The sequence below is a fragment of the Ranitomeya variabilis genome, chromosome 2, assembly GCF_051348905.1.
Source record: "Ranitomeya variabilis isolate aRanVar5 chromosome 2, aRanVar5.hap1, whole genome shotgun sequence".
In the NCBI taxonomy this organism is placed as follows: Eukaryota; Metazoa; Chordata; class Amphibia; order Anura; family Dendrobatidae; genus Ranitomeya; species Ranitomeya variabilis.
The window spans coordinates 635304302-635592659 of NC_135233.1; the positions used below are offsets into that span (position 1 = coordinate 635304302).

General features: G+C 44.9%; 1 protein-coding gene across 6 annotated transcripts; it reads left to right on the forward strand.

Annotated features, from left to right (window-relative positions):
- The first annotated feature begins 14289 nt into the window (after positions 1-14289).
- Positions 14290-223066, forward strand: CEP170 (centrosomal protein 170). 6 transcript variants are annotated; one of them, XM_077289094.1, is made up of 18 exons: positions 14290-14461; positions 53651-53795; positions 70912-71001; positions 71387-71465; positions 90274-90332; positions 90427-90577; positions 94627-94746; positions 99922-100392; positions 101978-102138; positions 107390-107516; positions 110192-111916; positions 151914-152169; positions 188089-188263; positions 206998-207162; positions 212947-213035; positions 219433-219526; positions 220430-220481; positions 221784-223026. In XM_077289094.1, the coding sequence occupies exons 2-18, from the start codon at positions 53691-53693 to the stop codon at positions 222065-222067; spliced, it is 4203 nt and encodes a 1400-aa protein (XP_077145209.1). In that variant the 5' UTR covers positions 14290-14461; positions 53651-53690; the 3' UTR covers positions 222068-223026. The 6 variants fall into 6 exon arrangements, with proteins under 6 accessions (XP_077145209.1, XP_077145204.1, XP_077145208.1 ...); XM_077289089.1 differs by having other exon boundaries at positions 14328-14461; positions 101978-102576; positions 188089-188236; positions 221784-223066; XM_077289093.1 differs by having other exon boundaries at positions 14328-14461; positions 188089-188236; positions 221784-223066.
- Positions 223067-288358: the final 65292 nt, after the last annotated feature.

Sequence of the window (288358 nt, forward strand, 5' to 3'; positions counted from 1 at the left end):
AACTTCAACACTAACCCCAACACACCCCTAATCCTAATCCCAACTGTAGCCATAACCCTAATCACAACCCTAACCCCAACACACCCCTAACCACAACCCTAACCGCAACACACCCGTAACCCTAATTCCAACCCTAACCCTAATCCTAACCCTAATCCCAACCGTAACCCTAATCCCAACCCTAACCACAACTGTAACCCCAACACACCCCTAACCCTATCCGTAACCCTAACCACAAGCCTAATCTTAACCCTATTTCAAACCCTAGCCCTAATTCCAACCCTAACCCTAAGGCTATGTGCCCACGTTGCGGATTTGTGTGAGATTTTTCCGCACGATTTTTGAAAAATCTGCAGGTAAAAGGCACTGCGTTTTACCTGCGGATTTACAGCAGATTTCCAGTGTTTTTTTGTGTGGATTTCACCTGCGGATTCCTTTTGAGGAACAGGTGTAAAACGCTGCGGAATCCGCACAAAGAATTGACATGCTGCGGAAAATACAACGCAGCGTTTCTGCACGGAATTTTCCGCACCATGGGCACAGCGGATTTGGTTTCTCCATAGGTGTACATGGTACTGTAAACCTGATGGAAAACTGCTTCGAATTCGCAGCGGCCAATCCGCTGCGTATCCGCGGCCCATTCCGCTGCGGATCCGCGGCCGATCCGCTGCGGATCCGCGACCGATCCGCTGCGGATCCGCGGCCGATCCGCTGCGGATCCGCGGCCGATCCGCTGCGGATCTGCGGCCGATCCGCTGCGGATCCGCGGCCGATCCGCTGCCGATCCGCTGCGGATCCGCGGCCGATCCGCTGCGGATCCGCGGCCGATCCGCTGCCGATCCGCTGCGGATCCGCGGCCGATCCGCTGCGGATCAGCGGCCGATCCGCTGCGGATCCGCTGCCAATCCGCTGCGGATCCGCAGCCAAATCCGCACTGTGTGCACATGCCATAACCCTACCCCTAACCCTACCCGTAACCCTACCCCTAACCCTAACCCTAGCCCTAGTTCTAACCCTAGTTCTAACCCTAACCCTAGTGGAAAAAGAAAAAAAAATATTTTCTTTATTTTATTATTGTCCCTACCTATGGGGGTGATAAAGGGGGGGGGTGTTTATTTATTATTTTTTTATTTTGATCGCTGCGATAGAACCTACCACAGCGATCAAAATGTACTTGTAATGAATCTGCCGGCTGGCATTTTCCAAGATGGCGGCGCCCATGGAGAAGACGGCCGGACACCGGGAGGGACATCGAAGCTAGGTAAGTATGGGGGGGTGGGATCGGAACACGGGGGGGGGGATCGGAGGACCGGGGGAGCGGACAAGAGGACCGGGGGAGCGGACAGGAGATCGGGGCAGAAAGGACGACTGGGGGGGCGATCGGTGGCGGTGGGGGGGGGCAGATCGGGGTCTCCAGCCATGGCAGATGCTATTGCAGCATCGGCCATGGCTGGATTGTAATATTTCACCATTTTCATAGGTGAAATATTACAAATCGCTCTGATTGGCTGTTTCACTTTCAACAGCCAATCAGAGCGATCGTAGCCACGGGGGGGGTGAAGCCACCCCCCCTGGGCTGAAGTACCACTCCCCCTGTCCCTGCAGATCGGGTGAAAATGGAGTTAACCCTTTCACCCGATCTGCAGGGACGCGATCTTCCTATGACGCCACATAGGCGTCATGGGTCGGATTGGCACGGGTTTTCATGACGCCTACGTGGCGTCAAAGGTCGGGAAAGGGTTAAAAGTGTCTTCAAAAAATAAAATAAATACATAACTGCAGTAATAATGTTAGCCCCTATGGTAATAATAATATCCCTCATCCTGGCCCCGTGCATCTCATTCCTGGCTCCAGCCATATGTTCTCCCATCCTGCCCTCATGAGTATCCATTCTCCCCCATATGATCTCCCCATCCTGCCCCATCTGTCTCCATCGTATCCATCCTGCCCCATGATCCTGCACGATCTGTCTCCAATCCTGCCCCATGTCTTTCATTCTGCCCCGTGTCTCCAATCATGCCCCGTATCTACATTCTGCCCATGTCTCCAATCCTGCCCCATCTGTCTCCAGTCCTGCCTCCTGTGTGTCCAGCATCTCTGCCCCCAATGTCTAGCATCTCTGCCCCCAGTGTCCAGCATCCTGCCCCCAATTTCCAGCATCTCTGCCCCCAATGTTCAGCATCCTGCCCCCAGTGTCCAGCATCCTGCCCCAGTGTGTCCAGCAATCTGCCCCAGTGTTTCCAGCATATTGCCCCCAGTGTGTCCAGCATATTGCCCCCAGTTTGTACAGCATTCTGCCCCCAGTGTGTCCAGCATCCTGCCCCAGTGTCCAGCATTCTGCCCCTAGTGTGTAGAGCATCCTGCCCCCAGTGTGTTCAGCATATTGCCCCCAGTGTGTTCAGCATATTGCCCCCAGAGTGTCCAGCATATTGCCCCCAGTGTGTCCAGCATCCTGCCCCCAGTGTGTCCAGCATCCTGCCCCCAGTGTGTCCAGCATCCTGCTCCCAGTGTGTCCAGCATTCTGCCCCCAGTGTGTCCAGCATATTGCCCCCAGTGTGTCCAGCATATTGCCCCCAGTGTGTCCAGCATATTGCCCCCAGTGTGTCCAGCATCCTGCCCCCAGTGTGTCCAGCATCCTGCCCCCAGTGTGTCCAGCATCCTGCTCCCAGTGTGTCCAGCATATTGCCCCCAGTGTGTCCAGCATATTGCCCCCAGTGTGTCCAGCATATTGCCCCCAGTGTGTCCAGCATCCTGCCCCCAGTGTGTCTAGCATTCTGCCCCCAGTGTGTCCAGCATCCTGCTCCCAGTGTGTCCAGCATCCTGCCCCCAGTGTGTCCAGCATTCTGCCCCCAATGTGTCCAGCATCTCTGCCCCAGTGTATCCAGCATTCTGCCCCCCGTGTGTCCAGCATATTGCCCCCAGTGTGTCCAGCATCTCTGCCCCCAGTGTGTCCAGCATTCTGGCCCGGGCCCCTCGAATTGCCGTTCAAAATTTATAAAAAAGAATTCTCTTCACCTGTCTGCGCTCCTTCGGCAAAGCTCCCTCCAGCAGCGCGCACTCGCCGGCGACTGACAATGACAGTATTATATTGCCCAGCCACGTAGTATATTGCCCAGCCACGTAGTATATTGCCCAGCCACGTAGTATATTGTCCAGCCACGTAGTATATTGTCCAGCCACGTAGTATATTGCCCAGCCACGTAGTATATAGCACAGACATGTAGTATATTGCCCAGCCACGTAGTATATTGCCCAGCCACGTAGTATATTGCCCAGCCACGTAGTATATTGTCCAGCCATGTAGTATATTGCCCAGCCACGTAGTATATTGCCCAGCTACGTGGTATATAACAGACACGTAGTATATAGCACAGACACGTAGTATATAGCACAGCCACTTAGTATATAGCACAGCCAAGTAGTATATAGCAGACACGTAGTATATTGCCCAGCCACGTAGTATATTGCCCAGCCACGTAGTATATAGCACAGCCACATTGTATATAGCACAGACACGTAGTATATTGCCCAGCCACGTAGTATATTGCACAACCACGTAATATATTGCACAGCCACGTAGTATATAGCACAGAGACGTAGTATATAACACTGCCCATGCAGTATATAACACGGGCCACGTAGTATAGAGCACAGCGATGTAGTATATTGCCCAGCCACGTAATATATACCACAGCCACGTAGTATATAGCACTGCCCATATAGTATATAGCACAGAGATGTAGTATATGTAGTATATAACACAGCCCACGCAGTATATAGCAATGTGGGCACCTTATCCCTGTTAAAAAAAAGAATTACATTAAAAAATAGTTATATACTCACCCTCCGTCGGCCCCCCGGATCCAGCCAGCGTTTACTGATGCTCTTCGCGACGCTCTGGTCCCAAGAGCGCATTGCGGTCTCGCGAGATGACGTAGCGGTCTCGCGAGACCGCTACGTCATCATTTCGCAAGACCACAATGCATGGAGCGGTCACCGGAGCGTCGCGAGGAGCGGGAAAGGCCTGGGCTGGATCCAGAAGGTGAGTATATAATGATTTATTTTTATTATTTTCAACATTAGATCTTTTTACTATTGATGCTGCATAGGCAGCATCAATAGTAAAACGTTGGTCACACAGGGTTAATAGCAGTGTTAACAGTAACAAGATTGCCTTGCGCAGGCGTGTACTCCGGAGGACAGAGAATGAACTTCAATCCAATATTGCGGCCAGCATGCAGCCAGCGGGTAAGGAAAGGGTGAATCAAACACCCGAAAACCCCGCCCATATGACCCAAAACTGGTCCCGCCAAATTCAGGTGACAGGTTCCCTTTAAGTACACGTCAGCATTTGCAAGCGACGCCCAATGGATCAGATAACACCCGGTGTCAGAGTTCAGGCTCATCAGGAATTTCACATGACAAGATTAAAAATCAGAGAAATACAAATTATATTTTACACATTTAGCCTTATTTTTGTTTATAGAATAGCAAAAATTGAAAAGAGAAAAAAAAACAAAACACGGTCTCACTGAGAGTGGAACCGAACTCGCATTGGAAAAAATGAAACAAATTCAGAGATGAAGGCATTTACTTTGAGCTACTGAGCTGGAAGGATAGACTCCTGGAGAACACAGGTTGCCAGTGTTGAACCATAGTTAAAATACTTTTTTATTAATAAATATTAAAATACTTTTTTATTAATAAATATTAAAATAATTTATATTAAAAGTGGAAATGTGTTTGTAAGTAATGAGAGAGTTTTATGGTCCCCTTTTTCTTGAACTGCAACTCCGACTTTGTGATTTATGTTATTGAATGCCCCTGCGGAAAACAATATGTCGGGAGAACTACACAAGCATTACACCTCCAACTTAATTCGCATCGATATAATATAAAAAATGGTCTCCTTACCCATGGCCTTTCTAGGCACTATACCTTGGTACATAATAAAGATTTGAAAGCCGTAAAAATGAGTCCTATTGATCACATCCCAGCACATGTCCCTAATAGAGTCATGAAGCTGACCAGAAAAGAGGTTTATTAGATTTACAAGCTAGGCAGCCTGAAACCTCATGGTCTTAATGAAATTACTGAAGTTTTTATCTGATTTTTGCAGGCTTTTAATGTATGTGGGCTATTTTTTCATATATATACATTTTTTTATATCTATTTATTATTAACATTTTTTAAATATATTTGTAGAACAAAAAATTACCTTAATGATTTTAATACTAAGTTTTAATGGCTGTAAGGTTTTGCTTATATTTATATATTATGTCTATGTGCTTCTTTGTCTAATCAAGTTTCTGTGCCTTTCCGGGAAGCCGAACCCCTTTTTTGCGCTCTGCTGGCGCTTGAACCCATCAGCTTTATTCCTTATGACTGGGGGAACATTTGTCCTCTGGACTCTCCAGGAATTGATCAGATGTGCCCATTTTCTCTCACTCCTAGTGAAGTGATCCTCATTTGGCATATGCTCCAGCGTTGTAACTCCCCATTCCTTAATTATTTCTTTTTGTGGTATGACATACTCCCAAATAATTTGACAAACATTTCCACTTTTAATATAAAAAAATATTTTAATATTTATTAATAAAAAAGTATTTTAACCCCTTAGTGACAGAGCCAATTTGGTACTTAATGACCGAGCCAATTTTTACAATTCTGACCACTGTCACTTTAAGAGGTTATAACTCTGGAACGCTTTATCGGATCCCGCTGATTCTGAGATTGTTTTTTCATGACATATTGTACTTCAAGTTAGTGGTAACATTTCTTCGATATTACTTGCGATTATTTATGACAAAAACGGAAATATGGCGAAAATTTTTAAAATTTTGCAATTTTCAAACTTTATATTTTTATGCCCTTAAATCAGAGAGATACGTCACGAAAAATAGTTAAAATTTCTTTTTGTTAGGGAGTTATAAGGGTTAAAAGTTGACCAGCAATTTCTCATTTTTACACCACCATGTTTTTTTTAGGGACCACATCACCTTTGAAGTCATTTTGAGGGGTCTATATGATAGAAAATAACCAAGTGTGACACCATTCTAAAAACTGCACCCCTCAAGCTGCTCAAAACCACATTCAAGAAGTTTATTAACCCTGTACGTACTTCACAGGAACTGAAACAATGTGGAAGAAAAAAATGAACATTTAACTTGTTTTTGCAAACATTTTACTTCAGAACCATTTTTTTTAATTTTCACAAGTGTAAAAACAGAAATTTAACCACAAATTTTGTTGTGCAATTTCTCCTGAATACGCCTATACCCCATATGTGGAGGTAAACCACTGTTTGGGCGCACCGCAGAGCTTGGAAGAGAAGAAGTGCCGTTTGACTGTTTCAATGCAGAATTGGCTGGAATTGAGATCGGACGCCATGTCGCGTTTGGAGAGCCCCTAATGTGCCTAAACAGTGGAAACCCCCCACAAGTGACACCATTTTGGAAACTAGACCCCTTAAGGAACTTATCTAGATGTGTGGTGAGCACTTTGAACCCCCAAGTGCTTCACAGAAGTTTATAAAGTAGAGCCGTGAAAATAAAAAATCTCATTTGTTTTCACAAAAATGATTTTTTCACCCCCAAATTTTTATTTTCACAAGGGTAACAGGAGAAATTAGACCACAAAAGTTGTTGTGCAATTTCTCCTGAGTACGTCGATACCCCATATGTGGGGGTAAACCACTGTTTGGGCGCACCGCAGAGCTTGGAAGAGAAGGAGTGTCGTTTTACTTTTTCTATGTAGAATTGGTTGGAATTGAGATCGGACGCCATGTCACGTTTGGAGAGCCCCTGTTGTGCCTAAACAGTGGAAACCCCCCACAAATGACACCATTTTGGAAACTAGACCCCTTAAGGAACTTATCTAGATGTGTGGTGAGCACTTTGAACCCCCAGGTGCTTCACAGAAGTTTATAACGTAGAGCCGTGAAAATAAAAAAAATCGCATTTTTTCTACAAAAATGATCTTTTTGCCTCCAAATTTTTATTTTACCAAGGGTAACAGGAGAAAATGGACCCCAGAAGTTGTTGTACAATTTATCCTGAGTACGCCGACACCCCATATGTGGGGGTAAACCACTGTTTGGGCGCATGGCTGAGCTCGGAAGCAAAGGAGCGCCATTTGACTTTTCAATGCAAAATTGACTGGAATTGAGAACGGACGCCATGTCGCATTTGGAGAGCGCCTGATGTGCCTAAACAGTAGAAACCCCCAACAAGTGACCCCATTTTGGAAAATAGACCCCCCAAGCAACTTATCTAGATATGTGGTGAGAACTTTGAATGCCCAAGTGCTTCACAGAAGTTTATAATGCAGAGTAGTGAAAATAAAAAATATATTTTTTTCCCACAAAAAAGATTTTTTAGCCCCCAAATTTTTATTTTCATAAGGGTAACAAGAGAAATTGGACCCCAAAAGTTGTTGTCCAATTTATCCTGAGTATGCTGGTACCCAATATGTGGGGGTAAACCACTGTTTGGGCGCACGGCAGAGCTCGGAAGGGAAGGAGCGCCATTTTGGAATGCAGGCTTTTGATAGAATGGTCTGCGGGCGTTATGTTGCGTTTGCAGAGCCACTGATGTACCTAAACAGTAGAAACCCCCCACAAGTGACCCCATTTTGGAAACTAGACCCCCCAAGGAACTTATCTAGATATGTGGTGAGAACTTTGAATGCCCAGGTGCTTCACAGAAGTTTATAATGCAGAGTAGTGAAAATAGAAAATATTTTTTTTTTCCACAAAAAAGATTTTTTAGCCCCCAAGTTTTTATTTTCACAAGGGTAACAAGCGAAATTGGACGCCAATATTTGTTCTCCAATTTGTCCTGAGTATGCTGGTACCCCATATGTGGGGGTAAACCACTGTTTGGGCACACGGCAGAGCTCGGAAGAGAAGGAGCGCCATTTTGGAATTCAGACTTTGATAGAATTGTCTGTGGGTGTTATGTTGCGTTTGCAGAGCCCCTGATGTACCTAAACCTTAGAAACCCCCCACAAGTGACCAAATTTTGGAAACTAGACCCCCTAAGGAACTTATCTAGATATGTGGTGAGAACTTTGAATGCTCAAGTGCTTCACAGAAGTTTATAATGCAGAGTAGTGAAAATAAAAAAATATTTTTTTTCCCACAAAAAAGATTTTTAGCCCCCAAGTTTTTATTTTCACAAGGGTAACAGGAGAAATTGGACCCCAAAAGTTGTTGTCCAATTTATCCCGAGTACGCTGATGCCCCATATGTGGGGGTAAACCACTGTTTGGGCGCATGGCAGAGTTCAGAAGGGAGGGAGCACCATTTGACTTTTTTAGCGCAAAATTGGCTGTCGTGTTTGGAGACCCCCTGATGTACCTAAACAGTGGAAACCCCCCAATTCTAACCCTAACTCCAACACACCCCTAACCCTAATCTCAACCCGATCCATAATCCTAATCACAACCCTAACGATAATCACAACCCTAACCCCAAAACAGCCCTAATCTCAACCCTAACCATAACCCTAAATCCAACACACCCCTAACCGTAATCTCAACCCTAACCTCAAACCTAACCCTAATCCCAATACACCCCTAACCCTAATCCCAACCCTAACCTTAACCCTAATCCCAACCCTAATTCCAAACGTAATCCTAATCCCAAACGTAACCCTAATACCAACCCTAATCCAAACCCTAACCCTAATCCCAACTCTAACCCTAACTTTAGCCCCAACCCTAACCCTAACTTTAGCCCCAACCCTAACCATAACTTTAGCCCCAACCCTAACCCTAATTTTAGCCCCAACCCTAGCCCTAACCCTAACTTTAGCCCCAACCCTAACCCTAAATTTAACCCTAACCCTAACTTTAGCCCCAACCCTAACCCTAAGGCTACTTTCACACTTGCGTCGTGTGGCATCCGTCGCAATCCGTCGTTTTGGACAAAAAACGGATCCTGCAAATGTGCCCACAGGATGCCTTTTTTGCCCATAGACTTGTATTACCGACGGATGGCCGCACGTCGCGTCCATCGTGCACTGGATCCGTAGTGTTTTGGCGGACCGTCGTCACAAAAAAAGTTCAATGTAACCTTTTTTTTGTACGTCGCGTCCGCCATTTCCACGCATGCGTGGCCGTAACTCTGCCCCCTCCTCCCCAGGACATAGACTGGGCAGCGGATGCGTTGAAAAACTGCATCCGCTGCCCACGTTGTGCACAATTTTCACAACGTGCGTCGGTACGTCGGGCCAACGCATTGCGACCGCCCCGTACCGACGCAAGTGTGAAAGAAGCCTAAGGCTACTTTCACACTAGCGTCGTACTCGGCCCATCGCAGTGTGTCGGGCCGACGTACCGACGCTAGCGTTGTAAGCGCCGCACAACGGGTGCAGCGGATGCTGTTTTTTCAACGCATCCGCTGCCCCATTGTGAGGTGCGGGGAGGCGGGGGCGGAGTTGTGGCCGCGCATGCGCGGTCGGAAATGGCAGACACGTCGCACAAAAAAAGTTACATGTAGCGTTTTTTTGTGCTGACGGTCCGCCAAAGCACGACGCATCCGTTGCACGACGGATGCGACGTGTGGCAATCCGTCGCAATGTGTCGCTAATGCAAGTCAATGGAGAAAAAACGCATCCTGCAAGCACTTTTGCAGGATGCGTTTTTTCTCCAACGACGCATTGCGACGGAAGCCAAAAAACGCTAGTATGAAAGTAGCCTAACCCTAACCCTAAATTTAGCCCCAACCCTAACCCTAAATTTAGCCCCAACCCTAACCCTAATTTTAGCCCCAACTTGTCTCTCCTGCCGGCCGGCAGATGGCAGCAGATGGCGGGCGCACTGCGCATGCGACCGCCATTTTCTTTACCAAGGAAGAGGCCGGCCGGCAAGAGGAGACGCAGGAGGACCCAGGGACACCGGGTGAGTATGATAGGGTCCCCGAATCCCCCTATTTCTCTGTCCTCTGATGTGCGATCACATCAGAGGACAGAGAATTACAGATCGCTTTTTTTTTGCGGTCGCCGGTAAACAGTTAATTACTGGCGATCGCAAAACAGGGGTCGGTAAAAACCGACCCCGATCATGTTCTTTGGGGTCTCGGCTACCCCCGGCAGCCGAGACCCCAAAGATCTTCCGGGTGCCGGGCGCACTGCGCATGCGCCCGCCATTTTTTCCCGGAAAAAAGATGGCGGCGCCCATCGGGAGCCACGAGGAGCACCGGGGGAGATAGGTGAGTATTGGGGGGCTATTGGGGGCCATCGGGGACACTATTTCTCTGTCCTCCGATGTGCGATCACATCGGAGGACAGAGAAATTAAATGGCAAATCGCGGTTTTTTTTGTTGCGACCGCCGGTAAACGGTTAATTACCGGCGATCGCAACTCGGGGGTCGGTAAAAACCCCCTGAATCCTGTTCTCTGGGGTCTCGGCTACCCTCGGCAACCGAGATCCCAGAGAAAATCCGACTCTGGGGGACGCTATTCACTTTTTCCACAGCGCCGTTCGGCGCTGTGGTTTATGTACCCTTAGCGGCCGCCGTTAAAAGGCGTATCGGCGGTCGTTAAGGGGTTAACTATGGTTCAACACTGGCAACCTGTGTTCTCCAAGAGTCTATCCTTCCAGTCCAGTAGCTCAAAGTAAATGCCTTCACCTCTGAATTTGTTTCATTTTTTCCGATGTGAGTTCAGTTCCACTCTCAGTGAGACCGTGTTTCTCTTTTTTTTTTCTCTTTTCAATTTTTGCTATTCTATAAACAAAAATAAGGCTAAATATGTAAAATATCAATTTGTATTTCTCTAATTTTTTATCTTGTCATGTGAAATTCCTGATGAGCCTGAACTCTGACACTGGGTGTTATCTGATCCATTGGGCGTCGCTTGCAAATGCTGACGTGTACTTAAACCCTGTATACCTCTATGACTCTTGTACAATATTTGTGGTATGTCCTGATGAAGGGGTCACCTGAACCCTGAAACACGGAGAATAAACCACGTTGAAACCTCTACAATTTTTGGAAATCTTCTTGCGGCAGCGTGGGGATGATCCTTTTTTCCTACCTAAGTGTGTATTGTAGATTGAATGCATACTGAACCAGCATGGCTACCACAGCATCTTGCAGCGGCATGCTATTCCATCCGGTTTGCGTTTAGTTGGACCATCATTTCTTTTTCAACAGGGCAATGACCGCAAACACACCTCCAGGCTGTGTAAGGGCTATTTGACCAAGAAGGAGAGTGATGGGGTGCTACGCCAGATGACCTGGCCTCCACAGTCACCAGACCTGAACCCAATCGAGATGGTTTGGGGTGAGATGGACCGCAGAGTGAAGGCAAAAGGGTCAACAAGTGCTAAGCATCTCTGGGAACTCCTTCAAGATTGTTAGAAGACCATTCCCGGTGACTACCTCTTGAAGCTCATCAAGAAAATGCCAAGAGTGTGCAAAGCAGTCATCAAAGCAAAAGGTGGCTACTTTGAAGAACCTAGAATATAAAACATAATTTCAGTTGTTTCACAATTTTTTGTTAAGTATAAAATTCCACATGTGTTAATTCATAGTTTTGATGCCTTCAGTGTCAATGTACAATTTTCATAGTCATGAAAATACAGAAAAATCTTTAAATGAGGTGTGTCCAAACTTTTGGTCTGTACTGTATGTCAAGGATACACAGCAGTCTTAGTGTTTCTTATGTGATGTACACAGCAGCCTCAGTGTAACCTATATGATGTATATGCATCACTCTCAGTGTATCCTATGTGATGTAAAAACAGTAGTCTCACTGCAACCCATGCGATGTACACAGAAGTCTCAGTGTATCCTATTTGATATATACCCAGCAGTCTCAGTGTCTTCTATGTGATTTATACACAGCAGTCTCTGTGTATTTTATGTCATGTACAGACAACAGCCTTGGTGTCGACCATGTGATTTATATACAGACGTCTCAGTGTATCCTATGTAAAGTATACAGCAGTCTCAGTGTTCCCTATGTGATGTACAGTTAGGTCCATATATATTTGGACAGAGACATTTTTCTAATTTTGGTTATAGACATTACCACAATGAATTTTAAACAAAACAATTCAGATGCAGTTGAAGTTCAGACTTTCAGCTTTCATTTGAGGGTATCCACATTAAAATTGGATGAAGGGTTTAGGAGTTTCAGCTCCTTAACATGTGCCACCCTGTTTTTAAAGGGACCAAAAGTAATTGGACAGATTCAATAATTTTAAATAAAATGTTCATTTCTAGTACTTGGTTGAAAACCCTTTGTTGGCAATGATTGCCTGAAGTCTTGAACTCATGGACATCACCAGACGCTGTGTTTCCTCCTTTTTGATGCTCTGCCAGGCCTTCACTGCGGTGGTCTTCAGTTGCTGTTTGTTTGTGGGCCTTTCTATCTGAAGTTTAGTCTTTAACAAGTGAAACGCATGCTCATTTGGGTTGACTGACTTGGCCATTCAAGAATATTCCACTTATTTGCTTTAATAAACTCCTGGGTTGCTTTGTCTTTATGTTTCGGGTCATTGTCCATCTGTAGTATGAAACGACGACCAATCAGTTTGGCTGCATTTGGCTGGATCTGAGCACACAGTATGGCTCTGGATACCTCAGAATTCATTCGGCTGCTTCTGTCCTGTGTCACATCATCAATAAACACTAGTGACCCAGTGCCACTGGCAGCCATGCATGCCCAAGCCATCACACTGCCTCCGCCGTGTTTTACAGATGATGTGGTATGCTTTGGATCATGAGCTGTACCACGCCTTCGCCATACTTTTCTCTTTCCATCATTCTGGTAGAGGTTGATCTTGGTTTCATCTGTCCAAAGAATGTTCTTCCTGAACTGTGCTGGCTTTTTTAGATGTTTTTTTAGCAAAGTCCAGTCTAGCCTTTTTATTCTTGATGCTTATGAGTGGCTCGCACCGTGCAGTGAACCCTCTGTATTTACTTTCATGCAGTCTTCTCTTCATGGTAGATTTGGATATTGATACGCCGACCTCCTGGAGAGTGTTGTTCACTTGGTTGGCTGTTGTGACTGGATTTCTCCTCACCATGGAGATTATTCTGCGATCATCCACCACTGTTGTCTTCCGTGGGCGCCCAGGTCTTTTTGCATTGATGAGATCACCAGTGCTTTCTTTCTTTCTCGGGATGTACCAAACTGTAGATTTTGCCACTCCTAATATTGTAGCAATTTCTCAGATGTTTTTTTTCTGTTTTCGCAGCTTAAGGATGGCTTGTTTCACCTGCATGGAGAGCTCCTTTGACCGCATGTTTACTTCACAGCAAAACCTTCCAAATGCAAGCACCAAACCTCAAATCAACTCCAGGCCTTTTATCTGCTTAATTGAGAATGACATAATGAAGGGATTGCCCACACCGGTCCATGAAATAGCCTTGGAGCCAATTGTCCAATTACTATTGGTCCCTTTAAAAACAGGGTGGCACATGTTAAGGAGCTGAAACTCCTAAACCCTTCATCCAATTTTAATGTGGATACCCTCAAATGAAAGCTGAAAGTCTGAACTTCAACTGCATCTGAATTGTTTTGTTTAAAATTCATTGTGGTAATGTCTATAACCAAAATTAGAAAAATGTTGTCTCTGTCCAAATATATATGGACCAAACGGTATATACAGCAGTCTTGGCGTCTCCTATGTGGTGTGTATACTGCAGACCCCACCACTGCTTGAGGTTTATAAATATAACTTGAGCAGTAATTAATTTCCCACTGGAAAGGCAGTTGCGATTATCAAAACCATCACTACCACCTGACATCACAGGCACTCCGAAGAGAAGCAGCTCCACAGAGTGGTCCTTGGCAGAAGCCCTGGTATCTCAGCTAGCCAGGAGTGACTACTTAGGTCCTGGCCACAGCGGCTACGTACTGCGGTAATTGGCCCCATACACAGTATCAGCCACCAGCAGGGTAGATGGAAACAGCATATAGTGTTATTCCCTCCATTCCCTGCGTCTAGCTCCATTTTTATTAACCCCTTGTGCACCAAATCAGTATGGACCAAAGAAAAACTAAATCCACACGTCCCATCCTCAGGGCTCCTGTTTAGGTGCTGCATGCTGGGGGATGGTGCTGGGTGCACTTGCAGCAAGTCCTAGTCTTCCCTTCCAGCCCACGACCCGTCAGCTCTGGCCGCTCCATATAGTGAAGGGGTGGGAAATACACAGAACCGAGACGCAGCAGCGCAACAGCCCGCATCCAGCAGACACGCCAGGTCCCGTGGTGTGCCGAGCAGCCACGCACACACCCTCCTGCTCACCAAACGTCGCAGTGAATGGAGCAGTTAGTGCGCATGCTCTGGAAATGGTCTCTTCTCTCTCCATCCTTCCCAGACCCGCCCTTCTTCTCGGTGCCGTTAGTCGGCGATTGTCTGTGACAGCAGCCTACATCTCGATGGTACGAGGCGGTGATTTATGGACACAGCAGGTTGCTCACTTAACCACTTAGGTCCCGGAGAGGTGAGGACTCGCGCTGCGGGCGGTGGGTGCACATTGGCGGCCTTGATAAGAGTTTGGGGTCTGTGCCCGGACGGATCTCGCCGTCACCGCAGCCTTTGTGTAGCTCTGCGCTCGGATGCGTGATCGTGGCAGCGATCTGACTTCTACCAGACGGCTGAGCAAAGCAGAGCTGCCCTTCATCCCCTGGACAGGGCTGTGCAGTTAGCTGGTCATGGTGCCTGGCATGGAGGCTGTGGAGCCATATGATACATGGCAGGCCTATGCATTATGGATGGCAGCTGACCTAGTGCCTATGATGCCATCACACAAAGCACAGCACACCTATTCCATTTTGGTTTGTAAAAAAAAAAAAGTGCTACAACATTTTCATTAACGAGCGCTCTCCCCAAAATGGGTACTGGCCGTGTCCTCTTCTGGTGTGGCTCTCCCCAAAATGGGTACTGGCCATGTCCTCTTCTGGTGTGGCTCTCCCCAAAATGGGTACTGGCCATGTCCTCTTCTGGTGTGGCTCTCCCAATAACGAGTACTGGCCGTGTCCTCTTCTGGTGTGGCTCTCCCAATAACGAGTACTGGCCGTGTCCTCTTCTGGTGTGGCTCTCCCAATAACGAGTACTGGCCGTGTCCTCTTCTGGTGTGGCTCTCCCAATAACGAGTACTGGCCGTGTCCTCTTCTGGTGTGGCTCTCCCCATTATGAGTACTGGCCGTGTCCTCTTCTGGTGTGGCTCTCCCCATAATGAGTACTGGCAGTGTCCTCTTCTGGTGTGGCTCTCCCCATTATGAGTACTGGCAGTGTCCTCTTCTGGTGTGGCTCTCCCCATTATGAGTACTGGCCATGTCCTCTTCTGGTGTGGCTCTCCCAATAACGAGTACTGGCCGTGTCCTCTTCTGGTGTGGCTCTCCCAATAACGAGTACTGGCCGTGTCCTCTTCTGGTGTGGCTCTCCCAATAACGAGTACTGGCCGTGTCCTCTTCTGGTGTGGCTCTCCCCATTATGAGTACTGGCCGTGTCCTCTTCTGGTGTGGCTCTCCCCATAATGAGTACTGGCAGTGTCCTCTTCTGGTGTGGCTCTCCCCATTATGAGTACTGGCAGTGTCCTCTTCTGGTGTGGCTCTCCCCATTATGAGTACTGGCCGTGTCCTCTTCTGGTGTGGCTCTCCCCATTATGAGTACTGGCCGTGTCCTCTTCTGGTGTGGCTCTCCCCATAATGAGTACTGGCAGTGTCCTCTTCTGGTGTGGCTCTCCCCATTATGAGTACTGGCCGTGTCCTCTTGTGGTGTGGCTCTTCCCATATTGAGTACTGGCCGTGTCCTCTTCTGGTGTGGCTCTCCCCATAATGAGTACTGGGTGTGTCTTCTAGTTTGGCTCTCCCCATAATGAGTACTGGCCGTGTCCTCTTCTAGTGTGGCTCTCCACATAATGAGTACTGGCCGTGTCCTCTTCTAGTGTGGCTCTCCCCATAATGAGTACTGGCCGTGTCTTCTTCTAGTTTGGCTCTCCCCATAATGAGTACTGGCCGTGTCCTCTTCTGGTGTGGCTCTCCCCATAATGAGTACTGGCTGTGTCCTCTTCTAGTGTGGCTCTCCCAATAACGAGTACTGGCAGTGTCCTCTTCTGGTGTGGCTCTCCCCATTATGAGTACTGGCCGTGTCCTCTTCTAGTGTGGCTCTCCCAATAACGAGTACTGGCAGTGTCCTCTTCTGGTGTGGCTCTCCCAATAACGAGTACTGGCCGTGTCCTCTTCTGGTGTGGCTCTCCCCATTATGAGTACTGGCCGTGTCCTCTTCTGGTGTGGCTCTCCCCATTATGAGTACTGGCCGTGTCCTCTTCTGGTGTGGCTCTCCCCATAATGAGTACTGGCCGTGTCCTCTTCTGGTGTGGCTCTCCCCATAATGAGTACTGGCCGTGTCCTCTTCTGGTGTGGCTCTCCCCATAATGAGTACTGGCCGTGTCTTCTAGTTTGGCTCTCCCCATAATGAGTACTGGCCGTGTCCTCTTCTAGTGTGGCTCTCCCCATAATGAGTACTGGCCGTGTCCTCTTCTAGTGTGGCTCTCCCCATAATGAGTACTGGCCGTGTCCTCTTCTAGTGTGGCTCTCCCAATAACAAGTACTGGCCGTGTCCTCTTCTGGTGTGGCTCTCCCCATTATGAGTGCTGTCCGTGTCCTCTTCTGGTGTCTCTCTCCCCATTATGAGTACTGGCCGTGTCCTCTTCTGGTGTCTCTCTCCCCATTATGAGTACTGGCCGTGTCCTCTTCTGGTGTGGCTCTTCCCATAATGAGTACTGGCCGTGTCCTCTTCTAGTGTGGCTCCCCCAATAACGAGTACTGGCCGTGTCCTCTTCTGGTGTGGCTCTCCCCATTATGAGTACTGGCCGTGTCCTCCTCTGGTGTCTCTCTCCCCATTATGATTGCTGGCCGTGTCCTCTTCTGGTGTGGCTCTCTCCATAATGAGTACTGGCCGTGTCCTCTTCTTGTGAGGCTCTCCCCATTATGAGTACTGGCCGTGTCCTCCTCTGGTGTCTCTCTCCCCATTATGATTGCTGGCCGTGTCCTCTTCTGGTGTGGCTCTCCCCATAATGAGTACTGGCCGTGTCCTCTTCTGGTGTCTCCCCATAATGAGTACTGGCCGTATCCTCTTCTGGTGTGCTCTCCCCATTATGAGTACTGGCCGTGTCCTCTTATGGTGTCTCTCTCCCAAAAATGAGTATTGGCCGTGTCCTCTTCTGGTGCCTCTCTCCCCAAAATGAGTACTGGCCATGTCCTCTTCTAGTGTGGCTCTCCCCATAATGAGTACTTGCCGTGTCCCCTTCTAGTGTGGCTCTCCCCATCATGAGTACTGGCCGTGCCCTCTTCTGGTCTGGCTCTCCCCAAAATGAGTACTGGCTGTGCTCTCTTCTGGTGTCTCTCTCCCCATAATGAGAAGTGCCCTCTTCTGCTGTCTCTCTCACCATAATGAGTACTGGCCGTGCCCTCTTGTGGTGTGGCTCTCCCCATAATGAGAACTGGTTGTGTCCTCTTCTGGTGTGGCTCTCCTCATAAAGAGTACTGGTCATGCCTTCTTCTGGTTTGGCTCTCCCCATTATGAGTACTGGCTGTGCCCTCTTCTGGTGTGACTCTCCCCATAGCGAGTACTGGCCGTGTCCTCTTCTGGTGTGGCTCTAGTCATAATGAGTATTGGCCGTGTCCTCTTCTCGTGTGGCTCTAGTCATAGTGAGTTCTGGCCGTGGCCTCTTCTGGTATTGCTCTCCTTATAATGAGTACTGATCGTGCCCTCTTCTGGTGTGTCTCTCCCCATAATGAGTATTGGCCGTGCCCTCTTTTGATGAGGCTCTCCCCATAATCAGTACTGGCCCTGTCCTCTTCTGGTGTGGGTCTCTTCATAATGAGTACTGGCAGTGTCCTCTTCTAGTGTGGCTCTCATAATGAGTACTGGCCGAGTCCTCATCTGGTATGGCTCTCCCCATAATGAGTACTGGCCGTGCAATCTTCTGGTGTGGCTTTTCCTACAATGAGTACTGGCCGTGTCCTCTTCTGGTGTGGGTCTCTTCATAATGAGTACTGGTTGTGTCCTTTTCTGGTGTGGGTCTCCCCATTATGAGTACTGTCCTTGTCCTCTTCTGGTATGGCTCTCATAATGAGTACTGGCAGTGTCCTCTTCTAGTGTGGCTCTCCTCTTAATCAGTACTGGTCGTGTCCTCTTCTGGTATGGCTCTCATAATGAGTACTGGTTGTGTCCTCTTCTAGCGTGGCTCTCATAATGAGTATTGGTCGTGTCCTCTTCTGGTGTGGCTCTCCCCATAATGAGTACTGGCTTTGCCCTCTTCTGGTGTCTCTCTCCCCAAAATGAGTACTGATCGTGCCATCTTCTGGTGAGGCTCTCCCCACAATGAGTACTGACGTGTCCTCTTCTAGTGTGGCTCTCCTCATAATGAGTACTGGTCATGTCCCCTTCTGGTATGGCTCTCATAATGAGTACTGGCCATTTTCTCTTCTAGTGTGGCTCTCATAATGAGTATTGGTCGTGTCCTTTTCTGGTGTGGCTGTCCCCATAATGAGTACTGGCCGTGCTTTCTTTTGATATGACTCTCCCCATAATGAGTACTGGCCGTGTCCTCTTCTGGTGTGACTCTCCTCATAATCAGTACTGGGAGTGTCCTCTTCTGGTGTGGCTCTCCACATATTGTGTACTGGCAGTGTCCTCTTCTAGTGTAACTCTCCTCATAAAGAGTACTTACCGTGTCCTCATCTGGTGTGGCTCTCCCCATAATGAGTACTGGCTGTGCCTCTTCTGGTGTGGCTTTCCCTAAAATGAGTACTGGCCATGTCCTCTTCTAGTGTGGCTCTCCCCATTATGAGTACTGGCCGTGTCCTCTTCTGGTGTCTTTCTCCCCATAAAGAATATTGGCCGTGTCCTCCTCTGGTGTGGCGCTCCTCATAATGAGTACTGTTTGTCTCCACTTTTCGTGTGTCTCTCCCCATAATGAGTATTGGTCGTGTCCTCTTCTGGTGTGGCTCTCCCCATTATGAGTACTGTCCGTGTCCTCTGCCGGTGTGGCTGTACCTATAATGAGTACTAGCCGTGTCCTCTTCTAGTTTGGCACTCCCCATAGTGAGTTCTGATCGTGTCCTCTTCTGGTGTCTCTCTCCCCATGAAGAGTACTGGCCATGTCCTCTTCTAGTTTGGCTCTTCCCATAATGAGTTCTGATCGTTTCCTTTTCTGGTGTAGCTCTCCCCATAATGAGCACTGGCCGGGACCTCTTCTGGTGCTGGGACGGCTGTGCTCCCCATGGATTGCACATGGGTCATCTTCCACTTTATTTAGTGTCCTGGGCTGCCGATTCTTATTCGGAGAGTCACAGGTCCTTGCCGCATTTCCCACAACCGGTGCACTACCCCTACCGTTCTGCACTTGGCACATAACTTTTAGGGATGTCGTTTGTATAAGTTTATGTTTTCTGACTTGAACATGTGTGTTTGTTTGTTTTTCTACCCTGTAAAGGAGTAATCTCGTTTTGGGATATGCCATAAATCTTCTTTAGATGTGGGTTCAACCTCTGAAGAACTGGGTCTTGTCCTGTACTATTGGGAATGGAGAGGTGGCGATGCATATGTGCAGCCTCTACAGTCACATGTATAGGGGTTTCACAAATTGCAGAGCACCTGTGACTGCGTAGCGTGAAGATCACAAATGTAACACAGCTTAAGAGATGGCTAATGGTTGGGGTTCTGCAGCTGGCTTACTGCAATTACACCACCTTAACCTAAAGTAATTACAACTGGCTGTGCCCTATTTGTGACCAAAAGGTGTTTGGGTACATAGTCATTTGCAGGGCTAGTTGTATTGCATGTGAACAGCTGTACTTATCTGAGCACCAAGGGTGGCAGGCTGGGACTATGGGCAGGCTCTCTCTGCCAAGACCTGGTTTGAAGTTAAAGGGAATCTGTCACCCCCTGGGGCATTTTTACCTATTAATATGGGCATATAGGTAATAGAATGGTTGAAATAGTCCTATCTGTATGCCCATTTGTGCGGACTTAATGTGCAGAAATCATCTTTTATTTGTTTATGGTAATTAGTTCTTCCAGGCTCCAGGGTGTGCGGTGTCTTGAAGAAAACTCTGCCTCCGGTCTTAGCTTGGGTACCACCCACCTTCCATCAGTGTCACAGTGCCCTGTGACAAGTATCGCTGGCCCCGGAATCCCGCACCTGTGCCCTGCTATGGGCATTGACTTTATTGTTTTTCTGCGCAGGTGTCGGCGAGTCAATGCTAATGATCAATGTAAATCAAAATTAATATCTCATGTAAGTCTCGATTTGGAATAATACTCAAAATCAAAGTGAAAAATAAAATTACAGGCTGATATGTCAGTGGAAATGCCTCAAGACAAGGAAATGATGTTCAGTAGTGTAAATGCTTTCACCCCTGGAGATACAGTATCATGAGGCGGTGTGTACAAAACATAGAAGGTGCTCAGGTGATCCAGCTCAAGAGCAGTGAAGCCAATGCCCATACCACGGCGGAAAAGTATGTAAAACCGCGCTATTGCAGGGCACAGGCGCGTGATTTCGGGGCCAGCAATACTCGTCACAGGGAACTGTTGATGCTGATGGTAGACCGGAGGTAGAGTTTTCTTCCAAGCACCGCACGCCCTGGTGCCTGGAAGAACTCATTAGCATAAACTAATAAAAGACCATTTCTGCACATCAGGACCGCAGATAAGTGCATACAGTTAGGACTATTTCAACCATTCTGTTGCCTGTATGCCCATATTAAGGCTATGTTTACACTTTGCGGGTTTTGCAGCGGATCCGCAGCGGATTTGACACTGCAGATCCGCAGCAATTTTCCATGCAGGGTAAAGTACAATGTTACCCTATGGAAAACAAAACCCGCTGTGCACATGCTGCGGATTTCCGCGGAAAAAGCCGCGTGGCTTTTCTGCGTAAAAAAAGAAGGAGCATGTCACTTCTTGGTGCAGAATCGCAGCGATTCTGCACCCATAGGAATGCATTGATCCGCTAACTTCCCGCATGGGGCTGTGCCCACGTTGCGGGAAGTTAAGCGGATAATGTGCCGATGGTACCCGGGGTGGAGGAGAGGAGACTCTCCTCCAGGCCCTGGGAACCATATTTTGGTGTAAAAAAAAGAATTAAAATAAAAAATTATACTATACTCACCTCTCAGCGCTGCCCGCGGCGTCCGGTCTCAGTTGCTGTGCCGAACAGGACCTGTGGTGACGTCGCGGTCACATGACTGTGATGACGCCGCGGTCACATGACCGTGACGTCACGAAGGTCCTTGTCGGCACAGCCGCTTGCAGTGCCGAGGAGATCGCGACGTCAGAGGGTGAGTATAACCGATTTTTATTATTTTTTACATTACTATTGATGCTGCATATTGCTGCATATGCAGCATCAATAGTACAGGAGTAATCCCGCAGCGGAAACCGCGGAACAAACCGCGATAAATCTGCAGGGATAACCGCAGCGGTTTTGCCCTGCAGATTTATCAATTCCGCTGCGGGATTAACCCGCAGAGGAACCCGCAAAGTGTGAACGTGGCCTAAGTGGTAATAACGTCTCAGGGGGTGACAGATCCCTTTTTAAAGGGTTCCCCAGGAATGACTTGTTCTACTCTAGACTTGCTGAAGTTTCAGGCAACATGAATCAGACCCTGGATGCGCCATTGCAGCTGAGAATGTCTTCCTCTAAACCTGTCCACAACATTTCAGAGGAAGCATAGCGTCCAATTAATGAAGGTGTTTTCATCAGAGATCTGGCATAATACGCCTTCAAATGTCCCCAGTTTTGGCGGGACAGGGCATGGCAAAGCTCTCTGAATAAATTTCTGAAAAGTTGTGGGGTACTCCAATCACTTACTGCACACACCAGTTTTTAGGTGCGGCTAATAAACGTACGTGCACCTCTTGAATTCGGAGTGTCTTACCCCGGTATGCCCTTCATTTAGACTGACGGGCACAATACCAGTCTTGTTGAGTTGCCGTTCGGTGACTATAGACCTGTCTAGTCCACTGCTGCACTTGGCTTTTTTGTGTTGGCCCAGCTAATGTCTACTTACAGCCCTCTCACTATATACATGCATGCGAGGGCGAGTGTTATGATCCTTAGTGGCTGAGGATCACGAATAGACCAGCAAGTGAATAAACTAAGGACAAGCTCTAGGGAGATGGTAACTGGACTGATCGCAAATCTGAACCTATGCAACACAACCAGAGGTAGCCGGTGAACGTGCCTAAAAATTTCCTAGACGTCTCGAGCCAGCCTGAGGAACTAGCTACCCCTAAAGAGAAAGAGAGACCTCGCTTGCCTCCAGAGAAATAATCCCCAAAGATATAGAAGCCCCCAACAAATATTAACGGTGAAGTAAGAAGAAGGCACATACGTAGGGATGAAATCAGATTCAGCAAAAGAGGCCCACTAGTACTAGAAAGCAGAAAATAGAGCAGGGGTCTATGCGATCAATAAAAAACCCTTACAAAATATCCATCCTGAGATTTCAAGAACCCACGCACCAACTAATGGTGTGTGGGGAGAAACTCAGTCCACTAGAGCATCCAGCAAACGAGGGAATCACATTTTCGCAAGCTGGACAAGACAACATGATAAACACTGCTGATCAAAAAATGAGCAAACAAAACTTAGCTTGTCCTGGATGGACTGGGAGCAAGGTAGTCAGAAGGAATCTGAGTAGCACTGATTACATCGACAGCCGGCAACAAGTGGAAGTAAAACAGAGCTATATAGGAACCTCCCAGAGGATAACGAACCAGCTGATAGCCAGAGACCAGCAGGATAACAAACAAAGCCACCAGGGGGAGCCCAAAGCAAAAGTCACACCATACCACCAGTGACCACAAGAGGGAGCCCGAAAACAGAGTTCACAACAGGAGAGCTGTCCTGTTGTGAAATTGGATTCTGGGCTCCCCCGGTGGCCACTTGTGGAATTAACTTGTGTGCATCATCCCCTCTGTTCACCTGCTCCTATCAGGATGTGGGAGTCGCTATATAACCTTGCTCCTCTGTCAGTTTCATGCCGGTCATCAATGTAATCAGAAGCCTTTCTGTGCATGTTCCTGCTACCAGACAACTCCCAGCTAAGTTGGACTTTTGTCCTTGTGTGTTTTTGCATTTTGTTCCTGTTCACAGCTGCTGTTTCGTTACTGTGTCTGGAAAGCTCTTGTGATCGGAAATTGCCACTCTGGTGTTATGAGTTAATGCTAGAGTCTTAAAGTAATTTCTGGATGGTGTTTTGATAGGGTTTTCTGCTGACCATGAAAGTGCCCTTTCTGTCTTCCTGCTATCTAGTAAGCGGACCTCGATTTTGCTAAACCTATTTTCATACTACGTTTGTCATTTCATCTAAAATCACCGCCAATATATGTGGGGGCCTCTGTCTGCCTTTTGGGGAAATTTCTCTAGAGGTGAGCCAGGACTGTCTTTTCCTCTGCTAGGATTAGGTAGTTCTCCGGCTGGCGCTGGGCATCTAGGGATAAAAAACGTAGGCATGCTACCCGGCCACTTCTAGTTGTGCGGCAGGTTTAGTTCATGGTCAGTATAGTTTCCATCTTCCAAGAGCTAGTTCTCATATATGCTGGGCTATGTTCTCTCGCCATTGAGAATCATGACACTGTCCATTGACTGATGCTGACTGGGGAGAACTCAGCCTGTGACAGCGCCAAACTTGTCACATATGGGCGGCCTCCGACTTTTCAAAGTTAGTTTTCTTCTTTGAAATGCCAGAATGTTTCAGAGTGAAAGCTGGCTGCAATCGCACAGCCAGGCTCTGATCCATGCTGCTTCAGGCTCTGGCATCTTCAGTCCAATTACAGGTTCCCTTCAACAATACAAAATACTCTGTCGTTCATCACTGCTCCATCGGTATCTCTTCTCTGTGGCCCCTGATTTGTGTTAGCAGGATGTAGCATTGGTGGCACAAATTCAGCAGTCGTCTCATGATGACTACAACATGACTGGGGAGGGCAGTGACTGGCTGCAGCATTCATGTGCTGTAATGGAGATACCAAAGCGGGAGAAGAGAGCCAGCGCTGGATGAGGGTAAAGCATGTGTCACGGGCCAAATACGGACTGTAATTCACCGATCAGCCGGCTCTCCTGACCTGTGCTTGACAACTCCATGTATTAGACTGTCGGGATCACTCACAACATGACGTCTGTCTCATTTTGTATTTTTTTATTATCATAAGAGTAAAAAAGAGTAATTCCTGGAAAGTTACAACTCCTGAAATGTGGCGACATTAAGGCCTCTTTCAGACTTCCGTCTTTTCTCTCCCATCGAAATCCGTCGTGTTTTGAAAAAGCAGGATCCTGCAAATTTTTCTGCAGGATCCTGTTTTTTCCCATAGACTTGTATTAGCGACGGATTGTGTCGGATGGCCATCCGTTTCATCCGTCGTGCACTGGATCCGTCGGAAAATATCGGTCCGTCATGCTGAGAAAACGTTCAGAGGAACGTTTTTTCTGCACGTCGGAAAATCGCTCAGCGACGGGTCCTGCGGTGTCCGTCGTCAGCTATAATGGAAGCCTGTGGACGCAGGATCCGTCGCTGACCGTGAAACACAGGAATCCAGCGACGTATCCCGTTTTTCCACTCTGAGCATTCTCTCTCTCTCAAATTTCTCCGTTGAAATTCAGGCAACAACTCAAACAACGCATTTGTCCTCATAGATTGTAAGCTTGCGAGCAGGGCCCTCATTCCTACTGGTATCTGTTTTGAACTGTGATTTCTGTTATGCTGTAATGTCTATTGTCTGTATAAGTCCCCTCTATAAGTTGTAAAGCGCTGCGGAATATGTTGGCGCTATATAAATAAAATTATTATTATTATTATTATTATTTGTCAAAACACTGGATGCGTTACACACGTTGGTCACTATTTTCACGACGTCCGTCGATACGTCACAAGAACACATTACGACGCCCACCAGCAGACGAAAATGTGAAAGAGGCCTAAAGCATGTTTTTTTTTTTAAAGTGTTGGTGTAATTTTAATTTTATAAATCAACTAGCTGTACTACCCGGCTTCGCCCGGGTTAATAACTGCTGTTAGCAAAATAGAATGTGTTAACAAATATTTATTCTGCACACAAAATCGCAAAACAAATACCGTATTTTCTGCTGTATAAGACGACTGGGCATATAAGACGACCCCCAGCTTTTCCATATAAAATATGGAATTTGGGATATACTCGCCGTATAAGACGGGGGTCATCTTATACGCCCAGTGCGGTGCGTATGGTTCCCAGGGTCTGGAGGAGAGGAGACTCTCCTTCAGGCCCTGGGATCCATATTCATGTAAAAAATAAAGAATAAAAATAAAAAATATGTATATACTCACCCTCCGACGGCCCCTGGCTCTCAGCGGTGCAAGCGGCAGCCTCGGTTCCTAAGAATGCATTGAGCGTAGGACCTGCGATGCGGTCGCGTGACCGCGACGTCATCGCAGGTCCTACGCTCAATGCATTCTTAGGAAAGGAGGCTGCCGCTTGCACCGCTGAGAGCCAGGGACCGTCGGAGGGTGAGTATATACATATTTTTTATTTTTATTCTTTATTTTTTACATGAATATGGATCCCAGGGCCTGAAGGAGAGTCTCCTCTCCTTCAGAACCTGGGAACCATCCAGGATCTCTCCCTGCACACGCCGTACCCGGCGTATAAGATGACCCCCGACTTTTGAGACGATTTTCAGGGGTTAAAAAGTCGTCTTATATGCCGGAAAATACGGTAGATAGAAATGTAATTATTAAAAGGCAAAAACTAAGCTAATAGAAGCATTTCACAACATATATTTCAACACCAGAGATATTCCACACAGCTTTAACTAAATTGGCCAAGTAATGTTAAGTAATCTTCCACTACTTATTCGAGAGCCTTTTGATAAACGACATTCTTAGTTTTTCCTTTCGGTGCAAAGACGAACAGAATTTTGGCTGTTCCAACTCTTGAACAGGCCACATAAAGTTGACCATGACAAAAGCACGGAGATTGTAAATCGATTCCAACTACTTTCAAGGACTGTCCTTGAGCCTTGTCGATGGACATAGCAAATGCCAGTCGAACAGGAAACTGGAGGCGTTTAAAATCAAAAGGCAAATCAGATGGAATGAGAGGAATTGTTGGAATGAAAACATATTCTCCTGTGGCACATCCTGTCAAAATGGTTGCCTCAATTACATGTGGAAACAGGTTCTTAATCAAGAGTCTTGTTCCATTACACAGCTTTGGTGGATCCAAATTTCTCAATAGCAGAATAGGTGCTCCAGGTTTTAGAAAGAGGTGTGAGAAGGAAGTCCTTGTGGCTCCTAGGCATTGAGGAACTCAGTTGGATAAAATAATGCTTGAGCAGGGTCAATTACTGTATCCACTGACTTGTAGGTTGTGCACACACCTGGAAGGAGATTTAGAATTTGAAGATTGATCTTGTTGGGAGCTAGAATAGCCGTTTCACACAGCCAGCCAGAATTTTTGAAATGGAGTTGAATGTTTGGAAAAACCTTTGCTTTCAACTCCTCAATGGAAGTCACAATGCAACAAAAGTTGCTTGGGAAGGTGATCTGTCCAGTGGTTGAGCCAATTGAGTGGTAAACTTGTCCTTGAACTTTAAATGTCGGCATAAATCCTGTTGTAAACATTTCTTTTATTGCACCAAATGATGTCATTTGGAAGCAGGAGCTGTACTTCCTGATGTTATCCAAGAAATGCTTTGATATTGTACTGGTACCTGTCATCAGAGACTTTAGGGGATCTGGTGGTGACAGGAGAGGTGGAAGTTTTATCTTGCCATTTGCACAGCATAAACCTGGCGGTTCATCTTTCCATTTCAGGGCACTGCAGTACATGCAGACCACATCCATTTTTCCTATCTGAACTTTAGGATTATGCTGATAGTTTATGTCTGACTGGTAACAAAAGGCAGCATGTTTAAAATCTCCAACCATTTCCGGTGCCCTGGTGGAAGAAATAGCAATTCTCTTAGTGGCAAGTCGGCCTTCTCTCTGCTGATATGACTCATTGGCCCTTGAGGAAGCAGCTCTTCTCTTATCTGCAAGCCTCACTTCCCTCTGCTCAGAAAGTTCATTGGCCCTTGAGGAAGCAGCTCTTGTTTTCATGTCTGCAAGCCTCGCTTCCCTCTCCTCAGAAAGTTCATTGGCTCTTGAGGAAGCAGCTTCTGTTCTCATGCGTGTCAGCCTTGTTTCTCGGTCTTCACATTTTTCATTGGCCCGTAATGCAGCTTTTCTTTTCGCATCACCTGACATTCGTGCCATGGAATTCCTTTTCTTATGAGACATTATTGTGGTAAAAATAGTCTAACTGGCAGTTTCTATATCCTCTCACATACAGGTAATGTGACTGACATCAGCCTTTCCACCAACACACCCTAACTGACATGCTATTACCTAACACAAGCTTTGTAATACTGAGAATGTCCTTTGTTGCCTATATTAACCAATCAGAGCTCGGATTAATTAACTGTAGCAAAATAGAAGCTGAGCTGTGATTGGTTGCTATTGGCCAGGGTGGATAAAAATCAATGTTTTTTTAAAAAAATCAAAAAAATCGGATTTTTTTTATTTAAATCGGATTTTTTTGATTTAAATCGGATTTTTTTCAATAAACTGCTTTTTGAGGAAAATATTTTACCATCCAAAGGTTCTTCCATCATGAGATAAAGCTGAGTTGTTTAACTCAGTAGAATAAAGGCTGTATATGTGTAACATTCACAATGCCATGCTCTTCCAGAGGTTTCTGTAGGATGCTGACTATCCAACAAGTTTGGGCATGTCAACTGAATGGAAAAAGAAACTAAACCAAAAGTGAAACCAAGCTAGAAGTGTGGAATTAAAGGGGCAGTATGAACAAAATGTGGAGGCTATTAATAGTTTATACAATTAAGACATGCTGCTTTTAAACACCTACCTATTGCCATATAGTAAAACAAAAAAGATTTTTACTTACTTTGGGGTCCCCCCCTCACCCTGGCGTTAGATCGTTGCCCCTAGTTTCGTCCGTGTAACTATGGGCGCACATGCGCACTGCTCTCACTTCTCATTTTAATCGTGATTTATATTAAAAAAAACCTTTTGATTTAAATCAGTGATTTAAATCATGATTAAAATCGGCGTGATTTAAATCAATCCACCCTGCTATTGGCAGCCTGATAAATCCCCAGCCAACAGGAAGCCCTCCCCCTGGCAGTATATATTAGCTCACACATATACGTAATAGACTGGTCATGTGACTGACAGCTGCCGTATTTCTTATATGGTACATTTGTTGCTCTTGTAGTTTGTCTGCTTATTAATCAGATTTTTATTTTTTGAAGGATAATACCAGACTTGTGTGTGTTTTAGGGCTAGTTTCATGTGTCAAGTTGTGTGTGTTGAGTTGCGTGTGGCGACATGCATGTAGCGACTTTTGTGAGATGAGTTTTGTGTGGCGACTTACATGTAGCAACTTTTTGTGTGTCGAGTTGCATGTGACAGGTTAGTGTAGCAAGTTGTGTGCAGCAAGTTTTGCGCATGGCGAGTTTTGTGCGTGGTGAGTTTTATGTGTGGTGCGTTTTGAGTATGTGCAAGTTTTGTGTGAGGCAACTTTTGCATGTGTTGCAACTTTTGTGCATGTGGCAATTTTTCCACGTGTTCAAGTTTTGCGTGTGACGAGTTTTCCATGAGGTGAGTTTTGCACGGGTGTCGAGTTTTGCGTGAGCCTAGTTTTGCATGTGGCGAATTTTGCGCGTGGCGAGTTTTGAGTGGCGTCTTTTGTGTTTTGACTTTTATGTGGTGAGGTTGGAGTATGTGTGGTGAAATGTGTGCTGAGGGTGGTATATGTGTTCAAGCACGTGGTAGTGTGTGGTGCATTTTGTGTGTGTGTTCATATCCCCGTGTGTGGTGAGTATCTCATGTCAGGGCCCCACCTTAGCAACTGTACGGTATATACTCTTTGGCGCCATCACTCTCATTCTTTAAGTCCCCCTTGTTCACATCTGGCAGCTGTCAATTTGCCTCCAACGCTTTTCCTTTCACTTTTTCCCCATTATGTAGATAGGGGCAAAATTGTTTGGTGAATTGGAACGTGCGGGGTTAAAATTTCGCCTCACAACATAGCCTATGACGCTCTCGGGGTCCAGACGTGTGACTGTGCAAAATTTTGTGGTTGTAGCTTCGACGGTGCAGATGCCTATCCCGGACACACACATACACACACACACACACACACACACACACACACACACACACACACACACACACACACACACACACACACACACACCATAAATTGCCAACTTTGTTATTTTCATCAGAGAAATCTGCTTCTTCCTAAGCCAGGATTGATCAGTCATTATCAAAATTCCCAATTCTGAGGTAAGATGTGTGTTCATTGAAGACAGATGTTCCCATTACTGAGACAGAGGAGATAGGAGTTACTACTGATGGGACTCTATGGAGATATTAAGGAGAGGAGGAAGAGGATCTCTGTCTCTAGGGCTTCCCTCCTCCTTCTCTTCCAAATAGACTCTTATCAGTAGCAGCTGCCATCTCCTATCTCAGTAATGGGAAAGTCTGTCTTCTCTGAATACACATTTTACCTCAAAATTGACAATTTTGAGATTGAATGATCATTCCTGGCGGAAGCAGATGCATATTCTTCTGACAAGATATTTTACAAAGTTACTTATCTTCATGTGTATTATTGATTTATGAAATAAAAATCAACATAACGGTTACTTTTTAACCCCTACACAACATATGATGTATTATTGCGCCATATGTCGTGTCTTGCCTTCCCCTTTAATGCGGGCTTCAGCGCTGAGCCTGCAACTTTTCCATCATATGACAGTTGATTTCATCAGCTGACATGTGCCCCTAAGAGCCGGGGGTGGAATCGCGATCCACTCGAGGCTGTTAAACTGTTAAATGCCGCTGTCAATCTATGACAGCGACATTTAACATGATCGCGCCGGAGGTGCATCACTAGCTCTGCCCATCGGCGCTCGTGTCACTTGACCGGAAGAAACCCCTGTGGTTATCATTGCCGATGTACTATGAGTTTCGCCAAGTGGCAGGTGTTCAAAGAAGATGATCAATTTTGCTACACATGCTATGTATGGCCCTGTGTGTGATCAATTCAAGAATCATCTGTGTATGATCAATTCTGCAGCACTGCTATGTGTAGCACAAGCGATCGGATGATTGCAGCTTCTAGTCTCCTATGGAGATTATTGAAGCAAGTATAAAGTAGAAAAAAAAGTTTTTAAAAATATTTAAAAAATTAAAAAAATATCTAAAAGTTCGAATCACCCCCTTTTTGCCCCATTCAAAATAAAACAATAAAAAATTATTCAAAAATACACATATTTGGTATAGCTGCATTCAGAATCACCCGATCTATCAAAATATTAAAATAATTAATCCGATCGGTAAACTATATACCGTATATACTCGAGTATAAGCCGAGATTTTCAGCCCAAATTTTGGGGCTGAAAGTGCCCCCTCGGCTTATACTCGAGTCACGGTCGGCGGGTGAGGGGGAGAGGGCGCTGAGGCATACTTACCTAGTCCCGGCGATCCTGACGCTCCCCCTGCCCGTCCCACGGTCTCCGGGTGCAGCAGCCTCTTCCTCTGTCAGCGGTCACGTGGGACCGCTCATTAGAGAAATGAATAGGCTGCTCCACCTCCCATAGGGGCGGAGCCGCATAATTCATTTCTCTAATCAGCGGTGACGGTGACCGCTGATAGAGGAAGAGGCTGCGGCACCGAAGACCAGCTGTCCGGGGGAAGGAGCGGGACGCCGGGAGCAGGTAAGTATCGCATATTCACCTGTCCTCGTTCCACACGCCGGGCGCTGTCTCCATCTTCCCGGCGTCTTTCCGCACTGACTGTGCAGGTCAGAGGGCGCGATGACGCATATAGTGTGCGCGCCGCCCTCTGCCTGATCAGTCAGTGCGGAGAGACGCCGGGAAGATGGCGCCGAGGAGCTGCAAGCAAGAGAGGTGAGTATGTGTTTTATTATTTTTATTGCAGCAGCACAGCTATGGGGCAATAATGGACGGTGCAGAGCACTATATGGCACAGCTATGGGGCAATAATGGTGCAGAGCACTGTATGGCACAGCTATGGGGCAATGGTGCAGAGCACTATATGGCACAGCTATGGGGCAATAATGAACGGTGCAGAGCACTATATGGCACAGCTATGGGGCAATAATGGTGCAGAGCACTGTATGGCACAGCTATGGGGCAATAATGGTGCAGAGCACTGTATGGCACAGCTATGGGGCAATAATGATGCAGAGCACTATATGGCACAGCTATGGGGCAATAATGGTGCAGAGCACTATATGGCACAGCTATGGGGCAATAATGGTGCAGAGCACTGTATGGCACAGCTATGGGGCAATAATGGTGCAGAGCACTATATGGCACAGCTATGGGGCAATAATGGACGGTGCAGAGCACTGTATGGCACAGCTATGGGGCAATAATGGTGCAGAGCACTGTATGGCACAGCTATGGGGCAATAATGGTGCAGAGCACTATATGGCACAGCTATGGGGCAATAATGGTGCAGAGCACTATATGGCACAGCTATGGGGCAATAATGGTGCAGAGCACTATATGACACAGCTATGGGGCAATAATGGTGCAGAGCACGGTATGGCACAGCTATGGGGCAATAATGAATGGTGCAGAGCACTGTATGGCACAGCTATGGGGCAATAATGGTGCAGAGCACTATATGGCACAGCTATGGGGCAATAATGGTGCAGAGCACTATATGGCACAGCTATGGGGCAATAATGGTGCAGAGCACTATATGGCACAGCTATGGGGCAATAATGGTGCAGAGCACTGTATGGCACAGCTATGGGGCAATAATGGACGGTGCAGAGCACTGTATGGCACAGCTATGGGGCAATAATGGTGCAGAGCACTATATGGCACAGCTATGGGGCAATAATGGACGGTGCAGAGCACTGTATGGCACAGCTATGGGGCAATAATGGTGCAGAGCACTATATGGCACAGCTATGGGGCAATAATGGACGGTGCAGAGCACTGTATGGCACAGCTATGGGGCAATAATGGTGCAGAGCACTATATGGCACAGCTATGGGGCAATAATGGTGCAGAGCACTGTATGGCACAGCTATGGGGCAATAATGGTGCAGAGCACTGTATGGCACAGCTATGGGGCAATAATGGTGCAGAGCACTGTATGGCACAGCTATGGGGCAATAATGGACGGTGCAGAGCACTGTATGGCACAGCTATGGGGCAATAATGGTGCAGAGCACTGTATGGCACAGCTATGGGGCAATAATGAATGGTGCAGAGCACTATATGGCACAGCTATGGGGCAATAATGAATGGTGCAGAGCACTATATGGCACAGCTATGGGGCAATAATGGTGCAGAGCACTATATGGCACAGCTATGGGACAATAATGGTGCAGAGCACTATATGGCACAGCTATGGGGCAATTATGAACGGTGCAGAGCACTATATGGCACAACTATGGGGCCATAATGAACGGTATGGAGCATCTATTTTTATTTTTGAAATTCACCGGTAGCTGCTGCATTTTCCACCCTAGGCTTATACTCGAGTCAATAAGTTTTCCCAGTTTTTTGTGGCAAAATTAGGGGGGTCGGCTTATACTCGGGTCGGCTTATACTCGAGTATATACGGTAATTAGAAAGAAAATTAAAAAACGGCAGAATTACATTTTTTGATTGCCGCAACATTGCAATAAATTGCAATAACAGGCGATCAAAAAATCGTATCTACCCCACAATGGTATTGAAGAAAACGTCAGCTCGGCCTGCAAAAAATAAGTCCTCACTCTGCCCCAGTTCCCAAGAAATGTAGACTCTATGGGTCTCGGAAAATGGCGCCATTTTGTTTTTAAACAAATTTTTTTCAGCACTCAAGTAAAAAAGAACCTAGACATGTTTGGTGTCTATGAACTTGTAATGACCTGGAGAATCATAATGGCAGGTCAGTTTTAGCATTTAGTGAACATGGTAAAAAAACGAAAATTGTGGAATTGTACTTTTTTATTTATTTTGCAATTTCACTGCACTTTTTTCTTGTTTTCTAGTACACTATATGGTAAAATCACAGGTGTAGTTCAAAAGTACAACTAGTCAAGCAAAAAAAAGAATTCGGCCAAACACGGCCATATAGACGGAAAAATAAAAAAGTTATGGCTCTGGGAAGAAGGGGAGCGATAAACAAAACCGAAAAAAGGAAAAGTGGTCCGGGGGTTAAGGGGTATTCTTTAGTTTACAAGTTCTTCACTATCCATGGAATAGGGGATAATTTCCCAGTCACTAGGAGCCAGACTGCTGGGATCCTCACTAATCCCGAGAATCAGTGCTCTGAAGAGCCCAGTTTCAATGGAGCCTTGGTCGATCATATGCACTTACATTTTATTAATTCGTAATGGGATCTCCAGAAATAGCTGGTCTTTAGCACTTGCATGAAAATGAATGGAGCAGCAGTGCGCATGATCACGCTGGGTTCTTCAGAGCTATGGTTCCCCGTTGATGGGGATCCCACCATTTGAACACCCAGTGATCGATTAGTTGTTGACTATCTATGACTTTTAAACATGAGAATACAACTGTACCAGATGAAAACCACATTATTTTGCAAAAAGCAAGACCTTAAATGTGTTTGCCATACAAGGACAAATTTTCGGGAGGCAACAGTCCTTACATTGTGTAATATACACAGTGTTAGGATTTGACACTGCTTCAGTTCTTTGTCGCATGACCACAGGTATGCAATTTCCATGCTTTGTCACATGCCAACTATCTTCTCAAATCTCAAAGGACTGCATGTTCCATAGTGAGATTAAAATAATAATAAAAAAGTTTAAAACTGTCCCCAGAAAAATAAAACCAGCTGAGAATGCTCCCTCTGTACCCTATCGCCATTTTCCTCCACAACCCCATAACACGATCCTGGGCCGATGAATGCTATGCAATCTTGAGGAAAAACAATGGTCTCCAGGCTTGTCATCTGTGGAAGCCTCTTATGCTTTCCTAAGGAGCACTACCATCAAAGTTTTTACCCTCTTAATGTATTGCAGTCATCATATTATATAGCACATTGTACTTAACAATTGCTCATTTTTCCTTTCTACCCAGTAAATTCTTCTCTTTTCTCTGTGCTATGTAGAAACTTAATTTACTATATTTTGCAATAAAGTATATAGTATTTAAATAATGAAAAAAAAAATTCTAATAACCCCTTTAAAAAATAAAGACAAAAAAAAGTAAAATAAATATATTCGGTATCACAACATCCTTAAAAGTTCGATCTACTCTCAATCAGCATGCCAGACCAAAAACAAGCTCTCCTACAGCTCCATCGACAGAAAAATAAAAAAGTTATGAGTTTCAGAAAATGGGGACAAACCACAAAATTCCTTTCCGCAAGGTGTCCCCTGATTGCTTCTGAGGATGTACCATGAAGGGCACTATGTATCTCGTTTGGCACTTTTCCTAAAATTTAAAAGGGTTGTGCAATAGTGAACAACCCTTTCTTAGGCCTCTTTCACACATCCTTGTGTCCGGTACTTGTGGTGACAGTTTTCACACGTACCGGAGACACTGACACACCTAGACCCATTCAAATGAATGGGTCTGTGCACATGTCAGTGTGTTTCCATGGACTGTGTGTCCATGTGCCCCACACTTGGACATGTACATTTTTTACCTTCAGCACGGACGGCAAAATATCCCGCACATGGAGAACACACATTGATGTCCTCCATGGACACGCATCAGGGAAGAAGCACTACAGTAAGTGCTGTTCCCCGGCGGCAGGTTCTGAAGACTGCTGTGCCGGCGATCGGCGTCAGCAGGGGAGAATGATGAGTTATATTAAAGTCAGAATGTAGACAGCAGGTGGGGGGCTTTTGGGACTCCTACTCCCATCATCCGACACCTGCTGCCCCTAAAAACCGTGACAGCAGGAGTAGATGATCGGGGTATTCCTCAGCCGCCACCTGTGATATAACAAAATAAATGAATGAAAAACCTGACCTGGGTTTCCCCCTATTTTCTTGAACCGACCCTTAGCTATCAGCTTCAGAAAGGTTGGTTCTCAAGAATAGAGGGGTCCCCATGCTGTTTTTTTAATAAAAAAAAAAAAAAGCGGCGTGGGGTCCCCCCATTTTTGACAACCAGCCTTGCTAAAGCTCTCATCTGGGGCTGGTATTCTCAGGCTGGTAAGGGGCCATTGATATAGGCCCCCCAGCCTAAAAACAGCCCGCAGATGCCCAGAAAAGGCGCATCTATTAGATGTGTCTTTCTGGCGCTTTGCCCGGCTCTTCCCATTTGACCTGTAGCGGTGGCAAGTGGGGTTAATATTTGTGGGGTTGATTCACCTTTATATTGTCAGGTGACATCAAGCCCACGGCTTAGTAATGGAAAGGTGTCTATCCTATAGTTATATATTAAATAAAGACACAGCCAGAATAAAATCCTTTAAATGAAAAAATGACAAGGACTCCTTTAATATTCTCAATTAAACCATACTTACGACCTTGCCTAATTCCTCCGAAGCCCTCGATCTCCTGTAATAAGAGTAAAATAAAAAAGCAACAATATACCATATCTGTCCGTCGTTTTGTCCCATGCTGTAATCCATGTCTTGGCGATAATTACCGTATATACTTGTGTATAAGCCGAGATTTTCAGCCCATTTTTTTGCGCTGAAAATGCCCACCCTTGGCTTATACACAAGTCATTTTGCCGAAAGCCAGCAGGGGATAGGAGGGGTGGAGCAGCGGCAGGAGCCGGCGGCTATAACATTATACAATATGCACGCGTCTCCACTCCCATAGGCGTGGAGCGCATATTCATTACCTTAATGAGCGGTACCATGTGACCACTCAGCACAGGAAGCGCTGCCACATCGGGACGATGGAGATGCAGGGACGTGCAGCGACGGCGGGAGGAAGCTGAGTATAAAGGGGGGGCGGGGAGGACGGGGGGCCGAGCCATGCATACAAGGATGGGATGGGAGGAGCCGAGTCATGCATACAAGATGGGAGGGGGGGAGCCTTGCATACAACGAGGGGAGGGGGGGGGAGCCTTGCATACAACAAAGGCAGCCACACAGAGCAGGACAGGACGGGGGGAGCCACACAGAGCAGGACAGGACGGGGGGAGCCACACAGAGCAGGACAGGACGGGGGGAGCCACACAGAGCAGGACAGGACGGGGGAGCCACACATAGCAGGACAGGGATGAGGGGACAATGCATACCCTGCTTATACTTGAGTCAATAAGCTTACCCAGTTTCCGTGGCAAAATTAGGTGCCTCGTCTTATACTTAGGTCGGCTTATATTCGAGTATATACGGTAATTTTCAACCTGGATGGTACCAAGATGTGACCGTCCAGGCTGAGTACACTGGGGAATGATATGCTGCGAGCGCAGGAATTGTGCTAGTGTGGCTACTATCTTCCTATGCGTCACATTTGCAGCGGGTTATAACACCTTATACTAACCATTGCGCTCACTGATTGGCTGCAGTGCTATCGACATTATGTCATCATTGCAAACATACTACTGGAGTAACGACAAAGAGTCTGTGTTAGAACCTGGGAGGGTAAGTAATATTTGTTGATTGTTATTTTATAGCTACTGCAGACTATCAACAAAAGTTTTCTGAACGTGAACATCCCCTTTGTGCATTTGGACGTAACTGTGCGTCCTACACTAGGGTGACTATGTGGAGGGGGCCTGCCAGCCAAATCCCCACCGGCTATATTAACTAGCTGGCATTATCTAGATCAGCTGCTGCTAGAGATCAGTAGATGCTGCCGTCAGTCTCTGACCACGGCATTTAAATTACATCATCGCTGGTGCCTTCACGCACAGTATCCCATTGGCCCCCCTATGATGCGATCGTGGGGTCTGATGAGTTGCTATGACAGCAGGTACTGAAACAGCTGACATTCGCAGATACGACCGCTTACTCGATCGAAAATCCCAAACAGAGCAGAGGCTTCACTGGTTAAAGCACAGGCACCTGATGAAGGCCATATTAGCCGAAATGTGTTGTATTAGCATTTCTTCACTTTAAAGGGAACCTGTCACTCCCCCCCCCCAGGCATTTTTAACTAAAAGAGCCACCTTGTGCAGCACTAATGCTGCATTCTGTCAAGGTGGCTCTTTTATTTGGGGTCCCTTCCAACGCTGCAATGTTTGTTTCTTTAATTAGCCCGCCATGTCTGTAGTCTATCCACGGGCATGTCTTTTCCCCCCGGACACAAACGCCTCCCAGCCATCCCTCAGCCCCTCCGTGCGCCACCTATTCTGTCTTCATTAACGTCCAAGGCGCCTGCGCTGTAAGGCTGGTTTCACACTTGCGTTTTGACCTGCAGCGTTTTTAAAAAAAAACGCATGTGGGGAAAAAACGCATGTAAACGCGGCAAAACACCGCGTTTTTTAGACGCATGCGTTTTTGCATGCAGAAAAAAACGCGGCGTTTTGCCGCGTTTACATGCGTTCTTTCCTGCGTTTGCGTTTTTTAAACGCATGCTGAGATGTGTGTGACAGCTGCCAATCATCAAAATCAACTAGAAAACCCACTATAAACAGAAATAGCTAGGGTTAGGGTTATGGATAGGGTTAGGGTTAGGATCCCTAGGGTTAGGGGGTAGCTTTTTATTAGAAGAATGTCCTGGTCACCAGGTTACTGATAAGCCACCCCCCACCATCAAGGTGATAAAGGGATCCAAACTCTAACCCTAACAAGCCAACCCCCACCATCAAGGTGATAAAGGGATCCAAACCCTACCCCTAACCCTGACAAGCCACCCCCCACCATCAAGGTGATAAAGGGATACAAACCCTAACCCTGACAAGCCACCCCCCACCATCAAGGTGATAAAGGGATCCAAACCCTAACCCTAACCCTGACAAGCCACCCCCCACCATCATGGTGATAAAGGGATACAAACCCTAACCCTGACAAGCCACCCCCCACCATCAAGGTGATAAAGGGATCCTAACCCTACCCCTAACCCTGACAAGCCACCCCCCACCATCAAGGTGATAAAGGGATCCAAACCCTAACCCTGACAAGCCACCCCCACCATCAAGGTGATAAAGGGATCCTAACCCTGACAAGCCACCCCCCCACCATCAAGGTGATAAAGGGATCCAAACCCTACCCCTAACCCTGACAAGCCACCCCCCACCATCAAGGTGATAAAGGGATCCAAACCCTAACCCTGACAAGCCACCCTCCACCATCAAGGTGATAAAGGGATCCAAACTCTACCCCTAACCCTGACAAGCCACCCCCCACCATCAAGGTGATAAAGGGATACAAACCCTACCCCTAACCCTGACAAGCCACCCCCCACCATCAAGGTGATAAAGGGATACAAACCCTAACCCTAGGGATCCATAGGAATTGGCTATTATGTTGACCTGGTGACCAGGACATTCTTCTAATAAAAAGCTTTGTTCAATGTGGACACCCCAAGATATACGGTATTGCTATAGAGTACTAAAAATATAAACTCGTAGAGTATTGACTGTCATATAGGGTTAGGGGTAGGGTTAGGGTTAGGGTTTGGATCCCTTTATCACCTTGATGGTGGGGGTGGCTTGTCAGGGTTAGGGGTAGGGTTAGGGTTTTCTTGTTTTTTCTTTTGTTTAGGGTTAGGGTTAGGGTTTTCTTGTTTTTTCTTGTGTTTTCTTGTGTTTTTCTATAAAAACGCATGCCTTTTTAACGCAAGCAAACGCATGTGCTTAAAAATGCATGCGTTTACATAGACAGCAATACATTTTTTTGCCGCGAATAAACGCATGCGTTTTTTTGCGACAAAAAAGCCGCTAGAAATTACTACAGGTTGCATTTTTGCAACTAAACGCACGCGTCAAAAAACGCATGTGTTGCCGAAAACGCGTCAAAACGCATGCTAAAAAACGCATGCGTTTTTATTGTTAAGTATAGAAAAAAAACTGAATGCGTTTTTTAGCGCTAAAACGCAGCGGACAAAAACGCAAGTGTGAAACCAGCCTAAGCTCCCAAACTGCGCATGCCAGAAAAAGGCACTTACAGTGCAGGCGCCGGAGGTGTTTGTGTACGGGGGAAAAAGACTTGCCCCCCGGACAGACTACAGGTATGGCGGGCTAATTAAAAAACAAATATTGTAGCGTTGGAAGGGACCCCAAATAAAACAGCCACCTCGACAAAATGCAGCATCAGTGCTGCACAAGGAGGCTCTTTTAGTTAAAACCGCCGGGGGGGGGGGGGGGGGGTGACAGGTTCCCTTTAATATGGTTGGTAGCATTTGCTAGATCCCTCTTACTGCTCTACTAAAATATTTTCTATAAAATATATTTTTAATAAAGAAATTATATGTCATTCAAGTCGGTATCCTATTAATCCATCTTGGAATTTCCTTCTTCTAACGGAAGCGCCGTCCAGGATCTCATCCAGTCTTGGTTAAAACACAGGCAAGGACTAATTCAAGCATCCATTGTTTTAGTACAAAAAAACGATCCTAGTTTCATCAGTGATTTTGGACTGAGTTTTGTCCTGTTTTTTTTCGGGTGATTAACACACAAAAAAGCTTCTCTGTCTTCTGTCTAGCATTTCATGAAAAACAGACAGCACTCTGATGGTATCTGAGTGCCACCCAATTTTATCTCCTACTTAGAGTATGTTTCAGTATTAGGGAGCGCTCTTGACGCAGCACATGTCCGCCCTGTCCAAAGCGCTGCCGGCTTTTGTACGTGCAGGGATCCCACATGTGTTCATTGAACCGTGCGGAATCACCACATCCTTTAATTTGGACTGTGATATTTATCTTGAGAAGACAGAGCGTCTCGGCAAGATAAATTGACATGTTGCGGTCTAGAAAGATGCACCGCATGTTAGATCACACAAAATAGTTAATAATTAACATTTCCCACATGTCTACATCAGCACAATTTTGGAAACATAATTTTCTTTTGTTAGGAAGTTATACAGTAAGTGTTAAGAGTTGACCAGCGATTTCTTTTAAGCGACTTTGAGGAGTTAATATGACTGAAAATACCCTTCAATTGCTCAAAATCACATTTGAAAAGTTTATTAACCCTTTAGGTACTTCACAGGAATTTTTGGAATGTAGAACGAAAACATGAACATTTCACTTTTTGTCACACACATTTTACATTTGACCCCAATTTTTTTTTATTTTCGTAAGGGTAACAGAAAAAAATGGACACCAAAATTTGTTGTGCAATTTATCCTAAGCATTCTGATACCTCATATGTGGGGGGAAACCACTGTTTGGGCACATGGCAAGGCTCGGAAGGGAAGGAGCGCCATTGACTTTTTGAATGTAAAATGTCCTGGATTAAAGTCGCGTTTGGAGAGCATCTGATGTCCCTAAACAGTGGAAACTGCCCACAAGTGACATCATTTTGGAAACTAGACCCCTCAAGGAACTTATCTAGATGTGTGGTGAGCACCTTGAACCCCAAGATGCTTCACAGACATTGAGCCTTAAAAAAAACCAAAAAACATTTTCCCCACAAAAATGTTTTTTATCCCCAAATTTAGCATTTTCACAAGGTTATCAGGAGAAATTGCACCATACAATTTGTTGTGCAATTTCTCCTGAGTGCACAGATACCCCATATGTGGGGGAAAACTACTTTTGAGGTACAGTGCAAAGCTCAGAAGTTAAGAAGCACCATATTGGAGTTCATATTTTGCTGGAATAGTTTTAGGGTGCCATCTCACATTGGCAGAGCCCCTGAGGTGCCAGAACAGCAGAACCCCCCATAAGTGACCCAATTTTACAAACTACACTTCTCGATGAATTCATCTAGGGGTGCAGTGATCATGTTGACACCACATGTGCCTCACAGAAATTTATACTATTGGGCAATGAAGAAAGAATAATTACATTTTTACAGCTAAAATGTTGTTTTAGCCCCAATTTTTTAATTTCTCCTGAATGTGCCAATACGCTACATGTAATCTGGAACTACTTTTGAGGCACTGTGCTAAACCCAGAAGGGAAGGAGCACCGTAATTTAGTGCAGATTTTACTGGTATTGTTTACTGGTGCCATGGGAGAGCCCCTGAGGTGTTAGAACAGTGGGACCCCCACCACAAGTGACCCCATTTTACAAACTACACCTGTCAATGAATTAATCTAGTGGTGCAGTGATAATATTGACACTACAGGTGGGTTACAGAATTTCATGCCATTGTGCAGTGAAGAACAAATAATAACATTTTTTATCGCAAAAAATGTATTTTAACCCCAGACTTTACATTTGCACAAAGGAAAATGGGTAAAAATGGCACCAAAATGTGTCACTCATTTTCTGCAGAATGTAGAAATGCCCCAGATGTGGCTGTACAGTACTGCTTAGCCATACTGCGAGACTCGGGAGGGACAGAGCAGATTTATTTGCCTTTGGGAATTTATCTACAGGTGTAGTGAAGATTTTGACTCCATGTGTGTTTTCCAGAAACAAGCAGCAGTGGATGTTGCTGAGTGAAAATTACAAAGCTGAATTTGTTTTGGGGGTGAGGAGCCATTTCGCTTTTCCAGAGCCTTTGTGCTACCAGTAACGTGGAAGCCCCTATATTTCCAGTAACAGATGACGGACCTGAGTGGCGGCTTGCTATTTTTGTGGATTGATTTGAAGCCTTTATTGGGAACATTTTACATAACGTTTGGGATCACATTTATTAATCTCCAAGTGACGTGACTCAGATGAAACCCCCGAAAGATCCATTCACTATAATGAGGCAGCAGAGTAACTCTGGACTCCGTCTGGCCTCTGTTCAGCGGTGTGTGTCCTTCTTTCCAGAAGTGCATAAAACTCGGGTACCGCGCTTTTGTTTACGGCTAAAACGACTGACACCGCCAGATCACGTGTCGGACGGCATCCACAGTGCATCCATCTGCCTCGTTTCCGCCTGAATTACTTATTTCCGAGATTTACACGGAAACCCCAGTGTAAGCGCTCATTACAGAGCGCAGGATAAATGTGTGCCAAGCCTTACTGCGATATTTAGAAGGCAGAATGAAAAAAATCAACAGCAGATGCAGAACTTGTTTTATTTATTTTTTTACACCGTTCCTCGTGCTGTATATCGTAAGTGATTAGGCGATTTTATTCCTCAGGTCGGTGTGACTACAGTGATACCAGATTTATATAGTTTTTTTATGTTGGACTGCGGTCACACACTAAAAGATGCTTTTTTTTTTTGTTGCAAAAACTAACTTTTGTATCGCCATATTTTGAGATCTATAATTGTCATATTTTGGCCAATATTGTGGGACAATTTACTGTTTTTACTTGTTCCATTTTCGGTCACATAACATTTTTTTGACCACTTTCTATTATGATTTTTGGGTGGCAGGAATTGTTTTTTTTTAATTTATTTATTTATTTTTTAATGCCGTTCCTCATGTAGTAAAATTGATAAGGTGGCTTTATTTTTCGGATTGGTATGATTGCAGTGATATCACTTTTATTTATTTTTTTACGCTTTGGCACTTTTGCACAATAAAACTATTTTATAGAAAAAATAATTTTATTTTGCATTGCTTTATTCTGAGAGCTGTAACTTTTATTTTTACGCTGATTGAGCTGTATGGCGGCTTGTTTTTTTGCGGGACAAAGTGAAGTTTTCAGAGATACTATTTTTTATTTTTTTTATATTCGTCTTTTTGATTGCATTTTTATTCCACTTTCAGTTCGGTGGTCTGATTAAAAGGCATGGTTTTGCCTCATTTTTTTTTTACGGTGTTCACTGAAGGGGTTAACCAGTGGTCAGTTTTGTAAGTTAAGTCGGATTGTTCCGGACGAAACAATACCAGATGTGTACTTTTTTTTTCACAAAAAGGTTTATTTATGGGTACAATACATATTATTAAGTAGATAAATATATATATACTAGATGGTGGCCCGATTCTAACGCATCAGGTATTCTAGAATATGTATGTCCACGTAGTATATTGCCCAGCCACGTAGTATATTGCCCAGCCACGTAGTATATTGCCCAGCCACGTAGTATATTGCCCAGCCACGTAGTATATTGCCCAGCGACGTAGTATATTGCCCAGCGACGTAGTATATTGCCCAGCGACGTAGTATATTGCCCAGCCACGTAGTATATTGCCCAGCCACGTAGTATATTGCCCAGCCACGTAGTATATTGCCCAGCCACGTAGTATATTGCCCAGCGACGTAGTATATTGCCCAGCCACGTAGTATATTGCCCAGCCACGTAGTATATTGCCCAGCCACGTAGTATATTGCCCAGCGACGTAGTATATTGCCCAGCGACGTAGTATATTGCCCAGCGACGTAGTATACAGCACAGAGCCACGTAGTATATTGCCCAGCCACGTAGTATATTGCCCAGCCACGTAGTATATTGCCCAGCCACGTAGTATATTGCCCAGCCACGTAGTATACAGCACAGAGCCACGTAGTATATTGCCCAGTGACGTAGTATACAGCACAGAGCCACGTAGCTTATTGCCCAGCCACGTATGTCACAGGTTAAAAAAATAAACATATACTCACCTTCCGCAGGCGCGTTGTAGTTCTGTCGCCTGTGTGGGGTGCAGGCGGCTGCTTCTGGTCCCAGGGTGTGTTGACGTCGCGGTCACGTGACCGTGATGTCATGGCAGGTCCTTTTCGCGCAGGACCTGTGATGACGTCGCGGTCACATGACCGTGTCGCGGTCACATGACCGTGTCGCGGTCACATGACCGTGACGTCACGGCAGGTCCTGCTCGCGCAGGCGCGCAGGACTTGTGATGACGTCGCGGTCACATGACCGTGACGTCATGGCAGGTCCTTCTCCCAGACCATCCTTGCCACCGGAACGTGCCGCTTGCATGGACCGGCCGGAGCATTGCAAGGAGAAGGAAAGGCGGCGAAAGGTGAGTATCTAATGATTTTTTATTTTTTTTATTATTTTTAACATTAGATGTTTTTACTATTGACGCTGCATAGGCTGTGTCAATAGTAAAATCTTGGTCATACAGGGTTCATAGCGGCGGTAACGGAGTGCGTTACCCGCGGCATAACGCGGTCCATTACCACCGGCATTAACCCTGTGTGAGCGGTGACCGGAGGGTTGTATGCGGGCGCCGGGCACTGAGTGCGGGGAGTAAGGAGCGGCCTTTTTCTTCCAGATTGTGCGCGTCGCTGATTGGTCGTGGGCGTTTTGCCACGACCAATCAGTGATTTGGATTTCCATGACAGACAGAGGCTGCGACCAATGAATATCCGTGACAGACAGAAGGACAGACAGACGGAAGTGACCCTTAGGCTAGGGTCACATTGCGTTATGTGACCGCGTTTAACGGACTACGTTACACCGCGGCATAACGCGGTGTTAACGTAGTCCGTTAACGCCGCCATAGCCTGTAATGGTGAGCGCATCGCTAGCGCACGCCCACATTGGGCGGGCGCTAGCGATGTCGCGTCATTTGAGTGACGGACCTCGGACGCTGCTTGCAGCGTCCGCGGCGCGCCCGAGGTCCGTTCCTCGCTAGTGCAGATCGGGGATCTGCGCTAGCGGGGACGCCGAACGCGGACCCTAGAGAAGCATTGCGTTAGCGCAATTCGCTAGCGCTATGCGCTTAACGGATTGCCCTAACGCAATGTGAACCTAGCCTTAGACAATTATATAGTAGACTAGATGGTGGCCCGATTCTAACGCATCGGGTATTCTAGAATATGTATGTATGTATGTATATAGCAGCCACATAGTATATAGCACAGGCCACGTAGTATATAGGAGCCATGTAGTATACAGCAGACAAATAGTACATGGCCTGTGCTATATACTATGTGGCTGCTATATACATACTGTGGTGCAGTGACCAATGTTACAGCCAGGGGGCGCTGTGTGTGCACTTCAAGATGCACGTGGAGGCAGTGTTGTGAATGGCCGATATGTGTCGCAGAGGGAGTCTGCGTGGTAAGTCTGATGTAACGTGGTTGTTCTGGGACCTGTAGTCCCTCAAGAGTTTGTGTAGTGTTGTATAATAGTCAAGGGAGACTTACTAGGCTAGTTGTGTGAGATGGGCGGGACAAACTAGCCACACATCTACACTCCCATCCAAGGGAGTGGTTAAGGGTACATAATGTGACCACGGTGTGGGTCACATGGTTCCTGTGTTTGGATCTGAATGGTCCAAGTGCAAGGCCCTGGAAGCCTGTGTTGGAATTCCTGAATAGCACATAGTTGGGCTTTGGCACTGAGTGGCCTATGTGCTGTAGGTCATGGAAGCACCTAGAGACCGTAGACCTGGATGGTCTGTGTTGAGGACCTGGGACTGACGTGAAGTCAGCGTGAGGAGTGGAACTCCTGAAAGGTAACCCCTGACAAGGGGATTATAATATACGGCAGAGAAGCCTATCTGCTACATGAACTGACTGATGTCCTATAATGTTTCGTGGCTGTAATGAAACGGACTGTAACCTATCTGGTTTATGCGGAGTTTAAATAAACCATGTGGGCTGAATTGTGTGAGGTACCGTGCCTGAGTGCTTGAATCCTATGCCAAGTGAGTGTCCCCCAAGACACATAGTGGGTGAAACACTACAATATATACATATTCTAGAATACCCGATGCGTTAATACAGGCCACGCAGTATATAACACAGCCCAAACACTATATAACACAGCCGACGCAGTATATAGCAGCCATGCAGTATATAACACAGGCGACGCAGTATATAACACAGGCCACGCAGTATATAACACAGGGCACGTAGTATTTAGCACAGCCCACGCAGTATATAACACAGCCCACGCAGTATATATCATTGCCCATGTAGTATATCACACAGCCCTCGCAGTATATCACACAGCCCACGCAGTATATCACACTGCCCATGTAGTATATAGCACAGCCCCCGCAGTATATCACACAGCCCCTGCAGTATATCACACAGCCCATGTAGTATATAGCACAGCCCCCGCAGTATATCACACAGCCCCCGCAGTATATCACACAGCCCACGCAGTATATCACACTGCCCATGTAGTATATAGCACAGCCCCCGCAGTATAACACAGCCCCCGCAGTGCGCAGTATATCACACAGACCCCGCAGTATATCACAGCCCCCGCAGTATATCACAGCCCCCGCAGTATATCACACAGCCCCCGCAGTATATCACACAGCCCCCGCAGTATATCACACAGCACCCGCAGTATATCACACAGCCCCCGCAGTATATCACACAGCCCCCGCAGTATATCACACAGCCCCCGCAGTATATCACACAGCCCCCGCAGTATATCACACAGCCCCCGCGGTATATCACACAGCCCCCGCAGTATTATCACACAGCCCCCGCGGTATATCACACAGCCCCCGCAGTATTATCACACAGCCCCCGCAGTATATTGCACCGCCCCCGCGGTATATCGCACCGCCCCCGCAGTATATCGCACCGCCCCCGCAGTATATCGCACAGCCCCCGCAGTATATCGCACAGCCCCCGCAGTATATCGCACAGCCCCCGCAGTATATCGCACAGCCCCCGCAGTATATCGCACAGCCCCCGCAGTATATCGCACAGCCCCCGCAGTATATCGCACAGCCCCCGCAGTATATCACACAGCCCCCGCAGTATATCACACAGCCCCCGCAGTATATCACACAGCCCCCGCGGTATATCACACAGCCCCCGCAGTATTATCACACAGCCCCCGCGGTATATCACACAGCCCCCGCAGTATTATCACACAGCCCCCGCAGTATATTGCACCGCCCCCGCGGTATATCGCACCGCCCCCGCAGTATATCGCACCGCCCCCGCAGTATATCGCACAGCCCCCGCAGTATATCGCACAGCCCCCGCAGTATATCGCACAGCCCCCGCAGTATATCGCACAGCCCCCGCAGTATATCGCACAGCCCCCGCAGTATATCGCACAGCCCCCGCAGTATATCACACAGCCCCCGCAGTATTTAGCAGTGTGGCCACCATATCCCTGTTATAAAAAATAATTAAAATAAAAAATAGTTATATACTCACCACCTGGGATCCAGCGAAGCTCCGGCGATACGCGCGCGGCTGCCGCCATTTTCCGTTCCCAGGATGCATTGCGAAATTACCCAGATGACTTAGCGGTCTCACGAGACCGCTAAGTCTTCTGGGTAATTTCGCAATGCATCTCTGGGAACAGAAGCTGGCGGCAGGCGCGAGCGCATCGTCGGACTACGGAGGGTGAGAATAGCAGGTTTTTTGTTTTTTTATTATTTTTAACATTAGATCTTTTTACTATTGATGCCGCATAGGCAGCATCAATAGTAAAAAGTTGAGGACACACAGGGTTAATAGCAGCGGTAACGGAGTGCGTTACCCGCGGCATAACGCGGTCCGTTACCGCTGGCATTAACCCTGTGTGAGCGGTGACTGGACGGGAGTATGCGGGCGCCGGGCACTGACTGCGGGGAGTAAGGAGCGGCCATTATTCCCCCGGACTGTGCCCATCGCTGATTGGTCGTGGCTGTTTTGCCGCGACCAATCAGCGACTTGGATTTCCATGACAGATAGAGGCCGCGACCAATGAATATCCGTGACAGACAGACAGAAAGACGGAAGTGACCCTTAGACAATTATATAGTAGATATATTTTTTTTTAATAACTTTTTTTTTTGCTTAGTACTTTATTAACTGTCGGTGTTGCAGCTTGTTAGACCAAGCTCTGCGCTGTCGTTATAATGACGTCTGGTCACCATGGCAACGATCGGCCCCTCGTGATATTGTCGCGGGAGTGCAGATCAGAGAGGAGAGGGAGCCCCCTCCTTCTCACTACCTTCTAAATGCTGCGATCGACTACGATCATAGCATTTAGGGGATTAAAATGCCAGGGGCGGTATGGGCCCCGCCAGGACATGGGGGGGGGGGTGTCCTTCCCAACCTGGACGTATGGATACATCTAAGGTCGTGAAGGGGTTAAACACGGACATGTGAATGAGGCTTCAGACATTTATGTTCATCTGCAAGAAAAATGGAACAAGTTTTATCAGTGATTTTCATCAGAGTTTGGTCTTATTTGTGTCAGTTTTTATCATTTGTCAAAATTGTGGCACACTCAGATGATATCCGATTACTGTGCAATTTTTTATCATAACAATACCACTATTTATTATTGTATACTTGCATTGACAATTTTGATCTTACAATTTGAGTCCTCAGTGGTTGATGCCTTTTAGTGACTAACTGAAAAGATGGTAACAAATGGCAAGCTTTCCAGACTACTCAGGTCTCTTCAGGCTCTGTATAAGGCCGGGGTCACACTTGTGAGTGCAATGCGAGAAACTCGCGCAAGTCTCTCACATCAATACCCGGCACTGCCGCCGGCACTCGGGACCGGAGCGTGCGGCTGCATGTATTTCTATGCAGCTGAACACTCCGCTCCGAACCGCCGCCGGCAGTGCCGGGTATTGATGCTAGAGACTCATGCGAGTTTCTCGCATTGCACTCACAAGTGTGACCCCTGCCTGAAGTCACATACTTATACACAACAGGACATACAGTTCTGTGAAAAAGTATTTGCCTCCTTCCTGATTTCCAATTCTTTTGCATGTTTTTCACACTTAAATGTTTCAGATCAAACAAATCATAGAATCATAGAATGTTAGAGTTGGAAGGGACCTCTGGGGTCATCGTGTCCAGCCCCCTGCTCAATGCAGCGCATGATTCACTAAACCATCTCAGGCTAAGTTCACATTTGCGTATATGTGCGTAGCTTATCATCTGCTTAAGCAAACGCATGCAAATGCATGTTTACGCAGCGTTTTGTATCCGCATCAGCTTGTGCATGAGGGCAAAAAAAGTTGCGTGTGCATGCGTTTGTATGCGTTTTTTGCCTGCGTTTGTGTTTTTTATGCGCATGCATTCGATATTTCCAGGAGGGCATGTCTCAATGGGCGTGTCTCAATCATTTTCTGGACATGCACAGTCCGAAGTACGCAAGCGCATCGAACGCATGCGTACGCAAGGACATTTGTACGCATGCGTTCCCATAGACAGTAATGCTTTTTTTTTACGCACTCATCTGCATGCGCATATTTGACAGATTTTTGACGCCTCCAAAAATGCAACATGTTGCATTCACCGCACCCCACAGCACACCTCGAAACGACACATGCGTACGCATCAGCAAGCGAAAGCATGCAAACGCATGTCCATGCGTACATCATGTTAAAGCTTGGTACGCATGCGGATGAAACGCAGGGCGCACAGATGCAGATTTTAAATCCGCCTCAGACAGATGTCTGTCCAGCCATAGTTTGAAGTCTTCCATTGAAGGAGAACTCGCCACTTCTAGTGGCAGCCTGTTCCATTCATTGATCACCCTCACTGCCAAACCGTTTTTTTAAATATCTAATCTGTGTCTCCTCCCATTTAGTTTCATCCCATTGCTTCTCATGTTTCCATGTGCAAATGTGAATAAAGATGATCCATCTATAGTGTGACAGCCCTTGAGATATTTGTAGACCGCTATTAACTCTCCTCTTAGTCTTCTCTTTTAGACTGTGTGCACACGTTGCGGATTGGGCTGCAGAATTCTCCGCACAAAATCCGCATCTCCTGGCAGAAAACGCAGGAGCGGATTTGCCGCCGATTTTATGCAGATTTTGTGCGGTTTTGATGCGGAATTGATGCTGATTTTGTGCATATTTTCTGCATTTTTTTTACCCCTGCGGATTTCTATTATGGAAAGGGTCAGAAACGCTGCAGTTCCGCACAAAAGAAGTAGCATGCTACTTCTTCTGTTCCGCAGCGGTTTTCATGCTACTTCTTTTGTTCCGCAGCGGTTTTCATGCGGAATTTTCCGCACCATTAGCACAGCTTTTTTTTTTTTCTATTGATTTACATTGTACTGTAAATCACTGTGCGGAACTGCAGTGTTTCTGCGCGGAAAAATCCGCTGCGGATCCGCACTAATTCCGCATCGTGTGCACACAGCCTAACAAGCTACACATTCCCAAATCCTCTAACCGGACATTGTTTGCAGACTGGTCAGTTTGTTCAGGTCTTTTATAAATTGTCGTGCCCAGAACTGGACACAGTATTCCAGACGAGGCCTGACCAAAGAAGAGTAGAGGTTGATAATTGCTTCACGTGATGTAAACCCAGTGCTTTTCTTAATACATCGTAGAACTGTATTTGCCTTTTTTGCTGCTGCATCACACTGTTGACTCATGTTTAGTCTGTGATCTATTAGTATACCACGTCTTTTTCATATGTACTGTTGCACAGCCCTATTCATCCCATTCTGTATATGCTTTTTTCATTTTTCTTGCCCAAATGTAGGACTTTGCATTTCTCCCTGTTAAAGACGATTCTGTTGGTGCCCACAGTTCCAGTTTTCGATCTTTTTGAAACCCCTGTCTTATCTAGCATTAGCTTTTGTGTCATGAGTAAATTTAATCAGTTTACCCTCAATTCCTTCATACAGGCCCAGGACAGAGCCCTGTGGTACTCATTTGAGACATACTTCCAACTGGATATGCAGCCATGTATGACCAGTCTTTGGGTCCAATCACTAAGACAGTTATGAATCCACCTAACAGTTGCCTTGTCCATTCCATAGTTGGTCATTTTTCAATAAGGATGGTATGAGATACTTTGTCAAATGTTTTGCTGAAGTCAAGATATGCAATATCTACGGCTTTTCCCTGATCCACCCAGTCAGATATTCGGTCATAGAAGGAAATTAAGTTCGTCTGACATGACTTATTTGTTGGAAACCCTGCTGGCTGTGGTTAATCACTTCATTCTCACCCAGATACTTGCATATGTTGTTAATAATTTGTTCAAAGATCTTTCCTGGTATAGAAGTAAGGCTCACTGGCCAATAGTTTTCTGGATCCACATTCTTTCCCTTTTTAAAGATAGGTACAACATTCACTCTTCTCCAGCCTTCTGGGATTTCTGTTCTCCAAGAATTTTCAAAGATTATGCAGATTGTTTCAATAATTTTCTCTATCTCCTTCAGTACCCAAGGATGTAATGCATCTGGACCTGAAGACTTGACTTCATTTATTTTACTTAACCGCTTCACCCCGAAGCCTATTTTCACCTTCCTGACCAGGCCAATTTTTACAATTCTGACCACTGTCACTTTATAAAGTCGTAACTCTGGAACGCTTCAACCGATCCCAGTGATTTTGAGGCTGTTTTCTCATGACATATTGTACTTTATGATAGTGGTAACATTTCTTTGATATGACTTGCGTTTATTTGTGAAAAAAAAAACAGAAATTTGGTTCAAATTTTGCAATTTTCAAACTTTTAATTTTTATCACCTTAAATCAGAGAGTCATATCACACAAAGTAGTTAATAAATAACATTTCCCACATATCTACTTTACATCAGCACAATTTTAGAAACATAATTTTTTTTTGTTAGGAAGTTATAAGGGTTAAAAGTTGACCAGCGATTTCTCATTTTTACAACAAAATTTGAAAAAACATTTTTTTATGGACAACCCCCCACTTTGAAGTGACCTATATGACAGAAAATACCCCAAAGTGACACCATTCTAAAAACTGCACCCCTCAAGGTACTCAAAACCACATTCAAGAAGTTCATTAACCCTTCAGGTGCTTCACAGGAACTTTTGGAATGTGGAAGAAAAAAATAAATATTTACTTTTCTTTCACAAAAATGTTCCTTTAGACCTATTTTTTATTTTTTTTTACTTTCGCAGGGGTAACAGGAGAAAATGGACCATACATTTTGTTGTGCAATTTCTCCTAAGCATGCTGATGCCCCATATGTGGGGGAAATCCACTGTTTAGGCATACGGCAGGGCTTGGAAGGGAAGGAGAGCCATTTCACTTTTTGAATGTAAAATTTGCTGGCATAATTAGCGGATGCCACGTCATGTTTGGAGAGCCCCTGATGTACCTAAACAGTGAAAACCTCCAAGAAGTGACACCTTTTTGGAAACTAGACCCATTAGGGAACTTATCTTGGTGTGTGTTGAGCACCTTGAACCCACAGGTGCTTCACAGAAATTTATAACGTTAAACCCCCGCACTTACGGTACATGGTTTACTGTTCTGTGGACTTCGGGAAAATGGGTGGCGCATGCTCAGATGGAGATCTCGGCACCAAGATCTCGGAAGATGATATCTCGGCACTGAGTAAACCACGTAGCTTAAGTGCGGGGGCTCTGGGCTTCTACAAAATGTCGGCAGAGCCCCCCGCACCACTGAACACCCGCAAATTTACTTTAGACCAAAACGTTTATGTTCACAAGGTAACAGGAGAAAATAGACCCTACCCTACAAAAACAATAAGTCTGCAGTCACTCTGTGTGATCTGGGGCTAGAGTATTTCCCTTCGTTCCCGGGACGGACAGCGGCAAATTCCCACAGCGCACAATGCATGTGCTGGGGAGATTCATAAATCTGCAATCACACAAAATGACTGCAGACTTAGCGGTTTTGACAGGGCAACCCCTTTAACCCCTTTGCAACGACTAATATGCCTTTAACGGCAGCAGTTAAGGGGCCTTATTCCTCAGCTCCGCTTTTTAGTAGCTCTGAGAAATAAGTGTATAGCGCTCCCCAGAGAACATGATTTGGGTCGATTTTTACCGTCCCCAGTCACGTGATCGCCGTTATTCACCAAATAACGGCGATCACAAAAAAAGTCTGATTTTTCCATTCAATTTTTTCTCCTCTGATATGGTTTAGCATATCAGAGTAGAGAGAAATGGGGTCCCCTTAGCCCCCCTCCTGGTACCTCCGCCATCCCAGGACCCTCCAGCTCTGTCCACGGCCCTCCGCGTCATCTTCCTGGAAGAAAAGGGCGGGCGCATGCGAAATGCACTCGCCAAGATCTTCCAATCCGTACACAGCAACAATAGATTTTTCCTATTGGTTCCTTTTGATCGCTGTTAATAGACCGTATCGCAGTGATCAAAATAAAAAAAAATTGTAAATCAAACCCCTCTTTGCTACTGCCTTAGTTAGATAAAAATAATAAAAAATTTTTTCCATTCTTTGCAGTTAGTGTTAGGGTTGGTGCTAGGGTTGTGTTGGGGTTAGGGTTGTGTTGGGTTGCGGTTTTGTTGGGGTTGTGGTTTTCTTGGGGTTGCGGTTTTGTTGGCGTTACAGTTGGGGCTTATGGTGGTGTTATGGTTAGGGTTGGGGTTAGGGTTGTGATTAGGGTTAGGGGTGTGTTGGGGTTTGGGCTGTGTTAAGGTTGGAGTTAGAATTGGGGGTTCTCCACTGTTTAGGTACATCGGGGGTCTCCAGACGTGACATGGTGCCCGCCATTGATTCCACCCAATCTTGTGTTCAAAAAGACAAACGGTGCTCCCTCCCTTTCTTGACTGAGATTGGCATTGTCGTGGCCGCAAGAATGGACCGACAGCTGTATGGCACAGCTGGCACTGGTACTTGCACTATCAATATATTACATCTATTGGTGGGAAGTGCATTGTTTTCATGACAGTAGTGTACGTCCGGGGGCGGAAAGTGCTTAAAATGATACAAAACACAAATCTTAGCTGCTTTTGAACCCCATATGCAAACTGGTATATTTACTGTATGTAAAAATGTGTTTATGTTCTATTCTTTGTTTTTTAGTGAATTTCCACGTATGAAAGATTAAAACAGAAGTTGAAACATGAGTTTGACATCATGGTTTTTAGTGAGCAGTGGTGGCACGCGACATAGACTCCCAAGGGAAATGATTTTTGTTGGGAGAGATGACTGTGAGCTTATGTTACAGGTAAGTTACTGCTTTACTATTTTGCTGCCTATAATAATCCAGTGTTTTCTCCAATGCGCTTGTCCAGTAATGGGGAAATATGTTGTAAAATATAATTCTAAATTCTTTCCCTCTGTGGTCTGTTCTGGCCTTTTGTGACCGCAAAAAAATCATATACTAATTGTAAAACAAACAAACAAAAAAAACCTACAGATTGCAAAGGGTTACTTTTTTAACTGTATGTGAATCCCGGGCTCCCCCTGATTAGCCCATTTATTTACTAATCAAATAATAAAACCAGTTTTATTTTCAAAACAAAAAAGTTTATATTTCTGTTTTTTGTATATTGTAAATAACAAACCCAAGAAACCCCAAATACTACCTGTAAAAAGCCATATCTGTAACAATATAACGGTGAAACAAATTTACTTAAGATGGATATAAAAAGTCTACATACCCTGTACAAATGCCAGGTTTTTGGCAAGTAAAAAAAAAATACCAAGAAAAATAATTTAATTTTTCCCCCACTTTTTAAAGGGGTACTCTCAAGTTGCCTCTTGAACCGCTCAGAGCAATGCAATCTCCTTATCTCTGGTGAGTAGGACTGTTGTATTGCCGTATTTTACGGACTATAAGTTGCACCGGACCATAAGATGCACCTAGGTTTTAGAGGAGGAAATTCGGAAAAAAATTAAAGCAAAAAATGTGGTCAATTCTGTACTTAATATCCCCTATCATGGTATACATGGCCCCCCATCCCTACCCTGGTATGCATGGCTCCCTCATCCCCATCCTGGTATGCATGCCTCCTCATCCCTAGACTGGTATGCATGCCCCCTTATCCCTATCCTGGTAGGAATGGTCCCCCTCATCCCTATCCTAGTATGATTGGCCCCATCCTTAGTCTGGTATGATTGGCCCCAAACCCCGCTCCTGGTATGCATGGCCCCATCCTTATGATTAGCTCCCACCCCCATCCTGGTATGCATGGCCCCATCAGAGAACATTAAAAAAACAAACCGTTACACTTACCTTCCCTGCGCTCCCTCGCAGAGTCCTATTCCAATTCCAGCAACTGCTTTATGTTTGTAAGCAGCGCATGGCAAGGGGACATCATGCGCTGCTCGGAAGCTGAAGGGCAGCTGCCGGAATACTCACTGCTCTGCACGCCGGGACTATGTGCGCGCAAAGCATTGAGTATTCATTGCTCTCTAGCGAGCACAGTGTGAGCCGGAGCCTTCCTGCAGCTGCCGGCGGTCACGTGTGCCGATACTTAAGAGAAATTAATATTCATGAAATGGGGTGATGAACTCCGGTGAACTCTCACGGCGGCTCAGTGATACACTGTGGGAGTGATTACCTTCTGTCAGTGTATCGCTGGCTGTCTTTGAGAGCAGTCACATCACTGATGTGCTTGCTCTCAAAGTGATCAGGATCATCGTGGGACATTATGGATTATCTTTTCTGTGGACAAGTGAGGAATATTGTAGTTTATTTTTGTTGCAGGAGACAATGGCTTTGGTGGATTAGGCGTTCGGTGACTATGGTTTAATTAAGATTACTAAAGCAGTTTGTCATTATTTCAAATAAAGGACTTTATTCTTTGTGTGTGTGTTTTTATACACGATCACTATGAGGTTAGTAATGGATAGGTGTCTTATTGATGCCTCTCCATTACTAACCTGTGGGCTTGATGTCATCTGACATTACAAAGGTGACATCAACCCCACAAATATGAACCCCACTTGCCACCGCTCCAGGGCAAGTGGGAAGAGCGAGGCTAAGCTGGTGACAATGTGTGCATAGGTTTCTGTGTGTTTGCATTTATGTATCGGCTTAGTATTGAGGGAGTCGGGCTGTGTGTCAGTGTGGGTGTGTCAATGTGAGCGCGTGAGTGTGTAAGTGTGTGTGGGCGTGTCAGTGTGAGCGCTTGCGTCTGAGCATGTGAGCGTGTCAGTGTATGTGTGATTGTGAGCGTTTGTGAGAGTGTGAGTGCGTGTGAGTGATCATGTGAGTGTCAGTGTGAGCGTGAGCGCTTGCGTCTGAGCATGTGAGCGTGTCAGTGTGTGTGTGATAGTGAGCGTGGGCGTGTCAGCGTGAGCGCTTGCGTCTGAGCATGTGAGCGTGTCTGTGTGTGTGATTCTGAGCGTGAGAGTGAGCATAAGAGTGTGAGCGAGTGCGAGTGATCATGTGAGTGTTAGCGTGAGCATGTCAGGGTGAGTGAATGAGAGTGAGTGTGGGTGAGCGTGAGTGTGTGTGTGTGTGAGTATGAGTGTATGAGCGTGTGTGTAAGTGTGTGCGTGTGAGAATGTGCGCGCTAGAGTGTGAGCGTGAGAGTTTGGGCGTGTGAGAGCGTGAGCATGTGAGTGTGAGCGTGCGTGTGAGTGTACGAGTTTGGGCGTGTGAGTGTGTGAGCATGTGAGTGAGAGCGTGAGCATGTGTGAGTGTGAGCGTATGTGTACGTAAGTGTATGAGTGAGTGTGTGAACGTGGGTGTGTGAGCTTGGGTGTGTAAGCTGGAGAGTGTGAGCGTGAGTATGAGTGAGCATGTGTGAGCGTGAGTTTGAGTGTGAGCATGTGAGTGTGAGCATGTGTGTGTGAGCGCCAAAGTATGAGCATGTTGTGTGTGAGTGAAAGTGTGAGTGTGAGGGCGTGTGCGTAAGCGTGAGTGAGCGTGTGAGGGTGAGCATGTGAGTGGGCATGAGAGTGAGCGTGTGTGTGTGTGTGAGCATGGGCGTGTGAGCGAGTGCTTAAGTGAGTGAGTGAGTGTGAGCGTGTGACCGTGTGAGTGAGCATGTGCGTAAGCGGATGTGAGCGTGTGAGTGTGAGCGTATGTGTGAGCGCGTGTGAGTAAGCGTGTGAGCATGTGAGTGTGTAAGCATGTGAGTGTGTGAGCGTGAGTGTGTGTGTGAGTGTAAGCGTTGAGCATGTGAGTGTGTGAACCTCAGTGAGTGTGAAGAATCCTTGCTGCCTGCCATCCTCGGTGACCGTCTACTTGTCAGTATAAGGCTATGTGCACACGTTGCGGATTTGCCTCTGGAATTTTCTGTGCGGATTCTGTATCTCTTGGCAGAAAACGCAGGTCAGAATCTGCGCGTTTTTTATGCTGATTTTATGCGTTTTTGTGCAGATTTCATGCGTTTTTACCGCTGCGGATTTCTATAATGGAATGGGTACAAAACGCTGCAGACCTGCACAAAGAAATGACATGCTCCTTCTTTTAATCTGCTGCGTTTTCCGTGTGGAATTTTCCGCACCATCAGCACAGAATTTCCATTGATTTACGTTGTACTGTAAATCACCTGCGGATCTGCAGCGTTTCTGCGCAGGAAATCTGCAACGTGTGTACATACCCTAACTTTGCTGTCACTAACAAAATGGCTCCGCACTGTGATCCTAAATGTCATCCTCTCTTATCCCTTAGCAAACCCCCAGAAGGGTAGGAGAGGAGACATCACACCTGTGAGCTGTTGTACACTAGGTTTTTGTCAAATTTCAGTAGCTGCTCCCCCTAATGTTTAAAAGTGGAAATACCAAAATTTTAAAATTATTTTTCATATTTTACTAAATTGTAAACAAATGATATTTTTTTAACAAAATTTAATTCTTTATATTTTTTCAATTACTGAATTTTTTCCCATTAAAATGATGCCGGCAGCAATGCCTGCATAGTAGCTTCTATCACCTTCCAATAGATGCTACTGCGCAGGCGCCGCCGGTGCCATTTTGCTAGAGAAAAAAAAAAATTAGACTCCATCAAGATGGCGCCTGTGCAGTAGCATCTATCGGAACGCAAGAGATCCTTCTGCGCAGGCGACTAAGATCTTTGTTTGGTTTTTTTTTGCCAACAAAACAAAATGCCTAAATACTGTATAATGAATAGACGCATATCATACATCGTATCAGGCTATAGCGCCTGCATGATAAATGTTATTTATTGTTATAGTTGTTGTACCTCAATCCGCAACGTGTGCACATAGCCTAAGGGTAATTTCACACAGGGCGTTTTTTTCTGCAGCAAAACCTGATCATTTTGGCAGGAAAGAAGCTGCGCCAAAAACGCAGGTTTAGGTGCGTTTTGGTGCGTTTTTTTCATGCTTTTTTTTTCTCTTTGCGCATGCCAATAAAGTTGAGTGCACACAGAGAAAAAAAACAACTTCCTGTAGATAGAATGAATAGATAGAATGAATAGATAATTGATAGAACAGATCGATTGATAGAACAGATCGATACATTACCTGCGGTTTCCTCTTCTCTGGCATTTTCCCACGGTCCACAGGTTACGTCAGGTCAGGCTGTGAGGGAGCGCCGGCTCGGTGACGTCACCGCTGGTGACTGAGCCTGCGCCCGCTCCGTCTCATTCATTCCCCAGTAGCTTACAGCCGGGAGCGGTCACATTAGCAGCTCTCCTGGTTATAAGCTTTATCTCCCCCAGATACCACGTGGGACACTCGTTATATTGGACTGCGGCGGATCAGGGAGTATACTTTTGCTTTTTTATTTTATTTTTATTACAGAAGATCGATGGCTTCGCTTTGGAATGGCAGAATAATAAAAATATGGTCAGAACTGTGTGGTGTTTTATTTCATTAAAATACTTTTTTCTGCATGTGTGTGTTTTTATTTAACCCTTTAATTACTATAGGATTAGTAATGGATAGGTGTCTTATTGATGCCTCTCCATTACTAAGCCTGCTTAATGTCAGCTTACAAAAGGAAGGTGACATTAACCCCTTATTACCCCGCTTTCCACCGTTACAGGGCAAGTGGGAAGAGCCGGGCAAAGCGCCAGAATTGGCGCATCTAATAGATGCGCCTTTATTGGGCATCTGCGGGCTGCTATTTTTAGGCTGGGGCGGCCTATATCAATGGCCCCTTACCAGCCTGAGAATACCAGCCCCCAGCTGTGAGCTTTAGCAAGGCTGGTTGTCAAAAATGGGGGGCACCCCACACCGTTTTTTTAAATTATTTATTTTAATAATTAAAAATAAAAAACGTGAGGACCCCTCTATTCTATTAGCCTTGCTGACAGCTGGGGGTTGCAGCCCCCAGCTGTGAGTTTTGTCTGGCTGGTTATCAAAATTAGGGGGGAACCCATGCCATTTTTAAAAAAAATTATTTATTTATAGCTCAGGAGCGACAGATGAATACTCCCATCCGCCGCTCCTGCTCTCCCTGTAATTACTGGCTGTAGGTGTCAGATGATGGGATCAGTAGTCTCATCAGCTGACACCAGTGATCGGAGGTGAAGTTTACACCTCCGATCACAGCTGAGCGCTCCCCGCTGTCTTCTGACAGCGTGGGAACTGCGGCTCTCTGACCGGCGGGGATGATTTCCCTGCCGATCAGAAGCGGTGTTTGCCGCGCTGGCATGCATATGATAGCGTGTCAAACACTAATGTCGGACCCCCCATTCAAGTAAATGGGGGGTCCGCTGCTCGATGACAGGCTGTATGAACGCATCATGCAGCCTGCCATCTAGATGTAGGGGAGCAGAGTGTTATGTCACATCCGGCTGTCCATGACTTTTCTGCAGCAGATACGCTGTAAAAAAGTCAACCTGCGTATTTGCAGCGTTTTTTCACCATCCATTCAAGTCATTGGGTGAGAAATGCTGAAAGAAGTGACATGCTCTTTGTAAAAAAAAAAAAAACCCTGCAAAGCACAAAATACTGATCACACAAAACCCGGATGTGTGTGCATGAGATTTCTGAAATCTCATAGGCTTTGCTGGTACTGTAAAAAGCAGCTGAAAATAAGCATAAAAAGCGCAGCAAAAATGCCCAGTGTGAATTTACCCTAACAGTGTCTGTAGTTTACTGAGCACTATCCTGCTGACAGGTTCCCTTTAAATGTTGTGCTCTTGCCTCAGTAATTCTTTCGTAATCTTGCCTGAAGAAGGCGTCTCTGTGCTCTGAAGGCTTGCAAATATATATTTTTGGTTAGCCAATGAAAGTATTACTCCTAGAATACGTTTGACAGTTTTGGGCATTAAAGTATTTCCATTGATGTTTCTGGCTAACACAGTACCACAAAATAATTTTTCATTCTACACATCAATATGACGACCCAATGTTAGCAAATTCTGTGTTGTAGCTGTGGGTTCAAAATACTCACTATAACCCTGGATAAAATCCTTGAGGAGTGTATAGTCCGCCAAATGGGATCAGTTGTCATGTGGTTTCTGCTGTTTAGGCACATTAGGGGCTCTGCTAATGTATCATAGCATCCGCAGTCTATTTCAGCCAAATTTGTTTTCCAAAACTTAAATGGTGCTCCTTCCCTTCCGAGTCCTGCCGTTTGACCAGACAGAGACCACATGTGGGATATCGACCAGCTCAAAATTAACTGGGTAACAAATTGTGGGGGCCACTTTCTCATGCTATACTTTGCAAAAATGAAAAATTTGGGGCTAAAGTAACATTTTAGAAGAACATTCCACTTTGCATTAATTCTCCTGTGCATAATTTGCTGTGTAGCACCTGAATGTTTAACACATTTTCTGACAGCAATTTTGAAGTATTTGAGGAGTGCTGTTTTCAAAATGGTATCACTTTGGGGAAGTTTCCAATATAGGGGCCTGAATAGGTCTATAAAGAAACTGGTTTTGTAAATTTCTCAAAACAATGAGAAATTGCTGCTAAACTTTTAACTCTTCTAGCATTGTAACAAATTAAAATGTTTGAATAATGATACAGATGCAAAGTAGACATATGGGTAATATTATTTATTAATTATTTTGTACAACATGACTAACTGGTTGAACTTCTAAAAATTGAGTGTTGAAAATTCCTAGTTTTTCCCAAAATTCTGATATTTTCACAAACACAAAACATTTCGACCTAAATTTACTACTAACATAAAGTACAATGTGTCACGAGAAAATCTCAGAATCACTGTAATATGTTGAAGTGTTCCATAGTTACCACATAAGGTGACACTGGTCAGATTTAAAAAATGTAGCTTGGTCATTAAGGTTAAAACTGTCTCTGTCATTAATGGGTTAAATGATCTGCAGGAACTTCTGCCAAGTACTGGTTGCATACTGCATGTGACAACAACTTCCAATATTCTTTGTATATCTGGCTTGTGGGGTAAGGTGGCAAGTCTGAAACTTTTCTTACAAAGAAAACAAATACACCCCAGCTATATTTTGCCAAAACTTACATCAAGTCTACCAAAAGCACGTGGCCAAATGTGTTAAGGTCTGATAAAACTAAGGTTGAACTTTTTTCCATAATTCTAAAAGGTATGGTTGGCAGTTGGCACAAAGCCAACACTTGAACAACACTAAAAGAACACCATACCCACAGTGAAGCATGAGGGAGGCAGCATTATGCTTTGTGGTTATTTTTCAGTAGCTGGAACTGGGGCTTTAGTCAAGGTGGAGATAGTCATGAACAGTTCCACATATCGTTCAATTTTGCAACAAAACCTTCAGGTCTTCTAAAAGGTTGAAGAGGAATTTCAGAACAACCATGACCCTAAGCATACCTCCAAATAAACAAAAAAAAATTACTTCACAAGAAGGGGATCAAAGTTTTGGAATGGCCCAGACCTGAATCTAATTCAAAATCTGTGCATGACCTAAAGAGGGCTCTGTATACAGGAGATAACATCTCAGTTTTACAGATTTGGAGCGCTACTGCAAGGAACAGGGGGAGATTGCCAATTTTAGATGTGCCATGCTGATAGACTCCTAGCCAAAAGATTGAATGCTGTCATAAATTCAAAGGGTACTTCAGCAACGTATTCGTTTAAGGGTGTGCATATGTATGCAACCACATTTTTTTTTCTTTTTCCATCTAAAAAGATTTGTCTATGTTTAAATGGAATTGTACAGATTATGGTAAACTTAAAGGTGAAACATTTCTGAAATAATTCTTATGTTTTTACATAACAAAAACAAGCATAGCATTTTAACAGGGATGTGTAGACTTTTTATACCCACTGTATATCGATTTAGACCGTCTCTATAAGTCAAAGCCGAGGGATGCCATTGAGCATCGACTCTCCTACTGGAGAATTCTGGCCATCCATGTTAAAAATGGATGAGCTCCTGCAGCAACACCCAGGGTCAGCACCGTGCAGGGGTCTTTAACCCTAGATGCTGTGATTGCAAGCAGCCAATGATTGTCACTTATAATGTTTTCTGTGTCTGTCTGCATGGTATCGTGGCCTGTTAAGCCTTGCAATAAGCGGGTCTAATAGGTGTCCTGTAAGTGTAACCGAAATGTAACAGATGTAATGCATTGAAATAAATCAGTATTGCACTGCAATCCATCATGTCTGTAATCAGACAATTCAGTGCTAAAATCTCATGGTAGAACTAAGTAAAGAAGTAAAAAAAAAGTAAAATAAAAAAATACTTCAAAATAATGTACAGAAAGATAACATGAAATTGTTTTGCCATTTAAAAAGGCATTTGTTATATAAATAAAAATAAAGTAAGGTACTTATTTGGTATTGCCATGTCTGGAATGATCTTATTTACAGTGGGGAAAATAAGTATTTCATACACCGTCGATTTTGCAAGGTGTTCACATCTACAAAGAGTGGAGAGGTCTGTAATTTTTATCGTAGGTACACTTCAACTGTGAGAGACAGAATCTTAAAAAAAAAAATCCAAAAAATCACATTGTATGATTTTTACATAATTAATTAGCATTTTATTGCATGAAATAAGTATTTGATGCAATAGATAAACAGATCTTAATGTTTGGTACAGAAACTTTTGTTTGCAATTACAGAGGTCAGACATTTCCTATAGTTCTTGACCAAGTTTGCACACACTGTAGCAGGGATTTGGACCACTTCTCCATACAGATCTTCTCCAGCTCTTTCAGGTTTTGGTGATGTTGCTGGGCAACATTAAGCGCTGGCTCACTCCAAATATTTTCTATTGGGCTCTGGTCTGGAGACTGGTTAAGTCACGCCAGGACCTTGAAATTCTTATTACAGAGCCACTCCTTACTTGCTCTGGCTGTCATTATCATGTGGGAAGACATGACCCATCTTTATAGCTCTTACTGAGGGAAGGAGGTTGTTGGCCATAATATTGCGATACAAGACCCTATGTATCCTCCCTTCAATACTGTACAGTCGTCCTGTCTCCTTTGCAGAAAAGCACCCCCAATGTATGATGTTTCTCCCACCATGCTTCACAGTTGGGACGGTGTTCTTGGGGTTGTACTACTCCTTCTTCTCCTTCCTCCAAACACGGAGAGTAAAGTTGAAACCAAAAAGTTCTATTTTGTGCCCATCTGCCCACATGACCGTCTCCCGTGCCTCCTCTGGATCATCCAGATGGTCATTGGCAAACTTCAAATGGACCTGGACATGTGCTGGCGTGAGCAGGGTAACGTTGTATGCCCTGCAGGCTTCTAATCCATAGTGGCGTAGTGTGTTACTAACAGTAATGTTTGAGACACTGGTTCCAGCTCTCTTCAGGTCATTGACTAGGTCCTCTCGCATAGTTCTGGGCTAATTCCTGACCTTTCTCAAAATCATCCTTACCCCACGAGGTGAGATCTTGCATGGTGCCCCAGACCGAGGAAGATTCATAGTCATCTTGTGTTTCTTCCATTTTGTAATAATTGCGCCAATAGTTGTTGCCTTCTCACCAAGCTGCTTGCCTATTGTCCTGTCGCCTATCCCTTGTGCTGGTCTACAATTTTTCCTCTGGTGTCCTTAGCTCTTTAGTCTTAGCCAGAGAGGAGAGGTTGGACTGTGATTGAATGTGTGGACAGGTGTCTTTTATAGTAACGATTTCAAACTGGTGTAATAATGCAGGTAACAAGTGCAAAGTAGGAGGGCTTCTTAATGAAAAGCTAGCAGGTCTCTGAGAGCCAGAATTCTTGCTGGTTGGTGATCAAATACTTATTTCACGCAATAAAATGCAATTTAATTATTTGGCTATGAATAAAATTACAGACCTCTCCATTCTTTGTAGGTGGGAAAATGTGCAAAATCGGCGGTGTATCAAATACTTATTTTCCTGACTCTATACCCGCTTGTTGCAGATAATCACAATCATTATGCAGTTCCCTCTAATTCTCTGATACTGGTTATATGGGATATTATCTAGCTATTTGGTGTTGTGTCCACTATCCAAGTGTGTGTAGCTGTTCAAATAGACTGAAAAAAAAAAGTAGTGGTAGCTATTTAGTTATTCTGATGAAAAAATGGGGAGGTCCAAAAAAATCAATATTTGACTTATTCATATTAGGTGTAAATGAAAGCCACCAGTTATTTAACTCATTGATTAATCAGGTTGCTTTATTGGCAGTGCCTTTCTAGATGAAAAACAAATTATCAATAAATCTCTTGCAGGATTATATTATTAGTGTGTTCAGAATGATGAATATGCAAACTCTCAACTATACCCATAAATTGGCGTACATAAGCGCCACCTGTGTTCTGAGAGCTTTTGCCTTTACCTGATGATAAATGGTACTGCTTGCGGCACCAAGCGCAAAAATAGAGTGCTCTGTACATTTTTAACCGGGTAATTACATAGAAAGAGAGCTGGGCACATTGCGGTGAGAACATGCTGGTGGTCAAGTGTAAGGACAAGAGGGATGTACTTATCTGACATCAGTACACCGTGACAACAGTTCCCTTGTCACTGTCCGAGGTACCACAGCACAAGTCCCAAAGCCAGATTGTATCCTGGTTTATAATAAATTCATGAAGGTGTAGAATAGATCTCTCAGATCGGGTCCTCAAACTATACAGTGCCACGCGAAAAGCAAAAATATGGCACAAACAGCTTGCACATTGTACAGAAGGCACTGTACAGTGCTTTTGTGCTGTTCTGAACCGCAGGCCGTCCTTCAGTTTCAGGAGGTAGTCATCAAGGCCCTAATGTTTGGCACTCAGGGAGGTGAGGGTCCCAGTACTTCTGAAACTGATAGTGCCCATATTATCCCAGGTCAACGTTTCCCAGGACAGGTTCCCCAAGCAGCGAGGAAAAGACGATCACAAAAACAGTGTAGAGAGTGCTCCAAGAGGGGAATCCGAAAGGACACAACTTACCATTGTGAATCCTGCCCTGACAAATCTGTCCTGTGCATTAAGGATTGCTTCAAAGTGTATCACACTTCCATGAATTCTTAAAATTCGGATTTACCTTATCAGAGCACTCCTTTAGGCTATGTGCACACGTTCAGGTTTTTTCGCGATAAAAACTCATTAAAAACGCATACATTATGCATCCTATCATTTAGAATGCATTCTGCATGTTTTGTGCACATGGTGCGTTTTTTTTCCGCCCAAAAAATGCATCGCGGTAAAAAAAGCAGCATGTTCATTAATTTTGCGGATTTTCCGCGTTTTTCCCGCAATTCTATGCATTTGGAAAAAAACGCACAAAAAACGCGTCAAAAACGAGTCAGAAACACATGAAAACCGCGAAAAAAACGCATGCGGATTTCTGGCAGAAATGTCCGGTTTTGAGTCAGGAAAATTTCTGCTAGAAATCCTGACGTGTGCACATAGCCTTATACTCTGATATACTCCTCACAACTTACATATGCCAGAAAGTTATACATTCAAACACCAGTAAAACTACAAGCACAAATTATTATGCCTCTACCCTATATCAATTTATTGAGGCATGTACTTTGTTAAATTGGGTCACCTATGCTTATTTACACACCTCCAAATAAATTGCTTGAGGTCAGGACTGTGGAGTCGTGTCAGTGTTCATTTTGGTAGAGTCTAAGTCGATATTAAATGGACTGGCTCCTAAAATATATAATACATTTGGTACAATATTTAAATGCAATATGTGTGTATGAGTCTTTTTTCATAAGAATTTAGGAAAGTTATGAAATATCCAATAAATGCCTGTTGTGTTCCTGATCTAAGGATCTCTGCTTTTAGCTGAGATGAATCTGTGCTGCACTTTATGTACACGCTCAGTAGTAAAGCTTCTTCTCTACAGGTCAGAGCAAAGGCACTGACAGGGAATGGGCAGCACAGTGGCTCAGTGGTTAGCACTGCAGCCTTGCTGTGCTGGGGTCCTGAGTTCAAATCCCAACAAGGATTTGCGTGGGTTTCCTCCGGGTTCTCTGGTTTCCTCCCACTCTTCAAAAGACATATTGATAGGGAATTTAAATTGTGAGCCCTTTTGGGGACAGTGATGATAATGTATGTAAAGTGCTGCGGACGCAAAAGCAAAATAATAATCAATGCCTGCAGCCCTGCACTCATCTCCAGAACTGCTAGCGTGAACAAGAAAACAGGATTAAGGCAAATACTTCTGAAAGCATATCTAAACTTTCAATAAACTGTGCATAAATCGATAGCCTGTGTACGTATTCTCTGTATGCTTTATGTTTTAGTTTGCTTTTCCTCGGAGTTCATGTTTGGAGAGGTCTGTTGATCTGATGCTCTTCATGTTATTAGCTCTTCTGGCAGTTTCAGTTTCTTCCTGGGGTATGATTAAGCACAAAATTGCTCCTTCTCTCCTCCCTTCTTCATAGCCTGTGAAACATCATGATATGAAACATTTACTATGCTGTACCCTAAGGGTATGTACACATGGTCAGTAAATGCTGCGTACTTGTGCAGCGTCCCTCTCGCAGCGTCCAGATGTTACAGCATAGTGGATGGGATATCAAGAAATCTCATGTCCGCTATGGGTCCAGAGACGCCCGCGGAGATGGACATGCGGTGCGTCTTTCCAGACCGCAGAATGTGTATTTATCTTGTGGAGTCACGAGCGTCCACAAGATACATTTCACCCGTACAGTGTATTGGATTCAGTGAATCTGCACGGTTCAATGAACATATGTGGATTCACCTGCGTTCAGTACCTGGGAGCGCTTTGTGCTGCGTCCAAAGCGCTGCCAATTACTGAACGTCTGCACATACCCTAAGAAACGCCTGAGACAGAAAGTTCACAGTAAAGCTATCTAATAAAACTTTTGTAGTATTACACTGTTATTTGTCATCATCTGGACTATTGATTTATGCAAAGTTTGTTTAATTTCTATCCAAAATTATAAATGATTCCCTATTGTTGCAAGAATTACAATATACCTTATTTTGTTTCCTAAGACAATTATTTTGAGTGAATTTATATGATTACGAAATTCCTAAGAAGCTTCCTATGAAGTCAGCTGTATTTGAGCATTTCACATTCTCATGGTAAAAAATATTTTGTGTCCGTGTATGACAGATGAAAACAAATGCTGTGAGCTCAGTCAGTGCAGTGATAAAAATGCTCCTACGAGAGCTTCCAATCTAAAAAGACATGTACAACACTTACACCCTGAAGTTTTCAAAGCTGTAACTGAGAAAGATCACAGCGACACTAAGAAACCATTGCCCAGAACTTCCCGCCATGCAAAGGAGGAGGAAAGAGCATCTTAAACGTCAGTTACAAGATATTTTGTAAGTGGCAAAGTTACTGTAACAACAGCAGATAAGTTTAAGGCTATGTACACACGATCAGGATTTTTAGCGTTTTTTTTCTGTTTTCCGCTGAAAAAAACGCTACAAAAAACACTTACATAAGAGCACCCCATCATTTTTAATGGATTCCGCATTTTTTGTGCACATGCTGCGTTTTTTCCTGCGGCGGAATCGCATTCCGGAAAAAAACGCAGCATGTTCATTCTTTGTGCGGAATCGCTGGGATTCCACACACATAGGAATGCATTACTCCGCTTACTTCCCACATGGGGCTATGCCCGCCATGCGGGAAATAAGCGGATCATGTGCGGTTGGTACCCAGAGTGGAGGAGAGGAGACTCTCCTCCAGGCCCTGGGAACCATATAACTGTTTAAAAAAAAAAAAAAAAAGAGTTAAACTGGTAACTGGAGCATCTCGAGGAGCGGGAAGGCTGCGGGGGCCGCCTGAAGGTGAGAATATAACGATTTTTTATTTTTTTTATTATTTTTAACATTCTATCTTTTTACTATTGATGCTGCATAGGCAGCATCAATAGTAAAATGTTGGTTTCACTTGTCAAACACTATGTTTGACAAGTGTGACCAACCTGTCAATCAGTTTTCCAAGCGATGCTACAGATCGCTTGGAAAACACTAGCATTCTGAAAGTTAATTACGCTTGCAAAACGCTAGTGTTTAGCAGGAATATGCATGCCAATTCTGCATGCATATTTCCCGCTGCAGGGAGTTGCAGAATTGCCCCGGAAATTTCCGCTGCAATTCTGTAACGTGTGCACATAGCCTAAAAGACCGCTCCATTACCATTAACATTTTTTGCCTATCCAGCTTTTACAGCTGTTAATGGAGAAATGGCCTGCAATCTTTGTGTTTCATTGGAAAGAGAAAGTATTAGAAAATTAGTGATTGAAGAAGCCCTTAACCAAAAGGAGGATCTTAAAAATATTCTCAAGATGCTTTGTGTTTCTTAAAATGGATGCCTGCACACGTCACAAAGTGAACTATTTTCCTATCAGCCTTCGATTTGTTTGTGACAACAAGAAAATTGTTGCCAAAACACTGTCAGTAAAAGATACTAAAGGTCATCACAGCAGCCAGTTTCTCCAGACCTTAGTGTAAAAAGCAAAAAACCTATATAGAAAAGAAATACCATAAATATTGATAATAAAAAGCAAAGAATACCAAGCATAATATATCACCAAAAAAGTATTCAATTAAATTTTTTTTTTAACATTAATAATACATGATTACACTCAAAAAAATACCTAAAAGCATATTATATTACAGGAAAATTGATGTCATGAAACCTTTATTAAAAATTAATGACATAAAAGGCAATATAAAAATTAATGTGTGACAATGTGTCACACATTGATTTTTATATTGCCTTTTATGTCATTTTTAATAAAGGTTTTCATTGCATAAATTTTCCTGTAATATAATGTGCTTTTAGGTATTTTTTTGTGTGTAATCATGTATTATTAATATAATTTTTTTTTTAATTGAATACTAAACAAAATGAGCTGAAATCGGCTTATACTCGAGTATATACTGTAGATGATCTTGTTGAAGCTGCCTCACACCTCTTTGCTATTCATCACATGAGCTGTGTTGTGCACACGCTGCATCTGGCAATAAGAGATAGTCTACAAGAGGGACATGCTGGAACTCTGATTAACAAAGTGAGGAAATTGGTTATTGCTGCCAGAACCCCTAAAATTGATTCCATCTTGAAGAGACGTGCTGGCAAAGGGGCAATTGTGGATCAAGTCACTAGATCTGGCAGCACCTATTTAATGATTGAGCGATTGCTTGAGCTGAAACCCTTTCTTGTAGACATGGCCAACCTCCAGGAAGCACTGAATGAAGGTCAATAGACACAGTTGTCTGAAATGAAGGAATTGCTTTCTCACCTATTTTACAGTGACTAAAAAATTAGAAGTTGAGGATTTAACTCCTGGCATTTTCATAAATGAGTGGAAGAAGTTGCTGTTTTGCCTCTCCCAAAGAGGAGGTTTAATCGCAGATGACATTGCTGCTTCAATGAAACTGAGAGAGACACTACTATTAGAAAATAAAATTCTTCTGGCAGCTGTTTATGTGGACCCGAGTCATCGTATATTGCTGGATGATCAACAGCTTACTAAAGGAAAAGAAGCTCTGACTGAAGTAGCAGTTAGGATGACTGGGCTATCAGTGCTACTGCTACCATATCTTCAGCCTCATCAGATGAGGAGTATATTTTTGAAAAGTGTGTGGACGGTATGGAGAAAGCAAAGCGTTACCGCAGGAAATAATTTCATTCCCATAACAAAGTAGGAGAGTTCAGCTGTTCATCAAAACTGACTGTGCATACCCTGAAATTGTTAGAGATGTTGCCCATGTGGTTACCACTTTGCTGCCAACCCAAGTTAGTGTAGAGAGGTTGTTCTCTAGCCTTAAAATTAGATCGGATTTGAGGTAATCTATGAAGTAGGATCTGATGGAGGCGATACTATTTCTCAAAACAGATTCATAGACTGTACAAATGTTATTCAGTATGGTTTTGTTGAAAACTGTTTTTCCACACTTACTGCATAATGTATTGCATATTAACATTTTTTTTGTTCTATAGTGTATTCCAATAAATATATTTTCTCTCTAAATTGCTTGATTATTGTATCATAATAGTGATTCACAGCCTGATGTTACCATTTTAATACAGTACATTTGTCACTTAAACATGAGCCATGTATGTGGGAGCCAGAGAAATTGAGGAGTCGGAGGTTTGGCTTACCAACTTCACAGTTCTGGTTGAGGGAGGGGTGTAGTTTCCAAATTAGAATCACTTTTAGGATGTTGTTCTGGCAACTTAACGGCTCTGCTAATGTGACATAACACCCACAAAATGTAAAATTTGCACTCCAAAATGGCACGTGTGCCCAGTTTGTAGTTTTCAGTCACTTGGATGGTAATGCTGTAGCCAGTAGAAATTGTGTAACAAATGGTTGAGTGTATTTTCTCTTGATACCCTTGTGAGAATAAAAAATGTTGGTCACTACACCCCTACATGAATTATTTGAGGGGTGAAGTTTCCAAATTGGTATAATTAATGTGGGTAGTGCGCTATTATTGGAGTAGTTTAAGGGTATGTTGCCACGATCAGTAAATCGGCAGTGCTTTGGACGCAGCACATGTACACTGCGTCCAAAGCACTGTTGGCTATTGAACGCAGGTGATTCCGCATTTGTTCACTGAAGAGTTCGGAATTACCGCATGCTATACATTGTACAGGTGATATTTATCTCGCAGAGACTGAGTGTCTCCGCAAGATAAATAGACATGCTGCGGTCTGGAAAGATGCACCACATGTCCGTCTCCGCAGGTGAGCCATGGGTGTCTCTGGATGCCTAGTTGAGATGGGATTTATTGAAATCCCATCCATTATGCTGTAATATCTGGCCACCGCGGGTTGGACACTGCGGAAGTACGCAGTGTCCAACCCGCAGCATTTACTGACCGTGGGAATGTACCCTAAAAGGTATCTGTCAAAAGAGACTTTAGCCTCATCCGCGAGCTTGGCACATCTGTGTTCTGTGCTTTCATGTTCTTTTATCCTAAACCTAGATGATAACAAATAATGGAACGAGAGTGTTTATACAACAAACATTTTATCCTACATGTTAAGCCAACAAAACCTACTGATTTCTTGTGATTTTTCTATCTTTTAAATTCTATAGTCAAGAAGTGTGGACAAACAACATGCGGTCATCAACTATGAAGCATCTACTGATAAACATTTAGTAAAGGACTTGGGGAGTCTCAATGGGGTAAGCCTAAATAGAATTTCTCTGTATAGGAAAGAATATCTTCAGATGTGCAAACCTGTGCTTAGAAATAGTGTGTTGTCATTCCAGCAAACCCAAGCACATTTAATTTTGTTTTGTAGCTGGTGTAATCATACACCTTACGTGGCCTTTCCATTCTTTTCCGTGACTTCCCCATACACATGAACGCTTCTTTATTCACTGGGAGTAAAGCCCCCCATACACAATAAACTAATGTCGCCTGAACTTGCCTTTATTGACCGGGTCATCCAACAGTCTAATATGTAATAGAAGTGATCCATTCTGTGTTATGTCGGTGGCTTTACCTTGTAGTTTTGTGTGTTTTGGCGAGGTCTGTTCATATTTCTCTTTTATGATCTCGTTATAGACATTTGTGAATGATATCCGGATTCCTGAACAAACTTATGTTACCCTGAAGCTTGAAGATAAACTCAGATTTGGTTATGATATCCTTTTATTAATTGAGTTTCAAGGTTGCCAAAATTTGAATCTAGTTTGTTAGTAAGAGTATATCTATATATATAATTGTCTAAGGGGTACTTCCGTCTTTCTGTCTGCAACTTCCGTAACGGAAATCCCGCGTCGCTGATTGGTCTCGCCAGCTGCCTGTCATGGCTGCCGCGACCAATCAGCGACGGGCACAGTCCGATTAGTCCCTCCCTACTCCCCTGCACTCAGTGCCCGGCGCCCGCTCCATACTCCTCGCAGTCACCGCTCACACAGGGTTAATGCCAGCGGTAACGGACCGCGTTATGCCACGGGTAACGCACTCCGTTACCGCCGCTATTAACCCTGTATGTCCCCAACTTTTTACTATTGATGCTGCCTATGCAGCATCAATAGTAAAAAGATGTAATGTTAAAAATAATAAAAAAACAAAAAACCTGCTATTCTCACCTTCCGTCGTCCGACGATGGGCTCGCGCCTGCCGCCATCTTCCGTTCCCAGAGATGCATTGTGAAATTACCCAGAAGACTTAGCGGTCTCGCGAGACCGCTAAGTCATCTGGGTAATTTTACAATGCATCCTGGGAACGGAAGATGGCGGCAGCCGAGCGCGCATCGCCAGAGCTTCGCTGTATCCCAGCAAGTGAGTATATAACTATTTTTTATTTTAATTTTTTTTTTTTTACGGGGATATGGTGCCCACACTGCTATATACTACGTGGGCTGTGTTATATACCGCGTGGCTGCTATATACTATCTGGGCAGTGTTATATATACTGCGTGGGCTGTGCTATATACTGCTTGGCTGCTATATACTACGTGGCCAGTGTTATATACTGCGTGGGCTGTGTTATATACTGCATGGGCTGTGCTATATACTACGTGCCCTGTGTTATATACTGCGTGGCCTGTGTTATATACTACGTTGCTTGTGTTATATGCTGTGTGGCTGCTATATACTGCGTGGGCTGTGTTATATACTGTGTGGCTGCTATATACTGCGTGGGCTGTGTTATATACTGTGAAAACTCAAAGAAAAAGGAGTACACTGAAAGGGAGACCACCAAAATATGTAAACCAATAAATTTTATTATAAAGTGCACACAGACCTACAACACTTGTAAAAACACTTAAAAAACACAGAATTACAAAATATACTCTGTATGATGTAAGCTACCCCTCCCCCCCTCCTACTTTCTCCTTTTGTGTAAAATGAACGTATTCTCCAAAAGCATTATAACATTCCCAACCTGCAGATGCAGCCAGTGAGGTAAGCACCTATATAATAATAGGTGTCAGTCTATCATATGGAAATGCCATGCAAAAACAATAATTACAGCAGCCTAAAGAATAAATAGGAGTCCACAATGAGCATGTACATAAACAATGTGTACATGTAATTCACACCCGAGTGCCAAACAGGCAAACAAACATTGTTGAAGCTTATAAATATTGAGCATGACCAATACAGAGCCAGATGGACGGAAAGCAGATAATGAGAAAATACAGTTAGGTCCATATATATTTGGACAGAGACAACATTTTTCTATTTTTGGTTATAGACATTACCACAATGAATTTTAAACAAAACAATTCAGATGCAGTTGAAGTTCAGACTTTCAGCTTTCATTTGAGGGTATCCACAATAAAATTGGATGAAGGGTTTAGGAGTTTCAGCTCCTTAACATGTGCCACCCTGTTTTTAAAGGGACCAAAAGTAATTGGACAATTGACTCCAAGGCTATTTCATGGGCAGGTGTGGGCAATCCCTTCGTTATGTCATTCTCAATTAAGCAGATAAAAGGCCTGGAGCTGATTTGAGGTGTGGTGCTTGCATTTGGAAGGTTTTGCTGTGAAGTAAACATGCGGTCAAAGGAGCTCTCCATGCAAGTGAAACAAGCCATCCTTAAGCTGCGAAAACAGAAAAAAACAAGCCGAGAAATTGCTACAATATTAGGAGTGGCAAAATCTACAGTTTGGTACATCCTGAGAAAGAAAGAAAGCACTGGTGAACTCATCAATGCAAAAAGACCTGGACGCCCACGGAAAACAACAGTGGTGGATGATCGCAGAATAATCTCCATGGTGAAGAGAAACCCCTTCACAACAGCCAACCAAGTGACCAACACTCTCCAGGAGGTCGGCGGATCAATATCCAAATCTACCATAAAGAGAACACTGCCTGAAAGTAAATACAGAGGGTTCACTGCACGGTGCAAGCCACTCATAAGCATCAGGAATAAAAAGGCTAGACTGGACTTTGCTAAAAAACATCTAAAAAAGCCAGCACAGTTCTGGAGGAACATTCTTTGGACAGATGAAACCAAGATCAACCTCTACCAGAATGATGGAAAGAGAAATGTATGGCGAAGGCGTGGTCCAGCTCATGATCCAAAGCATACCACATCATCTGTAAAACACGGCGGAGGCAGTGTGATGGCTTGGGCATGCATGGCTGCCAGTGGCACTGGGTCACTAGTGTTTATTGATGATGTGACACAGGACAGAAGCAGCCGAATGAATTCTGAAGTATTCAGAGCCATACTGTGTGCTCAGATCCAGCCAAATGCAGCCAAACTGATTGGTCGTCGTTTCATACTACAGATGGACAATGACCCAAAACATAAAGCCAAAGCAACCCTGGTGTTTATTAAAGCAAAGAAGTGGAATTTTCTTGAATGGCCAAGTCAGTCACCTGATCTCAACCCAATTGAGCATGCATTTCACTTGTTAAAGGCTAAACTTCAGACAGAAAGGCCCACAAACAAACAGCAACTGAAAACCACCGCAGTGAAGGCCTGGCAGAGCATCAAAAAGGAGGAAACACAGCGTCTGGTGATGTCCATGAGTTCAAGACTTCAGGCAGTCATTGCCAGCCAAGGGTTTTCAACCAAGTACTAAAAATGAACATTTTATTTAAAATTATTGAATCTGTCCAATTACTTTTGGTCCTTTTAAAAACAGGGTGGCACATGTTAAGGAGCTGAAACTCTTAAACCCTTCATCCGATTTTAATGTGGATACCCTCAAATGAAAGCTGAAAGTCTGAACTTCAACTGCATCTGAATTGTTTTGGTTAAAATTCATTGTGGTATTGTCTATAACCAAAACTAGAAAAATGTTGTCTCTGTCCAAATATATATGGACCTAACTGTACATTACTCAATGCGGCAGACAACTGCAGATGGTCACATAGTCCTATGTAGCGTGGCTGGAGCTTAGCGATATAAGCCAAGAGGGAGGAGAGGGGGGCCGAAGCCCAACGCGTATCGCCACACAGAGGTGGCTTCGTCAGGAGCAGAGTAAGTATGTCTGAGGCGCACAGTAACCATCTATATATACACAAATAAGAGTACATACCGAAGTCAGCTGAAATTGTAACAGCTGTGAGAGAGCAGAGAAAGCCGGAAGTAACAAGCGCCGAGCGCGTCACTGAAACACAGTGCGCAGGTGCCAGACTCACGAGAAGTCAGCACAACTGCGCACGCGTTAAAGAGGATGAACTCATGACAGAAGATAACCGCGACTGCGCAGGCCCGAACCCCAAGGAGATGGCCATGCTGATAGCCATGAAGCTAACAAGACTAAATGTCACAATGCGCAAGCGCCAGGTATGTCGCAGTGCGCAGGCGCTGGGCATAAACACAAATAGACACAGTGCGCCTGCGCTGTAGAAAAAAACATACGAGCAAAGGAGTCAGGGCATAAAAGAAGTATTTGTCTTTTATATAAGCACTGGGAACACTCGGGAGCCAATTAAACAGACATGAAAGGCGGCCAATGTAAGTGGCAACCTCAAAATCGATCGATATATATATGCGCATGCGTCATGCACAGTGTGTGCCAAACTAGAGTACCAATGACGTCTGCGCCGGTCACAAAGTGGAAAAAAAATAAATAAATAAAAATGACGGTAATGATGGAACTATGGCTACTGTGAGTCTCAATACGCAGGCGCCAAGTAAGTAACCAGACAAAGTGCACTCATACGCCCAACAAAAAAATATAAATAAAATGTAGGAAGTCAAGCATTGTAATAACATAAACCCAAGTTCCTGTCTAAAGCTCTCAAGAAGTATACGACTAGAGGCAGTAGCTAGACAGAGTGATGCGCCAGCTCCAGGCATAATACAACCACGCACTATTGTGCTCAAAAAGCACTTGCTTTTAGTTTATGAACAAATGATGTGTGAAAAAATGTATATATATAGGCCATTGATCATGAGTGATACACACGAAGTTACAAATAAACGCAGCACGCACCATGCAACACCCAACAGGTAATATATTGCAGCCTTACGGTATATCATGGATAAATGCCACACAGCTTAAGACCACCGGGACAAAAAAAATAAATAAATAAATAAATATAAAAAATAATAATAATAGTTATATCCCACAACAGACAGCTTAAAGTTGTTTATAGAAACCCGTAAATAATAGGTCCTCGTTCAGGCCGCGAGGAGACTGACTTTGAAGTTCAAAAATCCATTTGGATTCGCAGCGAAGAAGGGCTTGTACAGTATTGCCACCCCTTATGTTTGTATGGACCGATTCCAAACCCATCACTTTGAGGGAAGCCACTTTTCCTCCATGTATATCCAGGAAATGGGATGCCACTGAGGTGAGTATTTTATTCTTCTCACGATCTTTGGATGCTGTGGAAATGCTGGAGAGATGCTGTTGCATCCTCCTCCGAAGTTCTTGGGTGGTCTGTCCAACGTAAATTTTGGGGCAGCCGCAAAAGATTGCATATACGATATTCCGTGACCTACACGTAAAGAATTCCTTAGGGCGGATCTGAAAAGATAAAACTGAAATTGAATAGCCATCTGTTGTGATTTTGCTTTTTGCTCCCTCTAGTGGTCATTAGTGAATTGACTCTGGAGCGTCTGTCTTTTTCTTTATCCTCACCTGGGCCGTTAGTTCTGGGGCATTGCTATATAAGCGCCTTGGACCTTCAGTTCACTGCCTGGCATCGTTGAAATCAGAGCTAATCTGTTGTGCTCTTGTCCTTTGATCCTGGTTCCTGTATTTCAAGCTAAGTCTTCTTCCTTGCTTTTTGCTTTTGTTTTGTTTTGTATTTTTGTCCAGCTTGTTCCAATCTGTATCCTGACCTTTGCTGGAAGCTCTAGGGGGCTGGTGTTCTCCCCCCGGACCGTTAGACGGTTCGGGGGTTCTTGAATCTCCAGCGTGGATTTTTATAGGGTTTTTGTTGACCAGATAAGTTATCTTGCTTTATTCTGCTATTAGTAAGCTGGCCTCTCTTTGCTGAACCTGGTTCATTTCTGTGTTTGTCATTTCCTCTTACCTCACCGTTATTATTTGTGGGGGGCTTGTTTCTTGCTTTGGGGTCCCTTTCTCTGGAGGCAAGAGAGGTCTTTGTTTTCTTCTCCTAGGGGTAGTTAGATTCTCCGGCTGGCGCGAGTCATCTAGCTATCACCGTAGGCATGATCCCCGGCTACTTCTAGTGTTGGCGTTAGGAGTAGCTATTTGGTCAACCCAGTTACCACAGCCCTATGAGCAGGATTTTTGTATTTCGCAGACTTACACATTCCTCTGAGACCCTGTCCACTGGGGTCATAACAGCCATCCTGTGCAGTCATAAATTGGCAGATATTGCAGCGCCCACATGGATATGAACCAAAAGTTTTTGTCCCCCGATTCAATTTAATGGGTGGTCGCTGATAATGGCTATGGCATAAATTGTCCCTTAGATTCTTGGCTCTTCTTGCTACCATATTGGGAGATTTAGAAATAAAGGGCAAAATCTTCTTATCATTTGCAAGGATAGCCCAATTGTTGGATAAGATGTCGCGGACATCAGACCACTGGTTGTTAAATGTGGTAATCAGAGGTAGCGAAGAGAGGGGTTCACGTACCTTCTTGGTCAACAGACTCTGTCTCTCGGTGCCTCGGGCATGTTGATAAGCTTGGGAAATGATTCTGCGGGGGTAACTCCTGTTTTTGAAGCGCATAGATAATTCTCTTGCCTGTGCCTCAAAGTCCACATTTGAGCTGCAATTTCTCCTTAAACGGAGGAATTGGCCCCTCGTAATTCCATTTTTTAGATGTCCAGGATGGAAGCTGTTGAAATGTAGTAAGCTGTTGGTGGCAGTTGTCTTCCGAAAGAGGCTACAGGTAATGCAAGAATCCTCAATGGATAGTTTAAGGTCCAAAAAGTCTATTGCTGTATCTGAAATAACAGACGTAAGTTTGATATTAAAGACATTACTATTGAGATCACTGATAAAGAGTTTGCATTCGTCAAATGACCCTGTCCAGAAAAAAACAATGTCGTCAATATAGCGTTGCCATATTGCCACATTAGTTGTGAATGCCGTATGCTTAAAGACCGTTTGCTCCTCCCACCATCCAAGAAAAAGATTGGCATACGATGGTGCGCACCGAGCCCCCATGGCTGTGCCAGAGGTTTGTCTGTAGTACTTCCTGTCGAAGACAAAATAGTTCTTATCTAAAATAAAATATAATAGTTCCAAAAGGAAACTTTCATGCATAACGTCTCTATTGATGTTTTTGTTCAGGAAGTATCTTACAGCCTGCAAACCCAGCTGATGTGAAATGCTGGTGTAAAGTGATTCTACATCGAGACTAACGATGTAGGTATTCGGAGGCAGGTGTACATTCTCGAGGAGCTGTATGAGATGTGAAGAGTCTCTAATATAGGACACCAAAGACAGGACTAGGACTAGTGGTTGTAGATAGTGATCCACATAGATGCAAGGACGTTCGAAGATGCTGCCAATACCGGAGACTATGGGCCTACCTGGTGGTACGGTGAGAGATTTGTGCACTTTCGGGAGTGCATAAAAAGTCGGGATGATAGGCGTAGGAGTGGTCAAAAAGTCCGCTTCCTTTTTCGTCACAATATTCTCCTGGAGGGCCCTGTTAATTAGATGATCAATTTTATCCTTAAAAAACTCCGTGAGATCAGAGGGTAACAAAACGTAACAATCGGACCTCTGCAGTTGACGCAATATTTCGCCCGTGTACATCTCGTGGGGCCAGAGAACCACATTGCCCCCTTTATCGGCCTCGCGCACTACAAAATCCTTGTTATGTTTTAAGTTCTGCAGGGCCTTTCTTTCGTCCATGCCAAAATTATTGTGCCTATGAGGATCCAATCGCAAATTGTAGATATCAAAACATACCTTGTCGAAAAAAATCTGGACAGCAGGAAAAAGTGAGAATGCTGGGGTAGCCTGAGAAGGTAGTCGTCTGGAGAAATGGTGTCCTGCTGCTCGACCCTCATTTTCTTGTAGTAATTCGAGCAGATCCGTAAAAACTTGTCTGTCACCAGCAGGAAAAGAGTCTACAAGAGAAGGTTGGTGATACAGCAATTTGAATGTTATTTGACGACAAAAAAGATATACATCCTTGATTAAAGTAAATTTGTTAAGTCTGTTCATGGGTGAAAAAGACAGGCCCTTTGAGAGGACTCGTTTCTCCACATCAGACAATACATAGGATGAAAGATTTATAATTTGTAGATTACCATCTGTCAGATTACTTGGACAAGTCAATATCTCTTGTTGTGACGAGTGAACCTCTTGAATGAGGGGGACCAATTCCTCCGTGGGCGATCCTTCTTTTTGTAGCCGTCTGTTCTTTCTCCAACCCCTCCGGCGGCGCCTTCTGCGTCGCTGGGGTCGAAAGATAAAAAATCACTAGATGAAATTTCATCCCTAGCCAACCCCGTGGTTATTTGTTGAACATCTCTGGGGGCATAACGTCTATTGCCTTGATGAATCCATTTGAAGGCACGCCCCCTACTGTAATCCATTTTATCCCTGTGAAATTTGTTTCTTTTTCTTTGGATAATCTCTTTTTCGAACTGGTCAATTACCGTTTTCAACTGTTGTTGAAAAGGAGTCACTATAGTGTCTTTGTTAAAGCCACCAAGTTTGCTTTCACATATCTTAATTTCCTCCTTAATCTGTATAAGCAAAGTTTGGTCATGCTCAATAAGCATATCAATTAATATGGTGGAGCATTTAGCTAGGCCAGTTTCCCAAACACTCTGAAAATTGGATGTAGCTTCCCAAGATGGAAATATCTGCACACGCAGACCGCGTGGGATAATACCCATTTTTTTGTATTCCTCCAGGCTTCTAATGTTCCACCATATCTTGGTTAGGGTCTTATGTAACTTAGTTATCTCCAAAGACAAAGTGTGAAAATCCGGGTCCTTACTGGAGTCGGACCCCAGATTTTTAGACTCATTATCAAATAACCCCAATGCCCTGTTGCTCCAAGCCGTCTCTCTAGCTGACAAATCCATGACTGACACCGAATAGAAAATAGAAGATAAGAATGCCAAACTACATATGTCTATAACCTATACAAAATAGAACCAATGTGCCACAACTCCAGGAAATGGTGGAAACAAGAGTCCACCAGAAAAAAGCAGGAAGTGAACAACATATGGAGGGCACCATATAAAGGACTAACAGTCCAGCAAAAAGGGATCAATCCCACAGCGTACGAGACACAATCATGAAAACTCAAAGAAAAAGGAGTACACTAAAAGGGAGACCACCAAAATATGTAAACCAATACATTTTATTATAAAGTGCACACAGACCTACAACACTTGTAAAAACACTTAAAAAACACAGAATTACAAAATGTACTCTGTATACTATGTCATGAGTTCATCCTCTTTAACGCGTGCGCAGTTGTGCTGACTTCTCGTGAGTCTGGCACCTGCGCACTGTGTTTCAGTGACGCGCTCGGCGCTTGTTACTTCCGGCTTTCTCTGCTCTCTCACAGCTGTTACAATTTCAGCTGACTTCGGTATGTACTCTTATTTGTGTATATATAGATGGTTACTGTGCGCCTCAGACATACTTACTCTGCTCCTGACGAAGCCACCTCTGTGTGGCGATACGCGTTGGGCTTCGGGGCCCCTCTCCTCCTTCTTGGATTATATCGCTAAGCTCCAGCCACTCTACATAGGACTACGTGACCGTCTGCAGTTGTCTGCCGCATTGAGTAATGTATTTTCTCATTATCTGCTTTCCGTCCATCTGGCTCTGTATTGGTCATGCTCAATATTTATAAGCTTCAACAATGTTTGTTTGCCTGTTTGGCACTCGGGTGTGAATTACATGTACACATTGTTTATGTACATGCTCATTGTGGACTCCTATTTATTCTTTAGGCTGCTGTAATTATTGTTTTTGCATGGCATTTCCATATGATAGACTGACACCTATTATTATATAGGTGCTTACCTCACTGGCTGCATCTGCAGGTTGGGAATGTTATAATGCTTTTGGAGAATGCGTTCATTTTACACAAAAGGAAAAAGTAGGAGGGGGGGAGGGGTAGCTTACATCATACAGAGTATATTTTGTAATTCTGTGTTTTTTAAGTGTTTTTACAAGTGTTGTAGGTCTGTGTGCACTTTATAATAAAATGTATTGGTTTACATATTTTGGTGGTCTCCCTTTCAGTGTACTCCTTTTTCTTTGAGTTTTCATGATTGTGTCTCGTACGCTGTGGGATTGATCCCTTTTTGCTGGACTGTTAGTCCTTTATATGGTGCCCTCCATATGTTGTTCACTTCCTGTGTTATATACTGTGTGACTGCTATATACTGCGTGGGCTGTGTTATATAGTACGTGGGCTGTGTTATATACTGTTTGGCCTGTGTTATATACTGCGTGGCCACAGTTATATACTGCGTGGCCTGTATTAACGCATCGGGTATTCTACAATATGTATGTATGTATGTATATAGCTGCCACATAGTATATAGCACAGGCCACGTAGTATTTGTCTGCTGTATACTACATGGCTCCTATAGACTATGTGGCTGCTATATACATACATACATGTTCTAGAATACCCGATGCGTTAGAAGTGGGCCACCACCTAGTAAAACTTCATAAGGAGAATGAATGTATATACACTCTTAAACAAATGAAACTGTAACACCAAGAAGGAACAGTCGCGGATAGCATGCCGTGTGTATTATATTTCTGCGTGTGGCGCTCATACTCAATACTGAATTAATTGACAGAGGTTGAAAATTTTGTTTCAATTTTTGTCATCAGTTGCTCATCAATAACCTGATAATTCATCCTGTGATGTACATAATTTCATATATTTTCCTTCTTGGTGTTGGAATTTTAATGTTGAGGTGTTATAACAATGATTAGAAGCATTTACAGAGTTGTTGTAACCTGTTCCCACCCTGTGCTGTACATTTGCAGTGCTGGTGACTGATACTATTCATTACCGTATTTGTATAGGTTGGTAAAAGCGTGGGTCAGGACCTGAACCTGTGCCACCGTCAGCAGGTTTCAATTGTCACCCAAATTTCACCCCACAACAATGGCCATTCCAGAATGCTGTAGATAAGCCCCTGATGCTGGTGGGCTTAGCTCATCTTCCATTTTGGGGGTGACAGGTTCCCTTTAACTGTCTATTTAGCCATTTCTCTGGCTTAGATTACTGCCAATTGTAGCTTTGCTCAAGGAAGTGTGTGTTTGTTTTGTGCTCCTTGTCTTTTATTCTGATACAGTTACGGTATATTAAAAAGTTTGGGCACCCCTATTAATCTTAAGCTTAATGTTTTATAAAAATTGTTTGTTTTTTTTTGCAACAGCTATTTCAGTTTCATATATCTAATAACTGTTGGACACAGTAATGTTTCTGCCTTGAAATGAGGTTTATTGTACTAACAGAAAATGTGCAATCTGCATTCAAACAAAACTTGACAGGTGCATAAGTATGGGCACCCTTATCATTTTCTTGTTTTAAATACTCCTACCTACTTTTTACTCACTTACTAAAGCACTTTTTTTGGTTTTGTAACCTCATTGGGCTTTGAACTTCATAGCCAGGTGTATGCAATCATGAGAAAAGCTACTTAAAGTGGCCACTTGCAAGTTGTTCTCCTGTTTGAATCTCCTCTGAAGAGTGGCATCATGGGCTCCTCAAAACAACTGTCAAATGATCTGAAAACAAAGATTATTCAACATAGTTATTCAGGGGAAAGATACAAAAAGCTGTCTCAGAGATTTAACCTGTCAATTTCCACTGTGAGGAACATAGTAAGGAAATGGAAGAACACAGGTACAGTTCTTGTTAAGGCCAGAAGTGGCAGGCCAAGAAAAACATCAGAAAGGCAGAGAAGAAGAATGGCGAGATCAGTCAAGGACAATCCTCAGACCACCTCCAGAGAGCTGCAGCATCAACTTGCTGCAGATGGCGTCACTGTGCATCGGTCAACTATACAACGCACTTTGCACAAGGAGAAGCTGTATGGGAGAGTGATGCGAAAGAAGCCATTTCTGCAAGCACGCCACAAACAGTCGGCTGAGGTATGCAAAAGCACATTTGGAGAAGCCAATTTCTTTTTGGAAGAAGGTCCTGTGGACTGATGAAACCAAAATTGAGTTGTTTGGTCATACAAAAAGGCATTATGCATGGCGGCAAAAAAACACAGCATTTCAAGAAAAACACTTGCTACGCACAGTAAAATTTGGTGGAGGTTCCATCATGCTTTGGGGCTGTGTGGCCAATGCCGGCACCGGGAATCTTGTTAAAGTTGAGGAACGCATGGATTCCTCTCAGTATCAGCAGATTCTTGACAATAATGTTCATCAATCAGTGACAAAGTTGAAGTTACACAGGGGATGGATCTATCAGCAAGACAATGATCCAAAACACCGCTCCAAATCTACTCAGGCATTCATGCAGAGGAACAATTACACTGTTCTGGAATGGCCATCCCAGTCCCCAGACCTGAATATCATTGAACATCTGTGGGATCATTTGAAGAGGGCTGTCCGTGCTCGGCAACCATCAAACTTAACTGAACTGGAATTGTTTTGTAAAGAGGAATGGTCAAACATACCTTCATCCAGGATCTCATTAAAAGCTACAGGAAGCGACTAGAGGCTGTTATTTTTGCAAAAGGAGGATCTACTAAATATTAATGTCACTTTTCTGGTGAGGTGCCCATACTTATGCACCTGTCAAATTTTGTTTGAATGCAGATTGCACATTTTCTGTTAGTACAATAAACCTCATTTCAAGGCAGAAACATTACTGTGTCCAACAGTTATTAGATATATAAAACTGAAATAGCTGTTGCAAAAAAAACAATTTTTACAAAACATTAAGCTTAAGATTAATAGGGGTGCCCAAACTTTTTCATATAACTGTATCTGTTGCTCAACCTTAGATTTGTCTTTGACATTGTGTTTGCCTAGCTCTTTTTTGGTGATTCGATACTTTCTTGGAAATCTGACCATGAACCGAGTTCTCCTTATTCTCACCCCTCCGTCTATGAAGTACCCGTCTGGCTTTTGACCTCAGACTTCTTGACTACCCAGTCTCACGGCTTGTCTGTGAATATATGGGCGGATAACTCTGGGTTCATTGATTGACCACAGAAATGTCTGGCTGTTTTACCTTTTGTTGGCGCATTCTTAAACCAAGTTCACACGACCTTGTTTTAGGACCAAGTGCTGTTTGTGAAAATACGGACAGTACCCAGAACAGTTTTAATCACTGGGGCAATGCAGATGAGCATCCTGTTTTTTTCCCCAAGTAACAAATCTGCATTTAAAACAAAACAAAACATTGCAGCATACACTAGTTTCTTCTGGGGAGGATGAGATTTCCACATTCAAGTCTGTGTCCCCCAAAAATTGGATTTCATATGGAGCCACTGTATAGTGTCTGAATTGTATAGATACATTGCAATAGAAAACTATCTGGTCTTAAACTTAAATCTCCGGGGTCTCGGCTACAGGGGGTAACTGAGACCCCGGGGAACATGATTCGGGTTGGTTTTTAACCTACCCAGTGTTGCGATCGCCATTATTCAATGAATAACGGCGACCGCAAATAATAAAAAAAAGTCTCATTTCCCATTTATTTATCTCTCCTCTAATATGATCTAGCACATCAGAGGAGAGAGAAATGGAGTCCCCCGAGCCCGCCCTGTACCTCCGGTGTCCCCCGGCGTCTTCTTCCAGGAAGAAAATGGCAGGCACATGCACAGTGTGCCCTCCGAGATCTGCCTGCCGGCAACAATAGATTTCTCCGATTGGTTCATTTTGATCACTGTGATAGACCCTATCAGAGGGTTCAAAATAAAAAAAATAGTAAATCAAACCCCCTATATCAGGGGTAGGGTTAGGTTTACGGTTGTGGTGTTACGGTTAATGTGGTGTTGGTGTTGTGGTTAGGGTTAGAGTTGGGATTAGGGTCAGGAGTAGAGCTGTGTTAGGGTTGGAGTTAGAATTGGGGGGTTTCCACTGTTTAGGTTCATCAGGGGTCTCCAAATGCGACATGGCATCTGCCATTGATTCCAGCCAATTTTGGATTCAGAAAGTCAAACGGTGCTCCCTCCTTTCTGAGCCCTGCTATGCACCCAAACAGTGGCTTTCCCCCACATAAGGGCTGTTGGTGTACTCAGGAGATATTGCACAACAAATGTTGTGGTCCATTTTCTCTTGTTACCCTTGTGAAAATAAAAAAGTTTGGGTCTAAAGTAAATTTTTTGTGAATAAAAGTAAAATGTTCATTTTTTCCTTTCACATTGCTTTAGTTCTCTTGAAGCACCCGAAGGGTTAATAAACTTCTTGAATGTGGTTTTGAGCACCTTGAGGGGTGCAGTTTTTAGAATGGTGTCACTTTTGGGTATTTTCAGCCATATTGACCCCCCCAAACTCACTTCAAATGTGAGGTGTTCCCTAATAAAATGGTTTTGTAAATTTTGTTGGAAAAATGAGAAATTGCTGGTCAACTTTTAACCCTTATAACTTCCTAACAAAAAAAGATTGTTTCCAAAATTGAGCTGATGTAAAGTAGACATGTGGGAAATGTTGTTTATGAACTATTTTATGTGACATCACTCTCTGATTTAAGTGTACAAAAATTAAAAGTTTGAAAATTGCATAATTTTAACATTTTTTGCTAAATTTCCATTTTTTTCATAAATAAACGCAAGCCATATCGAAGAAATGTTACCACTAACATGAAGTACAATATGTCAAGAAAAAAACATTCTCAGAATCAGTGGGATCTGTTGAAGCGTTCCAGAGCTATAACCTCATAAAGTGACAGTGGATCAGAATTGTAAAAATTGGCACGGTCCTTAAGTACCAAATTGGCTCTGTCACTAAGGGGTTAAAGGTTCAGCAGAAGAAAAAAATGTATTTCTTTAAAATGTTTTATTGTTTTAAAATGTCATGGTTTAAACTGTTGTCCTTATTTCTGCGCCCATCTTGTTCCCCTGTGTGTTTTGACATCCACATTGTGTAGAAAATAGGTAACTGGTGAATTGCTGAGCCTTCCCTGTTTGTCACTGGTCATAGACATAGACTAGTCCGGTTCACTATGTAATTTCGCCGGAATTTTCTGGAGAGTTTCAAATATGTACATTTTTGGAAAGGCTATGGTATAAGCAATAAGAAAAACAATGTTTCCATTTGCCCCGAGTCCTAAGTGGCCGCCATCTTGGATTTTACAAAATGGCTGATTTACATCGATTTTCGTTAATATCTCAGCTTGTAAGTAACGTAAAACTTAAATTTTGACAGCTAAACATACATTTTGAGTACTAAGAAATGCAGTGGTATCCAAATAAATACTCTATATACGACTACAAATTGTATCGGTTTATATTTGAACAAATTTTCGAACTCGAAAAGCAGAGAGTTAATGTTTTTAACTTTTGAACAACCAGAGTGTCTTTACATATCGCCACCATCACTGTCATCATCAGTTTCATATTTGGTCTGAGTGTCCTCGTCATTCATACACTCGCTGTCACACTGACAAAGATCGGTACAGGATAAGTTATTTTTTCGGCACGAACACCTTGAAGAAGAACAGTCATGTTTGCATTGACAACTAATCATCTCGATTATTGCTTTTGGAGCTGGAAGAACATCTGTCATGGTTGGTTTCAACTGTCCATCCAACCCTTTGTGATAGCCATTCTTCTCGGGATCCAGCTGAGAATCCTGCAAAGCAATGTTAGCTTGTCCCCACACTCTGGCTTGGATATGGACTCTGAGGACATGTTGTTTTAGAGCTCCGAGTGTAGGAGGTAACCTGTCACTTTCTGCCATATGCTTGCAAAATAGATGCCATCGCAGTTCGGGAATATTCTTAATAAAAATGCCTTTTGGAGAGTAAGCAAAACATACGAAGGTAGCAAGAGTTGACAACATAGTTTCGCTCACTTCTTTTTCAGTCGAAAGCATCTGCAGAGAACTGATTACATCTGGTGTTGCGTTCATGTAAGCTTGCAGCCAGATTGCTTTGCCAATTCGAGAGAACCTTCCAGTTGTGTCAGCACCAGTGAATGCATGGAAGGCTGTCAAAGCCTTTGCTCTGTCTGCCCCTATGACTCTCCTTATTGGCTCTATCTCGATCATCCCAGAGACCATTGAAATCGATGTATTCTTCAGCATGAGGTCATAGTTAGCTATGACCAACACCAGTACATCGGTATCAGGGGAGAAGAAAACCATCCTTGCATCCGGTGGGTTTCGTTGTGTTGCAGAGACAGCTTGGTAGATCAACAGTGTGTCTGCTTCTTCGTGATTGTTGTCGTCGAAAACTAAGTTTTTGTTGCTCCTGGTACACCCTGAAGAACAAGTGATGACCAGTTTTTGTGATGAACTGTTGAACTCTAGAGTCTTTGCAGCAAGATAGTTGGTCAGGTCAGCCTTTGTCTTGTCATGTGAAAGGAACCTGTTCATTGGAATATGATTAATGTTTGTTTCATCTCTGACCTGGTACTGAATTGGTGCCTTTCCTTTTCTTCTTTTATCCCTGGTAGCATCCTTGAGAGAATTTTCCCTATACGTATCAAACACAAGGATTATTTCATCGTAATTTTCTGTGAGAGACATAAGCCTGTCATTGAAGCAGTAACTGAGATCTTTGACTGTCACTAGTGTTGCCGGTTTCTTGGCCATCTTTTGCAGAAGAACCATTCCATCTACCAGGGCTATCTTGCGACTTGGAGCATCTGATCTTGTGTCCATCCTATCTTCTGGCTGCAGATCTTTCTGTGGAGTTTCTACTATAACCAACTTGTTAAGGAGACTGATCAGTTTTGATTTGTCATGGCATGGTAACATTGTACCATCTGGAGCAAAAAAGGCTCTTGGGGTCAGAGTGAATTCGTAGTTCCCAATGGCCACTTTCTGGTTTATGTCTCTGTTGGACCTTGCCAAAACCATCATTCTTCCATACAAGTCCTTGGTCTCCTTAAGATCAACAGTCTTGTCTCGGAGTTTTACTGTGGTTTTCTTGTTTGCCGACATGAACATCCTGTTGTTCTCCTTCTTTACTGGTGCCCATAGGCTAACATCCCCATTGATTCGCGCCAACACATAGTCTTCATACAGCTTTTGACCTGTCTCATCTGCATTCAGGATCATTTTTACGTACTCATCAGGGATGTAGGCATGGGTGATTACATTGTGCAACTTGTCACCTACAACAGCAAATGGGTTGCCATGTTTCAAAATTGCTTCCTTAATCTTGTCAATAACATGATGACACTTCTTGACTGCACTTGGCCCAAGATCGTGATGCTCTCTGGTTTTGTCACGTTCTAAATCAAACTGTCTGGTATATTCTTTGACAACTCGGGAGAGTTCAGGTGTGGCCATGAAGAATCTCTGACGAGCATTGGCATTGTTCGAGATGCCGACTATGCCAGCATGGATTTTCATCAGCTTGTTCAGATGCTCGCATGCATGGTCCGCCCCAATGGATACAAATGGGATAGCACTTTTCGTGACTGAAATGTTACCCGCTTTCATTTCTTCCCATGTTTGAGGGTGATTTATTTTAAGGTCATGCATGTCCGTGATATACCTTGGCCACAATCGCTTGTATTTCATCCGGTCAAATGCAAAGAAGAGCTTGCTGAGCTGCTCTCCGGCTTGAAGATGAAGCTCAAGGTCTGCATTCCTGGTTGCAGCAACAAATAAAAGGATTGTTTCCACTCGCTGTAGGTAGTTCATCATTGACTTGAACATTGCATTTTTGGATCTCTGTTTCACCCATGTTTGAAAGACTGTGATTTTGCACCAACTTCTCATTGCCATTGGAAGACTGACAGAGCATACATAGCTTCCAGTTGATAGGTGCCTCACCTTCACAAGTGACTTCAGTAGCTTGTGGTTTATCTGTCATGTTCAACTCCTGTAATAAAAGAAAAAAAAAACATGTGATTCCTGTCATTATGTATTATTATGTCAATACTAATTAATTATAAAAAACTGCTGTAGTAAATATCTAAAACACATCTGCAACTAGTAATATTGCATTTCTTAGCCCTAAAATGTATGTTTAGCTGTCAAATTTTATTTTTATGTTATTTATAAGCTGAGATATTAACGAAAATTGGTTTTACGTCAGCCATTTTGTAAAATCCAATATGGCGGTCACGTGGGACTCGGGGCAAATGGAAACATTGTTTTTCGTATTGCTTATACTATAACCTTTCCAAAAATGTATAGTTTTCAGACTCTCCAAAAAATTCCGGCGAAGGCCTAAATCAATACATAGTGAACCGGGCTAGACTGTTCACTCAGTCTTTTACTTTGTAGCAAATATGAAAATCACAGTTTTCACGTCATACGGAGTGATTTGTTTGGATAGCTGGATCTCTTATTGTGCATCCTCTTTTTTTTCTCAAAAAAACAAAAACCCTTCTCTAAGTTGGTAAGCTTGCCAAGTAAGCAATAGTGGGAATGCTAACCTCACACATCCTGAAGGTTGTGAGAATATATGAAAGGGACGCAAAAATACTGAAATAATAAAAGTTAAGCACATGATTTTTCGCAGTCCTATGAACATAAGTTATAATCTGTTCACTGGAAAAGTGATAACTTGTAGGTTGATGGGGGGTTCAACCATTGTTGTAGTGTGCACATGGTTAGGATTCACAAGTATTGCTGCTGAAAACCGTTGGTGATAGGACTTGCATACTTCCTTCCACATTCTGACTAGGCAGCGTGTCGCAGTTGAGATTCCAGATCATCAAACGTGTCTCATTAGCAAGAAGAGGAGGTAACCATATCCAGAGGCTGAAAGAAAGAGCGGCTTTCTGGATACATACCGTACAAACCATGGAGCCATATGGCCTAAACCATAAGTATGAAGTTTTCAATAACTCTAGTTTTTGCAGTTGGGTATGCATGTTTGCAATTTCTTTGCAATATGTCTGTCCAATATGGTTTAACCCCATGGCCTACACCTTGCCACATTTCTTGATTTCAGGCTCTTGCTACACACAGATGTCCTTGACAAAGACTGCTCACCGTTGATACATTGATAATTATCTGTTTTGACTGCTTGCCAGATCTAATAAATAACACTTGCAGCAAGACCTTTAGTCTCTTCTCCTTTCTGTGGTGCTGAGGTTCCTACTTTGATGAGTCTGGACCACGAGTCTCTTCCGCGAGCATAGTGCTGCCCGTCTTCCTCTTGTTATCAAATCACTGCCTGTCATCAGCTGTTAAATTTATATGGGCATCTTGAAGGGGTTGTCCACTTCCCTGACAGACCATGGTGGGATGCACCAGAGACTCTCCCGCGAAGTATGGATTCTTGGTCGAGTTAGTGTGGTATACAGGGACTGCTGAACCACAGTGGGAGTAAGTAAGATTTCAATGTTTTATCAGTAATGCAGCCTGTTTGCAGCATTTACCATAGCTTGAAAACATTTTTTAATTTACAAAATTGTTCCAGGGAATTCAGTTGCTGTTTCCTTAATTAAAAAAAAAAATACATACCAACCTTTTCACTGTAGCACGTGGAGAGTTAAAGGTACCTGAAGAGGCTCTAAAGGTGATTTTCAGTTATTCTTTTTTTTTAAATTATCTTTAATTTCCTCTCACGACAATAATTTTCCATAAGACTTCATGTTCACATATTTTTTTAGCACGAAAAATTTACAAGTCTGCTCCAATTTTCACAAAAGCCTTTGGAATCAGAGGGATCAAAAGCAAAAGGAACCGATATAAAAATGAATGCTCTTACTGAAGCACAAGAGCGAACATTAGATTCACAGAAATTTGAAGAAAAAGTGTCAGGTATGTGACATTTAATTTCCAGAAGAGTAATGTGCTCACACGTGTCTGTAGTGTTTCTCAATTTAACCCCTTAGTGACCCCCTATAGCTGCATTTTTAATCTTCTCTTTTTCTGCCTTGATTAAGGCCTTTTTGGTCTTTTTAAATTTTGTACTATTGCTTTGTGCTTTTAAGGATGGCATAAAAGTTATGATTTTTCATACATAATTTTCTCTGACGCCTCGGACGTCTTTGGGATTTCATACGCTTAGGGTATGTGCGCATGATGAGTATTTGTTTGCAGAAATTTCTGCAAGGTTTCTGCATCGCTTGGTAGCAAAGACGTGAAACTTTTGTGATGTAATTTCTTGGTTTAACACCTTTTTCATTCTGATGCACTGACATCAGGGTAATGGGATTAGGGGTCGGTGTTAACAGCTGTCACGGACACCAAGCCCTAGGCTTAGTAATGAAGACATGTCAGCCAGACACCCTCATTACTAAACTGGTAAGTAAAGCTCAATAAGCATGCACATTCTAACCAGCCTATGTAGGAGTGTTAACAGGTGGAACCTACATAGGCTGGAACCAAATTATAAAAATAAGACCCAGTAACCCAGTTAATCTATGAGAATAGTGCCAATCAGGCGCCAAAGAGTCACCTATAAGAAACCATTCCAAAGCTTAGCTTTAAATAGAAGAAATACAGAATATAATGGTTAAAATGCTAATCTATAAGTCTGCAAAAATCTAACCAAAGTCGGGTGTCATCAATGTGCCGGCTGATTTTTATGTTTTTTTGATAGGAAGCACTTGAGAAACCTTCTTGTATGTAAAAAATAAATAAAAGTCTAATGGTAAAACTGACACACTGCCCAAACACTGATGAAAGTCTGATCAAAACACTTAAAGCGAACCTGTCACCCCCAAAATCGATGGTGAGGTAAGCTCACCGGCATCAGGGGCTTATCTACAGCATTCTGTAATGCTGTAGATAAGCCGCCGATGTTACCTGAAAGAGAAGAAAAAGACGTTAGATTATACTCACCCAGGGGCGGTCCCGCTCCGATGGGCGTCTCAGGTCCGGTACAGCGCCTCCTATCTTCATTCCATGACGTCCTCTTCTGGTCTTCGCGCCGCTACTCCGGCGCAGGCGTACTTTGTCTGCCCTGTTGAGGGCAGAGCAAAGTACTGCAGTGCGCAGGCGCCGGTAAGGTCAGAGAGGCCCGACACCTGCGCACTGCAGTACTTTGCTCTGCCCTCAACAGGGCAGACAAAGTACGCCTGCACCAAAGTCGCGGCGCGGAGACCAGAAGAGGACGTCATGGAATGAAGATAGGAGGCGCCGGAGCGGACCTGAGACGCCCATTTGACCGCGGACCAGCAGCGGGACCGCCCAGGTGAGTATATTATAACCTCTTTTTTTCCTCTTTCAGGTAACATCGGGGGCTTATCTACAGCATTACAGAATGCTGTAGATAAGCCCCTGATGTCGGTGAGCTTACCTCACCATCGATTTTGGGGGTGACAGGTTCCCTTTAAGGAAATCAGTCTGTTTTATGCATACAAAAAACCTGTCCTCTGAATGAGCCCTTACACCAACAGGCTGGAAAATGTACTGTACTACTTAAAGGGCCACTGTCACCCCCTCCAGCCGTTATAAACTAAAAGAGCCACCTTGTGCAGCAGTAATGCTGCATTCTAACAAGGTGGCTCTTTTAGTTTTAGGTTCAAGCATACCCCAAATAAAACGTTTTTATACTTAGCCACAATTCCTGTCTCTAGCCAGGTAGGCGGGTCCTCACTCCCCAGCTTGGCCAGCTCCTCTGCCGTCACTCACATCTTCCTGCGCTTTCGGCGCCGCCCCCTCAGCGCTGTTATCGTTTCAAATCCGGCGCCAGTACACAGCACAGGCGCCGGATTTGAAACGATAACAAATGGTTTTGTAAATTTTGTTGGAAAAAATTAGATCACTGGTCAACTTTTAACTCTTATAACGTCCTAACAAAAAAAAATAATGTTTCCAAAATTGTGCTGATGTAAAGTTGACATGTGGGAAATGTTAGTTATTGACTAATTTGTGTGTCACCACTCCCTGATTTAAGGGTACAAAAATTAAAAGTTTGAAAATTGCTAAATTTTCTAAAATTTTGCCCAATATCCGTTTTTTTCATAAATAAACGCAAGTTATATTGAATAAATTTTACCACTAACATGAAGTACAATATGTCACGAAAAAACAACGTAAGAAACAGTGGGATACATTGAAGCGTTCCAGAGCTATAACCTCAGAAAGTGACAGTGGCCAGAATTGTAAAAATTGGCTTGGTCATTAAAGGGAATCTGTCACCCCCAAAATTTGCCTATAAGCTAAGGCCACCGCCATTAGGGGCTTATCTACAGCATTCTGTAATGCTGTAGATAAGCCCCCCGATGTATCCTGAAAGATAAGAAAAACAGGTTAGATTATACTCACCCGGGGGCGGTCCAGTCCGATGGGTGTCACGGTCCGGGTTTGGCGCCTCCCATCTTCATACGATGACGTCCTTTTCTTTGCTTCCTGTCGCGGCTCCTGCGCAGGCGTACTTTATCTGCCCTATTGAGGGCAGCGTAAAGTACTAAAGTGCACAGGCTCGGGAAAGGTCAGAGGTCTGGCGCCTGCGCACTGCAGTACTTTGCTCTGCCCTGCAATAACAGGCGATCAAAAGAACGTATGTGCACAAAAGTGGTATTAAAAACGTCAGCTGTGCAAGCAAAAAATAAGCCCTCACCCAACCCGAGATCAAGAAAAATGAAGATGCCATGGGAATCAGAAAATGGCGCAATTTGTTTATTTTTGTTTTAGTGAAGGTTGGAATTTTTTTTCATCACTTAGATACTGTAAAAAATAACCTAGTCATGTTAGGTGTCTATGAACTCGTACTGACCTGAAGAATCATAATGGCAGGTCAGTTTTAGCATTTAGTGAACCTAGCAAAAAAGCCAAACAAAAATCAAGTGTGAGATTGCACTTTATTTGCAATTTCATTGCACTTGGATTTTTTTTTTACATTTTCCAGTACACGATATGTTAAAACCAATGGTGTCATTCAAAAAGTTCAACTCACCCCACAAAAAACGATCCCTCACACGGCCATATTGTTGGAAGAATAAAAAAGTTATGGCTCTGGGAAGAAGGGGAGCGAAAAACGAAATCACAAAATCGAAGAAAGCTGGGGTCATGAAGGGGTTAAAGCTGTCATTACAGCTGATTCTTGCTGCAACATGAATCAGAGCCTGGTTGCACGATTGCAGCCAGATAGATTTATATCTGGAACGCTTCAGCATTTCAGATAAAATCTACTTTACAGACCATGTCTTGTACATATCCCATAGTAATGATAAAAACTAAGCAAAAAAAAAAGGGAAAATCCAGCACTATAGAATAAATACAATAACATTTATTAGCACACCCACAAAAAAGTAGTAGAACCTCAGCCGTATAAGAACAGCACATCCTTATAAGGCTACGTTCACATTTGCGGTCTGCGCCGCAGCGTCGCCGCATGCGTCATGCGCCCCTATATTTAACATGGGGGCGCATGGACATGCGTCGCACTTGCGTTTTGCGCCGCATGCGTCCCTGCGGCGCCCGCGTCCGGGCGCAGAGGACGCAGCAAGTTGCATTTTTGCTGCGTCCAAAATCAATGAAAAAAAGGACGCATGCGGCGCAAAACGCAGCGTTGTGCATGCGTTTTGCTGCGGTTTTGTTTGCGTTGTGCGTTGCGGCGCCGACGCTGCGGCGCACAACGCAAATGTGAACGTAGCCTAAGAGTGTCCCTTAGCTACGCACCAGTGTGTACATGCGGCTCTGATTCGTGGCGCGCTGATGTGAGCCGTGCAGCCGCTGTGCTTCAGTCACTATTAACATGCAGATTAACCCCATATCTGCAGGTTAATAGCATTTTTTTTTTTTTTTTACATAACACGGTGCCTTTCACCTCTTTCCATGTATTTACAATGTTAGTGCTGGACCACATTTATTTGTTTGGGGTTCTGATTAATAATTGTGACTGTTTCTATGCCTTTCAGTGGACCTTTTTGCACTGCCTCGTGGGACACCCTTGTATGGTCAGCCATCCTGGTGGGGAGATGAAGAGGCTGCCGGAAGAGCCAAACACCACGATAAGGATAGCAAACTTCAAGATTCTGGTGATACATTTATGATTGTCTTTTTCTTAAAACATTTTCTTTGGGTTTTGCAGAAAGGCCCCATTTAGATAGCCAGATAATCATCCCACCTAAAAAGGCTGAATGAGGAGCAGTTTCGATTTGAACACCCAATCATTTTGCTTTCGCAGGAAACGAGCTGCCACATGTATCTGTTTTCTCTTCCAGGTTTTGTTCCAAGCCAATAAATAGACCAAAAAAGATCATGGGTTTTTATTCATATTTATTACTAAGCAACAGATCTGTGAGACAGAAGTTGATCAGATCCTATATGCGTCATGTTTCACGGATCTCCATATACTTGAATGGCCGATGCTAATCTTCAAAGATGGGTCAGAATAGGACAACTCTTCAATCCGTGATATTTATGGATGTATCTAGTTCCATGAAACTCTGTCAGGGATAAAGCTGGGAGCTCCCGGACATGTCATATTGACTTGTGAATGTAGCCTAACTTTCCTAGTTTGAATGCCCTTCAGCTTTAATTTATATATTTTTTTGCTACAATATATGCAAGCAAAAATATTAATACAATACATTTATCAAAAGAGAAATGTTGGGTTCAGGTAAATTTCATCTATGTATGGGGCCGTGAGGGTATACCAGTGCCTTTTTGTAGCTACTGATCGATTATTAGCTACCGTAATAATTCACAAAATTGCATGTAACTCGATGAATAGCATGAACAGACATAATTGGTTTACAGTGAAGGCATTTATGTTGTATTGGATCATCCTATCCAAGTTTTTATCCAATACAGCATGTGTGTCCCTGCATTATCATTTTTAAATAGGTTTTATTTCTTAGAATATAAATGTAACAATAAGGAAAAAGTGAAACATAGATATGACAACTTTCGTAAGGTGTATTTGTCATTTTAACGGTATGGTAATGAAAACCCAAATTTCTTAGCAAGATATATAAAAATGGAATGAATATACACTGTTCAAAAAAAATAAAGGGAACACTTAAACAACACAATGTAACTCCAAGTCAATCACACATCTGTGAAATCAGACAGTTATAAAGCAGCACCAATTGTGAATCAGTTTCTCCTGCTGTTGTGCAAATGGAACAGACAACAGGTAGAAATGATAGACAATTAGCAAGACAACTCCTATAAAGGAGTGGTTCTGCAGGGGGTGACTACTGACCATTTCTCTGTACTCATCCTTTTGGGCTGATGTTTTGGTCATTTTTGCATTTTGCCATTGCTCTCACCCCTAGAGGTAGAGTAGCATGAGGCGGTGTCTACAACCCACAGAAGTTGCTCAGGTAGTGCAGCTCATCCAGGATGGCGCATTAATGCAAGCTGTTGCAAGAAGAGTACCTGTGTGTCAGCACAGTGTCCAGAGCATGGAGCAAATACCAGAAGACATGAAGGGGGCCGTAGGAGCTCAACAAGACAGCAGAAGGACTACTACCTCCTCCTTTGTGCAAGGAGGAGCAGAGCAAGAGCCCTGCAAAATGACCTCCAGCAGGCCACTAACATCCATGTGTCAGCTCAACTGTCAGAAACAGACTTCATGAGGGTAGTATGAAGGCCCAACTTCCACAAGTGGGTGTTGTGCATATAGCCCAACACCATGATGGACAATTGGTATTTGCCAGAGATAACCAAAATTGGCAGAATCGACATCGGTGCCTTGTGCTCATCACAGATGAAAGCAGGTTCACACTGAGCACATGTGACAGACATGACAGAGTCTGGAGACGCCGCGGAGAGAGATCTGCCTGCAACATCCTTCAGCATGACCGGTTTGGCAGTGGGTCAGTAATAATTTGGGGTGGCATTTTTTCAGAGGGCCGCACAGCCCTCCATGTGCTAGCCAGAGTTAGCCTCACTGCCATTAGGTACCAGGATGAGATCCACAGACCCATTGTGAGACCATATGCAGGTGCACTTGGCCCTGGGTTCCTTCTGATGCATGATAAGGCTAGGTCATATGTGGTTGAAGCGTTGTCAGCAGTTCCTGCATGAAGAATGCATTGATGCTATGGACTGGCCTGCCCACTCCCCAGACCTGAATCCAATCAAGCATTTCTGGGAAATCCTCTCTCGTTCCATCCACCAATTCCACGTTGCACCACAGATTGTCCAGGAGCACACTGATGCTTTAATCCAGATCTGGGAGGAGATCCCTCAAGGGAACATCCCCTGTCTTATCAGGAGCATGCCCAGCCATTGTAGTGAGGTCATTCAGGCACGTGGGAGCCACACACACTACTGAGCATCATTTCCTTGTCTTGAGGCATTTACACTGAAGTCGAATCAGCCTGTATTTGATTTTCTACTTTGATTTTGAGTATCATTCCAAATCCAGACCTCCAAGGGATATTAATTTTGCTTTAGGTTGATCATTTTTATGTTTTATTGTTCTCAACGCATTCCACTATGTAATGAGTAAAGATTTGCAACTGGAATATTTCATTCAGTGATAATAAGGATGTGATATTTTAGTGTTCCCTTTATGTTTTCTTGAAATACACTGCTCAAACAAAATATAGGCCAACCTCCGGAAGAGGATTTCAAAGTAAGTAATCCAAGAGTTTAGGAGGATTCACAGCTGCCTTAAGTGGCAATTCTAGACCAAAAGCAGACTTCTAAAGGCATCAGGGAAATTGTAAAACACTAACGCAATCACATGCCCATGCATATACACAGTAAGGGCACAGATGGCAGAATAAATCAAGACTGCAATGCTCGGACTGGCTGGCGTCTCTCCCTGCCCGAATGTGACAGCTGCATAGAACAATGTGAAGCCGCTGGCTTTGTGGTCCTATCATTAAGTGCAAAAGAATTGAGAAGAGTCAAGTGACCGGTAGCCCATTATTCTCCAGTGCTGTCATATTCCAGAACTACAGCCCCTTGGCATACCCAAAAGTACAAGGTGCTCAATGCTCAGAGACATGGCCAAGCTAAGGGAGGCTGAAACCTGGTGCCTGGCATTACTTTTAACGCCCTCTGTCGAAATGAACATGAAGAGGAAGTCTGAGACTTCTGCTGGACTTCTGCTTCATGTTCAGTTCCTACAAAGGCGGGGACAGTGATGGAAGCTATGATTGGGCACCGGGCACCATGTGCCATTCCACTACATCACAGCTCCGGGACAGGAAGTCAGTATAGATTTGTTTATTTTATCGGACGAACGTTTATTATAAGAAGGGGTTGTCATAGTAGTGGAAAACCCCTTTAAAGATGAAAGAATAATTAGATGTAGTACTTCCTCACTTGACCTAAACCCTATTGAGAACTTGTGGACCCTTCTTAATTGGGAAATTTACGGTGGAAGAATACAGTTCACCTCTCTGGGAGGCTGTGTTTGGCAAGAACCTGACAGTCTCTATGGATGGAAGGTTTATGACTGTTATTGGGGAAGAAAAAAGGGTGCTTATGTTGACCACTGATATTTTTTCGCAAATGTTAGAAATGTATTTTGTACATTTTGAGTTGTTTGGTTAGTAATCTCACTGTACCATATGAAAGTAAACAATTAACAATTACATTTTACATTTAGTTGCATAATAATTGTGCACACCTAGATATTTTCCTAGGAAAGACAAAGCATAACTTTTTCTTAAATAATCAGGTTTGTTAACCGTTTGGATTGTAGCTCTGTAGTTGTTCAATTACAAAAAATGAACATCAAAAATATAAATTTCCTAATAATTGTGAATGCAATGTATATACGTAGTGCACCAATTCGCTAAAGCAAAAGTACCCACATCAGATCAGGTAATACAGTGTAGAGTAGGATCCCATACCGCATTAAAGTCACCAATAATCAAAGGCCTAAGGCCTCCTTCACACGTCTGTCTTTAAACACTTTAAAAAAAAACAAACGGTGCAGGTATCATCTGTGTGTTCGTTTTTACCATCCGTGTGTCCATTTTTACCTTCAGTGTGCCATCAGTGTGTCCGTTTTTACCTTCATTGTGTCATCCGTATGTCCTTTTTTTACCATGAGTGTGTCATCCGTATGTCCGTTTTTACCATCAGTGTGTCCGTTTTTACCATGAGTGTGGCATCAGTGTGTCCGTTTTTACCATCAGTGTGTCATCAGTGTGTCCGTTTTTACCATCAGTGTGTCCGTTTTTACCATCAGTGTGTCCGTTTTTACCATCAGTGTGTCATCAGTGTGTCCATTTTTACCATCAGTATGTCATCCGTGTCCTTTTTTCCGTCAGTGTGTCCGTTTTTACCATCAGTGTGTCCGTTTTTACCATCAGTGTGTCCGTTTTTACCATCAGTGTGTCATCAGTGTGTCCGTTTTTACCATCAGTATGTCATCCGTGTCCTTTTTTCCGTCAGTGTGTCCGTTTTTACCATCAGTGTGTCCGTTTTTACCATCAGTATGTCATCCGTGTCCTGTTTTCCGTCAGTGTGTCCGTTTTTACCATCAGTGTGTCATCAGTGTGTCCGTTTTTACCATCATTGTGTCTTTCATGGACCCACAGACTTATGGAAATAAACAGACAAGTCTCTCTGTGGTTTGCACGGTCACATGGTTCATGTAAAGAAACGGACATGTGAGCAGCACCATAGGTTATAATGGGTAGTTGTGGTAGCCATGAAAGAGATGGATACCACATGTCCTGGAAACATGGACGTGTGAAGGAGGCCTTAGAGGAATCAGTTGGCACAATCCACCACCCCCAAACTGTTTATATGGTCATGTACCCACAACTTTACTGCTGCAATCTGTTCCTCCCTGACTGAGAAATTACTGTTAATTCATACCCAAATGCACCTTGATTGCTCTGTAAGTGTCCAAGCACCGTCCTATTCTCCACCGCCCCGGCTCTAGTCCCTGCTCAGCGCCACCTTCCTCCGCTGGACTGGTAGCTGACTGTCAGGCGCTTCCACCCTACAGTTCTGCCAGTCAGTGCCAGTCCCAGCAGTCGGCCCCTACTGATGTATGTTTGTCATCACCTATCCTGTAGTGAGACCTCTGGAACAGCAGCTTAGGCAAAATGGCTGCCCCTTATACATGGAAAAAGAAGTGTCCGATTTGACAATAATATCAGGCTAGGATAAGAGAAGAGACATAACTGTATTGTTTCAATATATAGGTGATACATTCCCTGTAAGAGGTTAAATAAAGAAGTGTTTTTTTAGTAAATTGGCTAATAGATACCTATTTTTTTCTTTTTTAGGCTGCTGTAAAGGAGGAAAAAAATCTGTTGGCCAATTAGCAGCTACCAAGGAAGATTACCTGTGTGCTCATGGCAAGGAGCCAAGCTATTTTGAAATCCCTAATAAGGAACTCCAGCAAAAATCTGATGGAGAGGGTAATGTTGTGTATGACCCTAAGCTGGACCCTCAGTGCCAGCAACCCTCAGGTGCCGGACATGCTTCCTTTACTATAGAGTTTGATGACAATTCTCCAGGAAAGGTAACCATTAAAGATCATGTAACAAAGTTTACAGACCATCGTCAAAAGGCAAAGAAGGCGTTATCTGGAGATAAGGACCTTGTGGGGTTAAATTCAGAACTGATTGCTGCGGAGAGTAAAGTAGCCGACTGGTTAGCACAAAATAATCCACCCCGATTGCTGAAAGAAGCCTCGGAAGAAGATGCAAAAAGTGTTAAAAGTGATGTACCAGTATACTTAAAAAGGATACAAGGTAGTGTGCTTAATACAAAGTCCTGTACTTCATGCTTAATGTTCTGTCTCATAGCTTTATTATATTATGTAGATTTATAAGACTATATCATTTATAATAATATTTATCATATACAGGGTGGGCCATGTATATGGATACACCTAAATAAAATGGGACTGGTTGGTGAAATCAACTTCCTGTTTGTGGCACATTAGTATATGGGAGGGGGAAAACTTTTCAAGATGGGTGGTGACCTTGGTGGCCATTTTGAAGTCAGCCATTTTGGATCCAACTTTATTTTTTCCAATGGGAAGAGGGTCATGTGACACATCAAACATATTGAGAATTTCACAAGAAAATGATGTGCTTGGTTTTAACGTAACTTTATTCTTTTCTGAGTTAAATTCAGCGCGCCGATCTGGGTCATCCTCGCTGAGATGCTGCAGCAGCTGGATTTTGTAAGGGTGCCATTTGTGCATAGCTAATATCTTCTGAAGGGATGTTCGACTGATGCAAGATCGGCACGCTGAATTTGCAGAATGGGCAAAGCAAAAATTGGAACAGGACCCTCAGTTTGCACAGAACATTATGTTCAGTGTTGAGGCAACCTTTTTTTGGGAGGGTCATTTATATGGATACACCTAAATAACATGGAATGGTGACAGTTTTCTTGCGTAGGGTGTCTTGCATTGAAATCTACCTCAATGACCCGGGTACTGTGTTCACCAGACACTCGCTCCTCACGTGTTAACCTCTGCGACATGTCAATGGCTGTAAACAAAGGGAAACTTGTAAATAACTCATGAAAGAATAAGGTTATGTTAAAACTAAGCACACTATTGTTTTTCTTGTGGAATTCTCAATAAGTTTGATGTGTCACATGACTCTCTTCCCATTGGAAAAAATAAAGTTGGATCTAAAATGGCCGACTTCAAAATGGCCGCCATGGTGACCACCCATCTTTAAAAGTTTTCCCCCTCCCATATACTAAAATGCCACAAACAGGAAGTTGATATCACCAACCATTCCCATTTTATTTAGGTGTATCAATATACATGGCCCACCCTGTATATGTTATTTAAAATAGAGATTGGCAACTGCTTTTTTTCATTGATGGCCTGTCCTTCAAATCAATAGGGGCAGATCTGTAGTACACAGCTGCTTTGTTCTGGCAGCATCCAAGAACTTCCAGCCACCTCGGTCCCTCTTAATATCTGATTGGGGATGTGGGGAGGGGGTTGCCGGATGTCGCACCTTCACTGATCTGATCCGGTCTATTCCTAAAGAGAACTGTCTGTTGCCCTCTGGCTGCTATTTGTACCCACCCAGAAATATTACGTTGTGTTGCTTTTCCTGCACGCGTTGCGGGGCAGAGCACATGCCATTAATCGGGTACAGATCTGGTCTTAAGATGTGCTAGATGTTGGAAGCACAGCAGATTACTCCCCTTCATATCCGCCAGCGCGGCGTCTTGCCGTGTCATCGCTGGTGTCATCTGTGGAATGTTGTTCTTACTGCCGTCATTACTGCAGTCAGTGATTGGTTTCCTTAATTTAGTTATATAATATTATTGGCACAATTCCTCTACTAATCTATTTCTTTTCAGGTAACAAACATGAAGATGGGACTCAGAGTGACTATGAAAACAGCTCGTCCCTAAAACGGCTAAACAGATCTACCGCTCTTCAAGACCATGCAAAACAAAAAAGTCTAGAACAGAGAATGTTGGATCTTAAAATTCACGCAGCGGGCAGGCAGCAGGACACGGCAAGTCAAACAGCATTTCTTATAGAGTTTTTTGATGATGACCATCCAAGAAAAAGACGCTCCTATTCATTTTCTTTAAATGCTAGTGCCACAGGTCCAGAAGCACCATACCCAATTCCACAGTCTAGAATAGAGAAGGCAAAAGCTGCTTGTGTAGACCCTAAAGGGTTGTCCTTAGGTCTGCAGTCAGGCTCATCATCTCACAGAGTCATTCATAGCACCCAGCACGCCAAATTGTTGCTAAAGCAGAAATCTGAAGAGCCTTGTACATCTTTATTTTCACAAAATATTTTACTAAGAAGTTCTGGGAGTCTTGGACACCGACCACCAAATAAGCAATCTACAGTGAACAATATTCAGACCCCTGTGAGTAAAGAGCACAGAAATAGTCAGCTCCATGAGAAAACAAAAGAAGAAATGGCTCCACCAGATGCAAAGGTAATTCACATTGCTTTGGATTACATATGAAAAGCATCATTGGTCATCGGTAGGATTTCCATTATTGTGTTTAGCCATAATATGAGGTTACAAGCACTCGATTTGTGCAGTCACAAGGGTGTAAAAACGGCCTAAAAAGGTCAGCAACCAAAATATAGCATTTGTATAGATTGAGAGGGCACAACAACATTTCCCTAGTTAGAAGGTATCCTTCTAGATGGCGGGTAAATGGATTTATTTATCTATATATTTTTACTTTCGTGCTACAGAATAGCTTAAAAGGAGCTTATTACTTTTGCAAAACCTGATAATGTAATAGGAGTTCACAGGCCAACATACATTTTGGTTCCTCAAAGGTACATTTGACCTTCTGATTTAAAAAATGGCACCCTTTTCCCCACATCGCCTCTCTTTTTTGAGACTCGGAACATATACAACTCTTCACTCTGCTCACCGATTTAAAAAAAATAAATAAATAAAAATCAGGATTTTTTAATGTAGTGTTTTAAAGAATATAGTCTACGTATAACCGAAACATATGATAGATATAAAGAAAAGTATATTACATGAAAGTTTACTTATTTCATCATGTCAAACAATTCTCTCCAGGTCTGCCATCTAGTTAGTCTATTAGTCCCTGCCAGAATCAGGGACTAACGGCAGATATGTCAGTGTGATAAGTAAGGATTGCAATGTATTGCACCTATGATCAAACAGTTAAATGTTCAATTCCTTTACTGATATTAACTAAGAAATCCCTTTAAAATGTAACTTTTATTGATAGGTATAAAATAACCCACCACCAATGAAGGTGCATTAGTGCATAAAAAAGATTAACCAGCCCGAGCAGTATATATCAAAACATTGGAAATCAATATAATGTTCTATCCTCACTGTTCAATCCCTGGGCTATACAATGACTCAATCCAGCAGTGATAAAAATACCTGATGGACTAACCATGAGTCCTTAATAAACCGCTCCTCTTGGATATTTGCACAATTCCTCAAATGAATGGCATGCTAAACAAGATATATACTGTATATACTCGAGTTTAAGCCCAAAGTTTTGGGCTGAAAGTGCCCCTCTCGGATTATACTCGAGTGATGGTCGGCAGCGTGGTCGGCGGGTGAGGGGGAGAGAGGTCTGTCGCATACTCACCTTCTCCTGGCGCTCCTAACGCTGTCCCAGCCTGTCCCATGGTCTCCCGCGCTGCAGCTCTTCCTCTATTCAGCGCTCACGTGGTACCGCTCATTAAAGTAATGAATATGGACTCCACTCCCATAGGGGCGGAGCCGCATATTCATTACTGTAATGAGCGGTACCAGTGACCGCTCATTACAGGAAGAAGCTGCGGTACCATGGGACAGGCAGGGACAGCATCAGGAGCGCCGGGACCAGGTGAGTATTTCATAGTCACCTGTCCGCGTTCCATCCGCCGAGCGCCGCTCCGTCTTCCCGTCCTCTTGCTGTGACTGTGCAGGTCAGAGGGCGCGATGACGTATGAGTGTGAGCGCCGCCCTCTGCCTGAACAGTCAGTGCAGAGAGATGAGACGCTGAGGAGCAGCGGGCCGCGACGAGAGGTGAGTATGTCATTTTTTTTTTTTATTGCAGCAGCATTACATGTGGCACAATGCTGTACGGAGCGTCTACGGGGCCATAAAGAACTGCATGGAGCATTATATGGGGCCATAACTGTATGGAGCATTATATGGGGCATCTATGGGGCCATAACTGCATGGAGCATTATATGGAGCATCTATGGGGCCATAAAGAACTGCATGGAGCATTATGTGGGGCATCTATGGGGCCATAACTGCATGGAGCATTATATGGGGCATCTATGGGGCCATAACTGCATGGAGCATTATATGGGACGTCTATGGGGCCATAAAGAACTGCATGGAGCATTATATGGGGCATCTATGGGGCCATAACTGCATGGAGCATTATATGGAGCATCTATGGGTCCATAACTGCATGGAGCATTATATGGAGCATCTATAGGGCCATAACTGCATGGAGCAATATATTATATATATTTTTAGGTAATTGGTTTTACAGCTTACATTTTGTGCAAAAAAATGACCGAGCAATATGATTATCCTCATCAGTATGATTGCAGCGATACCAAATTTTATGAGACCCATAACAGTTCATTTTTTCGAATGATAGACCTGTGAGAGGGCTTATTTTTACTAGATGAGTCGATGTTTTTTATTGGTACTATTTTGGGAAGTTTTAATTTTTTTTCTGCTTACGATGTTTGCCAATCGTGTTTTTTGATAGATCAGACTTTTATGCTACTTTTTTTTTCTTAGATTTTTTTTTAATGAGGGGGAAAAGGGGTGGCAGTTCAAACTCATCTTTAAAGTCAATCTGTCATCAGGATTGTGTTCAGTGAACTACAGACACCATCAAGTCGGCGCAGCTATACTGATCAAAATATTACCTCGGGTGATGAGATTCGGATTGTGGTTGTGGTTTAATCTTTATTGGTAGTTTTCAGTCAATGAGATTCTGGTGCTTTGGGGCGTCCTGTGGGTGGGACTGTGGGCGGCCTGTGGTGTGGGCTTTATGTGGTTCTCTGCTTACATATGCATCTCTGGGCTTATGACAGGTCACTGATCCTTCGGTGACCTGCCTCCTATTTTTACAAACTGCATATAACATTGTAGGGTTCCAAAAAAAAAATTCAGCTTCATCAAAATGGCGTTAGCGCCACCTCCAGTTTGAGACCATTTTTTTTTCTTCAGCAAAATGGTGGCGGCAGCGCTTGCGCAGTAGCATCAATTTGCAATAGATGCTACAGCGCAGACGCCGCTGGCGCCATTTTGATGAAGATAGTTTTTTTTTATAGGCATTTATCATACTACAGTGCAGGCACCAGCGCCACTTGAATTTTGTTTTGTTACCCGACAATAGTATATGCGGTTTGTAAAACAAGAGCAGGTCACTAAAGGATCAGTGACGTGTCATAAGCCATAAGGATAAACATGCTGTTTGCAGCCAGCTAACGCTCGGCATGCTCATTGCTATCTAATTAACGCTGCTACTGATTAAACTAAAGTAAATAATGACAACATTCAATAGCGCTTACGCAGGTGGTAAATTAACTTTAAATGAAGTTAATAGCAATAATAATAATTAAAAATTCAGAATAATACTAATACAGTTTATTCACATTGTAAAATCAAAAGCAAACTGGATTTGTGTGGTAATGTGTGGGGACGGAGCCTCGTGTGGTAATGTGTGGGGACGGAGCCTCGTGTGGTAATGTGTGGGGACGGAGCCTCGTGTGGTAATGTGAGGGGACGGAGCCTCGTGTGGTAATGTGTGAGGACTTAGCCTCATGTGGTAATGTGTAGTAATGTGTGGGGACACAGCCTCATGTGGTAATGTGTGGGGACGGAGCCTCGTATGGTAATGTGGGGGGACGGAGCCTCGTGTGGTAATGTGTGGGGACGGAGCCTCGTGTGGTAATGTGGGGGGCGGGATTATGTGTGGTAATATGGTGGGGGGGCCGGATTGTGTGGTAATGTGGTGAGGGGGCGGGATTGTGTGTGGTAATGTGGTGGGGGGCGGGATTATGTGTGGTAATGTGGTGGGGGGTGGGATTATGTGTGGTAATGTGGGGGGGCGGGATTATGTGTGGTAATGTGGTGGGGGGCGGGATTATGTGTGGTAGTGTGGTGGGGGGCGGGATTATGTGTGGTAATGTGGTGGGGGCGGGATTATGTGTGGTAATGTGGGGGGGCGGGATTATATGTGGTAATGTGGGGGGTGGGATTATGTGTGGTAGTGTGGTGTGGAAGCGGGATTATGTGTGGTAGTGTGGTGGGGGGGCGGGATTATGTGTGGTAGTGTGGTGGGGGGGCGGGATTATGTGTGGCAATGTGGGGGGCGGGATTATTTGTGGTAATGTGGGGGGCGGGATTATGTGGTAATGTGGTGGGGGCGGGATTATGTGTGGTAATGTGGTGGGGGTGGGATTATGTGTGGTAATGTGGTGGGAGGGCGGGATTATATGTGGTGGGGGTGGGATTATGTGTGGTAATGTGGTGGGGGGCAGGATTAAGTGTGGTAATTTGGTGGGGGGCGGGATTATGTGTGGTAATGTGGGGGCGGGATTATGTGTGATATGTGGGGGCGGAGCTACTGTGCAGGGGGTGGGATTAGAGAGTAATCACGATGCTTCTTATATATATAGATATGTAATCACAGCACCTCATGTGGCTGAAGTGTGTCAGCAGTTCCTGCATGATGAAAGCATTGAAGCTATGGACTGGCCCGCCCGTTCCCCAGACCTGAATCCAATCAAGCACATCTGGGACATCATGTCTTGTTCCATTAACCAATGCCATGTTGCACCTCAGATTGTCCGGGAATTGACTGATGCTTTAGTTCAGGTCTGGGAGGAGATCCCTCTTGAGAACATCCTCCGCATCATCAGGAGCATGTGCCATGTGTTGTAGGGAGATTATACAGGCACATGGAGACCACACACACTACTGAGCGTCATTTCCTTGTCTTGAAGCGTTTACACTGAAGTTGGATCAGCCTGTAGTTTGATTTTCCACGTTGATTTTGAGTATCATTCCAAATGCAGACCTCTGTGGGATATTAGTTGTGTTTTAAGTTGATCATTTTTAGGTTTGATTGTTCTCAACACATTCCACTTTGCAATGAATACATTTGTAACTGGAATATTTCAGTCAGTGATATCTAGGATGTCGTATATTATTGTTGCCTTTATTTTTTTGAACAATGTAATTTGTAATTTTTATTTTATCAGTTTTATTTTTATTTTCTTAGGATGTTCTGTCTGTATCAGGCAAAAAACGTTGGGTATCCCAGTGGGCAAGTCTGGCCTCTAACCATGTTGGTCATGATCAAGAAAATGAACAAAGCGAATCTGATATGTTGGCTTATGTGGAAAATGGTAATTTTTGGAAATCATTTTGTAATTTTTACTTTAATCATCATTATCATTTTTTTATTCTTTATCTATTGAAGAATTAATTATCATATGTTTTAGACTTTAAAGGGTTTGTCAATTTTTGGGGACTTTTTTTTCGGAAATGTATTTGTTTGGGGCTAAAATAATTTTGCAATTGGGTTCCATCAAAAAAGTTTGCACCATTTGTCTCATGTAGCCTATGTGTTTCCACATCTTTTGTTGAAAATAAATCAATGAGCTTGTTCTAATGGTTTGACTCCAGAGTTTGTAATGGCTTGTCCAAACTTTTTCTAAGCACCTATCAGCTGATTTGTGTTCCCAGACCACATCAAAGTTGAACGTGCAGGGAAACAAGACACTTGTATAAGCCAAACTGTACACATTTTTCATTGAAACCCTATTGCAAAAATTATTTTTAACCCCAAATACACATCATGCATTTCATTAAAAATGAAAAATAAATATCCTCGGAGGTGAGCAACTCATTTTTAAAGACGTTTTCACTCAAACAAAGTACATTTTAATCAATAGATCTTGGAATAATAATAATAAGTTCCACAATTGGATGCTAAATAAAATATTCCTGTGCTGAGATAATCTTATAGATGTGCCCCTGCTGTGTACTGTGTAATGGCCGTGTCTGACCGTGCAGGGAGATATTCTGATCATACCACAGCTCGTGGGCAGAGGGGGAGGCAAAAGAGAGTATACAGACATTACAGCAGGGGATGACAGACTCTGCTTTCTGTAAGGAAAACAATTTCCCTGCCTGTTCAAAAACATATTTTACCTCACAGAAAGAATCTTCTGTGATCCTGTGCTGTAATGTCTGTATATTCTCTTTTGCTTTTTTCCCCTTCCCAGGAGCTGTGATATGATCAGACCATGTTCCTGCTCGGTCAGACACAGCCATGACACAGTACACCGCAGGGGCACATTATAATATACATCCAATTATGGAACTTTTTTTTTTTTTATTCCAATTCTATTGATTAAAATGTACTTTGTTCGTGGGAAACCCCTTAGGTCTTTCAGTCCACATTCAGCTTCTCTAGTAATATAGCATAAGACTGCCTGCTGCAAAGAAAACTACCATGAACTGACTTAGTTATTAACCCCCTCATCACCTTAGACCACCTACATTTCTGATAATGATGAGTTTTAATTAGTCGGAAACATATTTTCCTGTTTTTCAAGCATAGAATGTGTCTTATACCGTATCAAAAATGTTAATTAAACACCATATTTTCTAATTAATCAAATATGCATACTGTATGTAATTACTGGCAATGTTTTCCTCCTTTGAATGACCACCTGTGCCAATTAATTTTATTATCATTTATTTATATAATTATCAGCATAAGGTGGTTTTTTTTTTTTTTTTATATATATCTTATTGCCACCTCCCATTCCTTTTTTGTGTGCACTTTTGTCCTTACGGGTACTTGAACCTTCTACTGTTTGTGCTGTATACTGCAGTACCACATTTCTGCTTCTCCTATGAAGCTCAGTCTGTGGCCGAGCATCCTAGTAATACCGCCACGGCAGTTACAGGGGCTTTCAACTGGCGACCAGGCTGTCATGGAAACCGATCGTTGCCCCGCGATCATGTCACGGGGGCTGAATGGAGCCCATGCTTGTGAGCATTGCCTTTTTTTATGGCATTCATTAAGTAGTATATATGACCTGGCAGCATGACTTTCTGTGTCCCTACAAGTATGGTTTTATTGTATTATTTTTCTTTTTTTTTAAAAAAAAAAAAAAAACGAAATTTGGATTGTGGTGATATTTTCCAAGACCCATAACATTTCTGTGTTTGAGGGCTTGTTTATGTTAATCAGTTTTATATTTTTATAGATTGGACTTTTTAATACACAGTGATGCCAAAATATGCTTTATTCATGATTAATAGGAAAAAGAAGAGTGATTTGAATTTATTTTTAAATATATTTTTTTAACCTATACATATAGTGCAAAAGTAGAAGGCTTCACAAGAAAAGTAAAATAGCAGCTATGGTGTCACAGGGAACCTATGGGAGCCGTGCATCGGCCATCGCATTATGTAAATCCCACGATCCGTGTCAGTAAGGATTAACCAGCAGCGATCACAGTAAGCTCCAGTCGCTGCTGTTACAGGCAGTTGCTGGCTGTGCTTTGTGTAGTGCGAGCGCTGCTCCTTAGCCTGCTTGGTAAATGGGGACCCAACATAGAGCATGCTACATCGGGAAGGGGATTACTAAAACCAAAATAATAAGTTTTAATAATGCAATTATTTAGGTTTTTCAATTTATTAAAAAGGCTTATGGTTCTAAATGAGTTCTTAGAGGTATAAAAAAGATAGATATTTACTGTGATAAATAGTGAGCATCTTCAGTTAATTAATACAGGCTTATATTGAATTTGGTGTACTGCCATACAGGTAATTTCCATAAGTCGCACAGAAGTGTATACATGTATTGGTCCTTGTAGAGCACATAAAGGATATTACTAACAAAACATCAGTGAGGTTTTACATTTTAATAACTGATACTTTAGACATGGGCTGCTGATTAGGCTTTAAAAGAAAAAAACGAAAATTGCTTGGAGTTTTTATCAATCCTTTGTGTAGTCAAGTTATAAAACAGGAATTGTTGATTATTTTTTTTTTCTTTTTGTAGATGAAGATATAACGGAGTGTGGAGTGCCATTTAAAAGTAGTGAATCTATGTCTCTTGTCCAAAATGATCGTAAAAGAAGAACATTACCAAAGGTTCCTAAAGAAGAATGTCATTCACAGGCTTCTACCGGTAAACATGGCCATAGGACCGAAATTGGAGAAAAGCAAGACACGGAATTACAGGAGAAGGAATCCCCTGCTCATGTAGGCAAGAAAGAAAAACTATATTTTACTAATGGAAGAATGGAAACAGGAAAACTAGATGGCAGTTCTGATGGAAAAACTGGTATTCTCTCAGATTATTCCCAGCTATTGCTGGAGGCTTCAAAGAATGAAGTTACTGTATCTGCACACTTAGTAAAAAAGCCAGTTGCATACAAAACACAGGAACAGACTAAAGAGCAGGTGAAGTCTGTAAAATTATTCAATAGGCCTCCAACTGTCCCAGTCAGTAAAAGTGAATCCACAACTCAGACTGTTTGTAAACCACAGAAATGTTTAGAAGTGTCTCAAAAGAAAGGAAATCAGAAATATGAAGTTGTATCAAGCTGTGAGAGTGTTAAAAGTGTTGAATCAGAGAGAAAAGAATCCATAAAACCACTAGTTAGACAAGGCAGCTTCACCATTGACAAGCCTAGCTCAAATGTTCCTATAGAACTTATACCACATATCAGTAAGCAGCCTACTGGATCACCCATCTTTTCATCTGCAAATATAAGAGAAAGAAGTGACTCTGTAGACACTGACTCTAGCTTGGATACAACTCTGCTTTTGAAAGATACAGAAGCAGTTATGGCTTTTCTTGAGGCAAGACTTCGAGATGAAAGAAAACCTGATGATGAGCCCAAAACACCAAGCTATACACAAGAAAATTCCATATCACCTGAATCAGATGTTGATACAGCGAGCACAATTAGCATAATTGTTGGGGATTCAGAAAAAAAGTGTTCCCAAAAACGAAAAAGCCACAGTAGTGTACAGAAAGAGAAATACTCCACAGTGCCTCCTTCCAAAAACTCTCATAGTCCAACAACTGCACACCGAGAAAAATCTGAAAGAAAAAATAAGACTCATGTGAAAGAGGTTGGGTGTAAAGCTGAAATCCGTAAAGTGCTACGACCAACTGGCCGAAATCGACAACCGTCTCTTGATCTAACAGATGATGATCAAACTTCTAGTTTACATTGTTCAGCTGTTTCAGATATTTTGTCTTCTGATCAAGAAAATTATTCTGGAAAGTCTCCATCCAAAGCTCAGTTTGCCCCTTCTGATGACAAATTGACCACATCAAAAGCTGTTTCTGCTAGTAAGTCGGTTACTCTTCCGAGACCTCGTCCAACAAGGACTTCACTGTTGCGTAGATCACGTTTAGGTGAAACGTCCGATACAGAAGTTGGAGATACTGATCGGGCTTCTGTTGCCTCTGAAGTTTCAACAACAAGCTCAACGTCAAAACAACCCGCGAGTAAAAAAGCTCTCTCAAGAATTGATTTGCTTGCACAGCCACGTAGAGCAAGACTAGGTTCTCTATCTGCACGCAGTGACTCTGAAGCAACAATATCAAGAAGTTCTGGGTCTTCTCGAACTGTAGAATATACAAGCAGGAGTAGTCCTAAAGCGACTCCAACTGAAGGGAAAGGCTCGCCAAGAGCCAGAGCTAACAGCATTTCTCGTTTAACAGATGTAAAAACAAAGACAACCGTACCAAATCAAAGCTCCTCTTCAGGTAAGGATTTCAGTATTTTGAATTTATTTGATTTATTGTAAAAGAAATGACTTTTCTATTCAGTCACCAAATAATAGTGATCAAAGCTGAAGATGGTCCTGTAATAAAAGCAATATATTCAGGGTAAGAAGTGTAATAAAGTGCAGATACAGTGTAACCCAGCCGAGTATGTGCAGTCCTATTATCAACTATTCTGATGCTAAACCTATATTACAAGTGGCAAAAAGGAGAAAATATAAGTACCCTCACCCACATATGTTGCCCTTATTGTCAGTAGACTACAATGCACACTACCAAGCAGAGTTGTGTCCCATTGCCTGCAGCCTTTTCATGTCACAGACGCTTTTCTAAAGCCTTAAGAAAGCGTTTGCAAAATGAAACTGATGTTTTTTTAGACAACATTAAAAAAAGAACATTGCGTTTCTAGCGCATCAAGCAAGTAATGTGCAGATTTTACCCATAGAAAACTTTTTGCCTTAAAACTCCGCAGATCAAAAACACATTTGCATTATTAGTGTATTTCTGTTATGTAAATGCACTAAAAACGCATTTGATCCACACATGACTCTTATCAATAAAATTTTGTCAAATGTTTTTCAGCTTTATTTAAAATATGACATACCATAAAGATATACGTAAACCGCAGTTTCAAAAACACATGCAAAACCAAATGCATTAAAAAAAAGCAATGAAAAAAATGCATGTAATCTAATTTAGCTAAAAGGTGCAGAAATGCTGATGAAAATTTGCAACATCTAAAACTCAAAAAAAAAAAAGTTTTACTTTCTTTCTGCTTGAGATTTGGTTGACTTCTATACTCTGGTTCTCTGTAGCCTTCTTTTTATTATTGTATTCTGTTCCATGTCCCAGTAACCAGTGCTTTGAGTCTTGTAGTGGTTTTGATAGATCTGATCAATTTTGGGCAACATTTTTTAGTTTTTAGAATGTCAAATACTGTTCCCTTATCCCCTTCCTGACATCAGTATATGTACGGTGCTGCAAGAGCTGCGTTCCCGCATACCGCCATACAGCTACTTCCTTACGACCGCGCGGGATCACGTTGAGTGCCGCCGCGATCAAGTGCGGGTGTCAGCTCTATATGAGTGCTGACACCCTGCAGCAGCGCCCACAATCGATGCTAGCATCAATCGCGGGAGTTTAACTCCTCTGATGCTGCTGTCAATAGTGACAGCGACATTGAGCAGCATCGCAGAGGAAGGGATCTCCCTCTCTGCTCTCATTGGCACAACGCAACAGTGTTGTGCTGATGGTCCTCATGGTTACCCCGGGCCGGAAGATGGCCTGTTAGCTCATGCTCAGAGCATCCAAGCAAAAAAAAGAATAGGTGTATCCAGCAAGCGTAGATGGAACAGTGATATACGTTTTTGCAAAGAACTTCTCAATTTTTTATGAATCCAATAATGTTACATGTATAGACAAGCCCTTCACCCCCCCCCCCCCCTAAAACTAAGCGTCTCGGCAGATGCCTTTTTCAAGTTGAATTTTTGTTCCTTCTACGCTCGCTGGATGCACCTCTTCTTTTCTAGCTTGGATACAGCTGTGCTTAGCCTGGACTGAACTACTTCTGTCCTGGAGCTGAAATTATTTGTATATTTTTTCTTTTATTATGCTCAGAGCATGAACTGACAGACCTCCTCCCTGTCTACGATGCACAGATCTATTGCCCTGCTATGGAGAAGCGTTGCAGAGTATTAGATCAGCAGGCAGGGAAAGGGCAATCAGGGCAGGGAAAGTTGATGTCCCATCCTGGGACAATGTAAAAAGAAAAAAAATGTTTCTAAAAAACGGAAAAATACTACAAAAAAATCACAAAATAAAGAACACAAAAAAGAAAAAATATTATTCCAGTTAATACATTTATTTGTGTAAATCCCCACAAAAAAAGCACATATTTGGTATTGCCTCGTCCGTAATGGTCTGACCTATAAAATTGTCCCACTAGTTAACCCCTTCATTGAACGCTATAAAAAATAAAGGTGCAAAAAACTATACTTGATATATCGCTAAACAAAAGTCTTGTCTTGCAAAAAAACAAACCGCCATACAGCTCCGTCACTTGAAAAAAAAAGTTACAGCTCTCATAATAAAGCGATGCAAAAATAATTATTTTTTATGTAAACTAATTTTAATTGTGTAAAAGCACCAAAACATTAAAAAATATATATAAATGTGGTATCTCTGTAATCGCACTGACCCAAAAAATACAGCTACCACACACGGAACGGCATAAAAGAAACAAACAAAAAAAAATTCCTGAATTGCTTGGTTTTATTCGTTCTGCCTCCCAAAAATCGGAATAGAAAGCAATCAAAAAATGTAATTTGCCCGAAAATGGTACCGATAAAAACATAAACTTGTCCCTCAAAAAACAAACCCTCACAAACAGAAAAAAAGCTATATAAATCTGGTATCGCTGTAATAGCACCAACCCGAAGAATAACATCGTCTAATTACGTATACCGCATGAAGAATGGCATAAAAAATATAAAAAACCAATTCTTCACCTGCTGTTTATTTTTTATTTCTGCCTCCCAAAGATAACAGTAAGACTCACATTTATCCTGCACTCTGCAATGAGTGCTTGCATCGGTGGTTCCGCGTAAATCCCTGAAATACAACGGAACCCCCGTCGGAAGATTCCCTATAATGAGACAGATGAAAACACTGTGGATGCCATCTGGTCTGTGATCCGGCAGTGTCCGTCTTTTTACTAGGCGTACATAAAAGTGACGTCGGCCACAGTTTTGTGCACTTTTAAAAGGAAGGACGCCGCTGAATAGAGGTCAGACGGAGTCCAGAGTAACTCTGCTACCTCATTATAGCGAGTGGATCCCTAGGGGGTTTCATCTGAATCATGTAACTCAGAGATTTAAATGGAAGCCCAAAAGTAAGTGCTCAGCATAGAGCGCCGGATAAATGTGATCCCAAACGTTATGTAAAATGTTCCCAAGAATAGCTTTATCTCAATGCACAAGAAAAGCAAGTTCCCTCTCAGGTCTGTCATCTGTAAATGGAAATATAGGGGCTTCCATGTTACTGGTAGTACAAAGGCTCTGGAAAAGTGATATTGCTCCTCCCCAGACATGCTTGGCGCTTGTTGGCCCTTTTGCCTTCACTCTGCGGTCCAGCTCACCCCAAACCATCTCGATTTGGTTCAGGTCTGGTGACTGTGGAGGCCAGGTCATCTGGCGTAGCACCCCATCACTCTCCTTCTTGGTCAAATAGCCCTTACACAGCCCTGGAGGTGTGTTTGGGGTCAATGTCTTGAAAAATAAATGATGGTCCAACTAAACGCAAACCGGATGGAATAGCATGCCGCTGCAAGATGGTGTGGTAGCCATGCTGGTTCAGTATGACTTCAATTTTGAATAAATCCCCAACAGTGTCACCAGCAAAGCACCCCCACACCATCACACCTCCTCCTCCATGCTTCACAGTGGAAACCAGGCATGTAGAGTCCATCTGTTCACCTTTTCTGTGTCGCACAAAGACACGGTGGTTGGAACCAAATATCTCAAATTTGGACTCAATAGACCAAACCACAGATTTCCACTGGTCTAATGACCATTCCTCGTGTTCTTTAGCCCTAACAAGTCTCTTCTGCTTGTTGCCTGTCCATTGCAATGGTTTCCTAGCAGCTATTTTACCATGATGCTGCACAAAGTCTCCTCTTAACAGTTGTTGTAGAGATGTGTCTGCTGCTAGAACTCTGTGTGGCATTGACCTGGTCTCTAATCTGAGCTGTTGTTAACTTGCGATTTCTGAGGCTGGTGACTCGGATAAACATCCTCAGAAGCAGAGGTGACTCTTGGTCTTCCTCTCCTGGGGCAGTCTTCATGTGAGCTAGTTTCTTTGTAGCGCTTGATGGTTTTTGCCACTGCACTTGGGGACACTTTCAAAGTTTTCCCAATTTTTCCAACTGACTGACTTTCGTTTTTTCGTTTTTCTTTACTTAGCTGCTTTTTTCTTGCCATAATACAAATTCTAACAGTCTATTCAGTAGGACTATCAGCTGTGTATCCACCAGACTTCTGCTCAACACAACACAACTGATGGTCCCAACCCCATTTATAAGGAAGAAATCCCACTTATTAAACCTGACAGGGCACACCTGTGAAGTGAAAACCATTCCCGGTGGCTACCTCTTGAAGCTCATCAAGAGAATGCCAAGAGTGTGCAAAGCAGTCATCAAACCTAGAACCAAGAAAATAAGACATAATTTCAGTTGTTTCACACTTTTTTGTTAAGTATATCATCTCACATGTGTTAATTCATAGTTTTGATGCTTTTAGTGTGAATGTACAATTTTCATTGTCAAATGCCGGGAGGCAGCGACCTTGGACGTACCTATATGTTTAAGATTGTAAAGGAATTAAGGACATGTAATAGGGCAACCATCTATAAGTCATCACAGAGGGGACACAAATTCTGGTCATAGTTCAGGCACCTCAACAGCTGTTTCATATAAGTTTCTTTCATGTGGACTGCATAACCAACTGGAGGTGAAGGTAGTTCATTGCTATTATGCAGCAAGATTGGCGGCTTTTCTAAGGCTTGTTTTGGACGAATCCATGAAGAGCCTCTATTCCACTGGATTCTGACTTATCTTCTGAACTTCCATTAAACTGTTGATGTTGTTGTATGCCACAAGATCGCCCTCCATGAAGAAGTATTGGACACGATCTATATCACGGTTGTGGAAAAAAAGAAATGGACATTGTCACACTGCAGATCTCACAATGCACCGCTTTCAGGGAGGGGCACAGCAGGGACAAGCACAGGCCCTGAAACTAGCGTCACTGATGACGCTTCGTTTCAGGGAGGGACAGGGGCTGTGACAGAGACCATAGCCTCTGCCCCCTGCTTGAATAACGCTTTGATTGAGTATCCCATCATGCACTAGGATACTCAAATGAATTAATTTTTAATATGAGTATATTAGAAAATAGCTTAGATTATTTCACTAAATAGATAAGGATTTAGAATGAAATTTAGTTTGCTCATATTCTGCAATTTTAGAGGATATTGTGATACCAAAGTATTTAAACCCAGATACCACTTGCATCAGAACATTGCTGCATTGTAAAGAACCTTGTTCGGGGTCCAACGGGAGCAGAACAGACTAATCCAAATGTATTGTTAAGCCATACATTTCTCCAAAGCTAGAAATAATAACCTCTCCGTAGACCCACGCCCATCTCCCAGAACAAATGGGTCATCCGTTTACAATGCCACCTTCTCTTTCTTATTCCCATTTTTTGAATCCAGGTATTCTATGAATTACCGCTGCCAGAGGTTCAATCACTAGTGCAAATAGTAGAGGGGACTAGGGACAACCCTGTCTCGTACCGCTATACAAAGTGAGTTGACCAGACATACAGCCATTAACTCCTATCTTACTTTTTAGTGCCGAGTACAACAGTTGAACCCAAGTTATAAATGTGCTCCCAAAGCTCATTTTGGCTGATCCTAGTGTCTTATTGACGAGTTCACCCTAGAGCAGTGATAACGGACCTTTTAGAGACCGAGTGCCCAAACTGCAACTCAAAACCTACTTATTTATCGCAAAGTGCCAACACGGCAATTTAATCTGTATACTGAGGTTTTAGAAAAAGCAACTCATACAGAGAACATGCAAGGGCAGCAGAGATGAGTCAAGAGACAGGAGCAGGGGTGCCAGACTGCAGATGTAAAGGAATATACAACAACAGCAACACTCGATTCGGCCGCCCCGCTCGTGCATAGCAAAACTCGTACAATCAACAGGCAGCCCTGGCTGACCAGCCTGACCAAAGAACTGAGACGGGCTTCCAGGGTCGCTGAGCGGAGATGGAAGCGATCCCGCTCTGCCGACCACTTTACTGCATACATGCAGTCCCTCGCCAGCTTTAAGTCTACGCTCACTGCCGCAAAACAAACTTACTTCTCATCTCTCATATCCTCCCTGTCTCACAACCCTAAACAGCTTTTCAACACTTTAAATTCGCTACTCCATCCCCCTGCACCTCCTCCCTCCCCTCTCATTTCTTCTGAAGACTTTGCCTCTTTCTTTAAACAGAAGATCAATACGATGAGAGGAAGCTTTGGCCCACAGAGCCCAGTGCCCCTCTTAGCTGCTCAACCCTGTTCCTCCAAAACCAGCTTCTCCACCATGACAGAAGAATCAGCTCTCCACCCTCCTGTCAAGATCATACCTCACTACTTGCACGCTTGACCCGCTCCCGTCCTACCTCATCCCTAACCGTGCCACGGTCTTCATCCCAACCCTAACACACCTCTTTAACCTCTCATTCACAACAGGTGTCTTCCTCGCATCCTTCAAACATGCCAAGATCACACCCATCCTCAAAAAGCCCTCCCTCGACCCATCCTCTGTGTCTAGCTATCGCCCGATATCTCTTCTCCCTTATGCCTCAAAATTACTGGAACAGCATGTCCATCTTGAACTGAACTGTCCTCCCACCTCTCCTCCTTCTCCCTCTTTGAACGGTTACAGTCTGGCTTCCGACCCCATCACTCAACTGAAACTGCCCTAACTAAAGTCACCAATGACCTACTAACTGCCAAGAGCAACCGACACTACTCTGTTGTCCCCCTGGACCTGTCTTCTGCCTTTGACACTGTGGACCACTCCCTTCTGCTATAGATCCTCTCATCTTTTGGCATCACAGACTTGGCCCTATCCTGAATCTCGTCATATCAAACAGACCAAACATTCGGTGTCTCCCTCTCCCACACCACCTCCTCACTTCGCCCCTTGTCTGTCGGTGTCCCTCGAGGTTCTGTTCTAGGACTCTTACTCTTATCCATCTACACCTTCGGCCTGGGACAGCTCATAGAATCCCACGGTATGCAGTATCATCTCTACGCCGATGACACGCGGATCTACCTATCCAGGCCTGACCTCACCTCCTTACTCACCAAAATCCCACACTGCCTGTCTGCTATCTCGGCCTTCTTTTATGCTCGCTTTCTAAATCTGAACATGGACAAAACAGAATTCATCATCTTTCCCCCATCTCAGTCTACCCCTCCACCAGACCTATCCATCAATATCAATGGCTGCTCACTTTCCCCAGTCCTGCATGCTCGGTGCCTCGGGGTGATCCTCAACTCTGCCCTCTCTTTCAAGCCACATGTCCAAGCCCTTGCCTTCTCCTGCCGTCTCGAACTCAAAAATTTTTCCCGGATCCGTGAATTCCTTGACCACGAAATCACTAGGGCACGCCCTTACCATCTCCCGCCTTGACTACTGCAACCTCCTACTCTCTGGCCTCCCCTCTGGCACCAATCCAATCCATCCTACACTCTGCTGTCCGACTAATCTACCTGTCTCCCCGCTATTCCCCAGCCTCTCCCCTATGCCAAGCCCTTTACTTGCTTCCTATCGTCCAGAGACCCCAGTTCAAAACCATTACTATGACATACAAAACCATCCACAACCTTTCTCCTCCATACATCTGTGACATGGTCTCCCGGTACTTACCTACACGCAACCTTCGATCCTCTTCAGATCTCCTTCTCTACTCCCCTTTCATCTCTTCTTCCCACAACCTCATCCAAGACTTCTCCCTTGCTTCCCCCATACTCTGGAACTTTCTACCCCAACTCATCAGACTCTCGCCTACCATAGAAAACTTCAAAAAGAACCTGAAGACTCACCTCTTCCGACAAGCCTACAGCCTGCAGTGATCCTCAACCTACTGAACCACCGCACAACCAGCTCTACCCTCTCCTAGTGTAAGCCTCATCCATCCCCTGCAGACTGTGAGCCCTCGCGGGCAGGGTCCTCCCTCCTTCTGTACCTGTTAGTGCCTTGTTTTTTGCTCATGTTTATTGTATTTGTCTATATTTGCATTATACATGGAATAAATGGCGCTATAAAAATTTATAATAATTATATGCTTATTATCCTGGTATATTTTCCCCACATCCTGGTATATGCCCCACAACCTAGTATATGCCCCTCATACTGGTATATGGCACCCATCCTGGTATACATGCCCCTATCCTAGTATATGCTTCCTGGTACATACTCCCCCCCCCCCCCCCCATCCTGGTGTATGCTCCCCCCATCCTTGTATATGCTCCCACATCCTGGCATATGCCCCCATCCTAGTATATGCCCCTCATCCTGGTATATGTTCCCCATCCTGGTATACATGCCCAATCCTAGTGTATTCCCCCATCCTGGTATATGCACCCCATCCTAGTATATGCTCCCCAATCCATGTATATGGCTCACATCCTTCTGTATGTCCCCATCCATGTATATGTTCCTCCATCCATATATATGCTTCCCTATCCTAGTATATGCTCCCCAATCTATGTACGGTATATGACCCATATCCATTGTTATGTGCCTCATTTCATGTATATGACCCACATCCATGTATATGCTCCCAATCCATGTATATGCTCCCCAATCCTTGTATATTCTCTCCCATCCTTGTATATGCTTTCCCAATCCATGTATAAGCTCCCCCATTACATGTATATGCTCCCCCATTCTAGTATATGCTCCCTTAACTTTGTATATCCTTCCCCAATCCATGTATACGCTCCACCATCCTTGTTTATGCTCCCGCAATCAATGTATATGCTCCCCCAAGCATGTATATACCCACATCCATGTATATATTCACCTAATCCATGTATATGCCCCCATCCTGGCATATGCTCTCCCAATTCTGGTATATGCCCCATCCTTGCATATGTTCCCCCCATCCTTGTATATGTCCTACATCCTGGTATATATGCTACCCCCTGTATTATGGCTTTCATCTAGTGATGAGCGAATATACTCATTACTTGAGATTTCTCGAGCATGCTCGGGGGTCCTCCGAGTATTTTTTAATGCTTGGAGATTTAGTTTTTCTTGCCGCAGCTGAATGATTTACATCTGTTAGCCAGCATAAGTACATGTGGGGATTCCCTAGCAAACAGGCAACCCCCACATGTACTTATGCTGGCTAACAGATGTAAATCATTCAGCTGCGGCGATGAAAACTAAATCTCCGAGCACTAAAAAATACTCAGAGGACCCCCGAGCATGCTCGAGAAATCTCGAGTAACGAGTATATTCGCTCATCACTACTTTCATCCTTATATTTATGACCGCATCCTTGTATTTGTCACCACATCCTTGTATATGCCCCCATCCTGGTATATTCCCTTCATCTTGGTACATATGCCTCCACCCTTACATATATCACCCAAGTCTGGCATATATGCATATATGCCCCCATCCTTGTATATGTCTCCCATCCTTGTATTCACCAGCTGGATGTGCGTCTGAGGGCATCCATCTAGCTGAACTAGAGGCTGGCGTCGCCGTACTCCAGACCCGCCGGACCTGGTTCAATGAGGCGGAGTCGATGGCGGTCGTGCCCACATGGAGGGTTCTGTGTGCGCCCTCTGGCACACGTGCCATAGGTTCGCCACCACTACCCTAGAAAGTCTGTTGGCTTACGTTTTGGAAAGTAGATTGACATCCATAGTTAACAAAGAGATGGGTCTATGCCATGCCAGCATGCTAGGTTCCTTGTCATTTTAGGTAGTACTGTGATTTTGGCTTCCTGCATGGAGGCAGGCAATGATACCCCCCCTCCCAACAGCATGGGCAGTAATACCTCTTCATACACCTCTACTGGAAGTTCATCTACTTTTAGTGCTTTGTCATTGGCCATTGCACTCAATACTAGTTCTAGCTCTTCAATATTAAATACCTCATCTAATAGAGACCAGGAGTTGTGCCTTATAGAGAAAATCTGGAATCATATTTTCGGTAGCCTGTACACGTGAAAAATGTAACTCTCCATAATACTGTTCTAATACTTTAACTATATCCTGTGTTGCATGTCCGGAAGTACCGTCATTTGTGTGTAGACAGGATATATAGCAAGATTCTCTATGTGCTGCAGTCATCACAGACAATAGATTCCCTGCCTTATAGCATTTTCTGAAATAATTCTTTTCTTTCTGCTGCCTGTAGTGTTACTTGATTGAACATTGTTTGAGCAGCTTTCAGCCTGTTCTGTGCGGCTGGCGTTGGATCTATGATCACACTCTCTGTGTTCCCCAGTTCCCAAAACACCAATTGATCCTACTGTTTGGTAAGAGATTTAGCCACGGATATTTCTTTTATGAAAATACCTCTAAGATAGACCCTTCATAGCTTCCCACACTTTTAGGATAGAGGTTATATTTTAATTAATCACAAGGTATCACTTCAGCTCCATTACACTTTATTTTCTCAATATCAATGGTTTATAACCAAAATGTATTTAATTTCCATGTGGGTCTGCAACATACCTGAAGGGTGAGCAAGCCCAAAGGGAAACAGAGAGGCGAATGATCAGATTGGAATCTAGGTAAGTAGTAAATATCAGATATTAATCCTTGCATCAATTCATTTCCAAGAGCCAGGTCAATTTGTGACAGGGAGGAAAATGTAGACGAGAAACAGGAATACGCATATGAGGCTCCAGGGTGTGGGAACAGAACAGCCCGTTGCCATGACTACCACCCCGGCCGCCTTACAATATGATGGGTAATCATCACCATAAACCTCTTTCATCTCATAGAACGTTTCCTTTGGTGTGCGGTATTTCAAGTAAAGGAACATGATGACTGCTCTTTTTTATTATTATTATTATTATTATTATTATTATAGCGCCATTTATTCCATGGCGCTTTACATGTGAGGAGGGGTATACATAATAAAAACAAGTACATTAATCTTAAACAATACAGGTCACAACTGGTACAGGAGGAGAGAGGACCCTGCCCGCGAGGGCTCACAATCTACAAGGGATGGATGAGGATACAGTAGGGAAGAGTAGAGCTGGTCGTGCAGCGGTTTGGTCGAACGGTGGTTACTGCAGGTTGTAGGCTTGTTGGAAGAGGTGGGTCTTCAGGTTCTTTTTGAAGGTTTCGATGGTAGGCGAGAGTCTGATATGTTGTGGTAGAGAGTTCCAAAGTAAAGGTGATGCACAAGAGAAATCTTGTATGCAATTGTGGGAAGAGGAGATAAGAGGGGAGTAGAGAAGGAGATCTTGTGAGGATCGGAGGTTGCGTGCAGGAAAGTACCTGGAGACGAGGTCACAGATGTTTGGAGGAGACAGGTTGTGGATGGCTTTGTATGTCATGGTTAGGGTTTTGTACTGGAGTCTCTGGGTAATGGGGAGCCAGTGAAGGGATTAACAGAGGGGAGAGGCCGGGGAATAGCGGGGGGACAGGTGGATTAGTCGGGCAGCAGAGTTTAGAATAGATTGGAGGGGTGCGAGAGTGTTACAGGGGAGGCCACAGAGCAGGAGGTTACAGTAGTCGAGGCGGGAGATGAGGAGGGCATGGACTAGGGTTTTTGCAGATTCTTGGTTTAGGAATGTACGGATCCGTGAAATATTTTTGAGTTGATGGCGGCAGGAAGTGGAAAGGGCTTTTATATATTTGGTTTGAAGGAGAGATCAGTGTCAAGGATTACCCCGAGACAGCAAGCTTGTGGGACTGAGGAGAGTGGGCAGCCGTTTACTGTAATGGATAGGTTTGTTGGGGGGGTGGCATGAGATGGGGGAAAGGTGATGAATTCTGTTTTGTCCATGTTAAGTTTTAGAAATCTAGCGGAGAAGAAGGATGAAATAGCGGACAGACATTGAGGGATTCTGTTTAGTAGCTTTGTGATATCTGGTCCAGAGATGTCGATCTGCGTGTCGTCAGCATAGAGATGATACTGAAAACCGTGAGATTCTATGAGCTGTCCCAGGCCAAAGGTGAAATGGAGAGGAGCAGGGGCCCTAGAACTGAACCTTGCAGGACTCCGACAGATAGGGGAGGAGGTGGTGTGCGAGTGGGAGATGCTGAATGTCCGGTCTGTTATGTATGACGAGATCCAGGATAGGGCCAAGTCTGTGATGCCAAGGGATGAGAGGGTCTGTAGTAATAGGGAATGGTCCACTGTTTCAGAGGCAGAGGACAGGTCCAGGAGGAGGAGGACAGAGTAGTGTCGCTTGCTCTTGGCGGTTAATAGGTCATTGGTGACCTTAGTTAGGGCAGTTTCAGTAGAGTGGTGTGACAGATTGTAAGCCGTCGAAGAGGGAGCAGGAAGAGAGATGGGAGGACAGTTCAAGATGGATGTTTTGTTCCAGTAGTTTTGAGGCATAGGGGAGAAGTGATATAGTGCGATAGGTAGATACAGAGGATGGGTCAAGAGAGGACCTTTTGAGGATAGGTGTGATTGAGGCATGTTTAAAGCTTGAGGGGAAAACACCAGTTGTTAGTGACAGGTTGAAGAGATGGTTTAGGGTTGGGATGAAGACTGGCGAGGTTTGGGATGAAGTCGGATGGGACCGGGTCAAGTGCACAGGTGGTGAGATGCGATCTTGAGAGTAGAGTGGAGAGTCGATCTTCTATAATGGTGGAGAAGTTGGTTTTGGAGGTGGAGGGCTGGGCAGTTGGGAGGAAGGGCTCTGGGGGTTGTCGACTAAAACTGTCTCTGATGTTATCAATCGTCTGCTTGAAAAATGAGGCAAAGTCTTCAGCTGAGATAAGTGGGGAGGGAGGAGGTGCTGGGGGACGAGAGAATTGAAGGTGTTCAATAACTGTTTAGGGTTGTGAGACAGGGAGGATATGAGAGATGAGAAGTAGGTTTGTTTCGCTGTTGAGTGTGGTCTTGAAAGTAGTGAGGGACTGTTTGAATGCGATGACCTGCTCGTTGGAGTGGGATCTTTTCCATCTCCGCTCAGCAACCCTGGAAGCTCGCCTCAGTTCTTTGGTCAGGCTGGTGTGCCAGGGCTGTCTGTTGATTTTGCGAGCTTTGGTATGTGTGAGAGGGGCAAGAGATTCCAAAGCTTCAGCTATTGTGGTGTTATATAGAGCGGCAGCATCATCTGCATTGTGTAGGGAACTTATGTCTGTGAGAGGGAGGAGGGATACAGAGAGTGAGTGTAGATCAAGATGTTTAAGATTTCTGCGAGGGTGTGCAAATTTGTGAGGTGGGAATTGTAGACAAGGAGTGGAGAGGAAAGAGAATGTAAGTAGATTGTGGTCAGAAAAAGGAAGAGGTGAGTTAGAGAGGTTAGATAGGGAGCAGAGGCAGATGAAGATGAGGTCCAGTGTTTGACCATCTTTGTGAGTGGCTGCAGAAGACCATTGAGTAATGCCGAAGGAGGAAGTGACAGATAGAAGTTTAGTGGCAGCTGAGAGGGAAGTGTCAATGGGGATGTTGAAGTCGCACATGAGGATAGTGGGGATGTCCGCAGAAAGGAAATGAAGTAGCCAGGTGGTAAAGTGGTCAAAGAAGGTGGTAGCTGGCCCTGGAGGGCGGTAAATAACAGCCAGTTGGAGGGGGAGTAGATGCGCACAGAGTGCACCTCAAAGGAAGGGAGAGTAACAGAGGGTGGCAGTGGGATTGGGGTGAAGGAGCAGTTATTAGTGATGAGCCAATATACTCGTTACTCGAGATTTCCCGAGCATGCTCGGGTGACCTCCCGAGTTTTTTTTTAGTGCTCGAAAATTTAGTTTTCATCTCCGCAGCTGAATCATTTACATCTGTTAGCCAGTATAAGTACATGTGGGGGTTGCCTGGTTGCTAGGGAATCCCCACATGTAATCAAGCTGGCTAAGAGATGTAAATCATTCAACTGAGGTGAGGAAAACTAAATCTCCGAGCACTGAAAAATACTCGGAGGTCACCCGAGCGTGCTCGGGAAATCTCGAGTAACGAGTATATAAGCTCATCACTAGCAGTTATCTGACAAGAGAAAACCAACTCCTCCGCCATGCTTGCTGCTGGAGTGGGGTGTGTGAGAAAGGTGGAAGCCACCATACGAAAGTGCAGCAGGAGAGGCTTTATCAGAAGGGGTGAGCCAGGTTTCAGTGATGGCGAGGAATGAAAGTTTGGTAGTAACAAAAAGATCGTAGATGTAGGAAAGCTTGTTGCGGACAGAGCGAGCGTTCCACAGAGCTCCTGTTAGTGGGACTGGGGAAGCGGGGGCTGGCGGACGGGTATAAGGTTAGAGAGGTTACGGAAATTAGTGATGGAGCGTGGATGGGAGGTAGAACTTACGGTGGGGATGTGGTGAGGAGGACCAGGATTTGGAGAGATATCACCAGCAGTAAGAAGGAGCAGAGAAAGTGTTAGCAGGTGGGACACTGGGTCCGTTATCAAACCTCACAACACTTCAGCACCTGTAAAATCAAGACCATTATCAGTTCTTAGTTGAAAATTGGCACGTAACCTATAGAGACTTATATCATTACACATGTGTAGTTTCATCGTCCTGTGATAAATAGAAGTGGGTCAGGGGAACTCTTTAATTAACGCCCCTTGTAGGTAAGGGTGACAGGCTTTCCAAAAATTTGTTAAGGCTATTTCTTTAAGTAAATGCCCAAAAGAAGTGCGGTCACCTTACGCTTTTTTCACTTCATGTCTACTCCTATCCCAATGAGTATGTGTTATATTATAAAAATCCCCTATTATTAGTGTCAGCATACCTGACCCCTGGTCTCAGCAGCTGCAGTACCGGGTTCTGCTCAGAAGTGGTATCTGGCGACTACCTGCTGCGCAAGTTTGACCTCACCACTAGAGGCTCCAGTAAACACCAAGGTAGCTGCTTAGTTACACTCTACCTGGATAGGCCTGGCATTGTAGCACAGTGGGTCCACAAATCCACATGCGCCATGGTTGGATGTAACAAAAAGCTTTTGATGATATTAAGGAGCTCATGTATAATTCTACTGGAATATGGGGGTGGTATATAAATAGAAATTAGCAGAAGAGGCTTAGTGAATAATTAACAGAACAAGCACACATATTGCCCTTCTGTATCTATAATTACTTTTAAGAAATTTAAATTGTGCACCTGAGTTGACCAATATACTAATTGCCTGTGAGTAGGCAGAATGTGTAGAGTGGAATTGACCTGAATCCATTTTTTATTTAACCCCTTCATGACCTTGGGATTTTCTGTTTTTCCGTGTTCATTTTTTGCTCCCCTTCTTCCCAGAGCCATAACTTTTTTATTTTTCCGTCAATATGGCCATGTGAGGGCATATTTTTTGCAAAACAAGTTGTACTTTTGAACGACATCATTGGTTTTAGCATGTCGTGTACTAGAAAATGGGAAAAGAATTCCAAGTGCGGTGAAATTGCAAAAAAAGTGCAATCCCACACTAGTTTTTTGATTGGCTTTTTTACTAGGTTCACTAAATGCTAAAACTGACCTGCCATTATGATTCTCCAGGTCATTACGAGTTCATAGACACCAAACATGTCTAGGTTCTCTTTTATTTAATTGGTGAAAAAAAATTCCAAACTTTGCTAAAAAAAAAAAAAAAATTGCGCCATTTTCCGATACCCGCAGCGTCTCCATTTTTCATGATCTGGGGTCGGGTGAGGGCTCATTTTTTGTGTGCTTGAGCTGGCGTTTTTAATGATACCATTTTGGTGCAGATACCGTAGGTTCTTTTGATCGCCCATTATTGCATTTTAATGCAATGTCGCGGCGACCAAAAAAACGTAATTCTGGCATTTCTAATTTTTTTCTCGCTACGCCGTTTAGCGATCAGGTTAATCCTTTTTTTTTATTGATAGATCGGGTGATTCTGAACGCGGCGATACCAAATATGTGTAGGTTTGATTTTTTTTTTATTGATTTATTTTGAATGGGGCAAAAGGGGGGTGATTTAAACTTTTATATTTTTTTTTATTTTTTTCACTTTTATTTTTATTTTTTTACTTTTGCCATGCTTCAATAGTCTCCATGGGAGGCTAGAAGCTGGCACTACTCGATCGGCTCAGCTACATAGCAGCGATCTGATGATCTATCCCGTACTATCCCGTCCGAGGTCAGAAAGAGGTAAAGGAGTCTGTCAGTAGGATTGTCCCTCCTAAGCTGTCTATATGGGCATGTAGGTCATAGGAAGCTGAATAAAATGATACCTCGATATCTGTGTTCCAATATCTTATTCCAGAGAAATTCACGTTTTTCTTATTTCTAAATGAGCTATTCTAAGCTATGTGGCGAACACTGATCTGCCTGAGAATTTGCCTCCAGAGATTTTTTTTTTTTTTTTACATGAAAGTAGGCGTTAACAGTGTGACATGTAATGGTTACCAGTATTACATGTAAAGATTACCAGTGTGATGTATAATGGCCATTGTCTGTGCTCCTGATCTCACTGCAGAGCTGTGTGTGGTTGTAACTGACACATCTGCAGGTTCCTCTCAGCTTCCATCTCACAGGCAGACATTTTTGCAGTAGTGTTACAACGTAGCATAGCTCACAGAGCTGCAAACAATGTGTTTGCAAGAAGACAAAGTTCACAAAGTTAATTTCTACTGTTTTGTCTTAAGGTACCGTCACACTAAACGACATCGCTAGCGATCCGTGACGTTGCAGCGTCCTGGCTAGCGATATCGTTTAGTTTGACACGCAGCAGCGATCAGGATCCTGCTGTGATGTCGCTGGTCGCTGAATAAAGTCCAGAACTTAATTTGGTCGTCCGATCGCCGTGTATCGTTGTGTTTGACACCAAAAGCAACGATACCAGCGATGTTTTACACTGGTAACCAGGGTAAACATCGGGTTACCAAGCGCAGGGCCGCGCTTAGTAACCCGATGTTTACCCTGGTTACCAGCGTAAAAGTAAAAAAAACAAACAGTACATACTCACCCAGCGTCATACCTCCCCCAGCGTCTGCTTCCTGACACTGACTGAGCGCCGGCCCTAAAGTGAAAGTGAAAGCCGCTGTGCTGTTAGGGCCGGAGCTCAGTCAGTGTCAGGAAGCAGAAGCTGGGGGACGCTGGGTGAGTATGTACTGTTTGTTTTTTTTACTTTTACGCTGGTAACCAGGGTAAACATCGGGTTACTAAGCGCGGCCCTGCGCTTAGCAACCCGATGTTTACCCTGGTTACCCGGGGACCTCGGCATCGTTGGTCGCTGGAGAGCGGTCTGTGTGACAGCTCTCCAGCGATCAAACAGCGACGCTGCAGCGATCGGCATCGTTGTCGCTATCGCTGCAGCGTCGCTTAATGTGACGGTACCTTAAGTTACTTGTCTCCCACTGGTAACGCCCCCTTGTGTTTAATATACGCTCTGGAGGCTGATTATCATGCAGATCAGTGTTCGCCCCATAGTCTGGAACAGCTCATTCACATATAAGAAAAACGCTGATTTCTCTGGAATAAGGTATCAGCTCCCAGATATCATGGTATCATTTTACTCAGCTTCATATGTTCTACATGACCATATAGACAGCTTAGAAGGGTTGATCCTACTGACAGATTCCCTTTAATAATTTCCAACAGAGCCGAGGAGTGAGACAGGGCTGCAGCCTTAGTCCAAAGCTCTTCAACATTTACATCAATAAGCTGTCGATAGCTCTGGGGTCCTCCTCAGCACCAGGAGTCACCCTCCATGACATCGAGGTGCAATTTCTGCTGTATTCTGATGATATAATGTTAGCTGATGAGTAGTGTTGAGCGATACTTTCCGATATCGGAAAGTATCGGTATCGGAAAGTATCGGCCGATACCGTCACAGTATCGGAATCCAATCCGATACCGATACCCGATCCCAATGCAAGTCAATGGGACGAAAATATCGGAATTAAAATAAACCCTTTATACACTTGTAGGTTCATTCTACATGAAGGAAAACAACTAAGAATATTGTAGGATGTATTGGGGGACGTGGCGGAGATATTAAAGGGACAGAGGTTTAGCCCAATGTAATAGAATAGCAGGATTTTTTATTTTTTTTTATGAAGTTCGGCGTTAGAAAGAATTTGACTATGTTTTTTTTTTTTTTTTTTATGTCAGATATTGATGTTTCACTACTTCCACGCCCTTCACCTTCTTTTTTACTTCTCCCACGCTTTCTTCTTAATTATCCTCATCATCAGCTTCTTTGACATCAACTTCTTCACCTTATTCATCTTCTTCTTCATCTTCTACCTATTATTTTTTGGGTTACATTGTTCATATTCTTTTTATTTTACTATTATCTTCATCATATTCAACTTCTTCATCATATTCTTATTTGTGACAGGCATTCCCGTAGTTGTTATCTATAAAAGTTTGAAGATTACACCTTCCGTTCTGCCTGTCACAAAACAGTTACATTTGTCCGCGTTCAGTTTGGCCTGCAGCATCAGGCTTTATCCAGGGGCACCACGAGGAGGAACGGACTCACCCCCATACACTGCTTAGTCTTCTTCTGCTTATAATTTACATAATATTTTTTGCTCTGATATTTTGTGTTATGCTTAATGTCCTTCTGCTCTTTGTTCTGCAGCCTCTTGTTCTTCTGCTTCTCGGTCTTCCAGGTCGTCGTCGTCTCCAGGGTCGTCGTCTCCGGGGTCGTCGTCATCGGGGTGGTCTTCAGGGTCGTCGTCTCCGGGGTCGTCGTCATCGGGGTGGTCTTCGGGGTCATCGTCTCCAGGGTCGTCGTCATCACGGTGGTTGTCGTCTCTGGTGTCGTCGTCATCTTAGGGGTGGTCTTCTGGGTCATTGTGTTTAGTCTCTTGAACTTGGAAATGTAGCAGAAGGTACAAGAAGGCTGAGAAAATGCCGAGAACCAGCTGATGGAACTGGAACTCGGATGGCTACCCGAAGGTCCAAGAGCCAATGGAACTACCGAGGACCAGCTGACGTTACTGGAACCCGGTTACTAAGCAGGAGGTACCTGTGCTGAAAGCACTACCAAGGACCACCTGACGTTGGTGGAACTCGGATACCCAGAGGGAGGCACCTAAGCCAAAGGCTCTGCCCGGAACCAGCTGACGGTACTGGAACCAGGATGGGGAGCAGAAGGTACAAGAGCAAAAGACACTGCCGAGAACCAGCTGACGGTGCTGGAACCCGGATGGGTAGCCGAAGGTCCAAGAGCCAATGGAACTACCGAGGACCAGCTGACGTTACTGGAACCCGGTTACTAAGCAGGAGGTACCCGTGCCTGAAAGCACTACCAAGGACCACCTGACGTTGGTGGAACTCGGATACCAAAGGGAGGCACCTAAGCCAAAGGCTCTGCCCGGAACCAGCTGACGGTACTGGAACCAGGATGGGGAGCAGAAGGTACAAGAGCAAGTGTCTGCGTGGCTTTTGCAGGACACGATGCCGGCTGCACAGCAGGGGAACAGCTGGCGGTGCTGGACCCCACTGACACATTGGCGAGGTGTTTTTCTCTGTGCAGCTAGCACATCTGGGCCCCAACTGGCGGTTTGTTAGAGCCCAGGGTCAGCAGGAGGAGGAGCAGGAGGAGGAGGAGCAGGGGGAGGGGAGTGTAGGCCGAAGCCTGCACTGGCGGCAGCTTTGGGTCTGTTGTGTCTGCGTGGCTTTTGCAGGACACGTTGCCGGCTACACAGCAGGGGAACAGCTGGCGGTGCTGGACCCCACTGACACATTGGCGAGGTGTTTGGCTCTGTGCAGCCAGCACTTCCGGACAGCAACGATCGGTGTTGGAGCCCGGGCTCTGCAGGGGGAGCAGAGTGTAGGCCGAAGCCTACTTGAACCGATTTCAAAGGTCACCTTTAACCCCCCCTCAGGGGTTAGAAAGTAGAAGAGCCACAGCTTATGCAGCAGTAGTGCTGCACAAGTCAAAGGTTGCTCTTTTAATTTTTCTCCTTGCACACGCTGAATGAAACACGTATAACATTTAGCCCTTTATACAGTCAAACTGTGTTGGAGGCGCGAGTTCCCTTTGTAATGAGACGCAGCACAGATGTCAAGAATCCCACCTTGGTGCTGGGTGCAGCCTCCCGAGCGTTGTTATTTGCTGTACAGGAGTCTGCGCTGTCGTGTTATCCCCTGGCCTAGCGCCGTTAGCGCTGCCCATCTTCTGGCATCATGTAATGTCGGCCGGTGCGGTTCGCGATGCCCATGAATCCCAGCCCCGCAGTGTCTTAACATTGTTAAAACACTGCGGGGCTGGGATTCAGGGCCTGGCGCAGCACATATGTTGGCCTCTCACACTCGGGTCCTTACACCCGCTTCAGACTGTGCGGCGTCATCTGATCCCTTATCGCATGCCACGGCCATGAAGCCACACAGTCCGAAGAAGGCGGAAGGAGAGGAGGGACAGGCGAACTGATGCACTGATCCTGCCCATGAATCACACCCTCGCAGTCCCAATAAATAAGACACCGAGGGGCGTTGTGTGGGTCAGGGCGGCCGCAGAGGCGCAGGCAGCCAAACAATGATGCCAGAAGACGGGCAGCGCTACCAAGGGGGTTGCAGCGTGTCATTACAAAGGAAAGTCACACCACCGGGACGGTTAAATGGTCACACAGAGGACACATTTCAGACGTGTTTTCAGTTCCACATGTGCGAGGAGAATACGTTTCTGAGCCACCTTGCACACATGCAGCATTACCGCTGTACAAGGTGGCTGGATAACGTAAAAACGCCTGGGGGAGGGGGGACAGGTTCCCTTCAATTTCAGTTCTTGTGTCTGCGTGGCTTTTGCAGGACACGTTGCCGGCTGCACAGCAGGGGAACAGCTGGCGGTGCTGGACCCCACTGACACATTGGCTGGTGTTTTTCTCTGTGCAGCTAGCACATCTGGGCCCCAACTGGCGGTGTGTTAGAGCCCAGGGACAGCAGGAGGAGGAGCAGGAGGAGGAGGAGCAGGGGGAGGGGAGTGTAGGCCGAAGCCTGCACTGGCGGCAGCTTTGGGTCTGTTGTGTCTGCGTGGCTTTTGCAGGACACGTTGCCGGCTACACAGCAGGGGAACAGCTGGCGGTGCTGGACCCCACTGACACATTGGCGAGGTGTTTGGCTCTGTGCAGCCAGCACTTCCGGACAGCAACTAGCGTTGTTGGAGCCCGGGCTCTGCAGGTGGAGCAGAGTGTAGGCCGAAGCCTAATTGAACCGATTTCAAAAGTCACCTTTAACCCCCCCTCAGGGGTTAGAAAGTAGAAGAGCCACAGCTTATGCAGCAGTAGTGCTGCACAAGTCAAAGGTTGCTCTTTTAATTTTTCTCCTTGCACACGCTGAATGAAACACGTATAACATTTAGCCCTTTATACAGTCAAACTGTGTTGGAGGCGCGAGTTCCCTTTGTAATGAGACGCAGCACAGATGTCAAGAATCCCACCTTGGTGCTGGGTGCAGCCTCCCGAGCGTTGTTATTTGCTGTACAGGAGTCTGCGCTGTCGTGTTATCCCCTGGCCTAGCGCCGTTAGCGCTGCCCATCTTCTGGCATCATGTAATGTCGGCCGGTGCGGTTCGCGATGCCCATGAATCCCAGCCCCGCAGTGTCTTAACATTGTTAAAACACTGCGGGGCTGGGATTCAGGGCCTGGCGCAGCACATATGTTGGCCTCTCACACTCGGGTCCTTACACCCGCTTCAGACTGTGCGGCGTCATCTGATCCCTTATCGCATGCCACGGCCATGAAGCCGCACAGTCCGAAGAAGGCGGAAGGAGAGGAGGGACAGGCGAACTGATGCACTGATCCTGCCCATGAATCACACCCTCGCAGTCCCAATAAATAAGACACCGAGGGGCGTTGTGTGGGTCAGGGCGGCCGCAGAGGCGCAGGCAGCCAAACAATGATGCCAGAAGACGGGCAGCGCTACCAAGGGGGTTGCAGCGTGTCATTACAAAGGAAAGTCACACCACCGGGACGGTTAAATGGTCACACAGAGGACACATTTCAGACGTGTTTTCAGTTCCACATGTGCGAGGAGAATACGTTTCTGAGCCACCTTGCACACATGCAGCATTACCGCTGTACAAGGTGGCTGGATAACGTAAAAACGCCTGGGGGAGGGGGGACAGGTTCCCTTCAATTTCAGTTCTTGTGTCTGCGTGGCTTTTGCAGGACACGTTGCCGGCTGCACAGCAGGGGAACAGCTGGCGGTGCTGGACCCCACTGACACATTGGCTGGTGTTTTTCTCTGTGCAGCTAGCACATCTGGGCCCCAACTGGCGGTGTGTTAGAGCCCAGGGACAGCAGGAGGAGGAGCAGGAGGAGGAGGAGCAGGGGGAGGGGAGTGTAGGCCGAAGCCTGCACTGGCGGCAGCTTTGGGTCTGTTGTGTCTGCGTGGCTTTTGCAGGACACGTTGCCGGCTACACAGCAGGGGAACAGCTGGCGGTGCTGGACCCCACTGACACATTGGCGAGGTGTTTGGCTCTGTGCAGCCAGCACTTCCGGACAGCAACTAGCGTTGTTGGAGCCCGGGCTCTGCAGGTGGAGCAGAGTGTAGGCCGAAGCCTAATTGAACCGATTTCAAAAGTCACCTTTAACCCCCCCTCAGGGGTTAGAAAGTAGAAGAGCCACAGCTTATGCAGCAGTAGTGCTGCACAAGTCAAAGGTTGCTCTTTTAATTTTTCTCCTTGCACACGCTGAATGAAACACGTATAACATTTAGCCCTTTATACAGTCAAACTGTGTTGGAGGCGCGAGTTCCCTTTGTAATGAGACGCAGCACAGATGTCAAGAATCCCACCTTGGTGCTGGGTGCAGCCTCCCGAGCGTTGTTATTTGCTGTACAGGAGTCTGCGCTGTCGTGTTATCCCCTGGCCTAGCGCCGTTAGCGCTGCCCATCTTCTGGCATCATGTAATGTCGGCCGGTGCGGTTCGCGATGCCCATGAATCCCAGCCCCGCAGTGTCTTAACATTGTTAAAACACTGCGGGGCTGGGATTCAGGGCCTGGCGCAGCACATATGTTGGCCTCTCACACTCGGGTCCTTACACCCGCTTCAGACTGTGCGGCGTCATCTGATCCCTTATCGCATGCCACGGCCATGAAGCCGCACAGTCCGAAGAAGGCGGAAGGAGAGGAGGGACAGGCGAACTGATGCACTGATCCTGCCCATGAATCACACCCTCGCAGTCCCAATAAATAAGACACCGAGGGGCGTTGTGTGGGTCAGGGCGGCCGCAGAGGCGCAGGCAGCCAAACAATGATGCCAGAAGACGGGCAGCGCTACCAAGGGGGTTGCAGCGTGTCATTACAAAGGAAAGTCACACCACCGGGACGGTTAAATGGTCACACAGAGGACACATTTCAGACGTGTTTTCAGTTCCACATGTGCGAGGAGAATACGTTTCTGAGCCACCTTGCACACATGCAGCATTACCGCTGTACAAGGTGGCTGGATAACGTAAAAACGCCTGGGGGAGGGGGGACAGGTTCCCTTCAATTTCAGTTCTTGTGTCTGCGTGGCTTTTGCAGGACACGTTGCCGGCTGCACAGCAGGGGAACAGCTGGCGGTGCTGGACCCCACTGACACATTGGCTGGTGTTTTTCTCTGTGCAGCTAGCACATCTGGGCCCCAACTGGCGGTGTGTTAGAGCCCAGGGACAGCAGGAGGAGGAGCAGGAGGAGGAGGAGCAGGGGGAGGGGAGTGTAGGCCGAAGCCTGCACTGGCGGCAGCTTTGGGTCTGTTGTGTCTGCGTGGCTTTTGCAGGACACGTTGCCGGCTACACAGCAGGGGAACAGCTGGCGGTGCTGGACCCCACTGACACATTGGCGAGGTGTTTGGCTCTGTGCAGCCAGCACTTCCGGACAGCAACTAGCGTTGTTGGAGCCCGGGCTCTGCAGGTGGAGCAGAGTGTAGGCCGAAGCCTAATTGAACCGATTTCAAAAGTCACCTTTAACCCCCCCTCAGGGGTTAGAAAGTAGAAGAGCCACAGCTTATGCAGCAGTAGTGCTGCACAAGTCAAAGGTTGCTCTTTTAATTTTTCTCCTTGCACACGCTGAATGAAACACGTATAACATTTAGCCCTTTATACAGTCAAACTGTGTTGGAGGCGCGAGTTCCCTTTGTAATGAGACGCAGCACAGATGTCAAGAATCCCACCTTGGTGCTGGGTGCAGCCTCCCGAGCGTTGTTATTTGCTGTACAGGAGTCTGCGCTGTCGTGTTATCCCCTGGCCTAGCGCCGTTAGCGCTGCCCATCTTCTGGCATCATGTAATGTCGGCCGGTGCGGTTCGCGATGCCCATGAATCCCAGCCCCGCAGTGTCTTAACATTGTTAAAACACTGCGGGGCTGGGATTCAGGGCCTGGCGCAGCACATATGTTGGCCTCTCACACTCGGGTCCTTACACCCGCTTCAGACTGTGCGGCGTCATCTGATCCCTTATCGCATGCCACGGCCATGAAGCCGCACAGTCCGAAGAAGGCGGAAGGAGAGGAGGGACAGGCGAACTGATGCACTGATCCTGCCCATGAATCACACCCTCGCAGTCCCAATAAATAAGACACCGAGGGGCGTTGTGTGGGTCAGGGCGGCCGCAGAGGCGCAGGCAGCCAAACAATGATGCCAGAAGACGGGCAGCGCTACCAAGGGGGTTGCAGCGTGTCATTACAAAGGAAAGTCACACCACCGGGACGGTTAAATGGTCACACAGAGGACACATTTCAGACGTGTTTTCAGTTCCACATGTGCGAGGAGAATACGTTTCTGAGCCACCTTGCACACATGCAGCATTACCGCTGTACAAGGTGGCTGGATAACGTAAAAACGCCTGGGGGAGGGGGGACAGGTTCCCTTCAATTTCAGTTCTTGTGTCTGCGTGGCTTTTGCAGGACACGTTGCCGGCTGCACAGCAGGGGAACAGCTGGCGGTGCTGGACCCCACTGACACATTGGCTGGTGTTTTTCTCTGTGCAGCTAGCACATCTGGGCCCCAACTGGCGGTGTGTTAGAGCCCAGGGACAGCAGGAGGAGGAGCAGGAGGAGGAGGAGCAGGGGGAGGGGAGTGTAGGCCGAAGCCTGCACTGGCGGCAGCTTTGGGTCTGTTGTGTCTGCGTGGCTTTTGCAGGACACGTTGCCGGCTACACAGCAGGGGAACAGCTGGCGGTGCTGGACCCCACTGACACATTGGCGAGGTGTTTGGCTCTGTGCAGCCAGCACTTCCGGACAGCAACTAGCGTTGTTGGAGCCCGGGCTCTGCAGGTGGAGCAGAGTGTAGGCCGAAGCCTAATTGAACCGATTTCAAAAGTCACCTTTAACCCCCCCTCAGGGGTTAGAAAGTAGAAGAGCCACAGCTTATGCAGCAGTAGTGCTGCACAAGTCAAAGGTTGCTCTTTTAATTTTTCTCCTTGCACACGCTGAATGAAACACGTATAACATTTAGCCCTTTATACAGTCAAACTGTGTTGGAGGCGCGAGTTCCCTTTGTAATGAGACGCAGCACAGATGTCAAGAATCCCACCTTGGTGCTGGGTGCAGCCTCCCGAGCGTTGTTATTTGCTGTACAGGAGTCTGCGCTGTCGTGTTATCCCCTGGCCTAGCGCCGTTAGCGCTGCCCATCTTCTGGCATCATGTAATGTCGGCCGGTGCGGTTCGCGATGCCCATGAATCCCAGCCCCGCAGTGTCTTAACATTGTTAAAACACTGCGGGGCTGGGATTCAGGGCCTGGCGCAGCACATATGTTGGCCTCTCACACTCGGGTCCTTACACCCGCTTCAGACTGTGCGGCGTCATCTGATCCCTTATCGCATGCCACGGCCATGAAGCCGCACAGTCCGAAGAAGGCGGAAGGAGAGGAGGGACAGGCGAACTGATGCACTGATCCTGCCCATGAATCACACCCTCGCAGTCCCAATAAATAAGACACCGAGGGGCGTTGTGTGGGTCAGGGCGGCCGCAGAGGCGCAGGCAGCCAAACAATGATGCCAGAAGACGGGCAGCGCTACCAAGGGGGTTGCAGCGTGTCATTACAAAGGAAAGTCACACCACCGGGACGGTTAAATGGTCACACAGAGGACACATTTCAGACGTGTTTTCAGTTCCACATGTGCGAGGAGAATACGTTTCTGAGCCACCTTGCACACATGCAGCATTACCGCTGTACAAGGTGGCTGGATAACGTAAAAACGCCTGGGGGAGGGGGGACAGGTTCCCTTCAATTTCAGTTCTTGTGTCTGCGTGGCTTTTGCAGGACACGTTGCCGGCTGCACAGCAGGGGAACAGCTGGCGGTGCTGGACCCCACTGACACATTGGCTGGTGTTTTTCTCTGTGCAGCTAGCACATCTGGGCCCCAACTGGCGGTGTGTTAGAGCCCAGGGACAGCAGGAGGAGGAGCAGGAGGAGGAGGAGCAGGGGGAGGGGAGTGTAGGCCGAAGCCTGCACTGGCGGCAGCTTTGGGTCTGTTGTGTCTGCGTGGCTTTTGCAGGACACGTTGCCGGCTACACAGCAGGGGAACAGCTGGCGGTGCTGAACCCCACTGACACATTGGCTGGTGTTTTTCTCTGTGCAGCTAGCACATCTGGGCAAAAACTGGCGGTGTTAGAGCCCAGGGTCAGCAGGAGGAGCAGGGGGAGCGGAGTGTAGGCCGAAGCCTGCACTCGAGCAAGTTGAAAGGAAACCTTTAACCCCCCCCCCCCCCCCCAGGCGTTTGTAGCTGAAAGAGCCATTGTGTACAGCACTAATGCTGGAAAAGGTAAACTTAGCTCTTTTAATTATGGTCCTTGTACATGCGGAACCTAACATTTATGAAATGTGTCTCCTCACAGCGTTAAACCGTCCGGTAGGTGGAACTTTCCTTTGTCGTGTGACGCAGCACAGCCATCATTTTTACCCCCTTGGCGCCGTGCGCCGCCTCCTCAGCGTTGTTTGAATCTGTCCCGGAGCCTGCGCTGTTAGGTTAGCCCTTGGCCATGCACACATGTTGCGCTGCCCGTCTTCTGACCTCATTTGGTGTCAGGCTGGCTGCGCCTGTGCGGGTGCGCTGGCCGAGATCCCGCCTCGCAGTGTCGTCTAATGTAATCCCACCGCGGGCCTGTGATCCGTGCCCGTGCGCAGTGCATATCCTCTCCTCTCACTCCCCTCCCTACGGCTTTTTCAGACTGTGCGGTGTCACGGCCGTGGCATGCTATTAGGGACCAGCTGACATCGCACAGTCTGAAGAAGCCGTAGGGAGGGGAGTGAGAGGAGAGGATATGCACTGCGCACGGGCACGGATCACAGGCCCGCGGTGGGATTACATTAGACGACACTGCGAGGCGGGATCTCGGCCAGCGCACCCGCACAGGCGCAGCCAGCCTGACACCAAATGAGGTCAGAAGACGGGCAGCGCAACATGTGTGCATGGCCAAGGGCTAACCTAACAGCGCAGGCTCCGGGACAGATTCAAACAACGCTGAGGAGGGGGCGCACGGCGCCAAGGGGGTAAAAATGATGGCTGTGCTGCGTCACACGACAAAGGAAAGTTCCACCTACCGGACGGTTTAACGCTGTGTGGGGACACATTTCATAAGTGTTAGGTTCAGCATGTGCAAGGAGCATCACGAAAAGAGGCACTTTTTCCCTTTGCATCATTACTGCTGCACAAGGTGGCTCCTTCAGTAACAAACGCCTGGGGGGGGGGGGGGGTCAGGTTCCCTTACATTTAACTTGTTGTGTCTGCGTGGCGGTCGCAGTACACGTTGCCGTATACACAGCAGGGGAACAGCTGGCGGTGCTGAACCCCACTAACACATTGGCGAGGTGTTTGGCTCTGTGCGTACAGCACTTCTGGACGGCAACTAGCGGTGTTGGAGCCCAGGGACAGGTGGAGGGGGAGGAGGTTGGAGGAGGTTGGAGGAGGTAGGAGGGATTGCCACACACACAGCAGGGGAACAGCTGACGTTACTGAACCCCAATAACAGAGGAGGGACTGTTGACTGTGCGTACAGCACTTCTGGACGGCAACTGGCGGTGTTGGAGCCCAGGGACAGGTGGAGGAGGAGGAGGTTGGAGGAGGTTGGAGGAGGTAGGAGGGATTGCCACACACACAGCAGGGGAACAGCTGACGTTACTGAACCCCAATAACAGAGGAGGGACTGTTGACTGTGCGTACAGCACTTCTGGACGGCAACTGGCGGTGTTGGAGCCCAGGGACAGGTGGAGGAGGAGGAGGTTGGAGGAGGTTGGAGGAGGTAGGAGGGATTGCCACACACACAGCAGGGGAACAGCTGACGTTACTGAACCCCAATAACAGAGGAGGGACTGTTGACTGTGCGTACAGCACTTCTGGACGGCAACTGGCGGTGTTGGAGCCCAGGGACAGGTGGAGGAGGAGGAGGTTGGAGGAGGTTGGAGGAGGTAGGAGGGATTGCCACACACACAGCAGGGGAACAGCTGACGTTACTGAACCCCAATAACAGAGGAGGGACTGTTGACTGTGCGTACAGCACTTCTGGACGGCAACTGGCGGTGTTGGAGCCCAGGGACAGGTGGAGGAGGAGGAGGTTGGAGGAGGTTGGAGGAGGTAGGAGGGATTGCCACACACACAGCAGGGGAACAGCTGACGTTACTGAACCCCAATAACAGAGGAGGGACTGTTGACTGTGCGTACAGCACTTCTGGACGGCAACTGGCGGTGTTGGAGCCCAGGGACAGGTGGAGGAGGAGGAGGTTGGAGGAGGTTGGAAGAGGTAGGAGGGATTGCCACACACACAGCAGGGGAACAGCTGACGTTACTGAACCCCAATAACAGAGGAGGGACTGTTGACTGTGCGTACAGCACTTCTGGACGGCAACTGGCGGTGTTGGAGCCCAGGGACAGGTGGAGGAGGAGGAGGTTGGAGGAGGTTGGAGGAGGTAGGAGGGATTGCCACACACACAGCAGGGGAACAGCTGACGTTACTGAACCCCAATAACAGAGGAGGGACTGTTGACTGTGCGTACAGCACTTCTGGACGGCAACTGGCGGTGTTGGAGCCCAGGGACAGGTGGAGGAGGAGGAGGTTGGAGGAGGTTGGAAGAGGTAGGAGGGATTGCCACACACACAGCAGGGGAACAGCTGACGTTACTGAACCCCAATAACAGAGGAGGGACTGTTGACTGTGCGTACAGCACTTCTGGACGGCAACTGGCGGTGTTGGAGCCCAGGGACAGGTGGAGGAGGAGGAGGTTGGAGGAGGTTGGAAGAGGTAGGAGGGATTGCCACACACACAGCAGGGGAACAGCTGACGTTACTGAACCCCAATAACAGAGGAGGGACTGTTGACTGTGCGTACAGCACTTCTGGACGGCAACTGGCGGTGTTGGAGCCCAGGGACAGGTGGAGGAGGAGGAGGTTGGAGGAGGTTGGAGGAGGTAGGAGGGATTGCCACACACACAGCAGGGGAACAGCTGACGTTACTGAACCCCAATAACAGAGGAGGGACTGTTGACTGTGCGTACAGCACTTCTGGACGGCAACTGGCGGTGTTGGAGCCCAGGGACAGGTGGAGGAGGAGGTGGAGGAGATAGGAGGGATTGCCACACACACAGCAGGGGAACAGCTGACGTTACTGAACCCCAATAACAGAGGAGGGACTGTTGACTGTGCGTACAGCACTTCTGGACGGCAACTGGCGGTGTTGGAGCCCAGGGACAGGTGGAGGAGGAGGAGGTTGGAGGAGGTTGGAGGAGGTAGGAGGGATTGCCACACACACAGCAGGGGAACAGCTGACGTTACTGAACCCCAATAACAGAGGAGGGACTGTTGACTGTGCGTACAGCACTTCTGGACGGCAACTGGCGGTGTTGGAGCCCAGGGACAGGTGGAGGAGGAGGAGGTTGGAGGAGGTTGGAAGAGGTAGGAGGGATTGCCACACACACAGCAGGGGAACAGCTGACGTTACTGAACCCCAATAACAGAGGAGGGACTGTTGACTGTGCGTACAGCACTTCTGGACGGCAACTGGCGGTGTTGGAGCCCAGGGACAGGTGGAGGAGGAGGAGGTTGGAGGAGGTAGGAGGGATTGCCACACACACAGCAGGGGAACAGCTGACGTTACTGAACCCCAATAACAGAGGAGGGACTGTTGACTGTGCGTACAGCACTTCTGGACGGCAACTGGCGGTGTTGGAGCCCAGGGACAGGTGGAGGAGGAGGAGGTTGGAGGAGGTTGGAGGAGGTAGGAGGGATTGCCACACACACAGCAGGGGAACAGCTGACGTTACTGAACCCCAATAACAGAGGAGGGACTGTTGACTGTGCGTACAGCACTTCTGGACGGCAACTGGCGGTGTTGGAGCCCAGGGACAGGTGGAGGAGGAGGAGGTTGGAGGAGGTTGGAGGAGGTAGGAGGGATTGCCACACACACAGCAGGGGAACAGCTGACGTTACTGAACCCCAATAACAGAGGAGGGACTGTTGACTGTGCGTACAGCACTTCTGGACGGCAACTGGCGGTGTTGGAGCCCAGGGACAGGTGGAGGAGGAGGTGGAGGAGATAGGAGGGATTGCCACACACACAGCAGGGGAACAGCTGACGTTACTGAACCCCAATAACAGAGGAGGGACTGTTGACTGTGCGTACAGCACTTCTGGACGGCAACTGGCGGTGTTGGAGCCCAGGGACAGGTGGAGGAGGAGGAGGTTGGAGGAGGTAGGAGGGATTGCCACACACACAGCAGGGGAACAGCTGACGTTACTGAACCCCAATAACAGAGGAGCGACTGTTGACTGTGCATACAGCACTTCTGGACGGCAACTAGCGGTGTTGGAGCCCAGGGGCAGGTGGAAAAGCAGAGGAACACAATGTAGGCCGAAGCCTGAGAAAGTCGAAAGGGAACCTTGAACCCCCCCCCCAAGGCGTTTGTAGCTGAAAGAGCCAGCTTGTGCAGCACAAAAGATGCAAAAGGAAAAGGTGGCTCTTTTCATCATGCTCCTTGCAAACACAGAACTAAACACTTATAAAATGTGTCCCCTGAAGCCGTGAAACCGTCCCGGAGGTGGGACTTTCCTTCGTAATATGACGCAGCACAGCCATCATTACTACCCCCCCGCCGCTGTGCCCCGGCTCCTCAGCGTTGTTTGATTCTGTCCCGGAGCCTGCGCTGTTATGTTATCCCGTGGCCAGGCACACTTAGCGCTGCCCATCTTCTGACATCATTTGGTGTCAGGCTGGCTGCGCCTGTGCGGCCGCGCTGGCCGAGAGCCCGCCTCGCAGTGTCTTCTGATGTAATCCCACTGGGGGCCTGGGATCCATGGCCATGCGCAGTGCATATCCTCGCCTCTCACTCCCCTCCCTACGGCTTCTTTTCCAGACTGTGCGGTGTCACGGCCGTGGCATGCTATTAGGGACCAGCTGACACCGAACAGTCTGAAGAAGCCATAGGGAGATGAGTGAGAGGTGGAGGTTCAGATATGCACTGCGCATGTCCATAGATCCCAGGCCCCCAGTGGGATTAAATCAGAAGACACTGCGAGGCGGGCTCTCGGCCAGCGTGGCCGCACAGGCGCAGCCAGCCTGACACCAAATGATGCCAGAAGACGGGCAGCGCTAAGTGTGCCTGGCCACGGGATAACATAACAGCGCAGGCTCCGGGACGGAATCAAACAACGCTGAGGAGCCGGGGCGCGGCGCCGGGGGGGTAGGAATGACGGCTGTGCTGCGTCATATTATGAAGGAAAGTCCCACCTCCGGGACGGTTTTACGGTATCAGTGGACACATTTTATAAGTGTTAAGTTTTGCGTGTGCAAGGAGCAAAACCAAAATAGCTACCTTTTTCCTTGTGCAGCATTACTGCTGCACAAGGTGGCTCTTTCAGTAACAAACGCCTTGGGGGGGGGGGGACAGATTCCCTTACATTTCAGTTGTTGTGTCAGCGTGGCGGTCGCATGACACATTGCCGGCTACACAGCTGGGGATCAGCTGACGTTACTGAAACCCAATAACACTGGGTCGTATGTTTTGACTGTGCAGACGGCACGTCTGAGCCTCAACTGGCGGTGTTGGAGCCCAGGAATTTAAGTTCAGGTGGTAGAAAGATGAACACAACAGGAGACCTGGATAACGTATACAGTGACCTAATTATTTAATCAGGAGGAGGAGTGGCAAATTCCTGCGAGATCCAGGCCTTGTTCATTTTCAGGAAAGTAAGCCGGTCAACGTTATCGGAGGATAGTCGCATGCGACGGTCAGTTAGTACACCACCTGCAGCACTAAAGACACGTTCCGATAATACACTGGCCGCAGGGCAAGACAGCACCTCCAATGCATACTGGCTTAGCTCTGGCCATGTATCCAGCTTTGAGACCCAAAACTTGAAAGGGGAAGAGCCGTCTGGGAGTACAGCAAGAGGGCAAGACATGTAGTCTGTCACCATCTGACGGAACCGTTGCCTCCTGCTGACTGGAGCCGTCTGTGATGGTGTAGACTTTTGTGGGGGGCACACAAAACTGTGCCACAGTTGGGCCATACTGGTCTTGCCTTGGGCAGAGGCACTGCTTCTGCTCCCTCTTTGTGCAGAGCCTCCACCACTGCCTGGACGCACTGAGCTGCTTTGGAATGCAGTAGCAGCACTTCTCTCAGTTGGAATGGAGAAGATGATGGAACTGACCAGTGTGTCTTGGTACTCCCGCATTTTTCGCTCCCGGTTCAACGGTGTGATGAGGCTTTCTACGTTGTCCCGGTAGCGAGGATCGAGGAGGGTGAACACCCAATAATCAGACATGTTGAGAATGTGGTCGATGCGGCGGTCGTTTCTCAGGCACTGCAGCATGTAATCCACCATGTGCTGCAGACTGCCAACTGCCCAAGAAACGCTGTCCCCAGCTGGAGGCGTGATCTCTGCCCGCTCGTCATCACCCCACCCTCGCTGTACACACTGAGTACTGGACAATTCGGGAACTCCCTCCTCTGGACGGATGTCTTCCTCCTCCATTGACTCCTCCTCATCCTCCTCACAAACTGTCCCCTGCCTACGCGTTTGTGAGGAACCACGTGGCGCTGACTGTCCAGAAGATGATGGAAGTGGTGAATCCTCATCCTCCACCTCTTCCACAACATCATCCCTTAGCGCTTGCAGTGATTTTTCAAGCAGGCAGATAAGGGGGACAGTCATGCTGACTAGTGCATCATCTGCACTCGCCATCCGCGTGGAATAATCAAAGGGACGCAAAACCTGGCAGACATCCTTCATAGTGGCCCACTCTGTGGTTGTGAAGTCTGTACGGCGCTGACTGCGACTTTTTTGCGCCTGATACAGCTGGTACTCCATTACAGCTTGCTGCTGCTCACACAACCGCTCCAACATATGTAACGTGGAATTCCACCTGGTAGGTAGGTCACATATGATGCGATGTTCCGGCAGGCGGTGTCGGCGCTGCAGAGCCGCAATGCGCGCTTTTGCCGTGCTGGAACGCCGCAAGTGAGCACACTCTAGGCGGACCTTGTGCAGCAGTGCATCAAGATCCGGATAGTCCCTCAAAAAACTCTGCACGACCAAATTGAGCACATGTGCCAGACATGGGATGTGAGTGAGGTTGCCAAGGCCCAGGGCTGCCACCAGATTTCGGCCATTATCACACACTACCATGCCTGGCTGGAGATTCGCTGGCTCAAACCACACATCGCTCTCCTGCTTGATGGCATTCCAGAGCTCCTGCGCTGTGTGGCTACGATTCCCCAAAAAAATTAATTTCAAGACGGCCTGTTGACGTTTGGCCACGGCTGTGCTCATGTCGGTCGTAACAGGTACACGTTCATCACGGGTCCATGTGGAGGTGGACTGTGACGGCTCCTGCAGCGATGATTCTGAGGAACTGGTGTAAGAGGAGGAGTCAATGCGTACAGAATGGATTCCTGCAATCCTTGGAGTGGGCAGGACACGTCCTGCGCCACTCGCACGGTCTGTACCCGGCTCAACTACATTAACCCAATGGGCAGTGAGGGAAAGGTATCGCCCCTGTCCATGTTGACTGGTCCACGCATCGGTGGTGAGGTGGACCTTGCTACTGACGGCGTTCAGTAGCGCGTGTTTTATGTGTCCCTCCACATGCTTGTGCAGGGCAGGGACGGCTTGCCTGCTGAAGTAAAAGCGGCTGGGCACACTGTACTGTGGGACTGCCAATGACATCAAGTCACGGAAGCTGTCAGTCTCCACCAGCCTGAATGACAGCATTTCCAGTGACAGAAGTTTGGCAATGCCTGCAGTCAGAGCCTGTGCTCGTGGGTGGTTTGACGAGAAAGGCCGCCTTTTCTCCCATGCCTGTACTACCGATGGCTGTAGACTGGGCTGGGAGTGTGTGGTTGACTGGGAAAGTGGTGCTGCGGGTGGAATGACAGCGGGTCTCTGGACAACAGGGCCAGAGGTTCTTCCACGGCGATCCTGGGAGGAAGCCGAACCAGCTGCGTGTGAGCTAGAGGAAGAGGCAACACGAGCTGAAGAGGTGGTAGCTGCCGCTGTTGGTTGGCCTAGCTCTTCAGTGTGTTTGTCTAACTCCGCCGGGTGCCTGTTGCGCACATGTTTCCACATGTTGGAGGTATTGAGGTTGGCGACTTTTTGACCTCTTTTGATTTTTTGATGACACACCTTGCATCTGACATAGCAAATGTCATCTGCAACTGTGTCAAAAAAGGACCAGGCACTGCAAGTCTTGGGAGCCCCCCTTTTGACTTTTGGAAGAGACATGCTCCTTACGGGTGCCAAAGCGGAGGCTGCAGGATCCGCAGTCTTCCCCCTCCCTCTCCCTCTTTGGGCCGTACGGGGAATCTCTTCCTCAGAGCTGCTCCCACCACCTTCCTGTCCCTGACGCCAAGATGGGTCAAGGACCTCATCATCTACACTACCCTCTGCCCCCAACTGCTCCTCCTGGGTAGTCTCAGCAGCAGAGCACGCACCAGTAAGTGGCACCTGAGTGTCATCATCAGCTGATGCGGCCTGCGAGGTGGTGACCGGAGCCACTGGCCCACCCGCCTCTTCAGAGGAAGACAGAAAAAGCGGTTGGGCATCACTGCACCCTGCCTCTTCTTCCATTTCTCCAATGCTGCTTGGCTGGCCCCCTGTTTCCAAGCCAAGAGATGATTCAGAGAACAGAAGTAGAGACTGCTCCTGTCCTGGGATCTCTGTCTGCCTGGGCAATTTTGCAGGTGGTGAAGAGACAGATGGCTGCTCTCCAGTGCTCTGTGTCTGAGAGGATGTGGCACTAATGGAAGTTGATGCATTAGCTGCCATCCATCCCACAACGGCTTCAATTTGGTCTTGACGCAGCAGCGGTGTACGGCGCTCGGCGACAAAGCTGCGCATGAACGACTGTTCCCTTGTGAAAGTGGGTGCTGATGACTCACCGGTGCCCGCAGCAGGCACAGAATCCCCACGTCCCCTCCCTGCTCCGCGCCCACGCCCACGCCCACGTGCCTTACTCACTGCCTTCTTCATCTTGGTTGACTGATAAAGATAAGCAGAAAAGTACTAACGGCTTTGTGTGCTTATTCCTGAGCAACTCCTCCTAACAGGTATAAGACACACTAATTTTCTAAAGTGTGGACTAGACTTGAATATGAGCTAATGTGGCCTACACAAATGTAAAGTGGTGTAACTGGTGTGTTTGGTGAACTTTATTATTTATTTATTTTTTTGGGGCTGAACTGACAACGGATAGAGCTGCAGTCACACGGAGACCGTGCAGACAGACGTAAACGGCGCTGCAAGGCCCAAAAACCCTCCTCTACTTTATCCTATGTAGTGTTTTTCCACAAATTAGCTGGAGACGGGTGGAAAGACACTAATAGGATTTTTTTAAATTAATTAGCAGCAGACTACACTACTTGAAAACAAAATGAAAATTGATTTGGCGGTATGACGCAGTGAACAACCCTGAGCTGGAGACAACCAAGCTACGGCTGCTCACAGGCTACAGGGCGAGCTGCAGTCACACGGAGACCGTGCAGACAGCCGTAAACGGCGCTGCAAGGCCCAAAAACCCTCCTCTACTTTATCCTATGTAGTGTTTTTCCACAAATTAGCTGGAGACGGGTGGAAAGACACTAATAGGATTTTTTTAAATTAATTAGCAGCAGACTACACTACTTGAAAACAAAATGAAAATTGATTTGGCGGTATGACGCAGTGAACAACCCTGAGCTGGAGACAACCAAGCTACGGCTGCTCACAGGCTACAGGGCGAGCTGCAGTCACACGGAGACCGTGCAGACAGCCGTAAACGGCGCTGCAAGGCCCAAAAACCCTCCTCTACTTTATCCTATGTAGTGTTTTTCCACAAATTAGCTGGAGACGGGTGGAAAGACACTAATAGGATTTTTTTAAATTAATTAGCAGCAGACTACACTACTTGAAAACAAAATGAAAATTGATTTGGCGGTATGACGCAGTGAACAACCCTGAGCTGGAGACAACCAAGCTACGGCTGCTCACAGGCTACAGGGCGAGCTGCAGTCACACGGAGACCGTGCAGACAGCCGTAAACGGCGCTGCAAGGCCCAAAAACCCTCCTCTACTTTATCCTATGTAGTGTTTTTCCACAAATTAGCTGGAGACGGGTGGAAAGACACTAATAGGAATTTTTGGAAAAAATGTGCAGCAGCCTGCACTACTTCAAAAAAAAAAAAAAAAAGGACAGTATGAGGCAATGAACCACCCTCCCTGAACTGAATACAACCAGCTATGGATGGCCTATGTGGCTGCACTCAGACTAGAGAGTGGGCTGCACTCACACACACACACAGAGAGACCTTGCAGATCGCTGTGAAAACAGCGCTACAAGGCAAAAGGAAGGTGATTAGTAGGTGAACACAGCGGTTGCTAAATTAGCCTTTGGAAAGCACAAAGAAGCAAATCGCTATCTCTAAACTGGCCCTCAATCAGCAAACAGCGTCCTGTCACTAACTGAATTCACAGCAGAGTGATCGCAAAATGGCGCCAGCGACTTTTAAACTGCATCATGACATCATTTAAGCAGCCAATCACAGCCTTGCCAGTAGTTTCATGCCCTCCATGCTAAACAGGATGTGCCCACACTTGGAATCTTTCTCATTGGCTGAATTTCTGAATTTTGAATCATGGAACTTCCGATTCCGGTATCCGATACGCGCCAAGTATCGGAATCCCGGTATCGGAATTCCGATACCGCAAGTATCGGCCGATACCCGATACTTGCGGTATCGGAATGCTCAACACTACTGATGAGATAATCTGAAAACCATTGAGACCTTCAGCACCACATGGGCACTGCCACTCAACAGGAAGAAAACATCTTGGTGTTCCAAAAAAGAAATCCGAAACCAGCTGCCATCCCCCTTTCATAATAGACTGTCCACTTACAGAAACCAACAAGGACACCTACCTGGGCCTAGATTTGAGCCAATGAGGGAGCTTTAAGCAAGCCATAGAGGCGTTCAAAGCCTACTATGCTATCTGAAGACTTCTGTACCATCTCAAGGCACCTCTAATCGTCTGGTTAAAAAATCTTTGATAACAACATTGCCTGTCATGGGTGTGTCAGAGGCTGTAGACCGTCGCTCTGCATTTGACTGCAGAAGGTCTCTGCAGTTCGCTTTGCAGACTTCTTCTTGGTCCTTCTGACTCTAGAACCCAGTGGCAGCATTCCCCTGTCTCTAGTTGACACACCTGGACTGGGGTGTTTATAACTCTCAGCTTGCTGCTGGGAGTTGCCGGTGATATTTCCATTTCGCTGTTGAGGCTTGGAGCTATAGCAGTCTGCTATCTTCCTCTTTGGTGTCTGGAGGACGTCTGTGTTTCTCTTTGAGCCTACTCAAGTTAAGTGTTCCCCTTGTTTGTGTATCCCATCTGTCTTTAGTAGTAGTGGGTATTGAGTAGTGTACATCCTGTCCTTCCCTATGCAGGGCTTATCGCCAGGGTCAGGCAGGTGTTGGATATCCTGCTCGGCGATAGGTGTGGAACCTATATAGGGATGCTTAGGGAAGACCCCAATCCCTCTGTACGACAGCGAAGTCTGGGGTCCAGTCTCATAAACTAACTGGTCAAACTTGGCCAACGAAATATTCAACCTAATGTTCTGCAAACTCCTCCTCTAAGTCCACTTCAAACAGAGCCTTCCAAGCAGAGCTCGGCAGATTCCCACTACACCTTGCGATCCAGAAGAAGGTGCTATCATTCAAGGCTCATCTAAAAAGTAGTAGTCCCAGCTCATACCATCACAGAGCCTTGCTTCACCAGGAAGCCCCAGGAGAACGAAGTCCCCGACACATATCACTCAAAACCAGCCTGACCAAGCCACCAACCTGCATGGCCTTACAAATAGTGAACCCGGAAGATGATACACAAAGGCAAAGATGAATCTCTCAGTGTCTGGAGGAATGACATGAACAAATCACAGAAACTGATGATATACCAGAAACTACAGAGGGAATATAAACTGGCTCAATATCTAGTGAAACTAGCAAAACCCCAAAGAGCGAAATTATCCTGAGCTCCTACTCATCGAATCTGTGTGGCACCAACAGAACTACAAACCCGAGAGAGCAGACTCTGCCAGCAGTGCCTCTGGAGGCCGCGAAAGATGAGGCTCACTTTTGCTGAGGTGCCCCAAATACTCCTCAGTGACGGACACTTCAGGAAACTGTCTGAGCTCCTCCCAGACTTCACCTCCATGGAGGAGGAAGAGAAACTGCCTATACTTATGGGGGAAGAGGAAAGTGCAGCAGCCATAGCAGCGCAATATAACAGTGCCTGCCACAGACTAAGAGGAACCTGATATGTCTTGGACCCCTATATCCCATCCTGTGTGTGTCCCTATTCCCATCTTCCCATTATTTTACCACTTGTTTTGGCATTGCTAACATGTTCTTAGTCCTGCCAATAAAGCCCATTTGAATTGAATTGTATTGATATAGATGGATAGTTATAGATAGATGCTATAGAGAGAGAAAGAAAAATAAAAGCAAGGATGGGAGCAGAGCCCCAAAGTTTTTTTTGAGTGGCAAGCTGAAGTTTTTACTGATAAAATTCTGATTTTTTTTCATTTCTTTATGGCATTTACCATTCAGGTAAATTCATTCTATATTTTGATAGGTAGGACTTTTACGGATGTGGCTATACCAAATATAATAATTTTTTTTATTTTTTTACTTTTTAAGAGGATGAAATGGAGGATTCACATTTTTATAGTTTTTAAACTTTTTAAAGATGTTTTAGTTATTTTTTAGTCGCCTTGGGATATTTCAACCTGCAATCTTTTGACAGCTTCTTCTATATGCTGTAATACACTTGTATTGCAGTATTTAGATAAAAGCTATTTTATTATATGAAGCCCGCCACAGGCTAAGCTTCATAAGAGCACAGATATGACAACTATACAGATGGCTAAAGGTTGATATTAATAGACTGGTAAGAGGCCAGATATATTCCCCCCCTTCCCCTTCCCCAAGCTACCAACATCAGCCCTGAGCCCCCCAGAAATGGCACATCCATAAGATGCACCAAATCTGGAGCTTAGCTTCGCTCTTCCCACTTGCCCTGTGGCGGTGGCATGTGGGGTAATAGGGTTGGGGGGGTTGATGTCCCCTTTATATTGTCAGGTGACAACGGAGAGGCGTCAGTAAGACGCCCCCATAACTAACCCCATAGTAAGTTTGTACATAAACACACAAGCCCAGCCATGCGCACACAAACAGTAGTTTTGCCCCACATATGGGGTATCTGCGTACTCAAGTGAAATTGTACAACAAATTTTGAGGTTAATTTTCTCCATTTGCATTAATTCCTGTGAAGCACCTGTTTACCTGAATACACTTCTTGAATGTGGTTGTAAGGACTTTGAGGGGTGCACATATTTAGAATAGTGTAAATTTTGGGTACTCTCTGTCATATAGGCCCTCAAAATCACTTCAAAGGTGATGTGGTCCCTAAAAAAAACTTGTTTTGTAAATTTTGTTGTAAAAATGAGAAATTGACGGTCAACTTTTTAAACCTTCTAGCTTCCTAACAAAAAAATATACGTTTCCAAAATTGCGTTGATGTAAATAGACATGTGGGAAATGTTATTTATTAACTTTTTGTGTAACATAACTCTCTGGTTTACCGGCATAAAAATTAAAAGTTTGAAAATTGTGAAATTTTCAAAATTTTCTCCAAATTTCCAATATTTTCACAAATAAACACGTCGTATCAAACAAATTTTACCGCTATCATGAAGTACAATATATCACAAAAAAAACAATCTCGCTATCTTACTATTACTTACTATTTTTTATTATTTTTGTCCATTTTTATGTAAATTCTAAATAATTTGTTTTATCGTTACAAATTCACAGTCAATACCCGCTGGAGACGTTTACCTCCAGAGTACGCTTCTACTTCTGAAGATGAATTTGGAACAAACCGAAATTCTCCTAAACCCTCGAGGCTACGTGCCTCTCCAGCAATCAAAGTTCAGAGGCCACATATTAATGGAGGTAGCACAGTCACAGCACCATCTGGAACGCTAAATGTGTCAGCATTTAAACATAAGGCCAAAGAGCAGGAAGATTATATCCGTGACTGGACGGCACATCGTGAAGAAATAGCAAGGTAAGGACACTAGCCTATGCACACTGTAGATTACTTGTCTTCTGCTGGGTAGGATACAATTTGGCTGCAATGGTAAAACACTTTTGTTATGCCCAGAATGCTTGTTTCTGTATATGGTCCTAATAGGTTGTAAGTTTGTATTCAAAGAGCTTTCCCTTCCCTTCATGTAAACAATGTAGAGCGCAACTCAGCCCCTTCATAGGACCCTTCCAAAGCTACCCGTAATAGGGCCTGTTCATCAAGACCGACAAAGAATTGCCCATGGAGTAACACAATAGTCGCCTGTGCAGAAGAATCCGAAATTTACTAGAAACTGATATAATTGCCACCACTTTCTGGTGTAAATTATGGATAATGTGGTGGGCTGTGGTTATGTGCAGCTAAGCATTGTGTAAAAACATCTTATTTTTATAAGCCAGTTTTCTAGCATAAACTGCCATGAGCATTTTCCCCTTAGGAGCCAATGGAGAAAAGGTAGGCACTTTCATCTGCTAATAAGACAGTCAGGGGCGGACATACTTCATGTGCGGCTGCACCAGGGCCCAGAGGTGGAGGGGGGCCCCTGCAGGGCGGCTAACACTGGGGGCAATCTGGCCTGTTTATCCAGCCCCGAGGTGGAGGGGGGCCCCTAGCCAGATTGCCCTCATGCGGAGCTGCAGGGATCCGTCCTGCTTCCTGCCCGCGCGTACTGTCTAACACAGTAGGGCAACTGGATGGCGTCAGCATTGCTTTACATTACCTAATAGAGAAGCAATTTTAATTGGGGAAAGAAAGTATTTTAATTGGAAATAACAAGAGTCATAAATTATTACTCCTGCAGAAGTTTATTATGAATTCCACAGAAGTCCATGAAGCTTGCTCTGTCCAGTTAACTAGACTTTCAAAAACGAAAAGAAGGCTTAACACACAGGCACTTGTATATAAGATATAACACCCTGTTTTATTGCTTTTATGAATAACACTTAGAAAGCTAACTAGATGGAGGCCCGATGCTATCGCATCTGGAGGGCGGTAATGTCACGATGGGTGCAGGCTTTGTCATTTTGTAAGCATGGTATTGCTGTTAAGACTGCAGATTTCTGTTTGCGGGGCTGTTGCCTAATGGCATCCTGTGATAATCTAATGACTTTTGCATCAGGGGACTTATGTGCTTGAAGCCTACGCTTATATGCATTGTTTTTGTCCCAGCGATGCTGTTGCTCTTCAAGAGTCTCATTTGCCCATTGTTGTCTTCGACTTTGTGCCTTTGCTGCTTTCCTATCATTATCATTGGCGTACTTTTTAGGAGGAGCCATGTTGGCGTTGATATTTGCTTTTTAAAGGGGTTTTCCCACAAACAAAAGTTCTTTTTAAAAATTGTCTGTGTCTGACCGTGTACAGAACATACCACAGCTCCTGGGCAGGGGATGAAACAAAAGACAATACTGACATTACAGCAGGAGATCGCAGAGGATACATTTTGTGAGTTAAAATATTGTTTAAAAACAGTCAGTGAAATATTTTACCTGACAAAATTAATCCTCTGTGATCCCCTGCTGTAATGTCAGTATTGTCTTTTGCTTCCTCCCCTGCCCAGGAGATGTGGTATGCTCCGTACACCGTCAGATGCAGACAATTTTAAAAATAAACTTTCATTCGTGGGAAAACCCCTTTAATGTGACCGGCTTCCTCTGCCTGTAGACACATCATGCATCTGCCGCCGAGATCAGCAGAATAATTAACTGCGCCTGTGCGGAATTCGCGCAGGAGCAGTAAATCAGACCGCCGCCATCTTTGTGCAGACAGATAGCGGCGGTCACATTGAAACTGCGCATGCGCTCCTCCTGTACAAAGATGGCGGTGGTCAGTGAATCATTCAGCTGATCCCGGCAGCGTGTTCGCATGACGGTGTTCCGCTGGTGGTACCGTGCAAGATACGGCGTATACAGTGTGTGTGGTACATACGGTGTATACCGTGTGTGTGGTGCGTACAGTGTGTGTGTGGTGCAACGGTGTTCCACTGGCGGTACCACGCAAGAGGCTGATACCACCAGCAGTTTCCATATTAAGAAACATCTGGACGGAACAGGATGTGAAGACATTACAAGGTAAGTACCGTATATACTTGAGTATAAGCCAAGATTTTTAGCCCATTTTTGGGGGCTGAAAGTGCACCTCTCGGCTTATACTTGAGTCATTGTCCCAGGGGGTCAGCGGGGGAGGGAGAGTGGCAGCTGTCAAATCATACTTACCTGCTCCCGGCGCGTCTCTGCACGTTCCTGCTTCTCCGGCGCCCGCAGCTTCTTCCTGTGTTCAGCGGTCACGTGGTACCGCTCATTAAAGTAATGAATATGGACGCATATTCATTACTTTAATGAGCGATATGATGTGACCGCTGAACACAGGAAGAAGCTGTCAGTGAGAAGCTGCCAGGGACCGCGCCGGGAGCAGGTGAGTATAATGGGGACTGGAGGGTGAGTATTGCGCAATATTCACCTGTCCGCGTTCCACTGCTGGGCACTGCTGTGTCTTCTGCGTCCTCTGCCTGTGACTTTCAGGTCAGAGGGCGCGATGACGCGATAATTGTGCGCGCTGCCCTCTGCCTGAACAGTCACTGCACAGGACGCGGAAGACACAGCGGCGCCCAGCGGTGGAACGCGGACAGGTGAATATTGCAAGTGCCGGGGCCTGCTCAGGACAAGAGGTGAGTATGTGATTTTTTTTTTTTTTTATCGCAGCAGCCGACTATGGGGCAAATATTTCTATGGAGCATCTTATGGGGCCATAATAAACCTATGCAGCATTGTATGGGGCACATTATCTATGGAGCATCTTATGGGGCCATAATCAACCTATCCAGCATTATATGGGGAATATTTTCTTTGAAGCATCTTATGGGGCCCATCATAAACTTTTATGGAGCATTTTATGGGGCATATTTTATTATGGAGCATCTTATGGGGCCATCATGAACTGTATGGAGCATTATATGGGGCTCCTGAGTCAATATGGATATTCAAAAACACGTAACCTACTGATGTCTCAATTAATTTTACTTTTATTGGTATCTTTTATTTTTGAAATTTAACAGTAGCTGCTGCATTTTCCACCCTAGGCTTATACTCCAGTCATTAAGTTTTCCCAGTTTTTTGTGGCAAAATTAGGGGTCTTGGCTTATACTCGGGTCGGCTTATACTCGAGTATATATGGTATATATTAAGATATTAAAATACAAAATTATTAAAGATAGAGTGTGGTAGAGTGGCTCACTCAGCTGGACACAGAGGTGTAACTGGAACACTGTATCTTTAAGAAAAGGCTTGGTTTATTGTAGACAGCATAAACCAAGCTTGGGAAAGTAAACACGGTCCTCTCGGCAAAACAAAGAAAAAAAACTCACAGTCCTTTTCCTAGCAGGAATCCACCCTCTCACAGGCAGCAGTGCCCACAGTTCAGGTTTTAGTCCACACTTTTCTGGAGTACTCTTTCTCCAGACTCACACTGAACACTGAAAGCTCTGGCTTTCAGCCATTTAAGCCCAGACCTTGTGACTCCTCCATCATGTGATTGATCACATGATCCTGACATCACACAGGTCCCGTCAGGACTCTGCATGTGGAGATACAGTGGACCACCTCCCACCCGCTCTATGGAGGTCCACTAAAACCAGCCCATAACATAAACCGTCCCAACACGTAGTGTGCTGGAGGATACCATTCTGGTTTTACATCACTGATGCCATCATGCACAGTGACACGTATCTCCCCTCCATCACTTCACCAGTGACTCTGCCACAATAGGTATATTTCATTGTCTAAATAATAATCAAGATATAAAATATTTTTCCATATCAAGCTTATACAATCATAGCTAAAAGCTCTGGCACCCTTTAAAGTGTTCCAGAAAATGAATCATTTCTGCCAGAAAATTGTAATTACTCATGATTTGTTATACACATGTTTATTTCCTTTGTGTGTATTGGAAGAGTACAAAAATCTGAGAGAAAACTCAGACTGGACATAATTTCACACAAAACCCCCAAAATGGGCCAGACAAAATGGTGGCAAGTAACAGGTTTTGGCAAGATGAAAATCACACCTGAAACCAGATTAAAATGGGAGAAGTTGACTCAATCTTTGCATTGTGTGCCTTTGTGTGCCACATTAAGCATGGAGAACAGAAAGAGGAAAAGAGATCTGTCTGAGGACTTGAGAACCAAAATTGTTGAACAATATCAAAAATCTCAAGATTTCAATATCCAGAGTTCTTGATGTTCCTTTGTCCACGGTGCGCGACTTATCAAGACATTTACAACCATTGGCACTGTAGCTAATCTTCCTGGACATGGACGGCAGAGAAAAATTGATGAGATGTTGCAACGCAGGATAGTCCGGATGGTGCATAAGCGGCACTAAACAAGTTCCAAGAGATTCAATCTGCCCTGAAGGCTCAGGGTGCATCAGTGTCAGTGCAAACTATCCATCAAAATTTGAATGAAATGAAAAGTTATGGCTGGAGACCCAGGATGACCCCATTGCTGACACAGAGACATAAAAAAGCTGGACTTCAAGTTTGTTAAAATGTACATGTGTAAGCCAAAATCTTTCTGGGAAAGTGTCTTGTGGACGGATGAGACCAAGTTAGAGCTTTTTGATGAAGCACCTTACTCTACTTTTTACCAAAAACATAATGAAGCCTACAAAGTAAAGAACACAGTCAAATATGGTGAAGGTTCAAAGATGTTTTGTGGATGTTTTGCTGCCTCTGGAACTGGGTGCCTTGACTGTGTACAAGGCATCATGAAATTTGAAGATTCACAAAGAATTTTGGGTCGCAATGTAGTGCACAGTGTCAGGTCGGAATGCTGGATTTGCGTCCTAGGCCATGGGTCTTCCAGGAGGACAATTACTCCAAACATACTTCAAGAAGCACCCAGAAATGGATGGAAACAAACCACTAGAGCGTTCTAAAGTGGCCAGCAATGAGTCCAGCTCTAAATACCATTGAACATCTATGGAGAGATCTTAAAATTGCTGCTGGGAGAAGGCATCTGTCATGGCTATACTGCAAGAGAGAGGGGCCTGAAGACTGCAGTCTGATTTCATATACTCCTGCACTGATTAGAAGCACTTCTCCTTCATATTAAACAGTGCAGGTTTCTGTTAGAAGTGCAGGGGTTAAACTGTTCAGCTTAGAGTCTCTGAAGCTTTCCTGCTTAGATGATCTCAGCTTCTCAGTATTGGCCACTCCTCTCTCCTATATGTATGAACCTCTGGCAATATGTATCGCCAGTGTTAGGCCGGCATCACACTAGAGAGAAATACGGACGAGTGAGAGGCGCAAAAACAATGCATTGCACTCGGACCAATGTTTCTCTATGGGGCAGCTCCCATCAGCCGTATATTTCTTGGCCGTGTTTTTCGGGCTAAGAAATAATAATCTTTATTTTTAACCCCTTAATCCCATATGACGTACTATCCCGTCAAGGTGACCTGGGACTTAATTCCCAGTGACGGGATAGTACGTCATAGCCGATCGGCCGCGCTCACGGGGGGAGCGCGGCCGATCGCAGCCGGGTGTCAGCTGCCTATCGCAGCTGACATCCGGCACTATGTGCCAGGAGCGGTCACGGACTGCCCCCGGCACATTAACCCCCGGCACACCGCGATCAAACATGATCGCGGTGTACCGGAGGTACAGGGAAGCATTGCGCAGGGAGGGGGCTCCCTGCGGGCTTCCCTGAGACCCCCGGAGCAACGCGATGTGATCGCGTTGCTGCGAGGGTCTCCTACCTCCTATTCCTGCAGGCCCTGGATCCAAAATGGCCGCGGGGCTGCATCCGGGTCCTGCAGGGATTACTTCCGGGTCCGGAGCAGGCTGCAGATGAAAGCTGCAGCCTGCAGCGATGTGAGTGAGAGCGCCGATCTGATAGAGTGCTGTGCACACTATCAGATCGGCGATCTGTGATGTCCCCCCCTGGGACAAAGTAAAAAAGTTTTTTAAAAAATTTCCACATGTGTAAAAAAAAAATAAAAAAAAAAAATTCCTAAATAAAGAAGAAAAAAAAAAAATATTATTCCCATAAATACATTTCTTTATCTAAAAAAAACAAACAAAACAATAAAAGTACACATATTTAGTATCGTCGCGTCCGTAACGACCCAACCTATAAATCTGTCCCACTAGTTAACCCCTTCAGTGAACACCGTAAGAAAAAAAAAAAACGAGCCAAAAAACAACGCTTTATTATCATACCGCCGAACAAAAAGTGAAATAACACGCAATCAAAAAGATGGATATAAATAACCATGGTACCGCTGAAAACGTCATCTTGTCCCGCAAAAAACGAGCCGCCATATAGCATCATAACCAAAAAAATAAAAAAGTTATAGTCCTCAGAATAAAGCGATGCCAAAATAATTATTTTTTCTATAAAATAGTTTTTATCGTATAAAAGCGCCAAAACATAAAAAAATGATATAAATGAGATATCGCTGTAATCGTACTGACCCGATGAATAAAACTGCTTTATCAATTTTACCAAACGTGGAACGGTATAAACGCCTCCCCCAAAAGAAATTCATGAATAGCTGGTTTTTGGTCATTCTGCCTCACAAAAATTGGAATAAAAAGTGTTCAAAAACTGTCACATGTCCAAAAATGTTACCAATAAAAACGTCAACTCGTCCCGCAAAAAACAAGACCTCAAATGACTCTGTGGTCCAAAATACGGAAAAATTATAGGTCTCAAAATATGGAGACGCAAAAACTTTTTTGCTATAAAAAAAGCGTCTTTTAGTGTGTGACAGCTGCCAATCATAAAAATCCAATATAAAAAACGTATAATATAAAAGTAAATCAAACCCCCCTTCATCACCCCCTTAGTTAGGGAAAAATAATAAAATTAAAAAAATGTATTTATTTCCATTTTCCCATTAGGGCTAGGGTTAGGGCTAGGGTTAGGGTTAGGGTTGGGGCTAGGGTTGGGGCTAGGGTTGGAGCTAAAGTTAGGGTGGGGCTAAAGTTAGGGATAGGGTTGGGGCTAAAGTTAGGGTTGGGGATAAAGTTAGGGTTGGGGCTAAAGTTAGGGTTAGGGTTTGGATTACATTTACGGTTGGGATTAGGGTTGAGATTAGAATTAGGGGTGTGTCAGGGTTAGGGGTGTGGTTAGGGTTACAGTTGGGATTAGGGCTAGGGGTGTGTTTGGATTAGTTTTAGGTAGAATTGGGGAGTTTCCACTGTTTAGGCACATCAGGGGCTCTCCAAACGCGACATGGCGTCCGATCTCAATTCCAGACAATTCTGCGTTGAAAAAGTAAAACAGTGCTCCTTCCCTTCCGAGCTCTCCTGTGTGCCCAAACAGGCGTTTACCCCAACATATGGGGCATCAGCGTACTCGGGACAAATTGGACAACAACTTTTGGGGTCCAAGTTCTCTTGTTATCTCTGGGAAAATACAAATTTGGGGGGCTAAAAATCATTTTTGTGGGAAAAAAAGGATTTTTTATTTTCACAGCAGTGCGCGTTGTAAACTGTAGTGAAACACTTGGGGGTTCAAAGTTCTCACAACACATCTAGATAAGTTCCTTGGGAGGTCTAGTTTCCAATATGGGGTCACTTGTGGGGGGGTTGTACTGTTTGGGTACATCAGGGGCTCTGCAAATGCAACATGACGCCTGCAGACCAATCCATCTAAGTCTGCATTCCAAATGGCGCTCCTTCCTTTCCGAGCTCTGCCATGTGCCCAAATAATGGTTCCCCCCCACATATGGGGTATCAGCGTACTCAGGACAAATTGGACAACAACTTTTGGGGTCAAATTTATCCTGTTACCCTTGTGAAAATATAAAACTGGGGGCTAAAAAATCATTTTTCTGAAAAAAAAAAAAAAGAATTTGTAGTTTCACGGCTCTGCGTTATAAACTGTAGTGAAACATTTGGGGGTTCAAAGCTCTCAAAACACATCTAGATAAGTTCCTCAGGAGGTCTAGTTTCCAATATGGGGTCACTTGTGGGGGGGTTGTACTGTTTGGGTACATCAGGGGCTCTGCAAATGCAACGTGACGCCTGCAGACCAATCCATCTAAGTCTGCATTCCAAATGGTGCTCCTTCCCTTCCGAGCTCTGCCATGCGCCCAAACAGTGGATCCCCCCCACATATGGGGTATCAGCGTACTCAGGACAAATTGGACAACAACTTTTGGGGTCAAATTTATCCTGTTACCCTTGTGAAAATATAAAACTGGGGGCTAAAAAATCATTTTTCTGAATAAAAAAAAAGAATTTTTAGTTTCACGGCTCTGCGTTATAAACTGTAGTGAAACATTTGGGGGTTCAAAGCTCTCAAAACACATCTAGATAAGTTCCTCAGGAGGTCTAGTTTCCAATATGGGGTCACTTGTGGGGGGGTTGTACTGTTTGGGTACATCAGGGGCTCTGCAAATGCAACGTGACGCCTGCAGACCAATCTATCTAAGTCTGCATTCCAAATGGCGCTCCTTCCCTTCCGAGCTCTGCCATGCGCCCAAACAGTGGTTCCCCCCCACATATGGGGTATCAGCGTACTCAGGACAAATTGGACAACAACTTTTGGAGTCCAATTTATCCTGTTACCCTTGTGAAAATACAAAACTGGGGGCTAAAAAATCATTTTTCTGAAAAAAACATTTTTTTAATGTTCACGGCTCTGCGTTATAAACTGTAGTGAAACACTTGGGCGTTCAAAGCTCTCAAAACACATCAAGATAAGTTCCTTAGGGGGTCTACCTTCCAAAATGGTGTCACTTGTGGGGGGTTTTAATGTTTAGGCACATCAGGGGCTCTCCAACGCGACATGGTGTCCCATCTCAATTCCAGTCAATTTTGCATTGAAAAGTCAAATGGCGCTCCTTCCCTTCCGAGCTCTGCTATGCGCCCAAACAGTGGTTTACCCCCACATATGGGGTATCGTTGTACTCAAAACAAATTGAACAACAACTATTGTTGTCTAATTTCTTCTCTTTCCTTGGGAAAATAAAAAATTGGGGGCGAAAAGATCATTTTTGTGAAAAAATATGATTTTTTATTTTTACGGCTCTGCATTATAAACTTCTGTGAAGCACTTGGTGGGTCAAAGTGCTCACCACACATCTAGATAAGTTCCTTAGGGGGTCTACTTTCCATAATGGTGTCACTTGTGGGGGGTTTCAATGTTTAGGCACATCAGGGGCTCTCCAAACGCAACATGGCGTCCCATCTCAATTCCAGTCAATTTTGCATTGAAAAGTCAAATGGCGCTCCTTCCCTTCCGAGCTCTGCCATGCACCCAAACAATGGTTTACACCCACATATGGGGTATCAGCGTACTCAGGACAAATTGCACAACAATGTTTGGGGTCCAATTTCTTCTCTTACCCTTGGGAAAATAAAAAATTGGGGGCGAAAAGATCATTTTTGTGAAAAAATATGATTTTTTATTTTTACGGCTCTGCATTATAAACTTCTGTGAAGCACTTGGTGGGTCAAAGTGCTCACCACACATCTAGATAAGTTCCTTAAGGGGTCTACTTTCCAAAATGGTGTCACTTGTGGGGGGTTTCAATGTTTAGGCATATCAGGGGCTCTCCAAACACAACATGGCGTCCCATCTCAATTCCAGTCAATTTTGCATTGAAAAGTCAAATGGCGCTCCTTCGCTTCCGAGCTCTGTCATGCATCCAAAAAGTGGTTTACCCCCACATATGGGGTATCGGCGTACTCAGGACAAATTGTACAACATCTTTTGGGGTCCATTTTCTCCTGTTACCCTTGGTAAAATAAAACAAATTGGAGCTGAAGTAAATTTTGTGTGAAAAAAAGTTAAATGTTCATTTTTATTTAAACATTCCAAAAATTCCTGTGAAACACCTGAAGGGTTAATAAACTTCTTGAATGTGGTTTTGAGCACCTTGAGGGGTGCAGTTTTTAGAATGGTGTCACACTTGGTTATTTTCTATCATATAGACCCCTCAAAATGACTTCAAATGAGATGTGGTCCCTAAAAAAAAAATGGTGCTGTAAAAATGAGAAATTGCTGGTCAACTTTTAACCCTTATAACTCCCTAACAAAAAAAAAATTTGGTTCCAAAATTGTGCTGATGTAAAGTAGACATGTGGGAAATGTTACTTATTAAGTATTTTGTGTGACATATATCTGTGATTTAAGGGCATAAAAATTCAAAGTTGGAAAATTGTGAAATTTTCAAAATTTTTGCCAAATTTCCATTTTTTTCACAAATAAACACAAGTTATATCGAATAAATTTTACCACTAACATGAAGTACAATATCTCACGAGAAAACAATGTCAGAATCGCCAAGATCCGTTGAAGCGTTCCAGAGTTATAACCTCATAAAGGGACAGTGGTCAGAATTGTAAAAATTGGCCCGGTCATTAACGTGCAAACCACCCTCGGGGCTTAAGGGGTTAATAATAATCTTTATTTTTATATAGCACTAACATATTATGCAGCGCTTTACAGTTTGCACACATTGTCATTGCTGTCCCCGATGGGGCTCACAATCTAAATACCCTATCAGTATGTCTTTGGAATGTGGGAGGAAACCGGAGTGCCCAGAGGAAACCAACGCAAACACGGAGAGAACATTCAAACTCTTTGCAGATGTTGTCCTTGGTGGGATTAGAACCCAGAACTCCAGCGCTGCAAGGCTGCAGTACTAACCACTGCGCCACCGTGCTGCATGCTGCGTTTGTTAGCGTACTGTGCAAAAAATCCGCCTATAAAAGTCTGTGGGGGTGAGAAAATGCGGATTACACACGGACCACACTTTTACTATTGATGCTGCGTATGCAGCATCAATAGTAAAAAGATCTAATGTTACAAATAATGATAGTTAAAAAAAAAACAAAAAACGTTCTTCTCACCCTCCGACGTGGTGCGCTGTCCTCGGCTGTGCAAGCGGCAGGTTCCGGTGCCAAGGATGCTATGCGAGAAGGACCTGCCATGACGTCACGGTCATGTGACCGCGACGTCATCACAGGTCCTGCGCTCATACCAACCCTGGGACCGGAAGCTGCCGCGTGCACCGCACACAGGCGCCAGGACTTCAAGGGGCCTTCGGAAGGTGAGTATATGTTTATTTTTTATTTTAAAGGGCCACTGTCACCCCCCTCCAGCCGTTATAAACTAAAAGAGCCACCTTGTGCAGCAGTAATGCTGCATTCTAACAAGGTGGCTTTTTTAGTTTTAGGTTCAAGTATACCCCCCAAAAAAGCGATTTGATACTTAGCCATAATTGGTGTCTCTAGCCACGTAGGCTGGTCCTCCCTCCCCAGCTCGAAACGCTCCTCTGCCGTCACTCACATCTTCTTGGTCTTTCTGCGCCGCCCCCTCAGCGCTGTTTACGTTTTCAAACCGGCGCCTGCGCTGTGTAGTACTGTTCTGCGCAGGCGCAGTAAGCTCTGGCCGTCTGCCGTCCCAGCCCCGCACTGTGTTATGCATTATGCACAGTGCGGGGCTGGGATTCCAAAGGTGGGGGCCGCACTGCCCACACAGGCGCAGTGTGAAAGCCTGGCTTGGACGGCAGACGGCCAGAGCTTTACTGCGCCTGCGCAGAACAGTACTACACAGCGCAGGCGCCGGTTTGAAAACGTAAACAGCGCTGAGGGGGCGGCGCAGAAAGACCAAGAAGATGTGAGTGACGGCAGAGGATCTGGCCAAGCTGGGGAGGGAGGACCAGCCTATGTGGCTAGAGACACCAATTATGGCTAAGTATCAAATCGCTTTTTGGGGGTATACTTGAACCTAAAACTAAAAGAGCCACCTTGTTAGAATGCAGCATTACTGCTGCACAAGGTGGCTCTTTTAGTTTATAATGGCTGGAGGGGGGTGACAGTGGCCCTTTAAGTCTTTTTTAACCACGCATATAGTGCCCACATTGCTATATACTACGTGGGCCTATGTAGCCGTGCAATACACTACGTGGCTGTGTTATATACTACGTGGCTGTGCAATATACTACGTGGCTCTGTGCTATATACTACGTGGCCTGTGCTATATACTCCGTGGGCTGTGCAATATACTCCGTGGCCTGTGCAATATACTCCGTGGCTGTGCAATATACTACATGGGCTGTGCAATATACTACGTGGCTGGGCTATATACTGCATGGGCTGTGCAATATACTACGTGGACTGTGCAATATACTACGTGGCTGGGCTATATACTGCATGGGCTGTGCAATATACTATGTGGGCTGTGCAATATACTACGTGGCTGGGCTATATACTGCATGGGCTGTGCAATATACTACGTGGCTGTGCTATATACTACGTGGCTGGGCAATATACTACGTGGCTGGGCAATATACTCCGTGGCTGTGCAATATACTACGTGGGCTGTGCAATATACTACGTGGCTGGGCTATATACTGCATGGGCTGTGCAATATACTACTTGGCTGTGCTATATACTACGTGGCTGGGCAATATACTACGTGGACATGCATATTCTAGAATACCCGATGCGTTAGAATCGTGCCACCATCTAGTATATATATATATATATATATATTTAATACAGAGCTAGATCGCATAAAAGCCGGTAATTCAATTGTTAGCTTTTGCTAAATCACTACCGAACCTGACAGGATATGAGACATGGTTTACATACAGTAAACCATTTCATATCCTAATAATGTTAGAAGTGTCTGTGCGTACAATTTGGGAGCTGTAGTTGTTAAAATAAAGGGTTAATTCACGGAAAAACTGGCGTGGGCTCCCGCGCAATTTTCTCCGCCAGAGAGGGAAATCCAGTGACTGAGGGCAGATATTAATAGCCCAGAGCGGGACCATGGTTATTAGCTTTGCCCCCCCCCCCCCCCAGGTTACAGTGGCCATTTGGATCATTCTCCTTTTGAAAAGGTAAAATTCAGACCCAGAAATACACTTGTATTCAATAGTATGGATAGTGACAAAGTGGATTCCCCCAATACACCAGTCACATTTACTACATCATTCACTTTGCAGTTTAACTACATCAAACATATCATTCAAAGATGCTTACCTGAAGTAAATCTAGGTGACACTATCAGGAAAATTGTGGCAAGGGGCTGTAGATAGAAGTGCTTCCCACAAAATTAGAGTATCATCAAAAAGTTAATTTATTTCAGTTCTTCAATACAAAAAGTGAAACTCATTTTATATAGAGTCATTACAAACAGAGTGATGTATTTCAAGTGTTTATTTCTGTTAATGTGGATGATTATGGCTTACAGCCAATGAAAACCCGAAAGTCATTATCTCAGTAAATTAAAGTACTTTATAACACCAGCTTGAAAAATGGTTTTAAAATCCGAAATGTTGGCCTACTGAAATGTATGTCCAGTAAATGCATTCAATACTTGGTTGGGACTCCTTTTGCATCAATTACTGCATCAGTGCGATACAGGAAAGATATATATATCTTGGTACCGTGTTAGCCAGTAGATAGAGAACCTGTGTAGTCTCGAAAGCTTGCAATTTGTTACCATCTTTTCAGTTAGCCATTAAAAGGTATCAACCACTGAGGACTCTCAATTCTAAATATTTTTTTGCATCAGTGCGGTGTGGCATAGAGGCGATTTTGCCTGAGGCACTGCTGAGGTGTTATGGAAGCCCAGGTTGCTTTGATAGAAGCCTTCAGCTCATCTGCATTGTTGGGTCTGGTGTCTCTCATCTTCCTCTTGACAATACCCCATAGATTCTCTATGGGGTTAAGGTCAGGTGAGTTTGCTGGCCAATCAAGCACAGTGATACTGTTGTTTTTAAGCCAGGTATTTGTACTTTTGGCAGTGTGGACAGGTACCAAGTCCTGCTGGAGAATGAAAATTTTCGTCTCCAAAAATTATTCTACAGGATGCCAGCTTAGGAGACCATGGCCCCGGCTGGAATAATAAAGATCTATTCCATTGACCATCGCTGAACCATGCTTACTTTTCTGAAACCCAGGTTGGGACCATACAGTCACCTGGCACCTTGGATACATTTGGAGAAACCAGGTTGGGACCATCCGGTCACCTCTCACCATGGATACGATTGGGAAAACCAAGTTTGGATGAATTGGTCACCTGGCCACGTACCTCAATGGACTGTCATCTTCCTAAACTTGTCATTACCTCCTCCTGTGTGCGTGCCACAAGTGGGGTAATCGGCCCTGGAAGCTCTGAAGTCACAGCTGCTCTGCTGGCGATTCAGCAGAAGGGTTAGACTCTGTAAGTTTGCAGCATCTTGGGTATTTTGCTGGGACTTTTCTATGTGTTATCTGCCTGTTTTTTAGTTCAATAAAGTATTGCCACACTGTTTTACCCTCACTCTGTGTTGTCTGAGTATTGTTATGCCCACGATAAAGGGAGAGCGGGTGTTCAGTGGGAGGATCCCTGGTTCATGTGGTTTCAGAGAGCGAAACGGGGCACCACAGACCGCTCTGCTGTCCTAGCACCTCGAGCTCTGCTAATGTGACATTGCACCCTCAAACTAGTCCAGCAAAATGTGAACTCCTGTGTGGTGCTTCTTCCATTCTGAGCTTTGCACTGTGCCTCAAAAGTAGTTTTCCACCACATTTGGGGTATCCGCATACTCAGGAGAAATTGCACAACAAATTTTGGGGTCCATTTTCTCCTGTTGTCCTTGTGAAAAGAAAACATTTTTTGGCTAAAATAACATTTTTGTGGGAAAAATGTGATTTTTTTTTTATCATTTTTTTTATTTTCACTGCTTTATGTTATAAACTACTGTGAAGCAGCTGGGTGTTCAAGGTGCTCAACACACATCTAGATAAATTCCTTGAGGGGGTATAGCTTTCAAAATGGTGTCACTTGTGGGGGTTTTCCACTGTTTAGGCACATCAGGGGCTCTCAATACAAGACATGACACCGACAGACCATTCCATCAAAGTCTGCATTCCAAAACATCACACCTTCTTTTCTGAGCTCTGCCTTGAGCTTAAACAGTATTTTACCCCCACATATGGGGTATCTATGTACTCAGGAGAAATTGCACAACAAATTGTATGGTGCAATTTCTCCTGTTACCCTTGTGAAAATGCAAAATTTGGGGCTAAAACTCATTTTTGTTGGAACATGTGTTTTTTTTTTTTTTTATTATTATTTTCACGGCAAAATGTTATAAACTTCTGTGAAGCAGCTGGGGGTTAAAGATTCTCAACACATACAGGTCCTTCTCAAAAAATTAGCATATAGTGTTAAATTTCATTATTTACCATAATGTAATGATTACAATTAAACTTTCATATACTATAGATTCATTATCCACCAACTGAAATTTGTCAGGTCTTTTATTGTTTTAATACTGATGATTTTGGCATACAACTCCTGATAACCCAAAAAACCTGTCTCAATAAATTAGCATATTTCACCCGACCAATCAAATAAAAGTGTTTTTTAATACCAAACAAAAAAACCATCAAATAATAATGTTCAGTTATGCACTCAATACTTGGTCGGGAATCCTTTGGCAGAAATGACTGCTTCAATGCGGCGTGGCATGGAGGCAATCAGCCTGTGACACTGCTGAGATGTTATGGAGGCCCAGGATGCTTCAATAGCGGCCTTAACCCCTTCCCGACCCATGACGCCACATAGGCGTCATGAAAACCCGTGCCAATCCGACCCATGACGCCTATGTGGCGTCATGGAATGATCGCGTCCCTGCAGATCGGGTGAAGGGGTTAACTCCTATTTTACCCGATCTGCAGGGAGAGGGGGAGTGGTACTTCAGCCCAGGGGGGGTGGCTTCACCCCCCCGTGGCTACGATCGCTCTGATTGGCTGTTGAAAGTGAAACTGCCAATCAGAGCGATTTGTAATATTTCACCTAAAAAACAGGTGAAATATTACAATCCAGCCATGGCCGATGCTGCAATATCATCGGCCATGGCTGGAAAACCTGAAGTGACCACCCCCCACCCCACCGATCGCCCCCCCACCGCTCCGTTATGGGGTCCGGTCCCCTCCGTCCTGTGCTCCGCTGCCCCGTGCTCCTGCCCGCTCCCCCGTCCTGCTGTCCGCTCCCCCCGTCCTCCGATCACCCCCCCTGTGCTCAGATCCACCCCCCCACCACCCCTTCATACTTACCGATCCTCCCGGTGTCCGGCCGTCTCCTCGCTGGGCGCCGCCATCTTCCAAAATGGCGGGCGCATGCTCAGTACGCCCGCCGGCCGGCAGATTCCTTACAGGTACATTTTGATCGCTGTGGTAGGTTCTACCACAGCGATCAAAATAAAAAAAATAATAAATAAACCCCCCCCTTTATCACCCCCATAGATAGGGACAATAATAAAATAAAGAAAATATATTTTTTTTTTTTTCCCACTGTGGTTAGGGTTAGAACTAGGGTTAGGGTTAGAACTAGGGTTAGGGTTACGGGTAGGGTTAGGGTTATGGCATGTGCGGATTTGGCAGCGGATCCGCAGCGGATCGGCCGCGGATCCGCAGCGGATCGGCCGCGGATCCGCAGCGGATCGGCCGCGGATCCGCAGCGGATCGGCCGCGGATCCGCAGCGGATTGGCCGCTGCGAATTCATAGCAGTTTTCCATCAGGTTTACAGTACCGTGTACACCTATGGAAAACCAAATCCGCTGTGCCCATGGTGCGGAAAATTCCGTGCAGAAACGCTGCGTTGTATTTTCCACAGCATGTCAATTCTTTGTGCGGATTCCGCAGCGTTTTACACCTGTTCCTCAATAGGAATCCGCAGGTGAAATCCGCACAAAAAAACACTGGAAATCTGCTGTAAATCCGCAGGTAAAACGCAGTGCCTTTTACTTGCAGATTTTTCAAAAGTCGTGCGGAAAAATCTCACACGAATCCGCTACGTGGGCACATACCCTTAGGGTTAGGGTTGGAATTAGGGCTAGGGTTGGAATTAGGGTTACGGGTGTGTTGGGGTTAGGGTTGTGGTTAGGGGTGTGTTGGGGTTACAGTTGGGATTAGGATTAGGGGTGTGTTGGGGTTAGTGTTGAAGTTAGAAATGAGGGGTTTCCACTGTTAGGGCACATCAGGGGTCTCCAAACGCAACATGGCGCCACCATTGATTCCAGCCAATCTTGCATTCAAAAAGTCAAATGGTGCTCCCTCCCTTCCAAGCCCCGACGTGTGCCCAAACAGTGGTTTACCCCCACATTTGGGGTACCAGCGTACTCAGGACAAACTGGGCAACAACTGTTGGGGTCCAATTTCTCCTGTTACCCTTGCAAAAATAAAAAATTACTTGCTAAGACATAATTTTTGAGGAAAGAAGAATTATTTTTTATTTTCACGGCTCTGCGTTGTAAACTTCTGTGAAGCACTTGGAGGTTGAACGTGCTCATCACACATCTAGATAAGTTCCTTGGGGGGTCTAGTTTCCAAAATGGGGTCACTTGTGGGGTGTTTCTACTGTTTAGGCATATCAGGGGCTCTGCAAATGCAACGTGACGCCCGCAGACCATTCCATCAAAGTCTGCATTTCAAATGTCACTACTTCCCTTCCGAGCCCTGACGTGCGCCCAAACAGTGGTTTACCCCCACATATGGGGTATCACTGTACTCACAACAAACTGGGCAACAAACATTGGGGCCCAATTTCTCCTGTTACCCTTGTGAAAATAAAAAATTGCTTGCTAAAACATCTTTTTTGAGGAAAGAAAAATGATTTTTTATTTTCACGGCTCTGTGTTGTAAACTTCTGTGAAGCACTTGGGGGTTGAATGTGCTCATCACACATCTAGATAAGTTCCTTGGGGGGTCTAGTTTCCAAAATGGGGTCACTTGTGGGGTGTTTCTACTGTTTAGGCACATCAGGAGCTCTGCAAATGCAACGTGACGCCAGCAGACCATTCCATCAAAGTCTGCATTCCAAAACGTCACTACTTCCCTTCCGAGCCCCGGCATGTGCCCAAACAGTGGTTTACCCCCACATATGGGGTATCAGCGTACTCAGGAGAAACTGGACAACAACTTTTGAGGTCCAATTTCTCCTGTTACCCTTGCAAAAATAAAAAATTCTGGGCTAAAAAAATATTTTTGAGGAAAGGAAACACATTTATTATTTTCACGGCTCTGCGTTATAAACTTCTGTGAAGCACTTGGGGGTTCAAAGTGCTCACCACACATCTAGATAAGTTCCTTGTGGGGTCTAGTTTCCAAAATGGAGTCACTTGTGGGGAGTTCCTACTGTTTAGGCACATCAGGGGCTCTGCAAATGCAACGTGACGCCCGCAGAGCATTCCATCAAAGTCTGCATTCCAAAACGTCACTACTTCCCTTCCGAGCCCCGGCATGTGCCCAAACAGTGGTTTACCCCCACATATGGGGTATCACCGTACTCAGGAGAAACTGGACAACAACTTTTGGGGTCCAATTTCTCCTGTTACCCTTGCAAAAATAAAAAAATTCTGGGCTAAAAAAATATTTTTGAGGAAAGGAAACACATTTATTATTTTCACGGCTCTGCGTTATAAACTTCTGCGAAGCACTTGGGGGTTCAAAGTGCTCACCACACATCTAGATTAGTTCCTTGGGAGGTCTAGTTTCCAAAATGGGGTCACTTGTTAGGGAGCTCCAATGTTTAGGCACACAGGGGCTCTCCAAACGTGACATGGTGTCCGCTAATGATTGGAGCTAATTTTCCATTCAAAAAGCCAAATGGCGTGCCTTCCCTTCCGAGCCCTGCCGTGTGCCCAAACAGTGGTTTACCCCCACATATGGGGTATCATCGTACTCAGGACAAACTGGACAACAACATTTGGGGTCCAATTTCTCCTATTACCCTTGGAAAATTAAAAAATCCTGGGCTAAAACTCATTTTTGAGGAAAGAAAAATTATTTTTTTATTTTCACGGCTCTGCGTTATAAACTTCTGTGAAGCACCTGGGGGTTATAAGTGCTCACTATGCATCTAGATAAGTTCCTTGGGGGGTCTAGTTTCCAAGATGGGGTCACGTGTAGGGGAGCTCCAATGTTTAGGCACACAGGGGCTCTCCAAACGCGACATGGTGTTCGCTAACGATTGGAGCTAATTTTCCATTCAAAAAGTCAAATGGCACGCCTCCCCTTCCGAGCCTTGCCGTGCACCCAAACAGTGGTTTACCCCCACATATGAGGTATCAACATACTCAGCAGAAATTGCCCAACAAATTTTAGGATCCATTTTATCCTGTTGCCCATGTGAAAATGAAAAAATTGAGGCTAAAAGAAATTTTGTGTGAAAAAAAGTACTTTTTAATTTTTACGGATCAATTTGTGAAGCACCTGAGAGTTTAAAGTGCTCACTATGCTTCTAGATAAGTTCCTTGGGGGGTCTACTTTCCAAAATGGGGTCACTTGTGGGAGCGCTCCAATGTTTAGGCACACGGGGGCTCTCCAAACGTGACATGGTCTCTGCTAGCGATGGAGATCATTTTTCATTCAAAAAGTCAAATGGCGCTCCTTCCCTTCCGAGCCTTACCATGTGCCCAAACAGTGGTTTACCCCCACATGTGAGGTATCAGTGTACTCAGGAGAAATTGTCCAACAAATTTTAGGATCCATTTTATCCTGTTGCCCATGTGAAAATGAAAAAATTGAGGCTAAAATAATTTTTTTGTGAAAAAAAAGTACTGTTTAATTTTTACGGATCAATTTGTGAAGCACCTGGGGGTTTAAAGTGCTCACTATGCTTCTAGATAAGTTCCTTGGGGGGTCTAGTTTCCAAAATGGGGTCACTTGTGGGGGAGCTCCAATGTTTAGGCACACGGGGGCTCTCCAAACGCGACATGGTGTCCGCTAAAGATTGGAGCCAATTTTTCATTCAAAAAGTCAAATGGCGCTCCTTTCCTTCCAAGCCCTGCCGTATGCCCAAACAGTGGTTTACCCCCATATATGAGGTATCAGCGTACTCAGGACAAATTGGACAACATCGTTCGTGGTCCAGTTTTTCCTTTTACCCTTGGGAAAATAAAAAAATTGTTGCTAAAAGATCATTTTTGTGACTAAAAAGTTAAATGTTCATTTTTTCCTTCCATGTTGCTTCTGCTGCTGTGAAACACCTGAAGGGTTAATAAACTTCTTGAATGTGGTTTTGAGCACCTTGAGGGGTGCAGTTTTTAGAATGGTGTCACTTTGGGGTATTTTCAGCCATATAGAACCCTCAAACTGACTTCAAATGTGAGGTGGTCCCTAAAAAAAATGGTTTTGTAAAATTTGTTGTAAAAATGAGAAATCACTGGTCAAATTTTAACCCTTATAACTTCCTAGCAAAAAAAAAATTTGTTTCCAAAATTGTGCTGATGTAAAGTAGACATGTGGGAAATGTTATTTATTAACTATTTTGTGTCACATAACTCTCTGGTTTAACAGAATAAAAATTCAAAATGTGAAAATTGCGAAATTTTCAAAATTTTCGCCAAATTTCCGTTTTTTTCACAAATAAACTCAGAAATTATCGACCTAAATTTACCACTAACATGAAGCCCAATATGTCACGAAAAAACAGTCTCAGAATCGCTAGGATCCGTTGAAGCGTTCCTGAGTTATTACCTCATAAAGGGACACTGGTCAGAATTGCAAAAAACGGCAAGGTCATTAAGGCCAAAATAGGCTGGGTCATGAAGGGGTTAAGCTCATCCAGAGTGTTGGGTCTTGCGTCTCTCAACTTTCTCTTCACAATATCCCACAGATTCTCTATGGGGTTCAGGTCAGGAGAGTTGGCAGGCCAATTGAGCACAGTAATACCATGGTCAGTAAACCATTTACCAGTGGTTTTGGCACTGTGAGCAGGTGCCAGGTCGTGCTGAAAAATGAAATCTTCATCTCCATAAAGCATTTCAGCCGATGGAAGCATGAAGTGCTCCAAAATCTCCTGATAGCTAGCTGCATTGACCCTGCCCTTGATGAAACACAGTGGACCAACACCAGCAGCTGACATGGCACCCCACACCATCACTGACTGTGGGTACTTGACACTGGACTTCAGGCATTTTGGCATTTCCTTCTCCCCAGTCTTCCTCCAGACTCTGGCACCTTGATTTCCGAATGACATGCAAAATTTGCTTTCATCAGAAAAAAGTACTTGGGACCACTTAGCAACAGTCCAGTGCTGCTTCTCTGTAGCCCAGGTCAGGCGCTTCTGCCGCTGTTTATGGTTCAAAAGTGGCTTTACCTGGGGAATGCGGCACCTGTAGCCCATTTCCTGCACACGCCTGTGCACGGTGGCTCTGGATGTTTCCACACCAGACTCAGTCCACTGCTTCCTCAGGGTCTGGTCACCTCTTCTCGTTGTACAGCGTTTTCTGCCACATTGTTTCCTTCCAACAGACTTACCATTGAGGTGCCTTGATACAGCACTCTGGGAACAGCCTATTTGTTGAGAAATTTCTTTCTGGGTCTTACCCTCTTGCTTGAGGGTGTCAATGATGGCCTTCTTGACATCTGTCAGGTCGCTAGTCTTACCCATGATGGGGGTTTTGAGTAATGAACCAGGCAGGGAGTTTTTAAAAGCCTCAGGTATCTTTTGCATGTGTTTAGAGTTAATTAGTTGATTCAGAAGATTAGGGTAATAGGTCGTTTAGAGAACCTTTTCTTGATATGCTAATTTATTGAGACAGGTTTTTTGGGTTATCAGGAGTTGTATGCCAAAATCATCAGTATTAAAACAATAAAAGACCTGACAAATTTCAGTTGGTGGATAATGAATCTATAGTATATGAAAGTTTAATTGTAATCATTACATTATGGTAAATAATGAAATTTAACACTATATGCTAATTTTTTGAGAAGGACCTGTATGTAGATAAGTTCCCGGAGGGGTCTAGTTTCCAAAAATGTCACTTGTGGAGAGTTTCCACTGTTTAGGCACATCAGGGGCTCTGCAAATGTAACATGACGTTTCCTAATTCCAGCAAATTTTGCATTTCAAAATTCAAATGTCGCTCCTTCCCTTGTAAACCCTGCTGTGCACCCAAACCATAGATTTCTCCCACATATGGGGTATCGGTGTACTCAGGAGAAATTGCACATCCAATTGTATGATGCAATTTCTCCTGTTGTCCTGGTGAAAATGTAAACTTTGGGGCTAAAAATAATTTGTGGAGAAAATGTGATTTTTTTTTTAATTTTCTCAACTCTGTTATAAACTTCTGTGAAGCACCTGTGGGTTCAAAGGTCTCACCACACATCTGGATAAGTTCCCTGAGGGCTCTAGTTTCCAAAATGGTGTCACTTGAAGGAGATTTCCACTGTTTAGTCAGATAAGGGGCTCCGCTAATTAATCCATCAAATTTTACAGTCAAAAAGTCAAATGGTGCTCTTTCCCTTCCGAGCCCTGCCGTGTGCCCAAACAGTGTTTTTTCTTGGTGTATATATCTCCTCCGTATGTGTATCTCAGTTCTTCTTATCCGCAGAAGTGGTTATTGGTAGGAAAACTGAGAAAATATCAATCTTATTGGATAGTGGGGCGGGAGCCAATATGGTGGATGCTTGGTTTGCACAGGACCTTGGTCTTCCCTGTAGTACTCTGACGAAGCCCATCCCCATGTTTGCAATTGACCCTTCTCCTCTCGATCAGGGAAATTTTACTCACGTAGTATATAATGTGAACCTACGCAAAGGGGCTCTTCACTGGGAGCTCCTTACTTGTTAAATCTTGGAAGGTCTCCCTGCTCCTGCTGTGTTAGGCCTTCCCTGGCTAGCTGTGCATAATCCAGTTATTGACTGGCAGTCCAGAGAAAGACTAATGGAGTGATTCCTGCAAAAATAGTTGCCTAGGTACCATCATTTCTACTGTTTCCACTAAAACCATACAATCTTTTCTGTCTGATTTTGTGAATGTTTTCTCAGAAAAGGGGTGCCAGGAACTGCCTCCCCACCCTGTATATGATTGCCTCGTAAACTTGCTCCTTGGAGAGAAATTACCCAAGACCAGATTATACAATCTGTCTAGCCCTGAAAGGCAGGTCATGAAGGATTACATCTCCGAGAGTCTTGCTAAGGGACATATTAGACCCTCCTCTTTGTCTGAAGTGGCGGGGTTCTTTTTTGTTAAAAAGAAAGATGGGGACCTGCATCCCTGTTTAGATTTTCGTGAGTTAAATCTGGATACTATCCAGGACCCTTATCCACTCCCACTCATTCCTGACTTATTTAATCAGATTGTTAGGGCAAAATGGTTCTCTAAGCTGGACCTCAGGGAGCCTATAATCTGTTTAGGATCAAGGAGAGGGATGAGTGCATGATGGCCTTTAACACTCCTGAAAAGCATTATGAAAACCTTTTCATGCCCTTTGGTTTGACTAATGCCCCCAATGTTTTCCATCATTTTGTTCATGACATTTTTCGTCACCTTGTGGGTAAATTTATAGTAGTGTATCTTGACGATATTTTATTTTACTCGCCTGATCTCAAGTTACTTCAGCGACACACCTGGCAGGTGCTACCGATTTTTGCAGGATAACAAACTGTATGACAAATTAGAAAAATGTGTATTCGCCGTACAAGATGTATAGTTCCTGGGTTTCCTAGTGTCTCCAGCAGGTTTACGGATGGACCCTGATAAGGTCCGTGCAGTTATGGAATAGGATCTACGAGAAAATCTGAAAGCGTTGCAACGCTTTTTGGGGTTTGCGAACTACTATCATAAGTGTATCAAAAACTTCTTGTTGATTTGTCAAACCTTTCACTAACATGACAAAGAAAGGTACGGACTTCTTTAGGTGGTCCGACTGCGCCTGTCAGGCATTTTCTTCTATGAAGAAATGCTTTTCAACTGCTACTGTACTCATTCAATCCATGTTTCCTAACTATTATTGAGGTTGATGCATCTTAAGTGGGGTCGGGGCTGTGTTGTCTCAAGGGTCATCCCCTGGTAAGTGGCATCCATATGTGGAACTGTGATGTAGGCAATAGAGAACTTTTGGACATCAAGTTGGTTTTTGAGGAGTGGCATCACTTTTTGGAGGGGCAGTCCACTCTGTCACTGTCATTACTGATCATAAAAATCTGTTGGACCTCGAATCCGCTAAACATTTTAATCTTAGACAAGCTAGATGGTCTTTATTTTTTACCAGGTTTAATTTTATTGTCACCGTCTTGGGAATAAGAACGTCAAAGCTGATGCTTTGTCTCCAGGTTTCAGTGGGGGTGGTTGTTCGGATGACTGTGCCTATTTTACATGAAGGGGTGGTCGTTTCTGCCGTATATTCTGAGCTTGAGGGTATGTTCCCACGGTCCGTAAACGGTAAGCGGCCAGATGTTCCAGCATAGTGGATGGAATTTCAAGAAATCCCATGCCCACTATGCGTGCTCCGGCATTCGCGGCTTCCCTGCAGAGACGGACATGCGGCTTATGTTTCCAGACCGGAAAATGTCAATTTATCTTGCGGAGACACGCAAGATAAGTTTTACCCGTCCAATGTTTTGGGTGCGGTGATTCTAAATGATTCAATGAACACATGCAGAATCACCTGCGTTCAAAAGCCGGCAGCGCTTTGGTTGCAGCGGACATATGATGCTTCCAAAGCACTGCCAATTCCTGATCCTTTGCACATACCCTGAGGTTGAGGTATTGAAATCTCAGGGTGACGCCCCTGCTTGTCCTTCAGGAAAATTATTTGTACCATTGCATCTGCATCTCAAAGTTTTAAGGGCTCATCATAGATTGGCTTTTGTTGGTCATCCAGGTAGTAAAGCAACCTTGGACCTCCTTCCTTGTCGTTTTTGGTGGCCAAGGTTGATTGGGATGTAGTCAACTTTGTGTCTTCCTATAATGTCTGCGAGCAATAGTACAAAAAATATATTGCATCTTTAACGCCTTACTGACATCTGCTGTACAGTCGGTAGCAGGCGTATGGAGCCGGCTCACAGAGTTACCTCGCACCATACCTGGGGGGTAATGGTTGTGTTTCACGGCCATGACCTGCCTCTAACACAAAAAAAGGGGTTTGATACATTGTTAGCCAGTTGAAAAAATAAGGCTTTCAGTGTGAAAAACAAGATAATCTTGTAGTTATGATACCTTTTAATGGCTAGCAAAAATAAATGATGTTCCAAGTCCCAAAAGCTTGCTTTGTAACACCATTTATTTTATTTTTGGTAGACATTGAAAGGTATCATAACTACAAGATTACCGTATATACTCGTGTATAAGCCGAGATTTTCAGCACATTTTTTTGTACTGAAAACACCCCCCTCGGCTTATACACGAGTCATTGTCCCAGGGGGTCGACGGGGAAGGGGGAGCGGCAGGAGCCGGCGGCTGTCACATCATTCTCACCCACTCTTCACGCGATCGCTGCAAGTCCTCCCTGCATCACTCTGTTGTCACGGCGAGGCAGTAATGAATATGGACGCGTCTCCACTCCCATAGGCGTGGAGCGCATATTTATTACTTTAATGAGCGGTACCAAGTGCCCGTTGAACACAGGAAGAAGCTGCCTCGCCGGGACAACAGAGAGATGCAGGAACGTGCAGCGACAGCGCGAGCAGAGTGAAGAGGACGGAGGAGGATGGGGGGAGCCAAGCGGAGCCATGTATACAACAGGGGAGGACAGAGGAGCCATGCATACAACAGGGGGAGGACGGAGGAGCCTTGCACACAACAGGGGGAGGACGGAGGAGCCTTGCACACAACAGGGGGAGGACGGAGGAGCCATGCACACAACAGGGGAGGACTGAGGAGCCATGCACACAACAGGGGGAGGACTGAGGAGCCATGCTCACAACAGGGGGAGCCACACATACCAGGACAGGGATGAGGGGACAATGCATACCCGGTTTATACTCGAGTCAATAAGTTTACCCAGTTTTCCATGTCAAAATTAGGTGCCTTGGCTTACACTTGGGTCGGCTTATGCTCAAGTATATAGGGTATCTTGTTTTTCACACTGAGAGCATTATACTGCCTCTAACAATCGCAGATAGCGAGAAGCACCGCCTGTGGTTAATTTTTTAAATGCTTCTATCAAACTCATACAGCAGCATTAGCAGCTCGCCGACAAGGGGAGGGCGTTCAATTCAATGTACCCCTCAGCTCGCCTGTGACGTTATTGCGGGTCACTGATGGGTTGCTATGACAGCCGAGGGACCATGATTTTCACTATATTCAGTAATACTACGATATTACTGTATAAAGTTCAAGCGATCAGGCGACTGCGCACGTTAAAGTCCCCTAAGGAGCAGGGCTATATTTGCCACTAGGCACGTGAGGGCACGTGCCTAGGGCGGGGACAATGCAGGGGGCGGCACCTGAGCAAGGTTTGTTGTTTTTTTGTTTGTTTGTTTTGTTTTTTATAAAAGCTGGGTCACCTCCCGACCGACCCCAGCCGCCCGCCCGCCCGCCTCCCTTGAAGACGATACTCACCCTGCTCCAGCGATGCCTGGTCTCGGCTTCTGCAGCGCTCCTGAATGAGCGGTCATGTGGTACCGCTCATTAAGGTCATGAATATGCGCATATTCATGACCTTAATGAGCAGTATCACATGACCGCTCACGCAGGAAGAAGGTGCTGCGCTGGGAGTCGGGCCAGAGGGATGTAGGCGCGGCCGCGCGGTGAGGAACAGGTAAGTATGGGGGGAGGGGGGATGAAGGAGGACGGTAAGCCGCGCCATTCAAGATGGGAGCGGGGGGTGGGGTGGAGAGATGAGCCATGCATACAAGGGGGGGGGAAATATGAGCCATGCATACAGGGGGGGGAAATATGAGCCATACATACAGGGGGGAATATGAGCCATGCATACGGGGGGGGGGAAATATGAGCCATGCATACGGGGGGGGGGGGAAATATGAGCCATGCATACGGGGGGGGGGGGGGGAATATGAGCCATGCATACAGGAGGGGGAAATATGAGCCATGCATACAGGAGGGGGAAATATGAGCCATGTATACAGGGGGGGGGGAATTTGAGCCATGCATACAGGGGGGGAATATGAGCCATGCATACAGGGGAGGAATATGAGCCATGCATACAGGGGGGGAATATGAGCCATGCATGCAGGAGGGGGAAATATGAGCCATGCATACAGGAGGGGGAAATATGAGCCATGCATACAGAGGAGGAATATGAGCCATGCATACAGGAGGGGGAAATATGAGCCATGCATACAGGGGAGGAATATGAGCCATGCATACAGGGGGGGAATATGAGCCATGCATACAGGAGGGGGAAATATGAGCCATGCATACAGGGGGGAATATGAGCCATGCATACAGGGGAGGAATATGAGCCATGCATACAGGGGAGGAATATGAGCCATGCATACAGGAGGGGGAAATATGAGCCATGCATACAGGAGGGGGAATATGAGCCATGCATACAGGGGAGGAATATGAGCCATGCATACAGGGGAGGAATATGAGCCATGCATACAGGGGGGGAATATGAGCCATGCATACAGGAAGGGGGGGAATATGAGCCATGCATACAGGAGGGGGAAATATGAGTCATGCATACAGGAGGGAGAAATATGAGCCATGCATACAGGGGGGGGGGAAATATGAGCCAAGCATACAGGGGGGGAATATGAGCCATGCATACAGGAGGGGGAAATATAAGCCATGCATACAGGAGGGGGAAATATGAGCCATGTATACAGGGGGGGGGGAATATGAGCCAAGCATACAAGAGGGGGAATATGAGCCATGCATACAGGGGGGGGATATGAGCCATGCATACAGGGGAGGAATATGAGCCATGCATACAGGGGGGAATATGAGCCATGCATACAGGAGGGGGAAATATGAGCCATGCATACAGGAGGGGGAAATATGAGCCATGCATACAGGAGGGGGAAATATGAGCCATGCATACAGGAGGGGGAAATATGAGCCATGCATACAGGAGGGGGAAATGTGAGCCATGCATACAGGGGAGGAATATGAGCCATGCATACAGGAGGGGGAAATATGAGCCTTGCATACAGGGGAGGAATATGAGCTATGCATACAGGAGGGGGAAATATCCATGCATACAGGAGGGGGAAATATGAGCCATGCATACAGGGGGGGGGGGAATATGAGCCATGCATACAGGGGGGGAATATGAGCCATGCATACGGGGGGGGGAATATGAGCCATGCATACAGGAAGGGGGGGAATATGAGCCATGCATACAGGAGGGGGAAATATGAGTCATGCATACAGGAGGGAGAAATATGAGCCATGCATACAGGAAGGGGAAATATGAGCCAAGCATACAAGGGGGGAATATGAGCCATGCATACAGGGGGGGTAATATGAGCCATGCATACAGTGGAGGGGGGGGTGAAATATGAGCCATGCATACAGGAGGGGGAATATGAGCCATGCATACAGGGGGGGGATATGAGCCATGCATACAGGGGAGGAATATGAGCCATGCATACAGGGGGGAATATGAGCCATGCATACAGGAGGGGGAAATATGAGCCACGCATGCAGGGGGGGAATATGAGCCATGCATACAGGGGAGGAATATGAGCCATGCATACAGGGGGGGGGAATATGAGCCATGCATACGGGGGGGGGGGAATATGAGCCATGCATACAGGAAGGGGGGGAATATGAGCCATGCATACAGGAAGGGGGGGAATATGAGCCATGCATACAGGAGGGAGAAATATGAGCCATGCATACAGGGGGGGGGATATGAGCCAAGCATACAGGGGGGGAATATGAGCCATGCATACAGGGGGGGTAATATGAGCCATTCATACGGGGGGTAATATGAGCCATGCATACAGTGGAGGGGGGGTGAAATATGAGCCATGCATACAGGAGGGGGAATATGAGCCATGCATACAGGGGGGGATATGAGCCATGCACACAGGAGGGGGAATATGAGCCATGCATACAGGGGGGGGATATGAGCCATGCATACAGGGGCAGGGGTGAAATATGAGCCATGCATACAGGAGGGGGAATATGAGCCATGCATGCAGGGGTGAAATATGAGCCATGCATACAGGGGGGGAAATATGAGCCATACATACAGGGGGGGTAATATGAGCCATGCATACAGTGGAGGGGGGGGGTGAAATATGAGCCATGCATACAGGAGGGGGAATATGAGCCATGCATACAGGGGGGGGATATGAGCCATGCATACAGGGGAGGAATATGAGCCATGCATACAGGGGGGAATATGAGCCATGCATACAGGAGGGGGAAATATGAGCCACGCATGCAGGGGGGGAATATGAGCCATGCATACAGGGGAGGAATATGAGCCATGCATACAGGGGGGGGAATATGAGCCATGCATACGGGGGGGGGGAATATGAGCCATGCATACAGGAAGGGGGGGAATATGAGCCATGCATACAGGAAGGGGGGGAATATGAGCCATGCATACAGGAGGGAGAAATATGAGCCATGCATACAGGGGGGGGGGATATGAGCCAAGCATACAGGGGGGGAATATGAGCCATGCATACAGGGGGGGTAATATGAGCCATTCATACGGGGGGTAATATGAGCCATGCATACAGTGGAGGGGGGGTGAAATATGAGCCATGCATACAGGAGGGGGAATATGAGCCATGCATACAGGGGGGGGATATGAGCCATGCACACAGGAGGGGGAATATGAGCCATGCATACAGGGGGGGGACATGAGCCATGCATACAGGGGCAGGGGTGAAATATGAGCCATGCATACAGGAGGGGGAATATGAGCCATGCATGCAGGGGTGAAATATGAGCCATGCATACAGGGGGGGGAAATATGAGCCATACATACAGGGGGGAATATGAGCCATGCATACGGGGGGGGAAATATGAGCCATGCATACGGGGGGGGAAATATGAGCCATGCATACGGGGGGGAATATGAGCCATGCATACAGGAGGGGGAAATATGAGCCATGCATACAGGAGGGGGAAATATGAGCCATGTATACAGGGGGGGGGAATTTGAGCCATGCATACAGGGGGGGAATATGAGCCATGCATACAGGGGAGGAATATGAGCCATGCATACAGGGGGGGAATATGAGCCATGCATGCAGGAGGGGGAAATATGAGCCATGCATACAGGAGGGGGAAATATGAGCCATGCATACAGAGGAGGAATATGAGCCATGCATACAGGAGGGGGAAATATGAGCCATGCATACAGGGGAGGAATATGAGCCATGCATACAGGGGGGGAATATGAGCCATGCATACAGGAGGGGGAAATATGAGCCATGCATACAGGGGGGGAATATGAGCCATGCATACAGGGGAGGGGGGGTGAAATATGAGCCATGCATACAGGAGGGGGAATATGAGCCATGCATACAGGGGGGGGATATGAGCCATGCACACAGGAGGGGGAATATGAGCCATGCATACAGGGGGGGGGATATGAGCCATGCATACAGGGGCAGGGGTGAAATATGAGCCATGCATACAGGAGGGGGAATATGAGCCATGCATACAGGGGGGGGGGGATATGAGCCATGCATACAGGGGCAGGGGTGAAATATGAGCCATGCATACAGGGGGGGAAATATGAGCCATACATACAGGGGGGAATATGAGCCATGCATACGGGGGGGGGAAATATGAGCCATGCATACGGGGGGGAAATATGAGCCATGCATACGGGGGGGAATATGAGCCATGCATACAGGAGGGGGAAATATGAGCCATGCATACAGGAGGGGGAAATATGAGCCATGTATACAGGGGGGGGGGAATTTGAGCCATGCATACAGGGGGGGAATATGAGCCATGCATACAGGGGAGGAATATAAGCCATGCATACAGGGGGGGAATATGAGCCATGCATGCGGGAGGGGGAAATATGAGCCATGCATACAGGAGGGGGAAATATGAGCCATGCATACAGAGGAGGAATATGAGCCATGCATACAGGAGGGGGAAATATGAGCCATGCATACAGGGGAGGAATATGAGCCATGCATACAGGGGGGGAATATGAGCCATGCATACAGGAGGGGGAAATATGAGCCATGCATACAGGGGGGGAATATGAGCCATGCATACAGGGGAGGAATATGAGCCATGCATACAGGGGAGGAATATGAGCCATGCATACAGGAGGGGGAAATATGAGCCATGCATACAGGAGGGGGAATATGAGCCATGCATACAGGGGAGGAATATGAGCCATGCATACAGGGGGGGAATATGAGCCATGCATACAGGAAGGGGGGGAATATGAGCCATGCATACAGGAGGGGGAAATATGAGTCATGCATACAGGAGGGAGAAATATGAGCCATGCATACAGGGGGGGGAAATATGAGCCAAGCATACAGGGGGGGAATATGAGCCATGCATACAGGAGGGGGAAATATAAGCCATGCATACAGGAGGGGGAAATATGAGCCATGTATACAGGGGGGGGGGAATATGAGCCAAGCATACAAGAGGGGGAATATGAGCCATGCATACAGGGGGGGGATATGAGCCATGCATACAGGGGAGGAATATGAGCCATGCATACAGGGGGGAATATGAGCCATGCATACAGGAGGGGGAAATATGAGCCATGCATACAGGAGGGGGAAATATGAGCCATGCATACAGGAGGGGGAAATATGAGCCATGCATACAGGAGGGGGAAATGTGAGCCATGCATACAGGGGAGGAATATGAGCCATGCATACAGGAGGGGGAAATATGAGCCTTGCATACAGGGGGGGAATATGAGCCATGCATACAGGGGATGAATATGAGCCATGCATACAGGGGAGGAATATGAGCCATGCATACAGTAGGGGAAAATATGATCCATGCATACAGGAGGGGGAAATATGAGCCATGCATACAGGGGGGGGGGAATATGAGCCATGCATACAGGGGGGGAATATGAGCCATGCATACGGGGGGGGGGGGAATATGAGCCATGCATACAGGAAGGGGGGGAATATGAGCCATGCATACAGGAGGGGGAAATATGAGTCATGCATACAGGAGGGAGAAATATGAGCCATGCATACAGGAAGGGGAAATATGAGCCAAGCATACAGGGGGGGAATATGAGCCATGCATACAGGGGGGGTAATATGAGCCATGCATACAGTGGAGGGGGGGTGAAATATGAGCCATGCATACAGGGGGGGGATATGAGCCATGCATACAGGGGAGGAATATGAGCCATGCATACAGGGGGGAATATGAGCCATGCATACAGGAGGGGGAAATATGAGCCATGCATGCAGGGGGGGAATATGAGCCATGCATGCAGGAGGGGGAAATATGAGCCATGCATACGGGGGGGGGGAATATGAGCCATGCATACGGGGGGGGGAATATGAGCCATGCATACAGGAAGGGGGGAATATGAGCCATGCATACAGGAAGGGGGGGAATATGAGCCATGCATACAGGAGGGAGAAATATGAGCCATGCATACAGGGGGGGGAATATGAGCCAAGCATACAGGGGGGGAATATGAGCCATGCATACAGGGGGGGTAATATGAGCCATGCATACAGTGGAGGGGGGGTGAAATATGAGCCATGCATACAGGAGGGGGAATATGAGCCATGCATACAGGGGGGGGATATGAGCCATGCACACAGGAGGGGGAATATGAGCCATGCATACAGGGGGGGGATATGAGCCATGCATACAGGGGCAGGGGTGAAATATGAGCCATGCATACAGGAGGGGGAATATGAGCCATGCATGCAGGGGTGAAATATGAGCCATGCATACAGGGGGGGGATATGAGCCATGCAAATGGGATGGGAGGGAGATGAGCCATGCATACAGGAGGGGGGGTCATTATACAGTATTAAGCATCATGTGGGATCATTATACAGTATGGAGAACTGTGTGGCCATTATACAGTATTGAGCATCATGTGTGGCCCTTATACAGTATGGAGCATCATGTGTGGCCAATGGCCATTATACAGTATGGAGCATCATGTGTGGCCGTTATACAGTATGGAGCATCATGTGTGGCCAATGGCCATTATACAGTATGGAGCATCATGTGTGGCCATTATACAGTATGGAGCATCATGTGTGGCCATTATACAGTATTGAGCATCATGTTTGGCCAATGGCCATTATACAGTATGGAGCATCATGTGTGGCCATTATACAGTATTGAGCATCATGTGTGGCCATTATACAGTATGGAGAACTGTGTGTGGCCATTATACAGTATGGAAAATCATGTGTGGTGGCCGTGATACAGTATTGAGCATCATGTGTGGCCATTATACAGTATTGAGCATCATGTGTGGCCATTATACAGTATGGAGAACTGTGTGTGGCCATTATACAGTATGGAAAATCATGTGTGGTGGCCGTGATACAGTATTGAGCATCATGTGTGGCCATTATACAGTATTGAGCATCATGTGGGGCCATTATACAGTATTGAGCATCATGTGTGGCCATTATACAGTATGGAGCACTGTAGCCATATTTTTTTTGTTTATAATTTTTGTATATAAAACAGTGTGATCAGCAGTGCTAAATGGCTGTGGTTGGGACGTAGACTAGTTGTGAAATGGGTGTGGTCAGAGGTGTGGCCTAAAATTTGCCGCGGCACACTACGCGCGCCGCAAACTTTATACCTCCTTCCCTTCTTCAAAAGTTGAGAGGTATGGTACCGCATTTGCCAGATCATGGCAAGTGCCGCAAATCCCATAGGGAATGAATGAGGCCGAACGCAGTGTTGCCGTAAGTGATCCGTTATGCGGCAGATACAGAAAAACTGCCCGATCTGCTGCAAAAGGCGACTTTCACATCAGCGATTCTTGCCAAAGTCACTGCCGATAGTGTCATACTCACCAAAGGGGGAGGCAGGACTAAAAGTGCCTAGGGCAGCAGAAACTAAATACGGCCCTGCTAAGGAGACTTAAGAAATACTAAAATAAATAAAAAATAAATAAAGTTTTGGAAAAAAAAAAGTAAAAGTTCAAATCGCTCCCTTTTCCCCCCTAAAATATATGGATAATAAAACAACATACATACATATTACATATTGCCGCGTTTAGAAAAGTCTGCTCTATCGAAATATAAAAATAATTAATCCCATCGGTAAACACTGCAAACAGAAAAAATTAACTCCAAAATAATTTTTTTTTGTTCGCTGCAGTACCACACAAAATGTTGTAACAAGCGATCAAAATTTCATCTCTATCTCAAAATGGTATAGATAAAAACTGTCTTGCCCCACAATATAATTAGTTGCACCGCTCCATCTGAAAAATGAAAACGCCGTGCGTCTCAGAAAATGGTGACAACTGATGATTGTTCTTTCAAATTTATAGTAATAAAAAAGCTTGACAAGTTTGGTATCGCTCTAACTGGACTGATGAGCACAATCCTATTGCAAGGTTATTTTACCACAAATTGTATGCTATGCAAACAATTCCCCAAAAACAATGATCGATTTTTTCCCCTTTTCCAGTACACTATATATAGTAAGTGAGACAAAAGCCAGACCTCCACACATAATGATCACTCCACACCCATCATAAATCACCGCAATGTAACTGTTCCCAAGACAGCTATAAATCTTACAGTCCAAATAATGCGGTATGCAGACATCTTTTTAAAGCAATACGTCTTTTATGATTTATCACAGAATTTACATGAGGTAAGTATAAACACGATTACACATCCACCATATTCACCATAGTGATGAAGACACATAAATCCGGTGTAGCTGAACCGAAGAGCAGAAACCCTGCTTGACTCCTCCGGCTGAGCGAAGAAGATCGTCCACATCGGATTTATGTGTCTTCATCACTATAGTGAATATGGTGGATGTGTAATAGTGTTTATACTCGCCCCGTTTCTCAAAATTACAAACCGTCATGTGGACAGAAAAATAAAAAAAAGTTATGGCTTTGGGAAGAAGGGGAGGCAAAACCAATCAATGGACCCTTCAGGAAGGGTTTTAAAGGGTTGTCCATTTTAAAATTGTATTTTTCCATAGTGTTGCAGACAAATTAACAAAGGGTGCTGTTACTCTTAGGGTATGTGCCCACGATCAGGAACTGTTGAGGGTTTGCCACTGCACACTTATGCTGCGTCAAACCCACAGCGGCCAGCTGTGACAGCGTCCATAGTCGCCTGTGGATCACTCTTGGAGACTGACATGCGCCGCATCTTTCCAGACTGCAGAATGTCGATTTCTCTTGCCAAGACGCCAGCCTCCGCAAGAGAAATTACACCAATAGAATGTATTGGACCTGATGAACCCGCACGGTTCAGTAAACACATGCGGATTTACCCGCGTTCAATAGAAGGCAGCTCTTTTGACACAACAAACATACGCTGCTTCCAAAGCGCTGCTAGTTCTGGATTGTGGGCACCCGGCCTTAATCCCTCAACTCTGGTGCTCTGGTCTTTTTTGATACACTACAGGGGTGACATCATGGCTACAGCACACATGACCACTACAGCCAATCATTGGGCTCAGCGGCTCTGTCGATGTAGATGGCCCCTTGAAGAGGTTAAACAGGTTTTTCCATGACAAAAATAAATCACTAATCAACTTTGTGACCCCACTTGTCACTAGTGAGTCTCTGCCCAATGCACTATAGTTCCATTTAAAGGCATTAGAACTGAAATGCAAATTTAAGGGCTCAAAATGCAATGACGCCAATGAAAAAGAATATTTCAAATGGTGTATTTGCTTATTGTCCAAAAGTAATGCAACATTGTATATTTGCTATTGCTGTAATTGTGCTGACCCACAGAATAAAGTTAGCACTTCATTTCTGCAGCATGGTGAGTAGCATAAAAAAATGTTATGAAAACGCAATGGCAGTATTCATTTCCTGAGCTCCTGTAGATAAAATATCCACGCCGCTCACCTCCAAATGCAAGAGTCTTTATGGGATCTCTAGGTGTAGTTAATGTCATTTGGTTTTACATTTAGTGAGCTAAATTCTGAAACTCAAATGAGTAGTAACCATTATATTTTCGATCCCACTACAAATAATTTTTTAGGGTGCAATGTAATTATTATTAATATATATTTTCCTTTTTTTAAGGATTAGCCAAGATTTGGCTCTTATTGCTCAGGAAATTAATGATGTTGCAGGAGAAATCGATTCAGTGACTTCATCAGGCACGGCACCTAGCACCACAGTAAGCACTGCAGCTACTACACCCGGTTCAGCTATAGACACCAGAGAGGAGGTAGGAGATCTTCATCAAGATGCACAGGTTCTTTATTCTTCTTGTCATTTGATTTTCATATTTACTGTTTTTACTATTAACAATTTATTTTAATTTTTCCTTTAACCCCTTCACTCTGAAGCCTGTTATCATCTTTCTGACCAAGCCAATTTTTTCAATTCTGACCACTGTCACATTGAGGTTATAACTCTGGAACGCCTCAATGGATCCCACTGATTCTGAGACTGTTTTTTGTGGCATATTGCACTTCATGGTAGCGGTAACATTTCTTAGATATAACTTAAGTTTATGTGTAAAAAAATTGGAAATTTGGCAAAAATTTTGAACAATTTTCAAAATTTAATTTTTATGCCCTTAACCCAGAGTGTTATATCACACAAAATAGTTAATAAATAAAATTTTCCACATGTCTACTTTAGATCAGCACAATTTAATTTTTTTTGTTTTGTTAGGAAGTTATAAGGGTTAAAATATGGCCAGCAATTTCTCATTTTTCCAACAAAATTTTCAAAACCATTTTAGGGACCACATCACATTTGAAATGACTTTGAGGGGGCCTATATGACAGAAAATACCCCAAATTTACACCATTTTAAAAACTGCACCCCGCAAGGTGCTCAAAACCACATTCAAGAAGTTTATTAACCCTTCAGGTGCTTTAAAGGAATTGATAGACCGTGGAAGAAAAAAATTAACATTTTGGGGGTTTTTTTCACAAAAATTTTCCTTTAGGCCCATTTTTTTTTTTTTTACTTTTACAAGGATAACAGGAGAATATGGACCATATAGTTTGTTGTTCAATTTCTGCTGAGCATGCCGATACCCCATATTTGGGGGAAAACCACTGTTTGGAGGCACCGCAGGGCTTGGAAGAGAAGGAGTGCCACTTGACTATTTGAATGTAAAATTTTCTGGCATAATTAGCGAACACCATGTCATGTTTGGAGAGCCCCTGATGTGCCTATACAGTGGAAACTCCTCACAAGTGACACCATTTTGGAAACTAGACCCCTCAGAGAACTTATCTAGATGTGTATTGAACACCTTGAACCCACAAGAGTTTCACAGAAGTTTATAACATTAAGCCGTAAAAATAATTTTTCCCACAAAAATGTGTTTTTCTCTCCAAACTTTGCATTTCCATAAGGGTAACAGGAGAAATTGCACCTTGAAATTTTTTTGTCTGGGAAAACCACTGTTTGGGCGCATGGCAGGGCTCAGAATGGAAAGAGCTTCATTTCACTTTTCGAATGTAAAAAATTCTGGAATAATTAGCAGACACCATGTCGTGTTTGGAGAGTCCCTGATTTTCCTAAACAGTGGAAACGCCCCACAAGTGACACTATTTTGGAAACTAAACCCTCACGGAACTTATCTAGATGTGAGGTGAGCACCTTGAAATGACAGGTTCTTCACAGAAATTTATAATGTTGAGTCGTGAAAATAGAAACAAAAATCTAATTTTTCACCAAAAAAAAATGTTTTTTAACCCCAAATTTTGTATTTTCACTAGGGTAACAGCAGAAAATGCAACCAAAATTTGTTGTGCAATTTCTGCTGAGTTCAAAAGCCCCATATGTGGGCATAAGATACATTTGTGTCACAGTACAGAGCTCAGAGGGAAGGAGCACCATACTACAGTGCAGATTTTGCTGCACTGGTTTGAGGGTGCTATATCACATTGGCAGAGCTTCAGAGGTGCCAGAACAACAGCACTGCTTATCTGCATGGCGAGACTCGGAAGGAACGGAGTGTTTTCCACTTATGTTATGTATACTTTTTTTTTCATAAATGTATTTATTGGAATACACTTTTTTCTTCTTTTTTTTTGTTCTTCATTTGGGGATTTATTTTTATATATTTTTCACTTTGTAATAACTTTTTTTTTAAAACTTTTTACATTGTCCGAGGATGGGATCACTGTGTAGTGACAGATCGCTGATCAGCTACTCTGCAATGCTTCTGTACTGCAGGGTATCAAAGCAGCATCTGACAGGCAGGGGAGTACTGCAGGGCATCAGAGAAGCGTCTGACAGGCACGATAGAAGGCGTGTCAGCTCCTGCTCTAAGCAGACACTCACAGAGCACTTTCACTGAAGGACCCCATGGCCATACTACTGCCAGGGGTCACCATGGAGACCATTGAGACACGGCGATAATATCGCGTTGTGCCGATGGAAGCAGAGAACGGAGCTCACTTCCTCTGCGATGCTCTTCAATGTGTTGTTGTCACTATTGACAGCGGCATCAGAGGTGTTAAACGTCCGCGATCGGTGCTGGCACCAATCGTGGGCATTGTTGCAGGGTGCCAGCTCTCACACAGAGCTGACACCCGCATCCGATCGCTGTGGTGCTCAGCGTGAGTTTGCTCGATGGCAGCACTGTACAAATTCTTCTCTTTGCGGGAATGCATGTCGAGAAGGGGTTAAGATCAATTTGAAATCAGAATAAAACACAAATGCAGAAACACACACATATATAATATACACTGCTCAAAAAATAAGGGGACACTAAAATGCAACATCCTATTTGTCACTGAATTAAATTCCAGTTTCAAATCTTTACTCATTACATAGTGGAACACATTGAGGACAATAAATATAAAAATGATCAATGTACCGTATATACTCGAGTATAAGCCGAGATTTTCAGCCCACTTTTTTGGGCTGAAAGTCCCCCTCTCGGCTTATACTCGAGTCATACCCAGAGGTCGGCAGGGGAGGGGGAGCGGGGGCTGTCTAAAAATACTCACCTAGTCCAGGCGCGGTCCCTGCAGGTCCCTGGCTTCCCCGGCGCCGGCAGCAGCAGCTTCAGCTTCTTCCTGTATTGAGCGGTCACATGGTACCGCTCATTACAGTAAATGAATATGCGGCTCCACCTCCCATGGGGGTGGAGCCGCATATTCATTTACTGTATTGAGCGGTAACAGTGACCGCTCAGTACAGTTAGAAGCTGCGGCGTCGGGGAAGCAGGGACTGCACAGCGCCAGGACCAGGTGAGTATACGGGGAGGGGAGCGCAGCGCTGCGCTATAGTCACCTTTCCTCGTTCCGGGCGCCGATCTGTCTTCAGCAGTGACGCTCAGGTCAGAGGGTGCGGTGACGTAGTTAGTGTGCGCCCTCTGCTGAACGTCGGTGCTGAACATGGAGTGGCGCCGGAACGAGGTGCGGGTGACTATTGAAAGTGCCGGGGGCCTGACCGACGGAGAGGTGAGTATGTGATTTATTTTTTTTATCGCAGCAAATGGGGCAAATATCTGTATGGGGCATCTATGGGGCCATAATGTTTGTGCAGCACTATATGGGGCCATAATGTTTGTGCAGCACTATATGGGGCCATAACGTTTGTGCAGCACTATATGGGGCCATAATGTTTGTGCAGCACTATATGGGGGCCATAATGTTTGTGCAGCACTATATGGGGCCATAATGTTTGTGCAGCACTACATGGGCCATAACGTTTGTGCAGCACTATATGGGGCCATAATGTTTGTGCAGCACTATATGGGGCCATAACGTTTGTGCAGCACTATATGGGGCCATAATGTTTGTGCAGCACTATATGGGGCCATAACATTTGTGCAGCACTATATGGGGCCATAATGTTTGTGCAGCACTATATGGGGCCATAATGTTTGTGCAGCACTATATGGGGCCATAACGTTTGTGCAGCACTATATGGGGGCCATAACGTTTGTGCAGCACTGTATGGGGCCATAATTAACGTTTGTAGGGCACTACAGTATATGGGGCAAGTGTCTGTATGGAGCATCTTATAGGGCCATAATCAAGGTTTGTGCAGCACTATATGGGGCAAATATCTTTATAAAGCATCTTATGGGGCCATAATCAGCATTTGTGCAGCATTATATTGGGCAAATGTGTCTATGGAGCATCTTAATGGGGCCTTTATTAACCTTTATGCAGGATTATATGGGGCATATTTTAATATGGAACATCTTATGGGGCCATCATAAACTGCATGGAGCATTATATGGGGCTCCTGATTCAATATGGATATTCAAAAACACTTAACCTACTGATGTCTCAATTAATTTTACTTTTATTGGTATCTATTTTTACTTTTGACATTTACCGGTAGCTGCTGCATTTCCCACCCTAGGCTTATACTCGAGTCATTAAGTTTTCCCAGTTTTTTGTGGCAAAATTAGGGGGGGTCGGCTTATACTCGGGTCGGCTTATACTCGAGTATATACGGTAAATCAAAATTAATATCCCAACGAGGTACAGATTTGGAATTATACTCAAAATCAAAGTGGAAAATCAAATTACAGGCTTAACCAACTTCAGTGGAAATGCCTCAAGATAGGGAAATGATGCACATTACTGTTTGTGGCCTCCATCTGCATGTTTGACCACCATTCCATGCCTGAGCATGCTCCTGATGTGGCGGAGGATGTTCTCCTGTGTGATTTCCTCCCTGACATGGATTAAAGCATCAGTCAACTTCTAGACCATTCGTGGTGCAACGTGACATGGGCTGATGGAATGAGAACTGATGTCTCAGATGTGCTCGATTGAATTTAGGTCTGCGGAATGGGCAGTCCAGTCCATAGCATCAATGCCTTCATCATGCAGGAACTTCTGACACACTTCAGCCACATGAGGCCTAGCATTGTCATGCATCAGAAGGAATCCAGGGCCCACTGCACCTGCACATAGTCTCACAATAGGTCTGAGGATCTCATTCCAGTACTTAATTGCAGTCAGGGTACCTCCGGCTAGCACTTAGAGGGCTGTGCGGCCCTTCAAAGAAATGCCTCACCACACCATCATTGACTCACTGCCAAACCGGTCATCCTGGAGGGTGTTGCAGGCAGCAGAATGTTCTGCATGGCATCTCCAGAATCTGTCACGTCTGTCACATGTGCTCAGTGTGAACCTGCTTTCATCCGGTAAGCGCACAAGGCGCCATTGTCAAATCTGCCAGTCTTGGTGTTCTCTGGCAAATGCCAATGCCCTACATAGTGTTGGGATGTAAGCACAATACCCACTTGTTGATGATGGGCCCTCATACACCACCCTCATGGAGTCTGTTTCTGACAATTTGAGCAAACACATGGATGTTGGTGGTCTGCTGGAGGTCATTTTGCATGGCTATGGAACTGTTCCTCCTTGCACAAAGGAGAAGGTAGCGGTCCTGCTGCTGGGTAGTTACTCTCCTATGGCCCTCTCCACGTCTTCTATTGTACTGGCTTGTCTCCTGGTATTTGCTCCATGTTCTAGACACTGTGCTGACGGATATAGCTACCTTTCTTGCCACAACTCACATTAATGTACCATCCTGGATGAGCTGCACTACCTGAGCAACTACTGTGGGTTGTAGACACTACCTCATGCTACGGTACAGAACCTCTCGGGTTGAGAGCAATGACTAAATGCAAAAGTGACCAAAAAAACAGCCAAAAAGAATGAGAACAGAGAAATGGTCTGTGGTCAGCTCCTGCAGAACCATTCCTTTATTGGGGTTGTCTTGCTAATTGCCTATTATTTTTGCCTGTTGTCTGTTTAATTTGCACAACAGCAAGAGAAATTGACTTCCAATCTGTGTTGTTTCATAACTGGACAGGTTGATGTCACAGAAGTATGATTGTCTTGGAGTTGCATTATGTTGTTCAAGTGTTCCCTTTTATTTTTTTTTTAGCAGTGAATATTATAATAGTTGTCACGACTCTGATACCGGGTTTTCCGGGACCCAAGGGCTCCTTCCCTGTCCCTAACGCTAGGGGCGCCCTAGCTCACCCTATTCCCAGGATTACTTCTGATGGTGAAGACGCCAGGGCCACTTATCTTGCCTTAGTTCCTGAATCTGCTCTCAGTATGTATACTTTCCCTACCGAGGGAAGAGGGGAGTGGTAGTCTACTGTATTACCTTCTTAGCCTGGTTGGTGTAATACGAACAGGGATAATGAAAAATACCAGTCATACAAACATACTCACACAAACAATGCATCGTGGAGTGGAGGATGGGGTTAAACCAAAGTAGGAGAAGAAGGGGAATTATCACACTCCCAAAACCTAGCAACAGTCACAGACCGGCGTGAAATAAAGAACTATTCTTGTACTATGCTTGTAGTGCTGTCTATTTGTTCATTCTACCTCCAAAAACGCAATAATACTCAACTCACATTTATCTTTCGCTCTCCGCTGAACGCTAACATCAGGGTTTCCGTGTAAGTTCCCCAAAACCGTGATTCAGACAAAACCCTGGATGGAACCACTCACTTATGAGGCATATGAAGTCACTTTGGATTGACAAATTTGCAATTCTCCAGAAAGAAAGCCTGGCTTGGATGTTACAAAATAGTCACTGCAGCCGTAGATGAATTCATTGAGAGATGCAGTTTCTACAATGGGGACTCTTTTGGGGTTTCTCTGCTGTTCTGGAACCTTTGGAGCTCTGCAAGTGTCGCCCGCAAACTATTCTATTAAATCTGTCCTCCAAAAGCCAAATAGCGCTCCTTCCTTCTGAGCCATGACATGTGGCCTAACAGTAATTTTTTTTGTGACAACATATGGGGCAGCACCGCGTTTTGGAGAAATTGTGCAATAAATTATGGGGTCTCTTTTCACCTATTAACCCTTGTGTACCTGACAAATTTGCAGCAAGTACAAAAATATATATCCACGACTCAATGTTATTAAATTCTGTAAAGCACATACGAGTTCAAAATACTCACTACACCCTTTGATGAATTCCTTGAGGGGTCTAGTTTCCAAAAGGGGTCACCTCTGGGGGGGGGGCTCTGCTGTTGCCACATGTTTGGGTTCTTCAAATGCGACATGGCATTCACAATCTATCCCAGGCAAATAGCACTGATTCCTTTCCTAGCCCTGCCATGTACCCAAGCAGAAGTTTTGACTATATATATATATATATATATATATATATATATATATATATAGTGGCATAGCAACTAGTCATGTGATTAATGGGCGGTATGTATCGCAGAGGTGGGTGGCCCTGTGATGGAAGCCTGGATATGTTTTGCTTAAGCAGATCTGCTGAGGGATTTGTTTTGCATTGGCAAGGCTTCCAGGTGATTGGAGAGATGGGTGGGTCCAGTCACCTACAACCCCACCCAAAGGGATGTGTTTGAATACCCAAGATGAAGCCTGTATATGATTGTGTGTTTGAGGACCTTTGGTGATGTCACAATCACCTGACTAGCCATGTGATAGGTACCTGGGTGTGGTTACACCTATGTAATGGAGGTCTGTTTGGCACATGGAGCGAGTGCTGGCTATTCTGAACCAGAGCAAGGAGGCCTGTGAGATGCCTCTGGAGTGGACGGTCTGATAACTGTGTGTGATACTGACCGAGGTCAATGAGAGACGTCTGTGGGATACCTTTGAGGATAAGATGTATCCAGGAACCTGTGCGGCACCAACAGGTAACGGAAAAGGATCTGTGTTATACTGACCGGGGTCAGAGAGAGTGACTTTGTTTACTCTATGGGATACCTCTGAGGATAAGAGGCACCCAGGAACCTGTGTGATGGACGCCAACAGGTAACTGACTGTAATCCGTGTTATGCTGACCGGGGCCAGTGAGAGACTGTGGTTTCCACTGTAAAGCTGAATATGTACAGACGGTGTTCAGGCTGTTACAAACTACCAAGTTCATGAGGTTGCGGTTTATGCTGATGTGGAAATAAACCTAAACGACTGTTTTTGTAAGAAAATCGTGCCTGTGTGCGTTTGTCCCGTTGCCAAGCGAGTGTCCCCCAAGACACGCAGTAAGCGTTATCATATATATATATATATATATATATATATATATATATATATATATATATAGTATGTTAGTCGCTTTCTGGACAAATTGCGCAACAAATAATGGGGTCCGTTTTCTCTTATTATGCATTGTGAAAATCACAAATTTGGGGCTAAAACAACATTTTCATGAAAAAAATGAAAATTTTCAATATGGCGATCTAATGTTATTAAATTCTGTGTAGTACCTGTGAGTTTAAAATGATCACTATACCCCTGGATAAAATCCTTGAGGAGTATAGTTTCCAAAATTAGGTAATTTGTGTGGAGTTTTCCCTATTTAGGCACATCAGGGACTCTCCAAACACAACATGATGCCTGCAGACCATTCCATCAAAGTCTGCGTTCCAAAATATCATACCTTCCTTTCTAAGCCCTGCCGTGCACCCAAACAGTAGTTTTCCTCCACAAATGGGTATCGGCGTACTGAGGAGAAATTGCACAAGTTTTGGGGTCCATTTTCTCCTGTTACCCATGTGAAAATAATCAATTGGGTCTAAAAGTAAATTTTTGGGGGGTAAAATGTGATTTTCTCTAGTCACCTTCCAAGACAGCAGCATCAGAGGTTGTCTCCCCACCCTAATGGGGGACAGGAAACACCAAGAGGTTAAATACCTCTCCCCTTCCTGCAACCACCAGTGTTTTTCCTGTCCCCTATGGGGCATGAAGAGGTTCTCTGATGGTGCTGCCGTGGCCGGCGATCTGGAGCACCATAAGCTTACCTTCTCAATGCCGGGCAGCCGAGGTCGGGGGCACCGCTCTCCTCCGTGGGCTGCTCCCGTCTCCATAAACTCATGCGCCTCCTCGGGGGGGTAAAGCGGGGCGATGATGTGCGGCCGGGGTCCTCTTGCAGCTCCCCGGCATCGTCCTCCACATGCCGGCTGGTTCCGGGGTCAGCGTGTACCGGAAGTAATGTTAATCCAAACTTGCGGTTCACTTCCTGGTGCGTTCCAGAGTGGAACGCACGTGCTCCTGGCGTGTCTCGGGTGTACTCCAGAGCTACTCGCATGTCTGGGGCGTACCCTTCAGGGTTCCCTTCTGAGGACCTGGGGGAGGAGGAGCACAAACACCAAACGCTGGGACCTCGGTTATATAAATCCTGGTCGGGGGATGCCTCCAGGGTAAGGTCCATTGTCTGTGTCCATCTGTGACTGTTGACGAACTGACCATGGACAGCGACAAAACCCTCCCTTTTTGCCTCTGCAGAGCCCAGTGTCCACCCTCCTACTATAAGTAGTGGATGAAGGTTCCTTGCTATCTGGGTTAAAGCCTTATGGACCGTGCTCCTAAGAGGGAGTGCCCACCGCAAGTTTGGTGTATGTGCTACCAGGCTTCCCTCAGCATATAAGAAGCTTTGCCAGCCCTGCACTGATGATGTGTTGCATGCCGAACAGCCCTCCCTGTTGGACAGCATCAAATGCCTTATCAAGTAAGCGGTTCAACCCTCTATGTCCGCCTTTTCCCAGGCCCCAGTACCACAACCCCTCCTTAAAAAAAAGAAGATGGCACCTGTGGAATCTGATTCAGACTCTGGCGAAGTCTGTACCTCTGGTTCGGAGGATATTTGGGAGAATGAGGGTTACACTTCCACCCCCAAGTCCGATAATAAAAAATATTATTTTTCCCTTAAATATATGGAGGAATTGATTAGCATGGTGAGAAGCACCATGGGGGACGAGATGTTTGGGGAGTTGAAACCTGAAAAAAAAAAAAAACAGGTTTTTCCCATACACGATAACATCCAAAGCCTTATCCTTCTGGAATGGGCTCCCTGAGAAAGGGCCTTGCGTCCCATCAGATTTAAAAAATCATTTCCCCCTAGGTGGGAAATTCCCAAAGTGGATGTTTAAGTGTCCAGAGTGGCTAAGAAGACGGCGCTTCCTTTTGAGGACTCGTCTCAGCTCAAAGATCCCATGGATCGTAAAATCGAGAGCTTACTAAGAAATCCTGGGACACCTCCACTAATCTGCTAAAGACAAACGTGGCTTTCACCTGTGTCGCCAGATCTCTTTCGCTGGCTCAGTACATTAGAAGACCACCTTACTGAGGGAACTTCTAGGGAAGAGATACTTGACTCTTTCCCTCCTTCAGAAAGCTGATGCTTCTGCAGAATCTGTACGTGTAGCAGCGAAATCCGCAGTCCTCTCTAACTCAGCTAGGAGAGAGCTCTGTGCCTGAAGTCATGGAGTGGCGATGTAACCTCTAAGGCTAATCTTTGCCATTCCCTTTCAGGGACACTGTTTTCGGTCCAGCTCTCGATGAGATTTTAGGAAAAGCTACGGACAAAAAGAAATCACTCCCTGAGCAGAAAAACCTTAAAAACGGGGTTTTCGCCCCTCCCGAAATTGGTCTTCCCAGAGGGAATATAAAGGAGAAGGCAAATCGGGCAGTTGGAGCTATCCGAAGGGTGTTAAGGGCAAAAACCAGCAAACTCCTGACAAACAATGACTGCTCTCCTGTCGGGGGTCGACTCTCGGGCTTCCTCCCTCAGTGGCAATCCATCTCCACGAACCAGTGGGTCCTCCGTACCATTCAGGATGGGTTGAAACTAGAGTTTGAGAGGTTTTTTTTCCCCCTCAATGCCTGGGAATTACCTTACTACAGAGTCTACACCTTCAAGACTCCTTACTGTTAGATATTCTAGGTCTGCTTCAAGCAAAGGTGATCTCTCGAGTACCCTTACAGGAAATATCCAGAGGGCACTGTTATCGCTTATTCCTAGTCGAGAAACCCTCAGGGAAGCACAGAGTCATCATCAATCTGAAATCCCTGAATCAAGTGATCACACACCATTCAAGATGGTGTCGATCAAATCAGCAATCCCACTCATTGGAACTCATTGGACAGGATTGGGTAATGGCTACAACAGATCTGAAGGATTGCTATTACCATGTGCCAATCCACCCTGATCACCGGGAGTTCCTCAGATTTGCAGTTTCCCATGGTCATCAGGTCAGCTATTACCAATTCAGTGTCCTCCCGTTTGGCATTTCATCAGCGCCGCGGGTATTTACCACGATTATGGCAGAAGCAGTAATCTTCGTCATCAGGGGATTTGCATCATTCCTTATCTAGACGACTTTCGCGTCGTTGCACCATCTATCCCTCGTCTAAATTTAGATGTGGCAAAAACCTTGGAGATCCTGGAATCCCTGAGCTGGATCCCAAATTTGGAGAAGTTGGATCTTCATCCTTCATCAAGAATGAAATTCCTGGGAATTCTCTTGGATTCAGGGAAAAAAAAGCATCCCTCTTGCCCAAAGATCTTCAACTAGATCTTTTTCAGAGGATCTCCAAGTTCAGAGACCAGGGGGCTCCTACCCTGAGGGACCCAATGTCTATCCTGGGATCACTGACATCATGCATCCAGGCAGTTTCCTTGGCTCAAGCCCATACACGAGTTCTCCAGACTCATGTTCTTCTGACTTGGAAAAGGCATCGAAATTCTTTGACCAGGAGAGTTCCCCTTCCCGGTCATGTGAGGTCTTCTCTTTCATGGTGGGTAAACTACCGGAACCCCTAGCGGGGAGTCAGCTGGGATCCGCTTTCCCTGAAGATACTCACTTCAGCGCCAGTAAGAGAGGCTGGGGCGCTGTGATAGAGAAAACCCACTTCCAGGGGTTATGGGCCCCAGACATCAGATCCAGTTCCTCAGAAATGAAGGCAGTAGAGGTAGCGTTGAAAGCCACATCTGCCCTTGTACAAGATCATCATGTACGTGTCTTTTCCGACAATATGCAGAGAAACATCTTCTATTCATCACAGCAGTCCATCTAAAGGGGTCCACCAGTGTCCAGGTGGACTTCCTCACCAGAAAGGACGTCCATCTGGGTGAGTGGTACCTGCACCAAGCAGTCTTTCTATCCCTTGTGTCAAGATAGGGAATTCCAGATGTGGATCTATTTGCCGGTGGCCAGAACGCGAAGATGAGAACGTTCTTTTCCCTCAGTCCCGCAGATGGAGCGCGAGGATTAGACTCCTCTTCTCACCCTTGGAGGTTCAACCTGGCCTATGCCTTCCCACCGATCCTGATTCTAGCAAGGACGTCACAGAAGATATGGTCAGATCAGGTAACCACGATTCTGACTGCTCCCATGTGGCCGGGAAGAAGTTGGTACAGTCCTTTAATGGACATGGCCCAGGAAGGTTCGCTATCTAAATTCCAGGGAGTTGACCTCCTTCACCAGGGCCCCCTGTTACACCCGGACCTTCACAGGTTGAATCTTGCGGCCTGGCTACTGAAGCCAGAATCATAAAAGCTAAAGGGCTTTCAGATGAAGTGATACAAACTCTCCAGAATAGTAGGAAGCCAGTAACCAATGCCATTTATGGCAAGGTTTGTAAGAAATTATCGTCCTGGTGTTCTCCGAATGTTCCTGATCCCTTTCATCCTAACATTGCGCTGATTCTGGATTTTCTTCAAAAGGGGCTGGATCTAGGTCTTACACCTAGTACCCTGAAAGTACAGGTGTCAGCTCTTAGCTCTTTCTTTGACCAGAACTTGGCTAGTCATCGCTGGATTAAGTGTATCATGACCTCAGCGGCTAGAATCCGACCTAGGCTCTGTAGCCAAATTCCTCCCTGGAATTTAAATCTGGTACTTAACAATTTAACCAAAGATCCATTTGAACCCCTGTCATCTATGAGTTTAAAAAACCTTACCCTTAGAACTGTCTTTCTCGTAAGCAATTACTACCGCTTGACAAGTAAGGGATCTGCAGGCCCTATCAATACAGTAGCCCTACTTAACAGTAACTGCAGATAACATTCTCCGATTAGATCCCCCTTTATGCCTAAAGTAGTGTCAGTCTTTGAGAACTGAGTTTTCCAAGACTGTGGGAATATTTATACCGAAACATAGCCTACCTATTTGTTCCATCCGCATTGTGACTTTTGAGTGACTCTTTAAGACTTATCATCACTGTCTTTCTGCATGGTGACACGTATTGTTTTATGCTGTAGACATTGCTATTACAGATTTTTTTAATCAAAATCAATTAGCGTTAGTTTGCTGTAAACCTTGGGCTTATTGTGATTTATCGTGCTATAATAATCCATTTGCATAAACTTTTATTTATCGTATTGAAATTACTGTGGGACATCTATACACCTTTGGGGACTACTCATCCCAGTGAGGCTATCTTGCGGGCATAGTGCAATTTTCCGTTTACAGATCTTCTGTTTATATATCTTTTCATTTCAATATTAGTTAATTTTTTTCCATTCTTTGCAGTTAGGGTTGGGGTTAGGGTTTTGTTAGGGTTGGGGTTAGATTTCGAGTTTTTTCAAAGTAAAAAAAAAAATTGTGAACGGCTAATGTTAAGCGCAATTGCTCGCTACTCAAGTTTGCATCGGGTGCTCTGGTATGCATGGATTATTATGGATCCCCGCATGTTTTTTACTCCCAACATATGGGGTATCGGTGTACTAAGGAGAAATTGCATAACAAATGGTTTGGTCCATTTTCTCTTATTACCCTTGTGAAAATAAAAAACTTTGGGTCTAAAGTACATTTTTGGTGAAAAAAGTAAAATGTTCATTTTTTCCTTCCACATTGCTTCAGTTCTCATGAAGCAACTGAAGGGTTAATAAACTTATTGAATGTGGTTTTTAACACCTTGAGGGGTGCAGATTTTAGAATGGTGTCACTTTTGCGTATTTTCTGTCATAAAGACCCTTCAAAGTCACTTTAAATGTGACCTAAAAAAATAATAATAATTTTTATTTATATAGCGCCAACATATTCCGCAGCTCTTTACAACTTATAGAGGGGACTTGTACAGACAATAGACATTACAGCATAACAGAAATCACAGTTCAAAATAGATACCAGGAGGAATGAGGGCCCTGCTCGCAAGCTTACAAACTATGAGGAAAAGGGGAGACACGAGAGGTGGATGGTAACAATTGCTTTAGTTATTTGGACCAGCCATAGTGTAAGGCTCGGGTGTTCATGTAAAGCTGCATGAACCAGTTAACTGCCTAAGTATGTAGCAGTACAGACACAGAGGGCTATTAACTGCATAAAGTGTATGAGAACACGATGCAAGGAACCTGATTATGTGTTTTGTTTTGTTTTTTCTATTTTTAATAGGCCACACAGGGATAGTTAGGTTAATGCGTTGAGGCGGTAGGCCAGTCTGAACAAATGGGATTTTAGGGCACGCTTAAAACTGTGGGGATTGGGGATTCATCGTATTAACCTAGGTAGTGCATTCCAAAGAATCGGCGCAGCACGTGTAAAGTCTTGGAGACGGGAGTGGGAGGTTCTGATTATTGAGGATGCTAACCTGAGGTCATTAGCGGAGCGGAGGGCACGGGTAGGGTGGTAGACTGAGACCAGAGAGGAGATGTAGGGTGGTGCTGAGCCATGGAGTGCTTTGTGGATGAGGGTAGTAGTTTTGTACTGGATTCTGGAGTGGATAGGTAGCCAGTGTAATGACTGGCACAAGGTAGAGGCATCGGTGTAACGGTTGGTGAGGAATATGATCCTGGCAGCAGCATTCAGGACAGATTGGAGCGAGGAGAGTTTGGTAAGAGGGAGGCCGATTAGTTGAGAGTTACAATAGTCCAGACAGGAATGAATAAGAGAAACAGTAAGAGTTTTTGCAGAGTCGAAAGTAAGAAAAGGGCGAATTCTAGAAATGTTTTTGAGATGCAGATAAGAAGAGCGAGCCAGTGATCGGATGTGGGGGGTGAATGAAAGCTCGGAATCAAGGATGACCCCAAGGCAGCGGGCATGTTGCTTTGGAGTAATGATTGAACCGCACACGGAGATGGCAATGTCAGGCAAAGGTAGGTTAGTAGAGGGAGAGAACACGAGGAGTTCAGTTTTTGACAGGTTCAGTTTCAGATAGAGGGAGGACATGATGTTAGAGACAGCGGTAAGACAATCACTGGTGTTTTCTAAGAAGGTCGGAGTGAAAGCAGTAGAAGAGGTGTATAATTGGGTGTCATCAGCATAGAGATGGTACTGGAACCCAAATCTACTGATTGTTTGTCCAATAGGGGCAGTATACAAAGAGAAGAGGAGGGGGCCTAGGACTGATCCTTGAGGAACCTCAACAGTAAGGGGAAGGTGAGAGGAGGAGGAACCAGCAAAACATACAGTGAAGGATCGGTCAGAGAGATAGGAGGAGAACCAAGAGAGAACGGTGTCCTTGATGCTGATGGAGCGGAGCATAGTGAGGAGGAGCTGATGATCCACAGTGTCGAATGCTGCGGAAAGATCCAATAGAATTAGCATGGAGTAGTGACCATTAGATTTAGCTGTTAGTAGGTCATTAGAGACTTTAGTGAGGGCAGTTTCAGTAGAGTGTAAAGAGCGGAAGCCAGATTGAAGAGGGTCGAGAAGAGAGTTATCTGAAAGATAGCGGGTAAGACGGGAGTGGACCAGGCGTTCCAGGAGTTTAGAGATGAAGGGAAGATTAGAGACAGGTCTATAATTAGCGGCACAGTTTTGGTCGAGGGAGGGTTTTTTAAGTAATGGATGTATGATGGAATGCTTAAATGAGGAGGGAAAAATACCGGAAGTGAGGGAAAGGTTGAATATTTTTGTTATGTGAGAGGTGACAGCCGGGGAAAGGGACTGGAGGAGATGTGACGGAATGGGGTCACTGGTGCAAGTGGTCGGGCGAGAAGATGCAAGGAGCCTGCTTACTTCTTCTGTAACTGGTTCAAAGTCAGAGAGTGAACTAGATGCAGTGGGGGAGGGAGGACAGTGCCTGGTATGAAGAGATTGGGAGATGATTTCCTGTCGAATGTGGTCAATTTTTTCTTTGAAGTAATTGGCCAGATCGTCAGCGCGGAGATCTGTGGTTGGGGCCTGCTCTCTTGGGTTGAGTAGGGACTGGAAAGTGTCGAAGAGATGTTTAGGGTTATTGGACAGTGAGGTGATGAGGGTGTTGAAATAGGTTTGTTTGGAGAGGTGAAGGGCAGAGTTGTATGTTTTTAGCATGAACTTATAATGGATGAAATCTTCGGGTAGATTAGATTTTCTCCACAGACGTTCGGCGCACCTGGAGCATCGCTGCAGGAAGCGTGTTTGCAGCGTGTGCCACGGTTGTCACCGTCTGTGTCGAGTTGCTCTATGTATAGGAGGAGCAGCTTCATCCAGGGCACGTTGCAGGGTTTCATTGTAATGGTTCAGAGCAGAATCAGGACATGAGATGGAGGAGATTGGGGCCAATGAGGACTGCAAGTTCTTCATAAGTTTATGGGTGTTAATGGCCTGTATGTTTCTATAAGTGTGGAAAGTGGGGGTGACCTGAGCGGGATGGCAGTTCTTGATAGAGAATGAAAGAAGGTTGTGGTCAGAGAGCGGGAGAGGGGTGTTTGTGAAATCATCCACTGAGCAAAGTCGGGAGAAGACCAAGTCAAGGGAGTTTCCATCTTCATGCGTTGGAGAGTTAGTATGCTGCGAGAGGCCGAAAGAGGTTAGAGATAAAAGGTGAGAAGCAGACGGGGAAAGGGGAGAAGCAATGGGGATGTTGAAATCACCCATGATAAGGGTGGGGGTGTCACAGGAGAGAAAGTGTGGAAGCCAGGTGGCAAAGTGATCCAGGAACTGATGAGAGGGGCCAGGAGGACGATACACCACCGCCACTCGCATGGAGAAGGGGACGTAGAGTCTGACAGCATGGACCTCAAAGGAAGGGAATACAAGTGAGGGTACTTGGGGGATAACTTGGAAGGTACATTTGGGTGAAAGGAGCAGACCAACGCCTCCACCTGCTCTGTTGTCTGATCTTGGGGTATGAGAAAAGTGTAGTCCACCATAGGAGAGAGCAGAAAATGAAATAAAAAAATGATTTTAATGGAAAAATGGCCAACTTTTAACCCTTCTAACTTCCTAACAAAAAAAATTATGTTTCCAACATTCTGCTGATGTAAAGTAGACATGTGGGAAATGTTAGTTATTAACTCTTTTGCGTGGCATAACTCTGACTTAAGGGCACAAAACTTAAGTTTGAAAATTGCTAAATTTTCAGAATTTTTGGCAAATTTCCTATTTTTTTTTTCATAAACAAACTTAAGTCATATCAAAGAAATGTTGCCAATATCATGAAGTACAATATGTCACTAAAAAAACAATCTCAGAATCAGTGGGATATGATGATGCGTTCCAAAGTTGTTACCACATAAAGTGGTCAGAATTGTAACATTTGTCCTGGTCATTAAGGTCAAAATTGGCTCTGTAACTAAGGGTTTAAAAGATTGCAGAAATTCAGGATAAGATTTAGTTATGCGAGTTGTCCTTTTATTGAAGTCTAGTCTTTGAAACTTTGAGAAAAAATGTCATCGAGTTTTGGGTTTCAGCTGTTTTACCATTGAAATTATCTGCTTTTCTTTATATTTTCCTGTCTACTTTTTGACATACAGTACATCCCACTGCTGTCCCTAGTGTTTATACAGGTTGGAAAAATGCAACCTGTCGGTGGTTTCAATATTATTTCTTATGATCGTCAGATCAGAAGATTGCAGTTGGGGGTATATTTAGATTACCAACTCATTTTTCACAGCCAATAAGGCGTCTTATCCAATAATGCAGATCCATTTAATATGCAGTTGTCAGTGATGTTGAAGCAAGTTTGCAAAGAGATTTTGCTTACATATGGGACTAATTCCCAGATTTACTTTAGATTTTCACCTTATGCACTGTAAGGTGAAATGCTCAGCAGAAAGGACATGCTGTAGTTTAGATTTGCTGCAAGCTCTCAATTCTGCCTTGATTTTATCAATTTTATCTGCTCCATGTGTGTGTGTATATACACTCACCGGCCACTTTATTAGGTACACCATGCTAGTAACGGGTTGGACCCCCTTTTGCCTTCAGAACTGCCTCAATTCTTCGTGGCATAGATTCAACAAGGTGCTGGAAGCATTCCTCAGAGATTTTGGTCCATATTGACATGATGGCATCACACAGTTGCCGCAGATTTGTCGGCTGCACATCCCAAAGATGCTCCATACAAGGCAGGATGGATCCATGCTTTCATGTTGTTTACGCCAAATTCTGACCCTACCATCCGAATGTCGCAGCAGAAATCGAGACTCATCAGACCAAGCAACGTTTTTCCAATCTTCTACTGTCCAATTTCGATGAGCTTGTACAAATTGTAGCCTCAGTTTCCTGTTCTTAGCTGAAAGGAGTGGTACCCGGTGTGGTCTTCTGCTGCTGTAGCCCATCTGCCTCAAAGTTCGACGCACTGTGCGTTCAGAGATGCTCTTAGGCCTACCTTGGTTGTAACGGGTGGCGATTTGAGTCACTGTTGCCTTTCTATCAGCTCGAACCAATCTGCCCATTCTCCTCTGACCTCTGGCATCAACAAGGCATTTCCGCCCACAGAACTGCCGCTCACTGGATTTTTTTTCTTTTTCGGACCATTCTCTGTAAACCCTAGAGATGGTTGTGCGTGAAAATCCCAGTAGATCAGCAGTTTCTGAAATACTCAGACCAGCCCTTCTGGCACCAACAACCATGCCACGTTCAAAGGCACTCAAATCACCTTTCTTCCCCATACTGATGCTCGGTTTGAGCTGCAGGAGATTGTCTTGACCATGTCTACATGCCTAAATGCACTGAGTTGCCGCCATGTGATTGGCTGATTAGAAATTAAGTGTTAACAAGAAGTTGGACAGGTGTACCTAATAAAGTGGCCGGTGAGTGTATATATATATATATATATATATATATATATATATATATATATATATATATATATATATACACACATACAGTATATATATTTCATTAATTTGCATTCATTTTATTGGAAATATTTTTCTGGAAATATTTGATGCGGAATCTACACTAAAAATCTGCATCTAACCCCAGTATTTGAATTATTTCCTATTAATATAAAATAAAAATACCGTACTGACAATCTGTTTGACCACTGTAAATTTTACAACTTGCAATTGATTTTAAAAAATACATGTAATACCTTTGCTGTCGTCTTATTAGCTTGTAGATCGTGTTTTTGACGAAAGCCTAAACTTTCGGAAGATTCCTCCTTCAAATATGTTTAAACCTGAGGCATCTTTTCAGGGAAATGAGTCAAAACCTCCGCCGAAGGAAACCCCTGAACCTCCCGCCATCACTAGAAGGAAAACTTGGAGTAGAGATGAAGTAAGTTCAAGTGTACAAGCCTTTAATATTAAGGAAAACTGAAAGACTTTGCTTTACGAAGCAGTTTATATCTTAAAGACCAAATACATTTTCATGAAAAATTGGGTAACTCCGTAAATATATTAATGAACGACCCAAAACCACAGTTTACTGTCTGGGCATTAATGAATCTGCTTTTAGGTGCAGAGCCAAGTTAATATAATGGTCCACCTATTTAGTATACAAAGGGACTGATAACCAATAGTATTATGAATGTTCTTTAAATGATTATTATTTCATACAAAGACAGATTTCATAAAACTTAAATGACTGCATTGAATAAAAAAATATTTACAAATGAGTCTTCAGTGGTTGATACCTTTTAATGGCTAACTGAGAAGATGGTAACACATTGCAAGCTTTCGAGACTACTCCAGTCTCAACATCAGGCATAGACTAATACAAAATCTGAAGAGTCACATATTTATTCACAACACATCAGAAAGATAATGCATTGGATAAGACAAGTGAGGTGAAGTAGAGCTACCATTATGAAAGAGGGGAAAAATATAATAATGATTACTCTACTTCACGTCACTTGTCTTATCAATTGCATTATCTTTCTACTGTGTTGTGAATAAATATGTGATTCTTCAGATTTTGTATTAGTCTATGCCTGATGAAGAGACTGGAGTAGTCTCGAAAGCTTGCAATTTGTTACCATCTTAGTTAGCCATTAAAAGGTATCAACCACTGAGGACTCTCAATTCTAAATATTTTTCTATCTACTGGCTAACACGGTACCAAGATATTTATCTTTTCTGCATTGAATAAACAAATAACAAGCAAAAATGCTAACTGAATACTTTATTAATAGAACACCAATTGACATGAAATGACAAAAAAATATATATCTCAAGGATAAAAACAGCAATAAAAATGGAGACAGAGGAGGGGGGGACACCATGAACCATAAATAATCAGAAGACAAAAAGGGAAATGATCCAGCTGGAGGTGGAGGCAGTTCAGACTTTGTGAGACTTTATTAGACAACTAAAGCGATAAATAGTTCTTCAACAAGAAAAATCTTTACATAGCAAACACCTGGCACACCAGTGATGAGGATCAACGCGTTTCAACTATGAAGTCTTACTCATGATCATGATCAGATCATGAGTAAGACTTCACAGTTGAAACGCGTTGATCCTCCTCACTGGTGTGCCAGGTGTTTGCTATGTAAAGATTTTTCTTGTTGAAGAACTATTTATCGCTTTAGTTGTCTAATAAAGTCTCACAAAGTCTGAACTGCCTCCACCTCCAGCTGGATCATTTCCCTTTTTGTCTTCATTTGCTGTGGGCACTCACCCCGAACCGTGCTGGGCGTTGGCAGGTCTGGGGATTTTGTCTAAGACCGGTAAGCTGACTACATTCCTTTTTTCTTTTGCTATAAATAATCAGATGTATAATCAGACTATGTATGATGAGAAGTATAGAGAGATTCTTATGTGACAAAAATATACAGTGAATGCCGAAAGTGATGACACCCTTGAAATTGTTCCAGAAAATGAATTACTTCTCCCAGAAATTATTGCAGCTACACACATTTTGTGAACCCCTTCACGACATGCGCAGTACATATACGGCACATCTCGGGTTTCCCCCATTGATGTGGGCTCCGGCTTTGATCCCACATCTTTCCAACACATATCAGCTCTGGGAAGGAGGTAAGCTAAAAGCAGAAATGCAAAAAATGGAAAATGGCCCGGGTGTGAAGGGGTTAAACATGTTTATTTCATCTGTGACTATTGGAACAACATAAAAAAATAGATAAAAAATAAGGCAAATTGAACATCATTTCTCACAAAACCCCAAAAGTGGGCTGGACAAAATTGTTGGTATCCTCAATTTAATATTTGTTTGCGCACCTTTTGAAATAAATATCTAGAATCGATTGTTTCCTATAACCACCAATAAGCTTCTTACACCTCTCAACTGGAATTTTAGACCACTCTTCTCTTGCAGGTCTCTCATATCTGAAGGGTGCCTTCTTATGTCACAATTATCACAGTCTGGGAAGGTCATGCAGTACCACCCGCTGGGATCTTGTGTTCAACAGCTCTTTGCTGCCCTCTATCGTCCGGACAATTACAAGAGTGGCCAACGATTAATGGAGAAGGCCGCAGGCTGTCACCACTAATAGGCCAATTATCAGGCAACTAACAGAGAGCCTATGTTATATGCACCTCCGATTCCAACACATGGAATATGTACAGGTCCTTCTCAAAAAATTAGCATATAGTGTTAAATTTCATTATTTACCATAATGTAATGATTACAATTAAACTTTCATATACTATAGATTCATTATCCACCAACTGAAATTTGTCAGGTCTTTTATTGTTTTAATACTGATGATTTTGGCATACAACTCCTGATAACCCAAAAAACCTGTCTCAATAAATTAGCATATCAAGAAAAGGTTCTCTAAATGACCTATTACCCTAATCTTCTGAATCAACTAATTAACTCTAAACACATGCAAAAGATACCTGAGGCTTTTAAAAACTCCCTGCCTGGTTCATTACTCAAAACCCCCATCATGGGTAAGACTAGCGACCTGACAGATGTCAAGAAGGCCATCATTGACACCCTCAAGCAAGAGGGTAAGACCCAGAAAGAAATTTCTCAACAAATAGGCTGTTCCCAGAGTGCTGTATCAAGGCACCTCAATGGTAAGTCTGTTGGAAGGAAACAATGTGGCAGAAAACGCTGTACAACGAGAAGAGGTGACCGGACCCTGAGGAAGATTGTGGAGAAGGACCGATTCCAGACCTTGGGGAACCTGAGGAAGCAGTGGACTGAGTCTGGTGTGGAAACATCCAGAGCCACCGTGCACAGGCGTGTGCAGGAAATGGGCTACAGGTGCCGCATTCCCCAGGTAAAGCCACTTTTGAACCATAAACAGCGGCAGAAGCGCCTGACCTGGGCTACAGAGAAGCAGCACTGGACTGTTGCTAAGTGGTCCCAAGTACTTTTTTCTGATGAAAGCAAATTTTGCATGTCATTCGGAAATCAAGGTGCCAGAGTCTGGAGGAAGACTGGGGAGAAGGAAATGCCAAAATGCCTGAAGTCCAGTGTCAAGTACCCACAGTCAGTGATGGTGTGGGGTGCCATGTCAGCTGCTGGTGTTGGTCCACTGTGTTTCATCAAGGGCAGGGTCAATGCAGCTAGCTATCAGGAGATTTTGGAGCACTTCATGCTTCCATCGGCTGAAATGCTTTATGGAGATGAAGATTTCATTTTTCAGCACGACCTGGCACCTGCTCACAGTGCCAAAACCACTGGTAAATGGTTTACTGACCATGGTATTACTGTGCTCAATTGGCCTGCCAACTCTCCTGACCTGAACCCCATAGAGAATCTGTGGGATATTGTGAAGAGAAAGTTGAGAGACACAAGACCCAACACTCTGGATGAGCTTAAGGCCGCTATTGAAGCATCCTGGGCCTCCATAACATCTCAGCAGTGTCACAGGCTGATTGCCTCCATGCCACGCTGCATTGAAGCAGTCATTTCTGCCAAAGGATTCCCGACCAAGTATTGAGTGCATAACTGAACATTATTATTTGATGGTTTTTTTGTTTGGTATTAAAAAACACTTTTATTTGATTGGTCGGGTGAAATATGCTAATTTATTGAGACAGGTTTTTTGGGTTATCAGGAGTTGTATGCCAAAATCATCAGTATTAAAACAATAAAAGACCTGACAAATTTCAGTTGGTGGATAATGAATCTATAGTATATGAAAGTTTAATTGTAATCATTACATTATGGTAAATAATGAAATTTAACACTATATGCTAATTTTTTGAGAAGGACCTGTACATACCCCTGTACGATCACTGCTAACTCCACGAAAACCCCAGCAATACTAGCCGCCACCACCTGTCATTTTTTTAGTATACACAGGCTGACTGGAGGCCTGGTAGGTAGGGTTGAGCGACTTTTGCTTTTTTAGGATCGAGATGGGTTTTGTGAAACCCGACCTTCTCGAAAGTCGGATCGCGTGAAATCGGCCGATTCTACTGTAAAGTCGGGTTCCGGACCGGAACACGAAACCCAATGCAAGTCAATGTGGATTTTTTATTCTCTCTCTCTCTCTCTCTCTCTCTCTCTCCCCTCCGTGCAAAGCATATGTTGTGTTTGACTGCGGAAATCACTGCAGCCCAAACGGTAATATGGCTCTATGACGCCGCAGAAACCAGGCCGGAACCTATGTCATCACGCTGCCCACACTCCTTAATTGGCTGAAAGAATGGCGGGGAAGGCGTCATACAAAACGCGACTTTGGCGCCAAGATCGCCGACCACGTGGCCGATCCCACGCTGGAGTCGGGTCGGGTTTCACGAAACCCGACTTTGCCAAAAGTCGGCGACTTTTGAAAATGAACGATCCGTTTCGCTCAACCCTATTGGAAGGTAGTTTATGGCTTCCAGGCGCTGTTTACAGAACAAAAAGAACAGAAGTATTACATTTTATATTTAATCTAAACGGAGGCAGTATTTATGAAAAATACACAAAAGATTTTACCAAGAGAACAAAGCAGTACAGCATATACAGTTACACAAAATAAAAGGGAATAACAAGAGAACTTACTACATCAACTGAGAGACTAATCCCGCTTAGCCGAAGGAAAGCACTTCGCATGGGGCCGTTCAATAAACATGGCATGGCTGTTGTCAGTTATTTGGTCATTATGGATTTGGGGCTACAGTTATGATAAAACATGCATATTCTTTCCCTATTAGCTCTGAGGCTGAAAATGTATGTTTCATTACTAACGGATCCATGCAAACTTGGATATTCCATATTTTTCTTTCAGAGTTATGTCTGCCAAAGATTCAATATTTCCTTTACAGGGCCAAAAAGCATCTAGTGTAAATGTAGAACACTTACTTTGAAGGGAAAATGTATTTCTTGAGGACAAAAGGGTTCTTCCACTTCTGTGTCTATTCTTCAACACATGTACCCTATTGTGGTCTGAAAAGACCTTTGTCTAATTACCTGTCCATTCTAAATCAGTCTTTCTCACAAAAGGCACCTTCTATTAGTCACCTGACCTTCAAAAGGATTTTCCGCATTTTAAATTAGGATGGTTCACTTCTCTTGTTTCGTTCTGCAATGGAGAGAAGGGGAGGAGAGAGGTTGGAGAATACTCCTTCACTACAGAGTCATAGTGATTTTAATATTTTCTATGACATTTGCATTTTAGGAAGTGAAGAAAATGGGCACTGTATACTAATCCGATGTTGAAATAACATACTATTGAACTAAAGGAACTAAACTATTATCGGCCACGCCAATGGTGCACCAAAGCCCCCTAGTTTACATAACAATTTATGATACAAGCATGGAACATGTATGATTTCTGCAGGGCCTAATTCCACTATAGAAATATCTAAATGGTTCAATTTGGGTTTTGTAAGGAGACAGACTCCCTTCAAATGCTGCTGTCACATTTGGCAATGACATTTAAGAGGTTGTACAGCTGCAATTGGAATTTGTTCCAATCAAATGAACTGTTATGTGGCGGTAGCTATGTACCACCGTACGAAGCCGGCTCAGCTCATATTCCAGTTTTAGCACATTGCCGCTGTATGTAAGGGGTGTACAAGCAATGACCTGATGGATAAACTAGAGAGATATGTAGGATTTATGTTGATCTATTGCTTAGAAGCAACCACCATTGCTCAAAAGAATATAAGTCAGGCTGAGTCTAGTAATGTGCTTATTATTTAACTTTAGGTAATGGGCGATAATCTACTGCTTTCTTCTGTATTCCAATTTTCTCGGAAAATTCGACAAACCATTGACAAAACAGCAAATAAAATAAGGTAGGATATGTTAATCTTATTTTTATCAGTACGTTGTGCATAAATTACATTTAATGAGTAACGAAATGTTCAGGTAACTTTTCAGAATAAACGGTCCTCTGTGTGTGTACATGAGGAATAATACTATTTTTGGCGATTATATTACTTCTGTCCTGCATCTTCACCAGTTTTCTCCTGTGCATGATGTATTTCTAATTTGCAATCCACTCTGAACTTGTGAGAGGAGACTACCTGCTATGATGTCTCCTATACACGGCACACAGAGGTTTTCAGCTCTTCATTCCCATGATCAGCGGTGGCAAACCTATTGCACGCAGAGCCTTCTTTGTGGGCACACACATAATCGCCGTTCCGCATCAGTGGACCAGGGCCTGCGGATGAGGAATCCGGTGATGCCAGCCCTTCAAATGGATCTGCGTCCTCGGACACACATCCAGCTGAAGTGTATTGCATGGGTCCGTACGCCACAATACACGCTGATGGCCAATTAGAGGCCAGCAGCTGACACCCCAGTCACTTGGGCGCTGAAATAGGCTGCCAGCTTCAGAAGATGATGCAGCACCCTAGGAGAGAGGAAGGAAGGTGAGTACCAGTGTTTATTATATATTTCTTTCTTTCTATGCGTTGAACAGCCACACCGGCAGGATGGAGGCACATATACAATGATGGGGTGACATTTTACAAGGATAAGGACATATATACCAGGATGAAGGGAATATATACTAGGATGGTGGAGCAATATACATGGATTGGGAGAGCATATACCAGAATGGGGGAGCATATACAAAGATGCAGGAACATATACAAGGATGGGGGAGCATATTCATGGATTGGGGGAGCATTTACTAGGATGGGGGAGCATATACAAGGATGGAGCAACATATTCTAGGATGGGGGAGCATATACATGAATTGGGGCAGCATAGACATGAATGGGGGTCAAATACAAGGATTGGGAGCAGCATATACCAGGTTGTTGGTTCATATACCTGGATGGAGGTGCACATACCTGGATGAAGGGCATATATCAGGATAGGGAAGCATACAAGGATGAGGGAGCATAGACATGGATTGGGGGAGTGTGAACATTGATTAGGGGAGCATATACTAGGGTGGGGATGCATTTACAAGGATGGAGTAGCATATACTAGGATGGGTAGTATATACTAGGATGGGGGAGCATATACATGAATTGGGGCAACATATACATGGATGGGGGTCAAATTCATGGATTGGAGGGTGTATACATGGATAGGGGGTACATATACCAGGATGGGAAATCATGGTATCATGATGGGGGAGCATATTCAAGGATGAGGGAGCATATAAATGGATTGGGGGAGCATATACAAGGATGGAGCAGCATATACTAGGATGGGGGAGCATATACATGAATTGGGGCAACAAATACATGGATTGGGGAGCGTGTACCAGGATGAGGGCATATATATATGGATTTAGGGAGCATATATGAGGATGGGGGCATCATATACAGTGCCTTGCGAAAGTATTCGGCTCCCTGGAACTTTTCAGTGTTTTCCCACATATCATGCCTCAAACATAAAGATACCAAATGTAAATTTTTGGCGAAGAATCAACAACAAGTGGAACACAATTGTGACGTTGAACGAAATTTATGGGTTATTTTAAATTTTTGTGGAAAATCGAAAAGTGGGGCGTTCAATATTATTCGGCCCCTTTACTTTCAGTGCAGCAAACTCACTCCAGAAGTTCATTGTGGATCTCTGAATGATCCAATGTTGTCCTAAATGCCTAATGATGATAAATATAATCCACCTGTGTGTAATCAAGTCTCCGTATAAATGCACCTGCTCTGTGATAGTCTCAGGGTTCTGTTTGAAGCACAGAGAGCATCATGAAGACCAAGGAACACAACAGGCAGGTCCGTGATACTGTTGTGGAGAAGTTTAAAGCCGGATTTGGATACAAAATGATTTCCAAAATTTTAAAGATCCCAAGGAGCACTGTGCAAGCGATCATATTGAAATGGAAGGAGTATCATACCACTGCAAATCTACCAAGACCCGGCCGTCCCTCTAAACTTTCATCTCAAACAAGGAGAAGACTGATTAGAGATGCAGCCAAGAGATGCTCTGGTCAGATGAAACCGAAATCAAACTTTTTGGCAACAATGCCAAACGGTATGTTTGGCATAAAGGCAACACAGCTCATCACCCTGAACACACTATCTCCACTGTCAAACATGGTGGTGGCAGCATCATGGTTTGGGCCTGCTTTTCTTCAGCATGGGACAGGGAAGATGGTTAAAGTTGATGAGAAGATGGATGGAGCCAAATACAGGACCATTCTTGCAGAAAACCTGTTGGAGTCTGCAAAAGACCTGAGACTGGGACGGAGATTTGTCTTCCAACAAGACAATGATCCCGAACATAAAGCAAAATCTACAATGGAATGGTTCACAAATAAACGTATCCAGGTGTTAGAATGGCCAAGTCAGAGTCCAGACCTCAATCCAATCGAGAATCTGTGGAAAGAGCTGAAAACTGCTGTTCACAAACGATCTCCATCAAACCTCACTGAGCTCGAGCTGTTTGCCAAGGAAGAAAGGGCAAGAATTTCAGTCTCTCGATGTACAAAACTGATAGAGACATACGCCATGTGACTTGCAGCTGTAATCGCAGCAAAAGGTGGCGCAACAAAGTATTAAGTTAAAGGGGCCTAATAATATTGCACGCCCCACTTTTCAGTTTGATTTTCTACAAAAATGTAAAATAACCAATACATTTTGTTCAAATTCACAATTGTGTTAGACTTGTTGTTGATTCTTCACCAAAAATTTACATTTGGTATCTTTATGTTTAAAGCATGATATGTGGGAAAAGGTTGAAAAGTTCCAGGGAGCCGAATACTTTCACAAGGCACTGTACATGGATTGGGGGAACATATACCAGGATAGGGGAGCATACACATGGATTTGGGGGAGTTTCTATCAGATTGGGGGAACATATGCAAAGATGGGAGTGCATATACTAGGATAGGGGAACATATACATGGATTGGGGGAAAAGCATATACCTGGATGAGGGTGCAAATACTAGGATGAGGAGCATATACCAGGATAGGACATATATTCCTTTATATCTGCAGTCTGGTACCCCTGCTTCTGTCCTCAGCTGCTCTCTGCTGCCCTCGCTTGCTCTTTAAACTTTTTATTTAAACTACAACCTCTGTATACAGGTTAAATTGCTGTGTTGGCACTTTGCAATAAATAAGTTGGTTTTGGGTTGCAGTTTGGGCTCTCGGGCTCTAAAATGTTTGCCATCACTGCCCTAGATAGTGCACAGACAAAAGGAATAGCATCATGAAGGAAATTGTACAGCAGTATTGAGCAGTGTAGATGTGACTGCAATAGTGATGAGTAAGTATACTCGTTGCTTGGGTTTTCTCGAGCACGCTCGGATGGTCTCCCGAGTATTTGTTAGTGTTCGGAGATTTAGTTGTCATCGCCCGCAGCTGAATGATTTACAGCTACTAGCCAGCTTGATTACATGTGGGGATTCCCTAGCAACCAGGCAACCCCCACATGTACTCAGCCTGGGTAGTAGCTGTAAATCATTCAGCTACAGCGATGAAAACTAAATCTCCGAATACTAACAAATACTCGGAGGTCACCCGAGCAACAAGTATACTCGCTCATCACTAGACTGCAGCTCTGGGGGTGAGGTAAAAGACTTGATAGAAATATCATGCGTAGCTTTCTATGTCTCTCATTTTCTGTTTTTTGTTAATCTGTTCCACACTCCTCCCACCTACTCTCTCCAAAGTGTAGGAGATATACCCTGCCACTGTGCTGGCAAAATGAAATGGAGTTGTTTTTTCAGAGTGCTTGAAAAGTTCAAAATGAAAACTGGAGGGGATCAAGTGGCTCAAAGTGGAGACAGAAGAATTCTCTGATAACAAATCACAAAGTTTCTTATATTCACTTGCACTATTTATTTATGCTAAATTTGTTGAAAGCACAATTCCCATTTAAGTCAACTTGATTCTAATTGCTAACATCCCTACACTGCGCATATACGTCACTGAGCGTTTATTAGGTCCTTAAATAATGTTTTCTTTCAACTACTGTTATATCTTTCTCAAAAAGCTATGGCAGCAATATTGCTGCCATAACAATCATGGTTTCCACAGTAGTTGGCATTCAGCTTTCTAAACCGAAAAGTTTCCTTATTGCTTCACAGCTAGATTACAGATTTCCCTTATAGCACCACTCCAGGGGGGGGTCCAGCGCTAGAGTGGTGCCTTAAATGTAAGTCCTATACTCCCGCATCTTCACCATTTTTCGGGACCGCTTCAGTCATACAGCGCCATCTTGTGACAGTAGCTTCTCATTGCCTGGAAGTCAGAAGTTGTGTCACAAGCTCATAGACTTTTATTGAAAAGTGACCTCCACGCTGCTCCATGAGAGCAACCCTGGAAAAGGATGAAGGCAGCACAGGTGAGTAGGAGACAGGCAGAGGAATTACATTTAAAGCACCATTCCAGCAGTGCAATGAAGAAAACACTGGAGTGGTGCTGTAATGTTGTAGCAGACTTAATTATGGTCTGTTTTTAGACTACACTTTTGTGCATGCTGTATGCAATTGGGCCATCGCATAAAACAAAGTTCCCATTTGGCGACCCCTTGCCATGTATCGTATGTAACCCTGTAAACCAGAGGTGTCAAACTGCATTCCTCGAGGACCGCCAACAGGTCATGTTTTCAGGATTTCCTTAGCATTCCACAAGGTGCTGGAATCATTCTGTGCAGGTGATTAAATTATCACCTGTGCAATACAAGGAAATCCTGAAAACATGACCTGTTGGCGGCCCTCGAGGAATGCAGTTTGACACCTCTGCTGCAAACATCTGTTCGCAAGGTAGGAGAAACCTCTATTCTGCAATCTTGAGCGTCACCCTCCATTACAGGATTAGAACAGGCACCAAGCCATGATACATTTCTCCTGCCAGTGCGCAGCCTTATTTATCTCTTTCTTGATGATATGTTCCTAAATGCAGTTTCCTACACTACTGAATGATTGCAATGGATGTGATGTGATTAGCAGTATCAGACTTTATTAAAGGGGTTGTCCAAAACCCAACTGAATTTATTATTAATATCTGTTTATTGTAAAAAAAAATAAAACAAAGCACTTTTCACTCTGCTTCATTTAATAAATCCCTACTCTTCCCTCTAATCTAACTTCCTATTTTTTTGCAACTGATGAGGGGATGTCCCTTTGAGGAGCTTGGCTATCCTCTGCTATACTGACCATGTACAAGATGTCAATACTCAGGCATGTTCAGTATGCTGTCCCTGCGCACCACTTTTACTTTTATTGTGCAGTATCCAAGAAATATCGTTTCTCCTTGCTGAGATTGACATGCTAAGCATGCCGAGATACTGTAAGGAGACTTAAAGCCGCAATGCTCCTCTGGGAAATATGCTAATTATGCAAATTGTCTCTTCAGAGAGGAAGAGAACTAGAACTCTAGTGCCACCTATTGGAAGGTAGCAATCCTACAAAGCGCTCTAAAGAGAAGTGATGAGCCAGCCCTCTCATGACGACACATCACTTTCTTTAGAGGCGGTGAGGGAGCGCACTGTCAGTGCACAGTAAGAGTAGCACAGTGGCGAACAGGGACAGCGTACTGAACATGCGTGAGTATTGACATCCAGAGCATGCTCAGTAATAGAAAAGCCGAGTCCCTGAAAGGGCTGTCTCAGATGACAATCCGTTTCTGATCGGGGACCGCAGCTGTGGCAGTTATTACTGCATCAGCCCCCTGATGAAGTTACGTTTGAGAATTCCCAGTGTATGCAGGGAGAATCAAAAGAAATGTTATTGGATGTAAGAAAATATTATGTTGGAATAGAGAGAGAAGGGCAGGGATTTTGAATTCATGTATGTTAGAAAAGTGCTTAGCTTTTTACAGTAAATAATCATATTAAATTCAGTTAGGTTTCTGACAACCCCTTTAAACCATAAAGAATCTCTGTGGAAAGAATGTGTGAAAGGGAGACCCAAGCTAGACCTTGCCTACCATGAATAGAGCCCCTCCATACGTGCCAGCTTTTTCATCAGGATGTTGTGGTGGCCACCTCCTCAGGTCAGACGGGGATCACGGAAGAGCTGGCATCCCTCAGACATTTATGGAATACCCTGAGAGATGGGCACAACCCTAGAACTGCATACGTTTTCCCACCCTCCTGGACTTGCTTACACTACACTTGGTTTAATTCTAACATTAACATGTTTACTATGTATCTACTCTAACATTTATATATATTAAATGTTTTTTCAACCAGCTTAGAGGGTCAAACTCATTAAAGTATGATTGAGTGCTGTTTACATGCATTTTATTTCTCCATTTCAGACTGTTATTTAAAGACAAAGAAAGGAATTGGGATGAGATAGAAAAAAAACTAAGATCAGAGAGTGAAGTGCCTATATTAAAAACGTCATGTACGGTAGGTTTCTCTTTGTAATTGTCAATCCGTATTAAATCAGACCATGTCCACTGTATGCTTACTATTTCAAGGTCCAGTATACCCAATAGGCACAAAATTCTTACCATCATCGGCAAATCTATAGATGGAATTGGATTGGAATCAAGGCACTCTGAGATCCACTGCCTGATGGAAAACCTCAATTTCTCTCTCCTTTGTGATCGCCGTTATTCCGTGAATAACAGTGACCTCAACACTTGGGTTGTTACAAACCGACCCTAATCATGTTCTCTGGGGTCTAGCCGAGACCCCGGAGATTTTCCGACTCTGGGGGGCGCTATAACCTTATTTATCAGCGCCATTAAAATGCAGCGCTGAGGAATAAGTACCCTTAACTGCCGCCTTTAAAAGGCGTATTGGCGGTAGTTAAGGGGTTAATTCAGTCAGATTATTGATGGAAGTTTCCTGCAATGCTGTTACTCCAGTGGTCTTCTATATATGGCTAAATGAACTGCCTGATTTAGGGCTATATGCCAACCCCTCTTTTCAGATAAAAATAACAAATCACAAATTGTGACCTATGACCTCCTTATAACACTAATCATAAACAAATGGTCAATATGCTGCATAAAGATTTCTCACATTACTTTAGTAGCAGACATCTAACATTCTGGCCCAAGCAGTAAAGCGTGTTTTGAAGAAGAGTAATTTCGCTTAGCAATCTACTTTCACCCAGGTTGCTTAGCAACCATTTGATTTACCCAATTACCGTGCAATTAATGTGACATGATGCATGTAATATAAATACATGAGCAAAAAAATAATGTTTTAGAACAATTACACTTTTGTACCAGATGTCATGATAGCACCCAGTAGTGTTAATTATATGGAATATTCAATAATTTGGTTTGTTTTTCTAAACAGGAAATTTTATCAATACTGCAAGAACTGAAGCGAATAGAAAAACAGTTACAAGGTATTTAAGTTAATATTTAGTCAATTCAGATGTGTCAATATCCTGACTGCTTTGTTCTTACATCTCAGGAGGAAGAAAGGAGAAGGGAAGCGACATGTCAGTGTTGTTAAAGGGGTTGTCCAGGTTATTCATGAATGTCTGCAGTCACTCTTTAGCAGCACACTTGTGAATCCTCATATTGCGCTGCCAAGAAATCAGGGTTGGCTTTGCACTCAACACATTTATTTAAATTAATTCTCGCCAAAAAATTCAACCTTTGGCTCATCAGACCATAACACTTAATGTATATTTAGGCACAGCATAGCCAGACTTTTTAAGATGCTTCGTTCTTGCATACCTACCCCGCAAGCCAGACAATTTTCTTTTTGACATCCAGTCCTAGGTAATGCCACTGTTGTGCCTAATTTAACCCACTTCTTGATGACCGCCTTCACAGTGTTCCATGGTTTAGTTAATGCTTTGTCGTTTTTTTGTACTCTTCTCCTGACTGAGAACTTTCAACAATGAGATCCCTTTGCTGTGTTATAAGCTGTTTACGGATCATAGATTTTACTGTAAAATGTGACTTGGTAAATGTCAGGAAAATCCTACTAGAACAGCTAAATATTATATGGAGTTAATCAGAATCACTGTAAAGTATTGCTACTGTGTACAGACTATATCAGAGGTGTCAAACTGCATTCCTCGAGGGCCGCCAACAGGTCATGTTTTCAGGATTTCCTTGTATTGCACAGGTGATAATTTAATCACCTGCACAGAATGATTCCAGCACCTTGTGGAATGCTAAGGAAATCCTGAAAACATGACATGTTGGCGGCCCTCGAGGAATGCAGTTTGACACCTCTGGACTATATAACATAACTAAATGTGATTTGATAATTCTGAACACAACAAGATCCCTAATTATAAGAATATGTTCACATATGGAACGCAATAAAATTATCATAACTGTTGACCCACTACGTGTTGCGCAAAAAAAAAAATAGCAACTTTTTTTCATCAGCATTTGTGAATATTACATTTTTTTTTTCATGGCTATATATGCAAAGGAAAATACGCCTGAACCGTTTCCTTTCAGAAATCCTAGATGCGTTGTTTTGACACTTTCAGCCCAGGGAATGATGGAGCTGATCTCACAGAAGTAAGGCACAGCCACTGGTCCATGGGTCTAATTTCTTAAATTGCTTTTGTTATTGGTATTAAATGAATCAAGATCATTTACTGCTAAATAGAATCTGACATAACTATCAAATGTAACTACATAACTTTCTTTTTTTTTTTTTTTTTTTTTTTTTTTTAAAGTAATTAATGCAATGGTCGATCCTGACGGTTCACTTGATGCCCAGAGTGCCCTAGGATTTGGTACTTCACTCCCCACAGTACCGTCAAAGCTGAGACAAAGTTCTTCAACACACGCAGCCATTTCAGCACTATCAAGCCATTGTCAAAGGGAAAGCAGAACCAGTCGACAAAACGTTCCTCTTGTCTCTTCGGACACGGATGTTGCTGAGGCTAACGCTCATTTTGGTCTAACATTAAATAGGTTCAATCCTGATGGCAAAGAAGATTCGACTTTACATGAATAGAGATGTCCTTGTGTAAATCACTAACCCAAAACTGAAAATAAAGTGATACAATACTGGTTTCAGTTTTCTGCATGTAACTCTTATACTATAGTAGACTAAAGGGTTTGTCCACTACTGGACTACCACTTCGTAAATGCTACAGCGCCCTATATAAAATAAAAACACATACTCGCCTCCCGAACTGGTACCATTCCAGCAGTACCAGCATCATGTCACGTCACGTCATAGGGTTATATGGGGCACTGTAGTATTTAGCAAGGGGCCATCCAATGGTGGACATTTAAACTGTTAAACAAGAATTCTTTTTATAGGTGAGCTACATTTTATTACTGCTCTAATAAAGATATCGGTAATTTAGAAAACAGGGCTGCTGGATACCAGCAGGTTCATGCTGACACGAGAAGTATAGCTACAGCTATACTTTATACAGTGCTATATGTGTTTTTTTGCAAAACTACAAACACAAGCATATGGTTAGATTTTATGCTATTCCGCTAATAGTATTTTATTTATTTATTTTTTACCTTAAACCTGACATGATTATGGAACATGACATTAAACAGATTTTTGATAGGAGTAGATAAAATCTCATTTTTAGAAATCTATTCTACATGTAATGCCCTTTTTCTAAACAAACTTGAAAAGTTCCCCCGATTCCTACCATTTATTATGGTGGTATGTTAACTCAAACGCTGTATATAAACCAACTGTGATATTTATTATATAACCTTTTAGATTGGATTATAATAACCTATTTGTGCAAACATACTTTAGATTATACAAAAAAATCCTTGCTGATATTTATAGTTTACTTTAAAGTCAACACTTTTCATGATGAAATTGCTGAAAATCCAAAGCTAACCAGTGGTTATATATTGAAAAAAATTGTATGCAAAATGTTTGTAATCAATAGATTTTAACGGATTGTTGCAAAAAAAATTAAAACTTTTGACCCCTGCAATTTTTTCTTGTTGAAATATAAACATTGCTCATGTATACAAGAAATTAAGAGACTTTGTACATGATTTTACATAGGTAAACATCGAGGAGAATGTTTAGCAAAGTAAATATGCAAGAATTCTGGCAAAATTTGCACCAGAAAGCTGTCTTTCATAACTTGCAACATATTTGTCACATGAGTTTTACATACTTTCTTCTCCTTGTCTGAAAAGGGTGTGTAGTTTAGTGAAACTATTCGGCAAAAAAATGTGCCTATGGGACAAATTCTGGCAACAAAGTAACAGTGGGGTAAACTTACACTACATGGTCTAACTATGTACGAAATCAAATCGAACAGCGTGAAGCATTATGATAATTCTTACACATTTTAAGTCTGTCCAGTCTAAGGATATCTTCACATTTTGTGAACTTTTTATGCTGCACCAAAAACCACAGTGGAGGCAGGGAAATGCTTCATACTATATGCACGTTTGTGTTTTACATGCGTTTTTCACCCATTAATTTGAATGGGTAAAAAGCGCTGCTAAAACCTTGAAAGAATTGACACTCTTTGTCTTGTTAAAAACACAGCAATGCTCAAAATATGCACAGACAGAAAGCACAGTATTTGCTTGAGATGTCAGAAATCATGTGGATACCGTGTCGGTACTGTAAAACAGTGCGTATTTTGCACACCAAAAATGCTGTACAAAATATGTAGCAAAAATGCCACATGTAAACATGCCCCAAGTCTGCACTGTTTACGAATTGGACAAAATCCCCACCAGTGTTGAGGCTGTGTAACAGCCGCAAAACAAGCAGCCACAGGGACTCATATATATTATCCAAGCATGCCCAATATACTTGGATAACACCCAAGCACGCTCAGATAACATGTTATCTGAGCACGTTCGGTCATCACTAATTAAGAACTTTAGTATTGATTTTATTTGATGTCTGTGATCCTTTGATTTTTCATATTTATAAAATTAACTCCTCAACATTCAAGTTTCAACATCAAGAAGGAAAGACATGTTAGCAATGAACAAAATTTTCAAAGTACCTCAATTTATTCAGTATCTGGTATGAGTGCCACACACAAATTCTTACATTTACACACCATGGTTGCTATCAAGGAGGTTCTTTATGGTTGTGTGAGGAATAATTTGCTACTCTGAATGTATGGTAGCAAATCATCAGGATCCACTTCTGATGTGTTCGATGGCAGACCAGGACGGAGATGTTGCAGGCAACAGTAGCACGTTTAGATCATGCAGGCAGCTTAGAGTAGCAGGAGCAACATACATACATACAGCATGGTACTGCCGTGTTCAAATTCCTGGGACACATTGGAGAAATGTCTGTACCACTGCAATTGATTCCTTCTGTACAGCAGGTTGCGTTGGACGTCAGATAGTACGCCTAAGGTGTCAAACAGTGTCCACATAAACCATCAGAATGTGATTGCACAATATTGGGCTACGAGCCATACATGCAGTTACAGTGCCTTGCAAAAGTATTCGGCTCCCCTGGAACTTTTCAACCTTTTCCCACATATCATGCTTCAAACAAAAAAAATGAAAAACAGGTAGCACCACCAGTGTAACCAGAAATCGGGCATCAATCATGCTTGGTGTATGCCAGAAACTCGCCTTTGGATGTTGGGTGCTTGCATAGAAAAAGCAATAAAAGTCAAACATAAAGATACCAAATGTAAAATTTTGGTGAAGAATCAACAACAAGTGGAACACAATTGTGAAGTTGAACAAAATTTGTTGGTTACTTTAAATTTTTGTGGAAAATCAAAAACTGAAAAGTGGGGCGTGCAATATTATTTGTCCCCTTTAACTTAATACTTTATTGCGCCACCTTTTGCTACGATTACAGCTGCAAGTCGTTTGGGGTATGTCTCTATCAGTTTTGTACATCGAGAGACTGAAATTCTTGCCCTTTCTTCCTTGGCAAACAGCTCGAGCTCAGTGAGGTTTGATGGAGATTGTTTGTGAACAGCAGTTTCCAGCTCTTTCCACAGATTCTCGATTGGATTGAGGTCTGGACTTTGACTTGGCCATTCTGACACCTGGATACGTTTATTTGTGAACCATTCCATTGTAGATTTTGCTTTATGTTTGGTATCATTGTCTTGTTGGAAGACAAATCTCCGTCCCAGTCTCAAGTCTTTTGCAGACTCCAACAGGTTTTCTTCAAGAATGGTCCTGTATTTGGCACCATCCATCTTCCCATCAATTTTAACCATCTACCCTGTCCCTGCTGAAGAAAAGCAGGCCCAAACCATGATGCTGCCACCACCATGTTTGCAAGTGGGGATGGTCTGTTCAGGGTGATGAGCTGTGTTGCCTTTACGCCAATCATATTGTTTGGCATTGTTGCCATTAAGTTTGATTTTGGTTTCATCTGACCAGGGCACCTTCTTCCACATGTTTGGTGTGTGTCCCAGGTGGCTTGTTGCAAACTTTAAACGACACTTTTTATGGATATCTTTGAGAAATGACTTTCTCCTTGCCACTCTTCCATAAAGGCCAGATTTGTGCAGTGTACGTCTGATTGTTGTCCTATGGACAGATTGTCCCACGTCAGCTGTAGATCTCTGCAGTTCATCCAGAATGATCATGGTCCTTTTTGCTGCATCTCTGATCAGTCTTCTCCTTGTTTGAGAAGAAAGTTTAGAGGGACGGCTGGGTCTTGGTAGATTTGCAGTGGTATGATACTCCTTCCATTTCAATATGATCGCTTGCACAGTGCTCCTTGGGATATTTAGTTTTGGAACTCATTTTGTATCCAAATCCAGCTTTAAACCTCTCTACAACAGTATCACGGACCTGCCTGTTGTGTTCCTTGGTCTTCATGATGCTCTCTGTGCTTCAAACAGAACCCTGAGACTATCACAGAGCAGGTGCATTTATACGGAGACTTGATTACATACAGGTGGATTATGTTTATCATCATTAGGCATTTAGGACAACATTTTATCATTCAGAGATCCACATTGAACTTCTGGAGTGAGTTTGCTGCACTGAAAGTAAAAGGGCCGAATAATATTGCCCCACTTTTCAATTTTTGATTTTCCACAAGAATTTAAAATAACCAATAAATTTTGTTCAACTTCACAATTGTGTTCCACTTGTTGTTGGTTCTTCACCAAAAATTTACATTTGGTATCTTTGTGTGAAGCTTGATATGTGGGAAAAGGTTGAAAAGTTCCTGGGAGCCGAATACTTTCGCAAGGCACTGTACATGTGTTCCATTGACCAAAAGCCACCATTCTCAAAGACTATCATGGTGCAAGGCAAGATTGGAATGGAGGTCTATCCTCTTCAGCGATAAGTCCCTCGTTGATAGCTGTAGATTGGTTTGGAGACCACTTGGGTAATGCCATGAAGAGGCCTTTACGAGGGAACTTCACACCACTCCTACTTCCAGGCCCTCGTTGATAGCTGTAGATTGGTTTGGAGACCACTTGGGTAATGCCATGAAGAGGCCTTTACGAGGGAACTTCACACCACTCCTACTTCCAGGATTATGGTATAGGGTGGCATAATTTCAGACCTCTCTAGTCTTCTTTCCAGGTCTCTAACAGCTTGATGATACATTTGATTTGGTCTTGAATAGTGATGAGCAAATGTACTCGTTGCTTGGGTGATCTCCAAGTATTTCTAACTGCTCGGAGATTTAGTTTTCCTTGCCTCAGCTGCATGATTTACAGCTGATAGACAGCTTGAATACATGTGGGGATTCCCTAGCAACCAGGCAACCCCCATATGTACTCAGGCTGGCTAGCAGCTGTAAATCATGCAGCTGCTTCAACAAAAACTAAATCAACGAGCAGTTACAAATACTCGGAGACCACCCGAGCAATGATTACACTGGCTCATCACTAGTCTTGGAACCAGTGATATGGCTTGGTGTTACATTGTTTTGGTTATGGAACCAGTGGCCATTTCTCCATAGTGACCCAGAATCTGTTTTTTCAACATAAGAACGTCAGGCCATATGTTCGTTCGTGCTACTGTGATCAGCCTGCCTGGCCTAAATGTGTTACCTTGACCTGCAGAATCTCCAGACTTGTCTCCCTTCTATCACATCTGGGATGTCATTGGTCAATAAGTGCAAAGGGAGTTGCCAGGAGCAGATCTTGATCATTTTCATACCCAGTTGCATTCAACGTGAAAGAACATTCTAAAGATAACCATTAATAACCTCACTGACCGCAGCCAATGCGTGCAAATTCAGGGATTTCTGTGCGTGTTGCTCCTACACGATACTGAATAAATACAGATGTTTTGAAAATTTTGTTTCCATTTTTTCATAATTTACATATGACTAACATGTTTATCCATCCTGTGATTTCTATACTTGTCCAACTTTTCCTTCTTGGAATTGCAATTTCATTATTGAGGAGTGTATGAAAAAAAGAAGTGAATCAAACCATCAAGGCTTAAGTCGCCTTCCTTTTGTGTCAGATTGTACTTTTTGTAGTCTTGAAGGTAAGTTGCTGCATTGAGCCACAAGCAATCGGCTAATTAATATTTGTAAGCATATTATTTAATGTGCATTTATGGCACGGGTGGGAATCTTGTTTTCTGCTGAGGGCCATTTGGATATATTACACCTGCTGGCCCAAGTACTGTTGGCTCTGGGAATCTACCGGGGGGGGGGGGATGGCAGATAAAAGGTCATCAAGGCTCGTAAACGGTCCACAGGGCTGAGGTTCCCCACTCCTGATTTAAGGGATACAATAGCACAGACTGCTGTAAAAAGTTATTCAATTTAAATAGATTTTTTTTCACAATTGTGAAGTCTTCAAATAATTAAGATTTATGAATAAGTAAAACAGGATACAAACTGGAAATATATTTAATCTCTCTTTTTTGGCCATATAAATGTTTGATTTTATATTTATCATTTTTTACTTATCTTTTTTTAATTAGAAAACAAAAAAAAAGATGATACTTCTGACCTCTTGGGTTTAGATACATTACTTCTGACCTCTTGAGTTTTGGAGGGGTAAATTTACTAGAAAATGAACACTGAAACTTATTGTGTATATTAAACAATGGAAAATATTGACTTTTTTCTATTAAATTGAATTTGATTTTTTGTTGAATTATACACTTTACTATTAAAATACTTTTGTAAGTATATAAAGACAATAAATGAATAAGTAAATAATGAGGACTTATTTATTTGCTTTCAAGCACAAATGGCTAACTTTTTTTTAAGGCTGATGACATTTTTTGCCATATGGTAATCTGGTAATAAGTAATCTAATAATGATTACTGTTTAAATGATAACATTGTTTGTTATATATTGCAAATAAGTCAGTTTTTGAAGTTGCAAAAGGAAAATGTGCAAAAGTAGGTATGTGAGCATCATTGACTAGGGTAAAATTGTGATAGCAAGAAGTCTGCATTAGAGCATCACTAACACTGCAGGTAGTGTGAGTTTTTTTATGTATGTAGGGGTTAATACCAAGTAACGGTAACTATCGAATACACATTGGTAATAAATTCTAGCCAGGTTCATAAACTTCGCTTAAAGGGGTTATCCAGTCAAAACCGATAAGTCTGCAGTCACTCTGTTTGACTGCTGACTTCTGAATCCCCCAAGCGCACACACTCTGTGTTGCAGGGATTTGCTGGTTTCTGAGCCAGGACCAGAGGGGTATGTATGAGATATACATACCACCCACCAGTGGGTGCGACTTCGCAGCAAGGTGCTCTCCTGCACCTTGCTGCAAGGTGCAGGAGCGCCGCTGATTCACGCTGCAAACAAGGTCCACAGCCACAATAGGCACACTATACCACCACAACTGATTTTCTGGGATTATTAGCCCCTGGATACTACAGGGACATCCCTTCCCTTTTCTTGAGTTCTGCTCCCATACTACACCTGGATTCAGCGACCTATGAGTAAGACCTAGGAAGGGGTTGAAACGTCAGTAATCTGTCGCATATCATTTTTCCAGTGTACATATGCTATCTGATTGATTTTGTGCATATTGAATAAATTGTTAATTTCTGAAAGATATTCCACTAAGGGTGTGTGGTGAATTTTAGTCTACAGATATTAGACCTTTGGTCCGTTACTTCAGCACCCGCATTATTACAGAGTGCAGGCCATTTTTTTGTATATGGATGAAAGTCATATTCAATGATAAATCACGAATCTGCATTGGGCAAGGTGATGATGCTGGAACTATTGTTTGGTGCCGTTCCAATGAGATTTATAAAGATGACTGCCTGAAGAGACCATTCAAATTTCCACAGTCATTGATGATATGGGGCTGCATGTCAGTCAGGTAAAGGCACTGGGGAGATGGCTGTCATTACATCTTATTTATTATTATTTATTATTATTTATGTAGCACCATTAATTCCTTGGTGCTGTACATGAGAAAGGGGTCACATACAGGGTTATAGATATCATTTACAGTACATAAATTTATGATGACAGACTGGTACAGAGGGGAGAGGACCCTGTCCTTGCAGACTTACATTCTACAGGATACTGGGGAAGAGACAGAAGGTTGGGGATGCCGCAGCTTGGGTGGTTGGTGAGGCGGCAGCTCGGGTGGTTGGTGAGGCGGCTGCTCGGGCGGTTGGTGAGGCGGCAGCTCGGGTGGTTAGTGCAGCGGCAGATTGGTTATTGCAGGCTGTAGGCTTTCCTGAAGAGATGGGTTTTCAGGTTCCGTCTGAAGGATCCAAGGGTGGTGGATAATCGCATGTGTTGAGGCGTGGAATTCCAGGGGATGGGGGATATTCGGGAGAAATCTTGGAGGCGGTTGTGTGAGGAACGAATAAGGCTTCTTTCACACTAGCGTCGGGCTCGGTCCGTCGCAGTGCGTCGGGCCGAGGTCCCCGACGCTAGCGTTGACTCCGCCGCACAATGGGGGCAGCGGATGCATTTTTCCAGCGCATCCGCTGCCCCATTGTGAGGTGCGGGGAAGTGCGTGGAGGTGGGGGCGGAGTTCCGGCCGCGCATGCGCGGTCGGAAAAAGCGGACCATCGGGAGCAAAAAACGTTACATGTAACGTTTTTTGCTCCCGACGGTCCGCCACAACACGGCGCAACCGTCGTACGACGGTTGCGACGTGTGTCAATGCGTCGCAAATGCATTGCTAATGTTAGTCAATGCAGAAAAAACGCATCCTGCAAGCACTTTTGCAGGATGCGTTTTTTCGGCAAAACGACGCATTTGCGACGTATTGCAGTTAACTCTAGTGTGAAAGTAGCCTGTGTGGAGGAGAGTAGGAGGTCTTGGGAGGATCGAAGAATGCATGAGGGAAAATAGTAGGAGATTAGTTCAGAGATATAGAGAGGGGACAGGTTGTGGATGGCTTTGTAGATCAGTGTTAGTTTGAACTGGATTCGTTGGGGAATTGGGAGCCAGTGGAGGGATTTGCAGAGGGGAGTAGCGAGGAGAAAGGTGGATTAGCTGGGCAGCAGAGTTGAGAATAGACTGGAGTGGTGCAAGGGAGTTAGCGGGGAGGCCACAGAGGAGGGTGTTGCAGTAATGAGGCGGGAGATGATGAGGGCATGCACAAGAGTTTTAGTAGATTGTGGGGTGAGGAAGGGACGGACTCTGGCAATATTTTTGAGTTGGAGGTGGCAAGAGTTTGGACATGCGGTTTGAAGGACAGGGCAGAGTCGAGAGTTACCCCGAGGCAGCGGATTTCAGGTGCGGGAGAGAGCGTGATGCCGTTTACCATAATAGATAGATCAGGTAAGGGGGATACGTGAGATGGGGGAAAGATGATGAGTTCGGTTTTGTCTACATTGAGTTTTAGGAAGCGAGAGAGAAGGAGGATATGGCCGATGGACACTCCGGGATTCTGGACAGCAGAGAGGTGACATCTGAGCCATCTTCAATAAATGCACAAGTTTATGTTGATATTTTGGACACTTTTCTTATCCCATCAATTGAAAGGATTGGAGATGATTAAATCATTTTTCAAGATGATAATGCATCCTGCCATAGAGCAAAAACTGTGAAAACATTCCTTAAAAGTAGACACATAAGGTCAATGTCATGGCCTGCAAATAGTCTGGATCTCAATCCAATTAAAAATGTTTGTTGGAAGTTGAAGAAAATGGTCCATGACAAGGCTCCAACCTGCAAAGCAGATCTGGCAACAGCAATCAGAGAAAGTTGGAGCCAGATTGATGAAGAGTACTGTTTGACACTCATTAAGTCCATGCCTCAGAGACTGCAAGCTGTTATAAAAGCCAGAGGTGGTGCAACAAAATACTAGTGATGTTTTGTAGTGTTTTTTTGTTTGTTTTTCATGATTCCATAATTTTTTTCTTCAAAATTGAGTGATTCCATAATTTTTTCCCTATGCTTGGTTAAAATAAAGTAACCATTATTGACTACCACATTTCTTGTTCTTGATTTATTTTAGTGTTTCTTAAAGCCAGAAAGTTGCCATTTGAAATGACTTTAGTTTTGTGCCATGTCTGTGATCTGCCTTTTTTCTACAAAATTAAACAAGTGAACATCCTCCAAGGCCGGTGATTCCATAATTTTTGCTAGGGGTTGTACTTTGCAAAGGTCATTTTCACACCTTCAGGAACCTTAAAGGGCCCTACCAGCTGTTTCCCCATGATTCCAGCCCAAACATGACTCCACCTCCTTGCTGATGTTGCAGCGTTGTTGAGACATTGTGGCCATCCACCAACCATCCACTACTCCATCCATCTGGACCATCCAGGGTTGCTCGACACTCATCAGTAAACACTAGTGTTGAGCGATACCTTCCGATATCGGAAAGTATCGGCCGATACCGTCAAAGTATCGGATCTAATCCGATACCCGATCCCAATGCAAGTTAATGAAGGAAAACAACTAAGAATAATGTAGGATGTATTGGGGGAGGTGGCGGAGACATTAAAGGCACAGAGGTTTAGCCCAATCAAATAGAATAGCAGGATTTTGTTTTGTTTTTTATGACGTTCGGCGTTAGAAAGATTTTGACTATGTTAATTTTTTTTTTATTTTGTCAGATATTGATGTTTCACTACTTCCACGCCCTTCACCTTCTTTTTTACTTCTCCCACACTTTCTTCTTCATTATCCTCATCATCAGCTTCTTTGACATCAACTTCTTCACCTTATTCATCTTCTTCATCTTCTACCTATTATTTTTTTTGTTACATTGTTCATATTCTTTTTATTTAACTATTATCTTCTTCATATTCAACTTCTTCATCATATTCTTATTTGTGACAGGCATTCCCGTAGTTGTTATCTATAAAAGTTTGAAGATTACACCTTCCGTTCTGCCTGTCACAAAAAAGTTACATTTGTCCGCGTTCAGTTTGGCCTGCAGCATCAGGCTTTATCCAGGGGCACCACAAGGAGGAACGGACTCACCCCCATACACTGCTTAGTTTTCTGCTTATAATTTAGATAATATCTTTTGCTCTGATATTTAGTCTTATGCTTAATGTTCTTCTGCTCTTTGTTCTGCAGCCTCTTGTTCTTCTGCTTCTCGGTCTTCCAGGTCGTCGTTGTCTCCAGGGTCATCGTCTCCGGGGTCGTCATCATCGGGGTGGTCTTCAGGGTCATCGTCTCCAGGGTCATCGTCATCTCAGTGGTTGTCGTCTCTGGTGTCGTCGTCATCTTAGGGGTGGTCTTCCGGGTCGTCGTCTTTAGGGTCTTGAACTTGGAAATGTAGCAGAAGGTACAAGAAGGCTGAGAAAATGCCGAGAAACAGCTGATGGAACTGGAACTCGGATGGCTACCCGAAGGTCCAAGAGCCAATGGAACTACCGAGGACCAGCTGACGTTACTGGAACCCGGTTACTAAGCAGGAGGTACCCGTGCCTGAAAGCACTACCAAGGACCACCTGACGTTGGTGGAACTCGGATACCCAGAGGGAGGCACCTAAGCCAAAGGCTCTGCCCGGAACCAGCTGACGGTACTGGAACCAGGATGGGGAGCAGAAGGTACAAGAGCAAAAGACACTGCCGAGAACCAGCTGACGGTACTGGAACCCGGATGGGTAGCCGAAGGTCCAAGAGCCAATGGGACTACCGAGGACCAGCTGACGTTACTGGAACCCAGTTACTAAGCAGGAGGTACCCGTGCCTGAAAGCACTACCAAGGACCACCTAACGTTGGTGGAACTCGGATACCCAGAAGGAGGCACCTAAGCCAAAGGCTCTGCCCGGAACCAGCTGACGGTGCTGGAACCAGGATGGGGACCTATTCAAGCTTGTCTTCCTAGAGCCCCAACTAGCGGTGTTGGAGCAAAGGGTCAGCAGGGGGAGCAGAGTGTAGGCCGAAGCCTGCACTGGAGGCATTTGTAGGTCTGTTGTGTCTGCGTGGCTGTTGCAGGACACGTTGCCGGCTACACAGCAGGGGAACAGCTGGCGGTGCTGAACCCCACTGACACATTGGCGAGGTGTTTGGCTCTGTGCAGCTAGCAGTACCGGGCACCAACAGGTGGTGTTAGAGCCCAGGGTCAGCAGGAGGAGAGGGAGCAGAGTGCAGGCCGAAGCCTGCACTGGCGGCAGCTTTGTGTCTGCGTGGCTGTTGCAGGACACGTTGCGGGCTACACAGCAGGGGAACAGCTGGCGGTGCTGAACCCCACTGACACATTGGCGGGTGTTTTTCTCTGTGCAGCCAGCACTTCGGGGCACCAACTGGCGGTGTTAGAGCCCAGGCTCTGCAGGGGGAGCAGAGTGTAGGCCGAAGCCTAATTGAACCAATTTTAAAGGTAACCTTTAACCCCCCCTCAGGGGTTACAAACTAGAAGAGCCACGCCTTATGCAGCAGTAGTGCTGCACAAGTCAAAGGTTGCTCTTTTAATTTTGTTCCTTGCACAAGCTGAATGAAACACATACAACATTTTGGCCCTTATACAGTCAATCTGTCTTGGAGGCGGGAGTTCCCTTCGTAATGAGACGCAGCACAGCTGGCAAAAATACCACCTTGGTGCTTGGCGCGGCCTCCTGAGCATCGCATTTTGATGTACAGGAGTCTGCGTTGTTGCGTTATCCCTTGGCCATGCGCTGCCCGTCTTCTGACATCATTTCATGTCGGCTGGTGCGGTTCGCGATGCCCATGAATCCCAGCCCCGCAGTGTCTTTACAGTGTTTCACACTGCGGGGCTGGGATTCATGGCCTGGCGCAGTACATATGTTCGCCTCTCGCTCGTGTCCTTACACCTGCTACAGACTGTGCGGCGTCAGCTGATCCCCTATCGCATGCCAAGGCCATGAAGCCGCACAGTCTGAAGAAGGCGGAAGGAGCTGAGTGACAGCCTGGCGAAGATATGCACTGCTCATGCCCGTCAATCACACCCTCGCAGTCAAAATAAATAAGACACCGAGGGGCGTTGTGTCGGGCAGGGCGGCCGCAGAGGCGCAGCCAGCCAAACAATGATGTCAGAAGAAGGGCTGTGCTACCAAGGGGGTCGTTGCGTGTCATTACAAAGGAAAGTCACCTCAGGGACGTTTTAATGGTCTCAGGGGACACATTGTAGACGTGTTCCGTTCCACGTGTGCAAGGAGAATAAGTTTATGAGCCACCTTGCACACATGCAGCATTACTGCTGTACAAGGTGGCTGTAAAACACACAAACACCTGGGGGAGGGGGGACAGGTTCCCTTCAATTGCAGTTCCTGTGTCTGCGTGGCTTTTGCAGGACACGATGCCGGCTACACAGCAGGGGAACAGCTGGCGGTGCTAAACACCACTGACACATTGGCTGGTGTTTTTCTCTGTGCAGCTAGCAGTGCCGGGCACCAACTGGCGGTGTTAGAGCCCAGGGTCAGCAGGAGGAGAGGGAGAAGAGTGCAGGCCGAAGCCTGCACTGGCGGCAGCTTTGCGTCTGCGTGGCTGTTGCAGGACACGTTGCCGGCTACACAGCAGGGGAACAGCTGGCGGTGCTGAACCCCACTGACACATTGGCGAGGTGTTTGGCTCTGTGCAGCTAGCAGTACTGGGCACCAACTGGTGGTGTTAGAGCCCAGGGTCAGCAGGAGGAGAGGGAGCAGAGTGTAGGCCGAAGCATGCACTGGCGGCAGCTTTGTGTCTGCGTGGCGTTTGCAGGACACGTTGCCGGCTACACAGCAGGGGAACAGCTGGCGGTGCTGAACCCCACTGACACATTGGCTGGTGTTTTTCTCTGTGCAGCTAGCACTCCCGGGCGCCAACTGGCGGTGTTAGAGCCCAGGGTCAACAGGAGGAGCAGAGTGTAGGCCGAAGCCTGCAGTGGAGCAAGTTGAAAGGGAACCTTTAACCCCCCCCAAGGCGTTTGTAGCTGAAAGAGCCATCTTGTACAGCACTAATGCTGGAAAAGGTAAACTTAGCTCTTTTAATTATGGTCCTTGCAAACGCTGTACTTGACACTTATGAAATGTGTCCCCTCCCACCGTTAAACCGTCCGGTAGGTGGAACTTTCCTTCGTAATGTGACGCAGCACAGCCATCATTCTTACCCCCTTGGCGCCGTGCGCCGCCTCCTCAGCTTTGTTTGAATCTGTCCCGGAGCCTGCGCTGGTATGTTAGCCCTTGGCCATGCACACATTTTGCGCTGCCCGTCTTCTGACATCATTTGGTGTCAGGCTGGCTGCGCCTGTGCGGCCGCGCTGGCCGAGATCCCGCCTCGCTGTGTCATCTAATGTAATCACTCTGCGGACCTGTGATCCATGGGCATGAGCAGTGCATATCCTCGCCTCTCACTCCCCTCCCTACGGCTTCTTCAGACTGTGTGGCGTCACGGCCGTGGCATGCTATTAGGGATCAGCTGACGGCGCACAGTCTGAAGAAGGCATAGAGAGATGAGTGAGAGGCGGATGTTAAGATATGCACTGCACATGTCCATGGATCACAGGCCCGCAGTGGGATTAAATCAGAAGACACTACGAGGCGGGATCTCGGCCAGCGCGGCCGCACAGGCGCAGCCAGCCTGACACCAAATAATGTCAGAAGACGGGCAGCGCTAAGTGTGCATGTCCAAGGGCTAACATAACAGCGCAGGCTCCGGGACAGATTCAAACAACGCTGAGGAGGCGGCGCACGGCGCATAGGGGGTAAGAATGACGGCTGTGCTGCGTCACATTACGAAGGAAAGTTCCACCTACTGGACGGTTTAACGGTGGGAGGGGACACATTTCATAAGTGATAGGTTCAGCATGTGCAAGGAGCACCACGAAAAGAGGCACTTTTTCCTTTTGCATCATTACTGCTGCACAAGGTGGCTCTTTCAGTAAGAAACGCCGGGGGGGGGGCAGGTTCCCTTAAATTTAAGTTGTTGTGCCTGCGTGGCGGTCGCATAACACGTTGCCGTATACACAGCAGGGGAGCAGCAGGCATTACTGAACCCCACTAACACATTGGCGAGGTGTTTGGCTCTGTGCGGACAGCACTTCCAGACAACTAGTGGTGTTGGAGCCCAGGGACAGCAGGTGGAGGAGAGAGGAGGGATTGCCACACACACAGCTGGGGAACAGCTGACGTTACTGAACCCCAATAACAGAGGAGCGACTGTTGAGTGTGCGGACAGCACTTCCAGACAACAACTAGCGGTGTTGGAGCCCAGGGACAGCAGGAGGAGGAGGTGGAGGAGAGAGGAGGGATTGCCACACACACAGCTGGGGAACAGCTGACGTTACTGAACCCCAATAACAGAGGAGCGACTGTTGACTCTGCGGACAGCACTTCCAGACAACAACTAGCGGTGTTGGAGCCCAGGGACAGGAGGTGGAGGAGAGAGGAGGGATTGCCACACACACAGCTGGGGAACAGCTGACGTTACTGAACCCCAATAACAGAGGAGCGACTGTTGACTGTGCGGACAGTACTTCTGGACAGCAACTAGCGGTGTTGGAGCCCAGGGACAGCAGGAGGAGCAGAGGAACACAGTGTAGGCCGAAGCCTGATTGGAGAAAGTCGAAAGGGAACCTTTAACCCCCCCCCAAGGCGTTTGTAGCTGAAACAGCCAGCTTGTGCAGCAAAAAGGATGCAAAAGGAAAAGGTGGCTCTTTTCATTATGCTCCTTGCAAACACAGAACTAAACACTTAAAAAATGTGTCCCCTGATACCGTGAGACCGTCCCGGAGGTGGGACTTTCCTTCGTAATGTGACGCAGCACAGCCGTCATTCCTACCCCCTTGGCGCCGTGCGTCGGCTCCTCAGCGTTGTTTGATTCCGTCCCAGAGCCTGCACTGTTATGTTATCCCTTGGCCAGGCACACTTAGCGCTGCCCATCTTCTGACATAATTTGGTGTCAGTCTGGCTGCGCCTCTGCGGACGCGCTGGCCGAGAGCCCGCCTCGCAGTGTCATCTAATGTAATCCCACCGCGGGCCTGGGATCCGTGGCCATGCGCAGTGCATATCCTCGCCACTCACTCCCCTCCCTCCGGCTTCTTCAGACTGTGCGGCGTCACGGCCGTGGCATGCTATTAGGGATCAGCTGACGGCGCACAGTCTGAAGAAGGCGAAGGGAGATGAGTGAGAGGCGGAGGTGAAGATATGCACTGCGCATGCCCATGGATCCCAGGCCCGCAGTGTGATTAAATCAGAAGACACTGCGAGGCGGGATCTCGGCCAGTGCGGCCGCACAGGCGCAGTCAGCCTGACACCAACTGATGTCAGAAGAGGGGCAGCGCTAAGTGTGCCTGGCCAAGGGATAACATAACAGCGCAGGCTTCGAGACAGAATCAAACAACGCTGAGGAGCCGGCGCACGTCGCCGGGGGGGGTAAGAATGACGGCTGTGCTGCGTCACATTATGAAGGAAAGTCCCACCTCCGGGACGGTTTTACGGTATCAGTGGACACATTTTATAAGTGTTAAGTTCTGCGTGTGCAAGGAGCTAAACAAAAATAGCTACCTTTTCCTTGTGCAGCATTACTGCTGCACAAGGTGGATCTTTCAGTAACAAACGCCTTGGGGGGGGGACAGGTTCCCTTACATTTAAGTTGTGTCAGCGTGGCGGTCGCAGGACACATTGCCGGCTACACAGCTGGGGATCAGCTGACGTTACTGAAACCCAATAACACTGGGTCGTATGTTTTGACTTCTGAGCCTCAACTGGCGGTGTTGGAGCCCAGGAATTTAAGTTCAGGTGGTAGAAAGATGAACACAACAGGAGACCTGGATACTGTGGACAGTCACCTAATTATTTAATCAGGAAGAGGAGTGGCAAATTCCTGCGAGATCCAGGCCTTGTTCATTTTCAGGAAAGTAAACCGGTCAACGTTATCGGAGGATAGTCGCATGCGACGGTCAGTTAGTACACCACCTGCAGCACTAAAGACGCGTTCCGATAATTCACTAGCCACAGGGCAAGCCAGCACCTCCAATGCATACTGGCTTAGCTCTGGCCATGTATCCAGCTTTGAGACCCAAAACTTGAAAGGGGAAGAGCCGTCTGGGAGTACAGCAAGAGGGCAAGACATGTAGTCTGTCACCATCTGACGGAACCGTTGCCTCCTGCTGACTGGAGCCGTCTGTGATGGTGTAGACTTTTGGGGCGGGCACACAAAACTGTTCCACAGTTGGGCCATACTGGTCTTGCCTTGGGCAGAGGCACTGCTTCTGCTCCCTCTTTGTGCAGAGCCTCCTCCACTGCCTGGACGCACTGAGCTGCTTTGTAATGCACTAGCAGCACTTCTCTCAGTTGGACTAGAGAAGATGATGGAATTCACCAGTGTGTCTTGGTACTCCCGCATTTTTCGCTCCTGGTTCAACGGTGTGATGAGGCTTTCTACGTTGTCCCGGGAGCGAGGATCGAGGAGGGTGAACACCCAATAATCAGACATGTTGAGAATGTGGGCGATGCGGCGGTCGTTTCTCAGGCACTGCAGCATGTAATCCACCATGTGCTGCAGACTGCCAACTGGCCAAGAAACGCTGTCCCCTGCTGGAGGCGTGATCTCTGCCCGCTCGTCATCACCCCACCCTCGCTGTACACACTGAGTACTGGACAATTGTGTAACTCCCTCCTCTGGACGGATGTCTTCCTCCTCCATTGACTCCTCCTCATCCTCACAAAGTGTCCCCTGCCTACGCATTTGTGAGGAACCACGTGGCGCTGACTGTCCAGAAGATGATGGAAATGGTGAATCCTCATCCTCCACCTCTTCCACAACATCATCCCTTAGCGCTTGCAGTGATTTTTCAAGCAGGCAGATAAGGGGGACAGTCATGCTGACTAGTGCATCATCTGCACTCGCCATCCGCGTGGAATAATCGAAGGGACGCAAAACCTGGCAGACGTCCTTCATAGTGGCCCACTCTGTGGTTGTGAAGTCTGAACGGCGCGGAGTGCGACTTCTTTGCGCCTGATGCAGCTGGTACTCCATTACAGCTTGCTACTGCTCACACAACCGCTCCAATATATGCAACGTGGAATTCCACCTGGTAGGTAGGTCACATATGATGCGATGTTCCGGCAGGCGGTGTCGGCGCTGCAGAGCCGCAATGCGCGATTTTGCCGTGCTGGAACGCCGCAAGTGAGCACACTCTAGGCGGACCTTGTGCAGCAGTGCATCAAGATCCGGATAGTCCCTCAGAAAACTCTGCACGACCAAATTGAGCACATGTGCCAGACATGGGATGTGAGTGAGGTTGCCGAGGCCCAGAGCTGCCACCAGATTTCGGCCATTATCACACACTACCATGCCTGGCTGGAGATTCGCTGCCACAAACCACACATCGCTCTCCTGCTTGATGGCATTCCAGAGCTCCTGCGCTGTGTGGCTTCGATTCCCCAAAGAAATTAATTTCAAGACGGCCTGTTGACGTTTGGCCACGGCTGTGCTCATGTCGGTCATAACAGGTATGTAAAGTAAGCTGCGGAGACACCATCACGTGTTTCTCAACGCAAGCAATGAATAGCCAGGCCTTTCTCCGGGAAGGAATAACCACGGGAAGGGCAGCATCCAATAAAAGAGAATATCCAATAAAGGAAGACCACCTATGCCAAGCATGGTATCCATCCACAAACAGCTGTTTCAGGGTTTTTGCCCCTCATCAGTGTGGAGTAGGAAACTGGCTATTAGGAGCAGTGCCTGGTGAAAGGCTATGTAGGAACAGATGAATGACCTCGGGGAGACCAAAACATCCAACACTGCGGAGACACCATCACGTGTTTCTCAACGCAGTGATCCAGAACACTGCCCCCATCCTTATAGGAAATATGCAAACGCATGTAAAGTAAGCTGCGGAGACACCATCACGTGTTTCTCAACGCAAGCAATGAATAGCCAGGCCTTTCTCCGGGAAGGAACAACCACGGGAAGGGCAGCATCCAATAAAGGAGAATATCCAATAAAGGAAGACCACCTATGCCAAGCATGGTATCCATCCACAAACAGCTGTTTCGGGGTTTTTGCCCCTCATCAGTGTGGAGTAGGAAACTGGCTATTAGGAGCAGTGCCTGGTGAAAGGCTATGTAGGAACAGATGAATGACCTCGGGGAGACCAAAACATCCAACACATAACAGGTAAACATTCATCACGGGTCCATGTGGAGGTGGACTGTGACGGCTCCTGCAGCGATGATTCTGAGGAACTGGTGTAAGAGGAGGAGTCAATGCGTACAGAATGGATTCCTGCAATCCTTGGAGTGGGCAGGACACGTCCTGCGCCACTCGCACGATCTGTACCCGGCTCAACAACATTAACCCAATGGGCAGTGAGGGAAAGGTATCGCCCCTGTCCATGTTGACTGGTCCACGCATCGGTGGTGAGGTGGACCTTGCTACTGACGGCGTTCAGTAGTGCGTGTTTTATGTGTCCCTCCACATGCTTGTGCAGGGCAGGGACAGCTTGCCTGCTGAAGTAAAAGCGGCTGGGCACATTGTACTGTGGGACTGCCAATGACATCAAGTCACGGAAGCTGTCAGTCTCCACCAGCCTGAATGACAGCATTTCCAGTGACAGAAGTTTGGCAATGCCTGCAGTCAGAGCCTGTGCTCGTGGGTGATTTGACGAGAAAGGCCGCCTTTTCTCCCATGCCTGTACTACCGATGGCTGTAAACTGGGCTGGGAGTGTGTGGATGACTGGGAACGTGGTGCTGCGGGTGGAATTACAGTGGGTCTCTGGACAACAGGGCCAGAGGTTCTTCCACGGCGATCCTGGGAGGAAGCCGAACCAGCTGCGTGTGAGCTGGAGGAAGAGGCAACACGAGCTGAAGAGGTGGTAGCTGCCGCTGTTGGTTGGCCTAGCTCTTCAGTGTGTTTTTCTAACTCCGCCGCGTGCCTGGTGCGCACATGTTTCCACATGTTGGAGGTATTGAGGTTGCTGACATTTCGACCTCTTTTGACTTTGTGATGACACACCTTGCATTTGACATAGCAAATGTCATCTGCAACTGTGTCAAAAAAGGACCAGGCACTGCAAGTCTTGGGAGCGCCCTTTTTGGCTTTTGGAAGAGATGTGCTCCGAACGGGTGCCAAAGCGGAGGCTGCAGGATCCGCATTCTTCCCCCTCCCTCTGCCTCTTTGGCCCGTTCGGGGAATCTCTTCCTCAGAGCTGCTCCCACCACCTTCCTGTCCCTCACGCAAAGATGGGTCAAGGACCTCATCATCTACACTACCCTCTGCCGCCAACTGCTCCTCCTGGGTAGTCTCAGCAGCAGAGCACGCACCAGAAAGTGGCACCTGAGTGTCATCAGCGGATGCGTCCTGCGATGTGGTGACCGGAGGCACTGGCCCACCCGCCTCTTCAGAGGAAGAGAGAAAAAGCGGTTGGGCATCACTGCACCCTGCCTCTTCTTCCATTTCTCCAATGCTGCTTGGCTGGCCCCCTGTTTCCAAGCCAAGAGATTCAGAGAACAGAAGTAGAGACGGCTCCTGTCCTGGGCTCCCTGTCTGCCTGGGCAATTTGGCAGGTGGTGAAGAGACAGATGGCTGCTCTCCAGTGCTCTGTGTCTGAGAGGATGTGGCACTAATTGAAGTCGATGCGTTAGCTGCCATCCATCCGACAACGGCTTCAATTTGTTCTTCACGCAGCAGCGGTGTACGGCGCTCTGCGACAAAGCTGCGCATGAAGGACTGTTCCCTGGTGAAACTGGGTGCTGAGGAGTCACCGGTGCCCGCAGCAGGCACAGAATCCCCACATCCTCTCCCTGCTCCGCGCCCATGTGCCTTACTCCCTGCCTTCTTCATCTTGGTTGACTGATAAAGATAAGCAGAAAAGTACTAACGGCTTTGTGTGCTATTCCTGAACAGCTCCTAACAGGTATAAGAAACACTAATTTTCTAAAGTGTGGACTAGACTTTAATATGAGCTAATGTGGCCTACACAAATGTAAAGTGGTGTGTTTGGTGAACTTTATTATTTATTTATTTTTGGGGGGCTGAACTGACAGCAGAGAGAGCTGCAGTCACACGGAGACCGTGCAGACAGCCGTAAACGGCACTGCAAGGCCCAAAAACCCTCCTCTACGTTATCCTATGTAGTGTTTTTCCACAAGTTAGCTGGCTACGGGTGGAAAGACACTAATAGGAATTTTTTGAAAAAATGTGCAGCAGCCTGCACTACTTAAAACAAAAGGAAAATTGATTTGACGGTATGACACAGTGAAGAACCCTGAGCTGGATACAACCAGGCTATGGATGCTCACAGACTACAGGGCGAGCTGCAGTCACACGGAGACCGTGCAGACAGCCGTAAACGGCGCTGCAAGGCCCAAAAAACCTCCTCTACTTTATCCTATGTAGTGTTTTTCCACAAGTTAGCTGGATACGGGTGGAAAGTCACTAATAGGAATTATTAGAAAAAATGAGCAGCAGACTACACTACTTGAAAAAAAATAAATAAATAGAACAGTATGAGGCAATGAACCACCCTCCCTGAACTGAATTCAACCAGCTATGGCCTATGGCTGCACACAGACTAGAGAGTGAGCTGCACTCACACACACACACACACACACACACACAGACCTTGCAGATCGCTGTGAAAACAGCGCTGCAAGGCAAAAGCAAGGTAATTAGTAGGTGAACACAGCTGTTGCTAAATTAGCCTTGGAAAAGAACAATGAAGTAAATCGCTATCTCTAAACTGGCCCTCAGTCAGCAAACAGCGTCCTGTCACTAACTGAATTCACAGCAGAGTGAGCGCAAAATGGCGCCAGCGACTTTTAAACTGCAGCATGACATTTCAGCAGCCAATCACAGCCTTGCCAGTAGTTTCATGCCCTCCATGCTGAACAGGATGTGCCCACACTTGGAATCATTCTCATTGGCTGAATTCGTGCAAATTTGTGCAGTTTGAATCCTGGGAACTTCCGATTCCGGTATCCGATACGCGGCATGTATCGGATCTCGGTATCGGAATTCCGATACCGCTAAGTATCGGCCGATACCCGATACTTGTGGTATCGGAATGCTCAACACTAGTAAACACTGTTTGGAAATTAGTCTTCATGTACAGTACAGACCAAAAGTTTGGACACACCTTCTCATTTAAAGATTGTAACAACTCTGCTGGCATCATGGCATGGCCTCTCATCTCTCACACTATCTTACCCACTGTTCCAGGTCATGATGTGGTTTCTGTTTCTTGCCAGCTCCATATTCTGTGCCTCTGTTCTCTGCATGCTTCCTGGCTGTGTGCATAGGGGGGCGGCGCCTGAACTCTGGTCCTTATAGGAATCAGGGGCACCTGTCTAATCTGTTCCTGACCAATTACCAAGAGGCCTCCAGTATTTAGTGCAGCTCCACCCAGTGGACTGGGCCTGTGCAATGTGTTAGCTCAGTTGGTGTTTAGCTTCTGAGTTGCCAGGCCTTGCTCTGTGTTACTCTCTCTCTAGAGGCTCTTTGTTATGGCCTGGTGGTTACGGAGCAGTACTGAGATGACCTGGTGGGTAAGACCAATCATGGACAAGCTCAGCGGAGGTGGCAGCTCCACCGACAGTAATCACTGTTATGACCTAGTGATTACGGAGCAGAACTGAAATGACCTGGTGGGTAAAACAAATAAAGTACTAGCTCTGGGGAGGTGGTAGCTTTACTGACCGCAATCCCTACTCCTAACACCAACACTAGAAATAGCCGTGGAGCGTGCCTATCTCTGCCTAGACGCCTCTTCACAGCCTAAGAACTAGCTACCCCTGAAGATGGAAACGGAAAACTTTCTTGCCTCAGAGAAACCCCCAAAGGAAAGATAGCCCCCCACAAATATTGACGGTGAGTGGAGAGGGAAATGACAAACTCAGAAATGAAACTAGATTTAACAAAGGAGGCCAAAACTATCTAAATAGACAGAGATAGAAAAGGCTACTGTGCGGTCAGTATAAAAACTAAAAGTCCACGCAGAGTTTACAAAAAATAACCTCCACACCGACTCACGGTGTGGAGGAGCAAATCTGCGACCCCAGAGCTTCCAACTAGTCGGAATAATTCATAATGGCAAGCTGGACAAAAGAGACATAACTTAAACTGAACAGAAGGTCATAAGCAGGGAAACACCCAAAAACTAGCAGAACTTATCTTAAGCTGAAATGGACTGGCCAACAGAGAACTTCCAGGAAAGGACTGAATCCACAGGAAGGAACATTGACAGCTGGCATCAACTACAGCCTAAAGCCCAGTTAAATAACAAGGCCAGGGCACCGATTAGTGAAAGCAGCTGCTAAGTTCCACTTGAAACCACCAGAGGGAGCCCAAGAGCAGAACTCCCAAAAATACCATTCATGACCACAGGATGGAGCCCAAGAACGGAATTCACAACAGCTCTTCTTGCCTTGCCTTGATCTTGTTTGTCTGCCCTCCAGGAGGCAGAATATCCTGGTCCCTGTGTCTTTGTTCTTGTACCTTGTCTTGTTCCATTACCTTGTCTGAACTTTGTCCTACCTCTGTCTCCTTGTCTGTGGCTTCCTTCCCTGCTGTGTCTTTCCTTGCGTCCTTTCTGTTTGCTTATACTCTGCACTCTTGTGACTTTGCCTGTGCTCCGCTCTCTTGCAGCTTTACCTCTGCTCCGCACTCCTGCGGTTTTGCTCCGTTCTACTCTGCTCTGCTCCTGTTGCTGCAGGAATCTCTTGCAGCTCCTCTCCACATTCCTTGTGGCTCCGCTCTGCTTAGCTTCTGCTGCTGCAGTAACCTCTTGCTGTAGATCCTCTCCGCATTCCTTGCAGTTCCGCTCTGCTTAGCTTCTGCAGAAATCTCTTGCTGCAGCTCCTCTCCGCATTCTTTGCGGTTCCGCTCTGCTTAGCTTTTGTTGCTGCGCTATCTCTTGCTGCTCTTCTGCTCCTATCCGCAGCCTTGCGGTTCTCTTCCTGTGTGAACAGGTCCCAACCTGTTCTTCATTCTCCTTTCCTTCTGGCTTGTTTCCGTACCTGCATCTCCTGTGTGAACAGGTCCCAACCTGTTCCTTCATACTTCATTCCTTTCTGCTTGTTTCCTTACCTGCACCTTCTGTGTGAACAGGTCCCTACCTTTTCTTTCATACTACATATCCGTATCTGCACCTCCAGTGTGAACAAGTCCCTACCTGTTTCTTCATACACCAACCAGCCCTGTGTCTCTGCCGTTCCTGCCAGTCCGGTGTCTCTGCCGTGCCTGCCAGCCCTGTGCCTCTGCCGTGCCTGCCAGCCCTGTCTCTGCACTGCCTGCCAGCCCTGTGTCTCTGCCGTGCCTGCCAGCCCTGTGTCTCTGCCGTGCCTGCCAGCCCTGTGTCTCTGCCGTGCCTGCCAGCCCTGTGTCTCGTTCCTGCCAATCCTGTGTCTCTGCCAGCTCTGTATCTCAGCCGTGCCAGCCTACACGTGAGTAGGCTGGCATCATGGCATGGCCATGATGCCTGATGCCCGCACCTGTCCTAGTGTTCCTGTTCTCCAAGTGGGATCAGCAGCCACAGCCAGACACCACCCTGGAGTAGCACCTGGCAGCTGCCTGCCGCACAAGCCTGACCTCACCATCAGAGGCTCCAGTGAAGACCAAGGCAGCTGTCATAGTCATACCCCTTCCAGGGTAGTCTGGTTCGTGGCACAGTGGGGCCACAAACCCCCCGAACTCACGCCCACCAGTCAGGGTGGGAGCGTGAAAAAGATTTTTCTGTATTTTCATGACTTTGAAAATTGTGCATTCACACTGAAGGCACCAAACTATGAATTAACACATGTTAAATTATATACTTAACAAAAAAGTGTGAAACAACTGAAATTGTGTCTTATATTCTAGTTTCTTTAAAGTAGCCACCTTTTGCTTTGATAACTGCTTTGCACACTCTTGGCATTCTCTTGATGAGCTTGAAGAGGTAGTCACTGGGAATGGTTTTCACTACCACTTGATAGTCCTAATGAATAGACTGTTAGCTGCTTTTTTCTTGCCATAATACAAATTCTAAGTAAAGAAAAATGAGTGGCCATCAGTACATTAAGACATGAAGGTCAGTCAGTCGGAAAAATTGGGAAAACTTTGAAAGTGTCCCCAAGTGCAGTGGCAAAAACCATCAAGCGCTACAAAGAAACTGGCTCACATGAGGACCACCCCAGGAAAGGAAGACCAAGAGTCACCTCTGCTTCTGAGGATAAGTTTATCCTAGTCACCAGCCTCAGAAATCGCAGGTTAACAGCAGCTCAGATTAGAGACCAGGTCAATGCCGCACAAAGTTCTAGCAGCAGACACATCTCTACAACAACTGTTAAGAGGAGACTTTGTGCAGCAAGCCTTCAAGGTAAAATAGCTGCTAGTAAACCACTGCTAAGGACAGACAACAAGCAGAAGAGACTTGTTTGGGCTAAAGAACACAAGGAATGGACATTAGACCAGTGGAAATCTGTGCTTTGGTCTGATGAGTCCAAATTTGAGATCTTTGGTTCCAACCACCGTGTCTTTGTGCGATGCAGAAAAGGTGAACAGATGGACTCTACATGCCTAGTTCCCACCGTGAAGCATGGGGGAGGAGGTGTGGGGGTGCTTTGCCGGTGACACTGTTGGGGATTTATTCAACATTGAAGGCATCCTGAACCAGCATGGCTACCACAGCATCTTGCAGCGGCATGCTATTCCATCCGGTTTGCATTTAGTTGGACCATCATTTATTTTTCAACAGGACAATGACCCCAAACACACCTCCAGGCTGTGTAAGGGCTATCTGACCAAGAAGGAGAGTGATGGGCTACTACACCAGATGACCTGGCCTCCACAGTCACTAGACCTGAACCCAATCGAGATGGTTTGGGGTGAGCTGGACAGCAGAGTGAAGGCAAAAGGGCCAACAAGAACTAAGCATCTCTGGGAACTCCTTCACGATTGTTGGAAGACCATTCCTGGTGACTTCCTCTTGAAGCTCATCAAGAGAATGCCAAGAGTGTGCAAAGCAGTCATCAAAGCAAAAGGTGGCTACTTTGCAGAACCTAGAATATAAGACATAATTTCATTTGTTTCACACTTTTTTGTTAAGTATATAATTCCACATGTTAATTCATAGTTTTGATGCCTTCAGTGTGAATGTACAATTTCCATAGTCATGAAAATACAGAAAAATCTTTAAATGAGAAGGTGTGTCAAAACTTTTGGTCTGTACTGTATGTCTGGGCCCACTGCAACCGTTTCTGCTTGTGAACACTGTTTAGGGGTGGCCGAATAGTAGGTTTATGCACCACAGCAAGCCTTTGAAGGATCCTACACCTTGAGGTTTGAGCAACTCCAGAGGCAACAGCAGCTTCAAATAACTGTTTGCTACTTTGTAATGGTATTTTGGCAGCTGCTCTCTTAATCCAATGAATTTGTCTGTCAGAAACCTTCCTCGTTATGCCTTTATTTGCATGAACTCTGCTCTGTTTCAGTCACAAATCTCTTCACAGTATGATGATCACTCTTATGTTTTCATGAAATATCTAATGTTTTTATACCTTGTCCAAGGCATTGCACTATTTAACGCCTTTCAGCAGCAGAGAGATCCTTTTTATTTCCCATATTACTTGAAACCTGTGGCCTTCTTAATAATGTTTAACATCATTTTTAAGTAGTTTTCCTTTAATTAGACTCACCTGGAAAACTAATTATCACATGTGTTTAAGATTGATTTCAGTGATCCACTGAGCCCTGAGACACAATACCATCCATGAGTTCATTTGAAAAGCAAAACAATTAAATGTTTATGAAACTTAAATCCAATTTGCATAATAATTTGGAACACTATGTACATTGTAAAAGTGACTTCCGTTTCACACTCAAGTCCCAGCAAGTCGGAAAAGAAGTCGTGTGAGAAGACGTGCACTGGAAACCGGTGTATTAACACACCTTACATTCACATGAACACAGGTTAAGTTAATTAAAACAAATATTGAGAATCACTCTTTAATCTACCAGCTTGATAAATGTGCTGATTTTTTTATACTGCTATATTTTTGCACTGTAAAAAATTAAGTTTTAGTAATTCTTTCCCAAAATGTGTAGGCCTTTTGTAAACCAACAGCAGGGAAATGGAAAGATGATAGTTTTGTTCATATCCTTGAACAACCTTTGAGTGTAACAGTTATTACAATAATTTAACATTTTGAGGAAAGTAAACACATTCTTCTTCATTTAATGCAACAAAATGAGCACGGTAATTCTGAGAACGCTTTTAGCATCCTGAACTTCAAACTTTATTATTATGCAAAAACAGTAGTCAGCTGTTGCACATTGTGCATTCTATCAAGTAAAAAAAAGAGCACCAACTCTGGGTTCCATTTTATCACCCAGTCTTTATATAGGGCAGGATGCGAATAAGAACAAAGGAAAAAAAACTTGGTTGAATCTAACAGGATTTTTTAAATGCGGAGCACAGCGCTGTTTGACATGCCGGTTTGTGAACAAAACAAATACGTTTCAATTGCGACAATATCAAATAAATTTTATCATCAGGGATTTTATTAATTGTAGTGATACTTACGTGGTATACTTGATAGAATTGCAATATGTGGGATGCACAACATGTACTTTAAAAACCAGAATCCGCAGACATTTGTCAGATACTAACAATCCAGCAGCATTTTCTTCTTCATCAGTATCTAAACACTTTGCCAGTGTGCATAAAGGGGATACTACAGCGTTTTCTTTCTGTGCTATAGAAAAGGTATACAAACCACCAAGAGGTGGTGATCACAGAAGAAAACTGCTAAATAGAGAATCTTTTTGGATTTTTACATTAGAAACAAGAAACCCACATGGCCTGAATTCCAGGCAAGATATGATACTACAATATCGATGACATTTCTGATTATAATCACGTTCAATTTATCTTTATTTTTACATCTTAAAATATCCTAAGGTTTTTAATTGCTTTGTGCTTTGTACAGTTTGTATTTTCATTGTGTTTCTTTTTTTTTTCTTCTTTTTTCCTCTTTCATGTTGTATGGCTCTTAATATAGAACATTTAGCATTGCAGCGTACCATAGGTCATAGGTGTTATACAGGGAGGCAATTAAGGTAATTGGCTGCAGGAATGCTACCTTAAGGAATGAGGGATATAAGACCTTGCTCAGTCCCAGTTCAGACAAGCCATGATTAAGACATCAAGTCGAAACGCGTCAGAATAAAGCTGCCACTCCATGAACTTTTTATGCGTGTTGCTGTGTATTACTTTTTGAGTGGTTTACCATTATCTATATTTTAATATGAAGAAATAAACAAGAATTTTACTTGAATTTCCTGCTGGATATATCGTATTTTTTTTATTATTATTATGCATCTGTAATTTGGGGTTATATTTCCGTAGTTTCACAAGGCTGAAAATCCTTTAATAAATACTTTATTACATCTTGTCATGGAACAAGACTTAAGGTCATGGATTACTGCAATAATTTCCTGTGGTCTGAAGAAACCAAAATAAACATATTTGATTTGGATGTGTAAAGCTTGTGTAGCGGCAACCAAGTGAGAATAAAGACAAGTGTATCTTGCATACAGTCAAGCATGGTGGTGAGAGTGTCATGGTTTGGTGCTGCATCAGTACTGCTGGCTGAGGGGAGCTACAGTTCATTGAGGGAACCATGAATGCCGACATGTACTGTGACATACTGAAGCAGAGCATGATCCCCTCCCTTCATAAACTGGGCTGCAGGGCAGTATTCCACCATGATAATGACCCCCAAACACGCCTCCAAGACGACTACTGCCATGCTAAAGAAACAGAGTAAAGGAGCTGGATGACCAAGCATGTCTCCAGACTTAAACCCTAATACGCATTCTTTTGCCATTAGGGTTAGGTTAGGGTTGGGGGTAGGCTAGGGTTATGGTTGGGTTAGGGTTAGCATTGGGGTTAGTTTTTTAAATTTTAAAAATGACTTGAGTTTGCATGGGGGTTTCTCGATCACCCGCGATATTTAGTGCATACCTGAGCATCCGATGCAAACTCGAGTAGCGAGCACTTGCACTCAACACTAATGATGACAATCAATATGACAACCTAATATCAAATTCTGTGTAGTACCTTTGGAATAAAAATCCTCACTATACCCCCTTAATAAAATCCTTGAGGGGTGTAGTTTCAAGAATGATGTCACTTGTGGGAAGTTTCCACTGTTTAGGCACATCAGGGGCTCCCAAACATGACATGGCTTCTGCTATTTTTTTTCAAAAAGTCAAATGGTGCTCTTTCCCTTCTGAGCCCTGCCATGCGCCCCAAATATCGGGGGGGTATCAGTGTACTCAGGAGAAATTGCACAACAAATTTTGATGCCCATATCTCCTGTTACCCTTGTGAAAGTAAAAATTTGCAGCTAAAACAAAATTTTTGTAAAATGTTTATTTTTTCCTTCCACATTTCATTAGTTCCTGAGAGGGACCTGAAGGGTTAATAAACTTCTTAAATGTGGTTTTGTGGAGTGCATTTTTTAGAATAGTGTCATTTTGGGGTATTTTCTGTCATAAAGACCCCTCAAAGTCACCTCAAATGTGATGTGGTCACTAAAAGTGATTTTGTAAATTTTGTTGGAAAATTGAGAAATCGCTGGTCAACTTTTAACCCTTATAACTTCCTAACAAAAAATTTTGTTTAAAATTTTTTATTAATGTAAAGTAGACATGTGTAAATGTTAGTTATTACTTATTCTATGTAGTATAACTATCTGATTTAAGAGCATAAAAATTTAAAGTTTGAAAAGTGAGACATTTTCAAATTTTTCACCAAATTTTCAATATTTTCATAAATATATGCATATCATATCGACCAAAATGTACCACTACAGTCTCAGAACCAGTGGGATCTGTTGAAGCGTTCCAGAGCTATTACCACATAAAATGACACTGGTCAGATTTAAAAAAATGTGTCCTGGTTATTAAGGTCAAAATTAGCTCTGTCACTAAGTGGTTAATGTCTTGCATCTGATATGCCTGTTGGTTTAAAGGGAATCTGTCACCCCATTTTTCGCCTATAAGCTGCGGCCACCGCCATCAGGGGCTTATCTACAGCATTCTGTAATGCTGTAGATAAGCCCCCCATGTAACCTGAAAGATAAGGAAAACAAGTTAAATTGTTTTTCATTGCGCAGGTGACAGATTCCCAGCCCTGCAGTGTAAAGAAAGAGAGGTAAGGTATTTTTATAACTTACTGTAAGGGTACTGTCACACTCTGCAACTTTCCAACGATCACGACCAGCGATACGACCTGGCCGTGATCGTTGGAAAGTCGTTGTGTGGTCGCTGGAGAGCTGTCACACAGACCGCTCTCCAGCGACCAACGATGCCGAAGGCCCCGGGTAACCAGGGTAAACATCATGTTACTAAGCGCAGGGCCGCGCTTAGTAACCCGATGTTTACCCTGGTTACCATTGTAAAAGTTAAAAAAAACAAACGGTACATACTCACATTCCCGTGTCCGTCAGGTCCCTTGCCGTCAGCTTCCCACACTGACTGAGTGCCGGCCGTAAAGTGAAAGCAGATCACAGCGGTGACATCACCGCTGTGCTCTGCTCTTACTTTACAGCCGGCAGTCAGTCAGAGCGGGAAGCAGACGGCAAGGGACCTGACAGACACCGGAATGTGAGTATGTACTGTTTGTTTTTTTTTACTTTTACGATGGTAACCAGGGTAAACATCGGGTTACTAAGCGCGGCCCTGCACTTAGTAACCCGATGTTTACCCTGGTTACAAGCGAACGCATCGTTGGATCGGTGTCACACACACCGATCCAACGATGACAGCGGGAGATCCAGCGACGAAAGAAAGTTCCAAACGATCTGCTATGAAGTACGATTCTCAGCAGGGTCCCTGATCGCTGCTGCGTGTCAGACACAGCGATATCGTATGGATATCGCTGGAACGTCATGGATCGTACCGTCGTAGCGACAAAAGTGCCACTGTGAGACAGTACCCTAAAGTCAAAAATTTACATACATTTTATTAGTACCATTGCCCTTAACCTGAATGACTTGGGTCAAACATTTGGGCTATCATTCCACAAGCTTCTCACAATAGTTGGTCAGAATTTGGGCCCATTACTCCTGACAAAACTGGTGTAACTGATCCAGGGTTGTAGATCGCCATGATCGCACCTGGCTTTTCGGCTTTGACCCTAAATATCCAGGGCTTTGTGATGACCACTCCAAAACATTGACTTTGTAATCCTTAAGCCACTTTACCATTTTGGCAGTATGCTTCAGGCATTGTCCATTTGGAAGATCCATTTCCCACCAAGCTTTAATTTCCTGGCTGATGTCTTGAGATGTTGCTTCAGTATTGCCGCATAATCTTCTTTTCTCATGATGCCATCTATATTGTGAAGTGCACCAGTCCCTTCTGCAGCAAAACAACCTCTAGATGAATTCCTTGAAAGTATTAACTTCCAAAATAGAAACACTTGTGGGGAAGTTCTGCTGTTTTGAAATTTCAGGGGCCCTGCAAATGCAACATCACATCACATTCCCAAATCTATTTTAATCAAATTTACACTGCATAAATTAAATAGCGCTCTTACCTTTCCAAGCCTTGCCATGTTGCCCTGTGGGGTATCATCGTGTTCATGAGAAACTGCATATAAATAATCCATTTTCTCCTATTTTTCATTCTGTAAATTACAAATTTGTGGCTAAAACAATGACATTTTCATTTTTACATGGATTCAAAATACTCAGTGCAACCTTAGATGAATACCTTGATGAGTTTAGTTTCCAAAATAGGGTCACTTGTGGGGGTTTCTGGTTTCTGCAGTTTTAGTATTTCAGGGGCTCTTCAAATGAGACATGGTGTCTGTCATCTATTCCAACTAAATTTAAACTCCAAATATCAAAAGGCACTTCTTCCCTGCCTAAACAGCAAATTTTTAATTTCAAAAAAGTTTTATTTAAACAATTTAAACTTGACACATTGTTTTCAGAAAAAGATAGGATGATATATTATTCTCTCGCAGGGGAAATTCAAAAGATTGTATCAATAGTAATAATACAATCGACATAAGGGAGGACCAGACAGAGACAGGGGAAGGATAGGACAATGGGGGAGGAAACAAACAAAAATTTCCACAGCATATAAAGTAGCGTTAACTTATCCTTGAAGATTATAGCAATCTAAATGTACCATATTATAAAAAGAATTATGGAGAGAGGTGTAATACCTGATCTATCTGGACATTAGGTTCCAGATCCATCCAAGGACTCCAGAGTTTAAAAAAGAGTTCCCAAATATCATTTCTGGTAGCTTCAATACGTTTAAATAGCATAATATTATTCATTCTTTCCTTAATAACTGATATGGATAACGAAGGTGATTTCCATTTTGCAGCTATATGAATTTTGGTAGCCATAAAGAGAAAGTTTACTAATTTGTGCAAACCCTTATGAAGTAAGGGGTGCCATGCCGCCAAAAGGAAAACAGCTGGATCCAAGCAGATTATTTTGCCAATCATTTGATCTACCAGAAATTTTACTTTTTGCCAGAGGTCCAACACCATGGGACACGTCCACCATATATGCATCATATCTCCTCATTGGTTACAACCTCAGAAGCACAAAGCAGTTACTTGTGTATATATGCTATGTAGTTTAGATGGGACAAGATGTGTCCTATGAAGAACCTTTAACGAGGTCTCCACCAGAGATGATTGATGACTACCTTTAGATAGTGTATCACAACAATATCTCCAGTCCTCTATAGATAATTTAAAACCCAGATCCCTTTCCCATTTGATCATGTAATTCAATATTTTCTCATCATGAGGAGGCCTAATAATTGAATATATCAAAGATATTGTGCCTCTTCCCCTCTTCCCATAGGATCGCTTATACATTTTTGTTCAAAACTGGAAATAGTAAGAGGGTTTTTATTTGGTATAAGTCTCTTAGCAAAATGAAATAATTGGTTCATGCGTAAAAATTCTCTAACCGGAGGTTCATATTTCTGAATTTGTAAAATTCCTGCTTATCCAATAGTATATTAAATGGTGAACCCAGATGTTTTAATGTAAAAAATCCCATTAAGATCCACCATGCAAAGAGGTCTGTGTTTAAACCAGGAGTAAACATTGGATTATAGAAGAGAGTAGTCATAGGGGAGGGGACTGACTGTAATCCAAATTTAAATCTAGCTTTTCTCCAGAGGAGCAAGGAGTGAGCCGCAAAGGGTGCTGTAATAATAATGTGTTTTGGGAGTTTTTCCACAGTCCACATTAAACCGGGTAATGAGATCTCGGTTTTTTGATATATGAGCAAGTGCTTGTTAATTGAGCCATTTGTGCAGCCCTATAATACAAAGCAAAATTTGGCAATGAGAAACCTCTAAATTTTCTATGAAAAAACATGGTTTTTCGTGGAATTCTAGGCTTCTTTTTCTGCCAAATATAGTTAAATAATAAATTATGTATCCTAGAAAATGTTGTAGTTGGTAGAGCTATTGGTAGGGATAGGAAAAGGTGTAGGAAACGAGGTAGAGAGACCATTTTAATTGAATTGATTCTACCTAGCCAAGATAAGTTAGTCGAGGACCATTTAGTAAGATCAGCTTGGAAACTCTGAATAAGGGGGATATAGTTCCACTTAAAAAGAGTCAACCTATTTGATGTTAAATTGATACCTAAATATGTCAGGTAATTTTCTTTTTTTATAAAGTTAAAGTGGGAAATAATGCTGTCTTGTGTGTCCTTTGGAGTGTTTATAAAAAGTGCTTCAGATTTATCTACATTTATCTTGAGCCCAGAGATAGTTTCAAAATCATGAAGCAAAGAAAATACATTGGGAAGAGTGGTGTGAGGGTAATAGTTAGGAGAAGATCATCTGCGAAAAGACTGACTTTGTACTGGTCACCTAGTTCTGAGGGACCTGTTATATTTGGATTTTTTTCTAATGGCTTCTGGAAGTGGTTCTATAGCTAGTGCAAAAAGGGCCGGGGACAATGTGCAACCTTGTCTAGTACCTCATATTTTAATCGGGGTTGGATGCATTGTTGGAAGTTTTAGGTATGCCATCAGGTTATCGTATAAAAGTCAAATACACAAAATAAATTGAGAAGGAAAGCCAAACCTTGAGAGGACAGAAAATAGATAAGGCCATGATAGTGAATCAAACGCCTTTTCAATGTCTAAGGCCAGTAATAACAGTTGTTTTTGAGTATTTGCTGAATGAATAATGTTAAGGCTTTGTCTAATATTGTCTGGAGCTTGCCTTGCAGGTAAAACCCCCACCTGGTCATAATGGTAAAGGGAGGGTAGCAACCTATTTAATCTATTGGTAATAATTGATGTAAAAAATGTTAAATCTATATTTAAGAGGGAAATGGGCCTAAAGTTCTTTGTCAGGAGGTGATCTCTTTTAGGTTTGGGTATTACAGTAATATGTGCTATATAAAATTCTGGAGGCATCTGTGAGCCATTTAAAAGTGAATTACATATATTTTGTAAGTGAGGTGTAAGAGTGTCTTTAAAAAATTTTATAGTAAATTGCTGTAAGGCCATCTGGCCCGGGAGCCTTTCCTTTTTTTAAATTTTTGATAGTAAAAGCTATCTCTTCTTCAGAAACATCTGAATAGAGTTGTTGGGTCATAGATTCAGAGGCTTTGGGAAGGCCTAAATTTTGAAAATACAAAAGTTGTGGAGGAGGAGGTTGAGGAGCAGAATAAAGAGTTTGATAGTAATTATGAAACGTGTTATAAATAAAATCCGGGTGTTGCTGACACCTTTCCTGTGTGATCTTTTATAGTAGAAATGAGGTTATGTGATTCTATCATTTGCAGTTTACATGCTAACATTTTACTTGGTTTGTTGACATGTTTATAGAAAGTGGCTTTAGTCCAAGTTAGGGCTCGTTCAGTCTTATTGGTAAGAATAGCATCCAGCTAAAGTTTAATGTCCTAGATTCGTTTGGTAAGGTAAAGAGATATGGACATTTGATTGGCTATTTCTAACCTTGCAAGACTATTTTCTAGTCTAGTTTGGAGTTCTGTTCTAGCTTACTTTCTGCTATCAGCCATTTTGATCAGAGTACCGGTGATATATTTTTTATGGGCTAGCCAAACCATACCAGGGGAAGTCTTTTGTAGTATTAATTTCAAAGTATTTAACAATGTCTTCTCTGATTGTATTAATAGCTATGGGATCTGTTAATAGGGATTCATTAAGTCTCTATTTACTGTAAATAACCTCAAGGAGATGATGTCAAAATTGAAAACCGAAAAAGTGGTGTCATGGTCTGACCCAGCTGAGTGTATATGACTTGTGTATAGTATTGATGGGAGTGAGGTAGCTTTCGTCAATTGGAGATCAATCCTAGAATATGTTTTGTGTGCAGGAGAGAAATAGGTGTATCCTCTATCATTACCGTGCAATTCCCTCCATATGTCCACTAGATGGTGAACTTTCATGAGGTGGAGAATCTTTTTTCTCTTTGTTTTGGAGATGTCAAAATGCTTCAGGGCACTACGATCTAAAGTTGGATTAATGATTAAATTGAAATCTCCACACTAAATTAAATGACGATAGGAAATCAAATCAAGTTTAGACAGAATTAATTTAAAAACTGAAAACTGTAATGAAGCAGGAAAGTAGCAGTTTACACACATGTTGGCCTTGTAGGAAGCCTTGTAGAATAATAAATCTTCCCTCTGTATCTATTATAGAATTAATAATTTGAAGCGGGAAGCCATTTTTAATAAAAATGGCTACTCCTCTGGTCTTGTGTGACCAAGACGATATAAGATAATGAGAGTAAGTGGAATCAAAATATTTAGGGCATGACGAATCGGAAAAGTGAGTCTCCTGAAGGCAAATAATCTCAGGACTTTCTTATAGTTGAGAAAGGCTTTTTTACGCTTAAGAGGAGAATTAAATCCTCGTACATTATGAGAGAGGACCTTACACATAATAAGAAAAATTTAATTTGCTAAATAAATTAGAGTGAAACCAGAGGCTTATGTGCAGTAAGCCAGAGTCAGTCTGTGGAAGCTTTGCTGTTAAAAGAGTGGTTGCTGTTTCTTTAAGGGCAGTGATGTTTTCAGGTAGGCCACATATGCGTGATTACCTCTGCGTTATCTATTTTCAAAATCTTCGCATTTAAGCTCTAAATCATTAATGCGGTCCATGTGTTGTTTTATGGTTTCCTGGTCATCTCCCAGCGCGTCAGCTACTGAATCCATTTTTTCCTCCAGTGAAGAAGTGCGCTGCATAATGTCCTGTATTTGTGATGTTACACTCTGCATTTCGCTAGAGCATTGTTCCCCAGGTCCGGTCCTCAAAAGCCACCTAGAGGTTATGTTTTCAGTATTTCCTTAGTATTGCACAGGTTATCACCTGCACAGGCAATAATTCCATCACCTGTGCAATACTAAGGAAATCCTGAAAACATGACTTGTTGATGGCTTTTGAGGACCGAACTTGGGGAACACTGTGCTAGAGAGTTCTGATCTAAAGGTTTCCTGGAGAGTCTTTATTAATACTGCTGTGGGCACTATGGATACCTCCTGTGAGGGGTGATCTTCACTCTCTGCAGCAGCGCTCATCAGCACAGCATGTGAGGAGGCTGTTGAGGTGGCGTCGGCCATTTTAGTGTTATTGCCATCTGTGAGGATATCAGCCATGGAGCGGCTTACCGGCTGTGCAGGTCCTCCTTTCTTTGGCATCATGGGTCGTGGAGTTCCCGAGTAAGTGAGGAGCTCACTGGTAAAAGCTCCGTTGTGATCCGTGCGGTGGATGGGGCTATTTTTAGCTCTACAGGGAATGAAGCTTAGTGCCGCACGACTGCCAACATCAAGCCCTGCGCATGCGCCCCCAAACAGCAATTTTTAACTACATATGGCCTATTGCCACATTCAGGAGAATTGTATAGCAAATTATGGGGTCCATTTTCTCCTATTAACCAATGTGAAAATTACAAACTTGGGACTAAAATAACATTTTACAAGAACAAAGCTTGATTTTTTATTATCACACCAAAATCTTATAAAGTTGTGTGAAGCATCTGTAGATTTAAAATGCTCAACACATCCCTAGAAGAATTTATAGAGGGGTTGCAAAATAGGGTCAGGTGTGAACCTGACCCAATGGGTGGTCGGTCAACGGACAGCATAACTCACAAACAACGGGATGGAAAAGGTGAAGGGAAGGCCCTACCAGTAGGGAATGGGGATCGTCACCACCTGAGCTCAAACCTGAGCCTGTCCCTGCACTCACTTAACGCCCTATGTGGGTTCTTCTCCCCACCGCTGTCAGGATACCTCATCCCTATTTGTCACCTATTACTGCCCTGGCTGAGCACTAGCCTCACCTCTGCAGATAATACACACAGGGGGAAGTGACAAACACCAAAGAGACAAGATGAAAAAATACCACACTTAGCTTATGAACACCACTGCTAAGCTCCACACCGCAGATAACAACAGCAAATGGACTCCAATCACCAGACGTGGCTGACACCAGAGAGCTGCTCCTGCTAGGCTGGTCTCCAGAAAGAAACTATCACCAACACTCAGCTGATGCATCAGGTGACCTTTTAAAAGATGGAGGGAGTGGTCACAACCTGCATCAGCTGACCCAGCAGCACTGCAGTAACATCAGATTGCCAGCAGGGGAAAAACTAACATTAATCCCCAATGGTCCAAAAGGAAAAAAGTTTTAAACTGAGTGGAACCAGAGCTGCCACAAATCCAAAAATGGATCATGACAGTCACTTGTGGTGGTTTCTGCTCTCTCAATAGTAATGCGTCTCTCTGTGGACCCTATACAGTATTATTGCATATGTCCCCATTTGCAATTCAAAAATTCATCTTTGTGCCTCCATTCAGTGGTAATTTTTGTCTTTGTCAAATACAAAAGTAATGTGCCCTCTCAAGTGGCAACACTACAGTAGTAACATACACCATTTTTGTCCCCATACAGCAGGGGTGGGGAACCTCCTTGCCCGCGGGCCACATGTGGCCCGCAGTAGCTTTTCATGCAGCCCACGGGCATGTCCCCGGAGTCCCCAATGCTCGGGCGGCAGCTGTATCCTGCACTGCTCATTATATCTGTATCCTGCTCATTATAGAATGCTGCCTGCCCTGCACATGAAAGATTACATCGTCTGGGTGGGTGGGGTTATTGCCAGGGTGGTCGGGGTTAGCGCCCAATGCTCTCCTGTCCCAGAAGAGGAGCTGTTGCTGAGTCCAGAGCGATCTCTGTGCCGGCAGCTCTGTGCTTTTCTACTGGTGATATGTGCCCCCTGTGATCTATATGCCTCCCCAGTTATGCAGCAATGTGCCTCCTTTGATCTCTGTTTGGCCCCTCAGCTATGTGCCCCCTGTGATCTGTGCCCCCCAACTATATGCCACCCTGTGATCTTTGTGCCTCCCAACTATGTGCCCCCATGTGATCTTTTTGCTCCCCTGTGATCTGTGCCCCCAACTATATGCCACCCTGTGATCTTTGTGCCTCCCAGCTGCATGCCCCATGTGATCTGTGCCCCCCTGTGATCTCTGTGGACCCAACTATGTGCCCCCTCCGTGATCTGTGTCCCATAGCTATATGTCCCCCTGTGATCCCTATTCTCCCCATGTATATGCCCCCTGTGATTTCTGTGCCCCCAGCTATATGCCCCTTATGACCTCTGTGCCCTCTAGCTTTGTGCTGCCCTGTGATCTCTGTGCCTTCCAGCTATGTGCCCCCCTGTGACCTGTGCCCCCCAATTATATGCCCCCTGTGATCTGTGCCCCCCAGTCATATGCCCCATGTAATATCTGCCCTCCAGCTCTATGCCCCCTGTGATCTCTGTGCCCCTTGGCTATGTGCACCCCTGTGATATCTGTGGCTCCCAGCTTTGTGCCCCCTGTGATCTATGTGCCCCACTGTTATCCCTGTGCCCCCTGCTATGTACCCCCTGTGATATTTGTGCTCTCATGTAATCTCTGTGCCCCCTGTGATCTCTGTCCCCTCCAGCTATATGCCCCTCGGTGATCTATGAGCCCCCCACCATGTGATCTATGTGCCTCCCCAGCAATGCCTGTCCCCCCAGTGCTATATATTCCCCCTCCCCCAGTGCTGTATATACCCCCTTTGGTTGTATGTGCCCCCAAGTGATGAGTATATTCCCCAGTGCTGCATTTACCCCAAAAGTGCTGTATATCCCCCTGAGTATTGTATATCCCCCACCTGTGATATACATAGCACTCAGTGAGGTATGTGACCCCACCAGTAATGTATATTCCCCCAGTGTTGTCTCTGCTTCATAGTGATGTATATAGCCCCTCAGTGATGTCTATTCCCCCCAGCTTCCCCGTGATGAATATGTCCCAGCATCTTCTGTGACTTCTATGCCCCCCAGCCCCTCCTATAATTTATATGACCCCAAAGTCTCTTGTGATGCATATATAGCAGTCTCAATGTTTCTTATGTTATGTATGTACAGCAGTCCCAGCTTCTCCTATGTGATGTACAGTACAGACCAAAAGTTTGGACACACCATCTCATTTAAAGATTTTTCTGTATTTTCATGACTATGAAAATTGTACATTCACACTGAAGGCATCAAAACTATGAATTAACACATGTGGAATTATATACTTAACAAAAAAGTGTGAAACAACTGAAATTATGTTTTATATTCTATGTTCTTTAAAGTAGCCACCTTCTGCTTTGATGACTGATTTGCACACTCTTGGCATTCTCTTAATGAGCCTCAAGAGGTAGTCACCGGGAATGGTTTTCACTTCACAGGTGTGCCCTGTTAGGTTTAATAAGTGGGATTTCTTGCCTTATAAATGGGGTTGGGACCATCAGTTGTGTTGTGCAGAAGTCTAGTGGATACACAGCTGACAGTCCTACTGAATAGACTGTTATAATTTGTATTATGGCAAGAAAAAAAGCAGCTAAGTAAAGAAAAACGAGTGGCCATCATTACTTTAAGAAATGAAGGTCAGTCAGTCCAAAAAATTGGGAAAACTTTGAAAGTGTCCCCAAGTGCAGTGGCAAAAACCATCAAGTGCTACAAAGAAACTGGCTCACATGAGGACCGCCCCAGGAAAGGAAGACCAAGAGTCACCTCTGCTTCTGAGGATAAGTTTAACCGAGTCACCAGCCTCAGAAATCGCAGGTTAACAGCAGTTCAGATTAGAGACCAGGTCAATGCCACACAGAGTTCTAGCAGCAGACACATCTCTACAACAACTGTTAAGAGGAGACTTTGTGCAGCAGGCCTTCATGGTAAAATAGCTGCTAGGAAACCACTGCTAAGGACAGGCAACAAGAAGAAGAGACTTGTTTGGGCTAAAGAACACAAGGAATGGACATTAGACCAGTGGAAATCTGTGCTTTGGTCTGATGAGTCCAAATTTGAGATCTTTGGTTCCAACCACCGTGTCTTTTTGTGACGCAGAAAAGGTGAACGGATGGACTCTACATGCCTGGTTCCCACCGTGAAGCATGGAGGAGGAGGTGTGATGGTGTGGGGATGCTTTTCTGGTGACACTGTAGAGGATTTATTCAAAATTGAAGGCATCCTGAACTAGCATGGCTACCACAGCATCTTGCAGCGGCATGGTATTCCATCCGGTTTGCGTTTAGTTGGACCATCATTTATTTTTCAACAGGACAATGACCCCAAACACACCTCCAGGCTGTGTAAGGGCTATTTTACCAAGAAGGAGAGTGATTGGGTGCTACGTCAGATAACCTGGCCTCCAAAGTCACCAGACCTGAACCCAATCGAGATGGTTTGAGGTGAGCTGGACCGCAGAGTGAAGGCAAAAGGGCCAACAAGTGCTAAGCATCTCTGGGAACTCCTTCAAGATTGTTGGATGACCATTCCCGGTGACTACCTGTTGAAGCTCATCAAGAGAATGCCAAGAGTTTGCAAAGCAGTCATCAAAGCAAAAGGTGGCTACTTTGAAGAACCTAGAATATAAGACATAATTTCAGTTGTTTCACACTTTTTTGTTAAGTATATAATTCCACGTGTTAATTCATAGTTTTGATGCCTTCAGTGTGAATGTACAATTTCCATAGTCATGAAAATACAGAAAAATCTTTAAATGAGAAGGTGTGTCCAAACTTTTGGTCTGTACTGTATATCCATCAGTCCCAGCGTCTCCTGTGTGATGTATATACAGCAGTGCCAGCATCTCCTGTGTGATGTATATACAGCAGTCCCAGCGTCTCCTGTGTGATCTATATACAACAATCCCTGTGTCTCCTGTGTGATGTATATACAGCAGTCCCAGCGTCTCCTGTGTGATCTATATACGGCAGTCCCTGCGTCTCCTGTGTGATCTATATACAGCAGTCCCTGCGTCTCCTGTGTGATCTATATACAGCAGTCCCTGCGTCTCCTGTGTGATCTATATACAGCAGTCCCTGCATCTCCTATGTGATGTATATACAACAGTCTCTGTGTCTCCTATGTGATGTATATACAGCTGTCACAGCATCCTCTATGTGATATATAGATACAGCAGTCTCAGCATCTCCTGTGTGATGTATATACTGTAGTCTCAGCATCTCCTATGTGATGTATATACAGTAGTCCCATCGTCTCCTATGTGATGTATATGATTTACAAAACTTATGATAAAAAGTTGGCTGCTCTCCTGGCCGACATAAAAGCAACTGTGAGAAGCAACATGATCAGTATCACCTAACATCACAGCTACCCCAAAGAGAAGCAGCTCCAGCCATCACATTTAAGCTCTGTGCCCACGTTCCGGATTTTTAGAGTTTTTTAGTATTTTGTGGGTGGTTTTCCACTGCAAAAATGCTTAAAAAAATGCTTACATTAAGCATCCCATTATTTGTATGCATTCCGCAATTATTGTGCCCATGCTGCGTTTTTGTCCGCAAAAAAACGCATTGCGGAAAAAAACCCTGCATGTTCATTAATTTTGCGGAAAATCTGCAGATTTGCTGCTATATAATATTGTATTGGGACGCTCCAGAAAAAAAACGCTAGAAAAATATGAAAACGCGAGCGGATTTCCTGCAAAAGGAGTCGGGTTTTGTTCAGGAAAATACTGCGAACATTCTGCAACGTAGGCACATAGCCTAAGGGTGAGTTACCGTAATTAATTGTTTGACTAAATATATTGAGGTCATTTTCAAGGTGATCATTTTTGTGTGGCTCCCGAATGATGGTAGAAATTTTCAAATGGCCCCCAGCTGAAAAAAGGTTCCCCACCTATGCCATACAGTAATAGTGCCTTTTATGCCTCAATACATTTGGAATGTCTTATATTGTTGTTCCATAAATGAATAATATATGGGCCACAATTAATGTCCACTATTGTGGAGAAATAGTGTCCCTTATTCTGGCCCCATATACAGCCCCTGGCAAAAATTATGGAATCACCGGCCTTGGGGGATGTTTATTCAGTTGTTTAATTTTGTAGAAAAAATCACATACATGGTACAAAACTAAAGTAATTTCAAATGGCAACTTTCTGGCTTTAAGAAACACTGAAAGAAATCAAGAACAAAAAATGTGGTAGTCAGTAATGGTTACTTTTTTTAACCAAGCATAGGGAAAAAATGATGGAACCACTCAATTATGAGAAAAAAACTATGGAATGACCCTGTAAATTTTCATTCCCAAAACTAACACCTGCATCAAATTAGATCTGCTCGCTAGTCTGCATCTAAAAAGGAGTGATCACACCTTGGAAAGCTGTTGCACCAAGTGTACTGACATGAATCATGGCTCCAACACGAGAATTGTCAATTGAAACAAAGGAGAGGATTATCCAACTCTTAAAAGAGGGTAAATCATCACGCAATGTTGCAAAAGATTTTGGTTGTTCACAGTCAGCTGTGTCTAAAATCTGGACCAAATACAAACAACATGGGAAGGTTGTTAAAGGCAAACATACTGGGAGACCAATGAAGACATCAAGCGTCAAGACAGGAAACTTAAAGCAATATGTCTCCAAAACAGGAAATGCACAACAAAACAAATGAGGAACGAATGGGTGGAAACTGGAGTCAACGTCTGTGACCGAACTGTAAGAAACCGCCTAAAGGAAATGGGATTTACATACAGAAAAGCTAAATGAAAGCTGTCATTAACACCTAAACAGAAAAAAACAAGGTTACAATTGGCTTAGGAAAAGCAACCATGGACTGTGGATGACTGGATGAAAGTTATATTCAGTGATGAATTGTGAATCTGCATTGGGCAAGGTGATGATGCTGGATCTTTTGTTTGGTGCCGTTCCAATGAGATTTATAAAGATGACTGCCTGAAGAGAACATGCAAGTTTCCAGTCATTGATGATATGGGGCTGCATGTCAGGTAAAGGCACTGGGGAGATGGCTGTCATTACATCTTCAATAAATGCACAGGTTTATGTTGATATTTTGGACACTTTTCTTATCCCATCAATTGAAAGGATGTTTGGGGATGATAAAATTATTTTTCAAGATAATAATGCATCCTGCCATAGAGCAAAAACTGTGAAAACATTCCTTGAAAAAAGACACATAGGGTCAATGTTGTGGCCTGCAAATAGTCTGGATCTCAATCCAATTGAAAATCTTTGGTGGAAGTTGAAGAAAATGGTCCTTAACAAGGCTCCAACCTGCAAAGCTGATCTGGCAACAGCAATCAGAGAACATTGGAGCCAGATTAATAAAGAATAGTGATGAGTGAGTATTCTCATTGCTCGGGTTTTCCGAGCACGCTCGGGTGGTCTCCAAGTATTTTAGTGTTCATAGATTAAGTTGTCATCGCTGTAGCTGAATGATTTACAGCTATTAGTCAGGCTGAGTACATGTGGGGGTTGCCTGGTCGCTAGGGAATCCCCACATGTAATCAAGCTGGCTAATAGCTGTAAATCATTCAGCTGCGGCGATGAAAACTTAATCCCTGAACACTAACAAATACTTGGAGATCACCCGAGCAATGAGTATGCTCGCTCATCACTAATGAAGATTACTGGTTGACACTCATTAAATCCATGCCTCAGAGACTGCAAGCTGTTATAAAAGCCAGAGGTGGTGCAACAAAATACTAGTGATGTTTCAGAGTGTTTTTTTGTTTGTTTGTTTTTCATGATTCCATAATTTTTTCCTCAGAATTGAGTGATTCCATAATTATTTCCCTATGCTTGGTTAAAAAAAAAGTAACCATTACTGACTACCACATTTTTTGTTCTTGACTTCTTTTAGTGTTTCTTAAAGCCAGAAAGTTGCCATTTGAAATTACTTTAGTTTTGTGCCATGTCTGTGATCTGCTTTTTTTCTACAAAATTAAACAACTGAATGAACATCCTCCAAGGCCGATGATTCCATAATTTTTGCCAGGGGTTGTAGTTGTATTGTCCAACACTTGGCTCCATACAGTAATAATGACTGGCAATTGGCTCTATATAGTAATCATTTACCACAATTGGCATCCTACAGTTATTGTGTACAACACTTGCTACCATAAACTAATAATGCTTGGCTCTCATTCTGACCCCCATACAATAATTCTAACACTCATCGTGTAGTAATGGCCCCCATTTTGTAATAATGTACTTCAGCCTGACCCCTATCCTGCAATAATTTCCCCCATCCTGTGTTAATATCCTACATCCTGGCCTCTTTCTTTAGTAATGTCCACATCCTGACTCCTTCCTTTAATAATGTTCTCGTCCAGCCCCTTTCTTTAATTTGGTCTCCATCATGGTCCTTTCTTTAATAATGCTCCCTGTCCTGGCCCCTTTAATAATGTCCTTTGCTGTGGCCCCTTTCATTATTACTGTACCCCATCCTGGTCTTTTTCTTTAACCCCTTCACCATCCTGGCCCTTTTCTTTAACCCCGTCACGCTATGGCGATTTTCATTTTTTTTTTTAGTTTTCTTTTTTTTCTCCTCGTCTTCCAACAGCCATAACTTACTTTCTTTTTTTTGTTGTCAATATAGCTGTATGAGGGCTTGTTTTTTGTGGAACAAGATGTACTTTTGAATGACTCCATTGATTTTACCATATAAGGTACTGGAAAATGGAAAAAAACAAGTGCAGTGAAATTGCAAAAAAAAATTTCAATTCCAGAATTGTTTTTTGGGTTCTTTATTTACCATGTTACATGGTAAAAATGACCTGCTAATATGATTTTCTAGGTCAGTTTCAGTATGCAGATACCAAACATGTATAGTTTGTTTTTTAATTAAGTGGTAAAAAAAAATTCCACAATTTGTATGAGAAAAAATATTTGCTTTTGTCATCATTTTCTAAGACCTGAAGCGTTTTCATTTTTTGGAATCTGGGGCTGGGTAAGGGCTTATTTTTAGCATGCTGAGCTGACATTATTATTGATATCATTTTGGTGTAGATAGAAATGTTTTAATCGCCTCTTAATGATTCTTTTTCTCATCACATTGTTTACCGATCTGGTTAGTTTACTTTACTGTATATCTTGCTAGATCAGACATTTCTGAAAGCAGCGATGCCAGAAAAGTGTTTTTTTTATTTTATTTATTTTTTTTTTTTTTTCCAATGGGGCAAAAACAGGGTGATTTAAACTTTTGTGCTTTTTTTATATATATATATTTTTAAAAACTTTTCTTTTAACTTTTTACTTTGTTTAATAGTCCCCTTAGGACAGGGTGTTAGCACCACGCCGGATCCCTGCTCTGACAAGCAGGGTCTCCGGCGTGTCAATTCACTCACCCACACTGCAGTTGGTTCCTCTCTTCCTCATGCTACGCATGCTCCCAGCAGCACTTCCAGCCAGGTCTCTAGCCATGTTCTAAGGGCACACGTGTGCTCCCACCCTCATAAAAGGCCAGCACGTACACTTGCTATTTCCTCCCCAGCCAATGGTTATGAGGCATTATGTATATATTGCTTCCTCTAAACTGGGGAGGTGCCTGAGCAACCTACCTGTTTACAGTCTATGTTGTGAAAGGTCACATACCAGTGCAAGTCCTGTTTGCAGTGCTCTAAGTACAAATCCTGCTTGCTGCACTCAGATACAAATCCTGCTTTGCCAGGCTCTCCGCGGTACGTGGCACAGTGGTTCCACAAACCACATCCGTGACACAGGGTTGGACTGGGGTATCTGGGGCCCACAGGGAGAATGGACTCTAGGGGCTCACCCTACTGCTATATGCAAATATCTGTTAGCAATTATCCCTGATATAGTGGAGTGTCGACTGTAAAACATAAGTTGTGCCGGCACATCTACTGTGGCAACGCCACAACTGGGATGTACAATTATGTTTGCCTGGAAGAAATAATTAGCATAATGAAAGAATATAAGATTTCTCAACAACAAGGCTGATAATATGAAGCATAAAGGTAGGACTAGTTTAACATTTCTATTACCTGTATGCCCATATTAATAGGTCATATACATCCCAGAGGGTGATAGACTTCCTTTAATGGATGGCACTGGCAATTTCTGATTTGAACTGCTGATTGGATCAGACCATAAATCATTGGAAGCTATTGAAAGCGAAATTGAAACCCTAAAAAATAAGATCCAAACCACATTAACAGCAGATGAATGCTGTAAGTTTGATGAAGATCTAGAGACTGACCTTAATAAGTGGGAAAAAGAAATACAGGATATTAAAGTCCATACATTTCAGCGAGATCTACAGGACTATTTAGAATTTACAGATGGCAATACAAAAAACAAATCTGAGATCCACATCACGCTGATCTTCTATAACCTCACTACAATCAGAGGAACCAAGTGGTGAAAATTTTTTGGGCAACCGGCGTGGGCTAGGAGAGGGAAAAACTTCAGAAAACAGTCCCACAAATCCGCAACTCCATTCCCTCCCATACAAACTCAAAACTTCAACGAGAGACAAAAATCTACGCAAAATATAAACGTAATTAATCTTTCTAAGACATGCCTTTCACCTGCACAAACATGTGTGTTGGAAAAGGACTCACCTTTTCACCGGCAGCTAAGTTCAACTACTTCAGTATGGTGAAGGACTTGTAATTATTTGGCAGGAAATTTACTTATAAAAAGTGAATCAATCAAAAAGCATCTTTCCAACCCACTTAGGGCAACAAGTTTTAGCTGATCCCGAACGAAGCACTACTTGCTTAACTGACGGCTTTAGGTGATGAGCGATCCCCCACATATCTACATGGCCGATCACAACATTTCCCCCCTCCAGGAATTTGTCCAAGTGTAGACATAATTTTTAAGCTTGTTACCAAAGATATATGGCAACTTACTGAAGATGTAACATCCTACATTTTAACATCCTCGGAAAACAAAACAATCAAAGAATTGAGTAGCATGAAATACTTGGTCATAAAACCTGCAGATAAGGGGGTAAATGTTGTGCCATGGCCAATAGACATGTATGAGCGCAAGGCAATTTGACAGCTCAATATGAAACAGTGCTATAGAAGATTAGATAGCAACTCAAGTAATCAATACAAGATTGAATTGGACTCCATTCTTTATCAAGGTTATCAACAAGGTGTAATTTCTAGTAAAATGTTGGAAGGACTTACCACAGACCATCCGGTAATTCGATCATTCTACCTGACTCAAAAAATCCATAAAGTCACTAGGAACCCATCAGGATTGGCCTATAGTGTGTTGGATTGGTAGAATGTGTCAAGGAGTGTGCCGTTTCATCGATTTCTATTTTCAATGATGTTGTTAGGATTTGAACCTGCGACTCTTTGTTTGCTAGTCTGTTCCTTTACTTGATGAGCTATTTGGAACTTGTTTGACTTCTGCCTGAAACCATATGAACTTCGTTTGGCATAGAGATCATCACCTGCCCTGCTGATTTGTCCCCGCCCTGACTGAGCTTGATTGGACCTGCTATATATACCTGGCCCTGTGCAGCTTCCTGTTGCTGAGTATTTTGTGTGCTCAGTCTAACTGAGTGAAGCAATCTCTGAGCTCCTGGTTGGAAGGTGTCTTGCTGGCATCTCCCTGCTTCTTATTGATATTCTGCTGCTACTACCCTGAACTCCTGCTGCTCATACGGACTTTGTGCACGTGTGTGATCCAGGCCGACCCTTGCTCGGGCTGGTCCCTGCATCTGAGGATATATTGAACTGCCACTGCCATATATTGCATCTCCAGAGGTCTTTCCACGGTCCGGTCACTTGTATACATCTGCTTCGGCCACTGACCTTCAGTCCTGCATCGCCAGTAACATGACAGATGTGTGGAAACTCTGGCCTCCTTTAAGACACTACAGATATACTTAAACATCTGAATGATATAAAGCTTGAACATGACATGTTCTTAGTTGTATGTAACATAGTCATTATATACGTCCATCCAGCATTACCATGGGATCACAGCATCGAAGTACTTCCTCAACATGACTAACTTAGATGTTGATTTGATTCACTTTATTATTAATCTTTTGCATTTTTCTTTAACTCATAATTTTTTTGATTTTAAAGACTGATTTTTTCCTACAGCTCCAGGGAACAGGTATGAGGTGACTTGTGCGCCCTTGTATACCAATCTGTTTCTGGGGCTGTGGGAGAGAGAAGTGGTTCATAATTTGGAGGACTCTGCTGCTGTAATCTCATGGCCTAGATATATAGATGATATTATGTTTATCTGGCAAGACACTGAAATTTCTTTGAATTTCTTCTTAAACAGGCTCAACGAACATCCATATAACATCAAATTGACCTGGAAATACAGTAAATAGAGGGCAGAGTTTCTTGACGTCCTCATTGAATCTAACTCAGAGATTCATCACAACTAACGTATATTGTAAGTCTACAGCCACCAACACACTCATTCATGGCCCCTCTTCACATTACCCCCAGCTGATTAGGGCCATCCCAGTGGGACAATTTCTGCTCATGAAGCAAATATTTTCTGAAATTGTTAAGGTTGAAAATTAAGCTAATGTTCTCACTCAAAATCTTAAACACCAAGGTTATAACCATGAACTTATTAGAGAAGGCTATAGGAGAGCTAAATTTACCCCACACACTAAGTCACTTAGTCACAGACTAAAGGCCCCGTCTCACATAGCGAGATCGCTAGCGAGATCGCTGCTGAGTCACAAGTTTTGTGACGCAACAGCGACCTCCATAGCGATCTCGCTATGTGTGACACGTACCAGCGATCAGGCCCCTGCTGCGAGATCGCTGGTCGTGTCGGAATGGCCTGGACCTTTTTTTGGTCGTTGAGGCCCCGCTGACATTGCTGAATCGGTGTGTGTGACACCGATCCAGCGATGTCTTCACTAGTAACCAGGGTAAACATCGGGTTACTAAGCGCAGGGCCGCGCTTAGTAACCCGATGTTTACCCTGGTTACCAGCGTAAATGTAAAAAAAAACAAACAATACATACTCGCCTTCTGATGTCCGTCAGGTCCCTTGCCGTCTGCTTCCTGCTCTGACTGAGATCCGGCCGTACAGTGAGAAGTGAGAGCACAGCAGTGACTGCTGCGCTCTGCTCTCACTGTACGGCGGCTCAGTCAGTCAGAGCAGGAAGCAGACGGCAAGGGACCTGGACACCGAAAGGCGAGTATGTACTGTTTGTTTTTTTTGGTAACCAGGGTAAACATCGGGTTACTAAGCGCGGCCCTGCGCTTAGTAACCCGATGTTTACCCTGGTTACCCGGGTGCTGCAGGGGGACTTCGGCATCGTTGAAGACAGTTTCAACGATGCCGAACTCGTTCCCCTGATCGTTGGTCGCTGGGGAGAGCGGTCTGTGTGACAGCTCCCCAGCGACCACACAGCGACTTACCAACGATCACGGCCAGGTCGTATCGCTGGTCGTGATCGTTGGTAAATCGCTAAGTGAGACGGGGCCTTAAGAGATCTTTACAAAAACCATCAACAACCAGTGTGATTGATTACCACGTTCAATTCAAGATGGACAGACATCATGCAAATATTGAGAATGCATGGGTCAGTTCTAAGAACAGATGAAGATTTCATTAAATACCAGATTATCCTTCACTCACTTAGAGAAGATCCAAAATTCTTAAAGATTTACTAACTCGTAGCCACTGTGTGGCACCCCAAAAATCTCTTTTCTCAGACAGATTAAGTCCTAATTGGGGATGTTTCCAATGCGGTAGCTGCTCAGCATGTGGCTACATTGAAAGAGCATTTACCTTTGTTAACAATGAAGCCATCAGATCATTCACCATAACACATCACATAACATATAAAACGGACTTGTTACCTCATATATATTGGGATGACAACCCGACAACTTAGACTGAGAACATTGGAACATGACAGGGACATCAAAAATGCAGCATCTGTACAGGATTTGGAAACCCTAAAAACTATCCCCAAACATTTCAGGATTCACCACAATAGTAATCCAAAATGGTTGAAAGTTAAAGGGATAGACAGAGTTCAGTTGTGGACTGGAGGAGGTAATTATAAAAAGAACTCCTTAAAAAAGAAACCAAATGGATTGTCTCCTTAGATACAATTACACCAAAAGGTCTAAACGAAACACTGAGCTTCAAATCCTTTATTTAAAAGCGCAAATTTATATACATGTTATAATTGGTGTTTTCTGTACATATTTTCTATGTCTATAAACATCTGTTATGTGTCCTTGTGTCTTTACATTATCTTTAACAACCCCCTCCCTATTTTATATGTTGTGCATTTGTATTTATTTATTTACTCATTTCAGATTAATTCCTTACAGTTATGAGTAGTGTTGAGCGATACCGTCCGATACTTGAAAGTATCGGTAACGGATAGTATCGGCCGATAACCGAAAAGTATCGGATATCGCCGATACCGATACCCGATACCAATACAAGTCAATGGGACACCAAGTATCGGAAGGTATCCTGATGGTTCCCAGGGTCTGAAGGAGAGGAAACTCCCCTTCAGGCCCTGGGATCCATATTAATGTGTAAAATAAAGAATAAAAATAAAAAATATTGATATACTCACCCTCTGACGCGCCCTGGTTGTAACCGCCAGCCTCCGTTCATAAGAATGAGCGCTTGAAAGTCCTTAGATGACGTCGCGGCCTGTGATTGGTTGCGGAGCGGTCACGTGACCGCAACGCGACCAATCACAAGCCGCGACGTCATCTAAGGTCTTTCAAGCGCTTGAAAGACCTTAGATGATGTCACAGCTTGTGATTGGTCGCGTTGCGGTCACGTGACCGCTCCGCGACCAATCACAGGCCGCGACGTCATCTAAGGACTTTCAAGCGCTCATTCTTATGAACGGAGGCTGGCGGTTACAACCAGGGCGCGTCAGAGGGTGAGTATATCAATATTTTTTATTTTTATTCTTTATTTTACACATTAATATCGATCCTGATACCGATTCCCGATACCACAAAAGTATCGGATCTCAGTATCGGAATTCCGATACAGCAAGTGCAGCGCCCCAGAGTCCTGGTCGTTGCAGAACTGTGGCTCCGCCACTATGGGGAGCTATGGTGCGTCCGATGGCACTGAAGGAGTTCATCTGATCAGGTATCACAGACACCAATACATTTCACAGCCGGGCCTCCGGGGGGAGCTAAGGGTGCTATTCATTAGGCCACTCCCCACCATAGTGGGTAAACTGGGGGTCAGGCAGGAAGTTAGATCAGAAAGCTGACTGGGTTGGAACCAGGCAACACCTTGTGGCAGAGGGTGTTGTAGGGGAAGATACAGTAGGGTCTCTGTCAGGGGTGGGATCCTGACAGAGGCTTGGCAACGAGAACGAACGTAACGGGACCGTGCCTGCTCCGGGTAGCGGCGGTGCCCAAGAAAGGATTAGAAGAGAGATAGATTGTGCTGAGTGAGAAACGGGATCACGCAAAGGAGAAATACCAGTAGGAGTCGTGCTGTAAGATCGAAGCAACATCCTACTGAGGCGCACTACCGGTGGCCGGAATGCCGAGGGAGTAGAATAACATTCAGCTTCAAGCAATACTCCAAACAGCGGCAGGACAGTCAGTCTCAGGCGGGCTGTCTAACTCAAATCACCTATGAAGTCTTGGGAGGCAATTGTGGGAGAGGGGCGTCTCTAGGGTCCCGGAAGAACTCCAGGCCTACCCGTCAAACGGGTGCCTTTCCTACCCAAACCTCAGGGAGGGACGGAGGATTAGCAGAACATCATCTAGTCGAGTTGTGAGGGAACTTAAGAAACAGACACAACAGTTGTGGGGTACTTTCCGTAAGCGCAGCAGGGAAGGACTACAACACATAGCGCTAGGGGGAAGGCACAGATTTCCTCCTGTGAAGAGAACTCTGGAAGTGTCATTGGACCGGCCGGACTTGCGCAGCCTGGTGAGCCGTATTCTGGACTGAGGACTCAGAGATCTTCAGTAAAGAGGTAAAGAGACTGCAACCTGGTGTCCTCGTTATTTACCGCGACCTGCACCCCACAACTGCACCGTTACAACACCACTTATTGCACCGGACGTCCCCCACTGACAGACAGGGCCACGGACCGGGTCTAGCCACCGTGACAACCCCAGAATTGGACAGAGACTCAGAGGCCCGGCTCCGGGTGCCCCTCGGCCTTGCGGCGGTGTGGGGGCGCTCCACAAATAACGGCCGATACCCGATACCTGCGGTATCGGAATGCTCAACACTAGTTATGAGGTTCTAACAAGGGCTGTTCATCTATTTGACATGCGGGCTGAGAGCTGGACATCGTCCTCCTGAATATTTGTACATTTTTTATTTATACAGCATTTAAGCATGTAATATTGCTTTTTCACCCATATTTCCATATCTTATCACATCTTCATCATGTGCAGTCCCCCTCCCCACAACTTCATCATGTGCAGTTCCCCTCCCCACAACTTCATGTGCAGTCCCCCTCCCCACAACTTCATCATGTGCAGTTCCCCTCCCCACAACTTCATGTGCAGTTCCCCTCCCCACAACTTCATCATGTGCAGTCCCCCTCCATCACTTGCAGTCTTCCATTCCTTCCCCCACTTCATCATGTGCAGTCCCCCTCCATCACTTGCAGAACTTGCAGTCTCCCTCCACCTCCTTCCCTCACCCATTGAATTATTTTTATAAAGGAAAGAAGAAAATGTTTTTCATAATTACCTCACAGTCGATCCCTAGCAGGTGCAGCTCTGCTTCTGACTTCCTTTTATATGTTGGCATGTATGCAATGACGTCATCGCGTACGCGCCATCACCTGGCCGGAACTCGTGAGGGCGGAGTTAGATGGCCATGGCTCTCCAAGAAAGCTCCCAGCGCCAACATGTGCACTGCAGCGCACAACACTTTAGTGCACATGGGGCCCGGTGAGCAGAAGCATGAGAACGGAGCCCGGCGGGCACCCCTCTGAACTGCTGCTCAACGGGCCCTGTTATGATCCGGTGGTAGGATCTCAAAACTGACCTGACACATATGACCAGAATATAGGACAAGTTCTGGGGATGTGGAAGCTATACTGACCGCAATCCTGATCCTATCCACAAACACTAAAGGCAGCTGTGGAGCGTTCCTAAAATCCTAGACGCCTCGTTCACAGCCTGAGAAACTGACTACCCCTAGAGAGAAAGCAAAGACCTCACTTGCCTCAGAGAAATAACCCCAAAGTTATAGTCAGCCCCCCACAAATAATAACGGTGAGTTAAGGGGAAAAGACAAACGTAGAAATGAAACAGGTTCAGCAAATGAGGCCCGCTAACACTAGATAGACTGAAAATAGATAGGAGTGTGCGGTCAGTACAAAAACTATCAAAAATAAACCACGCAGAGAATACAAGAACCCCCACACCGACTCACGATGTGAGGGGCGCACTCTGCACCCCAGAACTAACCAGCAAGCGAAAAATCACATATAAGCAAGCTGGACTGAACTCATAATATACAGAGAAACGTTTTCAAGGAAATAATGAGCAAAATGAACAAACAAACTTAACTTCTCCAGCAGGAGACTGGTCACCAGGAATATTCAGGAGCTCTCAGAAACAGGACTGAATACACCGACAGCAGGCAACAAATGAAGGTCCAGGTGAGTTAAATAGGCCCAGCATAGAAGGAAATGAGGCAGCTGAGCCCAGCCATATCGCTAAAGGCCACCAGAGGGAGCCCAAGAACAAACTCACACAGTACCACTCATGACCACAGGAGGGAGCCCGAGAACGGAATTCACAACAGTACCCCCCCCTTGAGGAGGGGTCACCGAACCCTCACCAGAGCTCCCAGGCCGATCAGGATGAGCCGAATGAAAGGCACGAACCAAATCGGTCGCATGGACATCGGAGGCGACAACCCAGGAATTATCCTCCTGACCATAGCCCTTCCATTTAACCAAGTACTGAAGCTTCCGTCTCGAAACACGAGAATCCAAGATCTTCTCCACCACGTACTCCAACTCCCCCTCAACCAAGACCGGAGCAGGAGGATCAACAGAAGGGACCACAGGCACCACGTATCTCCGCAACAATGACCTATGGAACACATTATGAATGGCAAACGATGTTGGGAGGTCCAAACGAAATGACACAGGGTTGAGGATTTCCAAAATCTTATAAGGACTGATGAAACGAGGCTTGAACTTAGGAGAGGAAACCTTCATCGAGACATAACGAGAAGACAACCACACCAAATCCCTGACGCGAAGTCGGGGACCCACACAGCGACGGCGGTTAGCAAAGCGCTGAGCCTTCTCTTGGGACAACGTCAAATTGTCCACCACATGGTTCCAAATCTGCTGCAACCTATCCACCACAGAATCCACCCCAGGACAGTCAGAGGGTTCAACCTGACCCGAGGAAAAACGAGGATGAAAACCAGAATTGCAAAAGAAAGGTGAAACCAAAGTAGCAGAACTAGCCCGATTATTGAGGGCGAACTCAGCCAATGGCAAAAAGGTCACCCAATCATCCTGATCAGCAGAAACAAAACATCTCAAATAAGTTTCCAAGGTCTGATTAGTTCGTTCGGTTTGGCCATTCGTCTGAGGATGGAAGGCCGACGAAAAAGACAATTCAATGCCCATCTTAGCACAAAAGGACCGCCAAAATCTGGACACAAACTGGGATCCTCTGTCAGACACAATGTTCTCTAGAATACCATGTAAACGAACCACATTCTGAAAAAACAGTGGCACCAAATCGGAGGAGGAAGGCAGCTTAGGCAAAGGTACCAAATGGACCATTTTAGAAAAACGATCACAAACCACCCAGATGACAGACATCCTCTGAGAGACAGGAAGATCTGAAATAAAAACCATGGAAATATGCGTCCAAGGCCTCTTCGGGACAGGCAAAGGCAAAAGCAATCCACTGGCACGAGAACAGCAAGGCTTGGCCCGAGCACAAATCCCACAGGACTGCACAAAGGAACGCACAACCCCCGACAAGGAAAGCCACCAAAAGGACCTCGCCACCAAATCCCTGGTACCCAAAATCCCAGGATGACCTGCCAACACCGAAGAATGAACCTCGGAAATAACTCTACTGGTCCATCTGTCCGGGACAAACAGTCTCTCCGGTGGACAACGGTCAGGTCTATTGGCCTGAAACTCCTGCAACACCCGTCGCAGATCAGGAGAGATGGCAGACAAAATCACCCCCTCTTTGAGGACACCAGTCGGTTCAGAAACTTCCGGGGAGTCAGGTACAAAACTCCTAGAAAGGGCATCAGCCTTCACGTTTTTCGAACCCGGAAGATATGAAACCACGAAATTGAAACGAGAGAAAAACAGCGACCATGGAGCCTGTCTTGGTGTTCTGTCTCCGCCATCTAATTTGTTACCTCCAATTATCTGTTTGCATAATTTGCAGTTTCTCAGCCAGTATACAGGACTTGATATATTCATACCTTTATTTGTAGTGCTTTGGCTCCCTCTAGCGGTCAGAGTCATGTTGACAGTTGTATTTTTCTGTTATGTATTTTTTATGTCTGATTCTCCTCCTCCTTTGCAATGCATTATGGTAGCTCAGCCTACATTTCCCTCCATTATCATTTCACTTCCAGTTTGCCTTCCAGGAAAGAAGCTTACACTTCATCCCCCTTGCGATTGCATTGCCGGTATGTCTTTATGCTCTCTGTAGATATTTCTGCTCTATATTAGCCTAGCTTAACCAGTTGCACTCCTAGTTCAGTTACTAGCCTTCTAAATGTAATGCATAACGTTTATCATGTGTAGTATGTATTTGTTCCCTACCATGCACTGATTCTATGTATATCATTGTTCACAGTTTCACCGCATCAATATACCACTACGTTTAATAAAGCACAGACTCAACCACAGTCTCCTTATTGGACCCCGGTATAGCGGTTTAGCTGACTGGATAGCTACAATGAGCCTGCCTCATTTAGTGAGGACAGAACAGTGAAACGGCAGCCATCCAACTAGTGGGATTCAAGTCACCGGCTACTCAGAGACTAAATACAGCTACAGCAATCTCTGCACAGCCAAGCACTTTCCCAAGACACCATGTCTCACAAATCGCATAGAACAAGGTCCGTTACTTCTGTCTCCTCAAAGACAACATCCATCAGCAGCGCGGTCGCCATTGCCCGCGCAAATGCTGAAGCCGCCAAAATACGAGCGAGCTTTGCTGACCAAGAGATGAAACTTAAATTAGAAAAGGCACGCTTAGATGACGAAGAGAGAAGGTCACGATTAGAGAGAGACGAGCAAGAGAGAAGGTCACATGTCATGATCTCTGCAGGCAGAGATCATAGCAAGCCTGTAGAGGGACAAGCTCTCGGAAGATGGAACTATACTGACCATGAACTAAGCCTGCCGCGCAACTAGAAATAGCCAGGTAGCATTTCCTATTTATCGCTAGATGCCCAGCTCTGGCCTAAGACCTAAATAGCTAGCAGAGGGAAATATAAGACCTGGCTCACCTCTAGAGAAATATTCCAAAGAAGACAGTAGCCCCCCACATATAATGACGGTGAGTTCAGATGAAACAACAAACGCAGCAGGAAAATAGTCTTAGCAAATTTTAGGTCCGCTTACTAGATAGCAGAAGACAGATAGTATACTTTCATGGTCAGCAGAAAAACACTAACAAAACACCATCCAGAGATTACCTTAAACTCTGGCATTAACTCATAACGCCAGAGTAGCAATCCCTGATCAACGAGAGCTTTCCAGACACAGTAACAAAACTTCAGCTGTGAACTGGAACAAATAGGCAAAACAAAACATGGACAAAAGTCCAACTTATCTAGTAGTTGTCTAGAAGCAGGAACAAGCACTGAGAGGCATCAGATAACATTGTTGACCGGCAAGAAACCACCAGAGAAATGAGCTTAAATAGCGACACCCACTACTGATGGAACCAGGTGAAACAGGAAAGAGGATGACAAGTCCAATTCCACAAGCGGCCACCGGGGGAGCCCAGAATCCAAATTCACAACAGTACCCCCCCCTCAAGGAGGGGGCACCGAACCCTCACCAGATCCACCAGGGCGACCAGGATGAGCCCTATGGAAGGCACGAACAAGATCAGAAGCATGAACATCAGATGCATTGACCCAAGAATTATCCTCCTGGCCGTAACCCTTCCAGTTGACCAGATACTGGAGTTTCCGTCTGGAAACACGAGAGTCCAAAATTTTCTCCACAACGTACTCCAACTCACCCTCAACCAACACCGGAGCAGGAGGCTCAACTGAAGGTACAACAGGTACCTCATACCTGCGCAATAACGACCGATGAAAAACGTTATGAATGGAAAAGGACGCAGGGAGGTCCAAACGGAAAGAAACAGGATTAAGAATCTCCAATATTCTATAAGGGCCGATGAACCGAGGTTTAAACTTAGGAGAAGAGACCCTCATAGGGACAAAACGAGAAGACAACCACACTAAATCTCCAACACAAAGCCGAGAACCAACACGACGATGACGGTTGGCAAAACGCTGAGTCTTCTCCTGGGACAACTTCAAATTGTCCATAACCTGCCCCCAGATGTGATGCAATCTCTCCACCACCGCATCCACTCCAGGACAATCCGAGGATTCCACCTGACCGGAGGAAAATCGAGGGTGAAACCCCGAATTACAGAAAAACGGGGACACCAAGGTGGAAGAACTGGCCCGATTATTGAGGGCGAACTCTGCCAATGGCAAAAAAGCAACCCAATCATCCTGGTCAGCAGAGACAAAACACCTCAGATATGTCTCAAGGGTCTGATTAGTCCGCTCGGTCTGGCCATTAGTCTGAGGGTGAAAAGCAGATGAAAAAGACAAATCTATGCCCATCCTAGCACAGAATGCCCGCCAAAATCTAGACACAAATTGGGTACCTCTGTCAGAAACAATATTCTCAGGAATACCGTGCAATCGGACAACATTCTGAAAAAACAGAGGAACCAACTCAGAAGAAGAAGGCAACTTGGGCAGAGGAACTAAATGGACCATTTTAGAGAAACGGTCACAGACCACCCAGATGACAGACATCTTCTGGGAAACAGGCAGATCTGAAATAAAATCCATCGAGATGTGTGTCCAAGGCCTCTTAGGAATAGGCAAGGGCAACAGCAGTCCGCTAGCCCGAGAACTACAAGACTTGGCCCGAGCACAAACGTCACATGACTGCACAAAGACTCGCACATCTCGTGACAGGGAAGGCCACCAGAAGGATCTTGCCACCAAATCCCTGGTACCAAAAATTCCGGGATGACCTGCCAATGCAGAAGAATGTACCTCAGAGATGACTCTGCTGGTCCAATCATCCGGAACAAACAGTCTATCAGGCGGACAACGATCCGGTCTATCCGCCTGAAACTCTTGCAAGGACCGCCGCAGATCAGGAGAAACGGCCGACAAAATTACTCCCTCCCTAAGGATACCTGTGGGTTCAGAATTACCAGGAGAGTCCGGGTCAAAACTCCTAGAAAGGGCATCTGCCTTAACATTCTTAGAACCCGGTAGGTATGACACCACAAAATTAAAGCGAGAAAAAAATAAAGACCAGCGCGCCTGTCTAGGATTCAGGCGTCTGGCAGTCTTTTTTTGAGACAAAGAAAAACCCAGCTCCCAAGGGAGAAGAAGATGGACGAATATGTCCCTTTTCCAAAGAGTCCTTTATATATTCCCGCATAGCAGCATGTTCCGGCACAGACAAATTAAACAAACGACCCTTTGGATATTTACAACCCGGTATCAAATCTATGGCACAATCGCACTCACGGTGCGGAGGTAACGACCCAAGCTTGGGTTCGTCAAAGACGTCTTGATAATCAGAGAGGAACTCAGGGACTTCAGAGGGAATGGACGACGAAATAGAAACCAAAGGTACGTCCCCATGAATACCCTTACATCCCCAGCTCAACACAGACATTGCTCTCCAGTCCAAGACTGGGTTGTGAGACTGCAACCATGGCAATCCCAGTACCAAATCGTCATGTAAATTATACAGCACCAGGAAACGAATAATCTCCTGGTGATCCGGATTGATACGCATGGTTACTTGTGTCCAGTATTGTGGTTTATTATTAGCCAATGGGGTGGAGTCAATCCCCTTCAGAGGAATAAGAGTCTCCAAAGGCTCTAAATCAAAACCACAACGATTGGCAAAGGACCAATCCATAAGACTCAGAGCGGCGCCAGAGTCAACATAGGCGTCCGTGGCAATGGATGACAAAGAGCAAATCAGGGTTACAGACAAAATAAACTTAGACTGAATGGTGCCAATGGAAACAGACTTATCAAGCTTCTTTGTACGCCTAGAGCATGCTGATATAACATGAGTAGAATCCCCACAATAGAAACACAATCCATTATTGTCAGGTGCACACAGAGCATACAGAGATTAGGAGGAGAGAGAGAAAAAAGACTGCAGCAAGGCAGACTGGAGGAAAAAAAAAAAAAAAAAATTCCAGCAGACTTCTTATAACTCTCCTTTCTCAACCTGGGTCTAAACACTTTATTGTTCCGGTCAAACTGTCATGATCTCTGCAGGCAGAGATCATAGCAAGCCTGTAGAGGGACAAGCTCTCGGAAGATGGAACTATACTGACCATGAACTAAGCCTGCCGCGCAACTAGAAATAGCCAGGTAGCATTTCCTATTTATCGCTAGATGCCCAGCTCTGGCCTAAGACCTAAATAGCTAGCAGAGGGAAATATAAGACCTGGCTCACCTCTAGAGAAATATTCCAAAGAAGACAGTAGCCCCCCACATATAATGACGGTGAGTTCAGATGAAACAACAAACGCAGCAGGAAAATAGTCTTAGCAAATTTGAGGTCCGCTTACTAGATAGCAGAAGACAGATAGTATACTTTCATGGTCAGCAGAAAAACACTAACAAAACACCATCCAGAGATTACCTTAAACTCTGGCATTAACTCATAACGCCAGAGTAGCAATCCCTGATCAACGAGAGCTTTCCAGACACAGTAACAAAACTTCAGCTGTGAACTGGAACAAATAGGCAAAACAAAACATGGACAAAAGTCCAACTTATCTAGTAGTTGTCTAGAAGCAGGAACAAGCACTGAGAGGCATCAGATAACATTGTTGACCGGCAAGAAACCACCAGAGAAATGAGCTTAAATAGCGACACCCACTACTGATGGAACCAGGTGAAACAGGAAAGAGGATGACAAGTCCAATTCCACAAGCGGCCACCGGGGGAGCCCAGAATCCAAATTCACAACAGTCACGCTTAGAGAGAGCCGACCAAGAGAGAAGGACGCAGTTAGAAAAGGCACGTGTGGATGCCGCCTTAGAAAGCCTAGCAGCAAAAAGGGAAGCTGCCGCAGCCCTCGCTGAAGCGGAATCGCTAGAAGCCGCGCAAAGTCCCAAGCTGCATAGCCAAAGCAGTACGTCGAGTCTGGAGTTTCCACTACAAGACTCAACACAACGCACATCTCAGTATGTTAATGAACTTCCTGATCCAAACTATAACCCTGAACCAGCACCAAAACGAGAATACGACGTCTCCAGCGAAGTGAGCGAGAGCCACCACGAGGCTCAGCTCCAGGACAGAAACAAACTCGAAAACGTGAGACAAAACAACTCTGCTAATGACTACCTTGCCCCTCACCAGGTAACCAATGTGGATCACCCTGCTGACACACCGTACGTCAGACCGAAGCAATACGACACCGGCTGGCGCCACCCTGAGGACACTAACAGGTATGAACGCACCTCACATCACTATCAGGGCGACCCATCACCAGCTTACTCTGCTGACAACCGGTTCACGACAGAATTTGCCAGGTTCTTCACACGACGTGAACTGGTTGCCAAGGGGCTCATGAAATTCACTGACCAAGCTGAAGGATACAGAGCTTGGAAAGCTTCCTTCCAAAATGTCATTAGAGACTTGGGGCTACAACACAGGGAAGAGATAGACCTGTTAGTGAAATACCTGGGAGAAGAGTCAGTCAAACACGCAGTAAGAATCAGAGACATTAATATAAATCGCCCGGAGACTGGCCTCAGAGAGATCTGGAAGAGGCTGGATGAGTGTTACGGTTCGGCAGAGGTAATAGAAAGAGCCTTGTTCAAAAGAATCGATGACTTTCCTAAAATTTCTAGCAAAGGTCTCCAGAAACTTAGAGAGCTAAGCGACCTACTAAAGGAAGTCCAAGTTGCCAAATACGAGGACGACCTACAGGGACTTGCATTTCTCGACACAGCCAGAGGTGTTAACCCTATAGTCCAGAAGTTGCCCTACAATCTACAGGAGAGGTGGCTCACACATGGTTCCACGTACAAATACAAACACAGTGTTCCATTTCCCCCCTTTTCCGTTTTTGTAGACTTTATACACCAACAAGCGAGAATTAGAAACGATCCCAGCTTTGACTTTGCAATGCCATATGCCACACCGTCACCACCTGCGAATCCACGCAGAACATCTGTGGCAGTACACAAGACTTATGTTTCTTCTCCAGGTTCTAATTACAGGTCTGCTGGCTGCTCCCAATCAGAGACAAAGGTGCAGGACCCTGACAAGCAGTGCCCACTTCATCAGAAGCCTCATCCTCTCCTGAAATGCAGAGCCTTCAGAGGAAAATCTATGCCAGACCGCAGAAGCTTCCTGAAAGAGAACGGTATCTGCTACAAGTGCTGCTCGTCCACAACTCATCTCGCCAAGGACTGCAAGGTCAGTGTAAAATGCACAGAATGTGGCACCACAGACCATAACACTGCTCTACACCCAGGCCCAGCTCCATGGAGTGCACAAAACACGCCAGCTGACAGTGAGCATGGCGGGGAGGAAAGGAACACTGATACAGCTACGCCAGAGATCACTTCACAATGTACCGAGGTCTGCAAAGGGACAATAGACAGTAGGTCCTGTTCAAAAATATGCCTTGTCAGAGTATACCCAAAAGGCCATAGAGACCAGGCTGTAAGACTGTATGCTATCTTGGATGATCAAAGTAATCGATCCTTGGCAAGATCAACATTCTTTGACCTATTCAACATCAAAGGGCCAAGCACTCCCTACTCATTAAAGACGTGTGCAGGTACTGTGACAACAGCAGGCAGGAAAGCTACAGACTACCAAATCGAGTCATTAGACGGACAATTCTGCCTACCACTACCTACCATCATCGAATGTAACCAGATCCCAGACAACAGATCTGAAATCCCTACGCCAGATGTAGCAATCCATCACGCTCACTTAAAGCGAATAGCGCACCTTATACCGGAACTCGACCATCAGGCCCAGATAATTCTGTTGTTGGGGAGAGATATCCTGCAGGTTCATAAAGTGAGACGTCATATCAATGGACTCCACAATGCTCCCTATGCCCAAAAGCTAGACCTAGGATGGGTCATAATTGGCAACGTATGCTTGGGACGCATGCACGCCCCATCTTCTGTGACAAGCATGCTGACAAATACATTGGTGAAAGGACGACCATCTCTGTTTCAACCTTGTATCAATGAGTTCCATGTCAGGGAACTGCCACACAGCATCCAACTGCCCAACCATTTAATAGACTTTACTCACGACAGCAGTATAGTGTCGGGAAGCTATGAGGATCAGTTAGGGTGCACAGTCTTCCAGAGAACTAAGCAGGACAACCAAGTGGCAATGTCGGTAGAGGACAAGTTGTTCTTGGAGGTAATGGACAAGGGACTCGTTAAAGATGAGACCAACAGCTGGGTCGCACCTCTTCCCTTCAAAACCCACAGACCACATCTACAGAACAACAGAAATCAGGCATTACAACGTTTCTCCTCTCTCAAACGTAATCTGCAAAAGAAACCAGAGATGAAAGATCACTTTTTCTCCTTCATGTCAAAGATTTTTGAAAACTGTCACGCAGAACTAGCTCCCACTCTCAAAGACTCTGAAGAATGCTGGTTCCTACCTATGTTCGGAGTATACCACCCTAAGAAACCAGGCCAGATTAGAGTCGTGTTCGATTCCAGTGCCAAATTTAATGATGTCTCCCTAAATGACATTCTACTAACAGGACCAGACCTCAATAACAAACTGCTGGGAGTACTTATGCGCTTCCGTAAGGATTCCATTGCCTTCATCGCTGACATCCAGCAAATGTTCCATTGTTTCCTTGTGAGAGAGAGAGACAGGAACTTCCTAAGATTCTTCTGGTACAGAGACAATGATCCTACTAAAGAAGTCACAGGGTATCGCATGAGAGTGCACATCTTTGGCAACAGTCCTTCCCCTGCAGTCGCCATTTATGGACTCAAAAGGTCGGCTCAGGAAGGAGAAGCAGAATACGGAGCAGATGTCAGACAATTCATAGAAAAGGACTTTTATGTCGACGACTGTCTGAAAGCCATGCCTTCAAATGAGACTGCCATCAGTCTTCTCAGGAGAGCCCAGGACATGCTTGCCTGCTCGAACCTTAGGCTTCATAAAATAGCCTCAAACAGCCAAGAACTCATGGAAGCGTTCCCTTCTCAGGACCTATGCAATGGTCTCAGAGACCTGGACCTGGGGTCAGACCCCGCACCAATGCAACGCAGCCTTGGGCTTCTCTGGAATCTACAGTCAGACACTTTCACCTTTCAGGTCAACCAGGAAGAAAGGCCTTTCACACGTAGAGGCGTCCTGTCTACCATCAACAGTCTGTACGATCCCTTGGGTTTCGCAGCTCCTGTTACTATACAAGGCAAGGCCCTACTAAGAGACTTAACTAGGGAAACATCTGACTGGGATGCACCTCTGCCACCTGATAAGAGGATCCAGTGGGAAGAGTGGAAGAACTCGTTAGCGGCACTCTCCAACCTGAATGTGCCAAGACCATACGCCCCTGTGCCATCTACTGAAATACAAAGCCAAAGACTGTACGTATTTGCAGATGCTTCTGTCAAAGCGATTGCCGCTGTTGCCTACCTGAGAACTGTAGACTCCAAAGGTCAGTGCCACATTGGTTTCATTATGGGGAAGGCCAAACTCGCACCACAACCAGAGCACACTATACCCAGGTTAGAGCTTTGTGCCGCAGTCCTAGCCATTGAGTTAGCAGAGTTCATCACATCCGAAACGGATATCGACCTGACACAGGCCAAGTTCTACTCAGACAGCAAAGTAGTCCTGGGATATATCCACAACGAAACCAGGCGATTCTACGTTTATGTCAATAACAGAGTGCTACGAATCAGGAGATCAGTTCATCCAAAGCAGTGGCATTACATACCCAAAGACCAGAATCCTGCAGATCATGCAACTAGAGCAGTTGACGCAAGTCGACTAGGAAGCACAACGTGGCTGTCAGGACCAAAACTATTGTACATTAAGGAATGTTTTCCAGACACCTTTGAACTAGTAGGAGAGGACTCAGATGCTGAAATCCGCCCTCAGGTGTCTACACTTCATACAATGACCTCTGTTATCCAGCTTGGATCTTGCAGGTTCGACAGATTCTCAAGTTGGAAGTCACTTACTCGAGCTATTACCTGCCTGACTCATATAGCTCGCTCATTCAAGACCACCAGAACTTGTGGCACAGAAAAATGTAAAGGTTGGCATCTTTGTAAAAATACCTATGTTACCTCCGACTTAGAGTTCTCTAGAAATCACATCATCCTCACTGTTCAAAGAGAAACCTACTTTGCAGAAATCCAATGTCTTATCAACAAAGCTCCAATACCAGTGAGCAGCGTATTGAGAAAACTCGACCCATTCATCGACAACAGTGGCCTACTGAGAGTAGGAGGCCGACTCAAAGAAGCTGAGATGGAGTTTGTGGAGAAATTCCCTCTTATACTTCCCGGAAAATGTCATGTTGCCTACCTAATCGTACAACATTACCACAATCTGGTCAAGTACCAAGGAAGACTATTTACGGAAGGAGCCATCAGGTCTGCCGGTGTGTGGATCATCGGTGCAAAGAGACTCATCAGTAGTGTCATCTACAAATGTATTACCTGCCGTAAGCTTCGTGGTTCGACTCAAACTCAAAAGATGGCTGACCTACCAGCAGATAGACTCAGCCCAGACCCTCCCTTTACCAGCGTTGGTCTCGATGTGTTTGGGCCTTGGTCAGTTGTTACACGTCGTACTAGAGGCGGCCAAGCCAATAGTAAACGTTGGGCAGTCATGTTCACTTGCATGTCAATCAGAGCCGTCCACATAGAGGTCATTGAGTCCCTCGACACGTCAAGCTTCATCAATGCCTTAAGACGCTTTATTGCCATCCGTGGTCCTATCAAGCACATACGCTCAGACAGAGGTACCAACTTCGTCGGTGCAGCAAAGGAATTGGGAATACCTTCAAATCTAGACTATAAGACTATTGAGAGGTTCCTCAGTGACCAAAGTTGCACATGGTCATTCAACCCACCTCATTCTTCACATATGGGAGGATCTTGGGAGCGAATGATTGGTCTAGTACGGAGAATTCTTGACTCCACTCTTCTTCAAGAAGGAGCAGCGAGGCTCACCCATGAAAGCCTCATCACCTTCATGGCAGAAGCTGCAGCTATAATTAACGCAAGACCCCTGGTTCCAGTTCCTAACGACCCTGAGGAGCCCTTGCTATTGACTCCAGCTACTCTACTTACCCAGAAAACGGGACTGTCCAGTGCCCCTCCAGGAGGATTCGACGCTAAGGACCTCTACAAGCGCCAATGGAGACAGGTACAAAGTCTTGCAAATACTTTCTGGGACAGGTGGCGCAAACAATATTTGTCTACCCTGCAGCCACGTACGAAGTGGCAATCTACTAAACCTAATCTTAATGTAGGTGACCTTGTTCTTGTGAAAGACTGTCAAATTCACCGGAACCAGTGGCCACTTGGTCTAGTTACCGCAACATTCCCGAGCAAGGACGGCAACGTCCGCAAAGTTGAACTAAGGATGACCAAAGGGGATGAACCTAAGACATTTTCCAGACCGGTATCTGAACTGGTCCTATTGTTGCCTTCGGAAGAAAGGAGTAGTGACATCCGTTGATGTCAGACGGGGAGTGTTCTGTCTCCGCCATCTAATTTGTTACCTCCAATTATCTGTTTGCATAATTTGCAGTTTCTCAGCCAGTATACAGGACTTGATATATTCATACCTTTATTTGTAGTGCTTTGGCTCCCTCTAGCGGTCAGAGTCATGTTGACAGTTGTATTTTTCTGTTATGTATTTTTTATGTCTGATTCTCCTCCTCCTTTGCAATGCATTATGGTAGCTCAGCCTACATTTCCCTCCATTATCATTTCACTTCCAGTTTGCCTTCCAGGAAAGAAGCTTACACTTCATCCCCCTTGCGATTGCATTGCCGGTATGTCTTTATGCTCTCTGTAGATATTTCTGCTCTATATTAGCCTAGCTTAACCAGTTGCACTCCTAGTTCAGTTACTAGCCTTCTAAATGTAATGCATAACGTTTATCATGTGTAGTATGTATTTGTTCCCTACCATGCACTGATTCTATGTATATCATTGTTCACAGTTTCACCGCATCAATATACCACTACGTTTAATAAAGCACAGACTCAACCACAGTCTCCTTATTGGACCCCGGTATAGCGGTTTAGCTGACTGGATAGCTACAATGAGCCTGCCTCATTTAGTGAGGACAGAACACTTGGATTCAACCGTTTGGCAGACTCGAGATAAGTCAAATTCTTGTGATCCGTCAAGACCACCACACGATGCTTGGCTCCCTCAAGCCAATGTCGCCACTCCTCAAATGCCCACTTCATTG

Coding starts and splice junctions, on each gene's coding strand:
- CEP170 (XM_077289088.1), top strand. CDS start 53,691: ATGAGTTTGACATCATGGTTTTTAGTGAGCAGTGGTGGCACGCGACAT. Junction 90,578..94,626: donor ATTTGAAGAAAAAGTGTCAG/GTATGTGACATT, acceptor TATGCCTTTCAG/TGGACCTTTTTGCACTGCCT. Junction 94,747..99,921: donor TAGCAAACTTCAAGATTCTG/GTGATACATTTA, acceptor TTTCTTTTTTAG/GCTGCTGTAAAGGAGGAAAA.